The 288,358-nt window shown below is 38.3% G+C and overlaps 6 protein-coding genes across 9 annotated transcripts; 1 reads left to right on the forward strand and 5 right to left on the reverse strand.

The window, feature by feature from the left end:
• The first annotated feature begins 16,989 nt into the window (after positions 1 to 16,989).
• Positions 16,990 to 146,639, forward strand: LOC129743786 (cytohesin-1). Of its 4 annotated transcripts, none has more exons than XM_055735975.1 (11): positions 16,990 to 17,092; positions 79,387 to 80,836; positions 81,062 to 81,194; positions 90,765 to 90,863; positions 102,407 to 102,506; positions 102,573 to 102,747; positions 111,149 to 111,235; positions 111,505 to 111,623; positions 111,799 to 111,910; positions 121,951 to 122,200; positions 146,230 to 146,639. In XM_055735975.1, exons 2-11 carry the CDS (start codon positions 79,847 to 79,849, stop codon positions 146,382 to 146,384), a joined length of 2,220 nt encoding a protein of 739 aa, XP_055591950.1. In that variant the 5' UTR covers positions 16,990 to 17,092; positions 79,387 to 79,846; the 3' UTR covers positions 146,385 to 146,639. The 4 variants fall into 4 exon arrangements, with proteins under 4 accessions (XP_055591950.1, XP_055591948.1, XP_055591949.1 ...); XM_055735973.1 differs by lacking the exon at positions 16,990 to 17,092 and adding an exon at positions 17,328 to 17,943; XM_055735974.1 differs by lacking the exon at positions 16,990 to 17,092 and adding an exon at positions 17,328 to 17,827.
• Positions 146,640 to 153,902: 7,263 nt separating this feature from the next.
• LOC129742335 (uncharacterized) lies at positions 153,903 to 158,923 on the reverse strand. Its single transcript, XM_055734226.1, has 2 exons — positions 157,211 to 158,923; positions 153,903 to 157,085 (listed from the first exon to the last, which is right to left on the reverse strand). Exons 1-2 carry the CDS (start codon positions 158,921 to 158,923, stop codon positions 153,903 to 153,905), a joined length of 4,896 nt encoding a protein of 1,631 aa, XP_055590201.1.
• Positions 158,924 to 161,121: 2,198 nt separating this feature from the next.
• Positions 161,122 to 164,766, reverse strand: LOC129747028 (uncharacterized protein DDB_G0283357). Its single transcript, XM_055741040.1, has 4 exons — positions 164,384 to 164,766; positions 163,856 to 164,270; positions 163,235 to 163,799; positions 161,122 to 162,827 (listed from the first exon to the last, which is right to left on the reverse strand). Exons 1-4 carry the CDS (start codon positions 164,466 to 164,468, stop codon positions 161,724 to 161,726), a joined length of 2,169 nt encoding a protein of 722 aa, XP_055597015.1. The 5' UTR covers positions 164,469 to 164,766; the 3' UTR covers positions 161,122 to 161,723.
• Positions 164,767 to 199,696: 34,930 nt separating this feature from the next.
• On the reverse strand, positions 199,697 to 202,229 carry LOC129742338 (uncharacterized). Its single transcript, XM_055734230.1, has 2 exons — positions 199,896 to 202,229; positions 199,697 to 199,823 (listed from the first exon to the last, which is right to left on the reverse strand). The coding sequence occupies exon 1, from the start codon at positions 202,227 to 202,229 to the stop codon at positions 200,328 to 200,330; it is 1,902 nt and encodes a 633-aa protein (XP_055590205.1). The 3' UTR covers positions 199,697 to 199,823; positions 199,896 to 200,327.
• Positions 202,230 to 226,012: 23,783 nt separating this feature from the next.
• Positions 226,013 to 227,157, reverse strand: LOC129742339 (uncharacterized protein K02A2.6-like). Its single transcript, XM_055734231.1, has 2 exons — positions 227,034 to 227,157; positions 226,013 to 226,989 (listed from the first exon to the last, which is right to left on the reverse strand). The coding sequence occupies exons 1-2, from the start codon at positions 227,155 to 227,157 to the stop codon at positions 226,013 to 226,015; spliced, it is 1,101 nt and encodes a 366-aa protein (XP_055590206.1).
• A 6,750-nt stretch (positions 227,158 to 233,907) lies between these two features.
• On the reverse strand, positions 233,908 to 241,280 carry LOC129742340 (uncharacterized). Its single transcript, XM_055734232.1, has 5 exons — positions 241,240 to 241,280; positions 239,043 to 240,260; positions 237,049 to 238,929; positions 234,301 to 234,552; positions 233,908 to 234,021 (listed from the first exon to the last, which is right to left on the reverse strand). The coding sequence occupies exons 2-5, from the start codon at positions 240,240 to 240,242 to the stop codon at positions 233,908 to 233,910; spliced, it is 3,447 nt and encodes a 1,148-aa protein (XP_055590207.1). The 5' UTR covers positions 240,243 to 240,260; positions 241,240 to 241,280.
• Between the last annotated feature and the right edge of the window lie 47,078 nt (positions 241,281 to 288,358).

Below are 288,358 nucleotides of genomic sequence, written 5' to 3' on the forward strand. Positions count from 1 at the left end.
GAAAACCGGAAGCCGCTGAGACGACAAAGAGAGTTACCGGTAGTTTCAAGCGGAACCCCAACCTCTTTCTCCGAGATGCCGCGAATAAGCTGGGTGTATCGTCTACAACCGTGCATCGAGCCAAAAAAACGAGCCGGATTGTCGACTTACAATAAGGTAGTGACTCCAAATCGCGATGATAAACAAAATACGACGGCCAATGCGCGATCCCGGAGGCTGTACACGACGATGCTGACGAAGTTTGTCTGCGTGGTAATGGACGACGAAACCTACGTCAAAGCCGACTACAAGAAGCTTCCGGGACAGGAGTTTTATACGGCAAAAGAAAGGGGAAAGGTAGCAGATATTTTCAAGCACATAAAGCTGTCGAAGTTCGCGAAGAAATATCTGGTTTGGCAAGCCATCTGTACCTGTGGCTTGAAAAGCAGCATTTTCATAGCTTCCGGGATTGTCAACCAAGAAATTTACGTGAAAGAGTGTTTGAATAAACGTCTGCTACCTTTCCTGAGGAAACACGGTTATTCCGTACTGTTTTGGCCGGATTTGGCATCTTGCCATTACGGTTAAAAGGCTAGAAGTGGTACGCGGCCAACAACGTGCAGGTGGTTCCCAAGGACAAGAACCCTCCCAACACGCCAGAGCTCCGCCCAATTGAGAAATACTGGGCTATTGTCAAGTGGAACCTAAAGAAGACCAAAAAAATGCTAAGGACGAGCAGCAGTTCAAGGCAAACTGGCTTTCTGCGGCGAAAAAGGTGGACAAGGTGGCTGTACAAAATCTGATGGCAGGGGTTAAGCGTAAGGCCCGGCAATTCGGATTTGGAAAAGCGGAAGCCTAACTGAATATTTTTCCTGAATTTTATACTAATTAAACTTGAAACAGAAATTTAATTTGATTTTTAAATAAACGATTTCACCGATTTACACGCGTTTTCCCTTGACCAAATTTTGACCGTATCACCCTCTAGGCCGTACATTGCAATTTGTGCATTAGACTGAGTCGATTTGAGGTCATTTTTGAATTTCTCAAACCCTGGGGTCTAAAAAGCTTCGTTTTGGTTCAAAACTCATCCATATTTTTTTGCAGATTTTTTAAAGTATTTTTTACATGAGTAAATTGTTGCTTGATTCGTTTCTTTATAACGTGCAATAAAGATTGAAACAGAAAAAAAATCAGTTGAAAGGGAGAAAAAAATAGCTGAAGTGAATGGGAAATTAGAAGAAAAAACAAACTACTTCGCATGGTCCGAAATGGCAAGACCACTGTAAGTCGTCCAGTGCTCTAAATGCTTTTATTGGTGCGAGTGTAACTTTCACACCAAATGGTGAAGAGCTTTTCTAGGTTGTTTTCCTTTCTCCACACTCTTTTCTACTATAAAATGAAATCGTACGCTTCCTGCCAGGATGTGTTCATTGTCGTTGTGGGTGGTGATGCTACATGGGAGGATGTTGTACTGTTTGGGTTTTTTTTCCAAGGAAAAAGGTCTTTACTCTTCACATTTCTTATTTATCTTGGAGTGATTTGCTTTGTACATGGACTTTTGGTTTTCGAACATTTTTTTCGAATTTATTAATCAACCCAAAATGGTTAGAAAACTTGGCTGAAGGTTTAAGCTAACTGTAGTATAAAGATACAAACATTTTCACTTATCCAAGTCATGTCTCTGTTTGGATTCCCTAACGTAGAAATAACTTGTTTGGTTCGACAGCAAAAAATCCCCTCTCGAAGGAGGGAGTGCAACTCAGCAGCACCTTTTCCAGGAAGTTGGAAATCCACAAACTCAAAATCTCAACCTTCTATCTACATATAACTAGTAGCACCATAACATCATCCGATCCCACGAGAAGCTGAGATCTGTTAGTGGGTGCCTACCACCTCTCGTATATGGGGCTCTCAGTTTCTTCACCTTCACCGTCGATATTCCAGAGACGACGACGATGGAAACGAGGTTTGACGTTGTGTGAAGTTCAACAGCACCACTCACCGGAATTAAAACACGTTTTATTAGCCGCGTGTGTTTCGCTGTCACCCATCTTTTGCCCGTTTCTCGTTGCCGGGGTTAAAGTTTGTGCGTTGTTTGCTAAGGAGATTGATTGAGGGAATAAAATATTATTGCCTTGGAAAAGATAAACATATTTCGATAATTCGGGAATCCTGCATGTTAAGATGGAAACACTCTGCAGAATAACTTTTACAATTAAGATATGGTAACTTTTGGTAAATTAAGTTGATCTGCATGTATGTTAGAGATTATGTGGTTGGAAGATCGACCTCCAAATCATAGCTTAGGGACCACGAAACAAATTTTCATATGAGACGAATTAGCAAAAAACTTTTTTTTTGTTATACCTAAACATTTCCTCACAACAAACGTGAAGTTTTTCTAATAAAGGGTGTTCACGCTGAAATTGCCACACACAAAATTGAGTCGCAAAATTCGAGTTTTCATACGAATGCCATCAAATTTTCAGGGATTGAAAAATAACTATTAAACTTCATTTTACCATTTTACTCGTATTTTTTTTACAGTCCATACGCAAATTCCCGCACCTTGGCCTTAACCCCTGCCATAAGATTCTGCAAGCTTTCATGTACACCTGTCCGTTCATCGTGTCCTGGATCATGAAAGGTGCACTCCGCTTCCCGCACGTGCAGATGGCTTGCCAAACCAGGAATTTATTCGCAAATTTGGACATCTTCTGAGTGCGGACATGCTCCGGAACGCTGAACTTATCCTTGGCCGTGAAAAACAGGTTGCCGGGAATCTGTTTGAAGCCGGTCTTCACATATGTTTCGTCATCCATGATGCATCATTCAACTTTCGTCAGCATGTTGAGGTACAACTTCCTGGCATGGGCTCTGGCAGACTTGTTCTGCTTCTCGTTGTGATTAGGGGCTTTTTGTACCTTGAACGTTCGAAGCCCAGCCTTAGTTTTGGCCTTCTGGACAAAACTTCGGCTTAGGTGCAGCTTCTTAGCCACATTCCGAACGGAGGCGTTCGGGTTTCGGTTGATGGTCCCAACTACGCGGTTGTGATTTTTGGTGTTGTACGGAATACTTTTTTCTTCACTTCTGGGCCTCCGATCGGTGGTGAATCGTTCCTCGAACCGCTTACTTACTCGTGACACCATGGAATTCGCGATTCCCAACGTTTTAGCGATGGAACGATGCGAGAGATCCTTGTTCTCGAGATGAATGCGCAAGATTTTATCACGCACGCGCTGTTCTTTCGACTCCATTTCCGCGAGTTTTGATCACTTGACTTTAAAACTTGCAGGATGTAAACAATGCACTATGAACTAAATCCACCCAAATTTTCATTACATTCTACCCATCGGTTAAAAAGTTAGAGCAGTTTCATAGTGTGGCAATTTCATCGTGGACATCCTTTAAGGCAGGGAAATGATACACTTTCTTCAGTCGATAACCCACTGAGGATGGTAGCAAGTAGCTAGTAAATACTAGTATTTGGGTCTTTCAAATACTGTAGCTGAGTTCAAAGGAATCACTGACTACTTTGAAATCACCGTTTAATTCAGCTAAGAGGATCTTCAAACCTTTTCTTTGAATATAAAATCTACAACATACTTATTCGTAAAAAGTGACATCGACAGTTGTCTCTCTGAAGGCTGCACTCTACGACAAATTGCAGATGACGACATGGTGTCTGTCACAGGATTTTCTGAGTCTCATCTGCACAGACCTTTACAAGATACTTTTAACAGATTGTCTTCCTGGACCTTGGGGCTTGGGATTGTGTTTTCCCCTCAGAAAACGGAAATGATTGTTTTCTCTAAGAAACATAGACCTGCTCAAGCTAAGCTACAACTCCTAGGCAGAACGATCACTCAATCGAGGTGTTTTGAGTATCTTGGGGTTTGGTTTGATTCCAAATGTACCTGGAGGGCCCATATTGAGTATCTGAAAGAAAAATGCCAACAAAGAATGAATTTTCTCCGATCAATCACTGGCACCTGGTGGGAAGCCCATCCAGAAGATCTTTTAAAATTGTATCGAACAACCATTCTCTCAGTGATGGAATATGGTAGCATCTGTTTTCAGTCAGCGGCCAAATCTCACCTCATCAAACTCGAGCGTATCCAATACCGCTGTCTCCGCATCGCTCTGGGCTGTATGCCCTCAACGCATAACATGAGTCTTGAAGTTTTGGCAGGAATACTCCCTCTTAAAGATTGATTCAGTTTACTATCACTCCGGTTCCTCATCAGGTGTGAGGTCTTGAACCCATTGGTTTTTATGAATTTACTTGAGCAAAATCTTCAAACTAGATTTATGTCTATATACCATGTCCTCATGTCAATGCAGGTAAACCCTTCTTCGAATTCTCCAACTCGTCTTCGATCATTCTTCTGTCCAGTTTGATTTGTCTAAGCAGCAGGAAATTCGTGGAATCCCGGTCTTGCATCGTCCTCTTCTGATTCCAACAATTTTCGAAGCTAAATATAGACACGTCAATGCTGATAAAATGTACTTTACTGATGGATCACTTATTGAAAAAAAAAAACAGGATTTGGAGTGTTCAACGAAATATCTAGCGCCTCTCACAGTCTGCAGTCACCATGCTCTGTATATTTAGCGTAGTTAGCAGCTATTCACTGGGCTTTGGACAGTGTCGCTTCACGGCCAGTTGGACACTACTGTATAATAACGGATAGTCTGAGCTCTGTTGAAGCAATCCATTCAATAAAACCGGGAAAGAACTCGCCGTACTTCCTCGAGAAGATACGGAATAATTTGAGTGCTTTATCAAAACGTCGCTTTACCATCACCTTTGTTTGGGTTCCCTCTCATTGCCCGATAGTGGGCAATGAGAAGGCAGACTCTCTGGCAAAGGTGGGGGCGATGGAAGGCGACACGCAGGGTCGCCAACATTTATTTTCAAAAATCAGGGAACTGGCGAAATAAAAATCAGGCAAAAAATTTCGCTCAAAGTGATGACCTTTTTTTTTATTTTTTTGGTCATCGCTCCACATTTTTACTCTAATTTGTGTTGTGAGCCAATTTGTTTGAATAATTGTACTGCATCAAGCAATCGAAAGATTCCATTTAAATCCCTTTATTAAATAAGTATTCAAAGGAATCTTTCGATTGTTTGGATTGAACCACATTTTCACTTTTTCATTTCAGCTATGGTACCTACTCCAGTTCCTTACTAACCATTTTTCACGACATTCCCAAAAATCAGGCAAAATCAGGCATATTTTCAAAAATCAGGCAGAGCCTCGAAAAATCAGGCAATGCCTGAAAAATCAGGCACATTGGCATCTCTGGCGACACGTATCAACGTGAAATCGTCTTCAACGAATTTTACTTTTTGGTTCGAAGAAACTCTCTTGTCAACTGGCAGCGCAAATAGGACGAGGATGAGTTGGGTCGGTGGCTCCACTCGATTATCCCGAAGGTAAGCCTTAAACCCTGGTTTAATAGATTGGACTTGAGTCGGGATTTTATTTGTATATTTTCCCGTCTCATGTCCAATCATTATTTCTTAGACGCGATACTCTATCGTTTTGACATTGCTGGCAGCAATTTGTGTTGTTGCGGCCAAGGTTACCATGACATCGAGCATATTATTTGGTAGTGTGAGGTCCATCTTGTCGCCAGAACGAATTTAATAGACTCCCTTCGGTCCCGAGGAAAACCACCTAATGTTCCATTGAGAGATGTACTAGCTGTGCTAGATTTGGACTACATGTTCGAAATCTACCTTTTTCTAAAAGCTATCGATCTTCGTCTATAATTCTTTTTTATTTTCATATTTCCCTATCTATTTTCTTTTTTCTTTAAAAGTGAACTACATATAAGCACACAATTGTAATCAAACAAAACGTGTTTGGCTCCTTAAATCTAAAGGTATGAGCCGTTTCAAATAAAGAATTTATCAAAAAACATATTTATTTATTCGTAATTTTGCTCTCTTTTGTAGAACAACGAACGAACAAGTCACCGATCTCTCACCGATAAAATCGATCTTTTTTTGGCGGAATAAGAACGATTATGCCAATCATTTGCAAAATCATCAATTATCAACTTTGAAAAATCTTACCTTCTGAACACCGTCCCATAAATAGACGCCCTTTTCAGGTGTTACTTGATATCGGAAACTTCCGCCGTTTGGTTGGCGCAAGTGGCATGACGCGTGCTCCTTTCTCTCTCAATTTCTCCAAGAGAGCGTTGAACGATGCCATCATCATCCCCCTCATAGCTACATATTGTTCCGGGGTTTCGCTTCTTTGTTGTTGAAATCTGAAACCTTCTTGGATCATAAATTTCCTGCTTCCCGTCTGCGGCTTCGTCGTCTTTTTCGACTTGGAGATGCCGCTGCACGTGGTTTGAACATGTGAGTTCCTGCTGCTTCGGTCGGCGGAAGCTTTAAGATGTCGAGAGAAAGAGCGAGCGCAAAAGCACCAAGAGACGAAAGTTGTTTGCGTGGGCGGTGGGCGGGTTTGGGTGGATGCTGGGTGGCTGAAAAACGGCAATGTTGTTTTGATGGCTTTGGACTGAGTACACACAGACTATTTTCCAGTTTGTGAATCTTCTTGTGGACTTCTTTTTGCGTCTTTCGGCGTTTGGTTAGTGACTTACCTCTGCTCTCTTCTCCTCTTATATCTATCTATAGGGAAAGTGTTCGGGCATAATGGTAGATAAGTGGTGAAATTATTTCTCTTTCGAGAATCTTGTGTCGGTTTACAAGATGTGTTAATTATGCATATCCCAGCACTTCTGGTCATTATTTAGGGTGGATTTATAAATGTTGGCAATTTCCGGTGATTGAAATTGAGATATTTTTTTAAAAACCAAAGTCTTCTCTAGACAAATTTTTTTATCCGATCCTTGTAAATTCAGCATGGTTTTTTTTTGTTACCATGTTGTTGTTTTTAAGGCTCTTGAATTTATCATGTGGGTGAGAATATATGGCCAAAATAGAACTCAATAAATCTTACCCGTTGGCAGCTTAAATTGTTCCGTTGCCTAATATAAGACCACATGATAAATTTTAGCCAAACCAGTCCATTTTGTTGGCGTTGTGATATTTTATGGAAATTTATTGTATTTTGTTCTGAACAATTGATAAGTGTCTTGTACATGTGGTTATTATACGAAGGTTTTTAGCTGTTCAGCTGCTTTCGCCCAGTACCCTCTACTGGAATAATAACCACATGTACAAGACACTTATCAATTGTTCAGATATTGTAGAGTACCCTCTACTGGAAGGTAGCGATTAGCAAGATTTGTCAAATCTAAAAAAGTGTGTAACATTCTTAGAATGTACCTTACACAACCAGGATAATATACCGCACCCCAAATAATTTGAATCAATTATTTCGTTTAACATAATTAATTGGGAAGCTGTTGCCAGAAAACAAAGAGCAACGATTTTTCGTGAGCTCATATTTCCCGCTTAGCGGCTTCCACCCCTTTTCGTAGTAACGTGCCAATTTAGATGACGCTTCTAGGCGTTCCCAGTCGAGCTTTGAAGTGCTTTCGCAGAAAAACTTTGCATCATGGAAAACCCCCTTGCCAGTAAGATTAGTAGATACGTATAGCACAGCAGCTACAACAAGCTCGTGTTGTGTGTTCTTGTTCCTCTGCTTTAACGCTATCATCGGGATAGCGTAGGTTTCTGTCCTATACCTCGTCGTTCGTGGTTCAAGCTATCCTTTCAAAATAAACTTTCCGTGATGCTTGCTAGAGTCGTAGAGTCACATCAGAGCCGCCGTCAGTACCAGTGCTTTTTCTCTCTACCGGTTCACATACACATAACCTACCACACCACAGACCGACCTTCTCAAGTTTCTCAATTTTCTCTCTTTCGCTTTGATCGTCTATTGAAGTTAATACGAAAAAATAACTAAATCGTGAGGAGCGTATCTTCCGTTATCTGGCAAATGACTTTCTCAATGAACCAATATTGTCATGAGTATTCTACTAGTACAGACCCCGTTCGTTTTTGGCAACATGCCCGAATATATTTGTTGCCAAAATCGAACGTGTTTTTTCTTAATTTTTTTTCTCTTATTTTTACAAAATAACTATTTTAATTATCATAAACGTTATTTTTAGTCAATTTTTGACCATTTTCAGTAATTTTTTATTATTTTTTTCTGATGTTTTTGATGCATTTTGCACCGTTCTTTTTTTGTTTATAATCTTTTTGTTTTTTTTCTTATTCGCTATTTTTTTTTTCATTCTTCATCATTTTTCAGTTGTTTTTTGTCATTTGTAGTCTTTTGTTTGTATTTGTTTTTTTAATTTTTCATCTTTTTGTCAATTTAAAGTAGTTTATAATTTAAAAAAAAACTTTTGTTTTTTTTGTTGTATTTTATTACCGTTTTAGAACGTAAAAACATATTCTCGGTGTTTGTCTAAATTATAATGGTCCTGTTATATCGAAAACTTAAAGGTTATGTTGTTTCTAAATTGCAAAGGTGCGTAAACTCGCCTCGGAAAGAATCATTCGACTGATTTCTTCCGTGTTTAACTTGCTATTTGCAGATTGATTTTATCTTCGTTCCAATCATCACGTCAATGTGCACAAAACGAAGAAAACAGTTTTGCATTGATGTTTTCCATGCCTCGCAGGAATAAAATCACAACAACGAAACAACAGAACGAAGCTGACTGTACACGAATGCACACGAGCGATCGTTGCCCGACGGACCGAGTTAACATTCCTTGCACTGCACCCTTCTCTCGCTCGTTTCCCATTCCCTTATCACTTTTAGCCACGCCCCCATGCGTTTTCCGATTGATGTGTTCGGCTGCCGAACGAAAACGATTTTTTTTAATCCGCAGAACTGTACATTCGTTTCGCTGATGTTTCCCCCGATTGCTGTTTACTTCTGCCGAGTTTACCCGAAGCTTCCTTCCTGATGCTTTCCGAATTGAACTATCGATAGCATCATTGCAGTTTGAGTTTAACGAAATAAAAGCGTTCTGCAAGGAAGGGCAAAGTGCGAGTATGAAGACTCGCGATTTTAACATCTCTGCTAAATTGTTGTTCCAAAATCGAACGGGGTCTGTATTTCCATTTGAATAGGGCTTTTCAACTTATTTAATGCTATTCTACTCATTCTGAATTTCTGTCTACCCACACGCGTGGTCATTTACCATTTAAAAGAAATAGATCATATAACAAGTGTCACAAATTTTTTGACTTCTTACAAAGATCAATAGTCGCTGGTAACCTCGTTAAAAATTTGTCAAATTCAATGATCAGATGCTATTGGCATATGGGACTTCTGGGAAACACGACATTATGTATTCATATGGTCAGCCAGATCTCATCACTTTGTTGAATGTTTCGGCAAATCAAGAAAATCTTTTTGAATCTATTGGAGTTTTGGTTGGCACTAGAGATGTACCGAATATTCGGCGCCGAATACCCCCTAAAACCGTTAAGCCGAATATTCGGCTCACCGAACAGTTGAGTTGTCCAGCCGTGTGGATACGTCTGGATACGTGTGGTAAAAAGAATAGTATGCTTAAGGTTAAAGATCATCCCTCTTTTTAACAACAATTTTGAAGGCATCTTCAAAATAGCTTGGCACCTGTTTCGACATGTTTGTCCCTAATTGCACTAGAACCAAATTTTTTTTAGTGATAAACGCCCTAGAAGTGAAAAGTAATCTGCTGCTGTTGGTGACATTTTGAAAATCAAAGAGACCTCTACTTGAAGAAGATCTGATGTATTATATCTACGTCTTGTTGTTGAAAATAACCAACTCAAAAACATTATGGGATTTAGATGGATGAAATAGAAGGAAAAGGAAATAATCGCTTTTGTATTTGTATTAAAAAACTCAACAGAATATTCGACCGAATAATAATTTGGCCGAATAGTTGAAAAGGTCAATAATCGGTACATCTCTAGTTGGTAACACTAAAATTCTAAATGTGAAGATATTTGATCTATATACAGTACAAGGCCGTGCGAACGGGGGAGGGGGGGTTTAGGGGTTTAACCCCCCCCCCCCCCCATGAAGGTTTTTTCCAAGTTAAATTTTCGAAGCAGTAAAGAGAAATTACTTGATTTTCAAATGTGTTAAATAAGTGATAACAAGAAAGTCAGAAATTTTTCTCGCCTCCGGCGGAAATGTTTCTTAAATCACCCCAGGCCTGAGACATTTTATTTTACGACATTACATATATATACGTCGTTCGCGAATTGAAATTAATTTTTAATTGTAAATTTCGATTAGCAATTCAATCAACCGATTCCATTGAAACTCTAAACTTGACATACATAAACCCCACCTCGCCTTCAGGTTTATATTTAGAAGTGTAGCCAAAAAAATTGAGAATTTGAAACCAACCATTTTAACTTCAAAATTTAGTTCATCGAATTCTAATTTTATACATCAACAAGTTGGAAGCCATATTTCCTGACTCATGATGGTCATCAAAATTAGCAGAAAATCTAAAACCTAGTATCCTCTACTTTATTACTGAAAATTTTTAATTTACAGAAAATCGTGCTGATATGAAATATATCCCCAATAACTAATTTCAGTCTCAAGTTTGATTTGTGTTTCTTGTTCATCTAAATGCTCAAAATCACATTCGAAAACGTTTAGATAAATTATACAAGGCCCCAAAATATACATCCTTCGAGAAACAAAGAATTAAAAAGCTAATTTTGATTGATTTTGGTGCCCTGCATCTAAATTTGCAATTGTTCTATAAGCTCTTGGACTTTGAAAACTGGCAGTCTCGAAATAAACATACATATTTTCTTTTTTTTTATCAAATCAAATTCAATTATCAACTATTGAATAAATTCTTGTCTTTTTTCCCTTATCCAGAATTCACATTTCTAATCGTGATAATTTTATTCGAATTCAAGATACTACTGCAGGATATTTTTTAATCAATCCTTCCATTGACAATAAAGAAAAGAAATGTAAAATAAGAAGAATAATAATTAACAATCATCGAAAATTTTCTTACAATTTTCAATCATGGTCAATTTTTTACGTGATCTGACATTTATTTGAGATTTCAGTTTTTTTTAAACTGGTGACATACTTTATATATTCTATTTCTGTGCATTAATTCTTATGTCCGAAGCTTGATTCGAAAATTTGATTTGCATTCTTTTTCTGGTGTTTCGGAAATATTGATTTAAAAATTTAAAACCAGACTGCTTAGAATTTATTTTCAAGCAAATTTCTAGTTACATTCAGGAACAACATTTTGTATGATTCACCTATCAATGACTCACCGGAAATAGCATTGATTTGAAACATTCCTTCTGATTAGTTTTGAAAATGTTAAATAATTTTATTAGCAAAATTTAATATTTTTTGAGTTTGTGTGATAATTAGAAGTAAGAAAATGGTTTAGAAATCAATTTCCTTGTTTCTTGTGTATTTTTGGCATTGTTATTATTTTTGGCTAAATTTGAATTTCGAAAACCGCCCCCATGGACGGGTCCTTCGCACGGGCCTGATACAGTATGACTAGGATTGGTCGATCTTGGATCGATCTTTTCAATTCAGATTTTCGATTTTTTGGATCGATTCTTTAGCATGGAAAGAATCGATTAGATCGGTTTATTTCCGATTCGATCTTTCGATTTTTTGGATTCTTTTTCTTGCTGAGCAGAGATTTTTAGATCGAATTTTGATTACCGATTTAATGTCAAACAGTACCAGCTGTTAAGCATCTAGACTAAGTTTGGGAAAAAGGTACAGAAGGAGAGAAGGAATTCCCGCGTTGTGTGCATTCCGAAATTATTCGAACTGGTCTAATTGGATCCTATCTTCTCTTTTAGTAAACAACACATTTCAAACGATCAACATGGTTTTATGGTCAAGCGCTCAACGATTACAGACTTATTGACTTCTACATCTTTTGTGCAAGACAGCTTTATAGCGGGTATCCAAACTGACGTAATTTACACAGACTATCATGAAATCATGAAATTGCCATTACCAAATTCGGACGTCTAGGCATCTGCGTTTCCTTATACCTGAGTGGAAGGAAACTTATCGTTAGATCGGTGGATTCGTATTCCAGACAGTTCCCTGCCACATCAGGGGTTCCACAAGGAAGCCATCTTGGACCTATTGTTTTCTAATTTATTTTAATGCTCTTCTTATTCTTGACGGACCGAAACTCGCCGATGATCTGAAATTGTTCAACGCGATTAAAGCCACAGAGGACACTACTTCAACGCAAAGGCAATTCCAGCTTTTTGCTACCTGGTACAAGGACAACTGCCTAACGTTGAACCGCTGTAAATGTTCCGTCATTGCTTTTTCGTGCAAACGGCACCCTATTTCTGCAGATAATTTTCTTTCGGACCATTTAATCGCTCGTGTGGATTTAGGGGTGCTTCTTGATCGAAAATTGGACTTCAAGACACATGCCAATATATAGTTGATAAAGCTTCTCGATGTTTTGGCTTTAAAGACGTATACTGCTTAAAAAGCCTCTACTGCAGCCTAGTTCGCTCTATCATGGAGTATGTATCGGCTGTTTGGAGCCCTTTCTACCAGAATGTCGCTGATAGGATCGAAGCTGTACAACGACGTTTTATGCGATATGCTCTACTAGACTGAGTCGATTTGAGGTCATTTTTGAATTTTTCAAACCCTGGGGTCTTAAAAGCTTCATTTTGGTCCAAATCTCATCCATGATTTTTTGGAGAATTTTTAGTAACGTTTACATAGGTAAATTTGAACTTTTATGTTTGTATGGGAAAATTGAACATTTTGTACTGAAAAAATCAACATCATTTTTGTTTCTTCTGTGGAATCGAGCCTGCTAATGGGTTATGTGCCAATTTATATATTCTCTAAAGGAAGTTTCCTGCTGAACAACTATGTCGAATATCATAACTTCGTATCTTTTTAGACAAAAAAGTTTTAAGCTATTTAACAGATGTATGTCTTTTGGCATTGATAAACAATAAATTCAATTGACACCACTGATGGGTGCTTAACGAGGTATTGCATGACCACTTTTAAAAAAGCTAACTAAATAAAATTATACAGGTTTGTAGAGATTCAAAATTCGCGAATAGTCGTATTTGTTGCGAATTTTTATTAGTAGACGCATGCATTGTAGGTTTTGGTTTAAACTATACAAAAATATAAAAATAATTATGTTTGTGAGTTCAATGACTTAAAATACTCTTTGAGTTTATGCCAAGATTTTGCAAAGTCAATGGCTTAACAGTGTTAATTATAAGAGTTCATCACGCTGTTGATTGGCCCAGCTTTTGCATATTATGTGCGATGATGATTGAGTTTGGATGTCGATTAACATGACGAAGTATTTAAAAGATATTCAACAAACAAGGTGTCAAACCAGTCATTTTGACTAGTGCGGTCTGTCTAGTGTAAACATCAAGAAAAGTGTTTTTGAACCTTGAAGACCAAATCAGATTGTCGGATTTTTTTAAGGGCCATACGGTGCATATGTATGTATATGTAAATAAAAATGAATTTCTGTATTTTCGCTATTAGGATATATTGACAGTTTTACACGAACACCATCTTAGCAGGAGGCCTTAGCCCTAACCTCAACCCATGGGAGAGCAGAATCAATTTTTGAGAAGGGCGCACGATAAACGCGATTTTGCGGTACTAATATCGACAAATTCGCCCTGTGGAAAAGCGACACACAGATGCTCGTGTTTTGATTTTTTTTGGGTGGTCAGGGCTGCCAAGTGCATTGATATTTGGAAAATGATTATATTTTAAATTAAATTTTTATTGAAAAACGTTTTCATGAGTACTGAGAATTTGCAACTTTCCCCTAGATTTCTATTAGAATATGAAATTAAACGCAACATTTATCTGAACTGAATAACAACTGTCTGTATCGCACACTTAAACGATGTAGCGAATTATGTGAAAATGTTATAAATAATTAGAGCATGCAGGCTATTATTTCCATAGTCAACATCAACGTGGCTTTTATTAATTTACTTTTTTTTGTAACAGTGAATGATTTTGCATTCGTTTAGAAGTTGGAAACAACTCTTTTTACTTTACCGAGCAGTACATGAAAATATATTTCAGATGTTTTAAATTCACCTTAAAAATTCATTAGCGGAAGATGGCTTATCTTCATCAATTTTATTAGAGACGCCCCGTAATGAATTCAAACGATTAGCTGTTGATTGTTAAAAAATTTAATCAATTCAGAAATATTATAATTAGTTAAAAAAAAAATACTGATTTTAGTAACGCGCCTAGCATCACTGGTGAGGCCGTCAGCTCATCAAAGTTTGAGGTTATGGCTGAGGCCAATTTTTCGCCAATACTTTCGCCCGTATATACCCTTATAGACTCGGAAACTACTGGACTTGTTTGCGTGAATCTTAACAGGTCTCGGAAAAGGTTCCTCTATTAGTTTGAGACCCTAAAGGGTAAAAGTTGAAGGCTAAACTCTATGAATAAACGTATAATTTTTTTTAGAAGGAATGTAGTTGGGGTTAACTTAAAGAAAAAAATTGCAAGCGGCACGGATAGCCGGCCATTATAGGTTCCTGAGCCATTATAGGTTCCATCGGCCGTGAAAATCCTAGAAGCCCTAGAAGTCCTTTTTGTGTTTGTGTTCGTTCGTTTAAAAAAATACAATTCCTTGGTTCCATTGGTTTTTTTTTCAATTTTAAGTCGATCCAAAATTAGCAGAGGGAGATTTTATGGGAACGGAAAATCGATGTTTTATAATAGGTTTAAGATCTGTTTCACATAGAATCTGGTCGCATCTTTTTATTTACTGCAGCGCCCCTAGTTGTCACATCGCGAATCTATTGACAGTGTTTTGATCCGGAAGGTTTGTTTACTTAGTGGTGAAAATTTCAACAAGATTGAACTGCCCCTACTCGCATAACAGTCCCATATGAATTTTCGTCATTTTTCATCTAACCTGACAGTTCGTCATTTTGAACATAAGGCTTCAATATAAAACAATAAAAAAAGAGATTTTGTTCTAGAAATTTTGAAAAAAATATCAACTTGTGGCTGTCCCATATGAAATATACCCGCATAACAGTCCCATATGTGAAATATCACGGATTTGGTTACTTTTCAATGCTTCTTTCGGCGAAATAGTCTTTGATTTATTGCTTCGAATCATTTAAAAAAGATTTAAACTCACTTGATGTCGAATTATGCACACTAGTTCTCGAAGGCAGGTCAGTAAGAAGGAAGGAATGTCTTCCTGAGCAAAAAACTAACCGATGCAATAAAAATCGTAAAAAGATTCAATTACCAATGAAGAATTCACGATATTTTTCCAAAAGTGTGTTTCTTTTTCTGATAACTGCATTTAGAAGTTCAAAAATGATCAAATTTAAGTTTAAGAAAGTAGCTTGGTTAGCAAAACATATTCTGGATGGGACTGTTATGCGAGTAGATTTGAAAAAGGTCTCAAATATGCTCGCATAACAGTCCCATAACGAATAAAATGGTGCTCCCGACGTTACCGATGGCCCAATTTCTAAAATTTCAGGTCGTACGATTTATTATGACAACCTAGAACACATTCCATCAAACGATTTTCGTTTATGCTGAATGTAATGGTTATAGTTTAAAAATGTATTCCAAAACAGAAAAAGCTGATTTTCTCGCTTGCTTGTTTTTGCATATGGGACTGTTATGAAAGTAGGGGCAGTGAAGCAGTCAGTTAAAAGTTATCGACGATAGAACGCGAAAGGCGAGAGAAAATTCAGCACACTCACGTAGAGAAACCGACGTGGTCAGGGGTAAAGATCACGAAATTCCTGAAATATCCAAAATCGACTGTAAATTCGGTGCTGAAACGTTACCAGGAGACCCTTACGGTGGATCGAGCAAAACAAACCAGGCGTAAAAGCGGAACATATGACCGGAAGCTGCGAGCGAAGGTAATTCGACCAGTTCACAATAATCCTGGAATCCTGGAAGCAAACACCTCAACAGGACGCAGAAAGAAAACCTGGTGCCGAAACCAGGGCAATGAAGTTGTACGAGAAAGTGTTTACCAAGTACAACGTATGCATTTTGATGGACGACGAACCTTACGTCAAAATGGATTTTGGACAAATACCCGGTAACAATATTTACCTTGCGAAGCGTAAAGGGAATGTTGGGGGTAGATTCAAGTTTGTTTTCGCAGATAAATTTGCTCGTAAGTTGATGATTTTGCAAGGGATCTGTAGTTGTGGGAGGAAGACTAAGATTTTCATCACTGGGGACACAATGAATGGAAATGTTTACAAAGAAGAATGTTTCCAGAAGAGGGTTTTGCCATTCATTCGGTCCCACAAAGGTCCGGTGAAGTTCTGGCCGGACCTGGCAAGCTGCCACTTCAGCCGGGATGTCGTTAAGTGGTATAAGGAGAAAAAGATCGATTTTGTTGAAAAAAGTATCAATCCACCAACGTCACCAACCCTACAAAATGACATTTTTACTTTTGTTGTACGTTATTTCTTTGCAGAGAAATGATCTATTTTATCCGATCAGATTCTATGTGAAACAGACTTTATTTGAGTAAAACCTTATGGATCTAGGTATGTAGACTTTGTACTGTTTTCAGTATTTTTGAAAGAACATATGGTATCAGTGATACCATATCTTCTTCATATGATTTGATATTTAAATTTAAGTTGGTTTGTTGTTGAATTTTGAGTTAAAGTTCAGAAGAAGGTATAATCCATATAAAATTTTGCTTGCTTTTTTTAGTAAATCTTAGTTATCGTTTAAGCTATTTTCCAAGGCAAGTACACCCCTGACCCGTAAGCTTCATTCTTCCTATGCGCGTTAAAGTTACAAAAATACACAACATCACCCAAGAAGCGTTCTCGTCCTCCATCCTCTCCCAGACGCAGCGACGACGACATCAGGACAGGACTCAACACAGAGCTGAGAACCATGGAAATCTTCCGTTTTTCTTTTGCTGCTGCTGGTGCCGTGGAAAAATAAAACTTCTCTCGAAGCGCTTCCACAACAACACGCCTCACTCGCTTGACTTGACTCGACGGTCGACGTCGCTGTTAGTCTTAGTCCGGGTGTCGCATAACACACCACTCTTGGTCGTGTCGTCGCTGCCGTCCAACAAAAAAGATATCGAAGTAGGTAGCGATTCTGTCGCTTGCAGATTTGTCATCGTAAAAGCGCTTGCTAGTTGGTTCCGGTCCGATTTGGTTGTTGTTTTGAACCAATCAGTGTAGCTCAACCAGCAGCTGGTTGGGTGTTGTTTTTGTTCGCGGGCTGAGAGACGACGACGACGTCATCTACTCGAACAGTTTGTGTATGGTTGGTGTGTAGTATACATAGTATACTAAAAACACAATACAAAGCCTTGGCTCTACAATACGTCAAGCGGTAGAAGCTCCTCTACACGACGATAGTAGATTGTGGTGCTCAGTTTTTAAATAATTCCCCAGCTAGAAGGTCGTGTGCGGGTGTTCGAGCGCTACTGGGGAGGGTTTTTTTCCCTTTTCTGATCCGTTCTTCCCGGAGATCCCACTGCGGATCTATTATCTTAATTCGCGATAGTTGAGTTCTGCATGTACCCAGCACATCCGCATCGTCGTCGTCGCTGTCGCCGGAAATAGAACCGTCCATCCTCCGTGTGAAGATTATCATTACGAGTGCGGGAACTAGTGAAGATAACTTTGTCCTATTTGTGCCTTACCTATCTACAATATTTGCTACCGGAGCTGGAGCATCTTCGCGTGGTTGTTGTAGCACGTGGATTGCTTCCTCTATTGTAACACCACCCACCTTTCGGAAGGATAAATAAACGATAGCGGCAGTGCTGATAGTGTATAGCGACGAAAGAAAGGAGATGCCTTGAGTAAATGGTATAAACGGATACAGTTTTGTTGATCCATCCCGATATTTCGCTTTCGGTTGTAGAGAGAAGGAAGAGTAAAAAAAAAAGTGCTCCAGCGTTTATCGGCATGGTGTGCTTTTTAAGGTGATGAAAATGAAATGCTATAGCCAAACGACATAATGGCGCAGTTTTTTTTAATCAAGAAAAATGCCCTCTGATGGTCGTGTGTTCCGTGCGAAGTGAATGCCGACTTCATGTGATACTTTTTTCCCATGACCCTCATGCAGTTTGGCACTGTTGTGTTATTATGGGGTGATGTGTGAAATGGAAAACCGCAATATTTTGCCGCTTTGTGTGTGATTCTGTGTGATAAAAATACCCGCTCTACATGCAAGTCCCATAGGACCAGTACCAGAAGCCGAAGTAGCAACAACGTCAACGACAATATGCCATCATGTGCCATTAGTTGAAACAAAGCATCAATTGATGAGACAACAAAAATGTATTGATCTAACGGAAGGACGCTGCAGAAGATTGTTCCGATTGCCAGCGGCCAGCCGAAGTTTATCGGACCGGAAAGTTACATTGGGTGAACCGTTGAAATTGAGTTATCCCGAGTAAATTGTCTGCTGGGTGGGTTCACAACAATATTTTCGTTCTCAACAGTCCCGGATGATTAATTCCTCAGCTATATCTGATAAAGTTGATTGCTCGAAGGCGGTCAGCAATCACATTGCTAGCTAAGTGGAGTGAGTCATGCGTTCAGCCCACAACAAAAACTCATACATACATTCAAGGGGGTAGTAGGTACTTTACTTAGCACCAAATTAATGCGACTTCTCACATGGTTGCGTGAAGATAACTGAGGCTACCGGTTGACGGTTTGCACTCTGGTGATTATCTACACCGGTCGTGGTGAAGGTTGTCAAGTTAAAAAATTATCAATATTGGTCCCACGCATGTTGTTTGCTCAGTGCATTATGACAAGGCGGAGATTTCTAATTTTGGGAAGCGAATATTATGTGACTGAGATGATGATAGATAGGTAAGATTGATAAAAAACGATTGGAGATAAACTTTTGCAGAAGCTATTATTTGTCTTAGATTTGTTTCTATTTCATCAATGTTGACGATGTTTTTGGAACGATTAAACATTTTGAAAGTTGAAAGATTTCACGTAAAATTTGATATTGACTCGATAGTTCTAATGTTATTGATTATTCTCAGTTTCAAATTATAATATTTAGATTGAATTTTAAAAGGTGGTATAAGCCAATGTCAACTATAACTATACCATTTAAATGCAGTATACAGGATTGTTTCCCTTAAGGGGGGGTAGGTCTAACGGGTATAAAAAAAACACCATTTTCACGATTTTTTTTCTAGAGCTATCGTTCAAACAAATGTATTCAAATTTTTTGCATTATACAAAGCATTGTTAAAAGAACATTTAGTATTTTTTTCGTAGAAAAATATTGAAAAATGATCCGGTGACGGAGCACTTTCGAGGATGCCTTTTAGAAAACAGGATTTGCGGTGGACACTGTATCTCAGCACAGAATCATCTGAAACCAAAAAATCAGAGCAAAATATATTTAACAGATGTTTTTCTGGATCCCAACGTTTTTATTTAACTTCAAAAAAAATTTATGAAATTTTTGTGGCTGTTTGAAGTAAAAACTACGATTTTTCACGAAAAAATCCGACATTTTTCATCTGTAAAAAAAAAACAAAAAAGAAAAACGTTAGGGTCTGGTATTTTATATGTAGAAAATATGTTCCAAATTTGAAAAGAATCGGATAAGTAGTTTTCAAATGACGATGTCCACGGACTTTAAAAATGTGCCTTCGAGAAAAACGCGTTTGAAGTTTCTGCTCTTGCTTTCTTGCAGTATTAGATAGGAGGAGATAAAGGCCTATAATTTCTATAGTTTTGCTACAATTGACTTGAAAATTTTACACATCATTCTTGAAATGTTTTACAATAAGAAAATAAAAAAATCGATTTTTTGAAAGTGTTAGACCCTACCCCCCTCCCTTAACCTTGTGTGAGTTTTTCATCGGAATTATGGCATAATGTGATTGTCTTACAAATGGAATAAAAATCGCCACAACTTAAAAGGAAAATTCGAAACAACTGACACTTTTTGACTAACACTCATACGATCCTTTCAAAAATAGTCCCACAGTTATTGCTGAGTGGACTGCTTTGAGCTGTGAAAACCGCTGTTTTATTACTTATCTTTTGCTGAGTTTGTTAACCTTGGAAAACGTTCAATTCAACAAACCCAAGGCCCAAATCGCTTATTTGAGATGCAAATTGTGCACACACAATTTCCCATTTTTGTTTGGGTAATGCGTCGCTTCGGTCGCCTTCTCAATAAAATCGATTCTTATCTATAACTTATTCTTATCTCCATCCCGAAACCAAGGAAAAAAATAAAACTAATTCAAAGGCATTCAGACCAATCAGTCTGACATCCATTTTTTTTTTAAATAAAGGGGATGATACTTGACGGGAGTTCGGGAATAGCATGAGTACGTGTTGTCTAATAGAATGCAATCTGCACTTAACTACGCACTATTCTAGTGCAGGGAAGAGGGACTGTACATTAGACTAGTTCACATTTCGGCTTTTTTCGCTGATCACAACGCCACTTACAAGGTTTGATCCTCATTCATTTTCAAGTACTCTGGCCAAATTTGAGCTCATTTGAGTAAGTTTCCAGCGTGCGCTAGGAGTTTTATTGAAAAAAGTCCATTTTTCTGGAAAATTTTCGTAGATGTGTTCTAGCAAGCTGTTGTTAATATAAAATGGTAATTTTATAGTGCTCGGTGATTGGTATGACAAGCATTCGTATGGACCTGTTTTAGATAATTGACTAAATCAAACCTAAAAAATTTAAAAAATCATAAACTACCAACTTTTACAGAAAATTTACTTACAAGTTGAGAGCTTAAAATCAGTAGTAAATAGAAAAAAAATATTTTCGATATAAACTTTTAATAAAAAGATAGCCTTATTTATAACCTTTAATTTGATGTATAACACTTAATGATCGCAAGAGTGCTAGCAAAGTTATTCAATTATCTATGCAACAAATTTGATTTGATAAAATATTTTTCATTCAAGTTTGCTCCACACCAACTTGTGCACAAGAAAGGATATTTTATTCAATCAAGTACCCCATGACGGGGCCAGGAGTTAAAAAAAGCGCGCGCTTTGATCAAGTTGTAAGCAAGTCCTCTTGATGCCACGTTTTGCAGGTTGCATGATGCTAAAACTTGAATGGAGCTAACATTATGATTCAAAGAATGTGATGTGAATGTTTGAATATCTTTGCTTGTACTGTTGCGATAATTAAGTGATATACATCAAATTAAAGGTTATAAATAAGGCTATCTTTTTATGAAAAGTTTATATCGAAAATATTTTTTTTCTATTTACTACTGATTTCAAGCTCTTAACTTGTAAGTAAATTTTCTGTAAAAGTTGATAGTTTATGAATTTTTAAATTTTTTCGGTTTGATTTAGTCAATTATCTAAAACAGGTCCATACGAATGCTTGTCATACCAATCACCGAGCACTATAAAATTACCATTTTATATTAACAACAGCTTGCTAGAAAACATCTACGAAAATTTTCCAGAAAAATGGACTTTTTTCAATAAAACTCCTAGCGCACGCTGGAAACTTACTCAAATGAGCTCAAATTCGGCCAGAGTTCTTGAAAATGAATTAGGATCAAACCCTGTAAGTGGCGTTGTGATCAGCGAAAAAAGCCGAAAAGTGAACTAGTCTACTGTACATAAACTACTGTGATAGCATTCACTATGAGAACCGCAAAAACTGCACTTGCACTAGATGGGGAAGGGCTAAACTTCGAATCATAAGTGAAATATTTAGGATTTATACTAGACTCAAAACTATCATGGAACCCACAGTTAGAGCATCTATGTAAGTCAGCCTCAAATGGAAAGGGGGAAAATGAGGACTAAGGCCGAAAATTATCCATTGGATTTTTTTTAAATATCAATTCATCATTACATTTATATTACACTTGCTGACCCGGCAAACTTTGTTAAGCCTGTAATTTTTGAGTATTTTTTTATATTTTAGCACTGTTCCTTAGTCAGCCTTCCCTTTAAGTGTATAAAAGCTAGTGGATACCTTTGTATCAGAAAAAAAATCCAGAATTATGGTTCGTTATTCGAATTTCATTATTTTAAGTTCATTCAAAAAACTGCTAATGGAATGGAAAATATCATACATAAATTTATATTCAAAATCGGTAGGCTAACTTTTGTTTACCGAACTTATTTTCTTGTTGAGGTAGCGTATAATAAAGTTCTGCTAATGATCAGTTCCGGTAACTTAAGAACGCTTAATCTATCAAGTTTCAATTTAGTTTAGTCATCATTCCTATTCAAAAACTTCTATCTGATAAAGTATTTTAAAAATGTTGAAGATTTAATTCAACCGAAAATAGATCTTTTTTGCTGGAGTCGTCATAAAAAGAGTTGTATTTTCGATTTGTGTTAACCTCTGTATTTAAATACATTACAGTTTTCATTAAACATGGTCGTCAGAATAGAAAAATTAAAAATGGACCCGGAACATTTAAAGAATAATGAATATAAAATTAATTTTTAATTTTTTTTATTATTTCAAATGTCTTTTTTTCGAACTTTGCACTAAATACACTAATTGAATCTTATTGTGAATTAACAGAGCTGAGTTTGACAAATATTTAACAATTCAGAAAAAGTTACTATTCATTTCATTTTACAGCAACACTTTTCTAATCAATATAATGTTTGAAAATGTCTTCGTAATTTGTATCATTATTATCTTTTTTTCAATTTTCAGTTAGGGATTGGCAAATTGCCTAAGAATTAAAGAATTTAGAAAAAAGAATTTAAACTTTCTTGTATTTAGATTATTTTTCTCTTAACAGGCAAACGCTGAATGAAAGCAAAACTATTTTGAATATTTGGAATAAGAATTCAAAATATTCACAAATTACTTAAATTTATAGTTTATGATCGTAAGATAAGAAACTGTTATCCAGACAGTTAAATTTAATTCTGAATTTTATTGTTAATTTGAATCAATATTCTAAATTTGGCTTTATGAATCTGGATTTTCAGTAATATTAAAACGTTAATTTAAAAGCTGGATTTTATTTTTTTTTTTGGTCGAGTTTAAGTGTTTATATTCTTTAATTTACTTATGCTTGACAGATTGTTTTTTTAGATCTGATATCTGGTACGAAACTTTTTTTGTATTTTTGTGTATTGGTTCAGATTTTTCTCTATACTTAAAAGTTCGAAATTTTAGGTGGCATGCTTTTTACTTAAAATTTAATTTTTATTTTCTTTCAAGTTTTTAGTACTTGATAATATTATTGATTACGATCCTTTTTCTGACTTCTGAAACTGAGAGTTGGAACTAATATCAAGATAAAGTCCTATATAGCTAAAATTTTCTAAGGTTCCGATTAACCACTGAGCATGAAAGGTAGTGTGGATTTTCCAATGTTCCCTGATCCTCCAATCCGTTTTTATGATAATGATTCAATTTACTTGGAATCACAAAATTAATAACCTTCAATTCTCAAACTAACTGTATAAAATCAACAAAAAATATATTAAGGTGATCTTTTACCAGTTATATGACTTTCTATTGGTGTTACCAAAATTCATGAAAAATGATTTGATAATGTAATGTTTAAATTCAATCTCATTAAGTTGTTGAGTCTATTGGAAATTTTACAGCCATATTGCTTGAGTTGCTAAAAGAGTATGACATTTCAAAAAAATTAACGGTGAACGAACAAACATCTAAAAAAAAAAATCTTAGAATTGCCTTGATTCTGATGCAAAAAATTACAAATTTTGTCAATATTCTTCGTACAGGCTTTGCTATGCTTCGTAGTTGCGGAACCCTATAGGGAAAATCACATCCAAGTATCCATTGTACTGGTGCCACGTGAAAAGTACACTTGCAACGAAAATTGGCGCCAAAACTTCCTATAGAGAGATGGATGCACATCAGTAGGTCTTGATTGCTTTTGGCGCCTTCCTACTCTAGGTAATTCGAATGAAAAAAAAAATGGAAATTGGGTGCCATGACTTTTATTTGATACGAATAAAAACTAAAAATTAATTTTCAAATTCCACAAAAACATTTTCGAAATTATCTCTCCGTTGTGTTATTCTTCGCGTGAAGACGAACACAAAAACAAAAATCGCATGCAAATCGGATGATCCAGTGAAGTGTTTTGCGTTTTCGTACATTTCTCTATGGTCTGTCTCTCTCCCTGTTCTATATATATAATATAGATTATATTACATTAAATTAGGTGTTCAGTTCAATAATGAACTTTCAGAGCCCTATAGTTTATCACTAAAATTTATTTATTCGACTTAAATTTGCTGAACGCAATCAAGCATTTTTATGTAGGAGAACATCCTGTAGTTTTAAAAAATATTTTAAAATTAAAACTAAAAACTATCCTAAAATTAAACTAATTATAAAGAGAACAAATTTCTGCGATGGAAGACTGCATCGATTTGCCTCTGAAGTTGGAGATGATTTTGTTGGCCATCTCTTCGATCGATTCAATGCCCGCAATCCGATGAAGATCTTCGGTGCTGTGCCAAGGTGGAAGCCGCAAAATCATTTTCAGAACCTTGTTCTGAATCCTCTGGATGGCTTTCTTTCTCGTCGCGCAGCAAATCGGAAAATCGGAACTGCAAACATTATCTCTGGTCGGAACACCTGTTTGTAGATGAATAACTTATTTCGCAGACACAACTTGGATTTCCTGTTGATGAGAGAATACAGAGATTTAGTGTATTTACAGACCCCGTTAGTTTTTGGCAACATTCGATTTTGGCAACATCCAATTTTTGGCGATTTTCGCTATAACAAGACCAATATAATTTTGATAAACACAATAAATACGTTTTTACGTTCTGAAATGATGATGAAATACAACAACAAAAACAAAAGTTTATTTTTAAATTTAAGTACTCAAAAATGACAAAAAGGTGAAAAATTCAAAAAGTTTAAAAAACAAATACAAACAAAAGATTGAAAATGACAAAAAAAAAACGACTGAAAAATGATAAAGACAGAAACAGAAAATGTGACAAAAAATAACTAGCATTATGAACAAAACAAGAATAGTGCAAAATGCATCAAACACATAATAAAAAATAAATTAAAAATGATTAAATGGTCGGAAATTGACTAAAAAGAACGTTAATGATAAAAATAATAATTTTTTTTTAATAAGAGAAAAAAATTGAAGTCAAAAAACCGTTTGATTTTGGCAACATTCGATTTTGGCAACACAAAATGTTCGGGCATGTTGCCATAATCGAACGGGGTCTGTATTACATTTTGATTGAATATCTTCTATGTGATTTTTAAAAGTAAGATTCCGATCAAGTGTGAGTCCCAAGTACTTCACGTGATCAGACCATTCTAATGATACTTCATTAAAAGTTATGGAATGATTTTCTTTAAAGTTTAAAAAAAAAATTGCTCTTGGCTTATGGGGAAATAAAATAAGTTGAGTTTTGGCAGCGTTAGGAGAAATTTTCCACATTTTAAGAAATTTAAAAAGGAATTTAAATTTTGTTGCAATCTACTGCGTACCACCCGTAAATTTCGACCTTTTGCTGAAAGCAAAGTATCATCAGCAAATAATCTTCTACCTTTTCCTTCTGGTACAGGTTTTACTTCTTATCAGAAGTAAAAATATTGTATAAAATTGGCCCAAGTATACTGCCCTGAGGGACACCCCAAGTAACATTTAAAGTTTTATAACAGGCTACTAGATTAAGTTTAGGTTTTATAAGGGGCATGAGGAACCAAAAAAAAACTATCCGTGTTACTTCGGACCAGCTCTAATGGGTGTCCTTTCATAGCATGAATTTTTATAGCTTACTTGTAAAGTTCGGCTTGTCAAGTAATTTTGAATAACAGGGTTGCTAGCGAACCGGGAAAACCGGGAAAACCGGGAAAAACTTTGGAATTTCATCACGTCACCGGGAAACCGGGAAAAAACCGGGAATTTCGGCACCTCACCGGGAAAATTGACAAGTTTGAAATTTTTTCACGGAGTTTCAAAATATTTTTCAAATTATTTCAAAATTTGGGAGTATTTTTTTTTAAGAGTCTCGATATAGATTTATCTCATAAACGCTTAACTTCGTTCATTAGTAAACAAACGGAGTTTGAATCGCTTTTATTTTTAAAGAGGTTTCTAACCTAACCAGGTTCTATTTTTTAGAGGGTTAGCAACGTACAAATGCAACTATTCAATGTGTATTTGAAAAAATGCACCTGACACCAGTTGATGCATCAGTTCGAAGGTTTCTGAGTAAGTATCAATATGATACAAAAGTGTTATTTTCTCTAATTTCCTTGGTCTAGTCAGGAAAACGACTCTAGCTTATGGATGTTTTACACTTTCATTTGAAGAAGTTTTGTGTTTTGCAAAGCTTGAGACTTGATGTTTTCTCTCACTATAGAGGTTTCTCGCACATCCAGATTCGGCTGTACTAGTTTGAGTTTTGACGTCAATTTATTCAGTGTTCGATATACATATTTCATAAAATTATTTTATGCAAAAGGTAAATAATTTGGCAGCGTGAGACGTTTTTGAGCAGAGTTATATCTCTTTTTCACCAGAAAAAGATATTGGTTTTCCAATGTTGTTGTTGTTGTGTATTTCTTTTGAATTGGCCTGAGGAACGAAGAATTACATCGCAAGTGTTAAGTTTTTAATTCATTCTACGTTAAACTGTTACTTAAAGTCTCCGAAATCTAAGGTCTTTACCCTGATAATAAATAATATCCTACTCTCAAACAACTAAAGTTAAGCCCTGTCTTATACACAATTTCTCGCGTGAGCTTTTATTACGTCGTATGAAAAAAAAAATGTCACCAAAGAGTTTTATTACGAAAAAATACAAAACCTGACATAAACTAGTCGCAACTTCTTTGCATTTAGAATATTTGTAGCCTGGACAACATATTCTATATGTAAAATACAAATTTTAAAGTTTGTTTTGATAACTTTTTCAGCAGTTTTCTGTGAATTCTTAAGATGTTTCACACGACGAATGAAAGCTTAGGTAAGATTTCTATATTTTCACGAACTTTTAGTTCAAATCACTATTACTAAAGTTATTAATTGTTTTGTTTGAAAAAAAAAAACGTTTTTTTCAAAAACATATCTTCGAATTTGTACGAAAAAATATAACTGCATATAGAAAATAATGATTTTACAGTATGTTTTGATGTACTGTTATTAACACATTTGTATACAAATTATACTTTTTTTTCTAGCACTTTTTAAAAATTCTTGAGAAATTATATTGCTGTAAGTACTACATTATAGTTTCCAGATCAATTGATCGAACTTATTTTTGCAAAATTGATGAAATTGCGGAGCAAAACAACGAATAGATGCCCCGTTCGTTAGATTTGTTAAAAAAAATCATAAAACCTGTCAATTGATACGAAAAGACTACGTGTTAGAAGACGCCGAAGTGTTTGCCATGATTTCTAACAGGTTTACCAGTTTTGGAATACATTTATTACAAATTTGAAGCTGTATATTTTTTTTTTTCATTCACCATGATTTTATATGAAAAACAAGTATAACAAATATCGAGAAGATCATCATTTATAACCGGGGAAAAACCTGGGAAAAACCGGGAAAAACTTTGGAATTTCAAAACGAAAAATCGCTAGCAACCCTGGAATAATTTTGGTGCGATATACGGGAAAATCAAATCGAGCTAGGTAAGCTACTAAACCTTTGTGCCAAACACTGTCAAGCCAAACACCAGTTGAATAAACTTCAGATTTGCTAGCGTTAATCATATTAGTTACACTCAAAAGTTGATGTGTAGTAGAATGTCCATGACGAAAACCAAATTGTTCATCAGGGAAAATAGAATTCTGATTAATGTGAATCATCATTCTATTCAAAATAACTCTCTCAAATAGTTTACTTAAAGAAGGAAGCAAACTAATTGGTCGATAACTTGAAGCCTTTTGTAGAATAGTTAGTATGTACATCTATTCTGTGAATCTGTCTTTCAACACAATCCTTAAGAAACAGCGAAAACTAATCATTTTAAAAATTATTTAACCGTTCCTTAACACCCTTATGTGCAAATTTTTATCTCAATGCGGAGCGTAATCACGGAAATATCGATAATACAGTATATGGTTTTGTAGGGACGACCTCTTTCAAAAGAGGTCATCTGAAAACCTGAAAACATTCTCGAAGACCACGAGTAGTTTAAACTTCTGATAAACAAAAGTTGCCGATATTTTCATATCGTTTAGTTTTCCTTAGCAATTTGTGTGAATTTTAAGGCAATTCTGAAGGAATTTCAAATCAGAAAGAATCTTAGTTATATATTCAATCATAAATCAAAACGTTTTGAAGTCGTCAACAAAGTTGTTTGATAGATTAAAATCTGTATCATGTATCATCTGGTAAGCAAAACTGATTTTATACAGTGTCGATAGTGTTTAAGTAGATACTTTTTACATAAAAAATACAGGTCAACCAAACAAAATGTAAACAAACTGGTTGGTTGGAAACATACATATCATTGCATGTTGCTCCCGGTTTGTTTCGATTTTCTTTACTTTGTAAAATTTCGATAGATTTCATGATGCACAAAGCTCAATAGAAGGTAGACTTTAAAGAGAGTTATCAGATCTTGTATGGGAAATATTTTTTTTAGCTTTGATAGGTTCAACTCTTCTGGGATGTTCAGCTCAATTATTTCATGTCATATAAGCTATCTTTTGCACAAATTCAAATATATGAAAAAAAATCATAAGGATCCGTACACTTACTGAAAAAAATGATAAAGACTTTTTGAATTTCCTGTTTGTTCAACTCTCAATTAAAGTTGCTGTTTATTATCGTCCGCCGTAATCCATTAACCCCTTCGATCGCTGTTCGATTGGCTCATCTCGGCATTGTTCGGAAGGCCGAACACGGAAACGGCCTTCCTCAAACATATCATTCCGTTTCATTCATTTTAATCAGAAGGGAAATAACATAAAAACGAAAACATTCTAGTAGTGTAAACACACGGGCTCCAAATGGAAACATTCGATTTTCCTTTTACAGATGATGTGCCGCCACAATGATGTTTGTTTACAACACCGACAATTTTTCTGTTTCCAATGTTTGCAAGTTCAACTACAATAATATGACTGACTGTCTGACGGCTTGCTCCCCAAACAAAACCGGCCGAGTATCGTCGTTTCCTGTCTCTTGACGCTGCCGCTGCTGCTGCAATTCTAATAAGTAGAGGGTTTATTTTGTTTTCTCCACTTGAGAAAATTGGCTACCAGCTTAACCGCAAGAAGACCCAAATCAGCTCTATATTTTGTGGTATCGATGATGCGGTTACACTTAACATAATCCAGCAGCAGCAGCAGCAATGACGATCGGGTCGGAATAGTCCCATTGCAGATCGATCGATTTTTTAGACTATCTATAGATTGGAAGCATATTCTAGCGTCCTTCTATGTTAGATGGGTACAATGCATGAATGAGACATGAAAAGATGTTATCGGTGTGTATTTTTTTTCCTCTCTCCGACCACGAAAACTACATGGCCGTATAACATCAACATTTGTTAGTTACGACCAGTGCCATTGGATAGTCCCTTGGCTCAGAAAACGACGCTGGCGTTATCCGTTTGGTATAGATACCAAATTTCCATAGACGAAGAAGAAAGACCAGCTGAAGAAGATAGCTGCGGGGTGCAATAAAGTCACATCAACATGTGTTCTCGGTTCACACTTTTGGCCGTGTCGTGTGCTGTCGTTTTGTGAAATGACGCTTGCCAGTTTTACGATACGATCGCATATATTCTGCAACATAAATATATACGGTGTGCGTTACACGCAGATTTCGTCGTGCTGTGATGCTTCTTGGTTTCTGTGGAAAGTTTATCGTTGCTTTCTAGCGACGACGACAATTCCCTTTTCCAATGATAATAATGTTATGGATGATAAGGCCCCGTTTCTGGAGAAAGTCTCACACTATTCGAGTAAAGGAAGTACCGAACCACAAGATATCGGTGACCCAATTGTTGTGTTAAAGTCAGTGTTTACAACACAAATGGTACCCTCAACAATAAAACTTACACTGATAACACTCACTTACGGTAGCAATTGAGTGAATCGGTACATCCTGCACACTGTTCGACCGATGCAGTAAATTATACTTAACCCCTTGTCGAATTGAACTGCACAAAGCTACCATTGAACATTTTCGACCATACAAATGAACGTTTAAGTTTGAAGTAGGATCAGAATTTGTTTGCATGCATTATCACCTTATCGGGAATCAGCGAATTACCGAAACCTTATCTGAAACAACCCACACAATCATCGCCCAATACAATGTAATCGAACTGTGAAATCGCACGTCTGCCTTTACAACTGATGTTATCAGCAGTTGTTATCAGTTGGCAAATTTTGCGCTCAGCTGTCGTGTTGTGTTTCGAGGGAACTTCAAAACGCACGAAAGTAGAACTGTTGTGTGCAACTTACAGATAATGAGACGAATTCAATCGAAGAAAAAAAATTTAGTTCTCCAACTTTACCGGTGATTCATCATGAAAGTATTTTAGGCTCGTTGCCTTCATTTCAATTTGTAATATCTTATTTTTGTTAGTTATTTTTCGTCTGTGAGTTGCTTAACGAAACATCAATTTGGTTTCGCAAAAGTAACATAAACAGTAAACACAACGCCTGTCATCTGTAACTGTAGCACAAACTAGTGCGTCACCTCGTCATCGTTGATCAAAATCCAGCCGCAAAATAATTCTCGTAAACAAAACATCGAAAAATATCATCGGGCACGTGCTATTTTCAGCGGACTGACTGCTTCGAATCGACCGATTTGAATACACAGCAGCAGCAAACACTGTGTTTATCGCAAACGGATGATTAAAATTCTTGAACGGACATTGTGTGCTTCATCATTTTATCCCAATTTCAACCCTAGTCCAGCAAGCAGCAGTGTAGGAAAGCGCCGAGCAATAATACGGCACGATAACGGTTCTATCGCTTGAAGTCGGAGTATCTTCGAAGAAAAGAATAATCCTCCGTGGATCCAAACAAAAGGGGAAAATTAAAATCGCAACCGGGCGGCTCAACTGTGTTGAACGCTCTCGTGTTGACTACTATATTGGTATTGCAAATGACGCGATTTGACGGAACTTTTCTGTAAACAATATTTTTCCATGGTCAAACGCGTAAACAGCGGCAACAAACGAGGCGTTTTGAATTGAGAAGTCTCTCGCTATATCTAAATATTGATAGTACCGAATACCGAGAGCAGTGGAATAATTTGCATGTCTGGTGAGAATCTGTTTAGCAGAAAATCTTTCGTTAATTTTACAATCTGAAAAAGTTTTTATTCGGAATCTCTTTCTTCTCATGCAACAGCGTGGAAAGTACAGACTTGGGAGGAACAAAAAGGACCAAATGTCTTGGGAAGGATTTAGTTTTTGATATTCGTTTTCTTTGTCTGCAAACATTACAGATGTATGCATGAGATAAAGCGCACGCTTCCGTCTATTCCAATGTAATATACGAATATTAAGCAGCTTATCATTGAAAGAAAATTGAAATTTCAACAAAAATTAAGCTAGCCTGAAATATTAAAAAAAAAAGACGAAAACCGGTTTTTCTTTGAATTTGTCAATCTTATTTGTGTCGTAAAAATATTGATGCTGCTCAAAATTGCATCAAATCTAAGACTTAATCAATAACTTTTACATGTCACGATTCGATGTCAATCATTCGATTGTTTTGCTTTCTTGATTCGTAGGAAATATTATATTTTTTTTAAAGAAAGACTTTTTGAATACAAAAACAGATGCGATCCCAAGATTAAGGTTTTATTTTCAGCAAATCACTCAATTCGGAAGCTGTGTATATTTGAGCTTTACTTTAGAAAAAAAACACATTTTCCAGTGTTTTTGCAAGTGCTATCAATTAGTTATAAGGAGAGTGCATTTGAGCAATCGGAGAACCACGATAATTTCACCTAAAAATTTGTTCTTGAAAACCTTCAAAGTAGGGGAAAGTAGGGTAAAACGACCACTTATATTATTAATTTTAGGAAATTCACCCCGTTTTTCACTGATTTTTTTAACGAACACAAACACATACTGGATTTTCATGAAACATAATGTTACCTCGAAGAGATTCCTTTCACTTAACTCTAAGCGTACATCTTCCGAGGATATGATAGCTAGCATCTTACAAATGCTAAAGCCACCAACCCACAGAAAGTGTACTATGTATGCCGTGACCGGGATTCGGTCTCATGACCATTGGTTTAGAAGACTAGAAGGCTATTCTCTACGCCACGGACTGCGGCCATTTACAGATGAGAATACATTTGCTAAAGCGTATCATTACTTTCAGCGTGCTTGGTCTCGAAATCGTGAAAAAAACAAGATTTAAAAGCTGTCTTTCTAGTACTCAACAGGCACGAAGGCTGAAATCCGCTCGAGACGGATCGATTTTTCAGATGTTTAAGCCGCCGACCGTGGCCTAGAGGATAGCGTTCAAGTCTTCTAAGCCAGAGGTCATGAGATCAAGTCTAGGTCACGGCATACATAGTACTCTTTCTGTGGGTTGATGGTGTTAGCATTAGTAAGATGCTAGCCATTATATCCTTGAAAGATGTACGATTTAGTCTTAAGGTAGAATTTAGATCTCTTCAAAGAAACATGAAGTTTCACTGAGATCCTATATGTGTGTGTTCGTTTCGTTTTCGTTTAAAAAAGTTTGCAATTATTCTGAATACTGTTTTTTTAACCAATGGCGCAACAAACGCTTCGCACCTCGGCGGAACATTCGAAAAAAAAAACGCTTAGTCTCGAATAGGTTAAGTTAAGGGTGAGCAACCTTTGCAAGCAACGGGCCAATTTGAATTTGACCAATTTCGGCGCACTCAAAAAATATGTATTAATTTTTAGCAGAGCCTTACTTCATTTTTATAGCGACAATTTTCTGACGAATAGATTACTGTTAAAAGGGAAAATAAATCGAATTCATGTGTTTAATGAAAACAAAAATTTTGCATCGTTATTTTTAAATACAAAGTGTAAGGAAAAAAATGAATTTGTATAACATAACTAGATCTGGGCCTTTTTTTGATATTTTAAATTGATTTGTGCTTTTTCGCAAATAATTTTCTTACAAAAAGAAACGTTATTGGCTTCCCTTTTTCATTAAAAAAGAAGATTTTTGAAGGTCTTTTTTGGTTCGTAAGAGGGTTTTATCCGTAAAACTAATAGTGAGAAAAAATAAATCATTGTCTTCTCAGTGGAAATTTAAATTTAAAGACTTAACATCCCTTTCTCTGTGTGCATTTTCGAAGTTTTTTCCCAATTTAAGTTTGATTTTTTTCTCAAACTAGGGAAACTGTTTTTTAGTTTGAAGATCATTGCATTGTTGCATGTTGAGCAAGTTTGTCAAAATTACAGATAAATTCATAATTTCACAGATTTGTAAGTAAACTTCGGTAAAGTTATAGTTTATGTTCTGCATTTTTTAAATTTGTTGCAGATTCCATCGTAAACCTAACTCAACTAAAGATGATATTACAAAGTTTAACATTTTAACTAGACACTGGGTACCTTCACCACAATTTTCATTTCCATACCCCGAGCATTTGAAAAGTCGATGTGCTGAAAGAAAACGATACGCAAGTGCAGAGCATTTGGAAACATTCAAAAGTTGGCTAGTTTTTTTTCCAAAACTGAGCAAGGTTATTTTTGTAAAGTCTGCCCGCTCTTTGTAGTCACACTCACTGGTGGAGTTGATAAAACTGTTCAATTGTTAAATCGTGTTATTAAGACACTGACTCGTTTTTCAAAACTCACAGCAAAAAAACGCTGTAAGTATTCGATAAGATATAAAGAAACTATTCAGCATACCTTTTTAATTAAATTATATATAATGATAAGCAATCTATATTTCATTTGTCTAGGTAAGTGCTTATTTGTGTTTTAAATGTGTAATTGTTTTATATTGTTTTTGATTCACGTCTTTCATTTGATATTTCAATGGAACTTTAATGGAAGTGAAAAATGTGTAAAATTATTGAATAAATACATTGACGGGCTTCGATAAGTAATGAAGCAGCATACGGTTTCAAATTGGAACTCAAAAGAGAAAATATTTCGATTAGGGGGAAGTGTTCCTAAATGTGCATGTTGAGTAATATGCGCATACAGCCGATTGACGATATGGCTGGAGATTCATCATATCTAATTAGTGCAGTTTGATGGTAATACGCTTTTAACACAAGGCATGAAAAAATTAAATTGTTATATTAAAGCTTAGTTCTTTTAGAAATGGGACAGTTACGAATGCCTGTATCTAAAAAACCATTCGTTTGAACGAAATACTTTCTATGAAGAAAAAGAAGGTAATGTTATGATCTTTCATGAAAAATTTTGAAAAAAAATATTTACCGTTTTTTGTTAAAGAAATTTCAACTTTATTCTCGGTATCTCCCATTAGCCAGCGCACACTTTTTTCAGTCATGGTATTGATCAGTTTCTCCAACTTATACTTCGTAAAATCTATATTTTAGGTGGCTTCACCCTCCTTCTTCAATTTCTGAGACTTTTTGGTCCAATACTTCTCTGGAAACTGGAAACTGGAAGCATTTTGGTGGATACAGTTAATTCGAAATGAACAAATTTGATTATTTTTTACCACATTTTTGAACGTTTTTTTTTTCGGTACCGGTTTTAAAGCTTAAGAGCTTTGGAACTATCAAAAAATAGTTGTTTGATGTTGGATTTCAATGAGTCATCACTCGGCAACACTTTCAGCTTAAAGGAGAAAATTGTTTTGGACATTTCAGCGATCTACCCTTAGTTTTTCGTTTATTGAAAATTAAAAATGCTGGTATGAGACTTGACTTCCTTGATGATCTTTAACCGTTGTTGGCGATCATGTGCTTCTCTCCAATGCTTGATTTAAACTTTGTGGACATTATTGACAGTGTTTGCATACTTATCCACCACAAAAACTCAGTAATTCTTTGAATAATCAACGGTTTTGTCAGCTATCAATTTGATAATGACGTATTTTCAAGGAAACTGTGCAAAATTATTTTTTTCTTTTTCTCTTGCATCGTACATATCTCAAAAACGCGTAAATTTTAAATTTTGAAAAAAATAGGTCGAATAGTACTTTTTACAGGAAACAAAATGCTGTCAAAATTTTCAATATCCAATAACTAGTTAACGAGCTATTAGCAAATGAAAGTGTCCCATTTCTAAAAGAACTAAGCTTTAAGTCGCAAAAATTTAAAAATTCAAACAAGATTTTTGTCAGTTTTGTTATAATATATGGAACTTTAATTATCGTGCGTACAGATTCTGTGAACAAAAATTTAAATGGTTTATATTTCTTATTCATCTGGAAATCGGAAATTCAACAAATTGAAGCTTTTGGCAAAGTTGTAAATGATAAAATACTGGAATAAGAGACAGGTTTTGAATGCCCATATCAAGGCAGGATAAATGCCTATATCAAGAAAAATAGATTAGTCTTATAAATTTTTAACTTTTTATCATTTAGACATTAAATCTACGCTCAAATCACGATCTTACAGCGAAAAAAGAAGATATTCATACTAATCCGATAAAAATACGATAGAAACAAAATATTACCATGAAATATGGCCTTATGGCATACTTAACTATGTTTCATGCAAAAGAACTAGTGATGTAAAAAATTTCACCAAAATTTCAGCCTTGACGAATGCCCAACATCCGTTTTTACCATTTTCAATGAAATAATTTCAAAATATTGCAAGTGTTAATGAAATATAGCTAAAAACATAAATATGCGCATTTAGCCCGCCAGTTATGGAAATCGGCTATTTTGACTTCTTTTATTATAAAATTATTTTCACAAAAGCTGTAAGAGATTTTAACAGAAAAAATGCTCTAAAGTTTATAAAACAGATGTCCGCTCATGTGTATATAGTTTTAAGACTCCTATCTATTGGAATATGGGAGAAAATGAGTGCTTTCCTTAATATGCGCATATAGCCTGCCTCTCCCCTATAAATAATTGAAACTTGGGTAAATGGCTTGGGTAAATTACCCGAATATTGTAATAATTTAAAAATTATTAAGATGTAGTTTTAACCATACAACCAGAGATATGCTCATTTGAGTAAGTTGAAATCATACCAACAGATTTATTTTTGGCTGAAAATAAATAAAGTATGATTTTCAATTTTAAATTGCTTATGGATTTCTAATCTGATCAAAATAAACAAATGGTCATTCCATATCCCCAACTAGATAAACAAACGTAAATTCAACTTCATACCGTTAAAAAAACATTTGTCTGCGTTCTGCCTAATACTGAGCCATCCACAAACAGATGTACAGAATTCTTTGAACAAACTTTTTTTTTTCAAATTGCCTTCATCATTATTTACATGCTGCTGAATTCTCTTCACCTTTATCATCAACATTTTTCCTATCACAGTTTTTATTTTTCCCAATCACTCAAACAATTTTTCCATATTTTTCGAAAATTTACTTATCACCCTCTCTAAGAGCAATCTCTAGATCAAACCTTTTATGTCGAATCACTAAATTATAAATAATGTGTTTGTCAAAAATTCTGAATTTTTGTCAAAGATCTCAACACATCTCAATACTGAGTCATGTTGAAAAGAACTCTAAAATCGTTCACCCTGTTTTTATTATTCAATTTTCCTCATTTCTGTCGATTTTCAAGAATAAAAATATCTCACTTGTAAACGGTTTTTTCAGCATTTGAGTACTAACAGAACTAGCATTTATTTATTTTTTCAAATTTGAAGAACAATTTAAATTTAAAAAAATATATTATCGGTTGAGCATATTTATCATACATCAGTATCTTTGCTTGAAACAAGAAAATAAAGATCTCACTAAAGGACTTAGAAAAGCATGTGATCATCTGTAGCCTTCCGATATTTGTTTGCTCTCCCGACTCGCTTGCACGGATTTGAATTTCAAAGTGGTAGTTAATTAATTAGGAAAAAAAATGTAATCTGAACAAAAAAAACCTCAATATGTATTACGTTTTTTCAATAAATAATGTTACATCTACGCCTTTAAAAGAACACAATAAATACTTAATAAAAGTTAAAAATCTGATAGTGCATATTTTACCAAGTTACTGACATATTTTTTTTTTAAATTGGTATGGACCAGTATTTTATGATGGTTAACAATTTATCGTAGGAAAAAAATCTTCAAATAAATTCAATTTGAGAAAAGCTTCGCGGGCCGCACACACATGTTGCGAGTTGTTGCTCATCTCGGGGTCAAAGAGGATCACCCAATAAGAATAAAGTAACGTGGTTAAATATCTCAATTCACACGTTCACACGTATTTCACTTATTAATTCTGTATTAGAAGAATTGAGAGATGAACACACACTATTTGCGTGTATTAAGTACTACATTTTTTCAAACGTTTGAATGTTTTTTAAATCACTCGCACTTTTTCAATACACTCCGTTTAACGGTACCTATATGGAATCTGTAACTCAGTCTTTCAAATTAAAAAAAAAGTTCCGTACCAAAAATATCGGCTTGAAAAAATATATTAAAAAAACAGTTCCCCTTGTAAACTTTTATTGGTCCATAATGGAACATTCAAAACACGCATTGCAGTACATCCGGACTTGCGACCTGTGTGTGCTTAAAGGATTAAAACAGTTATGTGAGGAATTCAGTGAATCAGTTGTATACGCCCGAAGAAAATGTTATATTAGACTGAGTCAATTTGAGGTCATTTTTGAATTTCTCAAACCCTGGAGTCCTAAAAGCTTCGTTTTGGTTCAAAACTCTTTCACGATTTTTTGCAGAATTTTTAAGTAACGTTTACATGAGTAAATTTGAACTTTTAGGTTGGTATGGGAAAATTTAATATTTTGTACTGAAAAATCAACATCATTTTTGTTTGTCCTATTGAACTAAGCAAGCTAATGGTTTTTGTGCCAATTTATCAATTTTCTAAAAAAAATTTCCGCTGAACAACTTTTTCGAAGACTGTTACTTCGTATCTTATTAGGCAAAAAAGTTATGACCGGTTTAACAGGGGTATGTCTTTTGGCATTCAATGAAATAATGACTTGCATCTTACTAATTTCTCAAAACATGAAATCTGAAAAGCCTCGTTCTCGTCCAAAATACACTCGTGACAATTCACGAGTGAAGTGCCGAATTTTTAAGTAACGTTTACATGGGTAATTAAAATAGATTTTTTTTATATTTTGTTCTCAAAATCAACTGCCTAGCGAGGTATCCTATGACTACTTTACTAGCAATACCTCACAGTGATGTCAGTTGAATTATTTTTTTTTTCAATGCCAAAAGACAAACCCCTATTTTTCAGCTTATAATCATTTTTGCCTTAAAATACACGGAATTAGAATCTTTAACAAAGTTGCTCAGCAGAACATTTCCCTAAAAGAGTTTAGAAATCCATTGATGAGTTTTGAACCTAAACGACGCTTTTTAGCCCTTAAGCTTTAGAAAAAAAAAAATGGGAAATGACCCAAATCGACTGAGTCTGTTTTTATAAGATTTTTTGGCTGAGTTTAACGCCAATAGCAACACATAGCTGGAGTGCTGTGAATCTTAGACCAAAGACTAAGATTCGTTCTGTGGGTGGATCATATTTATCTATTCTAGAAGGTGTGGTCAAATTTGGTAAACAATGTAGTAAAGCTTAGTTCTTTTAGAAATGGGACACTTTCTTTTGCTAATAGCTCGTTTACTGGTAATCGGACATTCAAAATTTTGACAGCATTTTGTTGCCTGTGAAAAGTACTATCCGACCTATTTTTTTCAAAATTTAAAACTCACGCGTTTTTGAGATATTTACAATGCAAGAGAAAAAGGAAAAAATATTTTTGCACAGTTTCATTCAAAACCCATCATTATCAAATTGATAGCCGACAAAACCGTTGATTATTCAAAGAACTACTGTGTGTGAGTGGTGGAAAAGTATGGAAATACTGTTAAAAATGTCCATAAAGTTCAAATCAACCATTGGAGTGAAGCATATGATCGACAACTCCGGCTAAGGGTCATCAGGGAAGTCAAGTCTCATACCAGCATTTTTAATTTTCAATGAGCGAAAATCTAAGGGTAGATCGCTGAAATTTCCAATAAAAAAATTTTCTCCGATAAGCTGAAAGTGTTGCCTCTTAATGAATCATTCAAACCTAACCTCAAACAAAAAATTTTTGCTAGATTTACAGCTCATAAGCTGTATATCTGGTTCCGAGGCTATGGGACAGATGATTTCTGATGAACGACAAAACTTATGAAATACCCTATTTTAAACAAATTCCAGCGTTTGAATCCTATACCACGTCTGCTCGTGGCAAGGTCCCGAGTATATTAAAGTATTATTTGCTTATTATTTTGTATAAAATATAATGATTTGCCAAAATTCTGCTCCTGTGGAAAAAAAACAACAATTTTCAAAACGAAAACTATGGTTTTCACTCTTTTCAAAAGCCTAAAAAGAGTAATCTTTTATGTACCCTTCGCAACCTACGATCTATACTAACCGATTATACTTTAAGTTCAATCTCCTCATGGTTTTACTTCGTTATTGCAAGATTTCGCCAGTAGAAATTCCTTTAAAAACGCTCAAAAAGTGGCTCGAAAATAATCAAATTTGTTAATTTCGAAACAGCTGTATCCACTAAAGTGGCCTAAGTTTCTTTTAAAAGAGAAGTATTGGTCCGAAAAGTATCAGAAATTGAAGGAGGGGAATGTTGCCACCTAAAATACAGATTAGACGAAGTATTAGTTTGAAAAACTGATCATAATCATGACTGAAACAAGTGTGCGCTGGCCGAAGGGAGGTACCAAGAATAAGGTAGAATTTATTCTTACAAAAAAACGATAAATAATTTTTTTCAAATTTTTCCATGAATTATCATAAGATTACCTTCATTTCCTTCATAGAATGTATTTAGATCAAACGAAAGGTTTTTGAGATACACGCATTCGTAACTGTCCCATTTCTAAAAGAACTAAGCTTTATTTGAGACTGTCAAGCAGAGAAGAAATCTTTTTATTTTGTATCTGTTGCGAATATTTGTAAAATAAAAAAATTGCATAGATTTGTGAAAAGGCTATGAATCTGAAAACAAATGAATATGTCTGTGATTTTATTACTTTTGCCAAGTGACCGTAAAGCTAGATTCTATTTGATTCAAATTACTCTGAAAGACACATTCATGACTCCCAATTCCGCATCTACCGGAAGAAGCCAACGACCTTAACCATCGACCTGCTGGCTGGCTACCGTCGTCTGTGCCTGCATGCCTTCATTCGAATTTGTTATTATTTTTCGCGGTACTTGCTTAGTCACCAGAGCTTGACCACTCGACTTGATGGGTTCCTCGAAGAAAGAGGGTGGGAGAAATGAAAAAATAAAAATCTTGATCTTGACTTATGAACGCAACTCTCTTTGGCTCCCCTTCATCACCCATCCACCTTTTAGTCACTGGTCCCCCAAAGATTCTCGCTCTGGAAGGCCGAGCTCAACCCGATGTCATCGAAGTCAACAAGAATTTATTACTTTTGGTTAATGCAAAAGCGAACAGGCAATTGTGTGGTAGGATAAAGTTCAACTACGGACGATTTATTTCGTTTAATAACAAACTCTGTGACAGTAGACTGGTCCATAACGATAAAAATTGTTATTTTCGACGCGGCAACCTCCAGTTTGATGATATTAGGTGAAAAATGACTTAAATAACATGATGTTTAAATAACATTCATACAATATAATCTGTAAAATAATATACGACTTCTGGTTGTCTGGGATGAGCTGGCGCAACACTAAGGGGTACTTCTTCAACGATATGATGGCTAGCATTCGCATTCGCATTCGCATTCGCATGAACAGTCGCCTAAAACTTCGGTTGGCGCTACTCAGCAACTCTCCGTTTTATGAAATTACAGTTTTTTAAAATTGTACCAGCTTATCTTTTGAGATGATGCTACACTTTCTAACCTGTAGTTTCAATAGAAACTGAAGTCTTTCAGTTCGTTGCCTTAGATTATTTAATCTCTTAAACTGAAAAACCAGTCCCCACAGAATGTTGAAGGTGCCCTGGCCGAACCCTGCGGACTGTGTGGGGAAAAGGGGAAGGAATGTTAGTCGCTTAAGTGACTCACGTTTATTTAACAAGTAGATGCAGAGATCTCTACGATCCACCCATAAACGTGGGGAGGTTTGTAACAGGTAATTGGGAAAGGTAAACCCTGGGAGATGCTTGGCCAGCATTGCGGGTGATGATTTCGTCCTACACCTCCTATTCTCCTAAAGTTTCCTACTGAAACATCTAGCTCTACCATTGAGGCTGATAAACAAAAATTTTGAAAAATTTTAAATTTGACGTAATTTTAGTCAAATGCATTGATATTTTAATGTTATATACCTACCGAAATATTTTAAATAAACATGAAACTAAAACGATCCCATCAAAATTGCTGGGCCTGCTAGAAAATTAGCAATATTTATGTTAAAGTTTACTATAAACCCTTACTATTTTCCCTGATAAATGTTTGTACTAAAAATTTTCAAAACAAGCATCTAACGTTGATTGATCAAATTTTTGAAATTGACACATCATATTCTTGAAAATGTACTTTAGCAAGTTGGGGTATTATTAGATATTTTTTAAAGACCTTTGCTAACTATTTGAAAATTAATAGTACAATATTCTAACTAGCCTCAATATTTTCATTAATCATCAATATCAAAAGAATCCAAAATGGTCGTACTACACTTAATACGATCGGTTTTTCCTGCTACGCTTCCGGCCGAGGACTGTTATCAATTTCATGACACAAAACTATCTGAATTTGATCTTTAAATCAACAAACTATATTTAAACTCCACAAACTTTTTGCGCTGATTGTGCAAAACCATCGCTACGTGTTACTATAAAACTAGAAACACTACATCAAACAACTATATTTCTGAACACATTGTATGCATTTTGAGTTACCATCCAAAGTTTTAAGCCTTTTAGAACAAACACTTAACAGCTCAAAAAAACTTGTGTTGTAAGGAAAAAAAGTATATCAAATTCCTCAAATAAAAGCAATACTAGATTGTGTTAAATGATTCTTTAAATGTTAGGAGAAAAAAAACAGTTCTCCGTATCAATAAAAACCAAATGAAAATTTGAAAAAAGAAATCTAGGATGCACAATTTTTGGTAGATTAGCTATCGTAACGAAGATACATAGAGTTAAACTTTCCTAACGCTTTTTACTTCAACTTAATCAATTTTAAGCTACCTTTCAGGCAGCAAAAGATCTTGAAATACGAAAAAAAAACACAATTTAAATGGAAAGTACGGACTATAATTTTAAACTTCATGTGCTTTATTTTTTGCACACTTTATTTTTTCACTTTATTAAAAAAATTTAAATATGAGCTTGTATGAAAATTTATTTTAAATTACTGTTCGTCATTTAATATGCATTGCATTTTGTATCATATGAAAAAAAAAAAATAGGTTGGAGAGGAGAAAAATTAAATGAATGGATCAAATACATACTATCATCCTCTACACAAGATTAAGAAGGAAAACCATCCTATGGAAATTTCATTAAGTATTCATGTTTTGAATAAAAGTGTACTTAGCTTTTTGGGGATTTGGTGATGAAGATAACTCGATCAATAAATCAATTGGGTTCCCTCCTGATGTTTTCCGTTGCTTGCACTCACGGAGGGCCGATGTTTGACTCTTGACCATTTCTTCCAGGTATCGAAAATTCTTGACTGAGATAGATCAGTTGATGTTGGGGAGACTATCGGGTTCACTTCTTCAGAAAATTCTAATCAAAGCTTCGGTCTTCAATAATTTTTTAAAAACTTAATAAATTTTCAATTTTCGGAATTGCAGTTTTTACTGTCAGAAAAAAACGCGTCCGCTTTGTTCTTCCACAGCCTACCAAGTTCTTCAACGATATGATGGCTAGCATCTTACAAATTCTGAAACCACCAGCCCATAGAAAGTGTACTTTGTATGCCGTGATCGAGATTCGATCTCATGACCCCTGGCTTCGAAGACTTGAACGCTATCCTCCAATCTGCCGCGTTGAAAAAAGTGTCAGAAAAATCATCCTATACAAATATGGACCAGTTACAAATTTAGTAAATAATCACTGTTTTCGAATATTTTTTTGTTCCTTTCTATAATCTCTATTAAAGCCTGCGTCTTAAAATACACATCAGGTTTCTTGATACCATTGAATATTCATAAAAGTGTATACCGGCATTAAAAAAAAGTGTAAACAGATACTCCAAGAGGTAAAACTTTCCTCATTAACGTATGCATGCATTCATAAAATTACATAGGTATAGTATTTCTTAGGAAGAGCCCAAACCTTTCAAAACCAGGGCGTGTCAAATACATTTTTTTTTGGTGAATTGATCTTATAATCTGATATCTACTCTAGTCGAAATGTGATCATAATATTGTTTTCTTTGGGGCGTAAAGAAAAGTTGGTAGAACTTCCTTGAGTCCCTTTAATCAGAACTTATCAGAGATATTTAGCTGAATAAGATACTTTTAAAGCTCATTTTATTATAATTTCTCCTGTAAGATTAAAATTACGGCAAATTTATTCTGTCTCAAGTATAGGATCTCATTAAAAATAACGAAAACGGAAACAAAATCTACCTTGAAACTCCCTTTGCCTTACAAATGTCTGAATTTATTCAAGTCGACACCCCTTATCGGTAATGTTTTGCATTCTTGTGGTTTAGTTCCACCCGGTTTTCCTTTGCTCGTCCTGGCTCGAACAGCTTCAAGATTCGGGAAGTCAGCACCAGAGCAGCAGTGTATATTTATACACCCTCTCGATGAACCGGTCCATCGCTGTTGTGGGTTAGGCTTCGGTTATCCCCATTCGGGATCCTGCATCAGTTTATTCACTTACTTATTCTTGGGCGGCTTCGGTTAGTTTTCGAAAAAAAATCCGGATGGGGAATGAACGAGATAGAAGGAAAGTGGAGGACCGGTTATTTATAGTATTAGTGCTTTTGCCTGCCATGAGCTGCCATTCATTTTTATTACACAATATGCATAATTGCTTGAAGGACCTTGAGCCTGTTAATCTACAACGTTTTTTTTTTCATTGATAAAAGATTATCATGACTTTATTGATTTCTTGTTTTATCTTAAGCTGTAAGTTCGAACTATAGTTCCATCTTTCAAGGAAGTAACTTCTCCTTCCCTCTGATAATGAATTTTATCGTACCCACTCCACCACAAGACGAATAGTTTTGCTGACAGTTTCGACCATTATTCGTTGCTGCCTATCTTCGTTTATACGGCAGATCATAACATCATCATGCAAACAGCCGTTACTTCTGCTGCATATCTGAGAGACTCCTGCTGCCTGCCTGGTTTGTTTAAGATATTCTAGCGGTAGCGCAATAGAAAGCATCAGGCTTTTACGCGACCGAAATATTAATTAGAAAAGACCTTACGTGCAACGGTCCCGGGTGTTTACATAAAGCACGATTGCGGAATGTAAATGGTCGCTCATGTCCAGGAGTTCACGAGATACCTACGAAAAGTGAAAAAAAACCAATCCCAACAAACACGATTGCCTTTATTACCTGAGTTTCGTCGTCGTCAGCAGAGCTAACCCCGAATTCGATGCGATTTGCGAAAAAACGAAACAATAACAAATGTCGCTGAATTCCAATGATTTCCGCGTGGCGCCTACAAAAGCGATATGGTGAATCAGCTTTGCGTTTAATCTTTTTTCTGTCAAGTTAGTCATTCCATCCTCAACTGGCATTTTATGAGCTTTGATTATGACTTCACGAGAAATGTTTCTCAATTTCCATACGACTTGCTTACTAATAAAGAAGATATATGTACCTAGAAAATATCTAATGTTAGATACACAAATTACCAAAAAATTAAATATCCCAGTATGTATTATAGATGAACAAATTAGCTTAGCTTAGCTTTAGCTTAGCTTTAGCTTAGCTTTAGCTTAGCTTTAGCTTAGCTTTAGCTTAGCTTTAGCTTAGCTTTAGCTTAGCTTTAGCTTAGCTTTAGCTTAGCTTTAGCTTAGCTTTAGCTTAGCTTTAGCTTAGCTTTAGCTTAGCTTTAGCTTAGCTTTAGCTTAGCTTTAGCTTAGCTTTAGCTTAGCTTTAGCTTAGCTTTAGCTTAGCTTTAGCTTAGCTTTAGCTTAGCTTTAGCTTAGCTTTAGCTTAGCTTTAGCTTAGCTTTAGCTTAGCTTTAGCTTAGCTTTAGCTTAGCTTTAGCTTAGCTTTAGCTTAGCTTTAGCTTAGCTTTAGCTTAGCTTTAGCTTAGCTTTAGCTTAGCTTTAGCTTAGCTTTAGCTTAGCTTTAGCTTAGCTTTAGCTTAGCTTTAGCTTAGCTTTAGCTTAGCTTTAGCTTAGCTTTAGCTTAGCTTTAGCTTAGCTTTAGCTTAGCTTTAGCTTAGCTTTAGCTTAGCTTTAGCTTAGCTTTAGCTTAGCTTTAGCTTAGCTTTAGCTTAGCTTTAGCTTAGCTTTAGCTTAGCTTTAGCTTAGCTTTAGCTTAGCTTTAGCTTAGCTTTAGCTTAGCTTTAGCTTAGCTTTAGCTTAGCTTTAGCTTAGCTTTAGCTTAGCTTTAGCTTAGATTTAGCTTAGCTTTAGCTTAGCTTTAGCTTAGCTTTAGCTTAGCTTTAGCTTAGCTTTAGCTTAGCTTTAGCTTAGCTTTAGCTTAGCTTTAGCTCAGCTTTAGCTTAGCTTTAGCTTAGCTTTAGCTTAGCTTTAGCTTAGCTTTAGCTTAGCTTTAGCTTAGCTTTAGCTTAGCTTTAGCTCACCAAAACACTCGAAAGCCTATTTTTAATATTTTTTTTTTCAATACAGAATCTGAGATTAAATTTCTTGAAATGAAGTATTGCCTCTTTATACGGTCCGGATGATTTACGAAGTTTATTTTTCTAGTTCTAATCCCCGTCACCACTCACTGCAACCTTTTTTAAGCCCACTCAACTCAAAATGTCAAAATGAAGTTTCAACAATGGGCAACCACCTCTAAACAACGGGCAGCGCCAACAGTGGCTGGACCTCTCAACTCCAATCTTTCTCCTCTTTCTCCGTACGACCGAACTTATTATTCAAATGAAACCTTTTCAGAATTCCTGTCGCGTGCTCTGGTCGATTGTTTGGAAAAGAAGGAATTCGCCCAACCGACGCCGACGCCTCCCCGGTGAACGGACAGGGACGGTTCTGGATGTTTTTGTACCCTTTGCATACCATATCATCTATCCGGAGCCAACCTTTTCCGATGTTTCTCTTACGATGAGGCTTATTCCTACGGGAGCAACTACATGTCGCTGGAGGCGCTCGATTGACGAGTAAGAAGTCCGTCAGCCTTTTATTCTTGATTCTAGAAGAGGAAGGACGGCTGAAAAGATGACAGTCAAGTTTGTCGTCGGATAATCCTATTTGAATGGGAAGAACGATGCAACAACACGATTGACTGACTGATGATGTTCGGGGACCCATTCTTTGTGTTGGGTCCATCATGCAAGCAGGCAGGCTCGACAAAATGAAACTATTTGCCCTCTTCTGCTGACTGAAATACAGATTCCGGTGTGATGAATTGTTTGGCAGCCTTTTGAATGTCGCTTAGCTGCTGACTCCCGGGTTGATGAACACGAGCCACTCAGATTCCGATCCGCCGCGCTGGAACTCCAAGTGTCTGGCTGGATAGACTGGAGGATCTTTCGAAAATAAAGGGGGGTGTCACCTAATAAGCGGTTTGTACACACATCTGTAAGCCATATTCCAGTCACACCAGCTCTCGGGAATCCTCTTCAGTTCACTTTTTGCGCGCCGTTCCTTGTCATGCCTTTTTTCTTTCCTTTTTTCATACCGGTTGGTTCAAAGTTATTCGATACATGACCTAATCTGTTCGACACTTGGAATATACATATTTATACGTCAAAGAGTGACAGCACCATCTTTCGGAGTGGTTTCGGTGTTTGGGAATAAATTGTCACGCTTATAAATATGTTTGGAGGAATTCTTTCGGTATTTGTTGAATGTGGGCTTACAATGTGCCCGGTCTTATATGGGGATATAAAACGAAATCAGCATCTCTCTGCATTGGTGTTTTATGGCTTTCATTTGCGCATTGAATCGAGAAGAACGAGGGATTACAATGTGATGAGTGACGGTGCAAATTTTGTGCAAAGTTTTGTTACTATTTTTACACTCGTCGTTTCGCTCTTCAGCGTACGTTTTGGTACACAAGATTGCTTACGAAATATATCAAAATAAAAATCAAAATCTTATATTTCGTGCATTCGATTTTATTGTTTTTGAAAATTTACTTATAGAACTTGCTGGCACTTAGTCCTTTTTTCTGCTTTTTACACTTTTTACTTTTTTCTGCTGACGCTTTGTTTATCATTACGGCACTAGTTTGAACCAAACAAGTATCAAACGGTTTAGGGTTTCTTGGATTTTTCATAGGCAAAAAAAAAGTCAAATAATAGACTTAAACGTTTGCAGAAAATATTCTCATCTACTTTATACTAATGCCTCCAAATACTGAACAGAAATGTTTACAAAAACATATCAATCTTTTAGATATTTATGTCAAAGACGCAATCTTATATCATAACACTAAATTTTGTACTGGAAATAAAAATGAAATAAAATAAAAAAGTTATTGAGTTTTCTCGTTAAAACAATATTTCTAAACATCTAACTAATAGTTTGATTTATCCTTAAAGTGTTGCAAGGTTCTTTAACACTTTTCAGATTGAGATGTTACAAGTTATTTTTCAAACACTTTGCATTCTTCAGCAAATTAAATAAAAATCAATCAAATCATATTTCCGAACTAAACTTGTATTTTTGATACAAATATTCAAATTAATATCCAGTACACCTTAGCTTAAAAATGTAGGAAAAAAATTCACATGTCATGTTCACCGAAAAAGGATATTCGAAAAATTTAAAATATGACAGACTTTTTTTGCCTATTGTCATCGTTGTAAATACTGCCAAATTTCACTAAAACTAGTTCAGAGTTGTTTTAGTTGGGTGGAGTTTAAAATTGATTTTGAATCAAATCTCCCTCTCCCTCATTTTTTTTTTTCAAATGAAAGGAGTACAACAAATCATCTCGTCCTGTCAATAATTTCTTGAAACTTGTTTATGTTATGTTGTATTTTAACTAGAGTGTCCTAAAAAAACACTTGGAAACGAAATATGCTAAACTATTGAAAAATTACGTGATTTAAATTGGAAAGATGAATCAGACTGCGCAAGGAAAATGCTAGTTCTACCTTGATGGCTTAGGCTTAAACATTTTTTTAAACTGTTTAATACATTGAATTTGTTCAAAAATGTGTTTTTGTTATAAAATATAGCGTAAAAGTGAAAAACGACAAAAATCTATCAAACCAATCAATTCCAATAAAGAAACGCTACGAAAAGAATCTGAATGTTCTTTTTTGCAACACTCATCATTTAGAACCTCCGTTTCGCAAAATGTTGACAGTAGCAAAATCATCAGCAAGTAAATGACATATTTTGAAACGAAACGTTAGTTCTAAAAATTTACGAAGTTTAATGAATAACTAACGTTTAACTAGCCAACTTCTATCGGTGGTGAACACTCTTTCTCAATTACTTCAAATTTTTGTAGCATATTTTTTAAAAATGTGTTGAACTTACTATTTCCGATCGTCCGGTAGAATACTCATGAGTACTAGTGACAAATAGCTATCGCTATTATATCGAAAGTAGTTATTTAGGGACATGTCAAAGATTGAAAATAAAGCTTAACTCTATTTCTTCACTGAAACCTGCGTTTAATCCTTCATTTCAACAAAATGTATGTGAGAAATGACCTTGCTAGGTCAAAACATGCAAACGCACCAAATTATACACGTAAACCAAGGATGGTGTTTCCAACATTAATCCACTTATATTCAAGCATATATCTGATGGATTCTCGACCAACTATAATTATAAAAATTTCAACAATACTTATAATATACACTCTGATTGATTTCGTACATTCAACAATATATACAATACATTCAACTATGGTGTTGATTTTGTGCATTTAACTATATAATATAATAGATTCAACTATAATGTACGATTGATTTCATACATCCAACAATAATTTTAGTAGATTCAACCATAATAATATGATTGATTTGATTGTAAATATGATCGATTTCATTGTAAATATGGTAGATTCAACTATGATAATATGATTGATATAATTATAAATATGATGGATTCAATTATATTTCAATGATTGGTTCAATAAGGTCAAGTATAAATATTGTAAGTTTGAATTCTGTATTTTTGAAGTTATCATATCTCATCATATCATAATAATGGCTGGAACAAATATCACTTTCTTCTTTTGTCCCCCCCCCCTTCCCTTCAAAATTTCCAAAAACCCGAAGGGAGAAATAAATAAAATTTGAAATATTTAATGCAAATTTCAAAAAAAAAAAATTAAGAATCCAAAAGATTACAAGACGAAAAAAAAAACAAATTTTGGAAGATGGAAGTTATTTCACCTTTTGTATTCTTGATTTTATTGGTTTTTTAGGTTTTGTGCAATGATATCGTTTGCAACTTTGTTGCATACAAGCTTTCGTGAAATTTATTCCATTTTATTTGTTTTCCACATTATTTTTATTGTCCCCCCCCCCCCCCCCTCGCGATGTTCATACTCCAAATGACAAAAGAAGGATTTGAAATTTGTTCCGGCCTTATGATGTTTTTCTTCAGATGAATTTTATGGCTACGTTTTATTTTTTCTAATTTATTATTTCTACATTTTGCATCTAGTTTGTTTTAGCCGCCACAATGCTAGAAAACCTGACCGGAAATGTTGTTTTTGTGCATCTTGATGCATGGTTGCCCAGCAAATTGTGCATCTTAACTAGTCGGTCCCGGAAGGCGATCTTAAAAGTCGGTGCTTCTGCACCCGGCGAAGATTGACCTTGTGTGGGAGGACATTCACTCAATATCATGACATCATTCTATCATTCGCTTTACCGACCTTACTGAATAACAAATACTATTTTCCTGTGGGGTTCTGCCATGATCACGTAGAGGAACGTCGAGGCCCACGTGGATGTGGATTTTGCGGGCAGCCAGAGTAGGTGTACCTTTTCCAATTCCAGGAACTGTCGGCCTACTAAACGACCGCTGTCAGGACCTGGTGGTGGAAAATGTTTCCCCACCGCCGAAGAACGCTAGTGCTTTGCCGCCAATGTCAGAACTGCCAGCTGAGTCCTTAAAACAGCACCACGTTCGCGGCAGGGAACACGTATGGGAGAGTGGGGAATCATGGGCCACTTTTTTTCGCTGTTCCAAAACTTCTTTATTATAAATGATAAAATGAAAATAAAAAATGGTATGGTTTTCTACATTTTCAAGGTATCATAAGGTATTTTTTTTAAATTTTGAATAAGGTATTTTCCCCAAATTCTGACTGTTTGAAAAAAAGCAATATTTTTTAGATTTTGAAAAATGGTGGGGAATCGTGGGCCACCAAATCCAAATTGACCAAATAACATGCAAAGTTTATGAGTTGACCCAAAACTGTGAATTCCTAATTCATTTCATTATTTTAAAGCAATTTCAGATGATGAAATAAAAAAGAGAGCTGTGTATGATCGCATAGATTCCAAAACCTGACTCGCGAACGTTTTGGCAAAAAAAATTATATAGGATGGACAAAATATTTTTCATAACTGTTCATTTGGCATAAGTAAACATTACAGATAGGAAAAACGTATTTTAAGTTCTGAATGTGTATAAAAACATAAAAATATAGGTGGTTCAAGATGTGTGACCCAGGATTCCCCACAAGCAATGATTTGCAAATTGGTTGCGTTTGTGTGACTTATTGATGTTTCATCAAAAATTCCTTTTCCACGTGAAAGATCATGACAAAACTAAGATCATAAGCGTATGAGTATATTTTTGTTATGCACTTTAGGTTCCTCATCGATGAAATTAGCGGGTGTTTTTTTAATTATGTAAGTAAATTTTTCTAACTAGTTTTAGCTTGATAAATAAAAGAAGCATATGATGCGTATTTCAGTCAACAACATATAGGAATATATGCTCACGCAAAGCGACGACGATGACAGTTGGTTTGAGATTTTTATCTCAACACACATCTGAGATATTAAAAGTGGCCCACGTTTCCCCATGGCCCACGATACCCCACTCTCCCCTACTGGTTTCAAATTTACGATTTTTTTTAAATTTTTGCTGATGAACACGAATTAACACTATAGTATTCAAGTATCACACAACCAATCAAAAAATATAGTCGAATTTACTATATTTATAGTTGAATATCTAAAATCAACCATACAATTGTAATTGAATTAATCATATTTACAGTTGAATCAATTATTCCATTGCAGTTGAATCCATTATATTCATAGTTGATTGCGTCAAGTCAATCATCAGTTTGTAGTTGAGTCTATTATATTTATAGTTGGTTGTTAAAAAATCAACTACGCTTTGATGATTGGTATAACCAGCTAAAATAATAAGAACAACTGTGGTCTTTTTTCTCCGTGTATATATGAAAAATCTTGAAAAATGTTTCTGATGCGTCGTATTTTCCATCTCATTTTCCAAAGTGAGGGTCATATTACGTTAGAATGTGCTTGCATGTACCAATTTGTAAGACGATCAGTTGAAAATTGTTCGAGCAATATCATATTTTATGTTGATTTTGTATGGGAGCCTGTCATTTCACTATGGCCGGCAAAAAGTATTAGATGGTATTTTTTATGAATGTTGTTTTGTAAATCTTGAATATTGTTAATAGAAAAAAAACAGTTTTCACTAATTTTAGATACTTTTAAAGGAAAATGGCTTGAAACAAATTATAAAGTACTAAGTGTTTAAAAAGTCATAAAAAAAATAATTTCAATGCAAGATAATTAGTGTGACTTTCAACCCTACTTTTTAGTCCTGTGGAAATCCGTAATTAATGTTTAAATGATAAATATTTTTCAACCATTTCATGAAAATCAATCATAAAATAAATTGAAAAAAAAATGCTTATAATTTACCTAGAAAATAATAACATCAATTTTTTAATTTTTACTCATTACTGGGTGAAAGTTACCCATTTTTATGTTTCATTTTAGTTTAATTTTTCTATACTCTCAAAACGAAGCTTTAAGGTGCCTGAAAACTATTTCATTAAATCTTTGGGACCCAAAAGTACAGTACCGTTCATATTTGTATAGAATTTGGAAGCATGCGCACTGTCACTTCGACTTTGAACTTCCATAACTTTTTACTCTGATGATATTTTTAGTTCAGTTTCTGCGTTAGATAGATCAACTATAACACTGTTATATCACAAAATTTGAGCTTTCTGGAGTTTGTGTGGCCTGAGAAACAGTAATTCTAAGAAAATCTTTTATTTTTTATTGAAATTTTTCAGAGTGATTGTTGAAATATGAAGCTAGCATGTCTGAAGTTTTCGAAAAGTTCTATCGATGAGATCAAAAGTTACGCGAGGTGCAATATTTCAGGCATGAACCAAAAATGCGATTTCTATAGAATTTTGGACGATTCATGAAAACAATATCGTTTCCTCCACCAATCAGAAAAAAAAATATCTGGCAAAAGCAATGAAGGAAACAAAAAATGGAATAAATGGTTCATTTGTGTTTTGAAATCAGAATCTCGCGATATTGTTGTGATTTTTCGGTTGAAATAGATTTACTGGTTGTTAAACAGAGAATATGATTTTCCTATGGAAACATTCGTCCAAAATTCTATAGAAATCGCATTTCAAGGTTCATGCCTGAAATATTGCACCTCGCGTAACTTTTGATCTCATCTATAGAACTTTTTGAAAACTTCAGACATGCTAGTTTTATACTTCAACAATCACTCTGCAAAATTTCAATAAAAAATGTTGCGTAGTTTCAGAGATATTGCTGTTTGAATGAGAAAAGTCCAAAAAGTCGGATTTTCGTAAAATTACTGTTTCTCAGGCCACACAAACTCCAGAAAGCTAAAATTTTGTGATATAATAGTGTGATAGTTGATCTATCTAACGCAAAAAAATTTATTAAAAAATATCATCAGAGTAAAAAGTTATGGAAGTTCAAAGTCGAAGTGACAGTGCGTTTGCTTCCAATTTCTATACAATTATGAACGGTACTGTATATCTTTGAACCTAAAGGAGTTTGGGACTTGGGACCTTTTTTTATTAGACTTGTATAATACTTTATTGAGACTATCAAAACATTAAACAGCTCAAATGAAACCTTATAAAATAAACTTTCATATGCTGTACTTTGAATTAACGGAAAACATGTTTTCCATAAAAAAATATGATAGATTTATTTGTTGTCATTATTTAAGAATTTATTAATCTTTGAATGTCTAATGTCTGTGTCGCGTTTAGTATCCAAGATAATGAGTCGAAAATCTGGGGATATTTTACTCAAATTCCAATTTATCAACTAGTAAACATAAATAATTGCTCCGATAAAGTTCAGTTTTTGACTTTTTGCCACCTAAAACCCCTTACTTTATTTTTGGCTCTAAAAATCCTTGGGTACAAAATTTCACGTCAGTCATATGCCCTGTTTGCAAGTGAGAACGTAACAACGAAAACACCAATTATTTTTTTATTATTATTATAAACACGTCAAGTAACACAACATTCTGTATGCACGTGGATATTTCGAAAGTTCCATAGCGGCTGAATAAAGCTTCCAAAACTTAATTGCTAATCAATTCGTTTGAGTGTATGTATTTGAAATACTTAAAATCAAACATTTAAATCAGGGGTGAGCAACCTTTTGAACCAACAGGCCAATTTAAATTTGAAATCTTGTCGGCGGGCCGCACTTTAAATATTTTTTTTTAATTAGTAGAGCTTTACGTCATTGTTTAAAACTACAAATTTTTGGCGAAAACATAACTCAAAAGAAAAGATGAAACGAATTCGCGTGTTTAAAACCAGAAATTCAACACTTCAACACGTTTAAAAACCCGATATTGAAAACCTTTGTCATTTTCCAATTTTCTTAAACTTTTAATAGTACTTCTTGGCAAACATTCGTTCTTAGAACTCTTTTGTTAAAATCGATGGCACTATTTGTCATAACTTCCATTTATAATTTTTCTAGAGTTTACCATAGTGATAACTAAGAGTGTGAAAAAATATATTTAACAATAAACGTACTGCACGTATTTTTTTTCATAATTATAATATTTTTAAATTGGTAGATTTTGAAAAATGTATGTGGTATACCGTTAAGATATGTTTAGTGGTCAAGAAATCACCGTCTTCTAAATAAGCATTGGACGTTGAATAGCTAATTGACTTTGTATGATTTTTTTCCACAATTAAAACTTATTTTCTATGACCAAATTTTTTCCTACAAAAGATAAAAATCCCGTTGTTAAAATTGAATTTCTGTATTGGATCAAATTGAGATGAGTTTTTTTCATGATTTTTATAACTTTTAATTTTATATGATATCATTAGTATGGGATTTCCAAAGCTATATTATGACTTTTATATTTTGAAATGCGAGTTATAAGTGAAATAACTCAATTTTGCGATGTTTGTTATAAATTAAATTTTCGAAAAAGCATCACAGATAATCGCCAAAGACCTTTTGGGTCGAATCACAGAATTTCAGAAATCTATTGTTTTTATCAAGAACTAATAATTTTTTTTTCGACAACTTAGATGCCGGCTGATTCATGTTGATAAAATAAATCAAAAATCGTTCACCTAGGCTTTTTCATTAAACTTTCGTAATTTTCGTCAATACCATCATGTCACCATCTACCGCCCAGTTAAGCCGTTTTTCAATTTCAAACATGTGTAATAAAAAAACGATGGCAGATTTTTTTTCGCTTTCTTTTCCAATACATCTCAAAACTGCTCTACTATCAATAAAAAATCTAGTGGAATGCGAAAAATGTACGCTTTTCAAAATAATTAACTAAATTTGGGGGAGTTCAACTGGCCCTATTACCGCCCACTCGACTTTTTTCGTTACCGATACTGTTTTCTTAAGGAAAAACTATCGTAACAACACGGAAATGGTTCTTTTTAGTATTTTTCATGTAAGGAACTGTCAAAACCATATTTTGGATCTTGAGAGAATACATTTTGTGAAAAATTTTCCGTAAATTTTGTACAAATTTAACAAAGTACGTTGACTGACAAAATGATGATTACCGGCAAACAGCCTCAACTAACGGTTTACTTTCAGCGATAAAACATCATTTTCTAACATAATCAAACTAAATGCTACTTAAAGTTTACACATTTGACACAATATATGCGTTAAAAACAAAGAAATTGTGCGTGACCGGTCATTAGGAGCAAACACTTTTGTTTACATACCAATTACCGCCCAACACTAAACGCTCCAAAAAACAACAACTATTGAAAAAATCGAGAATTTTCCAATGCAAATCTATTCTACGAAAATGAAACTATCGTTTCAAGTCGCTTTTAGATCAAATGTGTACTTTTTAGGCAACAAAAACCCTTTTTGCATCAGGAGCACATGAATGCTCAGTTCGCTAACAGGCGTCGATTTTAATAATTTGACCGGAAACGAAAAACCAAATATTTTATTTCTGGCTAGCGTTAGCATAATTAAGTGATGTTTTTTCAGTGAAATGGTCGAAAACTGATGCCAACACAGAATAGAAGTCTTATTTTTGGGAAAAACATTCCACTTTTTTCGAAATACACATAAAAGGGTGATTTTGGGCGGTATATGGTGACTGGGCGGTAAATGGCTACTTGATGGTATTCAGAAATACAAAATCCTACACAAGGTTTTGGTTTAATTTTTTTTCACATTATTTGAATGCTAACAAAACAAGCCTTTTGCCGAATTGGATGAAATAATAATAAAAAAAAATTATCTGCTGAGCATATTTTTTATCATATAACTTTATTTTTGTAGCTTCCGATTTTTGGCTGCTCTTCCGACTCTCTTCAAAGGCTTTTGCTTTTCAAAGTGGTAGGAGTTAAATAATTAGGAAAAATGCATCCTGAATAAAAAAAAACCAATGTTACGTTAAGCTAATAAATAATGTTGCATTTATGCCTTGAGCAGAATATAGTAAATTAGGGGTCGTACCCCTTTTTGATGAGAATATAGTAAATGCTTCAAATGCCAGAAAAAAGTTTTCTATCTGAATGATTGTGTGGCAAGATCAGATAAGTGCATATTTGATCAAGTCATATAAATTTTCCTAACTGTTGTAAACTGGGGTAGCACGGATACAAGAATAAATTAACACGTAGTTACTTAACACTACATATTAAAAAGACGATTTATTGACGAAGTAAAATCACGTCGCGACTATACGTTTACAGAACAAAACATAAAGTGATTGGTTGTTGTTGTTGTAATCTACCCGCTGGTTGGCGCGTCGATCGGCTGACAGATAGGCTGCCAGCAGTGAGCCCAGCGGTATTGTTTGTAGGGTGTTTCACGCCCTAACACTAACAATCCATTGTAGAAAAAAGTTAAGGCATAAAAATTTGAAAACAGCTTCGCGGGCCGCACAAAAGGGTCTCACGGGCCAAATGCGGCCCGCGGGCCGCGCGTTGCTCATCCCTGATTTAAATAGTTTTCGCTCCAATTTTTGTTTGGAACTTGCAAGTATCAATAAAAATTTGAATTTTAAGTGGAATAGACGGTTTTCTAGGACATTAAATGATTGCTTGAGCATTTTGTTTACATCATTAAAATTTATCTTGATCAACATAAATCCGGTTCCATAAACCCTACCAATTCCGCAGTTTGACAGCGAGTCATTCCACAATTCCGGCTGTTAAGCATTTGCATGAAGTCATCGGTATTTTTGTTGCGATGATCACGACCGAGATATTCTTACAGTGATACTTATGTTCGCCAAAAGTGTGTACATTAAATTTAGCCAAGAAAAGAATTGAGCCCCCGGTCGGTTGTTATCCAATCAAGGCTATGTAAGGTCGTCTCTCATAAGTATAGATTTTCTTATCACAGAAATAAGTACCGGTAATGGGAGCGAACACGCGCATAGTGTTAGCGGAATCCGGTTTTCTGCCGAGCGCCGCCGTCCATTCACAACGCAAATCAAGACTTGATTCGTCATAAGCCATTAAATCATTTCAGATTCAGTCCTAGGTATTTCTCGTTCTTAAGAAATGTCGCCTCGATGACGTCTCGTATGGCGCAACTTGTAAGTAGTGAATGGCGCGCATTGATTTCATTGTATGAAGTTTCATTATCTCGCAATTGTGCTCGGTCAATTGAAAGTAATCTAAGCTGCCGCTCCTTTCACTCGTGAGGTTCAGAAGTATGGAAGCATCTAGAGAAAGTGCATTGTTAAGGCATTATACGTTGATTGAAATCAATCTGTTCTTGGTGGAATTTAATTCGAGAGCACTGTTTCGGTAAATCGACACGCTAATGATATGATTCCTTATTGAGAAAGTGTATTAAAGAGGGATGTTCAATTAGGAATGTTTATTAAACGTTGACAAAACTACTTACAGTTTAATTAAGTCATAACATTCAGGCGACCGTGACAAGTTTGATCAATAAAATCAAACAATTGAGACATTCGCTTTACGGGTCAGAGGAAATCGTTACCCATTACGATTGGTTTTAAATTAAAAATAAAATGGGAAAAACACTTTCATAGTAGCAAACATAAAAAACCTTTCCAAATATTGCCCGAGGCCATTCAGCCAGCCAGCAACACATTGACGCGTTCCGCCGGGAACTTTTATGCTTTATGGGGTCAAAGCGTCAAATCGTTCTGGTTTGTCCCAAATAATATCCGCACATAACCATCATTGTTGTTTGTTGTTGCTGGCAGCCGTAAAAAGTTTGCCCATAAAAAGGGAAACCATATGGTGGTATCTCCGGCGGAAGAAGGTTGCTATGGGAGAAGGAAGTGATGCGACCAAGAGAAGAGAGCTCTATGTACATCTGAAATTGGCATTGCGTCGCAGCGTAACCTTCGAAAATGGGCACTCTACTTCCGAGAACTGTTTCCAAGGGATTTATATCTCATTTATTTTGCTTCGGCTCGGATACCGTGGAACATAGATTTCAATTGAAACGAGGACGTAAACGATGGAAGGCGACATTGGAAAATAAAGTGGCACCGCCCTTGAATGTCTCTTCTGAATCAATGACAAAAACCTAGAAATTCGATCAGTCAGAAGAAGTTAATTCATGATTTTAAAGAATTTTACATGTTCAGGTTTCTTCAGGCTTTTGTAAGACGGTGCCTTATAAAAGTATACTAAATTTTTAAAGAATGGTTGAATGATTTTCAAGAATCATAAGATGTAGGAAAATCTTGTTACATGTCGACATAAAAATTCTTTTAAAGTCCTCTGTCGTTAAAAAGAAATATGCTTGACATTCGATTTTCATAAGTTATATTAATATTAATGGACTGAAAGTGTTACCTTATGGTATGTAAATCGTAGGTTTGCAGTTGATAGTTTTACACAATCTCGATTATTTTTTTACTTATACTGAGCAATGTATTTTATTTACCGAATCGTCTTCCCTTGGATAAAGTTGAAAAATGTGTTTATTTCTCAATATGTCTTGACAGTGTTGACTCTCGGATTAAGTTGGAAAACATGTTGTTGAAAACGCAGGTTTCAGTGGTGGAATAGAGTTATCTTTATTCATGTTTCGTAAGTCTAGTCATTACATAACTACACAATTCATTAGCGATTGCTATTGTCTCACTCTCCACTTATCCACTTCCCTAACCGGGAAAGTACTCATTTCTGAATGAGTACTTTGATACTCCTACCAAGAATATCTGGCAACACTATTGTGTTACCACCACCAACCCAATTTGAGTAGTCTCGCTAAACCGTATGATGATGTAAACATTTGTACCGCGTTTTTCATCATCACCTGTCATCAGTCATCATTGATCTATTGTTCTCGATTGCGAATTGGACAATGCAGGAGAAACCAAAACAATGTTTTGGTTCTGCTCGTGGCAGCAGAAGTCTGCTGCTATTAAAAGATGCCGGAGGAACAAATAGAAAAACGTAAATTTCAACGCATGTTTATTTTTCAACTTGTAATTGTCTTTAAATCACTTTTGACTAATTAAACTTCATATGTTTTTCTCATAATGCGAACTGATAAATATGTTGCGATTAAAAAATGTCCAGATATAAAAATCGTTTTTTAATTTGAAATACCGTAATCACACCGTCAACAATACCGTCAACAGATAGAATCTCGGCCTCGGCTTAAATATTAGGTACTCTTTCTGTAAGCTGATGTTTTTAGCATTTGTAAGCTTACCCAAGTAACACAGATTAAGCCAACTAGCATTTGAATATTTTATTATGGTTTTATCATGGCATTTTATATACAGCTTGTTTTAAAACTGAAGTACTTAAAACGCTTATAAAGCTTTTACTAAATATATCTACTGTTTAAGTTGTTTAGAATGATTTCTGAATGCTCTATTAAAACCCCAATAATACATAAACCAAGAAGTTTGTTTCAAGCTTTTTTTTTGCATGTTTCATAAAGGCACGCAGTGCTTGATTTCAAAACCGTAATAAAATTTTCTGACAGTTCTCGACCAAGATGTCAAAACAGGACACGCTCAGGCTAGATTGCACATATTTGAATTGGAATTCTCATAAAAATTTCTGATAAGTCATGTGTGTGGTTTTTTGAGTTTAATAAAAAAAAATATAAAAATCTTTGAAATATGTACTCCAAATCACCGGAAGTGGTACGAATATCTCTATAATTTGAGTATTGCGTGAAAGGGCACAGCAAGTAGGAAAAAAAATTGTTGCTTGTAGGATTGGTCGATCTTAGATCGACCATTGGGAGATCGATCTTCTCAACTCCGATTTTCGATTTTTTGGATCGATTTTTCGGCCAGGAAAGATCGATAAGATCGGTTTATTTTCGATTCGATCTTTCGATATTTTCTCTAATTTAGGGGAAATAAGGGTTTAATGGCCACCTTAAGAACAACAGCTATAATATGTTAGTTACATCATTGTTTCGTGTTTAGACACTAAAAAAGACAATTTCCTAACGGGATGAAACTTGAAAAAAGTAGATATAAACATTTAAAAATGAATTTGAAATTTGTGTGCCGAAATCTGAAAATCAGTCACTGGGGCAGTATTAGCAACATAAATCAGGGCACGATGAACGTTTTTTGACGTAGAATCTAGCAGAGAATTTAATTTGATGAAGTCAACTTAACTTTAGAGCTATAGCTTGACTCGTTTACATCTGACGGTTTACCTATTGGAGAGATAATCAGAAAACTCGAGTTTGATTACTGGTCGAGACGATTTTTTTTCATTTATCATTCATGATCAGTTCAAAGATAATTTGAGAAATTTTGAATGCATTCCAATACAATTTTGCAAATTATTTCCAAACCTTGTGAACTGGGTGCAGGAAGGTGTTTGTGATTGATTAAGATTAAAAAGTTTGCTATAATTTGCAAATAATAAGAGATACCAGCTATTTAACAAAAAAAAATTATTTTTTTTTTCAAAAAAATAAATAAATTCGATTTTTGATTTTATTCCGCATATGTTATTAGATTTCTCTCATATTCATAAAAAAAAAACCTTAATAAAAGTACCTTGAAATATATTTTTTTTTAATCTCTAGAATATTTCTCGTCAGTACGTTACTTAAAAATATCAAAACGTTTCCAAAATATTTGGATTTTGATTAGTTTTGTTTTAGAATACTAACTCTGGTTCACCATACATAAAAGCGCTTAATTTTTTTCCCATATATAAAAGGATTATACAAATTTGAAATTTTGTGTCTTTTTTTGCAAAAAGCAGTTTCATCGGGTCTGTTACAAACGGAAAAGATCGATTAATCGGAGATCGATCTTCAAGCTCCGATTTTTTAGATGGATCGATCCCAGAACTGTTCATCTGAGTCGATCTTGGAGATCGATCTTTTTCCGAAGATCGAACAATCCTAGTTGCTTGAAAAAATCACTAAACAATTCAAGTTGGTGGCTTCCGCTTTTCTTTAATTTTCAAAGCTTTAAATGACTGACAATCCCATAAAATATCCACAATATGGGAAAGAGCAAAACTAGAAGAAATCGAACTTCGCTATCTGACGCCATCGTGAAATCCAATATGACGACTTCCGTTGCACTTCAAAATGCTGTAAATTACTAAAAATCCTATGAAACTTCCACAATATGCTCTTGCACCACGTTTAGCCCTTCTTCCCAATATACATATTGTGTGGGTTTCATGTGATTTTTAGTCGTTTACAGCAATTTAGAGCTCATCGGGAGCCGCCATCTTGGATTTCATGGTGGCGTCAAAAAGCGAAATTCGACATCTTCGAGTTTAGCCCTTCCACCCAATACCAATATTGAGAGGATTTCATACGATTTTTAGAGATTAACAGCATTTTAAAGATAAACGAAAGTTGCCATCTTGATGATGGTGTCAGAAAGCGAAATTTGGTTTCTTCTAGTTTAGCGTTTTCCCCAATACAAAATTATGGAGCTTTCATGCGATTTTAAGTAATGTACAGCATTTCATAGTTAAGCGGAAGTCGCCATCTTGGATTTTTAGATGGCGACAGGTAGCGAAACTCGCCGTTAGGCCTTTAACCCAATAAACATGTGGGAGTTTAATGTGATTTTCAGTGATATTTCAGCGTTTTAAACTTAAGTGGAAGCCATTTTGAATTTCAATATGGCGTCAGATAGAGAAGCCATTTTGAATTTCAATATGGCGTCAGATAGAGGAATAAGACTTCTTCTAGTTTAGCCCTTTTACCCAATTCCCATGTTGTGGGGGTTTCATGCGCTTTTAAGTCCTTAAGATACTATGGCAGTAGAAAAGATGCTCATAATATGGTTAAAACCCTTTCTTTGTGCATTCTTGTTATTAATTTCACCAAATCAAAACTCAATAATGCAATCATCATTCATCAACCATCATGGTTGCTGGAAAACAATATAAAAAAACTCGGAAAACTCTCGGAATTGAAAAAAAAATTGCCCACATGTTTTATAAAAGCTTTGGTTATCAAAACAGCATAATGATTTTATCGAAGATTGAAAAATTAGTCATGATGACGATTCTTTAAAATAGCTTTATAAGAGTTCTGGTGATGTATAGAATGCGCTTTAGCTTTTTGTGAAGGTTAATACTATAGCTCTAACAATGTTATGCTGACCATAATAAAGCTAAAATTGTTACTTGGGTAGCGAATTTAGATCTTATAAAAAAACTATATATGTGTGTGATGGTTTCCATTAAAAGTTATTAACCTTTTGGTTTGGGCGAGAAAACTCCACAGTAAAAATCTTTCGAAAAAATTTCGATAAAAATCATCATGTCATCAATCTAATTTTATACCCGTGCACGTGGCTCAAACTTGTGTAGACTTACCCTTCACATTTTACTCTAATCTACTAACGGCAGAAGCCAAAAGAACAGAAATAAAACCAAATCTCAACATCATCATCGGACGAAAACAATGATTTGTTTGTTTATTACTATGATCGCTTAGAAAGTTCGCCAAGCTGTATTTGTGCAGATTATGCTCAGTGTGATTCAACCAAACAGAAACCATTAATTGAATCCTTTTATTAGTTGATTAAAAAAAATTGACAACCAATTTGTCCTTCATTAAACTAATGAGTGTTTTCAAAATTTTCTTTCTTCCCATGGGTTATACAAAGGTTTTTTGAGAGCCCATTTGGATTTCATTGAAGCTTAAAAGTTTCTTTAAAACTTTCATTCTTCATAGGCGTTATTTAATGGTCTTTTTTTAACCAATTGATATTTTATAGTAAGGTTGGCAGATTGCTTGGTTTTATCCGGGTTTACCCGGAAATTTAATACAAATTTGGTTTTCCTTTATAAGGGTTGTGTAGAGGCTTTATGATAGTTTATTGTTATTTTATTGAAAGTAACGAATGTCTTCAAAGCTTTCTTTTTATATAAAGCTGAGAGTTTTATAAAGAAGTCTATCCAGTTTATAGCTGTTTCAAAATACGCTTTATAATAACGAATTCTTTTATAAAACAGCAGTAAATCTATAGGTCCTCAAAAGTCCAGGGTTGCTAGCGAACCGGGAAAACCGGGAAAAACTTTGGAATTTCATCACGTCACCGGGAAACCGGGACAAAACCGGGAATTTCGGCACCTCACCGGAAAAATTCACAATTTTGAAATTTTTTCACGAAGTTTCAAAAATATTTGTAGACTTATTTCAAAATTTAAGAGTATTTTTGAGAGTCTCGATATAGATTTATCTCATAATCGCTTATTTTCGTTCATTAGTAAAATAAGCGTTTATGTTATCACTAATTGCGGAGAAAAATGAGTTATCTCGTTTTTTCGCTCTCCGCTAGTGTGCTACACTTACAAGCATAACTCAAATGATATTAATTTAATAATGAAACTGTTATCGACAAAACTAAACACAAAACCACAACAAAACTGTAATTTTTTCCTCTCTTTATGAGGGATGAATGACTTTTAGAAGTTAAAATCCATCCAAATAAAAAAAATCCTCTCTTTAAAAGGTTTCTAACTCAACCAGGTTCTCTTTTATAGAGGGTCAGCAACATACAAATGAATTAAAGTGATCTAGGAATTCAGCTATTCAATATGATTTGATAAAAATCCACCTGACACCAGTTGATGCATCAGTTCGATGTTTTCTGAGTACGTTTCGATATGGTACAAAAGTGTTATTTTCTCTAACTTCCTTGGTTTAGTCAGGAAAACGACTCTAGCTTATCTAGGTATTACACTCCCACTTGAAGAGGTTTGATAAAATTATTTTATGCAAAAAGCAAATAAATTGGCAGCGTGAGACGTTTTTAAGCGGAGTTACACCTCTTTTTCATCAGAAAAAAAAATTGGTTTTTAAATGTTGTTATTGTTGTGTATTTCGTTTTAATTGGTCTGAGGAAGGAAGCATTACATCGCAAGTGTTAAGTTTTTAATTCATTCTACGTTAAGCTGTTGCTTATAGTTTCCGATATCTAAGGTCTTAACCCTGATAAAAAATAATATCTTACACTCAAACAATTAAACCTCAGCCCTGTTTTATACATGGTTTCTATATTTTCACGAATCTTTAGTACTAATGACTATTACTGCAGTTATTCATTGTTTTGTTTAAAAAAAATTTTTTTTTTGAAAAACGTGTCTTTGGATTTGTACAAAAAAAATTTAACTGGTTTAGAAAATAACTTAATATTTTCCGCCAATCTGATGATTTTAAGTTTCGTAAGACAAATCCCCATTCATGATGATTTGATAGTATGTTTCGATGTATTGTTAACATATCTATAAAACTTAAACTTTTTTTCTAGAACTGTATAGAAATTCAAGAAAATTTATGTTGGCTGGAAAGTACTTACATTATAGTTTCAAGATCAATTTAACCGGACTTTTTGTGCAAAATTGTTGAAATTGTGGAGCAAAACAACGGATAGATGCCCAGTTCGTTAGATTTGTTTAAAAAAAATCATGAAAGCCTGTAAATTTGAAACAAAAAGACTACGTGTTACAAGACGCCGAAGTGTTTGCAATAATTTCTAATCGGTTAACAAGTTTTAGGATACAATTATTAGAAATTTGAAGCCTTTTATTTTAATTTTTTTATTCGCCATGATTTTAGATAAAAAACGAGTATAAAATATCGGAAAAATCATCATTTATAATCGGGGAAAAACCTGGGAAAAACCGGGAAAAACTTTTTAATTTCAAATCGAAAAATCGCTAGCAACCCTGAAAAGTCCTATAATGTTCAAAAAGGATATTTTCTGGGACATCTAAGATCAGTATGTTGAGATCTGAAATCTTGAGCGAAAATTTGAAGCTGGGATCAATTCGTGCAATATTTAGATTATAAATTTCAAACAACGTTAAAAGATTTAAAATACTGAAAATACTGTTGTACTTTTTTATTGGATACAAACATTGCCTATGTAGTTCAAATGGAAAACTTTTACTTTTCCTCTTGGTTAAGGAAGAATGATGTTTGTTTATACATTTAGTAAACAGGATCTCGTGTTTAGGTAATCTATTAGCGATACATGACAAAACTCGCAAAACCAGTTACCATTCGTTTGATGTTGGTAAGCTGAATCGAAACCAAGGAAGTTCGCTCTAGAGTCGTTTTGATGGGTTTCCTGCCATATAAATTATCGTCAAACATTTTTCGATTCACTCGTTAAAAGTAATGCCCCCCCCCCCACCTTCTCAGCCGATGAACTTCGCACGCGGTCAGACGAACGAATGGGACGACTCATCATGGCGTCGAACCGTCAAATTCATAACTAAGTAGCACCAGGCAGCGCAGCGGTTGGATTTTGTTGGCTCAGTGAATTTCAACTTGACTTTTGCCTCAAATGCGAACGCAGACCGACTGTCGGTCTGTATTTTTTCTATCGGCCAATTGGTTTATGATCTTGATCTTGAAATAATAAATATAAAAAATTGAGTTATTTTTTCTCACTCGCTTCTCTTGGCGTCTCCCTGGTAGACGTTCTTTATTTTTGCGTAATTCTAGACAGCAGCAGAAAGCGACCACATGTTAATATTGTCTCTGCCATAATTATAGCGCGCCGAAGGGAGAATTATTTTTGTGATCTCCCGACCGACAGTCACTACGGATTACCTAATGTTTAACAGCCCGAACGTATTGAGTGTTTTATAAATTTTTAATTTCTTCTTTCGCTCGGTTTCCGACCATGGGAAATTTAGCTCATCTTGGGCGGGAAGATTACTCTGTGTCATTTAAGAGCAATTCAAAGAATTTAATTGAAGACTCGTTCCCAGAGGATTTTTTTTTTCTTCGCAAAGCGTCCGACCCATTTCTGCTCTAAAATTCTACACCAAAAGATTAAACAGCAATTGCCATTTTTCGCGATCTTGTAGCTCTTTTAGTTTCACCGTGTTTCGAGCCGTCTTCCGATGAAAGCTGCCTAAATTTGTAGAAATGAGTGGTTGGCATTCGCAATTGCGAAGCGGTTCCCTGTCTTAGATCGGGACAATTATTTCTGCTGTTTTATGTCCACAGGAATTAGTGCCATGACGAGTTATGCCGTGTAGAGCGAGCGCCCAAAAGAACGAACAGTTGTTAGTTTTGTTGAATTTTTAGGAGGCGGAAAATTGAGATCAGCGCGCTGTAATACGGATGGTTTGTCATTAATTTAACGCTAATGAAGCCATGTTCTAGCTACATTTTTTTCATCTAAATTTCAAATTTTATTACGGCCAGTTTGCTCTACTTGTGACCTCATTACTGTGATTGAAATTTTGTAATGGAGTTAATAACCTCCTAGAAATGTTTACACAGTTTATCTGCCGCAGCGATCGGGCACCTCATCTTTCGATTCTGAATGGTAACCATATTTATTGAAAACTGGGATTTGAAAACAATTAAAATAAAAAAGAGTGTACCTATTCGAAAAAATGCAACATTTTATTTTATTAATAACATTTGAATGTATGGATGGAGATTTTCAGTAAAACTTCCTGATAATGTAATGTTCACATAGTATGTAAAAATTGGTGATGATCTGTCAAGTGGTTTTTGATGTAGCATCCAAACAAGAAATGCATCGACTTTTATTTTTGGGCGGCACTTAATCCTTTCATTTCATACTATGAACCATCCCCTTTTCCCAATCATGGATTTCTGACGTTGAAGATGACGTTTTCTACAGGGTCCGGCAATTGAAGTGCTACATTGGAACTAACAAATAATTGATCAAAACAAAAACTTTTTCTTTCAAACTTAATACAATTTACATCAAAACAGATCATATTTTCAAAATCCTTTGGCGCCTTTCGATTCGTTTGTCCTTGAGCTAACCACTCGCTGCAGAAGCTCAAAGCACATATTCTCAAAAGACCGCAAATGGTTTTTGTGGCATTTTATCCCAGGACTCAACTAGATCTTCCAACCCGTCATGTTTTGTGGAGTAGACTTCGGGCTTCTGTATACGCTAGACAGCCAAGTCCATAAAGTTCAGGTCCGGCGAACTGTCCACGTTCGAGGACATGCCGTAGAACTATTTTCGATACGTAAATTGATTGATCTACATCTTCTTCAGGGTGTTCGGTTGATCTTCACCAGGAAAGTACGGGCGATTCCGACTCAGACCTTTAACAAGACATATTTCTGTCGTCTTGTGGCCTTTAATACGTTTGGGTAGGTTCGTGATCTTTCTGGCAAGTAAAATCTGTAGTTCTGTTTTTTCACGAAACGCTGAACGGTGATGAATTCATCGACAGAAATCACGATATTCTCCAAATTTTTCATGCGCGGACCGCGTAAACTGCGTCTTCTCGCTTTCTACCCGCTCTTGCTTCTGTTCAAATCTTAGGATCTTGTAAGGCTGGGCCTAAATATCATCTTCCAAGTTCCGACGGCGATTTTAATCCAGAGTATTAAAATCTATCGCCAATCAGGGTGCATCTTGATGATCTTCACCATGGTAGGTGTCGCCACTGAAGCTTGACGATCCCCACCATACTTGGGTACTTCTGATCTCCAGGTATCTTCCAAGTGCGAGCCAAAATAAAAAAAAAATACATACACTCATTGGACAACTCACGAAATATGTCTTTCTACCGTTTCACAGCCTGGAACTAGACAATCAAAGCACTACGTTAAGGTTCGGGGACTATTTTTACATGAAAAAACACTTGATTACAAAATTAACAGAAATATCCTCTAACATCTTAGACATAATGTTAACAAGGTGACAAGGTGTCATCTAACTCGGTTTTGTATACTTCGTAATAATCACTCCTAAAGTTTTGTAGCAGTTCAATTGCCGGACCCTGTATTACCTGGAACTTGTCCTTCAAATTAACTCATTTTTAATATTTGGTGGAAGTTATGACAAGTAGCAGATTATACCCCTTCTACAAAAAAAAAATTCGTTGAATTTTTATCACTCCAGAACTGTTTTTTTTTTCGGAATGCGTCAATTCCAAATCCAACCAAAGTAAGTTCTCAGCTTTGTGAAACTTATGGAGGTTCTCTGAAAGGAAAGCGGTCGATTTTAAAAGCATTCTTCTTTGTATATGTGGCTGTTAGTTGTGACAATCGTTACGTTCCACCTATTGATATGCAGCTGCCATAGATTGTCAGCAAAATTAAGTCTTAGGTATCAAAATGTTTATTTCTCCTTGTTTATTTCTGGAAAATCAAGTCGATACTTTTCGACAAAAAAATCTAACTGGAGTCTGACATGTGCACGCTAAAAAGTTCGTTTCGCAGTCCTTTTTAATTTTTTTGTCTTTCCGCTAGCAGTACAATTATTCTGCGCACGATTTGATCGCCTTATTTCTTTTATTTTCCGATGGATAACTTTTGGAATTTTAGACATGAAGTACGGCCTGTTTTTTCGTATATTAGATGAATCAGACAGTAAAATGAACCTTCTTCACCACTTCTCGAACTAAGAGCTTCGGATTCCTCTCGATGTAGCTCCTCACATTCCGCACTTTCATGGAATCAATCATCTTCGCTTTTATATAATTGCATCTCACCGTTAGATCTTATGGGTCTTCTCAAACGATGAAACATGATATTGCTATCGCGAAGCTCGGACGCTTCGAATTTTGTGGATCCCTACAGGACTGGTTCCGAAGTTACTTAACAGGTCGAAAGTTATCCGTTAGGATTGCCTTAAGGAATCCATTTAGGACCAATCATTTTCGTAACCTACGTTTATGGTGAAATCTCGTTTCTCGACGGCACAAAACTTGCATATGCTGACGACCTGAATCTTTTTCACTCCTTAAATGACAAAGACGACATCGACATTCAAAAACGGCGATTTTCCGTATTTGCTCACTGGTTGAACTGCAATAATTGCTCTTAATTCGTTTTTGACTTCAACGTTTCGAGGAATCTGTTCCGTATAAAAATTTTGGGTGTATCCTGCGTAATGGAATGCGTCGAATGAATTTTAATTTTTCTATGTTGATCTATGTTTTCGACATGGAACTCGTTATAAATTAAAAACTTTCGGCTTTTTTCACGGTCTGCGATTTTAGTCATACAACTTTTTATTTGAAACACCCGACGTTTCGACCATTTTTTGTGGCGATCCATTGAGAAAGATCAAAAACAATGGTCGGAACGTAGAGTGTTTCAAATAAAAAGTTGTTTGAATTTTCATTTCATTTAGTTTTTTTATAACAAAGTTATCGTTTGGATCAACATGTGATCCGTTGCTTTTTTATACAAATAAATAAACATTCCGTCTTGTGCGCCGCAAGGAAGCACCTTAGGTCCGATTATCTTCGTGCTGTTTATAAGCGATCTAGCAACAATCCTACATTCACTAAAAATGCTGTTAGCTGACGATTTGAAAATTTATCGTCATCAGATTCGAAAAAAGCTTGTGCTGCGCTTCAGAAAGAAATTAACAGATTCTTGGTTTGGTGCGAAGTAAACGAGATGAATGGCAAGAAAGTATAAGTACATAGGATTATTTAAAACTAGAACCTTGTGGTTTTGACTACACTTAGAGTGCACGCCCAACATGAAATATCTTGGTGTTACTTTTGATCCAAAACTCTCTTTTCTTTAGTAAATCGCGACTTATTGCAGCAGCTTAGCTCGCTGTTTCCTATGTCGAACCACATTAAGCTTTAAAGACTCGTACGGACTTAAAACATTTTTCTGCTCGATTGTACTCAATGTTTTGAAAACTTCGTTCGAAGCGAAAGGATCGAAGCAAAAAATCCTCGTAAGGCATGACATGTTCTATACGTCAACGGTGAATTTCACACCGCGTAAAAAACCTTAGTGTATACACACTCTTAACAACTCTACTCAAATTGTCAAGAGACACCCAATGAATAATTTTCATATAATATTTTAGAAGAAATCTCAAAATCGATTCAACATCATTCGACGATTCGATCGTTCCATTGATGTGCCTGGTTCTCAAAAGTAATTTACACACCATTGTGCAAGCAAGCAATGCAATGGTAAGGCTATTTAGAGGTAGATACGCAGTTCAAAAAGTTCATCGATACGTCCGATTGAGGACAAGAGAGCCGTAGCAAATTGCGTACTATTATTATTGACTGCGCGGCACCTTCATCGTTGGTGGTTGAAATTGAATATATTTGTCACCCATGCAAATGAGAGGCAGCGCCGTACGCTTCACTGGATTTTGTATGTCCTACAGAAGAAACTCTGTAAGATAGCGTCATGATCGGATTTCTTGATGTCATTCACGCAACAGTAGGTTAGACTGTTTGGTTTTCTTTTCGCAACAACTTGTATGGCTGATCGCACTTTTGACGGGTTTTTTCCTTGTTTGCAAATCTTCGGGAACATTTTTAAACACTTTTACTGCCTGGTAGCTGACCAAAAATAATGATATAGAGAAAAATAGTGAATACACTTGAAACCGCATTATGAAACCCTTTCCTATTGGGATTTCAAATTACCATCACTACGCAATTCGTTTTAATCGTACAGCAGCAAGTCCCCCAGGGGAGAAGTGAACCTAATTGAATACATTACAAGTAGTAAAAATTAATTTCCCGAATTATGAAATATCGATCCGATAAAATCGTAAAAGCCCGCCGGTTGTTTCAGGACTATGTGTGGCAATAAACTTGTTCATCGAACCGACGATAAAGGTCCTTTCCTCTGATGAGTACCAGGAAAGGGTCGAGCGCCCTCATCAGTCGCCATTTACAACAATTGTGTTGAGTCGGTCGACCTCGTTGTGTTTTTCCTGCTGAATCCCTGCTGTAAATTGTAGGCGCGTGGTAAATGTTCGAAGTCAGGATCCCGTTCGAAACAATCAACCTTTTAACTGAATGGATAAATCAGATCCGTCGTATGAGTGGCAGGACTATTCATCGTGATGAATCGAATAAAAATTCATATTTTTATCGAAAAATTAATCTTCTCAGGAACCACTTTTTGGATCCGATAATCGATTTTCCTGAACATTTAAGAATTTGTATGAAAACTGTAACATCCACTCTAGAGTTGTTTTCGTTTATCCATTGACTGGGATCATTTTAATGATTCGTTGAACACGATATTATTCTAAAAGTTAATTATCAATGATGATCCTCCTATTGCTTTCGGCTTTTAACATGTAATTTGCGAACATAATGCAATGTTGCTCCAGGGAATTTGTTTAAAAGCTTAACCGTTCAAGTTAAGCGCAATTTTGTTCGAGTCAAATCTGCCAGTTTCTCAAAAAAAAAAAAAAGTTAAACTTTTGAGCGTTAACTTTTGACTTCTTACAATTTATTCTAGGTGAAGAGTCATTGAAATTTTCTATTTGACTTTTAATTCTGGTTATTAGGTAAAAAGGTAGCAACTAAATAATAATCCCACCTGGAAAAGTGGAAGAAATGTAATCATAGCTGAAAACCGAGATACTATTATCAAATTGTCATGGGCGTAAATTTTGTTCTTAAGTAATCTGCCTGAAGCACATATTTGTTTAGAATTTAAACTCCCATAAAACGTTAATAATAATAATTTCATAGGAAAAAATATCCTCGCATAGAGATACAATTGTTGTTAAAAAGAAGAAGAACAGTTGCATTATTTTGTTTCATAAAATTAATTAATTTGGATGATTCACTTAATACCTTCTCTTCTACAGATTTTAAATGGCCGAACTGCGAAGCTTCATTTTCCACGAAAAAAAATATGGTTAAACAACATTGCCTTTCTCAACCGTCAAAGAGAAGTTCATCCTTGATTTGGCCTAATAACTTTTCAATCAATCAAAAGTAACATTACTCTCGGGAATCGGAATGGAAACCTTGAGTTTGCATTTTGCCGGCAGTGAAAATTCCTGACGTGCTTCCGAAACATTTCAACCCATCCAAAACACGCAAGTCTATCGAGTATTCTGTAGAAGGAAAAGGGTTAAAACATCAAAAAAGACTCAAGGGCCGAAGAAATTCACTGTCAAAGTCAAATCAGCGCACAAACTTTATGTACCAGAAAATGAAGAGCGCAATATTCTACGTTTGATTGCAATTCCCCTTATCGCTAAGGCTACGACGGGGAGTAAAACTTTCCCTTGAGAATTAGGTGGGGAGGAAAAAAAACCTAGGCAAGTCCATAACAAAACTCAGTAAGTGGCAGTTTTATAAACTAAACACGCAACAAACCATGCTTTACAACAACACAAAAAAAATCTATAGACGCTATTAACACTGAGGAATGGAAAATTTTGTAGAGGGTGTTCCAAAACAAAAAAAAAAAACGAGCGAACGTTGAGTGCTTTTCCGTGGTTCGAATGTTGCAGAAAATCTTTCCACTTTGACACACGTAGCTGTTTGGATTCTGTCAAAGCAAGAAAAAAGAAGTTTCCTAATTTGAAAAGAAAAGTTGGAAAAAGAAAAATCAACGATAGGCCGCGCTTAGTGCGAACAAAAAGATGCGGAAGAATTTAGGTTAACAGCTGGCCATAAAATCATAGGCCCGTTTAGTTAGTAGCAGCCTTCCTTTGATATTGATAGAGCAGCGGCCGGAAATTGGGTCAAGATTAGGGGTATCAACAACAACAAGGAAGATTACCGACAAACGGGACGCGTTTGGGTCGATTCTGGAGCCTAGGGTCGAATTTTTAATAAGGAAAATTTTTAATCCTAGAATATTTTCCCCATTTAGTAAGGCAACGTGAATAGATTAAGTTTCGAAGAAATATTGTTAGAAATAGGAAGGCTTTAACTGCTTTTTGGAGTTGGTTCAGTTTGCTCACTAGGAATTCGTAGCTATTCAGAAGATGCTGGGTACAGATTTTAATGTTTTCTTCGAGCAATCAGGATTATGTTTTGGGTTTTTATACATATGGGTGGCAGCCTAAAGCATCATGTCGAAATTCGAAAACCGGCCATATACATTTTGTACATTGGCTTAAAAAACTGACTTGTGCAAAGTTTCGGCTTGTTATCCCTCAAAAATCGTTCAAGGGTAGACCAAAGAAAATCGGAAAAAACAAAATTTCAATTTTGATGCCAAATGCAGAAAAGGTCGAAATCTGGTGTTATAAACGAAGTAGTCTCATCAACAATGCTCTTCCCATATTCAATCATATTGATGATTGATTCTCGACCAACTATATTTATTAAATATCCAACTATATTTATATGATGGGTTTTAAACGTTCAACCACAGACAAACAGACAGGACACTTAGAAGAAAAATCGGTTGATTTTTCGCAAAACGATTACATTGCCATCTAGCGGCGACATTGCCTACCAAACCATTAAAATTCTAGAATGGATCATGGTCACCTATGACAATTTGGCGTTTCTCACAAAAACGTAAACAATCAATTTATCATTTGTAAAGAGATACTGTATTATTCTCTTTTATAAACTTATTCAAATTTTTGTATTATTTCAGAAATTAGTGATATTGCTGTGCTGTTGCTGTCGAGTAAAAATCTTGTTCATTAAAAGAAGTTCAGATTCGAAGATTTCATAAATCTCCTAGAGAAGGATTGGAGTTGACACCGGTCATTATCAAGCATTTCTGCATGTAAGGAATATTTTTAGTGGTACCGACCATTGTGATGAAGCGGCCAAGGCTGGGAAGCCTATCTTTGAAATTTTATAAAGGGAATCTTTCCAGTTCAAACTTTTTTCAATAAAAACTGGCTCAAATTTGAAGGCTTTATTAAGATAACGGATAGACACATTGCACAGAGATAAAATTGTTCTAGTTTTATCTAATAAAGGCTATCAATGAGAGTAGGTATATCATTAACGTTTTTTTTAGTTAAAATATATTTTCCGAATAAATTCGCTTCATCAGAATAAACGTATTGATTTCAAAGAACTACACCTACAATTAATACCCGAAATCTAACTAGGCAATAAACAAATGAGAAAAGAAGGAAATAACAACCGATTTTTATTCAATAGAAACACAATTTATTAATTCAACAAAAAACTGGCAATTCACTTCTCGACAGTTTTCCCACATTTGTTGTTTTTTTCCCTCGGAACCAGCTTTAGAATTCGATATCTGCACAGCATTTTTTTACTATAAATGTTTTGAGCAAGAGCGGCTGAGAATGGCAGATTTCCAGTAGGGGCTTCGATAAAATTTCGCTTGAGTTTTCAAATTTCCAATAACACACATTCGGCTAAATAATCTCTTCCGGACCATCAGTTCTCTGACCCACGACTCATGCACCGGAATTAACCTATCACGATTTGCCACCTTATCCGCACAACAGTTTCTCTTACTGTACATCGCCTGAGATATCGTTCCTGGATTCCTGAAATATTGGATTCTGGATTTTAAAATAGGCATAAAATGAATCAAACCAAAACTTATCTTTTCGCACGAGCGCATTTTTTCCGAACGCTAGAGTTTGTTTGTTGTTAAATCAGACTGAATGATGTTGGAAACCATGGAGATATACAAGAACGGAGGTTTATTCAAGTATCACACAACCAATCATGAAAATATAATTGAATTTACTATATTTATAATTTAATACCTAGAATCAATCATATATTTGTAGTTGAATCCATCATCATCTGAATAAATTATACCACTATAGTTGAATATATAATATTTATAGTTAAATGTTAAATGTCAACTAGAAATGTTACAGTTGAATCAATTATACCATTACAATTGAATCAATCATATTTTTAGTTAGACAGAACCAGTAATGCATAGTTGAATTTATTATATTTGTCAACTTTGCTTTGATGATTGGTATAACCAGCTGAAATAGTTAGAACAACAGTCGTCTTTTTCTTCCGTGAATCGAAAAAATTGTTTTTGTCAAAAATCGACTTTAAAATTCCAAAGTAGAGGACCTAATGAATGATATCTGGAAAATTGAAATTTTAATTTTGATGCCAAATGACTTAGAAACGCATGAGATCTTACTAGTGTTATCTGAAAAAAAAAAATTGGCCAAAAGTCGACTTTCTAGAACTTAGTTGGTTTACAGCAAACTGCCGTTTTTCAGAAAAAGTCCCAGAAAATCTATTTTTGGCCTACATTTTTGCAGCGAACCTATTGGGGCCTATCGGATTTGCAGCGAACACCTATTTAGCAGGACAGTTGTCTGGTATTCTCGCAACATGTCCTGCCCAGCGTATACGTCCAGCCTTCGCTACCTTCTGGATACTGGGTTCGCCGTAGAGTCGCGCGAGCTCGTGGTTCATCCTTTACCTCCACACTCCCTTCTCCTGCATGCCGCCAAAGATGGCTCTTAACACTCATCGCTTGATTACTCCGAATGTACGCAGGTCCTTCTCGAGCAATATCCATGTCTCGTGCCCATAGAGAACAATCGGGCTAATAAGGTCATGGGTGATACTTCGTGCGATGGCTAGGTCTTCCGGGATGGTCGTTCGCCGCCGGATCTCACGACTGGTGTCATTGTCTGCGGTCAGCCAGTGAGCAGATAGACAAAGTCTTGGACTATCTCCAGCTCATCCTCCAGCCATCGTCGCCTTGATCAGTCTGGTTAGTTTCCCGGAAAAGTCGTTCTCGTCCATAATATTCCACAGCTCGTCACAGTCGATCGTGTCGTATGCGGCTTTGAAATCCATGAATAGATGGTGCGTATGAACTTGGTTTTCACGGTATTTTTGGAGGATTTGCCTACACTACGTCCTTCCATAAAGCTGGTCTGATGACTTCCCACGAGTAGAATTCGGGACAACATTCTGTAGGCAGCATTGAGGACAGTGATCGCTCGGTAGTTCTCAGTGTTCAATTTGTCGCCCCTCTTGTAGATGAGGCATATTACGCCCTCCTTCCACTCCTCCGGTAGCTGTTCTATGTACCAGATCCGGACCATCAACCGTTGTAGGCAATCGTCCAACTAGTCCGGGCCCATTTTGATGAGTTCAGCTCCGTCCTTCCCATCCGATTTGTTGTTTTTCAGCTGGTGAATGGCTTCCTCAACTTCACTCATCGTTGGGAGTGGCTTCTCTACGTCGTTGGCTACGCCGGCGATGTACCTTCCCCCACCGTCTTGATCTCCTGCATGTGCGCCGCTCATCGAAGTGCTGCTTCCACCTTTTGATCACCTCACGATTTTGCGTCAGGTTGCTCCCGTCCAAATCCCGGCACATTTCGGCTTGCGGTTCGAAGCCTTTGCGAGATGCGTTTAGTTTCTGATAGAACTTTCGCGTTTCCTGGGAACGATGCAGCTGCTCTAGGTCATTGAGATTTTCCACGTTTCGACGAGTGCTTCTTTGCAATTCTGCAGCCCGCACGACGTTCTCTTTGTCCATCATCCTCCTACACTGCTCGTCGAACCAGTCGTTCCATCGATTTCGTTACACATGCCCGATGACGTTCTCCGCAACGCTGTTGATAGCTGTCTTGATGGTATCTCAACCAGCCCTCGAGAGGGGCTTCTTCAAGCTCGTCCTCTGTCAGCAGCGCTGCCTCGAGCGATTGTACGGAGTCTGCTGCGACCTCAGGTTGCTTCAGTCGTGCAATATTTAACCCAGGAGGGCGTCGGTTTCGTATGTTGTTCACTACGGAGAGTTTTGGGCGCATCTTCACCATCACCAGATAGTGGTCTGACTCGATGTTGGCGCCTCGACAGGATCTGACAACGACGAGAAGCGCTGGCTGTCTATCAAAACATGGTCGATCTGTGATTGCGTTTCGATCTCCAGGTGTACTTGTGTGGGAGGCAGTGCTGGAAAAAGGTACTACGTACGGCCATTCATTTGGAGGCGGCGAAATCTGTTAGTCTGAGGCCGTTTTCGTTGGTTAGCTGGTGCGCACTGAAACTTCCAATTTTCGATTTGAATTCCTCCTCCTGGCCGACCTGAGCGTTAAAATCCCCGATGACGATCTTGATATCATGTTTTGGGCAGTGGTCGTATTCACGCTCCAGCTGCGCATAGAATTCGTCTTTGTCGTCACCGGTACTTCCGAGGTGAGGGCTGTGCACGTTGATCATGCTGATATTGAAGAGTCAGAGAGTCAAGCAGGTTCAAATCCGGACTGCTCGGAAGCCAAAGATTCTTTGGAAAACTTCAAATTATCTTCCAGACTGTTTAAGTCCGTTTGAGGTATGGCATGGACTCCATCTTGTTGGAAACCAACACTACGGGTTTACCGAAGTATGCCGAATCCACGGAAGCATCGGTTTCTTTAAAATGTCCTTGTAAACATCAACTTTTACTCAAGCTTTTTATGAACATCCGGTATATTCAATCCGTTCGGAGCAACTCTCCAAATACCATAATTTTGGCAAGATGCTTAGTGCTAAACTTGAATTTCACATTCTCTGAACTTCTTTAGTTTTCAAGGAAGAAATACACCGATCCGTACGTGCATCGGACACCGGATCAATTGGAAAAAGTTTCTGGTCTGAGAATACGATGATCTACTTAAACTTAGACAGCAATCGCTTCGAGCGCTCAAGTCGCAGTGCTTTAATTCGTTCTGTTATCAAATGGCGCATTGCTCTTGCCTTTGATGATGTTTTTAAGTCATCTTTGACCAATCTTTCGCTTTCGCTTCCTTTGTCAGCTTTTGGGTTGGTCTCTCTGGGTTCCACTTCACTTTTGTCTTGATCAATTTTACCACTTGTATAGTACGCGCACACCATGGCTCTCCACTAACCAGCTTCCGTGGACAAGGTCCAACAAGGAGAAAACGTTTCACGTGGTAAACAGTTGCTAGATGAAATGTTACATCCGCCGAAATTTGCTTGGGAGATTTGGGTGAGAAGCACACTAGCGATGATCTTCTTCGTGTACATCTTGCCGTTATAGCATACACTCTACTACTGCATTGTTTACGTCAGTTGACAGATAAAGATTAGAGCTAAAAATAGTCAAAAACAACCCAAACAGACTCCTAAAATTTACGCACTCTTTTATGGTTTGTAATGTAAGTGTTTATGAGGCATTTTTAATTTCATTTTTCACTACAGTCGCCTGAAACTTCGATTGGCACTACTTAGAACTCATCGTTTTATGAAATGACAATATTCCGCAATTATATCATCATTTCTTTTGACCCTTTCTAACTCGTAATTTTAAAAGAATATTTCTTAATCTGAATATTTTTATTTTAATTGATGATTTTCACTGAGATTGAGTATCTAAATTTGGCTGTATTTTATCCCCAAAACCCGCTTTGTTTCTACGGCCATTTTTCTACCATATGTTGGTAACAGTGGATTCCCCTTTTTCTATTTTTCGTATTTTTTTTCTATTCTTTGAAGACTTTATTTACTAAACCAGTTTGTTCAGACTGCCCACTTCTTTCAGAACAAACCTTCCGCCAAATCGACCAATAGAATCATTACTTAACAGTAAATTTTCCTTGGTCACAATAGCTTCCAGTTGATTGTGTCCTTTCAGCAAGTAATGATGACGCGCGATGACACCAAATGTGTATTCATCAAATCCCTTCCTCCACTTTTGATTCTGTCGCTATTGTATTTCCGCTCAAAAAGAACTTGTACCAGAAACCGCTAATCAAAATGACTTTTAATGTATACCTTCAACGTTGGGGAAGGACTGTTCCAACTATTGGCAGCAACTAAATGGGGGGTAGTTTCCGGGTGGTCGATCGCACGGACAGACGGACTGCCCCTTCTCATAGTTACTCCTTATATAGTAGTTTTTAAAAGGGTGATTTTTTTTTCTGTTCAATGCCTGACTGAATACTGGGGAGGCTTAAAAAGATTAAACGATTCCCGGGTTTTTGTGTAGGTGGCTTTCAATAAGTTAGGCACTTCGGACCGACACCTAACAGAACAACTGTTGATTTTTTGTTGTGTGTTCTGTATATACCGGCCAATGGCATGGGTCGGTTGAAGGTGGTTTCAGTTTATGGTTTTGCGAGGATACTTTTAAATAGATTGATTATTGGGAAGGGATACAGTGCTTGAACTTGTAAAATGGATAATTGATTTGGATTAATTAGTCCTCGAACGTAGAGTTTTAAGCTCAAGTTGGATTGAAAGTTCAAGGGGGAGAATATGGTTTAAAACATGTTGAAAAATTAATCAGGATTCGAATGCACCAAATGCATATATGAATGCAAATTGCAATCGGATTAACACTTTCACCATTATCCTGCATTCGCGTAGCTAGTTTGTTGGGCTGGGTTTCGAATTAGTTGGCTTGTTGCGGGAGCGTTTCGCGGAGATTGCGTCTGGAGGTTAACCATGCATCTGAAAAGTTCTGTTAGTAGAACACAAATTGAAAGCTGCTGGCAATTGGATCAATCGAACAATAATAAATCACACGAGTGGCATTTCAAGTCAAGAGACCATATGTATGTTTTGTTTTGTTGTGAGGAGTGTTTAACGTTTTTTTGGGTAACATTTCAGGATCGCTTGAAGTGGATTGAATTTTTTCTTTCGCCGAATGAGTAATTAAGTGCGTAACAAATGAACAGTCGTGACGATTCGACATCATCGAATGAAAATGCTAGTGAAGACGAGAATTCAGACGGAGAAGATTCTCATCGAAAAAATGGACATGGACATAAAAGTTTGTGCGCGACCAAAATAGCAGTGCAAGCAAATCGAGACGTCTCGTGAAGAGTCGATTGTAAAGTATTGTGGGGAATGTGATCGACAGTTGAGAACTGGGATGGTGATAGAGAAAAAAAGAGATCTTTCCCCGTTGTGTATATGTGTTTAAAGATCCCAAAATAAGCAAACATTTGTTCTGTTTTTGTCACTGTTGCTCGTTATCCAAGTGAGATTTTTTTCCTTGCTGTCCTCGGACGGGGACAGAGTTGATGTAATTATAATTAAAATCCGAGAATAAAACAAGGCTGCGAAAATGTTCTTCTCGTCGACGACCGCCGACGTGAAGAAAACAAATTGGTTCTCATCACTTCGAAGGCAACCGAAGCCTAAAAAACCGGCGCTGGTCGCCGAAAAATTGCAGCAAAAAAGCTGCGTTGACTTAACCTCAAGTGGTTTGTTCCCTGGAGATCCCACCAGTTTGCCACCGGATGTGGGCAATGGTAGTCTACTGCAGTCTCAAGATCCTGTGAGTGTTCCAGCTCAGGAGCGGTTCATCTGCACCTGCGAGTGGGTTCGAGTGTCTCCTTCGCCTTCAACGTTGTCTTCCGATTCGCCCGAATCAAACTCCAATACTAGTCATACCTCATCGACAACCGCCACGATCACCACTACAGTGTCCCGAAGTCTGTTAGAGAACAAATATCATCCATCACTAGCAAGTGCCTCCTCGGAAGACAATCTTATCAGTGATAGTGCCAGTGACCTCAAGGAAATTGCCCTGTCCGCCGTCAATAGTTCTAGCAGCCTGCGGAGAAGACCCAAACGGAAGGAACAACTCTATACCTCGACTACGGTAACTACCGTGACAAAAACAACGGTTGTGAACCGACAGAAAACCTACCGGGTGGGACTGATTTTTAGTGAAAATGGTGAAGTCCTCAACAGCAACCTAGATCTACGACAATTGCTAGAGGACAGCCAACACGCTCAATTGATTAGCGCCAGCAGTAGTAGTGATAGTGGAACCTCACTGACCACCAAAGAAGATCAAATCCTCAAAGAGAGCACAAACACCAAACCTTCCAACTCCACGCGACAATTTAGCATACTGGATGATAGCAATTTCGACTTCATCGACGAAAGTGGGGATCTGTTTAATCGTAACTACTCTCACGCGGGCGGTGGGAACATTCCAATTAAACCGGGCAGCACATCACCCAAAGTACTCAGGAAATGCAACAATTGCAAAAACAAATCTAATCTAGTCTACAGACGTAGTGTCAGCTCACCAAATCACAAGAAGGTAAATTTACCGTTAACGTCTTAAACATTTAGCATTATTATCCATCCATTTACTTACATTATCCTATGGACAATCCAGAATGACTCCAGGCAGATTTCAATTAAATGTTACAGCTCTGTCACACGTGTGGCCCAACTACAGTCAAGCCGTCACTAATCACACTTGTTATTATTTTTTTTTCTGTTTCTCTTCCTCCCAACGCACTTGGCGCGCCAATAATTACAGCAAATTAACGATGAACTGAACGAGGTGGAGTCGGAGATGCGAGCCCACGAGAACAAGGAGGAGAACAAACATTCCAACAAGGACAAACAGATGGCCTTCGGGCGGAAAAAGTTCAACATGGACCCGAAGAAAGGTAAGAACTTCTAAGAGGTGTTTTGGTTTGTGGCGTGGTCAGAGGAATCGGTATCAATCGTTTAATTAGGCCTAACGAATCGAAAAAGCTCGATTGAGCCTGGGATAAAACTGAGATTTCAAATCTAAATGTGAAAGAACAGGAAATGTCCTTGTCAAGCAGTGATTCCTTAAAATATGAACACATTTCAAGCATTATCAATATTCGTATTTATTCGATGATTAATTCTTAATGAATTAATCTATATGAAAATAGAAACTGTTTACGTGTTGCCCTCCATTCAATCAAGTATTCAGATTTTGTCTAGATATTCAGGTCTCAGAGATACAACGCTATAAAAAATAAATTTTACCATTTTTTTTAAAGTTAAATAGACAACATTTCAAGTTTTTCTGACATCACTAATGAAAAATTTGATTAAGTAAATATTTGACATTACCCTCTAAAACCCAACGCCACCTTTAGATACGGTTTACTAAAGTCGGCATAAACCAAAGTCAACCATTATTTTAACTTACTTTTTTTAAGTTCCTAATTTTCTTCAATTTATTTGAAAAGAGTGAAAATTTGTAGAAATAAAGTGTTATTCAATGTACGTGGATTGATCAACAAGACAGAACTCGGTTATAAGCCGCCCACGGTGTCTGTGATGGAACGATTTTATTTATCGAGAATATGCATCGCTAATTTTTGCACCATTAGAAAGCTGGGACTTTCCCCTTTCATTTGAGCCTAAATTTAAAATAATCCATGGGGGGTCTAGAACATTTTATTTTTTTGAAGATTTTTTAACCTTTTTAATGGTTTTTTCAAAGACAAAATGATACTAATGACTGTGAAAACGCTCGTTTTACCTTTAGCGTTGATCCAAATCCATATGTCAACAATCAAAGTGATACAAATTGAGAGAAAAGAGTAAGAATGTCACAAACGGCGTGATTATTATTTCATTTGAAAAATCTAATTAAACTTCTCATCACTGGTTGTACCAAGACCAGAAATTGTATTCTACGAGCATAGTTATTGATTGTAGAGTGTATAAATGTTCAAAACGGTTTATTTACATTCAAAAATCAACCTTTTACATAAATTTGATCAGGAAAATCTGAAGTAATGAACATTTATTTGGTTTTATGATTCCAGAACAAATATAAAATTCTTTTTTTTTTGTCACTCCGATTTTTCCAAAAATCCCGAAGTGAGGAATAAATAAAGTTTAAGACATGTTAATACAAAAGTTTGATACATTCTCCGAAAATTCAAACAGTTGAAAGAGCGAAAGCCAAACTGTGGAAGATGGGAATAATATCAACTGTTGTTTAAGCTTTTTTTTTTTTTTTCAAATTTTTGATTTTAATATTTCTGATTTTTTTTTTTTTTTAATTTTGTGCAATGTAGATTGTTTAAAAATTTCTTCGCAAGCCAGCTTTTGTTCAATTTTTTTTCCATTTTATTGAAAATTTGATTTCATTTTTATTATAAACCCCATGACGACCCCCCCCCCCCTCCACCCCTTCCTCGTTATTTTTCAACTCGAAATGACAAAAGATAGATTTCAATTTTTTCCGGCTATATATAAAAAAAAAGATGGCACCTGCTTTACTTGAAAATTTTGTTACTCATTTCGAACTTTGAGCAATGTAATATTTTGAATATGTGCATAATCTGGGCATTAGCCCAGAAAAAAAAATTAAATGTATAAAAATATTTTAAGCGTTTCAATTTTCAGTTGAAAACTTAATTTCGACCCAATTTTTATATACATGAGTGCCTCCAAAAACACTAAATTATGCAATCAAAAATAAACAATGGGTTGAAATTTTTCAAATTTTGTATATGATACTTTATCATCCTTGTCTTAGGTTTTACAATCAATTAAAAGTGAAAAGTATGAAAACCTTCAGAAATCATCAAAAAGGATGAAAGTATTTCAACAAAGATGTTTGGTTTTGAAATTCATGTGAATTATTTTAAATTTCCAGCGAGTGAACCAAACGGTGGAAAATTGTTCCCTTCCAAAACAGCAGGAACAGCAGGTTCTTGGTCTAGCGCACCATTTAAATTTGCACACCATTTAAAAATAGTTTCCCGAGATACCTTTCAAATATGTTCTTGGAGAAGCAGTAAGAAGCTCTCGATCTAAGTATTCAGTATTTCATCTTCTTTTACATCTGGAGTTTTTACTATTGTTCTTGGTTTTCAAACATTATTTTTAAATGTTCGCTTCTAGAAAAATGAAGTAAATTGCTTCATTTTTTAAGATTCAGTAATAATAATAATTCATTTTATTCCTGTAACTTAAGATACAATCTTTTTGAACTGTTACAATTGGGTTTTCTTAGTATCATTTTTGTTCGCACATAGTTTGTTTCTGATGCACTTTCATATCTAACTATAAAATACTCGATTACTGTCTTATCAATGCAAATCTTACTAGTGAAGCCTTCTTGAACTCTGATTTCGATTTGAGGGATTTAACATGGGTAGGAAGATTATTCCAGTTCGCGTTCCAGTAGATTCAGAATGGGCTTGTGATATAGCTCAGTTGGCAAGTCTGTTGTCTTCTGAGCCGATGTTCGCGAGTTCGAGCCCAAGAGTAAACATCGAACACAGTTGTACCGGATAAGTTCTTCAATAACGATCCGCCAACTGTAACGTTGATAAAGTCGCGAATGCCATAAAAATGGTAAAACGACTATAATCGAAACAAAAAAAAAAGTAGATTCAGAACGATAGAGCATTTTTTATTGTTTCATGTTTCGAACTCAAAGCAATTATTCGCTAACTTTTGTGTTGAAATTCTGAGCATCTTTAAATATAATGTTTACTCCACGGTTTTAATTGACTTGAAAGGTTGCCTCGGATATTAGGAAATTTTGTTGTTAGATACACTTTTTTCCATTCGAATTTCACACTAAATATTGCATTTGAATAAAAAAAAAACAAGACCGATTCAAAATAAGCCATCAGGTTTGTGCATCAAGCAGACATGAATATGACAAAACGAATTAAACCGAATAAGGAGTGTTTTAAAAAATGCAACACTTTGTTTGATGAACAACTTTTGAATGCCTGGATGGAAATTGATGAAATTTTTAGTGGAGCTGCCTAGTAATGTAATGTTCACGTGTGTAAATTTTTGTGACGTGTTGTCAAGTGATTTTTGAGATAGTGTCCAATGAACGAGTTTTTCCACTTTAATTTTTGGGCATCATGTGCGCCATCTATAATGTATTCTATTAACCACCCTTTTTTCCAAAACAAGGCTATTTTTATTTACTTTTTATGTTTGCTGAAGCTTGACATTTAAAATCACTCAATATTTTTAATTTGGTCGATGTTATAATAAATTTAGCCCATTGTCCTCCTTCAGTAAACAATTCAACATATTTGATTTTTTATCACTTTATCACAGATGCTTTTTGATGCAATCTTCTTTGGATATGGAGCCATTCATCGTGTCAATCGTTATGAAACACTGACTGATTTGCAGCTAGACTAGAGTTACCATAAGTACTCTTTGAAGAGTACATGTACTCTTTTTCTTTTTTTGAACTTGTTTGTTTCAGTATATGAAGTGCGTTAACCACATCTTATACAAGAGATACGAAAATATACAACTCACAAAAACTTCCAATACCTTACCTAAGTATCTCGTATTCATGAAGGCATTTGAATCGTAATTAACAATGAGCGCTACAAGCGCCGTTGAGTATGCAATAACCCTCGAACAGTTGTCAAAAAACACAAAAGCAATATACTCTTTTCTTTTTTTTTCAATTCAAGTATTTTATCGGATTTGTTGGGGTTTGTCAGCATAACATCATACTAATTTTCTTTGAATAATCTAAAAAGAAATATTCTGTTTCTGACTTTTCTCATTCTATAAGTTGAAAAAAAAATTATGAGAAAATTTATAATTATTATATAAGTCATCCCAAAGCTTTAAAAAAAAATTCTGAGCGTATTCAAGCCGAAAAAACCGGGAATTTTTACCCAAAAATCTGGCAAAATCCGAGATTTGGAGTTTGAAATTTTCACTTACAACCGGGCAATATCGCAAATCAGACAAAAATCCCGGCTTTTCTCATGAAAATTCAAGAGAAAAAGTGAAAAATGAACACATGAAAAATTATTCTTTATTGAGTAGCATCAGCGGTGTTCAATTCAAATTTTACATTTCCAAAAAATGTATTTCGATGTAACAAGCTCAAAGAATCAAACATTGTGTAAAAAATATAGTTTTGGTTTGGACTTTGCTTATACTTTGGAAAAATCCGGGCATTTTTCTCGATATCTTTTCCTTTTTTTCTTGAAAAAGCAGGCAATCTGGAAAGCTTAGTATAACCTATTCCTCCCAATAAATTGGCAGTATTTGAATGACTCTAAATAGTTCTGTTTTTTATGACGTTTTTTTTACTCTTTCCATTTTTTTTATTGTACTTTTTTTTAGCATTTCGGAATATGGTAACCCTAAGCTAGACTAGACATCAAATTTTAATTTTTTTCCTACACGCAAAATAATTTTCACTTGAAAACTTTTTCTTACATCACGTTTAACACAACTACCGCCAAAATCGCCTAGTAAAGAATTGGGAAAACCCGAATCCAGCATAAGCTTTAAACGCTGCTCTTTAGAATTTGCCATTTTGAACTCTGAAAATAAACACAATTACATACAACCCGTCATTCACTTGAAATTCAAGTGATGGGGTAGTGAATATTTTTTCTGACTTCAAATTCAAGTGACGACTGAAGTGAATGTGGATGAATTCACTTGAAATTTAAACTTGACTGCCAAGTGAAATGGATATGTTGCACTTGAATGGAAGAAAATCACTGGATCCTTGTTTTTAAGTGAAAAATCATGTGTATTTTAAGAGTGAATTTGGGTTCAGTGTAGTTTATCTGTGGAACATCCAGGCCAGACTTGTCAACAAAAAGTTTCTTGCTGGAAATCTACCAGGTGCCCGCTAAAGAGTTAGTTATGCATGCCTTCACAACATTGTTCAAAATATCTCCCCGCTAGTGTTCCAAATATTTTGCGTACGATTTGACCACCGTTTTTAGTTTATTTTATCGGTGGACATCTTTTTTACCTCGTAGAAATGAAGTCAGGCCTGTTTATAAGTCAGCTAGACGCACCAGTTTGAAAAATGTATCGTTTCTATCACAACCCCTATTGAAATTTTCGGATAGCGCTTGATGACTTCATAGAATCTTTCATCTTCACTAACAAACAATTATCACAAAATATGTCATTTGCTCAATATTGGGTACCTGGATAAGATACAGCTATTCTAAGAAAATCGGATTTTTGGCTATTCAAACTGCAAAATCTCAGAAATCAAGCAATGCTTATTACTGAATTTTTTTAAAGTAATTCACAAACATTTCGGACTATTGATTGCATACGGAAATAATATTTTCTATCCAACTGTCAGTTTTTATTTTTTTTTAACCCTCATCCGCATTAGAGTGTCATTTTGACACCATTGCAAGTTTGAAGGCTTGTAACTATTTTCAGAAGCTTGAAAAAACCAAAATTTCTTCGGGGACTCTAAATAAATTCAAAAGTTCTTTAATATTGCATTTTTACTTTTTTTATGGCCTGGACAAAAAAACTTCCTTTTCCGACTTAGAGTGTCACTGACACTCCAAAAGTAAAATCTATCTAAGTCGTTTGAATTATTCTGAATTTCATATAAAATTTATATCAATAGAAACCTTGTAATGTCAGTAAAATATGTTTAGAACATTGTATATAGCTAAAGCTACTAGTTTTCTCGTTATTAAGTATGAAGAAAAAAATCCGAAAAAATATGCCTCAGGAAAACTGCTGTAGTTCATATATATCACGTCCAAAAAATATTTGCTTTATGCATATGAAAGCTGAAGTCAATGTCTACATCATGAAGCCAAGAAATATTTTTTTAAATTTTTTTTATGAAAGGGTCACAAAAAGTTGAAAAAATTGGTCTGAAAAACTTACTTTTCATTCGATTGCTAGTAAAAACTGTTTCAGCGATGGTAGAGATTTTAAAAAAATAGGACTACTAAATTTTTCTAATTCTGACATTTTGGTGTCTTTAGATTTTTTATGCAACAAAAATTGAATTTTCTGGAATTTTTCAAAGTTAAGCGATTTTTTTACAAATTGAAATTTCATCTGTTTTTGTCGTCCACCGTAAATGTTTAGTAAATTAGTATTAGTAAAAATTCAATTCGTACTCGGGGAGCTATTATATCTTTATTTTATTTTTTATTTCCTTTTATGGTTTTCTATATCTTTAAGCAGCGTCATTTTAACATTGTTATTTTTTCCCTTGGTGGGCTTCCTGAGCCGGGGGCCCAGGGAAATGGCCACCTCCTCCTCTCTTTATAACTCCGGCCGTGATGAAAAAGATTTTTTGTTAAAACTTATGAAAAACACTACACTCATTCTGACTCCTAATTTAAATACCTTTTTTTTGTTACTTATTTCTTATCTACTTTTTTTTTTGTTTTAACTTCCTTATTTCTTTGCTATTTTTTCTTCTGATATCTAATGCTACTATGTAAATGACTATGTTAATCAAATAAATCTTATTAGAATTTGTTAAATTTCAATAATCCTTAACACTGTTTTAAAGCTGGTTCTTTTTATCGGAGTAAGTCGTAAACTTTTGGTAAAATTTACAGCATAGTATACAGTTCATTTTTATGAGACCACATTCTTATAAATAAGTGGCTGGCTGTACAAATTCAGACAACTGACCACAGAAGACGTTTTTTCCAGTGAATCCAATGAGCCGTTCAGACTAGTCTAGCCTGTCTATAGTCGACAATGTAGCCCAGAGAATCTGTTCCGCTCGACATTCTCCTCTACATACTGTGTTGTTTGTTGCATCTTTTGCCTATTGATCGGAGGTGGTCATCCGATAAAATCGAATTAACCCTTTTAGGATGAATTACCAACGTAATAACGTTGACAGACGAGTGAACCTAACCTACCTTTTCGTCGGTCCCCCGATTCATGGACCGGCCAGCCTAAGAGCAACTCATCAGCTCCCCATGAGTATGCAAAAGGGAGAAATTTCAATGGATCTGGCGCACATCGCCCGGTGGACAATTCACCATTGTATCGGTTTTGCCACATTAGGCTGGTTCGTGGACCGCACATTACCAAGTGGTTGAATTATTTCTATCAGGATATATTGACAGTTTTACACGAACACCACCTTAGCAGGAGGCCTCAGCCCTAACCTCAAACCATGGGAGAACAGAATCAATTTTTAAGAAGGGCGCACGATAAACGCGATTTTGCGGTACTAATATCGACAAATTCGCCCTGTGGAAAAGCGACACACAGATGCTCGTGTTTTGATTTTTTTTGGGTGGTCAGGGCTGCCAAGTGCATTGATATTTGGAAAATGATTATATTTTAAATTGAATTTTTATTGAAAAACGATTTCATGAGTACTGAGAATTTGCAACTTTCCCCTAGATTTCTATTAGAATATGAAATTAAACGCAACATTTATCTGAACTGAATAACAACTGTCTGTATCGCACACTTAAACGATGCACACAGGGGTAAACTATGAAAAAGGCGATCAAAACTATTTTACGCCGAAACTATGCGTTTTAGACCTATAGTGTCTTCGAGACAAATGGCCACCATGACAAGGGCTAATAAATTAGTTTTTTGAAAAATAGATTAATCCACCTAGTAGTGAGTTAGAAAAACTAACTTTTTTAATATCCATTTTAGAGCTGTATTGTCTGAGAAAAGTTTTTAGCTTGTACCAATTCTAGCAACTTTGCTACAGAAGTCATAGCTGTAACATTAATAGTTTCAAAGTTATAACAATTTTTAGAAAAATAACACCAATTTTCAGTTTTTTTAACATAACTGTTTTGCGCGTGATTTTTCATATAAAATATGTTCTAGAGAGTTTTGAAGATAGAAAAATTGTACACTTTTGCTGAATATACTGTATTGAAATTTTGAAGTTTAAACGAGATATCTAAAAAATACTTAACAAAAATAGTCATTTTGAACTGGTTATATCTCCTGAGTTCGGACGAGTTCGGGTACATATTTTACAGTTTTGAAATCAGAAAAGTATCGCCTTTCAAATAATGTACAATTCAAAGTGGCCAATTTTGACCTTCATAGTGTAAATGTCAATAGAAGTGAACCGAAAGTGAAGTTTTTATACTAATTTGAGCATAACTATTACTATTATGCTGCAACATGTACGATTCCTAACAGTAGGCCTACTTGAACCACTTGAACTTGAGATGGTAGATGGGTTCAAATTAGTATCAAAACTTCATTTTTATCTCACTTCTATTGACATTTACACAATGAAGATCAAAATTGGCCACTTTGAGTTGTATATTGTTTGAAAGGCGATACTTTTTTGATTTCAAAACTGTAAAATATGTAACCGAACTCGTCCGAACTCAGGAGATATAACCAGTTCAAAATGACTATTTTTGTTAAGTATTTTTAAGATATCTCGTTTAAACTTCAAAATTTCTATACAGTATATTCAGCAAAAGTGTACAATTTTTTTGTTTTCAAAACTCTCTAGAACATATTTTATATGAAAAATCACGCTCAAAACAGTTATGTTGAAAAAACTGAAAATTGGTGTTATTTTTCTAAAAATTGTCATAACTTTGAAACTATTAATGTTACAGCTATGACTTCTGTAGCAAAGTTGCTAGAATTGGTACAAGCTAAAAACTTTTCTCAGACAATACAGCTCTAAAATGGATATTAAAAAAGTTAGTTTTTCTAACTCACTACTAGGTGGGTTAATCTATTTTTCAAAACACAAATTTTTTAGCCCTTGTAATGCTGTTCATTTGTCTCGAAGACACTATAGGTCTAAAACGCATAGTTTCGGCGTAAAATAGTTTTGATCGTCTTTTTCATAGTTTACCCCTGTGTGCGATGTAGCGAATTATGTGAAAATGTTATAAATAATCAGAGCATGCAGGCTATTATTTTCATAGTCAACATCAACGTGGCTTTTATTAATTTACTTTTTTTTTGTAACAGTGAATGATTTTGCATTCGTTTAGAAGTTGGAAACAACTCTTTTTACTTTACCGAGCAGTACATGAAAATATATTTCAGATGTTTTAAATTCACCTTGAAAATTCATTAGCGGAAGATGGCTTATCTTCATCAATTTTATTAGAGACGCCCCGTAATGAATTCAAACTATTAGCTGTTGATTGTTAAAAAATTTAATCAATTCAGAAATATTATAATTAGTTTTAAAAAAAAATACTGATTTTTGTAACGCGCCTAGCATCACTGGTGAGGCCGTCAGCTCATCAAAGTTTGAGGTTATGGCTGAGGCCAATTTTTCGCCAATACTGGCGCCCGTATATACCCTTATAGATGGTTTATTACCCCTTCAGGCCAGAGGGAAAATGAATAAACTATTCTTCGGCTGCCGAGAGCGCTAGCACACATCGGTTCTTTAATGAGCACGCTACAACATATTTGATAGATTGAGACTTCAGTAAACTAACCAACATTTTTCTTTCTTTTCATATCTTTTTCAGGCATAGAATTTCTATATGAAAACCAGCTTCTAAAAATGGACCCACAGGATGTGGCACAGTTTCTGTACAAAGGAGAAGGACTCAACAAAACTGCAATCGGTAAGTCTAGCATTATTTTGAGCTTCAACTCGCAAACAATCAATTCAACTGACATCACTGTTACTACCTAATGATGTATTGTTTGAAAAGTGTCATACCTACAAAAAAAGTATAAATATAGAAATAAAGCGATTTTTCTTTTTTTAACGGCTCGTCCAAAATCGGAATGCCAATCAAAATTGATAATAGATTTATTTTAAAAATGTTCTAATAAGGAGGAATTTATAACTTTACCATTAGAATAAATGTTTTTTTTTTAACACAAAACTTACACAGTATCAAAACACTGATTTTCTTACGTTTCTTATAAATGACGTTCGGTTCAAACAGTGGGCATATTAAAATTCGTGTGAATCAGTTATTTGTTTTTTTTTTTTAATTCAAAATATCTTTCATTTTGAAGTTCGATATGTATAAAAGACGGACACGTATAAAAGAAGACACTCAGTTAAGATTTTGGAAGACCTTGTGCAAATTGGCGAGCCTTTCATTTGATGCCTGCCATCAGATTTTGTATTATCACTTTCTTCGCCACAGAACGCCACTTTGCTTTGAAGCTTCTCGTTGCTTATAGTTTTTTGGGTCTTCTTAAGGTTTTGCCTAACAATCGTCCAATATTGGTCGAGGTTCTGGTGTGTTTGGAGGGTTCTTATCCTGGGGTGCAACCTGAATGTTGGCCCCAGGGATAAGACCACTCCATGGCCTTTTTCCATAATGGCAGGATGCCAAATCCGGCCAAAACAGCACGTACAATTCATGTTTCTCCAGGAAAGGCAGCAAACGAGATATTTATTGGCAAACTTTGATAGTTGAAGATGGTTGAAAAAGTCCGCCATCTTTTCCCTTCCGGTTGCTGTATAATACTTTTGTCCAGGAAGCTATCTGAAGTCTGCCTTGGCGTAGGTTTCGACGTCCATTGCCACGCAATCAAAGTCAAAGTCAAAAAGTTTAAGTTTTAAGTTTCAATCGTACAATGTTCTTGAAATTGCCAATTTACCAACGATCATCATCTGAAAAATTCTAAGAAACTGAAAAAGTCGGAATTTAAGATTTAAAAGGAAAGTGGACTTTGATTTGTGCCAGTCACTGTAGATACAATCTTAAAAATACAAAAGTGTATAAGATCTCACTGATCAAACAGTTTAGTTTTGCCCTAAAAATCATTCAAATAAAGAAGGCTTTACTTTTTTATTTCTGTAAAAAATTACATAGAGTAGGGTGGAGTAAAAGTACCCAGCAAACATGATATTGTATCAGAAATGATAATTTAATTCGTTAAGAATGGTATTGCAAATCGCAATTCCCACTGCATAGGGAAAAGATCGTATAAAATGTCACCTGAAGTCAGTTTAAATCGTATATAATAAAAAGTTCGCAATGTTCGTAAATTTTGGAATGATTTTGCTTTCGCGTGGACTTCAAGTGAGAAAATCGCGGCATGTTCTCTCTGCAACCACCAGAGCTTCCAGATGGCTAAAAATCAGATGGAAATTGAGTAATATTGGCCAATGAGAGAACTGGAAAATATTGTCGCTGGCAACGATTTGAAGGCTATGAGGGCAAAGTCTTACGCTCTCTTGCTGTCTTCAAATAGATACGAATATGGTATCGAATAGCGCCAAATTTTTGTAGTTTTCGTCGCTTTAGAAAGAAAAGAAATTTATGTAGGGGAGAGGCGGGTTATATGCGCATATTAAGGAAAGCACTCATTTCAGATAGGAGTCTAAAAACTACATGTACATGAGCGGACATCTGTTTTATGTACGTTAGAGAAATTTTTCTGATAAAGTCTCTAACAGTTTTTGTGAAAATAATTTTATAATAAAAGTAGTCAAAATAGCCGATTTTCGAAACCGGCGGGCTAAATGCGTATATTTATGTTTTTAGCTTTATCTCATATACACTTGCAATATTCTGATAATATCTAATTGAAAATGGTAGAAACGGATGTTAAGCATACGTCAAGGCTGAAATTTTTGTCAAATTTTAGACATCACTAGTTATTTTGCATGAAACATAGTTAGGTGTGCCATATGGCCATATTCAGGGTGGCCAGCGAACCGGGAAAACCGGGAAAAACCGGGAATTGAAAATATCACCGGGAAAACCGGGAAATAACCGGGAATTTGACATCCAAACCGGGAAAAAAAACCTTATGCAGTGCAAATCACTTTTTCTATATAAATCCTACATGTAGAAAAGGTTGAAGTTAACCTTCCAAAGCCGTTCGCTAAATATACGATTCGGGGAAATTTTAGTTGTAGCTTGATTTCGTTCTCCTGGCTGTAAATGTTACCCGATTTGAATGATATTATATTCATTGTGTAGGTTATTTATTCTAATTACTCACCATTTCAAAACTAAGTCGATATGTATTACCAGGTTATCATAAACTGGTTCAGAAAGTAAAAAGTCCGAAAAATCAATTTTATTTTTAAAATACTCATAACTTCTGACAACATTTCTGTATTTCAGTGTTTCAATGATGTTTGAAATCGTCAAGAATCCATCTTTCCGACAATGTATAGATATGTTGGGGTTCAATGAAAGTTTCGACCGCTATCTCAAATGTTCCGTTAGAAAAAAATCTTACTTTAAAAAAACGACATCCAATTTTGGCTTTGCTCAGCTGTATTTCATTTCCTAACGAACCGATTTTCAAAACTCAAATTTTAGTTTTTTTTCGTTAATTTGATCATTATTTTCGTAGAACATACTTGGTCTGTCAAAATTCCCAGTTCTTCAGTATATTGGAATGATGATACAGATGTTTGAAATGTGCGCTTCGGGTCATATTGACCCGAACAGCTTTGGAGGGTTAATCAAGAGTAGTTTTTTTTTTTTTAAATTTGACATAGACGTTAATTGTAGTTGTTTGGTGAAAATATGAAATGAAAAAAGTTTATGCGCGTTTCCATTCTTTAATGTTCGCTTTTCCACCGAATGTTGATGCCAAAATTGTTCGAAATTCTAATTTCAGAATCCAAATTGTGAATTCAGAATTGATTTAGAAAAATTTGATTATAAATTCAGGCTCAGTATGATTCAGGTCTGTAATTTAGATTTCGAGATTTAATTCAGTACTCAGAGACGGTCGAATTAAGTTCTCTGTGCTAAGACTTGAATCATGCATTCAGTCAGAAGCTGGACTGAAAATGCAGATGAATTCAAAAAAAAAAAGTTCTGTAAGTTTGAGATTTCAAGTTTTGAAATTGGACTCAAAATTGAATTTCAAAAATTAAATATTTATTGGAGCTTTCACTCACTTTTCACTCATTATCTGGATTTAAATAACATGCTTGTTTTAGAGCAGAAATAAAACCAAAACTAAGACACTATTATTCTTTATCCATAATTTAGTATCCAGTACACAGTACTATGATCTCAGAAATAATTGTTCAAATAACAATCAAAAATCATAAACCCACATTCAGAATAAAAAAAAAACAAAACCATATAAATGGTATTTATGCAATTATTATTAATCTAAATGTCTAAGTTTTAATCTTTTCTAAAACGAACACAAACACACACAGGATCTCAATGAAACTTGATGATTCCTCGAAGAGATTCCTGTTTCACTTAATTCTAGGCGTACATCTTTCGAGAATTGATGGCTAGCATCTTACAAATGCTAAAACCACCAATCCACAGAAAGTTTACTATGTATGCCGTGACCGGGATTCGATCTCATGCCCGTTGGATTAGAAGGCTTGAAGGCTATCCTCTATACCACGGGCTGCGGCAATAAATAAATCTTGAATTCTAATCTCGAAATTTCAACTCAAAGTTTTAATTGGCATAATCAATTTTAAAACTTATATCGACATTTATCGATCATAATTAAAATAAAAGTTGGTATTTCAGAATTTGAGTTCAACTTTTTAAGTCCGAGTTGAAAAGTAAAATACATTAACAGCACAATATAAGTTTGAATATTTATCTGAATATTCTGATTTATCATTATGGCAATCTTTATAAATTTTATATTTGGAGATTTTCGAGATTGATGAGTTCCTTTTCAAACCTGTATCATCAAATATTCGGAAAACGTATCATTTTCCTTCCCTTTTGATGTTGCAGCTTCCATTTTAAGACATCATTATGGGCTTTTCATTCCTTTTAGAGTTGTGGAGGAAATAATGACTATAAATCTCTATTCTCGCGTCCAGTTCTTTCTAATCTAACACGATTTTTCGAAGAACTCATAAAGATTTTCAATAAAATACCTTAAACTTTATTAATTCCTCCCGCATTTTAAAAATGACAAAATATTTGCATTTCAAATAATGTTCAATTATTTTTCCGAAAAAATCTAACCTTAAATGCCTCGGGAAATATATTTTAGTCACAATAATTTTAAAGATTTTAGAAACCTTTGAACCCTAAAGTTGTTTTATTGACAAGTGTAAGCTTCGATTCTGATTAGTTGAACATACTTTGAAATCTCCCAGAGAATTTGAAATCCAGAACGTCAACCACATGATATCATAATGTGGTTTTAAAATGATACGATGCGGTGCTTCAAGATACCAAGATAACGTCCAAAAAATTCAAATTATAAAAATAAATAAGTTTCCGTAAAAAAGTTGTCCAAGTTTGAAATAGATTGTTGTCAAAGACTAAGACGAAGGTGACATTTTTCGTTGTACAAATGAAATTTATCTTTCTTCATTTAAATACTTTATTATTGGTACGAAATCCAACAAGTCTCACCGCTATTTTTGCAGTTGTCAATAACTTTTGAATTACAGAATTTATTCACTGAAAATATTCAGTTTTTACACACTTTCACATACATACAAATATCATAAAATATCTAATTGTTCGGTTGATAAATCTTGTAAAAGGTACCGGAAAAAACATAAAATTTCACTAGGGAAAACCGGGAAAAACCCGGGAATTTGAAAATGGAAACTCGCTGGCCACCCTGAAGTGAACGTTGGAAAGTGTAAATGCATTAGTTTTTTTCAGGACTAGAGCATCAATTGCATTGGACTATTCCCTCAGAAACTCCACTTTAGAAAGAGTTTCAATGATAAACGATCTCGGAGTTATTTTCAATCAAAAGCTCTCGTTCGCATAGCATATCTCGACAACCACAGCAAAAGCGTTTGCCTTATTCGGATTTCTTCGTCGAAATACACTGAGCTTCGAAGACCTGTATGCCCTTAAAACAGTATTCTGCTCGTTGGTACGAAGTGTACTGACTGGAATACGCTGCACCTGTTTGGGCACCAATACCAAACCGTTCACATCGAAAAGATAAAGAGGGTCCAGAAAACGTTCATCACCTTATTCCGAGAGATGTGGTCTACCGTCACTGACTTCTTCTAGCCGAAGGAGGACGTACTTGCAACGGATTTTCGTGTACGCCATCATAACAAACGTTATTGATTGCCCGCAATAGCTGTACTCTCTAAATCTGCACGATCCAGCTCGCATACACTACATCGATGCTCTCATGCTTTCAACGAGAATTCCCACCTTTTCGACTTCAACTTATCAAATCCGATGTTTAAACGTTCGAACACGAAATTATTGCAACATCAAAAACATCATGCCAATTTTCTTATAATATTTAAAATGAAACCAAAATTTATATTTATTTATATTTACTTTTATTTACTTCAAAAATCAAAAGAAAAGTTAATCGATGGAGCCTTGAGTGTAAAATGGAACGCATTTTCGCGTGATGCCCTCCATCAAAGTCTTTACAGTGTCATTCGGTACCAGTTCCTCAGTTTTTTTTTCCATTTTCTTAACATGACCTTCTCGTCTTTGACTGTCTTCTTGCTCTTCCAAAGCTCCCGCTTCATTATTGCCCAGTACTGCTCCACCGGGCGCAGCTCCAGACAGTTTGGCGGGTTCATGTCCTTTGGAACAAAATGGACAGAATTGGCCTCATACTACTTCAGGACACTTTTAGAATAAAGGCATGATCCCAAATCTGGCAAAATCAGCGGAGCTTCGTCGTGCTGCTGCAAGAACGGCAAAAGGCGCTTCTCTAGGCACTCAGATTAATAAATCTCGCCATTTACTGTGCCCTTTGTCACGAAAGGCTCACTCCTCAGTCCGCAAGAGCAGATATGGCCTACCAAACGAGATATTTGGAGGCGAACTTCGACGCAGTGCTGCAAATTTTCAGTGTCAGCTTTCAATATTCAATTGAATTTATTGCAGTGTATCGGTCAGTTCAATTCTAACTGGATTCATACGAGAATGAACAGAAAGCTCAATCCCGAAAGCACTATGCACCCTCATTCACCAATCGGAGACATCGATTGTTAGTATACATTCAGGCTCTTTGCAGGTTCATGAGATTAGCAAATCTTCATTTTCAGTTTCAGGCAAACAATGCTGATAGTGATGAAAGCTTCATTTCAATATCATTAAGTTTAGTCGAATGGTGACAAAGCTTGGGCGAATCGACTCGCTAGGCTTGCGGAAGAAACTATGTTTACGACAATCAACGATGAAATTAATGATAAAAAAACCTTTAAAATTTGCGTAGTTTGAGTTTGAGTAGTCGGTCACTTGCATGCATGTCACTTTTTTATAATGAAATTTGTAGAAATTCTCAACATTTTGTTTTTAAATTTTTATCCTGAAACTTATCAAAACCAATTACGATTGCAGGTTAATATTATGGAATACTTATGAATTTGCTAGTAAAATAATCCGAATGCAATAAAATTGATTAATTCAAGAGGTGGTCATTTTATTTATCACAAAGATGATCTTAGAAAAACTAAAAGAAGGTAAGTAACAAACACTATGTGCAGATAATTCGTCATAAAAATAGACAATATATTTTGTCATTCAAGTCATTGTCGCTAAAATACCACTCTTGAGAAAGTTTTAGTAAATTCTACATCGGTAAGAAATTTCTAAACTACGAAGCCACCCGTCCCTCATCTGAAAAATCGTTTAGTCATAGCGGTTTACAAATCGTGTTTCCATTTCAAATTCCAATTGCAAAAAAGGCAAAAACAAATGTCTACCGAAATTATCAGCAACTTTTGCTGACACTGATTGAATGCTAAAGCTGTATTCACTGATCGAATACAAAGAGGGAAAATCGCTATCATAGCAGCCGAGCGAAACAAGTTTGTCCTGGTTCACGAATGAGCTTTCAACTGACTAACAGCTATATCGACAAAGCTTGCATGAGAATGACTGAGCCGATAAGAAGCTTTTGAATTTGTTGACGTCTCGGCTCCATTCATGTCAGCTTGAGCTTTCTACACTGATAGAAATTCAAAGTCATTCTCATTTTGTGCTTTCAGAAAATTGCAGCACTGCTTCGACGTTTTCTTCTTCCTAAATTTGTCGTCTACATTGAACTTGCTCGTGCCGGTGAAAAACTCCAGGCTCAGAATTTGCTTAAAATCGGCTTTTATATACGTTTCGTCGTCCATAACACAGCAGCCATATTTTGTCAGCATCTTCTCATAGAGCTTCCGTACCCGAGTTTTAGCCGTCAATTGTGGCCGCTCATCGCGGTTTGGGAAGTTCTGTACCTTGTTTGTATGTAGTCCTTCTTTGCATTCTGGACGTAGCTCTGCGACATTCCGATCTTTTTAGCCAAATCACGGCTTGAGACGTTGCGATTTGCTTTAATCATCCGTTTCACATTTCCCTCCGTCATTTTGTTCTCCGTTCCCGGTTTTCTTTCATCTTCTTTGCCGTGGTCCAACTTCAACCGCTTCAAAACAATGGAGACGGTTGAATCACTGACCATACTGACTGAACACTCGATTTCGCTTTTTGGATAATTTTTCCAATAGTACGCAATATCGATTCCAGAGTGCGCATCGATCGATTTGAAGAAATGCTATCCCAGTTAGAAAGTTTCACCCAACTTTCGAAAAAAATAGACAATTCAGACGATAAAATCGGACTAAAAAGGTACATTTTTCCTACAGGGCATTTGATTCGGAAAAATGGTAGGTTCGCCACCTGCCGTCGGTATTGCGAACCTGCTGAATTTGACAAAAAAAAAAATTAGCCAGAAAATGATCAAATTTTTTGTTCTAAGTGTCCAGTCAGTATGATCAGTGGTTGAATGGTGAATGTTCAACATTTTTCCCCAATTGCCGGATCGACAGGTCAGGAAAATCCAGGTGTTTGGAAAGAATTTGTTTTCTCGACTTGCGTTAGTTCGCCTCCATTTTCGTTGAATCGATAAACACGACTTCGAGATTGACAGCATGTAAACAATACACAACGATGAGAATTGCACACTTTCTCATTGCTGTGTATTGTTTACATGCTGTCAAACTCGAAGTCCTTTGGTTGATTTTTACCCAATAATGGTATAAAAGTTATGCCCTGTTCAATATATCGCAATAATTTTGTGTTTGCCCTTTAGGTAAATTTTTATTTTAAAATTTTAAGTCTGTATGACCTCACGGTCAAAGACTTTAAATAAATAAATAAATAAATAAATAGAAGTTATTTGCTTATAAACTCAAAACACTCTGAAGTTTAATGTTTTATCCCTTGTTGTTCGATTCTTTGATGCTTAAGGATTTTTTGATTCCGCACCAACCTGATGTACAAACTAATGAGCTCAAAAACACATCAGCCGTTCTATTTTGTTGCGTGTTCTATGTTTTATTTTTACTGGCAGCTCGATTTACTTCCTCCAAGTCCAAACAAGTACCGAAAATTAAACGAACAAAGCTACTCGATTTTCCTATATAATTTCAAAAGGCGCTACAAGCTTATAAGGATCATTTGATTTTCTAGTACCTTTCACTGGATACTGTCGGATATCGATAGATTTGTAGAAAGTATTGGATCTTGTAATATTTTTACTGAATTTACCATTAGTATCCATCGGACAATGAAATCATAAAAATTATTGGAATAAGTCTATACATGTTATAGCCCAATTTGGTTCAGTGTAGGCACCCATCAGTGATGTCAATTGAATTTATTATTTTTCAATGCCAAAAGACATGTCCTTATTCAACATCTAATAACTTTTTTGTTCGATAAAATACGAAGTTACGGTCTTGGACAAAGTTGTTCGGTGGAAAATTTCCTTTAGAGAATTTATAAATTAGCATCAAAACCATAAGCAGGCTCGGTTCCACGAAGAAACAAAAATGATATTGATTTTTCAATAGAAAATATTCAATTTCCCCATACAAACCTAAAAGTTCAAATTGTAAATTTAATCTAAAAATTCCGCAAAAAATCATGGATGAGTTTCGAACCAAAACTATGTGACCGTTCACTATGTTACGGCCACGCTAGCAAGGGTGCAACCAGAGGAGCTGACCAAATCGTTTATTTTAGTCAAAAGTTTAGGGTAGTTTTAAGGAAATTTCACCTAGCAAAGCAACAAATTAAAATCATAATAAATATTCTAAAAATAAATAAATAAAAAAACAGTGAAATTTCATAAGAAAAGCTGAAAACGGAGCAGGAGAAATGGCACAATTAAATAAAATACACAATACACTTGTCAGTGCAATTTAGACGAGTCTGGAGGAAAATCCAGGAGGAGGGAAAATTGCGTTCAGCAACTTCCTCTTCCACTTGGATTGAGACCGGAGAACAGCTAACACCCAAAATCGAAAGCTGTGGTGAACCAAAGTAAATTCCGCATAAAAAGTGTCTCGCGCGTTTATTACGGGATATCTTTACCCGTTGCGTTAATCCGAGTGAAGAAACGGAAGACTGTAGCCACGATAGCGCCAATATCTATCGGGCTCAGCCAAGAACAACTGAGGAATTGGCCGAATCTGCGTCAGGTGACTCCACGAGGTCCGATAATCTGGCCATACTCAGCGGCGTCGCTCCTTGAGCCAGGTCAGCACCGGGGCTAGAATCACGATAGCGCCAAAATCTATCGCGTCCAGGGGAGTAGACGGTTCCGACTAGTTACCTGATATCGTCAAGCAATATCGGGGGCAGTCGAGGGGCGAGCATTAGTCCAACGGCGAATCCAGGAGGCCTCCAAAAGATCGGTGCCGAGGGGGCGTATATCCTTCCGGAATCTGAAGTCTGGCATCGAGGTACCGATTCCCCCTGGAGAGCTATGGCGGTCTTTCACGCGGTGCCACAGGCGGCGCTACAGGACCTAGCATCGGGATAACTGGACGAGCAGCAGCGCGCATCAACGGGCCCTCACACGACACACCACACACTAAACCGTAGGTCATTTGTAATTGGAAAGTTAGGGAACTTAGGCCAGGTTAGGGATTCAGGGAAAGTGCCAAAAAGAAAGTCAGAAAATAAATTGATTTGGTTCCGGCACTCTAACTTTGAGTCTTTTCTTGGGCTAGTGAGCCGACCCTGGGTGTTCTTTGAAGAGTCCATGTGACTGAGCGGGCTGTAACATAAGGGATTGTTACAACTAACCTTCTTATACCCCAGGATTTGAGAAATTCAAAAATGACTCCTAATCGACTCAATCTACTGCTCATAATTGTGTAGCTGTATCCCAAAATTCTTGTTTCTATAATTCCGAAGACCTTAGAGGGCATAAGTTTTCCCAAAACATTGAGTTGTAAACTTTCCACAACGTGTTACTCCCAAATTGCGATTATAAACACCAAGAGCGATATGGTGTACTGTGAGAGACGGCCAAAGCAACTTTTCGAATCTTCAAATAAACTTTATTCAGATGCTTTTATCCAAACTCATTCATCTCAATAACAACAACGGAGGTACTCAATCAATCCGATTCTATTGACGGGCGACAAACAAATTCAAGCACGATAATGCTCTCTAAGCTGTCTATAATGTTGATAACTACACGTATTTTAGCACTTATTTTGAAATCCCTCGACCCGGTCGAAAGTATTATCACTTTGGGGTTATACAATTTTATGATTATTCCCGGTGCATAAACCACACTCCCCCACACACGCTGGTACACAATTGATAACCACACGTTCAGTTACCAATTCATAATTGTGTCACCCGCGTGTTTCACACTTTGTCCCGATATGATATACCAGGAGTTGGCGGGATGATAAACTGTTTTCGACTATACATTCATATACCAAGTATCTCCCGGGAGCCTGAAGTGATTAACAGTGACCACAGTAGAGCGTCGCGTCGTGCCAATTTTATACTCGTACACAAACCTGTACGCAAACAAATACAAACAACGCAATAATTAATATTCGCTTGATAAAAAGTAATTACAATTTTTCTGAAATAATTTTATGTTTTTCAATTTGTTTTGTGGTTTTTTTTCTTCTGTGGGGTGCATTTGTTTATTTGTTTGTTTGCGAATCATCACTCACATTGGGCAGACGTAATTCATGCCACGTGTCCGTATAAATCTGTCACAGTGTGCTCCCGAATTTTGTGGGACTTTTGCGAATTACTTTTCTGTTTTTGAATGAAATAAAAATTACGAGCACAAAGGGTTTAAAAACGTTTCAACGCGTGATTACACTCGCGCATAAATTTGTCGACCCCCGAAAAGGTGTGAAAATCGTATCAATTATGTTTACGACTCTTTAACTCACCATCATTTTTTTTAACCATTTTCTTTCCGTTTAAAATTTTTCCAGGTGACTATCTGGGTGAGAAGAACGACTTTAACGAGCAGGTGCTGAAGGCTTTCGTCGATTTGCACGATTTCACCAACCTGATACTGGTGCAGGCCTTGAGGTAAGTTTTGGTGATTTATTCTTTCGCAAATTTTCAGCTTCTAACTTTCTTCAATCTCGAATCTAGGCAATTCCTGTGGTCGTTTCGGCTGCCCGGGGAGGCGCAGAAGATCGATCGGATGATGGAGTGCTTTGCCCAGCGCTACTGCCAACTAAATCCGGATATCTTTACCAATACGGACACGTGCTACGTGTTGAGCTTTGCCATCATCATGCTGAACACGTCGTTGCATAATCCATCGGTAAGTTACTGAGCGTTGTTCTTTTTTACTACAATTTTTTCTGAGGTGATAAAGCCATTTTCTTTCGTGAGGCTGTGAAAAATAGAAACGATTCATCTTTTCGGCGCTCAGCGCGGTACAATTTATTCCCAGAAAGCTTTATTGTTTTGATTAGTTTATCTGAGAATTGTTAGCTTTGAGCTTCCTTTCTATCGTCCTAAATTAGTTTGACACGTGTCAGAGAATTTTTAATGGTCACTTTTTGACTGAAATTTAAACCCCAAATCTCTTTTTGTATATGAAAATTTCTTTTTTGCATATTAGAGGTGAATAAATTAGCTATCGATCACCTGAACTTAATTTTTAACGTTTCATCAGGAGTATTGTTGATATTAGTTACTTTATGATTGAAAAAATTCTAAAAAAACGCATTTTTTTAGAGAAAATTTTGTTTCAGCGAAAGTTTAAAACTCGATAGTAACAATTAACAAATCTGATTTTCTATTGGCCTTAAATATCAATTCAAAACGAAGATTTCAAGTGATTATTTATCGAAATCGGTTAAAAATTTAAGAAGTTATGGTTACTTTACCATAACAGTAATTTTCGCATTTTTGAATAATTTAACGAACCGGTACAAATCATAGTATAGCAAGAATTAAACATGATAAATCTCATTCGCTCCAAGTCAAAATTTATTCTTAACTTATCCGAAGGTCACATGCCAAATTTAAGATAGATCTGATCATGGGGAGGGGTTGCTGGAGTCTTAAACGTGAATAGGATTATAAGGTTTTTTGCTCGGGAGGAACAAAATAAATAATTTTTTGAATGTTACCATCGAGTTTAAAACTTTCGCTGAAACAAAATTTTCTCTAAAAAATGCGTTTTTTCTATTTTTTTTCTAACATAAAGTAACTAATATTAACAATACTCTTGATCATGTGTGTGTGTGTGTGTGTGTGTGTTCCATCCAACGACCCCCTGAGCTGGCAGGTATGTTATGCAATAGAATCAATATTAATCCATTTTATTAACATTTTTCAATTGCGGGTGCTGGAGGTGTTAGCTCTATTGAGATTCCAATAACCCATTTCAGAATGACAGAGACCTAGCTGCACATTCCGAGGTTATCTTCCTCATCAATAAGCCCCGCCCAATCACAGCCTAATGGCCAAATGGGACATTGGATTATGATTAGACTTTCAATGTTGTATGTTCTGACAAGTCCAGATATAAATTTAATATAATCGTTGATTATATTAGATCGGTACCTTGAACCGTCCAATACAAGATTGACTCGTATTTAATAGATAATAGATGATCAATTTGAGAAAAAAAATATTACCATATAATATTACAATAACCTTACCATTTGTTTGGTTCCATACTTATCTGAAAATTGTCGATCGTTGAGAGTTTCATTCGCCAGGAAACACTCTTCGGATTCTACATTATCAGCTAAACGCTACCCCGCTGTAAACTTACCGCATCTTACCTCAATTTCCTCATTCAATTAAAAAAAAAAATAACACTTCTTAGGTGGACTATGTAAGTCCCTTCTAAATTTTGGTACTAAATTTTGAGACATTCCCGTTATCTTTGTCAATTTAGCTCAAGCAGAATTTTAAAATAAACATAATTATTACGCATAAAACTAGAAGTGTCTTAAAGAAAAATCTAATGATTTTAAAAGCATCACAAACATGAATGAGTAGATTTGCTCATGTTTAACGCCTTTTCTTGCACAACTGGAATTGCTCTGCCACAAATTTCTTCGTTGGTAATATTGGCACCATGAGCAAATTTATCACTGATTTTGTGGATTTTTCTTTCTTCTTCTAAACCACTTCCTCACTCAAAATCATTACGATTTTCAATGGCAAATGAACATTCTTTAGGATCACATTCTGTGTATTTTAATGAAAATTCTGGACCCGCCGATCCGAAAAAAGCAGCATTAGTCCAATCCTCTTGACCAAAGTGCAGCGTTTGCTGCTCTCACTATACGGTAGTTGATTGCTTTAATCACTCCTGGTTACAGTGTGTGTACTTGCGTGCCGGTGTTTTTACATGTGTATGTGTAAATTCGTGCGACCAAAAATCCTCTCAAAATATACATTCTTTAAGAGTCACGACACCAATGAATTTCCATCAATCATTTTCTTCACAACCTCTTCACTTTCACCTTATCAGAGTCCCTCAAATTTAGCTTTATCAACAATACTTATTTTAATTCTGTTGCAAATAAATTCGGATATTCTCGAAATCAGTCTTCGAGACAGCGAGTGAAATCATGATTCTAATCATTCAGCAACATTTTCTCGCGACATTGTTTTTGTTCCGTCGACCGTCAATGAAGTTGACGTTTCTTCTTTGATGGCGTTACGGTTCACTTTCCACGGTACACATTCGTAACGCTTTCTTGGGGGGTATTCGGAACTTTCTCTTCCATAACACGTCGTGTAATCTAATTCGCGTAGAACTTGGCAACACGATTCTCATGCTTCAAGGAACAGAATGGAAATGAAACAACGAAAGCCCCGGTACCGTCACATTTTAATCGATTTTTCTCATTCAACTTGCACTTATCAAAAAAACTTTCATTCACTATATATTCTAAGCCACTTTAACTGCAGTATTTAAACAATAACATCTTTCCTAAACTTTCAAATCCGATAAAATATACGATTTTTGAATACGTCCGATCACGAAGAACGTCTTACTAGCAGAGTTGCCAACTCTCCCCATATTAACAATACTCTTGATCATACTTAAAAATGAAGTTCAGGTGATCGATAGCAAATTTATCCAATTCTAATATGCAGAAAAGAGATTTCAAATCAATGTTAAGCAGCCCGGGATATTTGAATCTGAGTTCAAGTACTTTTTTTTATTTTTCCAAAATTTAATATTATGAGAATAACTCAAAAACTGTTCTACTGATATTTTTTTGAATTTCAATTTCGGATTCAGCGCCCGATTTCACATTAAAAATCATCTTCAGTTTACTTAGTTCAAAAATGCTGTAAAGTAGTATTAGTATTCAAAATCTGAAATTTCAATGCAAATCTGAATACGAAGCTGGGTCTGAAATCTGAATTCTGACATCTGAAGCTAAAAACTGAATCTGAGATCTGAACCCGAAATCTTAAACCTAAATCTGATGAAATCTAAATTTTAAACCTGAACCTCAAATCTGAATTTTAAAACTAAATTCAAAATTTTTAAGTTTGAAATCTGAAATCCGAAAGCTGAGCTGAAATTAGAATCTAAACTTGAAATTTAAATCTGAAACAGTAACTTGATATCAGAAGTAGAAATCTAAATCTGAATCTGAAATCTGGGTCTCAAGTTTGAGTCTGTAAACTGCATCTGAAATCTTAAATCTTAAACTTTAGTAACTTAACTCAAACTGAAATTGGATTTGGATTCCGAAATATGAAATTTGAATTTGAAGTCTGAAATTTGAATCTTTAACCTTAATCTGAATGTAAACCAAATGTAAATCTAATAATAAAAAGTCTAAATATTTAATATGATTATGAAATTTGAATTAAAAATTTGAGCCTTTAAAGCTGTCTTAAATCTTAACCTGAAATATGAAGCTGAAATTTGAACTCCTAAATCTTAAATCTGAAACTGAAGTTTAAATCTTAAATCCAAATCTGAAATCTTAAACCTGAATCCATGGCCGTAGGAACGGGGGGGTTTTGGGGGTTAAACACCCAAACACCCCCCCCCCCCCCATGAAGGTTCAAAAATGCCAATTTTTCGCTTAACATAAAATTTGACATTTCTTATCAAATTTTGATGAACAATAGTGTAACAATCTCAACTCTGAAACCTCGAAATCTCAATTCTTCAACAGTTTTTCAAAAAATTTCTCACTTGTTGATTGAGTAATTGAGTCCCAAATATTGAATCCCTACAAAATTAGACTAAGTCTACCAGATTGTCCGGATTTTGACAAGATTTTCTCACTCTATTTATTTGCAAAATCACACGAAAATTTCAGTTGAGTCCTTTAAATTTATATTTAGCGTCCAAATAATATTTTAAACAAATTCTATCAAAATAAACAATTTTTTGGTAGCTTAAGTATGATTCTGAATCGGCTGATGGGTTTCGATAAAATATCGATATCGATAAATAATAAACAATTTTCCAGGTTATAAGATAAAATTGCCTGGATTTTCCAAGCCCGAAAACTTGAGAAAAAATATATATGAAGTATCCAGTTTATTGTTCTTGTTTATAAGTTTAGATCAGTTTCAATATTTAAAATTCAAACCATTTTAAAGATTTGGATTGGAAATTTTTATCCTCAATTTATATGCGGACATGAAACATGAGAAAAATGTTTGAATCCAGAATTGAAAAATATGAAAAAATTTCACCATTCACAATTTTATTTTAATTTACAAGTTCAATTACGAATTATTAATTGAAAAAAAAACATATTGAAAACCAAAGATTCAGAATCAAATAAGAAATTTCTAGTTAAGGATTCTGATACTAATTTCGCTTTTTGATTTTAAATTCATAGGATTTCTCATCTGGAATTTAGATTAAAGTTTTGAATATAGGTTCAAAATGCAGAATTAAGACTTGGAAAAAAAATTCAAGATTGGCATTCGATTTAGCTCAAATTTAAGTTTTATAATCAATATTTAAATAGCATTGTTAGAATTTTATTAAGGATTTAAGGATTTAAGGAAATGATGGAGTTTAAAATTAAATTAAATTAAAATTTCGAATTCAATCAAAATCAGTTTAGAAACCTGGTGAAAATTATAAGATCTAGATTCATTTCAAAGAATTTTTTGTTGAAAAATCTAGATTTTAATTTTGAAAACTTAAATCACAGGATTTAAATTATCAAATATGAAATAATATATGATAATTTTGAACTTGTTTTTCATCTTTAGATTTAAACTTCTGCTGAAAATTTTATTAAGCATTATTTAAATAAACTGCAGATTCTTTAAAATCAAAGATTTTAACTCAAATTTTAAATTTTAATGGAGTTTAATTGGAGTAGAAAATAAACCTTATTTTACTTTTATTTCAGAATATTTGATACATTTTCACCCATGCTTACAATCGTTATATGCTCGTGGTTAGAAAAAATTTGCTTGCTAATTAAATGAAGCATTCAAAATCCTTTTTTTTTTTTGTTTCGATTATAGTCGTTTCTATATCATTGTATCACTTGTGATTTTCATCAACGATGCAGTTGGCACACCAGTCATTGGTAAACTTTCCGGAGGCCACTGACATATTTTTTAAAGCTTCATGAAAATTAATGGCAACTCCTAGAACCTGTTTTTAAAACTAAATAACTTTTATGCAAAATAACTTCAATCAGAATGATTAATACTTAGTAAATATACATTTTTTCACTTGTACATGCATAATTTAAGCAAAAATGTTCTAGGGAAAAAAATGTGATCAATCAGAATCTGCATCCAAAAAGAAAGAAATTTTAAAGCTGATTATGAATTCCTTCAGAAATTCTTATCTAAATTTGGAATCTGAACCTGAATCTGAAATCTGCATCTGAATCCAAAATCAGTACAGGCCCCTTTCGTTTTTGGCAACACGCTCGAGAATTTTTGTTGTTGCCAAAATCGAACGGTTTTTTCATCAACTTTTCTTTTTTCTTACCTATTGATGAAAATAAACCGATGAAAATTTTTGTCATTTTTTGTTTTTTTTATCATGATTTTGACACATTTAGAACTTTTTTTTATTGTGTTTATATTGTCTGTCATTTTTATCATGTTCGGTATTATTTGCATCTTTTTTTTAATCATTTTTATTCTTTTGTTTATATTTGTTTTGAGTTTTTTGAAATTTCTATGTTTTTCGTCTTTTTGAGGGCTTTATTTTTTTTTTTGTTTTTATACTTAATCAATATTTAAGAACGTAAAACAATATTTATGGCGTTTGTCTAAATTCCATTGGTCCTTTCTATCGAAATGATAATTTCGTTCCAAAAAACCGGTCAAAATCGGTTGTTGCCAAAATCAAATGTTGCCAAAAACGAACGGGTCTGTATTTGAATTCTGAAATTTTCATTTGATATCGGTAGCTGAAATCTTAAATCTGATCATACAAAATCTAAAGTTTCAATCTAGATCTGAAATCTGAATCTGAAATCTGACTCCCAAATCTGAAATTCTTTGTATAAATTCTAATTCAGAAATCCGAATTTGAAACCTGCAGGGTGGCCAGCGAACTGGGAAAATCGGGAAAAACTGGGAATTTAGAATGGGAAAAAACTGGAATTTCATGTCAAAACCGGGAAAATTATTTTTGGGTTTTTTTCCCCATATATAATGAACCTATCCAATCAAAAATTCCACCATTTCATCATGACGAAACTTTTTCTCTAAAGCTTTACTATCCATAGTCCTTTATTTCAGGATTGTGAAGCAAGAGCGGGAAAATGTCGGGATAAATGAGTAAAATGCCTGGAAAAGCCGGGAATTTCATTTAAAAATATAGATTTTTGAACTCAGCCCATACATTTGTCAAACAAAGAATCGTCGTAGAAAAATTTCTCGATCATAAACTATTTCTTAGCTAACGCATATTGTGCACTGCAGTGAATGCTGCCACTTTTTAGTTCTGAGTGATGTGGATTCATACGTTGAAATCAGACAGTTTCCGATTGAACTCACATCTCGAAAACTAAGATTTACTCAAGCTTAACATTTATCTTATAACTGAAATTATTTATCATACATTCATTAATAATTGATGATGTTCGAATCTGCATCGGGAGCTCATTTTTTTTTTAGAAAAACACGTTATGATGAAACGATACTTGAAAAAAAAATAGCAGAAATCAATCAAACACATTTAAACTAGGAGAGTTATTTTGAAGAGTCTGAAAAAAAAAATATCGAATTAATGTTGTAAAAAAATCAATGTTAATAAAACGTTAAAAAAGAGATATGAATTCAGTAATTCATCCTAACTCGGTCAAGTAATTTTATTAATTGCCATTTTTACAGAGATCTTCATAAAACGGAGAGTTGATGAGTAGCGCCAACCGAAGATGTAGGCGACTGTTCATGCGAATGCGAGCTATTTTTTCACAGAGATCTTATGTTTAAATGCTTTTTTTTTAATAAAATGAACACTGAAAATTTTTTGGACATGACTTAACTTATTTTCAATTGAGCTTACGGTACCTTTATCAAAATTCGAAAAATAATCATAGCCAAACTTCAAGGTTTCATTTGATTGATAAAATATTTAAAAATAAATATAATTTCTTTGTTTGTGTTATATGTACTAACACCCTCAAAATCGTCAAAAACTATCCAAACGTAAGTTCGAAAATCAAACGTCAAATATCTGACAAACGACATAACCTCGAAGTACTTATCTTATTTGGTTTCGAAATGTTTTCTTCTAATTTAACTTTCAATTTGAATTTTTGAGAATCTGGAATTTTCCTATGCAGGAAAAATACTGGAAGCAAAAAAAAAGATGCCACCATTTTATTTGGTTCATTAGTAAACGCACAGAAGGCAGAAAGTGTAACAAACTCCTGATTCCTGCGTATACATTTTTTTGTGGCTTGTGATATAGCTCAGTTGGCAAGTCTGTTGTCTCCTGAGCCGATGTCCGCGAGTTCGGGCCCAAGAGTAAACATCGAACACAGTTGTACCGGATAAGTTTTTCAATAACGATCCGCCAACTGTAACGTTGATAAAGTCGCGAATGCCATAAAGATGGTAAAACGACTATAATCGAAACAAAAAAAAATGTATACATTTTTCAATTAAACCGGTAGGATTTCAAGTTGAAAAGTCAAATAAAAACATGCATTTTTGGGATAGGACTGAAAATTCAGACTGCATGAAAATATCATCATTTTCAGTCAAAAAACCTGATAAACATATTTATTTGCACATTTTGAAACAGGGAAAACCATAAAATCTCAAACGGGAAAACCGGGAAAAAACCAGGAATTTGAAAATGGAAACTCGCTGGTAACCCTGAATCAGAATCTGAAATCTGTCTCTAATTCATTTGAAATCTAAAAATAAAAATTCAAAAACCTGAATTGAAAATCTGAATCTAAATTCCAAATCTGAATATAAACTTTCTCTAATTGAAAAATATGTACTTAAATTTTAGTAATCGTTTAAGCAAGTCTCCCAATTAACAATGTATTTGAACTGATTTCTCCTAATCGAAAGAAATATAGCTATTTCATGTATCTATTCCCACATCTCAGGCTTAAGCCTTACTTCGGATCGATTTTATCCTTCGGAGCCTCACGCTGAAACTAGCCCATATCTGTAATTTATTTCTCCATGCCACAGAACGAATGATTCATTGTTTCAGAGTTTTTTTTTGTATTTCATTGTTCTCCATTCTCATTCGATTTCCTCCTCAGGTGAAAGAAAAACCAACTGTTGAGCAATTTATCTCAATGAATAGAGGCATCAACAATGGGGGAGATTTACCGAGAGAATTACTGGAGGTATGTATAGATATGTTTGTAGACGCCCCGTAAGCCGTACATATAGCTAATTCCCGACCAGCATCAGCTTCCGAATGAGAAGAGCCAGGGGTTGTCCATCACCGGTTGTTTTTCTCATTCAATCCGATCTACCATTGAGATTAAATATTGACAGAAAACTTTCAGTATTTCATCGAATTTTATTGATATAGTATAATTTAGTGTGTGATTTACCTAAATTTATTCAACTATTCAACTAAATGCCGCTTTCATCCTTTTTTTCCAAACAGTCCCTGTATGAATCTATCCGAACAGAGCCCTTCAAGATACCACAGGACGATGGTAACGACCTGATGCATACGTTCTTCAATCCGGACAAGGAAGGCTGGCTCTGGAAGCAAGGTGGACGGTAAGTAGCCACAATCTCGCAATTGAAATCCTCCATTCAAAACCCCATCCCTCAAACACATTCACATCCTACCAATGCACGCATTGAATCCTGTACCGACAACATTGATGATAATTGTTCGAGAATCGAAAGCCGGAAACGATTTACTAACGGTCGATTTCACATCTCTACACAGGTACAAATCGTGGAAGCGAAGATGGTTCATTCTGAATGACAACTGTTTGTACTACTTTGAGTACACAACCGATAAGGAACCGAGGGGAATTATTCCACTCGAAAACATCGCGGTAAGTACCTACTACAGTAAGGCGGCTATTACTAGAAGCAATCGAATTGATTAAGCGTGATTGTTTTGTTGTAAATATGTAATGTAATGTATGTAATGTAAATAAGTTTTGTTTAAATATTTTTACTGTTCAATATTGCGGATTTTAAAAATCAAAAATTTTCAAAAACCTTTGTAAAAATTTCCTTAATTTCTCCAATTAAGAATGATCATGGGTCGACAACATCGTTTATATATTTCGCAAAAAAATCATGCTTTGGAGGTAATGGTTACCTAGTAATAACACTCGTAAAATAATTCGAGGCACGAACTTCGAAAAATGTTATACTCCACAACAAATGCTTCTGACTCAATAACGGAATATCATAGATGGTGCTACCGACGCATTATGAAAATAATTTTTTACAGAATACTTAGGCATTATCTGTTATATCTGTAATTTTGGGGGTTAAAGAAGTTTTCCTTAGCATCTTGTTCCAACGACTTCTAAATTTATGAATAAACTCGATTTTAGAAGTGTTGGTCGTTAACCGGTCCTTATTCTGCGCAGTCCCGAACTCAGCGCATTTTCATATGCAAACAAACAGAATCTCTTCAATTAGTGTTTATCTTAAATTTCGTGCCATTTATTTTGAAATTGGTCGTATTGATCCCGAGAAATTCAATAAAATCAAAAAAAAAATTAAAGGAAATAATTGTCCGTGGATAAGTTTTGATCTTTGGACCCTTATCGGAATAAAACAAAATTATCTTAAAAGAGTAAAAAACATCCAGAAAACTGCATTTAAGAGAAATGCTAAATCACATTTCCAAAAAAGTAGATTTATGCAAAAGAAAATGTAAATGAACCTGCTACGAAAATATTCTTAGCAACACGGCAGATTCAAAATTATGAAAAAATGTCAACTTCCGAGTATTATCTCGGAAGAATCACAAATCTGAAATTAACTTACTAAGATCTGGAAACTCATTTCTAGAAAACCAACATGAAGTCATACCTTTAACAATTTTTTCACCAATATCGGAAAATCTCGCGCAAACATCGTCACCGTAGACTCAAGTTTTAACACCTACAGGCACAGAGAACAGACGTACAAGCTCGAACAAAAAATCGTCAAAAAAGTGTGTAAAATTTCAAATGCTATCATCCAAAAAATACGTTAGAAATTGACTACAAACAGTGCCATCTATTGCGCCGTTCAAAAGTTACAAATCAACTTTAAAGTGCCCGGTTTTCAAAAAGGCGTAATCGTATATGAACTCACAAAAAATGAATGTCTCAGTAAAATGGACGGCTTCAATTTATTGCTAAATAAATGAAATCAGAGTTACTTTTAACTGAGCGAAATTTCACTTTCTTTATTTTTGCACTACTATGACAGTTAAGATAACTAACAGCTTCGGTTTAAGTTTTCGCACTTCTTGAACAGTAATTTATTTAAGAAAATTCATCACCTATGTCCAGTCAAATACAAGAACATTCTTGACGATCAGTCTTACCCAGCAGTATTTCTTCTACGCATCTCAAAGCGGGTTACTTTCACATATCACTTTAGCATCCAGCTGTTAAAACTGTGTATTTCAAACAAATTTGAAGGAAAAAGATAATATCTAACTTTTATGATTATTTTTTTCATGCAACATGATGAACGTTCGTTCATCAAGTTTCGAATGAAACTTCAACAGCGATTTTCTTGAAGCATGCTAAGCAGCATATTCGACCTATAGAAAACTGACTGAAACTTAGTCAGCTTTGTTTTGACAGTTCTCTTTGGTGTGTTTGGAGACATCTGGTGGCCCAGCCAAAAGACAAAAATTGTTTCAAATAGGGTGTTGAGATTTTTACACAACTTTCGTGGACTAGCTTGTATGTCTGTTCTCTGTGCTACAGGTAAAATATCCAGATTTCTACTCTTTGTTTTTGCGGCCTGCGTCATCAAATCGTTGAACAGCAAGAAAAGTAGTGGCCTTGACAATATTTCATCACAGGTGCTTAAACATTATATTCATAGTTTACATTTTGAAAAAAAAATCGCTCGGAATGCTTCAACAAGATTTTAGAGACAGGATTCTACCCTGAATGTCTCAAGACAGCTAGAGTTATTCCAATATTTAAGTCTGAAGATACAATCGGTGTAAATAACAACAGTCCCATACCAACTTTAAGCATTTTTAGTAAGGTTTTAGAAGAGCTTTTAATAATCTTAATAAACAACTTGCGGCTTTATCGGTGAGGATTAAAGAGTTGAAAATGAAAGACGGATAGAAGATCAGAAGAAAATTCTAAGGTGGTGAAAAGACAATACAGTTAATTGATGCGGGACAAAGAATTTAGTATGTGGTCAAGCTTCTATTTCAAATGCTCTTCGCTCTTTCACTACCTTAGAATTTTCTTCTGATCTTCTATCCGTCTTTCATTTTCAACACTTTAATCCTCACCGATAAAGCCGCAAATTAATTTCAATAAACAAATCTAGGTGATTTCTTCTCTTAAAATAATAAACAACTTTCCAAACGAAAATAACGTTTTCTACAATCTTCAATATGGGTTCAAATCTAGATCAAGTTTGCTTACAGCCATATGCGAATTGCTGGATTCTGTAATTTAAAAAATAGTTGCCAAAAAATCGTGGGTGAAACCTTAAAAAGGCCTTCGACACTCTTAATCATGGTACATTACTGAAATAATTGGAGTGTTATGGCATAAGAGGTCAGATTTTAAACGCAGCTACTTGGCTAACAGGAAACAATTTGTCATCTTAGATGAGGCATAGAGCTCTCTAGAAAGTTTGGAAGTTGGTGTCCCACAAGGCAGGAATATAGGACCTTTACTGTTTTTACTATACATCAATGAGCTCAGCAAATTACCGCTGCGTGGTATACCTCGGTTATTTGCTGATGATACAGCCTAATTTTATCCTGAAAACTGCCCTTATGCTATTATAACCTACATGGGAGAAGATTTAAAACTCTTTTTTGAATATTTTTCAACCAACTTTCTGACCTTCAATCTTGCTAAAACGAAGTACATGATTTTTCACTCTCCCAGGAAAAAAATCGAACTTAAGCGATTTCAAACTACCCAATATAGCTATGAAGAAGGTTACCAACTTCATGTATCTAGGAATAATTCAAGACCATGGGTGGTCAAGATTTTCACCAAAATTGCTAAAATTGCCTTTTTCAAGGTAGCGGAAAGCAGAAACTGAATATTTTCATCCAAATTTGGTATCATGGATCCGCCGGTGGACTTTTTATGTGCATCGAAAGAAAAAAAAACTTTTGCATTAGTGCTAGGGTCTGTGTTAGTTAAAATTAATTCGGCTCGCGGGCCATAAGGTTTTTGAACCCTAAAAACTCCTGAATATATGCAAACAATTTCTCATTCAATGTATATAAAGAGCCCACAGGCGGGTCTACAATGCGAATTTTTTATAATGAAATTCAGTTTTTGCTGTACGCTAGCTTAAGGGGAGAGTAGGGTCTAACACTTTCAAAAAATCGATTTTTTTATTTTTTTATTGGAAAACATTTCAAGAATGTTGTGTCAAATTTTCAAGTCAATCGAAGCAAAACTGTAGAAATTATAGGCCTTTATCTCCTCTTATCTAATACTGCAAGAGAGAGAGAGCAGAAACTTCAAACGCATTTTTCTCGAAAGCACATTTTTGAAGTCCGTGGACATCGTCATTTGAAAACTACTTCACCGATTTTTTTTCACATTTGGAACATATTTTCTACATATAAAATACCAAATCCCAACGATTTTCTTTTTTTTTACTTTGGGGAGATTTTACAGATAAAAAATGACGGATTTTTTCGTGAAAAATCGTAGTCTTTACTTCAAACAGCAACAAAAATTCAAAATTTTTTTTAGTTAAATAAAATCGTTGGGGTCCAGAAAAACATCTATTAAAAATATTTTGCTCTGATTTTTTGACTACAGACGATTCTGTGCTGAGATACAGTGTCCACCGCAAATCCTGTTTTCTAAAAGGCATCCTCGAAAGTGCTCCGTCACCGGCTCAATCTTATATATAAAAATGGAGGCGTTTTCTTTGTAATAACATCACGTATGAATGGTCGGTCGGAATGAAGTGAAATTTGGTATCCGAGGGTTTTTTGGGTCAGAGATTGTTTGAATAATAGTTTCAAGAATCTCACTTTTTATGGAAGGTGGTCCCAATACAAATTCAACTTTATTTGTTACGATTTCCATAGGAATCGATTCGCGAGCACGATGAAGTTAAGGACGTGTAGATGAAATCAAACATTTATTACGATTACATAAGAAGGTAAAACGAAGTTTATCGGGTCAGCTAGTTTTCAATATTTTTCTACGAAAAAATTACTAATTGTTCTTTTAACAATGCTTTGTATAATGCAAAAAATTTGAATACATTTGTTTGATCGAAAAATAATTCGTGAAAATGGTGTTTTTTTTACCCGTTAGACCCTACTCCCCCCTTAATAAGGCAATTTTTGTGAAAATCTTGGCCACTCAAGTTCTAGACAAAACTCTATCATCGACAAATTGGACTGTGAGAACTACCGAGCGATCACTGTCCTCAATGCCGCCTACAAAGTGTTGTCCCGAATCCTACTCCGCCGCCTCACGCCACAAGCAAACAGATTCGTGGGAAGTCATCAGGCCGGCTTCATGGAGGGACGGTCTACGACGGACCAGATATTCACATTACGGCAAATCCTCCAAAAATGCCGTGAACACCAAGTCCCTACGCATCATCTATTCATCGACTTCAAAGCCGCATACGACACGATCGACCGTAACGAGCTATGGAAAATCATGGACGAGAACGGCTTTTCCGGGAAGCTAATCAGACTGATCAAGGCGACGATGGATGGAACGCAGTGCTGTGTGCGGATTTCGGGTGAATTGTCGAGTTCATTCGAATCGCGCAGGGGGCTTCGACAAGGTGATGGTCTATCCTGCATGATGTTCAACGTGGCGCTAGAAGGTGTTATTCGACGAGCGGTGGGCGAAATGCGGGGCACGATTTTCAACAGATCCAGTCAACTTATCTGCTTTGCCGATGACATTGATATAGTCGGCAGATCATCTGCGGCGGTGGAGGAGATCTACCGCAAACTGAAACGCGAAGCAGGAAGGATTGGGTTGATGATTAATACGTCCAAGACGAAGTACATGCTGGCCTGCGGATCCGAGACCGACCGAACCCGCTTGTCCAGTAATAACAAGGTCATGATCGACGGCGACGAGCTGGAGATAGTCGAAGACTGTCTATCTCGGCTCACTGGTGACCGCAGACAATGACACCAGCCGTGAGATCCGGAGGCGAATTATCAGCGGAAGTCGTGCCTACTATGGACTCCACAAGCAACTGCGGTCGAGAAGACTTTGCCCTCGTACGAAGTGTAACCTGTATATGACGCTTATTAGACCGGTTGTTCTCTACGGGCACGAGACATGGATATTGCTCGAGGAGGACCTGCGTACACTCGGAGTATTCGAGCGACGAGTGTTAAGAACCATCTTTGGCGGCGTACAGGAGAACGGAGTGTGGAGGCGAAGGATGAACCACGAGCTCGCGCGACTCTATGGCGAACCCAGTATCCAGAAGGTGGTGAAAGCTGGCCGGATACGCTGGGCTGGACATGTTGCGAGAATGCCGGACGACTGTCCTGCAAAACAGGTGTTCGCTACGAATCCGGTAGGAACAAGACGAGCGGGGGCGCAACGAGCGAGGTGGTTAGACCAAGTGGAGCGTGATCTGGCGAACGTGGGGTGCCCGAGAAATTGGAGAACGGTTGCTATGAACCGAGTGAATTTTAGGAATTATGTTCGTCAAGCTATGTCGTGAGACGGAATACTATGTAAATAAAATAAATAAATCTATCATGGTTCTGCCACATTGATCAACTACAAAAAATATCATCGCTGAGCGGAGTTTTTAGGAGGGTGAAAGCGTTTGTTCCAAGTAATATTTTACTTAAATTTTATTTTGCTTTTTACACTCCCATTTATACCATTTAATAACTGGGGCAGAGCGTCATTGTACCCTGTTTCTCGTCTACAAACCCTTCAAAATCGTTGTTGAGAACCATATTCAATTTTGCTTTTCTCTACCCAACCTATTTAATTTATTCTAATCGTTCTCACAATATATAACCTATCTTCATACTTAGTGATCTACAAACCACAACCTATGTTTTTGATAACTTACACTCTTCAAACAATAATCAAAACTTAAGATACAATTCGGGTTTGCGATATTACAATGCTCGTCAATGTCACCATTTGATGCGCAATACAAATTGAACTATAGTTTTGGATTATGCCAAATTTTCTTCATTGGTCCAACAAAATTCAACAGGCTTCATCCGGAAGAAATTAAAAACAGTTCGAACAGAAATATTTTTAAGATCAAATTTATGCAGTACTACAAAGATAGCCTCAAAGGTTGCCCGGTATTATCCGGGTTTGCCAGGATATTTAGTACACAATTTGGGAAAAGCCCGGTCTGGCCTGGTTGTCTGGATTTCATTGAAAAAAGCTCGGATTTTTTCACTTTGTATGCCAAAATCTAACAAAAAAAACAAATTGTGTTGTAATTGTTTTAAGATTTTTTTTGGAAGCCTAAAATACGATGAAATGATGAGTTTTGACAAAAAAAAATTGATTTCAAAGTTTTTTCTTGAATTTTGTTGAGTAATTGCTGGGTTTTGAAAAAAAAATTGCCTGAATTTTATGACAATTTTGAAATCAAATGCTCGGAGTTTGCCAGGTTTTCCGATTAAATAGCCCAAATTTGTCCGGCCCTATACGTGTTGGAAAATTTTTGGCAACCTTTACCTAAACCGTCAGTCCTTTTTACAATTTTTCTTAGTAATAAATTGAGTTTAAATTATATAGTTTTAGCCGTATTCCTAGCTTCTTTTTTATATAACAATAATTCTTTTAAATTTTAGTTTCTTCATAAGATAATGGATCTCTTAAAAGGAATATTCTTCCACTGAGATACATTTTGAACAAATATTGTTATATTCCCTCATTAAATTTCCTCGCATTTAATAAACATTTTGAAAGTTTTCAGCATTAGTAAAATTTTCTCGCGTTTTTAAGTATTCAAGTATTTAGTTTTTCCTTGTTTTGCTGCCAGGCATGCTAAGAACAGTTTGCGTCCATTACCAGGGGGCTCAAATCTAGCCACTATTTGGTGTGGGGGAGTGTGGTGGGTCGCTGAGAAAAAAATTATTCAGGAAGCAGTTCCGGCGGGCCACAGAATCCCCAGCAGGGGGAACAATGTCCACATTTTTGCTCCCAAATTGACCTCTCATTATTTTTATCCGTTGAGTTCGGTAGTTGGCCAAACTGTAAAATATGTTTTATTATGTTCTTTTTAATTTTTGTTCATGTTGCGATGGTAAAAAAAAAGTTTTTCTGATAGAAAAAAAAACAATTAATATTCCAAAAAAATGGGCAAAATAAAGTGTCCAACTCAAAAATCAATATAATTTCGATAAGTTTCTATCGCGAGGCTCCTCGAATTTGTTTGTTTTGTGTATTTTGACGTTTCATAAGCAACTGGCTTGGCTCTGGAGCATTCAAACAGGTGTCTATATTCGAATATGTTGTAAAATATGGAGGACGAAAAATTTCTGGTTCCATTTCGTTGTCCATCCGGAAACTGGTTGTTCGTGATGTGAATAACGGTCAAACGCACCGGGAAGTGGCCAAGCACTACGAAATCAGCAAGACAGCGGTATCAAAAATCATGAAGAAGATGAAAACGTTCGGATCGGAGATGGATCGCCCAGGAAGAGGACTGAAGCCCAAGACAGATGCCAGAACGGACAAGAAAATCATTCTTGAAGTGAAGAAAAACGCAATAATAACGATCCGGCAGGTACAGGAAGAGCTCCAATTTTCGGTATTGCGTTGTACTGTCCGTCGCCGCATCCATGCAAAGGAGTACCATAGAGAGATCGTAGTGAGAAAGCCTCTCATCAGCCAGGTGAACAAGGCTAAGCGACTCAAGTTCGTCAAGGAACACGCCGATAAACGGTTCGAGTACTGGAAAACATTGTTGTGGGCCGACGAATCCAAATTCGAGCTATTCAACCGGGAGAAGCGGGATCATATGTGGCGCAAGTCGGGTGAGGAGCTCCAAGATCGCCATATCCAAGGATCAGTCCAGCACGGAGGAGGTAACGTGATGCTGTGGGAGTGCTTTTCTTGGGGTGGGGTGGGCAATTTGGTAAAAATTGACGGAATCATGACAGCTGAGTCATATTCCAATATCCTGCGGTAAAACCTCGAGGTATCCCTCATCAAGACGGGCCTCGAAGATCGCTTCGTTTTACAGCAGAATAATGATTCGAAGCATACGGCCAATCTGATGAAGTCATTTTCCCGTTCCTGCCGCATCAAACCCCTTGAATGGCCCCCACAAAGTCCTGATCTGAGCCCCATCGAAAATCTGTGGGCCACCCTCGATGCTCTGATTGATAAGACTGGTGTGACAAATTAAAAATACTTATTTTGATGCCATGGAGCATGCGTGGGAGGAACTCGACCCACAACACTTGCACAATCTTGTTGAAAGTATACCGAAGCACTTGAAGGAGGTGTTGAAGGCCGAAGGAGGCCATACCCATTATTAAATCGTTCTTGTTTGCCTTCAGTTTGAATCAATTTGAAGCTGTACCGATCTGGACACTTTATTTTGCCCCTGTTTTTTTGGAATATTAACTGTTTTTCTATCAGAAAAACTTTTTTTTTTAACCTCGCAACATTAACAAAAATTGAAAAGAACATAATAAACAATATTTGAAAAATGATTACGATGTGTTTTCGTTGAATTTTAACCAGAAAAATAAAAGAAATCGAAAAAAAATAAATTGGACACTTTATTTTGCCCCTCATTTTAACTTAAAACATTTCAAAATTCGTAAACTGCGCAGAATAAGGGCCGTTCACGGTACATAAAGGGCGAACACGAAATTATTTAGACACATTCAACAGGGCATAACTTTTTCACCATTGGATAAAAATCAACCAAATTTTGCACACTTTCTCCTTGATGTGTATCATCATTTGATGTATGTGCTGTCAAACTCAAAGTCATTAAATCATAAAATCCTTAGAAATCATTTGTTTAAATTCGCAGTACCTATTAAACGGTTGCAGTTTTCTCATAATTGGATGGTAGAATTGAACTCATGGATGATCAACAATTACTCAAAAGTTATACATTGAATAATGAAATTGAAATGTACAAAACTAAAAACTTAACCCTTCGTTTCATAAAGTAACAAATTTGCAATAATTAATGTATGGAAAAGTGAAAAATCGTATTTTATTTTAATTTTTTTCTTGATGTACTCATCATTTCCAACTGTTAAAAATGATTTTTAAGGAAAAATAAAAAATCATGAAATGAAGGGTTAAGTTTCAATTATTAAAAAGTTTCGTATGTTGTATTTGCGTTTAAGTTTTTCCAGATAATGCTACAGATCCATGAATTTTAAATGCTCAACATGCTTTGATTTGTTTTCCAGTAGGTACTTGTAAACTCTGGATGGTCGTTTCTAAAGCCCGGACCATGGTGATGGTGAAAACAATCCGGCCAAAGAAAACAAAAAATCGGTTCAAAAATGGGTGCAATGAATTTTGATCGTGGGAATAAAAACGAAAGTTATATAAAAGAATGACCACTAGTTAAGCAAGTCTGGTATCAAGACAATCGAATCTTTGTGGTGGCTCCAGAGACCACCCGAGGCAATGAAAAATTCCTATGCCGGCAACTTCTACATGTGCAATTAGTTTCATGATTTCATCAAGTAACATATATTACTTTTCTACGTTGAACTTTGTCTTATCGTATGGGTGACTCCCGAGCCTTGTATGCGTGGGGTGTTTCGTTCGCATTATGGACAGATTTTAGAAAAACATTATTTTCAGAAGGTCTACTTCAGTTCTCTGATTGCTCTCTCTCTTATCATAACATATGTATGTACTTAAACAAAATATTCTAACCGTTTTTTTTACCTTTCCAGGTACGAGAAGTCCAGGACCGCAGCAAGCAGTTCTGCTTCGAGCTGCACGCCAGCGGCGGAGCCGACATCATCAAGGCCTGCAAAACGGATTCCGAAGGCAAGGTGGTCGAAGGCAAACACACCGTGTACCGGATGTCCGCTGCCAGTGAAGAAGAGCAGCAGGAGTGGATCAAGTGTCTCAATCAGTCCATCAGCCACAACCCATTTCACGACATCCTGGTCCAGCGGAAAAAGAAGGCCCTCGCGAAAAGTTAGTTAGCGTTGTCGTGTTTGAAAAATTAATTCCGCTACAAGTTAGTTTTTCAAAACTCTCACCGATTTCGAATGACGGATGATCGCGCCTCTAACGCTATGTTATAATAACTACTATTGCTATTACTCATGTAACCATTTATGCAAACTTCCAGAAAACTAATCCACCATGTTTCTGTTTTTCTGTGCGCGCTCTGTTTTCTTTATAGAATAGTCCGATCGCTAGTGAGAGTTGTGAGGGTTGCACTGCTTGTGGATGAATCTCAGAAAAAAAACTAAAATTCGTATGTTTACTGTCTACAAAGCAAAACCAATTGATTTGAATCAAAAGCAAAAAGTGCGAGCGTGCGTGTAATTGCAACCGAACTGTGTTTGTGTTTTCTCGACACTAAACAGTGCATAACAATGTCCTCATTCATCCATTCATTCGAGTGTTTGACGATAAACGGTAAATTGCTAGGCTGACTTTCGTCGGAAGAAAATCAAAATACTAAAAAATCAAGAAAAACAACATTTTTCATCCTTATATCATTAAAAAAGAAAAAAAACTTTGATCATTATCGATTAGCGTTAATGTTCTCTATGTAAAAAGATCAACAACATTGTACACAGTTCATTCGTTTATATTTTGTTAACTTATAAAAAACAATCGTCTCAAAATGCGTTTTGCGTTCAAATAGGGAATCACATTAATAGTATCCTCATCTGAGTTACGATATAAGTCTCAGCAAAAGGGACGTTATTGTTGAAGAAGCTTTTGATAAGGGGATGCGTTGTTCTTACCCAACTGATTCAGATGAACTGTTTTAGAATGCAAACCGAATTCAAATTTGCACGTGAACCCCGACCAATATTCAACCATACAGATCCGCAACCGGAATAATCCCGATGGGTGGCTTTCTTGCCCCGACGGGCGTTATAATTGGAAATACTAATTAACCGGGTTTTGTGTAACGTATTAATACCCCGGATTCGTATTGCAATTTGTTTGCTTTTGCAATTCGGCATGTTCATATTGGCTGAAGGTGAAGGGCTGCACCGCGATGTGTGGTGTATTTTTTTTTCTTTGTTTGTTTCGATACATTGCCATTGTGATATTTTTTCTTCTGGGAGGCTGCTGCAGCTGACCGTCCCTGGAGAAAGGGAAAGAGCAGAAGGTGGGGTTCATAATTGATTTTTATCATGTCAGTTGCAGTAACCAGCCCAACATTCAGACGAAATTTAATTTGCATTTTGCTTGATGAACCGGGTGTGCTTCCACACCGGAGAAATCGATTATTTATTTTCCGGTTGCGTAGTAATTTCTAGACAGAGTTCGGAGAAGGTCTGAAGTAGGAAATTTGAACATTTTTTTATTTCCCTAAATTTTTCTTGCTTTGACAGCCTATCAAAAAAAATCAAACGAAAAACTTTAACGCTGCATCTTTTAACCATATTTGATTTCATTGGACATTATTAAAATCCAAAGATGATTTGTTGCTTTGTTGAAAAAATTGGAACAATAATTTGTTGTTTGTTTAAATTTTTAAGAAGGCAAAAATAAATGATGTTGGTTTTTAAACGAAAAAGTAGCACGTTTGACAACTTCAACAAAAAGTTACATGTTCAAGTTTCTTCAGAACATTTTCATCAACATTTTATGCCACACATAAATATCGAATCAGTTGAACAAAACCATCTACCTTCAATTTGAAAGCTCAACAATAACACCGATACCTTTGCGTGTTTTTGTGCACCGTTAGTTTAACAGTTTTTAAAATTTACTATTTAAGAGACCACGACGCCGCCAGAGCTGTGATATTATGATATAGGTTTAATGAATGTTTGAACATTTGCTGCCATCAACGTCACCCGCAATCGGGCTCCAATTCGTCGTTATTGTTCATAAGATAAATTTCGACGATTGATCCCGATCACGCGGTGCTTGATTCCAGTGAAATAGCAAGTTCATTGATTTGTATTGTAATGGGATGTGAGCGATGAGTGAATGTGCACAGAGTGATGATGAATCAATATCCTCTAGGAAAAGTTGTTCGATCAAAAGGGTTATTCAAAAAAAGAAAAGGTTTTAAAAGTTTAAGTAGGTCAAAAGTTTAGTTAACGGTTTTAAATTGTTTTATTCTTTTGTAACGAAATGAAGGTATATTAAGCAAGAAATCTACCGCAATGATCATATTTGCTAAGGAAAAACTTTTCAATGTCTCACTGTACATGTCATTTTTGTAGATGTTTCAAGTAATATGATACAATATATCGAATATGCCTCCCAACAATAAGACAGAAGAGCGAGATGAGAGCAGAAAACATATTACACATTAACCGAATCGAAACCAAATGTTGCTTCCGACTGCTGAACAGAAATTAATTGTCAATAACAAAAACTGTAACAAGACATCAATAAAATGATAAATATATAAAACGTAGAATAACGCGTGGCTAAGGACATCAAATTACTCAAGCATAAATCAAACCGAAGAAGGAAATAAGTGTGATCGTAATGAAAGGTTCCGTTTTTTTTTGAAAATTTAAAATGAAGTCATATTTTGTGACAATGGAGACGCGAAGTTCTTTTCCTTTATTATTAAGATAGTGTTGTTGGTAAAATCTTTCAACTTTAAGTTGTTAACGTTTTACAATCGCAGTGCCAGTGCATCTATTCGCATGTCTTAGTGTTGTTTTAGAGAAAATGCTTGGAATGCCTGGTGTTGGAAAGTCGACTGAAATGGAATAGGTAATAGAAGGAAGAAAGTTCTTAAAAGTGGCAACGAAACTGTCAGGAGTTAGATGCATATTTGCGATCATATCATTCGATTGTTTTAGACCAACAAAATTGTTATTAAAGCTTCCGTTTTTAGTTCCACAGTTCGGAATTTATAGAGTTTCACATATTTTCAGAATGACAAATTTTCATGGACACACTAAATACGGAACAAGAATAGCTTGTTCGAAATGTTTTACAACAAATGTCCATCGTTCGATTTACCAAATGGTTAAGGTCCATAGAAAACATAAAAGTTTTGCCTTAATTGCTTTTAGGTTTGAGACTTGGTTATTCAAAGTTACAAAAAATAGGAAAAGAGAAATTTTGGTCCAGCATAAAAAGCTCTCTCGATATAAAAAAAAACAATAGAAGCGCTGAGAAAAAACTTTGAGAGAACAAGTCATCATAAATCACGCAATCCAAAAGCATTTAAAAAAAAAACGAGAAAAAATCGGAGTGAAACAACTTTAGTTTTTTTATTATTTTAGATCAATTATACTCGAGCAAGGCAAAGTGTTAGGGAATGCGGAAACAACCAGTAAAAAAACCCATCTAGCTAGAATGTACATTATATATCGATATTCATAACTAGTGAAACATGATAAAAAGGAAATAGATGATAAAAACATTTTTTACCAAAACAAAACCAACCGATCTCATCTTCATTTGTGACTTTTCTGCTCCTCCCTGCTTGATGCTTTCCCCGATTATTGTTCCATACAATAGAGTGAATGGTATCAACAACACTAATATAGAGAAATGTTCCCTAACTGACGTTCCCATAGTGTTTGGTAACCTGTGGCCATTTTTGTCCTAACTAACTGAGTCTTCCAAATCCGAAATAAAAAGACCTGTTTTGTCAATAATTATGTCCATTATCCCGTGTTTTAATAATTAAATGTTTCAAGAAGGTATGTGTGTTTCTCATGTGATTACCTTTGAACATTGAATCTCATGTAGAATTAGTTTATGATACCGTTAAAAAATAACCTGTTCCCCCGTTCAAAGTCTTCATATTTGTTAACATCTCTTAGAAAAATGCTTCAAATTGATATGGAATGGAGTTATTAATGCGAATGGATCTTTTCAAATAAAATTAACTTAAGCTTAGATATGAATGTTTGAGACCCCCTCTCCCCTAAAAAGTTTATATCTTTATAAGAAAATAGCGGAATTTTTATTTTATCCAAGATACAAAATTCAGCACTAAAAATATTTATAGATACCCAACTTCAGGCCTCTTCCGCAATTGTCAAACTGGTAGCAAAAATGCTTCACATTCGTTTTTCTTTACTTCTAGTATTGAGTTGTAATGATTCTATTAAAATTTGTCCGTACCCTTACCTACTTACTCAGAAAGTAAATGATTCTTGAGAGATTTGAATCCTAGCCCTTTTGAAAAAGAATTCAATACGCCAGCATGCTCCTTAAAATAGAACATATCATGGTGAATTGTCCCATTCACAAAATTGATGGTTCATATGACTATGAGTTCCAAATTGGTTCCATAAGGGAGCAAAACGTCACTTAAAAATATTTTAAGAATATTTGCAGGGACCTAAATAATAAGAAAAGGTCCTAAAAAAAACATTATGAAGAAGTTTTCCCATCGAAGCAACCAGGTTTTCTCAAGAACATTTTTTACTTGCCCTTACGAAAACCACACGCGTTTCACCATTAGGTGATGGGCCCAGAGAGACGTCCAAGACGAACAAACACAACTACGCGGAGATGTTAAAAAACTCGAGAAGGAAGTGGATCGTCTTAATCGGCAGGCTCTCAGCAAAAATGCTATGATTCTGGGTGTCCCTTGTTTAGAAAACGAAGTCACAGGAAACGTCGTCGCAAACATAGCCACAGTACTAGGTTGTGACCTTCCAAATGGTGCAATTGCCGAAGCAAAACGGCTTCATCCAACAAAGCCAGACGGTAAGCACCCGCCTATCAAAGTTGTCTTCAAAGAAGAAACATCGAAGGAACAACTTTTCGCCAAAAAAAACTGCGTGGCCCACTGAACTCATCAGAACTTGGAAATTCTTACGCCAAATCTACCGGAAGAGTAGTTATTCGCGACGAGTTGACCTCACAAGGATTGGACCTGCTGCGGGAAGTACGCGGAGCACAGGAACAACTTGGGCTTCAGTTTGTCTGGCCAGGTAGGGATGGAGCTATTCTCACCAAACGTCGGTCTGATTCTAAAGTGGAGATTGTTCGTGCCAGAGAGGACTTGCGGAAACTAGAACCACCAAAGTCCAAACGGTCTCTTGAAACCTCCAACTTGGATATTTCGCTACAGTCGTCACCTGTCCTCGAGCCTCCTAATAAGCGTCGTTAAAGATTAATATTGTCATAGTAAACAGCTTTTTTTTCTATCACAATGGCTCCAAACGATAACATTAATAAAAACTTTATGTATGAATGTGTAGATGATTTTTTAGTAAATAAATATAATTTAACATACAGTCACGGTTTAAAATTATTACAATGGAATATTCGCGGGATGAACAATCCTGAAAAGTTTGATACACTCAAAGATTTTGTAGATCGCTGTTCGAGTAACATTGACATAATTGTGGTGAGCGAAACATGGATTAAATCTGGAGATTCACAAATGTTCACTCTAAACGGATTCAATGGAATATTTTCCTGCCGTGAAACATCGCATGGGGGACTAGCCGTATATGCACGTAGTGACCTGAACGTTGATACTGAGGAAATAGAAGAAGATGATGGATTTCACTACATACGACTTCGTCTTCGCTTGGGTAACGGGCCATTATCTCTACATGCTGTTTACCGTCCTCCTGCATTCCGCTTTGCCAACTTTGTCGAGAAGCTTGAAAGCAAGTTGTCCCGTAATAGTAAGCACCCTAACTCAATCCTCCTGGGTGATACAAACGTACCAGTTAACCTGTCGAGCAACATAGTCGGCGAGTATCTCAGGATTTTGGAATCACGCAACTTGTTTGTTGTCAACAACGAGGTCACGCGGCCAGCCAGTGGGAATATACTCGACCATGTTGTATGTTCACAGAGCATCATCGCTTCAACAATGAATGAGACAATCTGCACGGATATAAGCGACCACAACATGATTGTCACCACGCTGTCGAGCAGTACCAACAAAGATGTCCAATTCTTAAGTAAGAACATCGTCAACCACCACCAACTAAACGCAGAATTCGCAGAAGCGTTGCAGAACATTCCGTCGACAACATGCGCTAACGAAAAGATCAAACTCATAGCCGACAAATACAACGAGATCCGAAATCGTGCCACAAAAACAATAACAATAAGAGCAAAGGTGAAGAGGAACTGCCCGTGGATGACATTCGACGTCTGGAAACTAATGTCAACGAAAGACAAGATTTGGAAGCATTGCAAGCGTCACCCTGCGGATGAACACTCTAAGCATCTTCTAAAAGACATCTCCGCAAGACTGGCAAAGCTAAAAAGTCATTGTAAACGGTCATACTTTCTTCGACTTCTGCAAACAGCATCGCCAAAGCAATCCTGGAAATTCTTGAACGAAGCCCTCGGCCGCAAGTCCAAATCGCATGATAATATTACGCTCAAGATTGGAAATGAAGTTCAGGTGGATCCAGCACAAGTTTCAAACAGCATCAACGACTACTTCTGCAATATTGGTCCCCAATTGGCTGCTAACATCGCAAGCAATCGAGACATTCAACAGTACAATTCACTTCGTTCGCAACCATCGCCTTCCTTGTTTTTGAGACCGGCAACCGTCTCAGAGGTACTGTTAGAAATCAGCAACTTAGATTCCAACAAATCTCCTGGTGCTGACAATATTACCGTGGACACACTAAAAACACATCACTTGGCGCTCTCCGATATCCTGACAGATATCTTTAATGAAATAGTCGGAACCGGAGTTTATCCCGACGCATTGAAACTAGCCCGAGTAACTCCTATTTTCAAGTCCGGAGACAGCTCAGACGTTTCAAACTACCGTCCAATCTCAACGCTCTCAGTATTGAACAAAATCCTGGAAAAACTTCTCGTCACCAGGATAAGTGAGTACTTATCGAGATACGACCTTATAAGCCCGCGCCAGTATGGATTCCGAAAAGGATGCAGTACATTAACAGCAACTACTGAACTCCTGGAAGATGTATATGACGACCTGGACAATCGTAACTACGCCGGTGCCCTGTTTTTGGACCTAAGGAAAGCATTCGACACAATAGACCACGCCTTGCTGTTGCAAAAATTGGATTGGTATGGCATACGAGGTCAGCCTCATCGGTTAATTGAGAGCTACATAACAGATCGACAACAATTCGTGTCTCTGAAAGGACACTCAATTAGCAAAAAATTCATTACAACGGGAGTACCACAAGGGAGTAACCTAGGTCCGCTGATGTTTCTAGTTTTTATCAACGATCTTCCACAACTGAACATACATGGCAAAGTTCGGCTCTTTGCAGATGACACCATAATATCATATAGTCACTCCAACCCCCTCCAGATTGTGGAATGGATCGGTAATGACCTGCAAGTCCTTCAGCAATACTTCGATTGTAACCTGCTTTCACTCAACCTATTTTTTTTTTTTTTTTTATGTAAAAATTAAGTTTTATTTGTCAATTTATCTTACAAAATTTGTCTCTTCTCATTCTATCACTCGTCAATATCTAGATGGAAATTTAGTTCAGCTATATCGATTCTACCGTTACATTTATCAACGAAGCAGATATATTTTATAAACAATTTAAGAATTTCCATTCTACGCCTTTCGTTTATTCCTGCTAAAACAGGTCTCAACAGGTCTTCGAAAACGAGCCGCCTCCATCCTTCAAGATGACTGCTATTCTCTGCTGAAGAACCGTCCAAGCCGGTCCGACTCGAGTACATGTGCAGAACTTGTGGGTTAGAGATTCCGTTTCGCCATTATCACAAAATGTGCAATTTTCGTCGTTAGCTCGCCGCATCACGAAAAGCAGTTTCCGATGAGGTGTCTTCTCGTTCACGAAAAGGTAGAGTTCAGATTTTTGCGCCGACGTCAGCCGCCTCGATGCAATATTACGCCACGCACGTGGCCAGTCGTTCGCTGGGCTGTTTCGTTCCACCCTTGGCAGTTCGGTTTGCAGTACGAAATGCTGGTGGATTTGATCGGCGGAGGGGTTTTGTTGGATTTGGTGAGGTATTTGGGATATGTTTGAAAGGATAAGTTTTAGGTCGGGAAGATCTATTGAAATTGCTGGGCGGGAATTTGCTTGGACAAGAAAGGAGTTATAAAAAGGAAGGGAGACGATCTCTTTTAGATGACGAGAAATTGCGAGCGACTTACATTTTAGCGCCGGTAGTTGCAGCTTCAGTCCTCCGTTTTCCCTGCTGCGAGCAAGCTGCATCATTGGAACGCGGGCAACCATCCCTCTCCAAAGGAACGTTCCCATCGTCGAGGTGATTTGTGCCGTGTGTACGCAGAACGGGGGTAGAATGGATGCGAGATTAGACTGAGTCGATTTGGGGTCATTTTGGAATTTCTCAAACCCTGGGGTCTAAAAAGCTTCGTCTTGGTCTAAAACTCATCCATGATTTTTTGCAAAATTTTTAAGTAACGTCTACATGAGTAAATTTCAACTTTTAGGTTTGTATGGGAAAATTGAATATTTTGTACTGAAAAATCAACATCATTTTTGTTTCGTCTGTGGAACCGAGCCAGCTGATGGTTTTTGTGCCAATTTATAAAATTCCTAAAGCAAATTTTCCGCTGAACAACTTTGTCCAAGAACGTAACTTCATATTTCATTAGGAAAAAAAGTTATTACCTGTTTAACAGGGGTATGTCTTTTCGCATTGATTAACAATAAATTCAATTGACATCACTGCAGAGTGCCTAGCGAGGTATTGCGTGACTTCTTTGCATGCAACACTTCGCGTGGCTCAAGCAGTGATGTCAATTGAATTTATTGTTAATCAATGCGAAAAGACATACCCCTGTTAACAGGTAATAACTTTTTTTTCTAATAAGATATGAAGTTACGTTCTTCGACAAAGTTGTTCAGCGGAAAATTTGCTCTAGGAATTTTATAAATTGGCACAAAAACCATCAGCTGGCTCGGTTCCACAGACGAAACAAAAATGATGTTGATTTTTCAGTACAAAATATTCAATTTTCCCATACAAACCTAAAAGTTGAAATTTACTCATGTAGACGTTACTTAAAATTTTTGCAAAAAATCATGGATGAGTTTTAGACCAAGACGAAGCTTTTTAGACCCCAGGGTTTGAGAAATTCCAAAATGACCCCAAATCGACTCAGTCTAATGCGAGATACCAAATCCTTGATGTGGCGAAGGTATTTAGCATGGTAACCCGTTGATGCAGCGTCAACGTTCGAAGAGACTGCAGCCACATAAGCTGCGAGAATTTCCCCACTTGCGCATTCCAATTTAGTGTTGTCATAAGACGTATTGAGTTTGCGAACACAACACCCAGAATTTTGACTGTGTCGACTGTTTGCAGCCACTGGGTGTTGATAGTGCCGCCTTCGCAAAACCCAACGTCGATGGCAACCGTCTTCAGCACATTCAATTTTGCTCCGGCAGCCCTCTCGAAGCGAAGAAACAGCCCATTCATTTCATTAATTTGCCTCGTACAAGTGACAATCGCACTGATGTCGTCCGCATACGCTACCAGCAGATCATTGGCGCACACGCGTTCCAGTCTGTACACGAGAGGATGTAGGTACAGCACGAAAAGGTGCATGGACAACGGGTCCCCTTGCCGGACCGATCGTTGGATCTCGAACGGCCGAGAAAGACGACCGTTTATTAGTAGCCGCGAGGTGGACCGCAGTGATGCCACACTTTTATCGGTATTTTGGAACCCAAAAAAATCTTTTATCGGTATGGAAATCCTAAAAATCGGTATGGAAATCGGTATTTGAGGTGGATATTCAAAAATCCTTACATTTTCAACTTCCTAACGTATTTTTAATATAAATGGAAGCTTGCAATAAAAAGCAAGTCTGAGAACTCTTAAGAATGTTAATTTGAGTATTAAACTAGCTGACTAAGTGTGTTCAAGCATATATTATTCGTTTTTTTTATCTTGGTTCTATACACTGTAAATTTTTGCCTCGATTTCCAGCAAAAAAAATTGCTGGAAACGTTCAGCAATCCAAAATTTTGCTGGAAACCAGCAATCGATTTTCGAATTGCTGGATTTTTCAGCATTCGGTTGTGTTCTTGTCATTTTTGCTGAAAAATCAGCAATCGGTTTCCAAATTGCTGGACTTTCCAGCAATTGATCTAGTTTGCTGGGAAATCAGCAATCGAGTTGTCAAATTGAAGTCTGTTTGTTTTCGTATGCTGATGCAAGGTCTATTTTACGAATTTTGGTTAGATTAATATAATTATTTTTATTTTCCTCTATATTCTAGCAACCAGACATCAAATCAAGAGTGAGTTTTTATTTAACATGTAGATATTTCATAAAAGATACTAATCAGAATTCTTTTTTCAGGTGGCGAATGATCAACACTTTGGCACAAAGCTGCCACTCTAGAGCCGGTGTTGTAAAATTTTTAGAAAAAGTTTTTGGAAATAAATACAAACATTATTGAAAAATGGAAGAAAGTAATTGTTTCTTATTGCCCATTATATGCACAGTCAGTATTCAATATTTAATTTTTAATGAAATATAAATTTGATACTAAATACAGCCGGTTGTTTTGAAAGAAATAGCTGGTTTCCAGCAATCTGGATTGCTGATTTTCCAGCAATTTAAATTGCTGGAAACCAGCATCAACGTTTGCTGTTCTTTCCAGCAATTTAAATTGCTGAAAATTTTGCTGGAAAGTTAGCGGGACAAAAACCAGCAAAAAAAAATTTGCTGTGTAGGTAACGCAAGTTTACATAAAAATGCGGTTTTGAAATTTTAACAGAACTTTATGTTTGTTACGACTTAAACATTTTTTTTTTTTAAACTATCTGCTTTTGCTGACGAAAAGTAAAAATGACAAATAAAAATTCAGCAGAGAATCCAAAATTAGTATTCCTTTCCAGTACTATAATTGAATGGAAATCTAATTTAAAAGTTACTGTTTGATAAGAAAAATAAGGGCATGGCGATCACATTCAGGTTACACGTGGTTTAGGCATATTCATGAAAAAAAAACTTGATTCTTTAATTGATGTTTAGCTAAAGTGGGATGTTAATTTGATAAATTCGAGAAGGAAATAGAACCAGGTCAACCTAAAGGAAATTTTAATTTAGTAACCACTTACAAATACAATGGCTTTTTGATGTTCGAGGTAAATATGGGCCCAAGTTGATGTTCTTCGGTTGGTTGATGGTTTTTTTGTCAAACTGGCCATTTCAGCTTTCAAAGCCTTTAGTATTAGATATGAATTCTAGCGATGAAAAAAAGAAATGATTGCAGAAAGTTGAGAGAGTTGTTGTTTCAATTTTTTTCAGGCAATGGAAAATTAATTTAATTTTTTGAAAAATCACATATTATTCATATGAAAACCCAAGAATTTTATGCGAAAATAAATGAGAAACGTGTTCTAAAAGAAGGTGTTCCTAAAAAAAATGTTTGAAAAACACATAGTTTTTCCAAAACTGAAAATACCCATTTTGCCTGGCGTGGCCTGGCGATCTCTGCAGTTAGGTACATGTGATATCAATTATTTGGCTAACAAGATGGAGAAGGATTGAAGACTATACCGATGATATGACAAATCGTGTATCTGATTGTACTTCAAATCTTGACTTACCACATCTGGCGACAAATTGAACAAGAATTATATTCCAACGGTGTATATTTTCTCTTGACCAGTTAGCATCTCAGGAGACAAGAGCATTGTCAATGATCTTTAGAAACTTCTACCTTCTGCTGGCAGACGCAGAAGGTCAAATATCGTCCTTGAGCTGAGTCCATTAGCTTTGAGATTGAGCACTAAAATAGTGCATCATTTGACAGAACATAGGAACAAAACAGCGCGAACAACTATACGAATTATGAGAGTAAGCCAAGGAGATCTTTCCAGGATACTTTAAAAGTTGTACAGATCAACTTACGCCACGCCAGCTACCGCACTTTGTCTTCTTTCTACGGGACCTTTACGAGGATAGCTTGAATTGAGTGGAAATGTGGAAGTGGAAGTTAAAATCTTTAAAATCGGTATGAAATCGGTATGTTTTGCCAAAAATCGGTAATCGGTATATACCGATTCTTGGTCAAAATTTTGCTCAAAAATCGGTATGAATACCGGAAAATCGGTATGTGTGGCATCGCTGGTGGACCGGCTGGCAATGAGCGAGAGAAGAGCGATGAGGTCCTCGTTGGTGCCGAGCGACCGCATGGTCCCGAAGAGGAAAGAGTGCCGGACCCGATCGAAAGCATGATCGAGATCGAAGCTGATCAGCTTCCCGGCGCGACGGTGGTGGCGGAGGCTGGCGATTCGGTCCTTCAGAGCGAGAGTGGCTTGAAAAATATTTTGCTCTGAGTTGGAGCATTTCTGCCCGTCACTCAGAATGCGGTGCTCTTTCATCACGCTCTCCAGCCTGGACTTGAGGATGCGTGAGAAGAGCTTGTTTGTAGTCGCTGTTGAGAAGCGAGATCGGACGGTACGATCGCGCCGTGTTATCTCCACCTCTCTTCTTGACCAGCACGATGATCCCTTCGACGAATGCAGAGGGAAGATTTCCTCTGAGCGCCTCATTAAGCAGCAGATTCAGTTCACGGTGGATGACATCGAACATGCGGTGGTAAAACTCTCTTGGAATACCATCGCAGCCGGGGGATTTACGTGGAGCACTTGATGATATTGCCGACCAGATTTCGGCCGTCGTGATTTCTCTCGTGCAGGCTTCGTTCGATGGGTCGTTAGGTGGGACGACATTTTCGCAGGCAAAGCTGTTTTCGTCCTCTGCTGCTTCCTCTTCTGCATAGAGAGTCGAGAAGTAATCGATCATGTGCGCCTCGATCGCATGCGGCTCTGCTATTGTTTCGTCCTGCTCCGTCCGCAGCTGTGTGATGACGGTCTTTTTTCTTCGCCTTTCCCCCAACTGGAATACAGAGATGGGTTCTCCCGCCACATGCATTTCATTGATTCGCATGAACGTGTGAGAAAACCTCCGTTGTAGGGCGAGCATTTCTCCTTTCAGGCGGTTGATGGTAGCCAACATTTCTGGGTGCTGGTAGTACCCATCGTAGGCGACACGCAGCTCGCTGTAGAGGCGCTGATGTTCGTCGTGAAATTCTTCGTAGAACACACGAGATTTCCACTTAAAAAATCGTTTGATTTTCGGCTTTGCAAAAGAAATCCACCATTCGATCCAAGAGCCAAAATTTCTACGCTGTCGGGTCCAGTATTGCCACTGTTGCTGGAATTCCGCAACGTTTTCGTTGGTCAGGAGATGTGGACGGAGGGACCAAAAACCTCGGCCCTGCTCTTGTCCCAGATGTGGGAGGCAAAGGCGGAGTGTCAGTGCTTTGTGGTCGGTGAATGAGCAAACGTGGGTGTGTGCTGCTCTCAGGTGATCGCGCAAACCGCTGCTGACGTACATGCGATCGAGACGTGATTGGGAGTTGCGGCAGACGTATGTGAAACCACTATCGCGTGGACATAATTTTTCCCATACGTCATGCAGCTGCAGTTGTTGGATGGCTGTTTTGAGAGCGGGACTGGTGTTTGGGCTGCTTGAATCGCATGCTCGAAGCACACAATTGAAGTCGCCGGTCAGGATGACGTGCGAAGTGCGGTGACGGAGATAGTAGGGAAGTGTTTCCCTGAAGAAAATCTCCCGAGCAGCTCGTAGTGCGGAGCCCGAGGGAGCGTAAACATTGCAAATTGTCGTGTCTTGCACTCGCAGCGCAAGCAGACGGCTGTCCAGGCTTCGCTCGACGTGCGTGACCTGGATGTGCTGCTTAAGTGCGATAGCTGTGCCTCTTCTCGTGTGGTCTACGTTGAAAAAAACGGTGAAGCCAGGCAAGGAGAGCTGTTCGTTTTCCACTTCTTGCAGACACACTATGTCGAGGTTTTGGCTGCTGATGAAGGTTCGGAGAGCGTTCAGTTTCGTGGGGTTCGTGATGGTGCCGATGTTGATCGACGAGATGTTGTACGACGAGAGAGCCATTACAATGGAATTGCCAGCTCCTCTTCGGCGTCCATGCCGTCCCCAGTGGGATTTGGTCGAGATTTTTTATTTTTTATTCGTTGGCTCGTTCTGCTACTCGTGGAGGCAGTGGAATCGTCGGTTTCATTGCCATTGCTGCTTTTGCTCTTCGATCGCCCCGATTTCTCCGCTGGCTTCTTGAAAGCATCGACCAGAGGGACCACCAGTTGCGGTAGGGCTAACGACGACGCTGACGACGACGACGTTGGGATTTGCGTTCGTTGGGTTCGTGATGGTACAACCACCACTGCAGGTTCGTTGCTCGAGCTCGAGGTTCCATCGTGGCCCGGAGCAGTCAGTTCAGGAAAAGCCGCCGACGACGATAACACTGGTGGTGCAGCGGTACACTTTTGACCGACTGTGTTTTTTGGTCCCGCACCAGCTGGCTTTCTGGGTTGATGACCGGTGGTTGACCTGTTAGTCTGCCCAGAGTGCTTCGCCACGTTTGCGTAGCTCTTCTGAAATAGAAGCTTTTTGTTCTGGACACATGATATGCCAGTGTGTGCTTGCTCCTTACAGTGGCGGCAAGTTTGCAGCTGTCCCTTGTAGGTGACGAACGCTGTCTCTCCGTCGATGTTCACCCACGAATCGATATTCTGCTTCACTATCATACGGGCAGACCATATGCCGAGCGGGATCCCTTCGTCTTCTTCGCTTCCGCCCCACATCACTTCACGGATCGAAAACACTTCACCGGACTCGTTTAGGAAACTGACGATTTTTTCTTCGGGCACGTCTTCAGGAAGATCATGGACCCGCACTTCAACACTGCCATCTTCCAAGCTGATCCGTAGCTTGATCTTCTTCCCCTCCCCAACCTCCACTTCATGTTTCGCGTCATGTTCATCTACGACTTTTTGTGCTATCGCCAAGTCAGTGACCTTGACGAAAGCACAAGCTCCACCTCTGTGGCACTGAAGTCGTTTAATGTCTTCTCTCTTCAATCCAAGCACGGATCGACAGAAACCAAAAAGTTTTTCGACCGACGGCTTGACGGTAAACTGCGAACAGTCTATCTTGAAAGTATTTTCCCGCCTCATCGCGGAAAACTTCAAAACGCGCCGCGGCACGGAACTGAGAAATACAATTTCCAACGGTAGATGCTTCACTTGTGATAAGCGCACTCGAAATAAAAAGACGTCTGCACGTCTCAGAAGCTGAGCGATAACTTCATCAAAGCATGTAAAAGCCGCCTCAGGGAACTGCAAACCATGCAAAACCGTGTCCTCAAGACTATCTTCAAGTTGCCTTATTTATATCCTTCTGAGTTGTTATATGGCATGAACAACTCGGTACTTCCAATACGAGGTGCCCAGGAATTCCAAACGTTAATGTTCACCCACAAACTCCTGACAAGCAGAGAATCCCACCACAATTTGCGCCTCGAGAGAATGGCGTCGCACCACTTGTCCAGAAACGCAAATCATCTCCGCCTATCCCGTGTAAGGACGGAATATGGGAAAAAGAAACCCAGCTACTTTGCCAGTAAACTCTACAACAACCTGCCAGAGACCCTGAAACGGTCTTCAACGCCCTCGCGATTCAAAGCGCAACTGTTATCGATCTGCAAGTAGAACATAAACCGCTTCCTCCGCTAAAAAAATATTTGTGCCACACGTCTTATTAATATCATCTTTTCGCTCTCGCCCCTCCACCTAGCCCACCGCCGCCCAAACGCCGCTCCAAACCACCGCCACCCACCCGCCACCCGCCACCCGCCACCTCCCATCAGAAACGCACCACCGCAGCAGCCACAAAAAGCTACGAATATGTATAATACAAGTGTAACACCCTATTATATTGTATAAAATTGTGAAATAGCAAATGAAAAGTGCCAAGCACTCCTTCACAGAGCATTATCTCGCTTACTGGAGTGCTCATACATATTTTGGAATACCTAATATTGTAAACGAATTGTTAAAATTGTTTTGACAGGGTTTTGTGCCTGTTGGAGAAGAGGCTTGAGAGAAGCTTAACTCCAGCGGGCTTTCCCTGTCCGAGGAAAAAATAAAAAAATAAATAAATAAAAAAATAAAGTAACGATAATCAGGAAGTCTTTCTGCAAGAAGTTGCAGCAAGTAGTAAAACAGCATGAGCACAACGAGAAGGTAATCGGATGATTACCACCGCCAATCAACTGATAGGAATAGGTTTTCACTTGGACGTCAGGTGGTAACGCCGACCTCCCAACGAATCCTCTTCCATCGGACCACATATATCGGAGTGGACCAAATCCAGAATACCAGTAGCTCGCGTTCCGACATGGCTAAACGGCAATCGAGTTAGTTTGCCTTCAACACACACCTTGCAATCTCCGCATTCCTGACCGTTGAACTTTATACCATTGGCGAGACCATCCTTCAGCAGCTTCAGATTCTTGATGCACATGTGCCCCATGCGTTTGTGCCACAATCGAACAGATTCTCGAGTTGGACACGCCAGGACAGGCAACTTCTTTTGATTCAGCTTGAACAAGTCGTTGGATCTGCAACCATCTGAAATCAGCTTGCCTCGGGAATTTCGAACTTCGCATAGTTAAGGAATGAATCATCCGCACAGAATGAAAATCCCAGAAAAAGAAAAGAAAAAAAAATCGAACCTCACATCCATACTGATCGAATGTGACAGTGTGACCTTGTTCCACGGTTCTTCCGACAGATTTACGGCTGAAAAAAACGAATCTGAAGCAAGTTTTCTCGAAGCAAACGATACTTTGATCGAAGGTGAGGTTCCTGTCATTCCCACGGTGAGGCGAAGCAACAGAGAACGGTTCATTTCTACGAGATACCTCAATTATCAGCTCGATTGCACTGGCCTACCTTCATCGAAGTTCGCTGATGGTTCATCGCCGATGATTGAAACTGGATCGGAATCCAGGCGTATCATCGCTGCGCACCCCTCGCCTTCGTCAAATGAACAACCAGGTGATAATGAGGTCCCAACACGGTTGATGCTCTGCGATCATGGGCGCCTCCCCCAAGGCAAGTATAATTATAATTCATTACTTTCCCTTAGTTCAATTACTGGTTTAGATGTTTCACAGTTCGTGCCGGATGATCCCTTGTCACATCAAGAAGCGTTTGCCCCTTGACGATGCTTAAATCTCGAACGGTACATGGGAGCTTTGTGATCTGCCCGCAGGACGAAATGCAATCAAATACAAATGGATGTACCGAACCAAGCTGAACGTTGTTGGCAAAATCGATCGACACAAAGCCCGGCCCGTCGTCAAAGGATATTCACGTCAAAAGGGGGTAGATTACCAGGAAACCTACTCTCCAGTTGTCCGGTATGTTTCGCTACGTTATCTTTTCGCATTCGCTGCACGCTGGGACATGAAGGTCGATCGAACGGATGCCATTACTGTGTTCCTTCAAGGAAATTTGACTGAGGAAATTTATATGGAGAAACCACCATCCTTCATCTACGAGAACAACAAATCCAAGGTATGTCGTCTCAAGAAAGCGCTCTATGGACTCAAACAGTCAAGCAGAGTCTGAAACAAGAAGCTTGATGTCGCTTTCAAGAAGTTCGGCCTCCAATGTGCCGATTACGATCCGTGCGTGTACATCAAGGTTTCCGGAAACAAACGATTATTTGTAGCTGTTTACGTTGATGACTTACTCATCGTTAGTAACTGTGATCTGTGGAAAAGGAGATAAAAAGAAAGCTGAAGCAAGAACTCGAAATGAAGGGTTTGAGTCCCGCCAAGCATTTTCTGGGAATCCGAATAACCCGGAACACAAATCAAATTGCTGAATCGTTTCAACATAGCCAATTTCAAGCCGGTCAGTACTCCGATGAACTCGACGGCGAGGTTGTCTCGTAAAAGTTGCGCAACGAGTGCTGAGGAAGCTGAAAGGATGAAATCTGTTCCAAACCAGGAGGCGATAGGTTCGTTGATGTATCTGGCTCAATCAACTCGACCAGGTATTCGCTACGCGGTCAACATTTTAAGTCGTTTCAATTCAAACCCTGGAGAGCGACACTGGGATGCGGTGAAACACTTGTTTCGATATATACGAGGAACATACAAAATGCGATTGACGTACACGAAGACGGACAAACCAGACATCGATGGATTTGCGAATGCTGATTGGGCCGCCGATCAAGAGGATCGCAAATCAATTACTGGATATGTCTTTACCGCACAAGGAGGAGCTATTTCCTGGAGCAGCAAGTGTCAGCAAACCGTCGCTCTATCCGTCCGTTCGTACGTCTCAGTGGTCGAGTGGTTAGCGTGGTAAGACGGTAATCGCTGGTCCACTGATGGTATGGGTTCGATTCCCATCTCGGTACTGGGTGTTAAATGTTAATCTTAAGTTGTCCACGTCATTTATTCAGTCTGTAAAGCCTAAATCGGCTAAGACGGTGTATGTCTTTTTTTTATCCACATGTGAGGCCGAATACATGTGGTTGTCAGCTGCGGTGCAAGAGGCTCTATGGTGGCGACGACTGCATGGAAAAATTGAGGATGAGAAGGCTGTTGTAATCCATTGCGACAACCAAAGTGATATTTTCGTTGCCCAGAATGGTGGATATCATGCGAGGACCAAACACATTGATATCCGTCATCATTTCCTTAGGGATGCATTGGAGAAAGGCAACATTGCTGTGGACTACATCTGTACAGAAAAACAAACTGCTGATGGACTGCCCAAGCCACTGAAGCCACTGAACATTTCTTTCAAAGTGATCTCGGTCTGCAGCATCCAGAAGTTTGAGGAGAAGTGACAAGTTTTCCCATCGAAGCAATCAGGTTTTCTCAAGAACATTGGTTGCTATGAAGAATCAATAAAATTTTCATTATGTTACTTGCCCTTACGAAAACCACACACGTTTCATTTCACTCTGCCCACTACATTTGCACATTGAACAGAACACATAAAAATTGCTAAACGATTCTATGAACTTTTTCTTTTTCCTTTACAGGTGTAAACTAAGCAGGAATTTCATTTTTTTTAATCCAAACCTTGACTGCCGCTATTCGCAAGACTGTCCCATATGCATTTTCGTCATTTTTCAGTTTATCTCAAAAATCGTTCTGTTCAAGCCAATTGTCATCAGCTTGAAGAATTTTGTAGTTCCGGAAATTTCTAGAATTTGTAGCAAATGATTATTCCCACGTGCATCGAATGTTCTGGAATTTCTATTTTGTTCCACACAATTTGCTCTTACCGAAGGTTCCAGAACCATCTTTGTATATAAGTTAGCGCATGACGGGAACATTCCAGAAGGTTCGATGCGCGTATAAATAAAGCCTCGTGTTGCAAGACGAAGTCAGTTCCATTCAATAATCGCGCGCGTTTATATCGTCTAAATCGTAAGTGAACCTACCAAGTAAATGTAACCTTGTAAGTTTAAGAGTAGAAAATAAAGAGAAACCGTTAAGTTGAAGTGATATCGTATCTTATTTGAAGAACAAACCCAAAATACAGTCCACTTGCCCAAACACGTTCAAATACAGTTAGTTCTTCAATTTAGACTAAAAACTTTCATAACTTTGTTCTCAACATATATGAAAAAAATACCAAGTCATGTCTGTCCCATATGAAATATACCCGCAAAGCTGTCCCATATGTCTATTTGTACAGAATGCTTCAAAATTGCTCGTCTAATTTACGTTAATTTTACAAATATTCATACAATGTGTGCGACAAAATAAGCATTCATTGAAATTGCGAAAGTTAGACCAAATAAAACAGTACAGTAAAGTTAAAAATAAAAATCTCCATAACTTTTACATGCTAAGTTTAGCCTTATGGGTATATTCCGTCAAACTGTTTTTTTTTTTAATTTCGCATGAAGCTTATTGAATTGTTCTTTGTAAAACATGGAAAATAGTCAGCTACAAAGTCATATTTTTTAGGTTTTTGTCATGCTGTTACTTGCTGCTTGGACTTTCATAAAATCTATGACCAAAAATACGCGTACCTGGTAGCACACGTTTAAGTCATATTGAATTGATTTTTTTCATCAAATATTTGCAGCCAAGATACTTTGCTGTTTCTGATTCAGCATTAATTTGATTTGAAGGTTTTTATAGTCTTTCTAAAAAGATAATCGACCGAAAAACTTTCCAAAATATGATGGTACAGGTTGTTTTATTCATGGAACGTTGTTATTCATTTTATTTTAGACCCACTCAATTCTTACGATAAACTTTCTTAATCTTTGACTATCTAAACATATCATAAACATCAATTCAAACTTATTTTTATCTGTAAACAACCAGTAAAGTGAATAATACAGCGCAGATAGAGAGAATCAAATGATCAACTGACAAACGAAATGCCAAATATGGGACAGCTTTGCGGGTATATTTAATCCGTATGCGAAGTATACTCGCAAGGCTGTCCCATCATTATTTTCTCCTCCGCATCAACAACTTTCAAATCAAAAACATATTGGACGAAATTCTACAACAATTATCTTAATATCTGTGAAGAAAGAAGTAGAAAAGGTAAAGTTTCAACCGAGAAATCCACGAAAGTTTATAAAAATCTTAAAAGCCGTTTTTCTCGGTTCGTTGTTTTTGCATATGGGACAGACTTGCCGGCAGCGGCAGTTGAGTGCTTTTGTAATTTTTCTTTATCGTAGCGGAACTGAGAACTGAGCTACCTTCCAACATGTTCTTGGATGGTTGGGGAAATCTTGTATAAAAATCGGTAAACCGAAAAAAATGGAAGGAATGTTTTTTCGACTTGCAGTCTCGTTTTAAGCGTAAACGATTTTGATTTACGTTTCCAAAGTTTCAATCCTTGTTTGATCTTCTTCAGGGACTTACAAAAAAGTGTTTATTTATATTTTGTAGATGATGGAAAGAATTGGATGAACATGAGATATCAAAGAACGAAAGAACATAAGCCGTAAATATCATGAATGTTTCGAAAAAGATACAACGGTTCACCGGCAGGAATTGAACCTGCAATCTCCGCTGGGTGATTATTTAGTTGGTTTTGCTGATTACAATTATTTATGTTTTCTTACCAAGTCAACTTTCACGAAAGAAAAGCAATTTTTTTCTGTAAAAAAACATAGTCAAGTGTCTCTAATTAGTGAATAATCATAATCTCAAAGACGTCATTTTAAAGTCATGTAAGAATGGTTTAATGGAATATAAAAAATCAAAGGGGTTTTGTAAAAAGCACATATATACGGCTCTTGCAGTGTAGAATGATCTATACGTTTGATTGTGCTCGGGTTTATTAGAATTTCATACGTTTGAAAAATTTTAACACATTCCACGCACTTGTGTCATGAGAGTTGAAATTTTCAAATAACTCCCACAGCAGAACTTTCTGTGCTTCTTAAAAAGGATGATTCAATGCATTTGAAAATGTTTAAAGGGTGATACGGTCAAAATTTGGTCAATATCAACTTGACGTATTTCTTTAAATTTTGCATTTAAAAAACCTGAACATCCCTCATTCTGAAGGTGTGTGTGTAGAATGTTGCTCCTATTTTGATTTTGGTATTCACTCTTCAGTTGTCAAAATGCCGTCCATGGAAGAAGAGCAGCGTATCAAAATTTTGCTCGCGCATCGCGAAAATCCGAGCTACTCGCACGCAAAGCTGGCAAAATCGCTAAAAGTTGCCAAATCAACGGTTACAAATGTAACTAAAGTGTTTGGGGAACGTTTGCCGACAGCCAGGAAGTCTGGATCGGGGGGAATTCGAAAACCGGAAGCCGCTGAGACGACAAAGAGAGTTGCCGGTAGTTTCAAGCGAAACCCTAACCTCTCTCTCCGAGATGCCGCAAATAAGCTGGGTGTATCGTCTACAACCGTGCATCGAGCCAAAAAACGAGCCGGATTGTCGACTTACAAGAAGGTAGTGACTCCAAATCGCGATGATAAACAAAATACGACAGCCAAAGCGCGATCCCGGAGGCTGTACACGACGATGCTGACGGAGTTTGACTGCGTGGTAATGGACGACGAAACCTACGTCAAAGCCGACTACAAGCAGCTTCCGTGACAGGTTTGAGAAGAAATATCTGGGTTGGCAAGCCATCTGTACCTGTGGCTTGAAAAGCAGCATTTTCATAGCTTCCGGGACTGTCAACCAAGAAATTTACGTGAAAGAGTGTTTGAATAAACGTCTGCTGCCTTTCCTGAAGAAACACGGTTGTTCCGTACTGTTTTGGCCGGATTTGGCATCTTGCCATTACAGTAAAAAGGCCATGGAATGGTACGCCGCCAACAACGTGCAGCTGGTTCCCAAGAACGAGAACCCTCCCAACACGCCACAGCTCCGCCCTATTGAGAAATATTGGGCTATTGTCAAGCGAAACCTATTCAGAAGACCCAAAAAACTGCTAAGGACGAGCAGCAGTTCAAGGCAAACTGGCTTTCTGCTGCGAAGAAGGTGGCTGTACAAAATCTGATGGCAGGGGTTAAGCGTAAGGCCCGGCAATTCGAATTTGGAAAAGCGGAAGCCTAACTGAATATTTTTCCTGAATTTTATACTAATTAAACTTGAAAAAGAAATTTAATTTGATTTTTTAAATAAACGATTTCACCGATTTACACGCGTTTTCCCTTGACCAAATTTTGACCGTATCACCCTTTACCAGGTACGCGTATTTTAGTTTATAGATTTTACGAAAGTCCAAGCAGCAAGCTACAGCATGAGATAAACCTAAAAAAAACATGGCTTTGTAGCTGACTATTTTCCATGTTTTACAACAAATAATTCAATAAGCCTCATGCGAAATAAAAAAACAGTTTGGTGGAATTCCGCCATTAGGCTAAACATAGCTTGTAGGAATTATTGAAATTGTTATTTTTGACTTAACTGTACTGTTTTATCTAGTCTAACTTTTATAATTTTAATGAATGGCTGTCTTGTCGCACACATTGTATGATTATTTGTAAAATTAACGTAAATTTGAGAAGAAATTTTTGAGCATTTTTTAAATATAGACATATGCGAGTATAATATTTCATAGGGGACAGACATGACTTGGTATTTTTTCATATATGTTGAGAACAAAGTTATGAAAGTTTTTAGTCTAAACTGAAGAACTAACTGTATATGAACGATTTTGAAACTAACTGAAAAATGACGAAAATGCATATGCGACAGTCTTGCGAATAGCGGCAGTTCTCGAGATGCACAAAACCAGATCTAAATTTGGCTCCATTCGAAGTGAGTTCTATTGCAATTTCTTCTAAATTCTTGGGCCATGTCGAATTTCGAAAGCCGACAAAAACCGTTTAAAATTGGTTAACAATGCTGAATATGCCTTGAGTATTCAACTTTTTGATCGGGTCATAACTTTTAAATTTTCAATAGTACATAAATTCAAGAAAATCGTGCATGTGAAATATACTCAATATACTTAAAACATGGACAGTGTTGCTGCTGCATACATTTAGGGCCAAAAATTATGAACATTTCTCAATATTTTTTAGCATAAAAAACATGAAATTTGACCTTCATGCAACTCCCTAGGTCCTCCCACTTTTCCCATGTTTTTTTTTCAAACCTAACAATTTGATGGGGTTTTTATTCATTTTTTCTATATAGGCTTTCTCAAAGAAAAATGTCCGTTTTTTAAATATCCAAAAATTATCACAGAATGACCATAAAAATAACGCTAAAACTATACCTATACAAAGGAAAAAAGTTAAACTTTCACATAAAACAACCCATTTTCTTCTAAATGCTATCATTTTTTCAGGAGAGGTGTTTGTGAGTCTTTGAAAAAAACAGATACTTTAAAACTTTGAAATAACATTTTAAGTAAAAGAACAATTTTCCAACTACTAAACAAATTCGGTAATCAAAACACACGTTGGGACTTTGAGTTTCAAGCATCAATAAAAAAATTTCAGATTTTCATTGGTGCGGAATGGTGCTTTGAAACTATTAGAGATCACCTGATTTTCTACATTCCTTAAATTATAGACCGTTTTGGCTTTCGTGTATCTTATAACAATTATGATTACGAATAAAACCCAAATTTCATGATAGATTAGCTTAACTGTGATTTTCTTCATGAGTTTGTTTTTAAATTATTATTTAAATAATCAGGATTTGCTATTTCCAAACCTCCTTAACCAAGTCTATACAGTCTATCGTGAATAATCCACTTTGCATTCCAGGGATTTTAGTTCTAATCTTCAACTGGTTAACCTGCTTTGCCTTCGATCGGCCGGACTCATCGTTGATAGGCGGTGAAGAGGATTGTTGTTCGTATGAAATTGAGCAGAAGTTTGCTGCAATTGGCGTTGGCGTGCAGCATGATGTGCAACGATAGTAAAGCGTCGCGGAGCGCTTTTTGGATTTTACGGACCTACGAACATATCAAACCACAAGTGGGTCCAGTCAACCGAAAGGCGAGATTAATTACCGGAAGTCCAAAGGCGTGTGTGTTTGTTGCGAATGTGAGGATGATACCTATTCCAAGAACCCAGTAGCACAGTGATCTCCAAAAAAAGATGAAGCTTTTTTAGGTTTATGTAAGATTTACGGAATGAAATATTTTGAAATAAATTACAGTTTATTAGTTTTATTAACGTTTTTAACACTATAGTAAGTATTCAGAAATTCTAGAAAAGAACTAATCTAGACTCCCGTATTCAACGTAGGTGGCAAACCATTAATCTCTGATATCAGTTTTCGCGTTAACTTATAATTGCATAGATTACTCTCTGGAGCCACTTTTTAAATTTCATTTCGCGTGATGACAAAGTTATCTTGAATGCCATGGGGGATATTTTTTTTATTATCTGGCGTGTTTTCACAGGGGGTCTTCAGATCTTATCCAAAATTGAAAATTTGATTACTTTTACGACTTAAAAACACATATATTTTTTTCAGATTTCTAATTTTTTTATTATTCGTGTTAGGTTCGGTTAGAATTTTTTGAAAATAAAATAAACCCATATTTCGAAGCTACATAGTTCTGTTATTTTTCAACGGAAATCATAAAATAGCACATCAAAACGCATTGAAATTTCATCATTTATTTAAATAAAATATTAAAAAAAACTAAGTAAATATCTTTGACATGAGAAATTGTAAATAAGCTTTCAATGGTGTCAAAAAGTACCGTCTGCATCGCGGAATATTCTGCAAAAAGTTTAGCCCAATTTGTTACCGCTTCAATTTAGTTTTTCGAAGTCGGCAACAAACCTACGGATAACCCAAATATCTTTTTTCTCTTTATTTGTTCGCGTTTAATTTTGTTTTTCTTTTGTCATTATGGCTCGTTTAGATGTTAACGTTTAAATTTAAATTTAGCTATAATTAACTTGTCCAATGTTGTCCTATTCGGGTTGGTTGTCAACTGACAGTTGACCTATTTGAAAGTCTCTACTCACCGGATCTTCTAGTTTTAGCGAGAGAGAGAACTGGGGTCAACGAGAGAGAGACTACCGTAGATGATACGACAGGGGTCTTGGGCGAATGGAACCGAGAACCTCGTTCACTTAAGTCGAGACCAGGAAAGCAACCACAAGAAAAATTAACCTGAAAAACCCTCACCGCCAAGAAGTTCGGATTTCTGTGCGTAGTGTGGCCCACGTGCCTTATTTTCCGGAAGTGTACGGGTGTGTTGAGTGTGTCCGGTATCCGGTACAATACTTCCGGGCTTGCGAGCCGGAATCAGTGAGGTGCTGTCGTCACCTCCGTTACATTGGTGCGTCAGTTAGCGCCCGTACCTTCCCAACCATTCCGAGAAGCGTCCCGTCGCTTTCCAACGCTTCGTCGGATTCATAGGTCTCGAGCGCACCCGCTAAGCAGACAAGGTAGCGGATCCGAACGACACCACTGGTGTAACCCACGTGGTGTAATCCGTCTGAAGACCATCATCATCCACCGGTAGCGGCCAGCATCCCCTTTTCCGAACCGGTTGGTGTTGGTAAACAAAACCCCGACGGTCGGTCGGCCGTAGCTCCGTGCGGACCCCAGACCCATCTAGTCCCCGGGAGCCCAGGACGTTCCTCAAAATCCGGTGTCCGAAGCAGCAGAAGGCCCTCCCATCTAAGCCTGGTGATCACCCACTTGACCTACAACCTGAAGAAAGGCAACAAAACGGCAAGTCCAATAAAAGCATGAATTCGTAACTTAATTTCTTAGCTTTGTAACTTATTGTTTGTCGAGCCATATATATGTTTGTCTTGTCCGCCAGAGTTTGTTCCACCTTGAATTACGATTGGTTGTTCCCATTCTCCCTAGGACGTCGTAGCGACCCTGAGAAAGCGTAAGTATCGTCTGAGCTAGCTGGGAGTATTGGCCAAGGCCTTTACTTTCAAATTAACCTTCCCATGCCGTTCGCAAAATTAATAAATTCACGATCACGTCATCGAAATGGCACTTGCATCCAGAGCCATTGCTATCAAAAAAATTAGCTGATTACAATTAGGCATCATTATCACTTACCAAAACGACAAATTCAAAACAGATGAATATCCTCCTTGCTAACATGTTTCGCTGATGACAACAGACGCAACGACTTCAAAAAATTTCACAACAGCAACAATGACGGACCTCAATTTCATTTTCTAATACGAATTTACCACAAAATGCTAGAGAAAAACGCACAAAACGGATTTGAAATCATCCACTTAGACTTTACGTGGAATTCATGAGTCAGTTCGAAATGACGCATCGAAATCTTAGTTTACTTGAAAAATCCCGTAGAAATGATTTCTAAACTCTTTTGCGTGTAGGAAAGCAGATTTCGAGAGCACTATCGGGAGAGCAATCGATTTTGTTCGATTTAAGTTCTCCCGAGGGGTTGTGGGTTGCGTGATGCTTGCTACAAAACGTTTGAAAATCAGGTCGAATTCCAACATTTTAGTAAATTCGGAAAACGTTGCTACAAATTTTTGAAAAAACTTCACAAAAAGCATACCAATCGAATGGGCAGATTCTAATGAATCTCGGGGTATATGAAAAGTGTACAGTTTTAGTGAAAATTTCCGAGAAATCACGATGACAAAACCCATCAACCCAAGGGAGAGTTCTAAAAATGTCAAAAAAGTTGTTAATTTCTTTCAGATATACTGAAAAACTGTTTTTACGAACAAAGTTTGTTCTATGAAATTAATCCAGTTAACAAAAAAAAAACTAAAAATTGATGTTGAAAAATCGGTTTATCCAAAAGTGAGATACAGCGATGCAATGATAAAATGGATCTATTTTTTTAAGTGAGAGTTTTTCTACCGGAAGTTCTGGAATATCGGCCAAACTTTGCACTGGATCCCTACATATTTGTACATCTGTAGAAAAGTTATTTCTTACCAAATTTGGAAAATCGTTAAGCTAAGTCAAAACAATAGATCATTCAGAAGTTATTAGCATTTCAAAAAGAGCTCTTTTTTTGGACTTATTTCATTAGGAACCGACTACCGGTAATTTCCTAAAACACATTGACTTAATTTTATAATATTGAGAAACTAGATTAAATGACCTAAACAACGAATATAATATCATCAAAATCGGTTTTTATTTGTGGCCAGGGGAACGAGCGCAAGAGCTCGGGTCGATATGACCCGAACGGCTTATTATCGGTTATTTTATGGAGCCATTTCCGATGGTAACCGGAAATTATCCGGTACTACAGATTGTGTATTCTCCGGCTCTGCATACTTGTTAAAAATTTCAGATTTTTCCGAGTTTTTTTGTCACGAGTTATTGAATGTACGCTTCGGGTCATCTTGACCCGAACTACGCGGGAAGGTTAAGACGGCTGAAATATGAACGATCTAAATTTGCATGTTTTCTAGCGGGTGATCTCAAACTTTTGGCCGGCAGTGTTAATTTACAGGAAACTCAGTAAATTAAAAACTTTTGTATCCGACTGAATTTTTCAAAAAACCTTTTCGAGTTCTCAAAGACCTCGAAAGGTTTTGTGTTTTATTAAGGGTTTTTTGGTTCTTTTTTATATTCAAGAGCGAGTGAAAATGCTTTATCCCAGGTCGATGACCAGAAATGATGGATCACATTAATCAAAAAAAGGATTAACATTTTTAGTTTTTAATACACACTGATATTATTATTTGTTTTACGATTTCTGCGAACAAAATACCTCATTTCCAGCCGCTGAAGGATAGATGATACTACTATTATTAAAAGGAGCACTTTTTTGCGTGCTTCCATCGAATTGCCCCTCGGAAGCGTATGTTACTGGTGGCATCGTTCCTCCTTTTCCTTTGGGCCTGATGTCGTTCTCTGCACCACAGTGGGCCAGGCCGGTTTACGTTTTCATTTATTTTAATGTTAACATTGTTGGAGGTTTTTCTTAATATGAAAAGGCGTGGGAGTGCGCACGGTAAAGCTCCTCATCACCAAATATGCCACAACTAATAAAAATTATGTTCTCGTGATTGCATGTATTCAAAGAAACGTCTTACTCACTCTGACTTTACTTCCGGCGCGGCATGCACATGCACTACAGGTATCTGCTCGCCTATCGACTCGAGTGCCCACTGCCATCAAACTGTTGATCTGCCAAGAGTGCTGTTCCAACAACACAGGATTCCGCTAGCGATGCAGCACGGATCGAGATGGTGGCCTTCTCGCATCTCATGCCTTGCGAGAATGTTGTCGCGATCATTTGGTGGGTACTTCCCTTGTGATCGATGAACCAAAGCTGGCCGGATGTCGAAACCGGATCTAATTTTTCTGCTACGGTCGCTCGCAGGCCTCTGAGGAGCCCCAGCAAAGTCCGATTCTGGGATGACTTCTTGCGATGGCTTGCGAAGCGATGCTGTTGTTGTTGCTGATGCCCGATTGTCAAGTTTGCGGTCACCGGACCACGGAACCTTGCTTCTGCGATACCCGCTGGCGACCAGGATGCGGATCGCCTGATCGACCCAGGCCCAGATGGCTGTTGTTGTTGCTGACGCCCGGTTGGCAGATTTGTTGTCACCGGACGATGGAACCTTGCTGCTGCGATGCTTGTTGACGACCCGGATGTGGATCGCTTGTCGGACCAAGCCCAGATGGCTGTTATTGTTGCTGCTGCCCGGTTGGCAGACTTGTTGTCACCGGACGATGGAACCTTGCTGCTGCGATGCTTGTTGACGACCCGGATGTGGATCGCTTGTCGGACCAAGCCCAGATGGCTGTTATTGTTGCTGCTGCCCGGTTGGCAGACTTGTCATCACCAGACGACGGAACCTGGCTGCTGCGATGCCCGTGGACGACCCGGATGCGGATCGCTTGATCGTACCCGGCGCAGGTGACTGGCGAACAGTGAGGCGCACCGACGTGAGTTGACGTGGCGTGGCTACGGCTTGGCTGCTGGGGACTAAAGAGGGGAAACAAAAAACAAAGAAAAGCCCCGATATTGGGGCTGTTATGCTATGGGTCTTCCCTAATGCCAATGCGATGTAGTGCGCTCCGACTGACTGGCTCTGCCCGTTGGTCTTCGGCAATCAGCCCGCTCAAAGTTTTTTGCAGCTTTGAAAGGAGCGCTGTGTCTGAGCCTCCAAGGCCTTCCCCGCAGCGTTTTCCGAACCGTTTTGATGGGCGGGACAACCAGCAGCCGCCAGAACCGTTGAATTCTTGCTCGGTGCAATCCGGAATCGGCACCGGAGAATGTCGACTATCGTGGTGATGTCCGGATCCTGCTGATCGTCCTCCGCCTTCCGGTTACGGTCGAACCGACGCTTTTCACCAACGCGCTCAATAAGAAAAGCGTCCGCGCGCTTTTTCCTTCAAACACCTCGTCAGCAATTTTCGGTATTTTTTTTTCTTTTCTTTTCGACACTCCGAAAAATGATTTCTTCGTTTTTAGTTTTTTTTTTTTTGACATTTACACCGTACGAGGGGTGTTCCAGAGTGATGTGAAAAGTTCCACACTGAGAGAACTTCAGCATATGTTTTTTCTAATTCTGTGCTACTTGTGTGCGCAAAATACGTTACTGAATACATGACTAATAAATACAACTGTTACACAATCCTATCATGGGATCAGAGTTTTTTGTGAGGCTTAGAAGAACCTCACAAAAAACTCTCTGCTTCCGCTTAGGTTCCGAAGCGCCGAGACTTAGAAAGATCAGAGAGTGTGGGTAAATCCCACGCGTAACTTGATTACGATGAGCGGCTGAACCGCTAAGACGATAACTATACTGTACTATACGGCAGCTGAACTGCAAAGCTATACTATACGGCAGCTGAACTGCAAAACACGGCCACACTGTGTGCCTAGATGGTGATCTCAACGCCATCTCATGGTGGCTAAACGTCTCTGAATGTTGCACTCTGATTGATCCCATGAAACATTTAACTAAAATCGTGATAGCTTAATAATCAAAAACTAGACGATTTAACAGGTAACAGATAAGAAGTTTGGCATTTAAACTAATCTACAAAAGATTTTAAGCAAGGCAATAGGAAAGGGAGTATTTAGTTCCCAAATCGTCAGGAGTCCGGAATAGAGGTTATCAACCGCGCCTCTAGATCGCGTTGCTTTTGATCATTTGTCCTGACGACCCCCAAACCGTACTTAATATTTGACTTGACCCAATGGATAGTATTTAAGAGTGAGTTGAATTAAATTGCATTATTAAAGCTTGAATTCTTCATTATGTTTTCATAGTAAGTGGGTTTTGTGTCCAAATTGAACAGATGTGCCATAGATGGGGTTTGTTCAGTAGTTCGTGGCCTCCAATCTTGGTTAGTGCTTATTTTAGCAGCATGTTGCTCGTCATCGTCAGTGATGGTACTGCGTGCATAGCGGGATAAACGAGTAGATGAGTGCCTTGGAAGTGCCACAGCCTACACTGAAGTCGATATGGCGGTAGCGGCCGTCATGATATCTACCCCTCACAACTTGCAGTGCAGTGCTGTATTCGATGGAATGTCGTTTCGGGATGTGCCTGCGTCGCTTCGCTTCTGTGGTGGTGACTTTGTTTCGCCGGTTCCTTTCCTAGGAGAGCGAAGTGACGGGTTCCTGGCTTGACGTGTTCGGGTTTTGTCGAAGTCGGTGTGCCGTTACATTCGGTATTTCATCACATTCAATGGTTCGTTGAATGCGTCTGCTGGCTGCATTTGTTGTTCGATGACGAATTTCCTCCGTAGTTTCTCTTCGGTGTTTTCATACCTCGTTCCGTTGATAGTCTGACGGGTTTTCGCTTTCGGTTGTTCGATGATTTCGGAGGCTCTTCATGATGCTGCCTAGAATGTACAACGATGACTTTTCCTCCGAAGAGCATGAGAGGCAAGGTTGAGTAGATGTCGGTCTGTCTGCCATCATGATTTCGTATTTAGGTGGCGTCTAAAGCTCGTGGTTGGCAACATGAAGTCTGCTTACATAGCTTGAATGTGTACCTGCTATTCGTTTTTGTGGTTGTTGGTGTCCTGACAATCGTTTCAATTGCAGCGACGTGGTGTGTAGCGCCTGGCTACGGTGACTCACCAGTTCTACTATCCCAAGCGCGATAACGCTGCTGTGAATGACAGGATTGCTTTCAGGACACTGAGCGGCGGCAATCCCACGCAAGGTTGCCGGCCCTCCCCAAATTCTGACGAACTGCATGGCCGAGTTCTCAGAGTCCGTACAGCTGACGCTGGTCCCACGCAAGGCCGTTGTCTCCTTCATGAACGCCTATTCTTGGTACTCGTCGGTGCACAAACAACGAATTAGCCTCAGCTGTGTTCCCTTGAGTTGTTCGACTGGGAGAATTCTTCATTTTTAGTTCCGAGTTGTTGGGGCGAGGTTTCAAAGATGATGTTGGTCCTTCAGCCTTCTCCATTTCGTGTTTTCTGCTCCAAATGAGCTTGTGGTCAGCTTGAATGCTTACATAGCTCTAAAAAATCGTTCTTAGTCCGCTTTGATATCCTTAGCGTGGTACTGACCACGTTTCCCGGTTGACACATCTTCAAGAGTGTACAGGTTGGTACCAAGTACTGCTTTCACTATCGCTGGCAGGAATTTCGGATCTAGTTTACGATTTATGTGATCCACCTTAGACGACTGGGTAAAAGTTCTTCGCCATACCAGATCTCCTACGTTAAATATCACAGTTCTCTTTCGTAAATCATACCGCTCCTTCGACTTCGCATGGTTGTTTCGGATTCGTTTCATCACAAACTCCTGTATGCGCCTGATCGTGGATAAACGGATATCCAGAGCGATTTTTGGATCTTCGTCGGTGTTCAGACCTTCCTGAGTGTACAAATCGGTGTGCAGGATTAGTTCTCTTCCAAAATTTGCGACGTGCGGACTGGTTCCCGTTACTTCATGCTTGGCGCTGTTGATGGCTGCGCAAATTGCAGGCAGATGCTCGTCCCAGGTCCGATGATCCTCGTCTATCAACGATCGTATGCAGGTTACCAAGACTCGATTGACTCTCTCTGCGTTATTCACCATAGGACAATAATACGCCGTCAGCATGTGCTGTATGTTGTGCTTGCTCAAAAGAGATTTAAAGGCAGAGGAGATGAACTGTTTTCCGTTGTCTGAAAGGATTATTCTTGGACGTGAGAATTTCAGGAAGACTTGATTCTCGAGGAACTCCACCATCTTGCAAGAATCCGCTGATTTCATCGGATGAACGACGATATACTTGGTAACCCAATCCACCACGACAAGCATAACCGTGTTACCAGAACGTGAGCGTGTTAAAGGACCGACAAAATCTATGGAGATTAGTTCCCATGGGGTGCGTGCTGGCTTCAGCTTCCCCATTTGAGGCATCATCTTGGAGTTTGCAGCTTTGCTACCTTTGCAAACCTTGCACTGCTTGACGTACCGTGAAACCTCTTCTCTCATCTTCGGCCAGTAGAAGTGTACCTGAATTTTCTGCAAAGTCTTTTGAAATCCCAGATGCGCGGCTGAAGGTGCGTCGTGGAATTTCTGCATGATTTCTACACGATTTTCCTTGGGTATTGCTTTCTTCCAACGATGCGTAGTGTTCCCGGCGTCATCCTTGGAGGTACAATTCTTATACAACTCGTCCTGAATGATCTGAAAGTCGGCGAACTTGTTCGGCGTTTCTTTAACGTTCTGCTTCATTCTAGCATACCAGTCATCTGCATTTGAACCTTGAGTGAATGTTACTGGAGCTACAATCCTGGACAGCGTGTCTGGAACCACATTTACCGATCCCTTTCGGTAGCGAATCTCAAAATCAAAAGCATTGAGTCGTAGCAGCCATCTGCACATCAGTGCTGTAGGATTCTTCATCGTTTTGAGGTAGCTGAGGGCAGAGTGGTCACAATACACGATGAAATGAACGCCTTCTACGTATCCTCTGAATTTCTCGATGGCTCTGATTACTGCCAAACACTCTCGCTGCGTCACCGAATATTTCCGCTCTGCTGTCGATAATTTTTGTGAGAAGTAGCATATTGGATGCTCTTGACCATCAGTTTCTTGAGTAAGTACTGCTCCAATCGCTACATCACTCGCATCGCAAGCGATCGCGAACTGCTTCGTGTAATCCGGTGGCGCAAGAATCGGCGTCGAAACCAAGGCTGATTTGAGTCGTAGAAATGCTTCTTCCGCTTCAACCGTCCACCGAAATTTGTGTTTTGTTTTGGTGAGTTCCGTGAGAGGCGTCGCTATCTCCGAGAAGTCAGCTACAAACCGACGATACCAGTTGCACATGCCGATGAAGCGCTGCACCTCTTTCCTGGTTGTTGGAATCGGGAAATTGACTACGCAGCTTGTTTTTTCCGGATCCACCATCCAGCCATCTTCGTTTAATACATATCCCAGGTATTTTATTTCTTTCCTACAGAAACAGGATTTTTCAGCAGAAATTGTCAGATTAGCCGCACGAAGTCTTTTGGCCACTTCTTCAAGTAACTTTATATGCTCTTCAAAGGTCTCCGAACACACAATAATGTCGTCAAGGTAGTGGAAGACCTTTGGTTCCATATCCGCGAAGATGGTAACCATTACTCTCTCCAGTCCTTGGCTAGCGGTGCACAATCCGAACGGCACCACCTTAAACTGGAAGTGGCCGCGCTGAGGTACCGTAAAAGCCGTAAGTTGCCTTGAAGCTGTTTCCAGAGGTATTTGCCAAAATGCGTCCTTTAGATCAATCGATGAAATGAACTTGCAACCGCTGAGGTTATTCATGATAGCTGCAATCTGCGGGATTGGATAACCTTCGTTGATCATAATGGAATTTAGGTGGCGAGCATCTAGACATACTCTATACTGACCCGTTTTCTTTTTCACGGCTACCAGCGGGTTGTTCCACGGCGAAAAGCGAGCTTCTTCTATCACGTCCAGCTTTATCATTCGGTCTATTTCCTTGTTTACCTCGTCCAACACGTATTTCGACATCACATAGTAACGCTGCTTTTTCGGTTGCGCTTCCCCGATTTCAATGCGGTGAGTGTATAGATTCGTGCGACCCAGACGACCTTCCGTTGCTGTAGGGAAGTTTGCTACTGTTGCTTCTAGGATGACTGATTGTTCCGGCAACAACTGCTTCTGTTGATGTCTCTTGCTCGTTACGTTGCTGTCGAAGTTACTGTTGACCTCCTCTTCATCGTTGCCCTGGACTTCACCTTGTAATTTCATGCTACAACATATGGCCTTGACTCCGAATTCATTCCAAAAGTTCATCCCCAGAATCACGCAATCCGGCAGGGTCGGTAAAAGCAATACTGGGATTACTCGGGTCTTTCCATTGTAAGCAATAGGTAGACGAACAAACGTTTGGAAATGATGCTCCGTTCCATCTGCAGTCTTAATTCCTCCAGCCAACGATCCTTTCCGCAATTTTAGCTGCTCCACTAGCTGTACACAGCTTCCTCCGAGAAGCGAGCAGTTCGCCCCGCTATCTAACAGACCAGTGATGCTTTTTCCCAGGACTTCGATTACTGCATGCGGTCGATTGTCGTTGTTTAGATTGATGACTAAAGAGTTGATGTTGTTGAAATCCGGTATTTGGGAAGGATCATCAAAACATGGCGAGGAATTTGGTCCCTCCGTTACTAGTTCCCCGCCGGGGCGTTTCCCGAACGATGACGGCAACTTGGGCAGCTCCTTAACGAAAAACCTTTTTGCCCACACCGATAGCAGAATAGTATCGCTTGTGGTTTGGAACAATCCATAAAGCGATGTCCCTCCTCGTCGCAATTCCAGCAAATCATTGGTGGTCGAGTGTTTACGCTCGTTGGTTCTGGTTGCTCCTGACCGGACACGGCCGGTCGCGATTGATTTTCCCGCGTGTTTGTAGTGTTTTGCTCCCTGCGTTCAAATCTCACCCTCAATGCGTCGACCTGATGAATCAGTTCCTCCAAACGATCTTCCACCTTGTTGCTACTGTTGATCACCGACGATTCACCGTATGAACTCACTGCTTCTTCATTTCTGCGACTGTTCATTTCTTCTAGCACATTGACTCTTCCGTAGCGCTGATTCATCGGAACACTGCGATTAGCGCGTTGTACTGGCACTGGCGTAGCGAGCGATGGTTCTAACAGCGATGCTGCCGGAAGTAGCATTCGCCGCTGCAGCTGTTGGAGCTTTCTGAGCTCGTCGAATTCCTTACATGCTTCTACCAGTTGTTCAACCGAAGCTGCTTGCTGTGCTGCTGCTACCGGAGCGTACGTAGAATTCATGTTCTTTTTTATTATAAACAATTTCTCTCTATCCGTTGCGGGAGGATTTGCATAGCTGAACAGTGTAGAAATGTCTGCGAAGAAGTCACTAAAAGTTTCTTGCTCCCCTTGGAGCCGATGATATGCCTCAGCCCTCAAAATGTATGCGTAGCTGCTTGGTAGGAACTCTCCCCGGATTAACCGCTTGAAATCACCCCAGGATCTCAAATCGCCTCTCAAGAATGCTCTCGCGTACCACTTTAAAGCATCACCTTTCAATAAGTGCTTGATGTTCTGCAACAAAACTTGCTCCGGAACCTCTTCTGACAATGCGAACACCTCCACGCTTTGAATAAATTCGTTCAACGACGCGCCATCCCTCTCACCTTTGTAGAAAATCTGCCAATTGTGAATCGCCTTGCTCGAAGAACGTCGGTCTTCCCAGCGCCGTTGTTGGTTTGCTTCCTGTTCACGTCGCATATATCGCTCCAGTAATTCATCTCTTAAACGGCTGTACTCATTCCTCGCAAATGACTCTCCCGCTTCTCTTGAAGCGTACGGTGGCGGAGCAGAGTCGTCTTCCTGAAACCCAAGCTTCTCGCTGCTTCTAGCTGCACGATGACGACTAAACTGTTGTGGCTGTGACCCAAAATTACGTTCTTCAGCGCCGCGCAGGTATGATGCTGCCTGCTGCGATTCGTGCACGTTGCGCTCTCGGTCTGAAAGCAGTTGCCTCTGCAGATGTCTCCTCGAAACTGGTTCTTCAACTGCGGCAACTCCGCTCACCCATGGTGAATTCCCTAAGTACGTGCTTTCGCGTCCTGAACTGAATGAGTTGGCCTCCGACTGCGATGCACTGCGAGCTGGCTGCTCCTTTCCGATGTCGACTAGCTGATTCGAGCTGGCTGCGATCCTGTCCCTCGAAGCTTTTGGAATGGTTCCTGTTCTGCTCGACTCGGCTCGGGATGCGCTCAGATCCACTGCTGCTGCACCATAATCCTCACTAGCACTTAGCACTTGTCCACTTACTTTCTTTCGCGGATTATTTAACACGTCTTCAATGTCCTCTAATGAACATTGAACCAGAAGAGTGAGAGTTTTATACATGTCTTCTAGCTTTGATGTTGGTTCAACTATCGCTAGACGATCCCGATAATGAATCAGACGCGAAATGGCTTGACGCATAAACTGATAATCGGCTGCTTTGTAGGCCGTTTTTAATTGATCAAGCAAAGTATGTACGCGTTCTTGACAGACACGAATATTTTGCTCCGCATCCATTATGTGCGAAGAATTGTCGTAAATTTTATTGCTTCTTATATCTTCTAGCATAATTTGCCGAAGTTTCAACGCTTTCGCTCTTCTAGGAAGAGAGCTTAAATTTGCTACGTGACGTAGCGCCAACTCATAACTCACCTCGTCTTCAGAAAGACAAGCTGGATCCATATCTATTTTGAAAAAAGGGTCTAATAATCTTAAATACAAATTGCCAAACTTTTAAACTTCAAAATATGCTGCATAAACTAAACAGCAACATAAAAATACCACAAAAACAATCAAAAATGTGGGTTAATTGTAGTTGGGCGCCAATGTTGGAGGTTTTTCTTAATATGAAAAGGCGTGGGAGTGCGCACGGTAAAGCTCCTCATCACCAAATATGCCACAACTAATAAAAATTATGTTCTCGTGATTGCATGTATTCAAAGAAACGTCTTACTCACTCTGACTTTACTTCCGGCGCGGCATGCACATGCACTACAGGTATCTGCTCGCCTATCGACTCGAGTGCCCACTGCCATCAAACTGTTGATCTGCCAAGAGTGCTGTTCCAACAACACAGGATTCCGCTAGCGATGCAGCACGGATCGAGATGGTGGCCTTCTCGCATCTCATGCCTTGCGAGAATGTTGTCGCGATCATTTGGTGGGTACTTCCCTTGTGATCGATGAACCAAAGCTGGCCGGATGTCGAAACCGGATCTAATTTTTCTGCTACGGTCGCTCGCAGGCCTCTGAGGAGCCCCAGCAAAGTCCGATTCTGGGATGACTTCTTGCGATGGCTTGCGAAGCGATGCTGTTGTTGTTGCTGATGCCCGATTGTCAAGTTTGCGGTCACCGGACCACGGAACCTTGCTTCTGCGATACCCGCTGGCGACCAGGATGCGGATCGCCTGATCGACCCAGGCCCAGATGGCTGTTGTTGTTGCTGACGCCCGGTTGGCAGATTTGTTGTCACCGGACGATGGAACCTTGCTGCTGCGATGCTTGTTGACGACCCGGATGTGGATCGCTTGTCGGACCAAGCCCAGATGGCTGTTATTGTTGCTGCTGCCCGGTTGGCAGACTTGTTGTCACCGGACGATGGAACCTTGCTGCTGCGATGCTTGTTGACGACCCGGATGTGGATCGCTTGTCGGACCAAGCCCAGATGGCTGTTATTGTTGCTGCTGCCCGGTTGGCAGACTTGTCATCACCAGACGACGGAACCTGGCTGCTGCGATGCCCGTGGACGACCCGGATGCGGATCGCTTGATCGTACCCGGCGCAGGTGACTGGCGAACAGTGAGGCGCACCGACGTGAGTTGACGTGGCGTGGCTACGGCTTGGCTGCTGGGGACTAAAGAGGGGAAACAAAAAACAAAGAAAAGCCCCGATATTGGGGCTGTTATGCTATGGGTCTTCCCTAATGCCAATGCGATGTAGTGCGCTCCGACTGACTGGCTCTGCCCGTTGGTCTTCGGCAATCAGCCCGCTCAAAGTTTTTTGCAGCTTTGAAAGGAGCGCTGTGTCTGAGCCTCCAAGGCCTTCCCCGCAGCGTTTTCCGAACCGTTTTGATGGGCGGGACAACCAGCAGCCGCCAGAACCGTTGAATTCTTGCTCGGTGCAATCCGGAATCGGCACCGGAGAATGTCGACTATCGTGGTGATGTCCGGATCCTGCTGATCGTCCTCCGCCTTCCGGTTACGGTCGAACCGACGCTTTTCACCAACGCGCTCAATAAGAAAAGCGTCCGCGCGCTTTTTCCTTCAAACACCACGTCAGCAATTTTCGGTATTTTTTTTTCTTTTCTTTTCGACACTCCGAAAAATGATTTCTTCGTTTTTAGTTTTTTTTTTTTTTGACATTTACACCGTACGAGGGGTGTTCCAGAGTGATGTGAAAAGTTCCACACTGAGAGAACTTCAGCATATGTTTTTTCTAATTCTGTGCTACTTGTGTGCGCAAAATACGTTACTGAATACATGACTAATAAATACAACTGTTACAACATAATGGAAAACATGAATAAAGACAAGAATAATAACAATCTTCTATTATTCTCCGGGATCAGACATAAGTTCTGGCTGTGGAAGTACGATTAGAGAAAGTTTACGCTGAAAATAACCCTAGTCCATCCATTGGATCATCATTGACTCTCATCATCAAACTCTACGCTTTGAGATCTACAGTTCAGGGAGTTCACCAAAATAAACGACAACATTTTGACAATTCAATGTTTATTAAATGATTTGTAGTTTATCAAAAATATAAATCCACTATAATTCAATTCATATTGAGGTAAAAAAGCAACTAAATCCTAACCACCCTCTGAGCAAACCGGCGATGGAAACGATCTGACATGCGTTGGCTGGTGGGGAAAGATGTGGGAAATGTGCGTTTTTTTAAGCAAGCTAATGGGGTGAACTGTGTTCTTGTAATTAACAAACAAACGTCTTAGTCCTAATAAAGTGTGGAAAAATAATGAAATTTTATGCTAATATAAAGCCGATAGATATGGATCAATGCTAAACGCCGTTTTTGGTCAATCTCGATTGCAATGATGGGATAAACGGCACCGAAGCTTCACAAAACACACCGTTGATTTGAATCATGTTAAAACATTGAACACGCACATAAAAAACTTGGAGAAATAATGAAGATATATAAGGCTAACTTTTGTGTATGTAAAAAAACAAGTGGAATATGTACTAGCTATCCAGTAGATGGTAACTGCAAAAATTGCTTCTAGAAACTGAACCAAAAGAAATTAATCAAAACGATAAGAAATGCCAGCATTTTTTGATGGAAAAAGGGGAAACTGTTCAGTTAACCGAACTGTTCCAGGTAACGGATCGACGTTTAAAAAAACGCTTCCGATTGGCGTCGAAGCGATTTTGGGGATCCTGGTGCAATATTTTCTGTAGCGCGGCAGAAAGCTCGGGCTCCGTTTGCCCTCCAGGGAACATGGACGGATTGTGTGAACCTTTCGAAACGGTTTCGCCCATTTCACGATTTGTGTTGATAAAAGAATTGGTGTTCATCTGATTAGCCGCCGCTGAAAGGATTTCGTCCCGAGCGCGATTTGCAGCGATAAACGGGTTGTTGTTGATCTGGTTGGCCGTTTGGCATAACACCGATAGGCTGCGTTGCATGTTTGGGCTTACAGATTTCACAAACTGTTGCACAATCGGATTAGCCGCCTCGGCAGCAGCGACGCTATTTGCAGCCGCAGCAACGGCAGCAACGGCCGCTATCTGGTTCGTTTGTTCGACCAGCATTTTACGCTGATCTTGAAGTCTCTTGCGCAACAAAGCGTTGTGCATGATCGAATCCGTATGGAACTGCAGCTCGCGTCTGGAGGGAATACGTGGTTGTTGAGATTGTTCCTGAGATGTTGGTTGCTCCTGTTGCTGCTGTTCCTGCTGCTTCGGTTGTTGTTGCTGATGCGAGTTAGTGTTGGAATCGGTTACGTTTTGAACTGTGTTCTGCATGAGGATGCGACGCAAAATTTCGCTCTGCTGGTTCTTGTTCAACAATTGCATAATGTATTCTTGTTGTGCGAGGATGTTGTTGTTTGCGCGATTTTGAGCCATCATATTGACCAAACGATTGAAGGCAGCATTCGAATCGACCGAGGAAGGTTGATGCCCAAAAGATCCTCCGCTTTGGAAGCGTTGCTGTTGTTGTTGGTGGGGCTGCTGCTGGTTGCGATCATACTGATATCGGTAGTTTTGTCCACCACCAAATTCGTAGTTGTTATGATTGTTGTTGTAGCCAGAATAGTAAGACTGACGACGATCTCCGTAGCCCTGGTTATAGTTGCCCTGTACAGTTTGGTTCGGCGCTGAATTGTATGCACGTCGGAACGATTTGACGAAACGTGTTCCTGTTTGACCAACGTGTGTGTTGTTGGAACCATTTTCAGGCTGAAGTTAAAATAAATAAAATTTAAGTTTAGATGACAGTCAATTTCAACAATTTTTTTTTAAATAACACCAGGTCTCGACGTATTATGCATTTCAAGAAGTCACCTTAAGTAGAGATCTGGTGTTAAATTGAAAAAATAATTCCGGAAAACGACTCAGAGTAAGTCGGGTGACACCAGATCTTGATGTTTTATGCATTTTCAAGTCTTAATCCCTAAATCAAGTCCGATTGAGCTGAAATTTGGCACAGAACAGTATTTTTGGGCCAAGCAAGGGAATGTGTATGAACCCATTTTCGAAATTGGACATAAACATTTTGGCTGCCATCACAATGAACATTCACAGAAATATTAAATTTTTCAGAAGTAATCAGTAGAGGTACAGAAAGAAGTGTTAGGTATACTTACACCAAGGAACGAATCGAACTTCATAAATTGCTCGAAATTGTTGACGTTAACATCTGCGGTGTTATCTGCACCGCTGCCAGCGCCATATTCGGAAGGCTTGGTCGGGGTGCTTCGGGCCGGTGGCGGAGAACTAGAATTAGAGGTCGCAACGCTCTCGACATCGTGGTCCCGACCACTCGAGGAGTCATTAAATTTGCTGCCTCCGCTACTACTGCCAGCACTTCCTCGCTTATTGTGCATATGCTCGTAATGATGCAAATCGTCATAGAACGAGATGTGCTTCTCGGAAGAGTTGTTCCGATATCCAGCCTTGCCGTCGACCAAAATGCCGGCAGCCTTTTCCATCGACGATTGCGAAGACGACAACCCGGGCAGGGACACGTCATCATCGAAGCCACGTAGTTCGATCGTGTCCAAACGCGAAGTTGGTCCCGCTGTTACCCATTCCGGTTCCTCCTCGATGGCCGTATCCTGCTGAAAGTGGTTGTTGTTATCCGAACCGCCGCGGTAGCTCTTTACGATCACATGCTGCTGTCGGTTGCTGAACTCATAATTACGGCGGAATCTGGAATTGTATGAATGAATAAAATGAACATGACAATCAATATAGAAATATCATACCTTGGTCCAAGGAAATTATTTTCATGGCTGGTGAAATTTTTGGGTCGATCTTGGAATTGTTTCCGGTCTTGTCGATTGGAGTTCGAAAGGTTTACATTATTTCTGTTGTAACCACGCTCGATTCTGGTGTCCTCTCTATTTGTAGACGTACTAGTACCAGCACTATTGTTATTCCGGACTACTCCATTAGAGCCAACGATTTGATTCGACTCTCGCCAGATGCGGTAATTGCCGATCTTAGGATCATCTAAGGCTGCCGGACGTTGAAAGCACAGTTTCGAATTTCTAAAGGCCAAAAGTTGACTTGCGGTGTATCGAACGGGAGCTTCTTGAACCGGTTTTATTTCCGACAGTATGATCGCCGGTAAGCCACAGCTGAGGATGGCTGGGTCTAATTCCTCAAGTGGAGGATCATCTGTAAATAATTCAACTTTTTAGTACAAAATGGATGCTTGCGCCATTTTGAACATCGATGAAACGATCACATGATCTATCTCAAGGATCAAAAATTAACATTTTACAACTTACCTGGATTCAGCATAAAATTCGAACAATCGTTATATTGTTCAGGGGAAAGAATATCACTGGAACCGGAGCTCAAAATTTTCACCATGTTCTCGTTATTTTTCTATCTTTCTTCAGCACAATTTAGTCACAAAAAATAATCCTGTTGACACTCGATGATCGTGCACAATTTTAAACGAAGAATTTGTTTAACAAGTGCCAAGAAATAAACGTTAAGTAAAAGGACACACTCAGTAATAAAAATGGAATTTTATAAAATCTTAATCCGATTTAAGAAGGTGAAAAAATTTAACAGACTTGTCACTAACAAAACGAAGCTCCAAATAAAAGCCGCCAAACAGCCCAACAAATTCGATTGGTTCTCCATTGCATATCGGTGTAAGCGGTGTAAGCCCAGGAATGAGACGGTGTGCGTGAGTGACAATAGAAAGCTCAAAGGACGCCGCGACGCCGAAGCATCCACGACGAAGCTTTTGAAAACAGGTTGTCAATTTGGATGTTTCACTTTCGTTATAGTCCTATTTGCCGCTGATAGTGTTCGTGTTATTATGCTGGTTGTTTCAACAACACTTTTCAGTTTTGGGACAATTAACCTCAAAAAACGACCACGTGTTTCGACCTGCTGCCTGTTTTTTTGTACCGAGAGGTTTTGAGGTTAATTGTCTCGTCTCATCTGTACACGCTCAGCAAGTGTGCGTAAGAAATGTCAAAAACAACTCTATTTACTTCCATAACTTATAACGTATACGTATACTATAAGGGTATATACGGACGATAGTATTGGCGAAAAATTGGCCTCAGCCATAACCTCAAACTTTGATGTGCTGGCGGCCTCACCAGTGATGCTAGGTGCGTTACCAAAATCAGTATTGGTTTGTTTTATACTAATTATATTTTTTCTGAATTGATTTTTTTTTTTTTAACTTTCAACAGCTAAACTTTTGAATTCATTACGGGGCGTCCCTAAATGGATAAGGATAAGCCATTATTTGCTAATGGATTTTCAAGGTGAATTTAAAACATCTGAAATATAATTTCATGAACTGCTTGGTAGAATAAAAGAGAGTTGTTTCTAATTTCTAAACGGATTCCAAATCATTCATTGTTGCAACAAAAAGTTAATTAACGAAAGATGTTGACTATGAAAATTATAGCCTGCATGCTCTGATTATGTTTAACATATCCACATAATTTGCTACATCGTTTAAATATGCGAATAAGACAGTTGTTATTTCGTTCAGATAAATGTTACGTTCAATTTCACATCCGGATAAAATTCTACGGGAAAGTTGCAAATTCTCAGTACTCATGAAAACGTTTTTCAATAAAAATGCAATTAAATATACAATGATTTTCCAAATAACAATGCACTTGGCACCCCTGAACACCCAAAACAATCAAAACACGAACATCTGTGTATCGCTTTTGCATAGGACGAATTTGTCGATATTAGTACCGGAAAATCGCGTTTATCGTGCGCCTTTCTCAAAAATTGATTCTGTTCTCCCATGGTTTGAGGTTAGGGCTGAGGCCTTCTGCTAAGGTGGTGTTCGTGTAGAACTGTCAATGTCAGCGAATTTTTCGGAGTTCCGTTTAGCAAACACCTTTTAAGTTGGTAATTAGCTCAAAGCTGCAAATCATTTAATTCAGTTAGTAAGGTTACAAATTATTTCATCGATTAACTTACATATTTAGTCTCCTATTTTGCTAATTCGTGACAGATCTGATTTTTATTGATATAGGAATCGTAGCTATAAGTTTTATAAATGTTAATGCAAATACAATATATATAAATTTTAATATTTTATACCTTTAATCGAAATGTGGTTTTAGTATGATAACGATTCAGCTACAAGTGACGTGTAATGTATAAAAAATAAGGGAATAAGATCTGAGTTAATCTAACTATAAGCTGTCATCTCTGGACTCTACTGCTCTCTGCTGAATCTCTCGCTGCATCAGGTCTCACATCGGGTGCACCGGGCAAAAACGCACGCAACATCCTCCCCCTCATGTCACCGTAACATTTTATTCGGTGTCATGCACACCTACATCCAAAAGTGCTAGTTTAGTGAACGGTCTTGTAAGTATTCCATTTTTTGTCTGGAGATCAGCTAGCCGAGCGACACCATCTTTCCCCGGGAATATCTTCAATATTCTACCTCTTGTCCACTTATTTCTGACACCCTCATTTACAACTACAACCAATTCACCTTCCTTAATGGGTCGCACGTCTTCAAACCATTTGGTTCTCCTTGTTATGGTTGGCAAATACTCGTTTATCCAGCGGCGCCAGAATGTTTGGAGCACTTGCTGTATCAGGTCCCAACTCCCCCTAATAGCAGCGCCTTTTGGGATACACTGTTTGACTCCCTGGTTAGTTCCTTTTGAATTGAGAAGCAAGAAGTGATTTGGAGTTAATGATTCATCGTTCTCTGTTCTCAACGGGATGAAAGTTAACGGTCTCGAGTTCACCATGTGTTCAGCTTCAGCTAATACAGTTAGTAGTGATTCGTCGTCCAGCTTTCTCATAGTTGGGATCGACCCCAGCGCCGTTTTAATTGACCTCACCATCCTCTCCCAACAGCCTCCCATGTGTGGAGCAGCGGGTGGGATAAAATACCACTGTGTGAGAGTGTCAGTAAAGGTGCTGCACATTTCTTCGTTAATGTTCTCTAACTCTGCTTTTAGCTCACGGCTAACACCGATAAAGTTTGTTCCATGATCGGTGTATATTTCTTCTGGAGCTCCCCTGCGAGCTATAAATCGACGTATGGCCTTCTTGCACGAATCGCTAGTCAATGAAGATGCTACCTCTAAATGCACCGCACGTACGGTAAGACAGGTGAAGGAAGAGTACTACCCATCGTTTCTCAGCTGATCTTTTAACTTTAACCAAGTACGGTCCAAAGTAATCAATCCCTGTGTAAGTAAAAGGACGCACGTAGGGAGTAATTCGAACTTTCGGGAGGGGGCCCATTTTAGGAGCAGCAGGAATGGACTTGTAAACCCGACACCACATACAATTCTTGATTGCCAGTTGCACTTGAATCCTCAGTCTGGGTATCTGAAATTTCTGTCGCACCTCGTTGACAACAGTTTCATGGTTGGCATGTTGATGTCGACGATGATACCAATCCAACAGCAGCATAGTTATTCTGTGATTCTTCGGTAATATTATTGGAAACTTTGAATCGTAAGACAGCCAATCTGCAGCTTCTGTTCTACCGTTGATACGAAGAACTCCTGCTGTATCTAAAAACGCATCATATCTGGCGAGCTGACTTGATGTTGGAAGCTTTCGTTTGTTACCTTCGGTTGCATTTTGGTTATGGATCAACACGGCTACTTCATCAGAGAATTCAGCTTGCGCGATTTTCCACAAAGTTGTTTCGGCGTTCCTGAGGTTTTCACTTGTAATAATTTTTTGTGCGAGTGGTCTTGGGCCGATGAACAGAAAAACGTATGCCATGGTACGTAACAAACGCTCCCACTTCGAAAAGCGGGTGGCGTCTATCTCTGGTTCATTCAAGATGTGCGTGTTGATCCAGGTCGGTTTAATTTCCTCGTTGGTTTCGGGTATCGAACAATCTTTGGGCCATTCCTCTTCTTCGTCATACAGGAACTCGGGAGCGTTGTACCACCGATTTCGTGAATCAAATGCGGGACCCTTTCCCCATTTTGTAGCATCGTCAGCAACGTTGAGACGTGTAGGGACCCATCTCCATTCTTCGACGTTTGATGAATCTAAAATTTCACTTATTCGATGACCCACATAAGGACGGTAGCGGCGCAGATCCGACCTAATCCAGGAAAGAACTGTCGTTGAATCACTCCAAAAATATGTTTTATTTATTTTCAGTGACATGCCTGCTTCGATCGTCTTTCTAAGACGCACTCCGATGACTGCTGCTAGCAACTCCAGCCGCGGTATTGAAAGTAGTTGTAACGGCGCGACCTTCGTTTTAGATGAGACCAGGGCACAACGAACGTAAGAATAATCCACGATCCGGAAATAAGCAACAGCGGCATATGCTTCCTCACTCGCATCGACGAAGATATGAAGTTGTAAACTTTGATAGCTGTCTACCTGGTAGCCGGGAAAGTAGCATCTATGTACTCGAACTTTTTCTATATCTTTTAGTGAAGTTGCCCAAAGCTTGAATCTTGAATATACCTTCGGGGGAATTTCTTCATCCCATCCGGTTTTAACTCGCCATAAATCCTGAATGATGATTTTCCCATGAATAATAAAGTTCGAGACTATTCCTAACGGATCAAAAATACTCATAACTAATCTCAGAAGCTGACGTTTTGTAGGAATAGTATTTCCGTTGATGATCTCTGCTATATCTTTCTGAAAGGTAAGTGTAAATTTGAACACATCTTCATCTGGATGCCAGGTCATTCCCAAAAGACGTTCATCTGCATTCGTTCCCGTTTCAGTATTGAACCGTAAAGTTTTAATGGTCGATGGATCAGTCTCACCTAATTTGTTCAAAACCGTTTTCGAGCTAGACATCCAATTTACGATTTTAAAGCCACCATTTGCGTGTATTTCGGAAACTTGCTGAGCAAGTTCAATTGCCTGTTCATCGGTATCAACGCTTTTAAGACAATCGTCAACATAATGGGAATTAATGACGACATCAGCAGCTTCGGGATAATGTTTAGCATATTTAGCCGCGTTAAGATTCTTAACATACTGAGAGTGCGCAGGTGAACATGTGGCCCCGAATATTGCTACGTCGGAAACCATTGTTTGAATTTCTTGATCCGGCGAATTTCGCCAAAGGAATAGCTGCGCACATCGGTCTTCTTCTCGAAATGACATTTGCTGAAACATTTCGCGTATGTCACCTGAAATGGCTACTTGTCTCTCGCGATAGCGTAATAATATTGATAATAAAGAACTCAACAAATCTGGACCCTTCATTAGCATGCTATTCAGTGAAACTCCGTCCACTTTTGCAGCCGCGTCCCAAATTAAGCGAATTTTGTCAGGTTTTTTCGGGTTTATTACTACACCCAGTGGAAGATACCACGTTCGTCTAATATCAAAGTTGCCAATTTCGTCAGGAGTGGCTCTATGCACGTAGCCCTTTTGCTGGTATGCTGCTATTTGTTGTCGAACATTGTCGTACAAATCGGGTTCTTTTCCAAGACGTTTTTCCAAGCATCGCAGTCGTTTTTCCGCCATCGGTCTGCTGTCAGGAAACTCAATGTAGTCATACCTCCACAATAGTCCGACCTCGAAATGTCCATCAGCCTTCTGTTTCGTTGTTGCTTCTAGGATCTGTTGAGCTCGCAGATCCTCGGATGGTGTGATCTCTGGAGCCACTGCTACACCCAAACTTTCCAGCCTGAAAAATTGTTGCACATAATCGTGTAAATTATCATCTTTATTGGTACATATATGCATTTGTCGATGGGGTATTGATTGTGCTCCCTTTGGTAGACAACCATAAACCGACCAACCTATTCGAGATTTTGCTGCAACAGGCTCTCCTGTACGACCTTCCCTAGTTTTGAGTGCTGTTAATAAACGTACGTTACTGAGTCCAATAAGTAGCCCGGGTGTTGCTGACTTGAAACTAGAAATCGGGAGCCCTGCGAGGTGATTATAGGTTCGGCTCATTTCTTCGTAGTTAAGGCTTTGCGCAGGAAGGTCGAGACTATCTACCGTATAAACCTCTGATAGTGAATGTCGAATTTTACTTCCTGCCGCAGATATTTCTAAGCTCACCTTCTTGGTGCCGGAAATGGTTTTGTTTACGCCGCCAGTCCATTGCATACATAGGGAGGTTATCGGGCCTTCCGCCCCCAGCTCGTTGGCAACCGCGTTTTCCAAGAGTGTGACCGAAGATCCATCATCCAAAAAGGCGAATGTTCCCAGATAACATGAAATCGTAATAGAAATGATAATCCAAATCGAATATTAAGACATTTTCAATAACCATCGTAAACAAGCTGGTATTGAGTGATTTTCTATCATTTATTTACGAGAAGCTTTGCCCAAAAAAAGTTGAATCGGATAGCAGTTTAGTCAATTCGTAAATATGTCTCTTAAAAGTTGAGAATACGCTAAATCGTCATTTACGATTTGAGTGAACTGATTTACGATAAATGGGCGGTCCTTCCTTCTTTCTTCCTTTGACCGGTTCGTGAACAGAAAATCCCGAATAGAATTGCACCGTGAAAAAACCATGAATTCCATGTTCACAAACTATAAATTTTATGGTTTACACAATGATTATAACAGTCCTCGATACCGTGAATGCACTTTGGAATTCATAGTTTTCGACCATACATTTCATCGTTTTGGCGAAAATAACCATGAAAAAGGGGTATTGTTATGCAGCGTGACCATGAAAAAAATGGCGATTTTCCATACATTGAGAAGCCTAAAAATATAAAGTTCATGGTTGAAACAACTTCCAGTTTTTCATAGTAAAACCATAAAAGTCCGATGATTTTCATTGTTAAACCGCTGTAATGAAAATTTTCGCTCATGGTGGGGTTTTTGGTTTTTTCATCATTTTCTTTTGGCTTTGTCATCATTTTCTTATTTTGTGTTAATAGAAATACAAATGAATTTAATAACATTTATTATTTATTCTAATAATTTAACACTGTACTCACACATTTCATTATTCAACGGCCGGTCTGAGGCGAGTTCCGGCATTCCGTCGTTCTGAGGTGAATTCCAGCATTCCGTAGCCGCCCCCAGTATCCATTGGCAATCGCCTCCTGTGCCATATGCGCAGTGTTTCGGTTGTATTTAGCTAGAATCGATAGAAAAATATTATAAACATGATTGTCTCTTGTTAAATTGGATATTTATTGACTCACCTTTTCGCCCATCTCCGAAAAATTCTTGAAAACCCGATTGCCGACCGAGAATGATTGCCGGCACGAAAAAAAACGTGCCGCAAGCTGAAGTTGTCAAAAACCACTCATACACGATAAACTTGGAAATGTAAATTCTTGAAAAAATTACGCTCGCCGGATGATCTTTTTACCATTAAGTTCATGGTCACATTTAAATTCAATGGAAAATGAATGTGATACCATGGTTTTGTTCTATTCGGGATCTCACATATAGAGCTATAGCGCGAAGAATTTCAACTAATGAGTTGGCATAGAGGTAAGATACCGGACAGGCAACTCGGAGGCTGGAGTTCAATCTTGGACGGGGAAATTTATTTTTTCGTTTTACTCAAATTACTTCAAAGCGTATATTTTGCATTCTGTGGGGAAATCGAATCGTTAAAATCTTGTCATTGTAGATATATCGCCTCCACTTTTATAGCTATATGCTATTTTGGTAAGTTTAATACAATCTTTTCACCTGGTATATTCGTTTGATTAATTCTGTTGTTCCTGCGATATACCCTCTTAAATGTTTGCTGGGTTTCCACCTGACCGCTCGGCCCGTACAAAGTTACGGGTAACATTCGATAGAGAACCGACGTACTTGAAAGTTGATGAATACTCACTGTAGCTTTAACTGTTTGTTCTTGTGAATCGGGTTGAAAATGCAACATCCGGTGGTGTCGTTTCTTACAGTTGTTTAAGCCGCAGGCTTCCTTTCTGCAAGGCCAACGTCGATGAAAGGTAAGGCAATTACGGCACAATTTGTTCTGTTTGACGAATGACCAGCGGTCGTCCACCGACAGGTTAAGAAAGCTGGAACAATTTTCTAACGTTCGGCAATCACCTTTGCAGTTCACACACATCTTCGAAGTTGCATGAGATCCTACGAATCTTTCCTCTGGTTCGTCACCTTCTGATTCTTCCACTGCAGCATGTGTATTCACGAAAGCTCTGTTTGTCTTAGGCCGCTCCTCACGATTGGTTTTGCCGGAAGGCCCACTAGACAGTGTCACCTGGCTCGTAGCTGTCGTAATTATTTCCATGTATTTTCCAAAAATATGCAGATCAACGGAAGGGAATTGCTGTTGATATAGAGCCCAATTCAACTTGACGTGGAATGGCAATTTGCCCACCAACTCTTGCAGAAGTTCTGGATTCCCGAAATGCATCTCCATACCAGTAGCTTTCAGATGACCGCACAGGTTTTGAACCGCTAGACCGAAGGTAATCAAGGTGTCCTCACGATCCGCTTTCGGGGTAGGAAGACTGCGAATCTTATTGATCATATTATGAATGATTTGCTCTGGCCGTCCATAAAGAGTAGTCAGAGTAGAGATTACATTTGAAACCGTAGAAGGATGTAGGAGAAAACTGTTGACTGCTTCCTTAGCGCTCCCTTTGAGACTCCGTTGTAGACGCAATAGGTTTTCGGAGTCGGAAAACCCGCAAACAGCCGTGGAATGTTGATAACTGCATATGAAGAGTGGCCAATGAAGTGGATCTCCGTCGAACACCGGGAGATCTTTCGATACGTTTCGAGCTGCTAATTGCGCGGGGGAGGGATTAATTAGCTGAATGACGTTGCTACTGGCACTGTTTTGGAATTCAGGTTGACGCGATTGAGTACATGGAGGTTGTAGTTGTGGGGAGATATTTGTAAATACATATGGAGGTATTGGGGGTGTCTGATCGACGTTTTCATTTAGGGAACGGGCCCCAACCGGGGTGCTCAAAGCTTCGAAATAACCGTTGTTCATGTTATCAGGTTTTATATAAGTTACATGAGGGTACATGTTTGGCGTACTTACCGGTGACATGGCGGAAGGAGGAGGAGGGATGTTACCTGTTACTGGACTTATACCTATGACACTTTCAGTTGCGTTCGTGGATCCTTGAATAGCCGCTTGAAGTTGCATCCTCAGGAGTTTCTCAGCTTGCCTCAGATAAGTCAACTCATCATCACGTTCTTGCAGTTCAGCTCGTTGCTGTTTAGATGCCACCTCGTATTGCTCCCGAAATTCTCGCACCTGTTGTCGCAAGTCAGCTTCAATTTTCCGCATCTTTTCAGCATCCGCCAATCTTTGTTGATCCAAGTTTTTTAGTTTTTCCGCCAACTCCATTTCCCTTTTTCGCCGAATATCGTTCTCCTTCTCATGGTCGTTTTGTAGTTCTCGGATTTTTCGTAAACCAGCAGTTTCACGGTGCCATTGGTCGAACGAAGGTTTCACAGACTTTGGGATTGTTCCCGTGTACTTCGCCAAACTGGGAGGTTCCTTGAGCATATCCACAAGTGGTTGAATATTAACTCTTGGAAAAGGATTACCAGAAATTTCGGTTGAAATTTCAGAAACACCATCAGGCAAGTTGCCGATGGAACAACTATCGACGGTCTTAGCGGTCGAAGGCTTCACAAAACAGTCACTCGGTGCCTCTCTTGAAACTCCCCCTATCTCAGCTAGTGTGGTGAGAGGAGTGGAAGTCATGTGTTTATCGAGCCTCGTCAAACTTTTGTCGGACTGCGTTTGGTTCGGTACATTTGTAAAAGATGTTTGTCGGACAATCGCTGGACCGGTACTGACTGTTGCCACAGCTTGGGCTTTAATCCAATCGGCTGTCCTAGAGTTAGAACGATCACTGCGGTGACTGCAGATACTCTTTTGTTCTTCGTCGTCATCATGTTGCAAAAGTAGTTCATATTTTTTATCCAAATATATCTGGTCCCGTTCGAGTTTATCCTTCGCTGCATCTTCCTGTAGCTTCTTTTCTTCCTCAAGGCGCTCTAAGTCCCTTTTCAGGCGTGCTCTTCGGGCACTGCTAGTGGTAGATTGCGCGGTCACAGAACTTGGTGGCTGTGTGGGAATCCGAGGAGCACACATGACGCACCGATAAACTATAAGTTTAACCGAAGATGTAGTAACTCCTGCACAGGAAAAATGATCCCATCGTTTGCAGTCTACGCACTGGACCATATACGCTTCGGCCCCATTAGGGCGATCACATAGTTTACAGTCGTGATCATTAGCTTTTTCTACGTCGACAAAACTAGGTTCAAAAGATCCTTCTTCTGGGAGATCTGGATTAGCTTCTACGTTTTGTAGGTTAGATTCTTCCCGCGCCGTCGAAGTTCTTGTCTGAGACCGGGTTTGTGGTCGATTCATAATGATTTCCTAGATAAGTTAGGACTTTCTCTTTCGAGAAGATCAAAAAAATATAATTTTCAGAGCTATGCTCTGCTTTATTCGAATCCTCACTTAAGACTAAATTACATTTGTGCCTTATGCTAACTTGTTAGTTCTGGTTAGTACAGCACGACTGTGGGAACAATCCAAGTGTTTATCTTTGGTACGGTTCCCGCGATCCGAAGGATGATCTCACTGGGTGGTCTCGTTCATCTTATATCATCTGGCTATGCGACGAATGTTGACATCAGCATCGGTTACAATGTTGCTAATATGCAGACGACGCAAATAAGCGAAAGTGTTTATGTTTGGTTAATTGATATCGATCCGATTCCATTCCAAGTTAATTGAATTTGGGTGCGTTGCTAACTCCTCCCCTCTTAAGCATCTTTGTCCGCAAAGATTACTTTTGAATTGTTCTTAACGGAGTTGGAGCATCGAAAAAAGCTTGAAGTTCTTTTTTCCTTTCTTCTGATAATTCCTCTGTGGACTCTGTTTTATTTCCTTTGTCTGATGTCAGCAATGTATCTAATTCTTTGATTTCAATTTTTTCTGATGACTTGTTGAATTTAATGGAAAAAATTGAAGTTGGTCTGCGTCCTGAGAAATAGCAAAAAACAATTATTGCGAAAATAACAAGAATTATTGTACCAATTCCAAATGATCCGAAAAGGTTCAGTTTCCATGTTAATGAATGATTCTGTACCTTCAGGTACTCCAGTTTGTCTCGATGTTCGATGGTTAGGTTCTGAAGATATTCCGCAGGTGGTGCATCTATGGTATGAAGCTCGTTGACTCGAAGACCAGTTGTTGGGAAATATGTCCTTCCAGGTACGGTTAACTCGAAGTTTGAATATTGTTCTCCGTTGATGTGAAGATTGCATTGACCAAATTGAATTATGAATGATCCGGTAAGTACTTGGCTTGATTCAGTACAATTTGATGATACTTCAGCTATAGCGTTATTGATGAGGATGGTGTCTTCGTTGATGCGTTTCACAAGTCCTTCTGAATATACTTTTTCAAAAGTACAATTAGAATGTTTACCTGTTGCGAGTTTGTAGATGCATTCGTTGGCATGATCTAGCTTGGCGTCATCACATAGGTAGAAATCATCTCGATCTTCACAAGGTTCCGTCAACTCGTAGACATGTGAAAGATTTCTGATTATGTAGTTATTGTTAATTTTTATGCGCTTCGTGTTTTTAATAATTGAATCAATGTAATCATATTCGAAAACATTTTTAGACATCTGTGGAATTTTAAGCATATAAATAATGTGGGTTTTGTTTAACAAAACTTGTGCTTTTGATTGTGACAATAATTCTTCAAAAGAATTTATATGAACATCATGACTTTGTAGGAATGTGGAAATTTTCGCAAAATCTCTCATAGATAAAAGCTTGCTGCTGGGTATGCCATGTTTGGCCATTAGAATAGCTTCTTCTAATGTTTCCACTTGATTCTGCAAGGAGTCAAGGTTTGAAAGAATTATCAGTTGGTTAATCTCAATGGAATGATTTTTTTCTCGCTCGTTCTCGATTTTTAGAACTTGGTTCGTGATATCGGTTATCTCTTGAATTCGCTTATCGATGGCTTCGTTGATAAGAACTTGCCTGTTGTTTTGTTCAACCAAGGAATTGATTGAAGAGTTCACCATTCGTAAGTCCTCTGCGTCGGGGCTGCCGGCGATCCATTTCCAAACTGTTCCGATTGTGTCCCACCTTTTATTCCGAGTTACAAATGGTTTGATTTTCAAGAATGTTTCGTGCAATTTATAATTTTTTATTTGTATTAGTTCATAGAGTGGGTTAGTGGAAGGATTGTTTTGTATGTCTCTATTAATATTGGCTATTGTTTCTCCTATCTGAGCCAAATCAATAGGGTGAAATATACGTATATAACCTATCTTTATTTTTGCTTCACCGAGAGGTACAATGGCTAATGGATTGTTTGTAAGGTCGTGTATTTGGATTGCAGCCTGAATTATAGACACGAAAAGTAGCAGGCTAGCACTGAAACGATACAAAACATTATTTAATCAGTGGGGTTTTTTCGTAGATTACATTTATGAATTTTTCTATTGTTTGAATCAATAATATAAGTATTATGATCTTCTTTCACTTTGACCATATTGTATCTACTTTTGCGTTTGCTATTTGAGTTTGTTTTTTCATATGCAAAGGAATTGATTTTATATGACTGATAATTTTTTGGTATGATTTTTTCTTCTTTTTGTTTGTACAGTTGATAAATCCGTTCATTATTTTTCTCTCGGTTTAAAGCCATTTCTTGATAGGAATAGTCTCCATTTTCTCCTATATAAATATTTTTGGGGGTATTTTTAATGAAAGAATGTATAGAGTTATTGTATTTATGTGTTGCTTCTTGCATGAGCTGATTGACTGTGATTTCTGGATTTAGAGATTTGATACATCGAGCAATTTCTCTGATGGTTGAATGGCATCTTTCGACTTGGCCATTTGTCTCTGAATGATTTACAGGAGTTTTAAATATTTGTACACCTAAATTTTTTATTTGTTGTTCTATAACATTTGATACAAAGGAGCTTTCATTGTCGATTACAATTTGAGCTGGTAAATCCCAATCATATAAAAGTTGCATGAGAACCTCTTTTACATCTGAAATTGCTTTTGATTTTATAGGTCTCATTTTTAAATATTTGGAAAATTTATCAAGGGATGTTATGAATAAAAAATTTGCGTTATATGCAAATATGTCAATGTGTATAATTTCAGCGGGGTATTTTGGGATTGGTGTTCTCACAGGTATAAATTTCTGTGGATGACGTTCATATTTTTCCATTTTACAAATTTCGCATGTTTTTACGTAATTATCGATCAATTTGTGCATTCGAGGAAAGAAATATTTTTTTATCATCTGTAATGAATTTTCTTTAGCGTTACGATGAGCAAAATTATGTATGTCTTTTATTTCCTGTAATTGTCGTTCTTCATTTTCAATATCTTCAACCCTTTTTTGAGAAAATCTAGCTTTCACGGTTCTGGGATTGTAATGAGATTTGTAGATCTCTTGTATGAGTCCCATAGTTCGTTCTTCAGTTAATATTCCATTTATTACTCCTGGGTTTAGATATCTTTGAAGTTTGTTTTTCAAAAACTCAAAATCAAATTGTGGTTCCATAAATATGTGTCTGTTGTATCCTTCAAAAGGGACATTATGTTCATAGGATGAAATAGGTCCAGTCTGAAAGATTATTTGATTTCTAAAGACATTGATGGGTGTTTCGGTTGCAGGGATATATGAACTGTCATCATCGTCAGCCGAATGCTGTGTTGGGGTTAATGAGTTAATTTGGATACGAGAAAGTGCATCAGCTACTACGTTGGATTTGCCAGGTTTGTAGTGCATGTCGTAGTTATGTTCTTCAAGAAATGCTTTCCAACGTTTTAGCTTTGCATTATTGTTTTTTGGCGAAAGTGTAAAGGTTAGTGGTAGGTGATCGGTGTAGATTTTCAGCTGTGCACCGTATATGAAGTTGCGTAGGTTATGTAATGCCCAAACCACTCCGAGCATCTCTTTTTCGTTGGTGGCGTAGTTTTCCTCGGTTTTCGTCAAGGTTCGAGAGATGAAAGTTATCGGTCTTTCTCCATCATCGAACTGCTGGGATAGTACGGCACCTAAGGCTTTATCTGAGGCATCTGTTGTAAGAATAAATGGTTTGTTAAAATCTGGAAATGCAAGAACGTCATTGGAAGATAAAATTTCTTTAAGAGTATTAAAAGAGTTAAGTGCGTCATCGTCGAGTTTTATAATAGTATTTTTGGAATTAAATTTGGAGATTTGGCGGTGGCCATCCTCCCCTCTTAAAAGTTTTGTAAGTGGTTTTGCGATTTTCGCATAATCCTTCACAAAACGTCTGTAGTAGCCAGAGAGTCCTAAAAAGGCTCTCAGTTCTTTTAGATTTTTAGGTTGAGGGTATTTCCGAATACACTCTACCTTTTTCATGTTTGGTTTTAATCCTTCTTCGGAAACGATAAAACCAAGAAATTCTACTTCAGTTTTCAAAAATTCGGACTTATCCGGTTGTATCTTGAAATTAGCTTCTCTCAAAGTTTCTAAAACCGTTTTTAGATTTTCTAAATGTTCTTCCAAAGTTTTACCAAAGATGATAATATCATCAATGTAAACATGACAAATTTTTCCTAAATGTTCTCTCAGAACATCGTCCATTACGCGTTGAAAAATTGCTGGTGCATTTTTCAAACCAAATGGTAAACGGATAAACTCGTATTTTCCATTGTTAACGGAAAATGCAGTTTTCTCAATATCTTTTTCAGACATTGGGATTTGATGAAATCCCGATGCTAAGTCCAAAGTTGTGAAGAATTTATTTTCTCCTAAATTTGATAAAACAGTGGAGGTATCAGGAATAGGATACCTATCACTAATTGTTTTGGTATTTAATTTTCGGTAGTCAATGACCATTCTATATTTCTTTTCATTTGATGCGTCCATTTTCTTTGGAACGATCCAAACAGGTGAATTATAGGGTGATCTTGACGGTCTTATGATACCATCAGTTAAAAGTTTTTGTACTTGTTTATTAACTTCAGGTCTCAATGCTTGTGGATAAGGATATGTTTTGCTGTAGACAGGGTTTTCATCAGAAGTCCTGATATCAGCTTTTATTTTTGTGGTAAAAGGTAACTTTTCATCTGGAGGTTGGAAAAGGTCCTCAAAATTTTTCAAAGTTTCTTTTAATTTTAACTTCATTTTTTTATCAAGATGTTCATCTCGAATTTTTATTTTGTTAACCTCTTGTACCTTGTATTGTAATAGAGGAACTATAAGCTTGTTATCTAAAGTCATTTCGCAATTGGAAGTATCAATGACAGCTTTTAATTCTTTGAGAGTGTCATGTCCTAAAATCGCATCAAAGGATTTTAGTTCTTTTAAATGAAAAAACTTTATCATTACGTTACATTGTGGAGCAAAAAGTTTTCCACTAGAAAATTTTTCAATTTTTATGTCTCCACCTACAGAGGATACATAAAATGGTTTTTTCACGGTATGTGAAATTTTAGCAAATCGTGGATGTATAAAATTTTTATTGGAGCCAGTATCAATCAGAATTTTTAAAGGTTCTTTGTCCTTACCATAAAATAAAAAATACGGCAAGGCGGATTTCATCCTAAAAAATTCAACTCGGCTTCTTCAGCGAGTTCTTCAGGTGCGTCAGGCTCCTGTACGTCTATTTGTCTGTTATAGCGTTCTAAAGTGTGGGAATGTTCTGGATAATACTCTTCATCGTCAGTGGGATAGTAATCCCATCGTTCGTCAATCTCAAAGTCTTCGGTTGGTCCTTCGTAATTATTGGTTTTAATATTGAATAGTCTGGGTCTTTTCATCGGATTATTTTGGGTAGAATTTTGGGGTCTATTTCCGTAATTGACTTGTTTTGACCTAATTGATCTATCCACATCCATGGGTTCTGGTGGTGGAAGATATGGGTTTCTTTGTTGTATTCTAGGTTGTTGTTGGAAAGAGTTTTGGAAATTTTTAAAATTTGGAGGTGCTTGTTGGAAAGGTCTGAAATTCTGGAATTGAGGTTGCGGGAAATTTCTTTGGATCGGTTTGAAATTTTGTTGTTGTTGAGATTGAATCCTGTGGATAGGTTTCAAATGTCTTGGTGGTAATCTTGGTGGGCTAAGTGGAATAAGATTCCTAGGAGCTGTATTATGTTCGAAATGTTTTGGTCTGGTGAGCATTTTTCGGCACTCTACATTTTGAAAGTCAATACAATAGCTATAAGCCCCTGCTAATGAAGTAGGCTCATAGTTTCGTATAAATCTATAAATGTCTCCGTCTAAACCTCGAATAAAGGCGTCAATTGCTTTTTTATTATAAGTTTCAATCAAGGCTTTCGAAGCTTCAGGGTGAGCGTACCTTTCGTCCGTTTTGATTTGATTAGCAATTAAAGAAAGTAATCTGTTCACTTCGTCATAATAAATTTCAAGTGTTTTTCCTCTTTGTTGTACGGTCATTAATTGATAATCTAGTGTTTCTAAGTCACGTTTTTCTCCATAGTATGTTATTAGAGTCTTTTTTATCACGTTCCAATTTATTCCGACGTTTGAAGCGACTAAGGCGTCATTCGCTTCTCCTCTTATTTTCCTTCTAATAGTTTTACAAACCATATGAAACTTATTCTGTGCTTCATAGTTTTGCGTAGGAGTTGTCTGATACAATTTTACTAAACTGTCTACATCACTTACCCAATTATTAAGTTCACTTGGGTCTCCGGTGAAGATAGGCAAATCTTTAACCAAATCAGGAATTTTTTCAAAAGATTCTGTGTTAACGGAAGTTCCGTCAGGTCTAGTAAAATAAAGTGGTGGATCACTATAATCAGGAGTTGTTTTAGGGAAATTGGTTGCTTCCAGCGCAGCAATCCTGTTCAAAATGTCCTCGACAACTGGGTTTTGCGCCATTTTGTTTGTTTTTAGATGAAAATTATTCAAAAGCTCTGCTAATTGATCCAGGTTATATCTTTTTGAAAAATAAATCGGTTTATTTGAAAAACTAAATTTTTTTCTACTCACTTTTTTTCTTGTGCAGAAACTGTCGTGGATGATCCAATTTTTTCACTTTGATGTGTGTTATTATTTGTTATTTTAATTTTTCGATGATTTTATTACTTTTAATATTTTTATTATTTTTAATGATTTGTTTCACTTTATTATTTTTAATATTTTATTTATTTGTTTCACATATATAAATATTTTTATTTTTCACTTGAAAATTTTCATTTGCATTCATTTGCATCACTTCGATTTTTTTATTTATTTGTTTCACTTTGTGATATATATTTTTTCACTTCTTTGTTTCACTTTAAAAATTTTTCACTTCACTATTTTTCTTTCATAGCTGTGGAGAAGATTCTTTTCATTAATTATGCTTACCAAGTAATTTTCGACATCCTGTGGGGACTCCACGAGATTGCGGGATACGTATGTCCAGTTCCGGGCCTCTTACGGTGAAAATCAGGAACACTCTGGAGCGCGTGTCGATTGTTATCGAATCCTATTACCTCCTCCTCGATCAACTACGATGCTGCCGGGCTTGCAGTTGGAAACCAAATCGAGGTAGAACCAGCGCCTGTGACTTTCTCCCTTCTCAGTACGATTGGTTGAGTGAGCCCTTTTTTCGATGAGCGAGTGATTAGCTGCTCAGGATACTTGGGAACCAAATCGACGGCTGCTTATCGCGATCCGGGAAGATTTCTTTCAAAACTGCAGCTGTGATAAACTTCTAACGGTTTCACTAACTGGTACTAACACTGATGTTACTGTTTGATTGCAATACTCTAACGTAGCAATTCTAACAGTTGGTTTCGGCACTTAACAGTTTTGAACTACTTTCACACGGCTGGTCCCTATTCGGGCGCCAGTTAGGACTTTCTCTTTCGAGAAGATCAAAAAAATATAATTTTCAGAGCTATGCTCTGCTTTATTCGAATCCTCACTTAAGACTAAATTACATTTGTGCCTTATGCTAACTTGTTAGTTCTGGTTAGTACAGCACGACTGTGGGAACAATCCAAGTGTTTATCTTTGGTACGGTTCCCGCGATCCGAAGGATGATCTCACTGGGTGGTCTCGTTCATCTTATATCATCTGGCTATGCGACGAATGTTGACATCAGCATCGGTTACAATGTTGCTAATATGCAGACGACGCAAATAAGCGAAAGTGTTTATGTTTGGTTAATTGATATCGATCCGATTCCATTCCAAGTTAATTGAATTTGGGTGCGTTGCTAACTGATATCTTAAATATCTTTGAGATTCTGTCAGCGAATTTTTCGGAGTTCCGTTTAGCAAACACCTTTTAAGTTGGTAATTAGCTCAAAGCTGCAAATCATTTAATTCAGTTAGTAAGGTTACAAATTATTTCATCGATTAACTTACATATTTAGTCTCCTATTTTGCTAATTCGTGACAGATCTGATTTTTATTGATATAGGAATCGTAGCTATAAGTTTTATAAATGTTAATGCAAATACAATATATATAAATTTTAATATTTTATACCTTTAATCGAAATGTGGTTTTAGTATGATAACGATTCAGCTACAAGTGACGTGTAATGTATAAAAAATAAGGGAATAAGATCTGAGTTAATCTAACTATAAGCTGTCATCTCTGGACTCTACTGCTCTCTGCTGAATCTCTCGCTGCATCAGGTCTCACATCGGGTGCACCGGGCAAAAACGCACGCAACAGTCAATATATCCTAATAATCAAAATGGGAAACAGCTTAGCGAGCTTAGCGCTTTATATGCTAGTTTTTAAGAAAATAGAATTGAATTCATGAAATTTTAAAAGTTTTCGCTCATTGTTTTGAAGTTTTTAAGATAAAGTAGTTATTTTTGTTTGCTAGGTATATGAATAGCAATATGAATCTACAGCTTTCTCGATAAAAATAAATAACTTATAAACTTAGTGGTTTGCTATGTAATAAATTCTAAAATTCTTTAAAAAAAATCATAGAAAAGCTATGACATTTTTGGGTTGTTTTGAGTTAAAATTTGGAATATGTTCAACAAAATTTCACGATCGTATCTAAAACCGAACTCTTATTTGGAGGTCGTTTCTTTTTCTGGGCTTCTCGTATACCAAAAGCAATTTACAATTTTTAATCGTCCTCCCTAATAGTTAGCATGAGATATGTACACCCCTGAGCTGTGTGAGCTTATCCTGTCCTGAAAAGTGAGATCCTGAGATCCTTGGGAGCTTACACCGCCGGAGTGAGCAGAGATGCCAGGTAATGGCGGGTAAAATCAGTTCATTGTTTTTATAGATTGCATAAATGAAGGGGAATGTATAACCCCTGAATTCTTGCAACTTATGCTTGAGACATGGGAATAGAATTGTTCCAAATATCCGAAGAGGGAAATATATGAAGGGATTCTATTGAGAAATTTGATTATTATTAATTGAAGATTAATCACCGCGATTTTGTTTGTTAATTGAATTTTTACGGATTTATCGATGAATATTTTGTTTTACAAAAAGATCATTTTCATGATTTGAAGATTATATTTGTAGAAAATGAGCGAGTGGAGATTTAAAAAAAGCATTGGATCAACTCGCTCTACTTCAGTTGAAAGAGCGAAAGTCAAACTGAAGAATATAGGAATATTGTATCATCTTTCATATTCGAGATTGGTTTTTAAAATTTTTAATCGAATATAACTTTATATTTAGATTTTGTGCAATGTAGATTGTATACAAGTTTATCGTATGCAAATTGTTGTCCAATTTGTTTAAATTTTCATTGAAAATTTGGATTATTTTTTACAACCCTACGTGATGTTTCATCTCCAAGTGAAAAAGAAGGATTTCAAATTTGTTTCGGCCAAATTCCAATGACATATTATTCAAAAATAAAATAAGAAATTGGTGATGGTATTCTACGATTTAAACAAACCATTTGACAATAGATATCTAACATATGTTATTTTTTCTAACAAACTTATATCCCCAACTTCCGCTTGTATAAAAAATTTTGTATAAAATGTAAAAAATGTATAAAATTTTTTGCGATTTAAATGTGTTGAATGTTAATCTTAAGCTGTCTTCGTTTATTCAGTGTGTGAAGCCTGAATCGGCTAAGACAGTGTATGTTTTTTTTTTTAAATTATACTAAATTTGATAGCAAACATTGAAAAATTAGTACAACTGTTGTAACTTTTTTCATAAGGTTATCCCAAGTTCAATTCACTTTGATTACTGGTTTGATTTCCCAGCTAGATCACTTACTTTGGTTGGTAAATGATGGATAATGTGCAACACGAGACCCCATAGTGGTCATATCACCTCTTATTCACAACTTCTATCTCTACCTCCCCATGGTACCGGCTGGGATGCGTGTAACCTAAGCGGAGATCGGGTGGCCAAAGGTGGCCGCACGCGTCTGTTCCCCAGGTCAGGGGCGGCGTGCAACAACAACCGAGCGTCTGTTCACCCATCGCGGGTTAGGGACTTTAGGCTAACAACCTACCCGCTAGCATTCGATTCATAAAATTGTTACGGAATCCGAAAGAAATGACCGACCTGGAACTTTGGCGACGACTTTTAGCATGAAAACACGGACACGAATTGGCACTTGGAACGTTTTAACCCTTGCCCAACAAGGCAAGCTGGCTCAACTTGCTAGAGAAGCTAGCCGCCTCAAGCTTGAAATTCTGGGACTGAGCGAAGTCCGTTGGCCTAACACTGGAGAACACAAGACACAGTCCGGACGAGTGCTGCTTTACTCTGGCATACGAGGAGAACATGCTACTCGGGAACGAGGTGCCGGTGGGGCACCGAGACACACCCCACAGTATTCCAGCCCTTGCTGCGCTAAGCAGGTCACTGGCGCAGTGAGCCGTTTTTTACCTAGCTGCTCGTGGGATTCAAAATGAGCAAAAATATCAACAAAACAAAAAGGGACGGAACGGATAAAGGTGAGAGCCAGAACCCGTTCGGTGGGAGTGGCCTTAGGCAATCTGCCAACCCGGTGGACCCGATGGCGAAGTTTGCTACAGCCCGTGGCGTAGAGGATAACACCTTCAAGTCTTCTAAGCCAGGGGGTATGAGATCGAATCCCGGTCAAGGCATACATAGTACACTTTCGGTGTGTTGGTGGTTTTAGCATTTGGAAGATGCTAGCCATCATACCCTCGAAAGATGTACGCTTAGAGTTAAGAAAAAAAAAAGAACCTCTTCGAGGAAACATCATGTTTCATTGAGATCCTGTATGTGTTTGTGTTTTTTTTAAACAAGTCGGTGGAAACACCGAGCGAGGTTCGAGCGGACCCGTACGATGAAGTGCAGGAAGCGCTGGAGGACCTACTGAGCTCCCCGGAACTCCAAGATCCGGAAGCTCCAGTAGAGTTGGTCACGGCCTCGCTGACCTTGTGGAATGTGTGAAGGGGAAGCCCAACATCCACAAGGAAATATGCGAGAAGCTAGCCAAGGTGATGCAACTTTTCATCGCAGCCAACAAAGCTGAGGTGGAACGTCTTGCGGAACGCGAGGCCAGGCCAAAGAAGCGAGGGCCGGCAGAGACCCCTCTGAGGGCGGACACCATCCGCCCGAAGAAGGTCAATGGCTTTGCCCAAACTGAGGGCAGTCTTGCCTTTGCCGGCAACAGCAAACGTAAGAGAGGGTCTCCCGGGGACCCGTTCCGGTACTGCATCTGAATCGGACTACTCTATCAGCATTTTCTACCAGAACACGGGTGGTGTTAATTCCTGCGTGATCGATTATCTGCTTGCTACTTCGTGCTCCTGCTACGATATCATTGCCTTTACCGAAACATGGCTTAATGACCGTACCCTCTCCAGTCAGATTGTTGGCCCAGATTGTACTGTGTTTCGTTGCGATCGTAGCCCCCTCAACAGCAAAAAATCTACTGGTGGTGGAGTGTTACTTGCCATTAGATCTACACTCCCGGCTTTGCTTATCGAAGACGTTTCCTGGGACGATCTGGAGCTTCTTTGGACCCGCATTGATCTCGGTAATCGGAAACTCTATCTATGCGTAGTGTACGTGCCACCTGATCGTTCTGGCGACCTGTTTTTAGCAGAGTCCTTTTCACGTTGCCTGTCTAAAGTCAGCTCTTTTTGTTCTCCTGAGGATAACATACTCGTCATTGGCGACTTCAACATGCCCGGCCTAAAATGGTGCTCCTCTCGAAGTGGCTTTCTGTTTCCAGATCCTATGCGTTCTTCGTTCTCGGCATCTTCTAGCGTATACTTAGACGCCCTTAGTACAGCGACTTTACGTCAGATAAATGATATCGAGAATGAAAATGGACGTATGCTCGACCTCTGTTTCGTTAACGAAGGCTTAAGGATTCCGACGATTGACTTAGCACCCGCTCCCCTTGTCAAAGCTGTTCCACATCACCCAGCATTAGTGGTCTCTCTCGATGCCGCAAGGATATTTGCCCCCGTGAAGAAAACGGCATCCTTCTATCAAGATTTCAAGAACGTGGATTTTGAAGCTATATCTCTCGTTCTTGAGTCCATCGAATGGGAAGTTGAGCTCGATCCTTCTGATCCAAACGCAGCTGCTGAGACATTTTCGAACATTCTCAACTACATCATTGATCGCTGTAAGGGTTAGATTTGCATCAGTGCATTCAGCAGTCAATGCACGTCAACAGGACATTCGACGACCCCCCTCGTCAAACGTCACACACATTCACTCACACCAACGGGTCTCCCACAGCACGCGTGAAACGCCAGACGCAGCAAGCAAGCAAGCGACGTCCCGGGCGCACCAGCAAGTGACCCATCGGTTGACCGGAAGTAGCCTCTTGAGGCGAGATGCAGGGTTTTTACATTGGCGACCGTGACAGGACCCCAACTCTATTGAAAAAGTGTTGGGAAAGAAGAATAAATAAAAATGTCTAGTTGTGCAAAGTGAAAAAAATGGCGTCCATTTTGATCGATCGCGTGATATCCGTGATGAGTTTAAGTGAGAACTTTCACTCCGACCCTACTGCACAAGAAAGGCTACGGAATTAAAAGCAGAACCGAACAGGTGAGTAACGCCAACTGAAAAATTAAAAAAAAAAATAGTGCCGCATTCGTGTCCTAGACCTGCCGTGGAAAAAAATGCAATAGGGAAAAATGCCCAGTTTTTTTTACATCTTTCAAAAAAGCATTCCGTTTAAAAACAAAAAAAAAAAAAAACAAACAAAATAAAACAGAAACGCCAGCAGAAATGTGTTATGAACCCAGGCGGAAGCGCCAAAAATCAATCGTAGTAAAATTTAGGCGGAAACGAAAACTTAATGTGTATATGTATAAAAAACGGCGGAAACGCCAGTTTGATACTTTCAAAAAGTAGGATGAGAATGACAGCTGATATGAATATGCAACTCAGGTGGAGACACCATCCAAAATGTCTTTAAAATTTTAAACGCACGTTCAAACGTTCACGTTGATTAGACATAAAAAGGTTTTTTGAAATAAGGCGGAAACGCCAGCGACATTTTGGTCTAAAACATATACGTTCTTCTGCCTCCTGGTATTTTGTAAAAAGGGAAAACTTATCAGGAACGATATGATAGCTGAGCAAACAAGTCCTCCCCAGGCGGGTACGCCAGCAGTCCCTCCCAGGCGAATAAGCCAGCAGTCCTTCCCAGGCAAGTACGCCAGCAACCCTAACCAGGCGCGTGCGCCAGCAGTCCTTCCCAGGCGAGTACGCCAGTAGTCCCAGGCGAGTACGCCAGTAGTCCCAGGCGAGTACGCCAGTAGTCCCAGGCGAGTACGCCAGTAGTCCCAGGCGAGTACGCCAGTAGTCCCAGGCGAGTACGCCAGTAATCCCAGGCGAGTACGCCAGTAGTCCCAGGCGAGTACGCCAGCAGTCTCAGGCGAGTACGCCAGTTGTCCTTCCCAGGCGAGTACGCCAGCAGTCCTTCCCAGGGGAGTACGCCAGTAGTCCTTCCCAGGCGAGTACGCCAGTAGTCCCTCCCAGGCGAGTACGCCAGTAGTCCTTACCAGGCGAGTACGCCAGCAATCCCTCCCAGGCGAGTGTGCCAGCAGTCCTTCCCAGGCGAGAACGCCAGCAACCATAACCAGGCGAGTACGCCAGCAGTCCCTCCTAGGCGAGTACGCCAGCAGTCCTTCCCAGGCAAGTACGCCAGTAGTCCTTACCAGACGAGTACGCCAGCAGTCCTTTCTAGGCCACGGTGTGCCAAAATACGTTATTAAAATTAAAAAATGACCACCAAAACGGCACTCGACATTCGAAAGATATAGTATTCAGGCATCTATCCTGAAAATTTGAAAATGTTTCATCGGGCTTTTTTGAAATTAGAGCGATTTTAAATTTTAAGGAAATTTGCTCTAGATTTCCAATGGGGTTTTTCAACCTTATGTTCTATGACCATGAATTTTTCTGACTACACATATTTTTTGACAATCACCAAGTTCAATGACTTTATAGAAAATTTTATGCCCGACAACTCTGTGGAAGACTGGAAAAAGATTGTTTTATAAACTGTAAAAATGGGGTTTTCGTGACACTAAAAAGATAACACGGGTGTTCAGGTTAATAGCCAGAATAGAAGTGACTGTATTATTCTTATTTCATACAAAGCTTCAGGTTTCTCTCAGAGAATGTCTCTTCATGATATTCATCTCTTTTCAATAGGGTTGTTCAATTTACCGAAAGCGCTTACACGCTAAATCTGGTTATATCAACTTCTCCATCCATTAAGCAAAAACAATATGTTAAACAAAACTTATCCAACAATATCGAAAGCATGTCTTCGAACATGCATTAGCAAAGGAATAACTTTAAAAAAAACACTTCTTGGAAAAGATAAAAATTGAAACTAATCCATCTTAGTAATATTCAAAATCCGATTTTCGACGCTTCTTCAAAATCCTGGCTGATCTTCTGACTACCGGTATTAATGAGTCAATGCCTTCCGTGTTGTCCATTTGCTCAGCGTTGTTGTATATGAACGACTCTGCCGGAAAACCATAAAAATCAGAACTGGTATCAGAAGCAAACTGGTCCATTTCATCATTCTCCTCCCTTCTTCTTTTTGAGTTATGCGATCCATGTTCAGGTGACAATGTGTTGATTTCTTCGTTGATGACAAAATTTACTGTTGCTCTTCGTTGAATCTTGGGGGCCAATTTCAATTGCCGCCTATGCGCCAAAATAATTCTTCCGTTGAATATGACCTGTGAAATAGTATTTGAAACCTTTTTTAAAAATTTTACAGGAATCCATTTCTGAAACTCTGTTTTGTTATTGTTTTTATAATAAAGGACGTTTCCTTTAGTAAGATTATCAAAAGGATCTGGATCTGGTTCGACCTTGTTTTCTTTAGGCGGAAGGCTTGGTAAAAGATTATCATTGTCTGATTCTTTTAAATGTGCTTTAAAGTTACATTTGGGGTTTAATAAATCAATTAATCCTTTCGGTCTATACCCCAGTAAACGTTCTGCCGGAAATTCTCCTTCATTGCCAACGCAGGTGTTTCTATAATTGAACAAAAAGTAAGCAATTTGCTCATCGGTATCTAGTTTTCTAATCCGGTGATCCAAAAGAAACTTCTTCAAAACATCTTTAATAAGACGCACCATTCTCTCCGCTTGCCCGTTGCTTTCTGGGTGATAGGGAGGACTTTTCATCACCAGGACTCCTTGCTGTTGGAAAAATCTTACAAATTCATGCGAGTTAAATGGTGGCCCACCATCGGTTACCAAGACATCTGGAAGACCGAATCTGGCAAATATATTCATGAATATTTTCAAAACTTTTTTACAATCTGTTCCTGTTTTCATATATTCTAGCTCAATCCACTTACTGTAGCTGTCAACAATTATCAAATACACTTTTTTATCCAAATGAAAAAAATCAGCATGAATTCTGCTGAAGGGCTTTGTTGTTGGAATCCATTGGGAATAGTTAGCAGGTTTACTTACGACATTTGATTCAGTGCATAAATGACATGATTTAACAAATTCTTCAACATCTCTGTTCATACCGAACCAATAAACTGTCCTACGAGCTAATTGCTTGAGCTTGCTTATTCCCAAATGATTGGAATGAAGCATTTTAAGCACTGGTTGCCTTAAACAGGATGGAATTATCACCCTATCCTGAAATAACAAACATCCTTCAACTTGTTCTAACTCCTGATGAGCAGAATACACATTTTTAAATTGTTTTTCCAACCGTTTTGGCCAACCTTTTTCCAAGTATTCTAATATTTTGGAAGTAAAACTATCCCTTTTAGTTTCCCGAGCAATTTGTTTGTAGTCCAAAGGAAATTCTTCAGTAAAATTTAAATTCTTTACAAAAACTTTGTCCAATTCTTTAGGGACCTCTTGATCTTCTGGGAATCTGGAGCAAAAATCAGCATTTCCCATTTTAGCTGATGGTCTATAGTATATTTCATAATCGTAAATAGCAAGTTCCAATAAGTATCTCTGTAGCCTTGTTACCGAAATTGCATTCTTACCCTGCTTACCCAATATACCTATCAAAGGTTTATGGTCAGTGAATATAGTGAACTTTTGACCATACAAATATTTATGATATTTTTTAACTGTACTAACTATGGCTAAAGCCTCTAAGTGCAGAATTGGATATTTCTTTTGAGCTGCGTTTAAAGTAAATGATGTGAAACTTATTGGTTTTTCCTCACCTTCAACTACATGAGATATTACACCTCCAAGACCATATGTACAGGCATCCGTAACAACAACAATTGGTTTAGCAGGATCAAAATATTCCAATAAACTCGGCTTTAACAATAATTGTTTACAAAATTGGAAAACTGTTTCACAATCACCATCCCATTTATATGGAGTATCTTTTTTTAGTAAAGTATATAATCGGTGTAATTTTGAAGATAAGTTTGGTATAAATTTAGAATAAAATGTTAGAAGACCTAGAAAAGCTTTCAGTTCAGAGACATTGCTAGGAGATTTTGCTTCCCGAATAGTTTTAACCTTTTCAGGACAAGGTAGTAATCCTTTATCTGTTAGAATATGTCCAAGATATGGTAACTGTTTTACAAAAAACTTGCATTTCTTTTTACTAACTTTTATATTTGCCTTAGAAAGTCTCTCTAAGACCAAAAAAAGTTTGCTTTTGCAGTCTTCTAAGTTTTTACCCGAAATTAATAGGTCATCCAAATAACAACATACAAAATCCAATCCTAGCAAGATTTGATCCATCACCTTTTGAAAAATCGAAGCTGAAGATGCTGCTCCTTGAGGCAATCTGTTGTATGAGTACAGTCCCTTTATAGTATTTATAATCATAAACTTTCTTGATTTTTGAGAAAGCTCCAATTGAGTATATGCTCCTGCCAAATCCAGTGAACAAAATATTTTTGATCCGGCAAGTTTTGCAAAAATGTCCTGAGCTAGGGGTAACGGGTAAGTATTCGGTACAATAACTTTGTTTATAGACACTTTACAATCTATCACTAGCCTTATTTCCTGGTCTTTCTTTATAACAACCACAACTGGTGAAGCCCATTCACTAACCTCAACCGGAGTAATTATATTATCTTTTTCTAGTTCCTGTAGATGATCCAAAACTTTGTTACGCAATCGTAAGGGAACTTCATACGCTTTTTTGAAAATAGGAGTCGTATCTTTCAAAACCAAATCGCCTTTAAAACCCACGATAGGCTTGGACATGTCCTTATCGAATACCCTAGGAAACTTACTTATTATTTCCTGCACAATTTTCTCCTCTTTTATCGAATTGACGTTCAACCTCGGTGCAGATGATTTGGCAAAAAGGTTTCTCCAGCCATGTTCGACCCATCAAAGGCACAAAATCATTACAGCATCTTAACACCACCAGGTCAACGTGTTGATTAATCCCGTTCAGCTCCACGTAAACATTCAGCTTCCCCAAAACATTAAGTTTCTTCCCATCAATAACTACTAGACGCATATGGCAGGGTGTTAACTCATGATTCTTAAAAATTTTATAGAAAATATTTTCCGAAATTACACTCTCGGCCGAACCACAGTCTATTTCCATTGTTAAAAGATGTTTATCAACCAAAGCTTCGATGTACCCGCATAAATGAGGATTGTAGCCAAACGATTTCTCAAATAATCAAACGACGATTTAATAAAGCGTAAAAAAACGTTTAGCAAACGATTATTCAAACCTTGAAATACATTGGCCTAATCGTACATTCTGAATTCACTTTATTTTTAATATGTCGTTAGGTTATGTAATTGTTAAAAACTGTTAAAACACTTGTATGGAGGAACAGTTCTACGAACAGTTGAGATAATGTATAAAATCCGCTTGTAGAAACGTTTTTTGTGCATCGAACCATTATTGCTATAGTTTTCTTTAAAGTTCTCTTGTATATAAACATTTATAGCAATTGTTTGAAAGAATTTAACAAAACGTTTTCCAACGTTATAAAAACGGTATTCGGAACCGTGCATGAATAAATCACGCACACATGGACAAATGTGTTTGGAGGAGTTTTAGGATTCGAATAAATAAAAACACCATTTCTTTTCATTATTTTTATATTATTTGAATTCACCGAGGCACCGAGTTCGTATTTCATTTGAAATTAGCATCCTACGAGGATGATTAATAGAGCCAAAATTTTCACTGGCCGCACATAGCTCACTATAGTGGGAGGTTCCCACGGCTGGGGAACTTGGATTCCGCGCTTGTAGGTTCAGGTTTCAGCTGCAGATGTTTTTTCTGTCCAGTTCCAACGGCAGCCGAATAATTTTGTGAGTTGTTGGTGGTCCTTTTCCACGAGCCACGGGCCCAAAGGAATCTGCTGTTTGAGGCCATATTTGCGAGTTGCTATAAAGAAAAAAATGAATTTATTGCTAATAACAGAAGAAAATTGATATTTTTGAAGATAACTTACCACTTTTAATCCCGAATTTTCGTGAATTCTCCGAAGTTGAAAACTTAACAGCGAAAACTTTTACCCGGCGCGCAGTGTTGTTTTTCTTTTTTTCACATTCATTAGACAGTTTTCGGCAGAGGTGCCAAATATTCTGATGATTTATGATTTGCACTTTTTTTTTAAACAAAATCTCCGACATAAATTTTAATACTTAAGTAATTTTTGATCGAATAGGATTTTAATTTTTTTTGTAAGTTCTTTATTTGAAACGGCTCATACTTTTAGGCTTTAAGGAGCCAAACTCGTTTTGTTTGATTACAATTGTTGCTTATATCTAGTTCACTTTTTGAAGAAAAAAGAAGATAGATAGGGAAAAATGAACATAAAAAGGATTATAGACGAAGATCAATAGTTTTTAGGAAAAGGTATATTTCGAACATGTAGTTCAAATCTATCACAGCCAGGACATCTCTCACTGGAACATAGGGTGGTTTTCCTCGGGCCCCAAGGGAATCTATGAAGTTCGTTCTAGCGAAAAGATGAACCTCGCACGATCAAACAATATATTTTAAATTTTTGTTTAGGTTTATTTTTGTTGTTAATTTGTAATGTTTATTTTCTGTCTATATGTTTCATTTGATTCAAGAAATAATCCTATATCAGTGATCAGAAGAAACTAAAAAAAACATAAATGTATGCTAATTTTCGTTTTGTTTAATCACCTACATTGTATTTATTTGACCCGAATGACAATTGTTAAAGGGTTTGTAATAAATATTAATTATAATAACAACCTAGATTGTATTTGTTTTTGTACTGATTAACGTGCAAAACCATCTGGCATCTTTGACCGGCGTTTCGATCGTTTTTGACGTGCGTATGACAGAAAGAATGGACGGTATGTGTAAAGGTTTAAGATCATTTTCACGGTTAAAGAAAAATTGCAAGAAATCGTACATACCATTCTATCACCTTTCCAGATACCATCACATTTTCACATGAACGTAAATGTTTCGTTTTCATCGTTGTCGAAGTAAAGTTTGATAGAACATCTGCGTTTACAAAAACAATCACTATTTCTGAAACCGTAGATTAATTGTATGGACTGTTTTAGATATAGTTTTTTAGTATGCGGGTAGCAAGGTCTATTAATCTTATTAATCGAAGATATCATAAGACAAGACGCCTCATCACTATCCGAACTTGAACTCAGATCAATTTTGAGACGTTTGAATAATCCTGAAGTTGACGGTTGCGGATCAGATGAATCAATATACTTAACAGCTGATGAGTTTGAATGTTGATTTTCATATGATTGATACGATCTTGGGCTACGACGGTTAAGACGATAGCAATATTCACGGGTATGTCCTTTTTTATTACAAAAGGAACATTCAAAAACAGGTTTATTTCTGTGGTATCTATTCCTGGTATCAAAACGAACAACCCGATCTCTGCTATTACTCCTGCTACGACTTCTAAAATTTCTTCTCATTTGAAATTTATCCTCTCGTCGGCCCAAACGCGCAACTACACTCAATCTGTTTTCATCATTATTCAACTTACGCATCTTTTCAATTGTTTGTTCATTACTAATTAACATCTTTTCGGCTTTACTTGAAGTTAAATTCTCCTCGCTAAACATTCTACTTTGCAGTTGCTTATCATAAGCTCCAATTACTAGCATGTCACGAATAAAACGATCTTTCATCGCACCGAAATTGCAATCTTCGGCCGCTTGCTTGATTGAAAGAATAAAATCGATCGCTTTTTCGTCTGATCTTTGCCGTCTTGTCCAAAATTCACTGCTAACTAATAACTCAGAGTCTGTTTTATCATAATACTTTTGTAATTCATCAATAATTTCTTTATACGTCAAAGCTTTAATATCTCTTCCCGGAAAAAGAGACTTCACTCTAGAATAAACTTCTGTTCCGCAAACTGCGAGAAAAGAAGTTTTATACTTCGCCTCTGCGTAATTATTATGAATGAACAACCATTCGAGTTGTTCCACATATTGGCTAAACGAAATAGATCCGGGAATAAAAGGTTCGGTTGTCGTTGAGAGTGCCATAACGCTAGACAAAATATTGCCTTTCGTTAAGAGAAATAAATAAATTCAATAAAAAAAATAAAATTATAAATAAATAAATTAACAAAAAATTAAAAATATTGAAGAACAAAAAAAAAACACAAAAAAGAACGAACACAAAAAATAAAAGAAAAAAAAATAAAATTAAATTAAAATGATGTTTAATATATATTAATAAATATCGCAAAAAAAGTCAATTGTAATAAAATATAAATTCAATAAAAAATCATACCTGACGAAAAAGTTGACTAGCCTCCACGGACAAAAGCAAAATTAAACCGCTCAACACCAAACAATTTTCAGCAGCTCAACCTGAATCCTTTTCGTCTCAGTCAGCAAACATCGCCCAGTACCGGTGCCTTCACCCTATAGCGTTATCCGAATTTCACCACTAACACTCAATGTGGGTCAGATGTGAGGAATAAGCACTCAGATGAGTCGGGTCGTGAGTGTTTCGCACTTAGAGCTTCCAAATTTAGTTATATGATCCAGGCGCTCCAGCCATAAAAAAAAACTTCTCCGCAGAACTGCTGGATAAAATCCTCTCCGGTTATAGCTAGCCAAAGCAAAATGGCGGTTCCAGCTCACTTCAACAAAGCACTTGATGAGCTTACCAAAAAAAAAAGCAAATGGCGTTTCTACAATCGAAACCTCGTGTTTCCACAATGGACACCTCGTTTTTCGCCTATTTTATCAACTTCTATATCGTTAATGTCTTTGTTCAAAAGAAATCACTTTCAAGCGGGCTTAAAATGGAAAGAATCCGTATTCAATTTACAACAAAATCACTTTCAAAGCCGTACCCACTTGTCGAGAAATGCAATCACCAATCGTACCGTCTTTATAAAAAACCGTAAAATTCACTTTTTAGAAAAAAGGAAATTACTTCGTCAAAAAAAAACACGATTTGTGATAAAATTCACTTGGAAAAAATAAAATTTCATCCAAGTCGCCACTTTTATAAACTGTAAAAATGGGGTTTTCGTGACACTAAAAAGATAACACGGGTGTTCAGGTTAATAGCCAGAATAGAAGTGACTGTATTATTCTTATTTCATACAAAGCTTCAGGTTTCTCTCAGAGAATGTCTCTTCATGATATTCATCTCTTTTCGATAGGGTTGTTCAATTTACCGAAAGCGCTTACACGCTAAATCTGGTTATATCAGATTGGAGTTGATCCTGAAAAGTTATTGGCAATTTTCTAAAACTTTATTAGACTGATTGAAATTTTTCCAAGTTTCTTAAGTTTTTTTTCAATTCCGCTTCACTAGAAAGCGAATATCTTTCCAGGCGTAGTTTAAATCGTTTTTGGGTCTTCAACCATTTTTTTGTGCTTAAAATGTGCTTAGTCGAACAAAGTAAATAGCGTAATATTGGCTTTAAAATTGTCATTTTTGATTACCTTCTTGGATTAAATAAGCCTTCTTGGGAAAATAAGCGATATTTTTTATTTGAAATTAAAAATCAACACAGATGACCACTGTTATAGTCACTAACAGCATTTAAGAGATGATCATAGTACAACTTCGATGTATCGGGGGTTTGATATCGTTCCCACGTTTCTGAAAAATCATGACGAACACTCTCCGTGGCTTGCTCTCCGAATAAACCCAGCGATTTTCCGGTGTATTCGCAAAAATCCTTTACATGGAATCGTAGAATGTGGAATTTGGAAGAGTTTGACAGTTTAAGATTCTCCCACACTGTAGAAAACTCATCAATGAGTGATGTGTACTCGGAATCTAAGTTTTCTTTAAAGCATGCCTTGTAAATCTCCTGGAACAGCTTCAGTGCCTGCGATATCGGTATTTTTACAGTTTTAAGTGTTTTTTTTTATTTATCTATTTTATATACCTTTAAGTGTTCTTGCACTTTAAAATTACCTTCAAGCATATCTGAGGAATCCATTAGATTATGGCAAGCTTTCCCTGTGAAACCAAACGTTTGTTGGAAATGCCTCACTCCTGCCTTTGCAGTCCACAATTCTGCTAGCTCTGGATTCGTTGCTTCAACTGACTTTTAAATCTCCTGCATCATATCCATCGATGTCTTGCAACTGTAGTGCGTTCCAAATTGGAGCAATATTCTTATATTTTTCTTCCAGTTTTGGGGCAAGAGCAAGAATCAAAAGCCTAATAGTTGATTAAATAATTTGACGTTATTAGACTAAAAGCCTAATGTACATAACTATTTCTAAAATACCTTCGAACACCGCCATCCTTGAAACGTCCAGCTTTGGACTGCTGTCCCAGTGAAATCACCGACAAAGTAATTTTAAAAGAACCACCTCCACCGTCCATTCCAAATTTAAAAATTAGTTCTTCATCAGTCATATTTCGCGAGTCTCGAATCTTTTGAATAATTTCTTTTACATCGACGCAGTATACTACAGGTGCTTCTTTGACGCTTTCTTTTCCTCCCATATCACCCAACTTCTTGATTTCGAAGAAATCCTTTTATTGCCGGTTATATGAACCTAACTTTTCTTTAAGATTAGGTTCAAAATGTATACCCATTTTACGGAATTTTCGTGTAATACTAAGGTCCTCACGCTTAAGTTGTTGTCAACTTTCATTTCGAACACCTTCTGGGCAGATACAGGAGCAGTTGATTTCAAAGAGCTGTGAGCTCGTATGATGACTATTACCAATAGATTTACTATTACATACACATTTGTGCTGAAAATTCTATCCCAAACAACTTTATCGAGGACTCAAAAACGATTCAAACTACGCCTGGAAAGAAATTCGCTTTTTAGTGAAGTGGAATTGAAAAAAAACTTAAGAAACATGGAAAAATTTCAATCAGTCTAATAAAGTTTTAGAAAATTGCCAATAACTTTTCAGGATCAACTCAAATCTTTTTCCGGTCTTCCACAAAGTTGTCGGGCATGAAATTGTCTATAAAGTCATTGAACTGGATGATTGTCATAAAATATGTGTAGTCAGAAAAATCCATGGTCATAGAACATGAGGTCGAAAAACCCCATTGGAAATCTAATGCAAATTGACTTAAAATTTAAAATCGCTCTAATTTTTATAAAGCCCGATGAAACATTTTCAAATTTTCAGGATAGATGCCTGAATACTATATCTTTCGAATGTCGAGTGCCGTTTTGGTGGTCATTTTTTATTTTTAATAACGTATTTTGGCACACCGTGAGGCGAGTATGCCAGCAATCCCTCCCAGGCGAGTGTGCCAGCAGTCCTTCCCAGGCGAGTACGCCAGCAACCATAACCAGGCGAGTACGCCAGCAGTCCCTCCTAGGCGAGTACGCCAGCAGTCCTTCCCAGGCGAGTACGCCAGTAGTCCCTCCCAGGCGAGTACGCCAGTAGTCCTTACCAGGCGAGTACGCCAGCAGTCCTTTCTAGGCGAGTACGCCAGCAATCCTAATCAGGCGAGTGCATCAGTAGTTCTTACCAGGCGAGTGCATCAGTAGTTCTAATCGGGCGAGTTCGCCAGCATTCCTTATCAGACGAGTACGCTAACAATCCTAGGTAGGCGAATACGCCAGTAGTTTATGAAGCTAACCAGGCCAGTGCGCCGCCAAAGCCTACACCACTAGAACAATCCGCGTTATATTTCACATTGAAACTCGTTGTTTATATACGATTTCAAATCTTATTGTTATTATCGTCACCGTGAAAACATTGTTTTGGATAGTTTCTGGTTTCGAAGTATTGCGAAACCGTAACGATTATTATTAGAGCCCTAGTTTGCTTCGCCTATTATTAATTTTGTTAAACTCTGAATATTATAGTTTGGACTGAAAGAATCATAAGTTCATCGGTATGAAGCTTTCGTTAGGAGAGATAAGATTGTGTGGAATTCTATACAATTCTGTTAACTTAAAGATATTAAGATTCCTATAGCAAAGTTCCATAGTCACCTTATCATAGAAGACAGAAAAGTCCTTATTCACGTCATAGGAAGCATTTACCTCGTCGTGTTTCACTTGTCGCAAATATCAGTTCGTAAATAATTCTGAGCTGCCATTTGTTCAAGCTTTCTATTGTGGACTTTCGGATAAAAGAAATGCGTGTTTGCTCAAGTGCCTATTGGAAAGGTATACTAGTCGTGTTCCAACACCTACTCATAAACCTTGGGGCTCAACTGAAGACATGCCGTAGCTCAACCTTTCAATGATGATTAAATTACTGTGGGATGGCTGTTGGAAAAAAGGAAATGTGGTGTTTTTCGGTTGTCAAATAATCTTGGGCAGCCTTATCCTGAGAATTGACCATCTGTTGCAAGAGCCATTTCCTGAACTTTAATGGAACATTAAAGCTCATCGCGCTAATATCCTCTTTCAGCCTCGGTTTCAGGTGCAACAGTTCGAAGGATTTAAGACGGGATTGAATTTTCGGCATTGTTCGGTGCAGCCTGGTCACCTTGCGCAACAACAGCGGCCGCTTGTTTGAAGCTGTGCGATTGGATTTCGGATCCACTAGGGGTATGCTGGGTTTTGCTCCTTCCCATGTACCTTGTAAGCTGCCCAGGGCCTTCAGATTTAAATGACACACCAGCGACGGAATTCGCTGGTCACTCGACTTTTTAATCCAGGTTTATGGTGGCCGAAAAGTTCGTCTTCGGTGCTGTTGACATATGAGTGAGACCCAACAGATGGTGCCGACAGAGAGCGACTCCAACACATCAGCGTTCAATGGGCGATGGAGCTTTCTGTGTGCTAGGCGGATCCCAGATTGTTGACTGCGCAATGTTCCGTTCACGCAAGAGTTATGAGATGCAGTTGTCCAGGCAGTGTCCTTCTAGGCCCTTGTTTATTCCAGCATCGTTGGATAGTCGTCCGTGGCTGTTGGCGGTGGCATGCCGCAGCGTAGTGATTTCCAGTGGAGACCTAGTGTTCTAGCCCTGAAGAATATCAGGAGGTGGGAGTGTTAACAGGAGCTAGAATTAAGTTTTAGATATAGATAAAGTCTGTACCGTAGAGGAGGGTAATCGTTGTTAGAAGTGCAAAATTACAGCGTTGATCCGGCTCTGATGACGGTCCGGTCCCATGATGAATGACTCTTGTGCCCTCAGCACTCAGCACTTGTTGAAAAGGCTTCTTTTTGTTTTCCATAATCGTTTTCCTGAAAGTAGTGTAGGGATGAATCATCCGCACAGGATGAAAATCCCAGAAAAAGAAAAGAAGAATTTCCTGAAAGTAAATAAATACTTTTAAGCGTTCCAGAGGAGTGATGCAGTCTTGGATTTGGCAGTACTACTCAAAGCGACACCGGAGGAAAATATTTCTTCTTCTTCTTCTTTATTCTGGCTGCACTTCAGCAGCTCGTTTATATGGGACCGATAACGAGATCATATGCCCAGCATAACTTTGTTAGCAGTTGATTTGTGTTAAATTGATTGAAGATATCAAATTTCAGCTTTAATTTCAGTGAGAAAGTTTGTGACTTCCTTGAAAACTTCTATATCGTTTGTTTGCAGTAATTCGGTCAGACTGGCATATTTGTTTTCGAAGGTATAATTTTTCCTTATTTGCAAGTAATTCGGACAATACAGTATTATGTGCTCAGCTGTTTCATTTTCTTGGCAAGTATCGCAGCGGGCATCGTCAATAATTTTCATTTTTGCTAACCAGTATTTTGAGTAGTTGTGTCCTGCCATAATCCGGTTCAAAGTCCTGACTTGCTTGTTTTTCAAATGTTTTCCCTTATACCAAGGCGTTTCTAGGAAAAGGGGTTGAATTGCAAAGAAATGCTTTCCTTTTTCTTTCGCGTATTCCTGATACCAATGGTTGCAGTTTGAGTTTTGATATTCCGCAAAAATGTTGAAAGCGTCTTTAAGAAATATTTTGTTTTCCAGGTAGTGTTCTGAAGAAGTTCCCGCTTTTGCTAGTTCATCCGCGATGTCGTTGCCTTGTATGGATATATGACTTGGAATCCATTGCAGAGTTACACCAAACCGACACATTAGATGTATTATGTTGTGTAGCACCGTGTTTCTTTCGGTTCTGTGCGCTGCGTTTTCCAACATTATGCAGGCGGACAAAGAGTCCGTGTAGATGACACTTAACATGATGTGTTCCGAAGCGATAAATTCCAATGCTACAGATATAGCATAGATTTCGGCTGTCATTATACAAGTCGTCCTTCTAAGTTTTAGGCTGATTTTGCGTTTGGTTGTCGGGCAATAAACTCCTATCCCGCAAGAGTGAGAAGATTTCGAAGCATCTGTGTATATGGGCCTCCTACGCTGGTACTTGTTGTGCTGCAGACAGATTACCATTTGTTTGAGAATTCTAGGGTCAGTATCTTTTTTCGTTGGCCTAAAATCTCCCAGACACGTTTGGATGTCGAGAGCCGAAAGGATGTTGTGAGTTATTTCGATTTTCTCCATAGGAACGATGGCACTGAAAATTTCTCTGTGTTCAAGGTAAGTTTTTTCACAGAAGGTGAGATTGTCTGTTGAAGTCGTTGGATCAAGAGCAATTAGTTGATTCATGACTATCGATCCGTTTGCCGCATATCTGGCTATCTCTCGGCATGCAAGGTATTGTGATCGGATGTTGAGTGGGAATTCTCCAGCCAAAGCACAGAGGGTATTTTTGGGAGTTGTTCTTGTACAACCTGTAATTTTGCGCCAACATTGATTCATAACTACATCTATTCTGCTTCGATTAGATTTTGCTGCATTTGCATGCGTAATGCTTCCGTAGTCGACTAGACTCCTTACCAGTGCCCTGAACAGCAATTTCATTGTTTCTGGGTGACCTCCGTATTTTATTTGGGAGATTACTTTAAGCATATCCAGACGTTCCTTCAAGCGCAGTTCTAAGTTTCGTAAGTGTCCTCTGTATCTTCCAAGTTTGTCTAACTGGATGCCTAGATATTGATACGAATTGACGTTCTCTATTTGGGTACCTCCGATGGAAATATTCAGTTTCTCATTGGTCGCCTTGAGTAGCATCAATTTAGTTTTATCTGGATTGATTTTAAGGTTTAATCTGACAGCGTTCATTTGAAAATCTCGAAGAAACATATTAGATTTGATTTCCAGTTCCATGAGCGTTTTTCCTTTAACGATGATGACGAAGTCATCCGCATACTGTACGAGTATGACTCCCCCCACATTTATCTCGTGGAGTTCAGCAGTATACACATTGAACAGGGTTGGTGAAAGGACGTCTCCTTGGGGTAGTCCATTGCTAATTGTGCGACTGATAGCTTCACCTCCACTCAAGATGGTCACTTTTCTGTTTCTTAGAAACGATGATATCCATCGTATAATGTCACCAGGAATATTTTTATTGATCATAGTTTCTTCCAGTGTCAATGATTGGACTGCATTGAATGCGTTACTGAGGTCGATAAATATAGCAGCGCATGTGAAACCCTCTCGTTTAGACAATTGGATATAATTCGTTACATACGTAGTACAAGAGCTTGTGGAATGGCCCTTACGGAATCCGAAGGATCGGGAAGGTAGTGTGTTGGTTGATTCTAAGGAAAATATTTCAGGAAGAACTTTTTGTTTTGTTTTGGATGTATATTGCATAACGCACCAGGCCAGTGTGTGACAGATACTTGAAGGTGTCAGAAAAAGGAAGCGTTACGGAAGGTTACATTAGCTTTGCTCAATGGCAGATAAAAATGATTGCTATTGGCAGAAAACAGAACAAGGGTTTGATTAATATTAATCAAATCGACATTCAATTCGAAACTATAAGTCCAAAATTGGCAGCAAAAAAAAAAAAAAACGAACATTCCATTCTAGGCGTGTCTCCCGGGCGTACTTATTGATATATAATAGTTTGAGTTAAGTTTACGCTTCGTTTTGTGTTCTCCGCTCTAGGTACTTGTTCGAATTGACTAGAAGTAATTGGCACGTCAGTGAAATCGTCTTATTTTGAACATGTGAACCACCTTTTGCATAATTTCCCCAAGAGTAATCTCGACTTTTGTATGCTACCTTTAGTAAAATAAATGAGAGACCAAAGAAAGATTGAATATGGACAGGGCTTGTACGGATATAATGGAAACATTTTGCGATAGCTTTTCCATTATCATCCAGTTTATGATTTTTTTTCCTCGTTTTTCTATAAAGTAGAGGGGGAATGTAAGGGTTAGATTTGCATCAGTGCATTCAGCCGTCAATGCACGTCAACAGGACATTCGACGACCCCCCTCGTCAAACGTCACACACATTCACTCACACCAACGGGTCTCCCACAGCACGCGTGAAACGCCAGACGCAGCAAGCAAGCAAGCGACGTCCCGGGCGCACCAGCAAGTGACCCATCGGTTGACCGGAAGTAGCCTCTTGAGGCGAGATGCAGGGTTTTTACAATCGCCATGTTCTGAAACGTAGGTTGGCTACAAATCTACGGGCTCCCTGGTGTAGTGTATAGTATCTATAGCGAAATTATAACAATAAAACTAACCGATTGCAGCACAAATCTCAGAAATAATTATTTAATAAAAGCGGTAAGTTATCATACAAATATAAATATCTTTTGTTTACCGTGCACCTATTAAAAAAAAAGAATTCGTTTTACTCCTGTCAAACCAATGAGAGTCAGAGATTCCTTTCTCTCTCTGTAGAGTTTGTAGAGATAGTTTTATTCCTAGAGAGAGAGAAACGAGGATTTAGTAAAACACGTTGGGTCTCCAGTTTTTTGGACATTTTAGCCGAGTAAAGACGTCGCAGATATAGAGGACACTGGAATGAGCTCTGGACGTAAAACCCGTCACGACACCTGGGTCACTAAAGAACTGCGGCGACTGAAGACGGCCAAGAAACGTGCACTCCGAAACTACAACAAGCACAAATCCTCTGCTTATAAAAAAGTCAGTAAGCGTAGCTACTTAAATTATCTAAACCGGTTACAAAGGAATTTTAAGACCAGTCCGAAATCTTTTTGGAAACACGTTAAAAATCAACGGAACGAACCAGAACTTCCGTCTCACATGTTCCTTGACAGCGACACAGCGAATTCTGATCCAGAAATTTGTGAACTTTTTGCCGACAAATTTTCTGGAATCTTCATCACTGGGGAAATTTCCATGGAGCAACTGGCCAGGGCTGTCGGAAATATATCACCGCTAGGGTCATCTTTGAATGGTATTCTGGTCGACGATGCAGCCATCCTAAAAGCGACAGCTAAGCTAAAAAATTCATCTTCTACGGGCCCGGACGGTATACCAGCTACTTTTTTGAAGCGTTTTATGCCATCTCTGCTGACACCTATAAGGCACATCTTTCAATCATCGCTGGACTGCGGAATCTTTCCATCATTGTGGAAAGAAGCTCACATGTTTCCTGTCCACAAAAAGGGAGATAAGAGAGATGTGAGCAACTACCGCGGAATCTCCGCTTTATGCGCGATCGCCAAACTGTTTGAACTGGTTGTTTTGGATCCAATTTTCTCATTTTGCAAGCATCACTTCTCCAACGATCAGCACGGGTTCATGCCTAAACGATCCACAACTACAAACCTACTGAGTTTTACATCGTTCGTGCAGGACAGCTTTGCCAAGAGAACTCAAACAGACGCCATTTACACAGATCTCTCTGCTGCGTTCGATAAGGTGAACCACGATATTGCAATCGCAAAGCTCGAACGTTTAGGCTTCTGTGGTTCTCTACTGGATTGGTTCCGGAGTTACTTAATGGGACGAAAGTTATCCGTTCGTACTGGTGAATTCTTTTCTAGGCAGTTCGTTGCCTCTTCAGGAGTGTCTCAAGGCAGTCATTTGGGACTGATCATTTTCGTGATCTATTTTAATGATGTACTCTCGCTCCTCGGTGGCACAAAGCTCGCATATGCCGATGACCTGAAACTTTTTCACACCATAAACGGCCAAGACGACATTAACTTCCTTCAACAGCAATTCACCGCTTTTGCTCACTGGTGCGATATCAATTGCTTGCCCTTGAACCGCAGTAAATGCTCGGTAATATCGTTTACCCGTAAGCGACATCCTCTTCATGCAGAGTACATCCTCGGAGACCAAACCATCATCCGCGTGGACCATATCAACGATCTGGGCGTTATTCTTGACCGACGGCTGGAGTTCAAGACTCATACGAACTATGTTGTTGACAAAGCGTCTCGAAGCCTTGGATTCTTGTTTCGTATGGCCAAAGATTTCAAAGACGTATATTGCCTGAAAAGTCTCTATTGTTGCATAGTTCGTTCTATTCTCGAGTACGCTTCAGCTGTTTGGTGCCCGTTCTACCAGAATGGAGCTGAAAGAATCGAGGCTATTCAGCGGCGTTTCTTGCGGTACGCTCTACGACACCTAAACTGGCAAGATCCGTTTCGTTTACCAAGCTACGAAAAGCGGGCGGGAGGCCCTGCAGAGAACGCTGGGGAGCCGACGAGCGCAAATACCGGATGGCAAACGGTATCGCGCGAAAGGGGGAGGCCCAAAGGTGCGGAGACGAAAAAAGCCAAACCCCAACCCCAACGACGCAAACGTCGCGTTAGAGAGAGGGGAGAGGCGATTGTCGTCAAGGCACCTGAGGGCACGTACGCGGATGTTTTGCGACAGATGCGTACTAATAAAGACCTCGCCGATCTCGGCGAAAAAGTTCTGAGAATCCGTCGGACACGCACCGGCGAGATGATCCTAGAGCTAAAGAGTAGTGCGGAAACTCCAGCGACTCTGGTGACAAGGCTGAGGTTCGCGCCCTCTGTAAGGAGGTGACCATCCGGGTCAAAAACCTGGATGAAGTCACGACCGAAGAAGAACTGCGGGTGGCACTGGTTGGGCAGTGCAAAATCTGCTCGGACCAGATGTCGGTTATGCAGATTGGGCTGGTCAAGCTTCCGGTTGCAGCAGCAAATGCCGCACTTAGGTGTGGGCGGCTAAAGGTGGGATGGTCGATCTGTCAGACATCCATCCCCCAGCAACCGGACATGTGCTTCAAGTGCTTGGAGAACGATCACAAATCGTTCGACTGCATTGGGCCGGACAGAAGCGGCATATGCTGGCGCTGCAGCGAAACCGGCCACAAGTCGGCTAACTGCAAGAAGCCTGCTAAATGCCCTGTCTGCGCTGGAGGCCACGCTGCTGGCAACCCTAGGTGCCCCGCCTACAAGAAGGTAGCTGGGCAACAAGTTGAGAAAGTGGAGTGCTTCCAGTGTCTTGGGAGCCAGATAATGCCTGATGGTGGTACCAAGAAAGACATCGAAACCCGGATCAGAAAGGCCCGATTTGCGTTTACGAGTCTCCGAAACATCTGGCGGTCACGCCAGATCTCTCTACGAACGAAAATCCGAATCTTCAACTCAAACGTCAAATCCGTATTGCTGTACGGGTGCGAAACTTGGTGCACATATGTATGCGGTAACGACGCGAAAACTGCAAGTATTTGTAAACCACTGTCTGCGGAATATCATCCGCGCTTGGTGGCCTGGCAACTGGATCTCGAATGAGGAACTACATCGCCGGTGTCATCAAAGGGCGCTAGAAATCGAGATTCGGGAACGTAAGTGGAGATGGATTGGGCACACGCTGAGGAAAGATGAAAACGAGATTTGCAGCGAGGCGCTAGATTGGAATCCAGAAGGAAATCGCAGAATAGGCAGACTCGTGGCGGCGAAGCCTAGCCGCTGAAATCCGAACCGTCGACGAGAATCTTGACTGGGACCAGGTGAAGACGCTGGCTCCGGATCGTCAACAGTGGAGGTCTTTTACCAAGGCCCTATGCACCGGAGGATCGGCTCGGAATCATTAAGTAAGTAAGTAAGTTCACTTATATTTTGCTTCAAATGTTAGCAGAAATGCGCTTTCTTAAAGTAAGTATCAACGAATGCATTAGTTGATTTTGAGTTGCTCGAATTTCAAACCACATTGTTAATAAGAAAAATTGTAAGTCTGCTCAGGCTCGGTTGAAAGTTCTCCTAAAAAAAGAGGAATAGGTACTCAACTACTCAACAGCAAGAACGTTTTAAAAAAATCTTACTCAGCGTTCTGTCTATAGAGAAAAGCACCCTCCGAAAAAGTGATTACCAAACACTAAACGGAAATTATTTACAAAGTTCTATACATCGAGTTAATAAAGAACGATTTTTATTATCCGGTGCTTGCCACTTATTATCCTCCGAATGAGGGTATTCGGCTGAGAGTCTTTTTTCCGGAAGAACAAATGATGAGCTCTCTGTCTGCTGGATGTAAAAGTTGAGGGAGGGTTTGTGGAAGGCAAGAAAACATTAGAAATAAGCAGAAAACAACGTGAACACAGCTGCGATTGAGAAAATTTTAATCTCGAATGGATTACTGGTTTTATTTATTACTACCGACTCGAGTTTGCCCGCGCACTCGTCCCGATTCATTCACTTTTTGCGGTTGAAATCTTTTACCAGTTTTGCACTTTAAGTTGCAGATTAGTTTCTCGTAAATGGGTTTATATATAGACACTATAATTTCATATAGTCTGGCAAAGAGAAAGACGGGAGCCAATCGAACTGTCATTCGCGGGAGCCAATCGAGCAAACTTTCTAAATATAGGAAAATCATGGTTGAAGTATTGTGATTCACAAAGCTTTTTTGGATTTTTAGTAACATTAATTAAAGTTGTTTAGAAAAATTTTCATTATTTTTCACCTATAGATCATAATATATTTTTCAAAATCGATTTCGAGTTCAATTAACAAAAAAGTAATAAATTTTCGAATATAAAAAACCATTTTATACTTTGCAACCTGAGAGAGTTATGAAGAGCTTGAACATTATCATAGAATGCTCGATTGGCTCCGCGCGAATGACAGTTCGATTGGCTCCCGGCTCCCGTCATTCTCTTTGCCAGACTATATGAAATTATAGTGTCTATAGGTTTATATCTGTATAAAAGAATAATTTAAAATAGAAACTTATTCACATGTTAAGAAAGAAAAAAAAACAACAGAACTGCTGAATAAAGTTTTTTCACATTCATTTTAAAACACACAGAAAATTTAAAATTGAAGGACACAAATAAACTCAACAGAGATGTTAAAATCGCGAGTCTACATACTCGCACTTTGCCCTTCTTTGCAGAACGATTTTATTTCGTTAAACTCCATCTGCAATGATGCTATCTAAAGTTCAACTCGGAAAGCATCAGGAAGTAAGCTTCGGGTAAACTCGGCAGGAGTAAACAGCAATCGGGGGAAACATCAGTGAAGCAAACGAACAGTTCTGCGAATTAAAAAAAAATCGTTTTCGTTCGGCAGCCGAACACATCAATCGAACAACGCATGGGGGCGTGGCATAAATTGATAAATTTTTAAATTTATTTATTTATTCCGCCAAACAGTGTAGGCTACATATATATAATAACTTAAACCTAGAGATTACAATGTTCAAATAAGCTTAATAATAATAATTTTTCTTTACATTTACAAAGTCAGGTTCTTCGGTGCCTGTTACCGTAAAAACCTTTTTTCAGCTGCTGTTTTGACATAGTTAAGTCTATATTCTCATAATGTTTATTATAACTATACATTAAACAATTAACAGGACTATATTTTCCATAATCAGTTCGAGTAGAGGTTATAGTGAAAAGATTTCTTGTTCTTAAATGACGGCAAGGACAATAAAAGTTTAATTGATTTAGTAGATAAGCAGACTGAACGCGCTGATTAATTATGTCGTTTACAAAACAGATTGCAGCAAACTCTCTTCTTATACTTAATGTTTCCATGTTTATAAGCAGGCAACGTGATTCATAGCTAGGTAATTGGTTCTGAGACCATCCTAAATTTCGTAAAGCGAATAGAACAAATTGTTTCTGGACTGATTCCAAACGGTTTTTATGTAAAATTTGAAAAGGCGACCACACAACGCTACAATACTCAAGAATAGATCTAACATAAGCTGTGTACAATGTTTTTATTGTGTATGGGTCTTTAAAATTATAACTGAAACGTTTTATAAATGCTAACATACCGTTTGATTTCTGGATTATTGAGTTATAGTGATCTACAAAGGTAAGTTTTGAGTCCAATATAACTCCAAGGTCTCTAATCTTGTTGACTCTCTCGACAGAATCATCTCCCAATTTGACAATTTCATATGACTGACATTTTGTTCTGGTAAATACAATATTTGAACATTTTGCCACGTTAAGTTTGAGCAGACTTTTAATGCACCATTTGTTAAATACATTAACTTCGTTTTGAAAGATTCTAAAGTCTTCTTCGCTATTCACTTTCATATAAAGTTTCATATCATCAGCATAAATTAGCACATTTGACTGCTTGAGAAGACAAGTTATATCATTTACGTATAAAATAAATAATAGATAGATACAAGGGAACGGGAAACGAGCGAGAGAAGGGTGCGAGGAATGTTAACTCGGTCCGTCGGGCAACGATCGCTCGTGAGCATTCGTGTACGGTAAGCTTCGTTCTGTTGTTTTGTTGGTGTGATTTCATTCCTGCGAGGCATGGAAAACATCAATTCGGAACTGTTCTCTTCGTTTTGTGTGCAATCGCGTCATGATTGGAACGAAGATAAAATCAATCTGCACACAACAAGTTAAACTCGGAAAAATTCAGCCGAATGATTCTTTCCGAAGCGAGTCTACACACCGCTGAAACTCAATTGATTTTTTCAGTTTATTTTCATTTGAATTAGGCAGCGAGTACATTTTGATCGCATCATATGGTTCTTACGACTAGTTATTTTATATAATTTATATATTTATCAACTCCAATGATCCTCACAACGATAGATATCACTATGGAGTGATTAGGTATTTTTGAGTTCTTAAAAAAAGTAAACTTCAAAACACCATCGGCAAAGTCTAGCCTCTAAGTGTGAAAGTTGAGATGAGCATCACCAAATAAAAAGAAATACCTCGACCATGATGTTGCACAGGATATTGAATGGAGGTTAGGAAGAAAAAAACGCAGGGTGATTTGAGAAAATGATGTTGGTTTAGCCCCGTCTGTAAACATTTACAGAACACCGAGACATGAATACATGTCGAATGCCGCCGCCAGCGAAATGACAGTGACAACGACGTGTGGTTGAGCTGGTGGAGCAAGGTGCAGGATGAAGGCACATTGACTTTCTTTTGCCTGATAGACCCCATAATAAGAGGAAGACCTGCTCGATGCGCTGAACAACCTACCAAAGTCCGGAATAGAAACGCCGATTTTCGGAAGGGGTCTTCATTCATACGAGATGTCTCTATTTAAAAAACTAGTTTTGATCAAGAATATCTCTATAAAATCTATAAATCTGATTCTGAAATCTGAATCTGAAATTTGAAGCTGAAATCTGAATCTGAAATCTGAATCTGAAATCTGAATCTGAAATTTGAAGCTGAAATCTGAATCTGAAATCTGAATCTGAAATCTGAATCTGAAATCTGAATCTGAAATCTGAATCTGAAATCTGAATATGAAATCTGAATCTGAAATCTGAATCTGAAATCTGAATCTGAAATCTGAATCTGAAATCTGAATCTGAAATCTGAATCTGAAATCTGAATCTGAAATCTGAATCTGAAATCTGAAACTGAAATCTGAATCTGAAATCTGAATCTGAAATCTAAATCTGAAATCTGAATCTGAAATCTGAATCTGAAATCTGAATCTGAAATCTGAATCTGAAATCTGAATCTGAAATCTGAATCTGAAATCTGAATCTGAAATCTGAATTTGAAATCTGAATCTGAAATCTGAATCTGAAATCTGAATCTGAAATCTGAATCTGAAATCTGAATCTGAAATCTGAATCTGAAATCTGAATCTGAAATCTGAATCTGAAATCTGAATCTGAAATCTGAATCTGAAATCTGAATCTGAAATCTGAATCTGAAATCTGAATCTGAAATCTGAATCTGAAATCTGAATCTGAAATCTGAATCTGAAATCTGAATCTGAAATCTGAATCTGAAATCTGAATCTGAAATCTGAATCTGAAATCTGAATCTGAAATCTGAATCTGAAATCTGAATCTGAAATCTGAATCTGAAATCTGAATCTGAAATCTGAATCTGAAATCTGAATCTGAAATCTGAATCTGAAATCTGAATCTGAAATCTGAAATCTGAATCTGAAATCTGAATCTGAAATCTGAATCTGAAATCTGAATCTGAAATCTGAATCTGAAATCTGAATCTGAAATCTGAATCTGAAATCTGAATCTGAAATCTGAATCTGAAATCTGAATCTGAAATCTGAATCTGAAATCTGAATCTGAAATCTGAATCTGAAATCTGAATCTGAAATCTGAATCTGAAATCTGAAATCTGAAATCTGAATCTGAAATCTGAATCTGAATTTTGAATCTGAAATCTGAATCTGAAATCTGAATCTGAAATCTGAATCTGAAATCTGAATCTGACATCTGAATCTGAAATCTGAATCTGAAATCTGAATCTGAAATCTGAATCTGAAATCTGAATCTGAAATCTGAATCTGAAATCTGAATCTGAAATCTGAATCTGACATCTGAATCTGAAATCTGAATCTGAAATCTGAATCTGAAATCTGAATCTGAAATCTGAATCTGAAATCTGAATCTGAAATCTGAATCTGAAATCTGAATCTGAAATCTGAATCTGAAATCTGAATCTGAAATCTGAATCTGAAATCTGAATCTGAAATCTGAATCTGAAATCTGAATCTGAAATCTGAATCTGAAATCTGAATCTGAAATCTGAATCTGAAATCTGAATCTGAAATCTGAATCTGAAATCTGAATCTGAAATCTGAATCTGAAATCTGAATCTGAAATCTGAATCTGAAATCTGAATCTGAAATCTGAATCTGAAATCTGAATCTGAAATCTGAATCTGAAATCTGAATCTGAAATCTGAATCTGAAATCTGAATCTGAAATCTGAATCTGAAATCTGAATCTGAAATCTGAATCTGAAATCTGAATCTGAAATCTGAATCTGAAATCTGAATCTGAAATCTGAATCTGAAATCTGAATCTGAAATCTGAATCTGAAATCTGAATCTGAAATCTGAATCTGAAATCTGAATCTGAAATCTGAATCTGAAATCTGAATCTGAAATCTGAATTTGAAATCTGAATCTGAAATCTGAATCTGAAATCTGAATCTGATATTTGAATCTGAAATTTGAATCTGAAATCTGAATCTGAAATCTTAATCTTAAATTTGAATCTGAATCTGAATTTTGAATCTGAAATCTGCTTCTTTTATTTTGTTGTTTTGAAGATTTTTTTTTCCTTCCATGATTTTTTCATGATTTATAAAATTGAAAATTTACAAGTTAGAATTCTCAATTTGAGGAACCCTACCCTAGAAGTTTTCATCTCTGCGCCAATGTCTTATAGTCATCACATTTTTTGGCAATCTAACAACCTCCAGCCCTGGTTGGTTACATAAACGAGAGTACTAACAGTATAGGCGTGCAAACACTCGATCACCTAAACAAAGTTGATAGCAAAGGCCAGGATAATGGCGAAGAAAAAAACCGTACTTTACACTCCCGGCGGCGGCTGCTGGTTAAAAGAACATCGTAAAGCGGTATTAAATGGAGATAAAAAGAAAATTGAAAAAGGGCAAAGTCCTACGGCAAACACAAACTATACACTGTCTCCCATTTTTATGCATAACGCTGTGGCAACGAGCGACGTCATGCAAGGTGTCATCGTGACTGCAGAAAGAAAAAAAATCTATTTGTAATAAATTAGAAGAGTGGATGAATCCAAGATGCCACTTCAAGTTAGATTAAATTGGCTACTAAAGTGGCGATTATGCAAATGAAGTGGCTTCTCTGTAGTAGGTGCCTAAGTATGAAGATAAAATCTAGACAATTTTTCGACACTCTCGTTTTTCCCTTTCTCTGTCAACAAGCGATTTTTTATCCTATACTTACTCACTCACTCTAACCTACTTATCATATATGATGATGATGGGAATAAATGAAGAAAATCAATTTCCACCAGGACAGATTGTCATTCATCCCCCCATACTCGAAGGGATTAGCACAGTAAACCACGGGGAGTTTCCATGAGAGCCGGGAAAATCACGGCGGGATCAGGAGAAGGTCACTAGCCAACAACACATTCCATCAGTAAGTAGTAGTAGGTATTAGTGGGTGCAAAGTGGGTGTGGGCGTAGAGAGATTTCAGCAGCAGCAGCGTGGTCTCGTTCGATTAAGCTCTATTTGCACATAAATCAAATTTATTCATTTATGCGCGCCGCATAAATCATTCAGGGCAACGCATTTGCAACGCCCTTTGTGTACTGGTAATAGTTTGGTTTGGTGGATGTGGAGCATCTTTTCAGCTTGTGGAGTGCCGCTCATTTATTTATTTATCTACCTACCTACTACAAAACGAGCAAATATTGGCACAGCAAATATTTGAAAACGGTTGTACTCGGGTTTGACTTTTTGGAAAAGTTAAATAGCCCGAAATGAGCTGTAAGCGGCTGGAAAAGTAAGTGATGGGTTCATATCAGTTATGAGTTTTCGAATTCGATCGAATTTTGGAAAGAATTATAATAACACTTATCGTTACAGTTTTGGTCAATTTTTGTAATATTTTTGAGGAAATACATTTCACGGCGAAAAACATTACTTTGCTTATTTGCCTTAAAGGGTGATACGGTCCAAATTTGGTCAAGGGAAAACGCATGTAAATGGTGAAATCGTTTATTTGAAAAATCAAATTAAATTTCTTTTCCAAGTTTAATTAGTATAAAATTCAGGAAAAATATTCAGTTAGGCTTCCGCTCTTCCAAATCCGAATTGCCTAACGCTTAACTCCTGCCATCAGATTTTGTACAGCCACCTTGTCCACCTTCTTCGCCGTAGAAAGCCAGTTTGCCTTGAACTGCTGCTCGTCCTTAGCTGTTTTTTGGTCTTCTTTAAGTTCCGCTTGACAATAGCCCAGTATTTCTCAATTGGGCGGAGCTCTGGCGTGTTCGGAGGGTTCTTGTCCTTGGGAACCACCTGCACGTTGTTGGCGGCGTACCACTCCATATCCTTTTTACCGTAGTGGCAAGATGCCAAATCCGGCTAAAACAGTACGGAACAACCGTGTTTCTTCAGGAAAGGCAGCAGACGTTTATTCAAACACTCTTTCACGTAAATTTATTGGTTGACAGTCCCGGAAGCTATGAAAATGCTGCTTTTCAAGCCACAGGTACAGATGGCTTGCCAAACCAGATATTTCTTCGCGAACTTTGACAGTTTCATGTGCTTGAAAATATCTGCTACCTTTCCCCTTCTTTTTGCCTTATAAAACTCCTGCCCCGGAAGCTGCTTGTAGTCGACTTTGACGTAGGTTTCGTCGTACATTACCACGCAGTCAAACTTCGTCAGCATCGTCGTGTACAGCCTCCGGGATCGCGCTTTGGCCGTCGTATTTTGTTTATCATCGCGATTTGGAGTCACTACTTTCTTGTAAGTCGATAGTCCGGCTAGTTTTTTGGCTCGATGCACGGTTGTAGATGATACACCCAGCTTATTTGCGCCATCTCGGAGAGAGAGGTTAGGGTTTCGCTTGAAACAACCGGCAACTCTCTTTGTCGTCTCAGCGGCTTCCGGTTTTCAATTTCCCCCCGATCCAGACTTCCTGGCTGTCGACAAACGTTCCTCTCTCACACACACACACACACACACACACACACACACACACACACACACACACACACACACACACACACACACACACACACACACACACACACACACACACACACACACACACACATACATACACACACACACACACACACACACACACACACACACACACACACACACACACACACACACACACACACACACACACACACCCAGACACACACACACACCCAGACACACACACACACACACACACACACACACACACACACACACACACACACACACACACACACACACACACACACACACACACAACACACACACACAAACACACACACACACACACACACACACACACACACACACACACACACACACACACACACACACACACACAAACACACACACACACACACACACACACACACACATACACACACACACACACACACACATACACACACACAAACACACACACACACACACACACACACACACACACACACAACGAATGCATGCGAGCGTCACGACGCCTAGTAGTCCTTGAAGAAAATGTGAAAAAATCATTCAAGGAGCCACTATGACCCATATAGTAATGATTTAATTTTTTTTTAAAGGTTCAACGCGAGAAACGGTCATTAAGTTTGGAAATATTGTGAAGAAAACCGTTAGCCGTACTCAATATAAGCGGTATTTTAAATTCTGGAAATAAAAATAGGTTACAACAGCGATTTTCTCAAGCAGGTCAGGAGGCTCATCAAAACATACTCTAGAATTTTCTTTGGATACACATTTATCTTAAAAAAATCAATTTCATTTCAAATACATATTTGATGGCTTATCTATTTTTGTAAATTTTCAACTTCGAATGAATAATCAATTTGATCGGAAAGCATGTTTTAAAATTGTATGATGATTTTATTGAATAAAAAATCAACTTCTTTTCAATTTCTACCCCTGAACGTATGCTAAATTAGACTGAGTCGATTTAGAGTCATTTTCGAATTTATCAAACGCTGGGGTCTAAAAAGCTTCGTTTTGGTTAAAATCTAACCCATGCTTTTTTGCAGAATTTTTAAGTTACGTTTACATGAGAAAATTTAAACTTTTATGTTTGTATGGGAAAATTGACTATTTTGTACTGAAAAGTCAACATCATGATTATTTTTTCTGTGGAACCGAGCCAGCTAATAGTTTTGTGCCAATTTATAAAATCTTAGAGGGAAATTTTTCGCTCAACAGCTTTGTTGACGACAGTAACTTCGTATCTTATTACACAAAAAAGTTATTAGGTGTTTAATGGGGGCATACCTTTTGGCATTGATAACGGTTGAGTTATATGTTTTTCGTTTGTAGTTCCAGGATATTCCATGGATTTCCTTCAGTTTCCGGGATTCCGTCTTCGTGTACATTCCGTCCCTTTTCGTCAATTTTTCAGATATTCGTTAAAAGTTCTTGATATATTATAAAATTTCAAGCCAGTACACGTAGAAATTTGAATATCAACTTCATTGCTTGAATATCCCTTTGCCCCAGAATATCTCTAATTGATGCATAGCCGTAGGAACGGGGAGGGGGGGGGGGGGTTTGGGGGTTTAACCCCCCTCCCCCTCATGAGGGTCCAAAAAAGCAACGGAGGTATTCTACTCTACACTCAAAATTTCAAATTCATAAACAAATTATGATAATAGAGCAAAGACATTCAAGAGTAACTATCTGAATTAGAAACTTATACAAAAACCTCAAAACCCCATTTCAAGTTCAAAATTCTACTACAGTTTTTCAAAATTTTCTCAACTTATTCATAAGGTTTTGAGAATAAGGTTTTCAGATTGTTTTCAGCACGTATCCAGACCGGACAAATCCGGACTGTTTTGTATAAAAACCTGGTAAAATCCGGGTATTTGATTTAAAATTGGCGACCAAATCCAGGCAAAACCGGGCAATTTCGGTCAAAACCTAGGAATTGCACATCAAAAACCTAAAAAAAAACTTAAAAACCCTTTCATGATATTTTTTTGAAACTTGCTTTTTTGGAACGTCCTTGAGTTTGATTTAAGAATGAGAATGAAAACAAACCCGGGCAAAATCCAGGCTTTTTCAATGAAATCTGGGCAACCGGGTCGGACCAGACGTTTCCCAAATTATATATTGAATATCCAGGCTCATCCAGTTAAAACCGGGCAATTTGGCAACCTTATCATAGAAATAAAGGTCTGAATATTAAATTTCAAATTAAACTCAGTTTGGAGGTTCTGGTTCCATATATTTCTACAACCAAATTCGTATTTCTACATTTTTACGTATTTCTGATTTTGTATCAAGTTTACGATTCTTGATTTCAGTTCGAATAATCATAAGAAATAAGGAATGAATGGCTGCTTTGAAATCCATTTAAGGCTTCTAAGTGGCGATCCAAAATTGAAAACCAGGGGTGAAATTATGAATCCTTTTCGATTCGAGTTACCCGTTTCGAGTTGAACTCGAATCGAATTAGAATCAGTATTACGAATCTCGTTCGAGTTCTAAATTTTAACGTATTAGATTTTGAGTAAATCGGTTAGTAGATCATCTCGAAACATTTCATTCGAATCGAGATCGGTAATGTCAAAGTTTGTCGAATCGAACGAAACTCGATTGTTTCGAGTTCCATAATCCCGCCCCAGATTCTGATTCATGATTCAAAATTCACATTTTAAATCAGATTCACAAAACAGATTAAAAATAAATAATTGAAATATTTAGCTTGTGAAAGAGTTTTTCCATCGACATAAAATTGTTGTCAATTCAATTTTCAGACTTCAAAGTTTTTAATCAGAATAAGTTTGTACACAAAATTCAGCTGAAAATCACAAATAGAAGTAGAATTTGAGTTGATTTTCTAAGTTTTGATTCATGCAAAATATCCCAAATTATATTTAAAAAAAATTGTCCACAGGATTTGTAGTATGGAATTGATTCTTTATGAAAAGTATTTCCTGTTTAAGAAACATGTACCGTATCTTCACCTAATAAATCTGCACAAATTTTTTTTATGTTTTCGGTGTATTGTATAACATTATTAATATTACAGTTTGTTTTTAAAGCCAAATTTGAAACTAAAATCATAAATTTAGTGCAAGTTTGCATCAAGCAAATTTGATTCAAAAATGTTTTATCTCTTGCTGTTTTTATTTTTTTTTTGAAATTTTTATTTATTTCATCAAAGGTTAGAATCCTGGAATTTGCAAAAGAGTTTAGAAGATTGGGCTTGTTTGATTTGAGTATAGAATAAATTTTTTTTTTTTAAAGAAATGAAGGCCACCAGACTTTTAAACAAATTCAAAAATTTTAACCATCGATGAAAGTAAATTTCATATTTTGTTTCTAGAGGTTTCATTAAAAAAAATTAGCTCGCCCTTTAGGCTAAGGACCACTTTTCTAAAGTTACTTTGTTTATAGTTTTATTAATGACACTTTACCATCCTTGTGGCATTCGTGTCTTCTTTTAAATTTCAATTACATACGAAAACTATTAATGAGTGCTTAAAAATAAATAATCATATAGTTAAAAACAAAATTTGTTATAATTTTTTTTTATTCGTGTGTTATAAACAAAAAATCATAGGTAAAAATTAGTCACCAAACCCCCCCCCCCCCTTGAATCGGTTCTTCCTACGGCCCTGAATTGATGTATTAGAAGACTTAGATATTTTATTCAGATAATCTATTAGATCTCGTCTAAAGGGTTCAAATTTTGAACAGTGCTTGTGCAATTGTGCCACACAACAAGATCTAAATATTCGTAGTCTTTACCAATATCACAAATCTTCGTGTTTGACAGTTTGGTCGAAAACAAATGGGTTGATTTGAGATAATCCCCGAGCAAATTTTTATGAAATTTCTTTTAAAAAAACAGCTTATGAAACCATAATTTAATTTTGACTTGAGGTAAAATTGAGAAATAATTCACTACTATTCCACTTACGTAGCCACATAGACAATGCTATCCCATCAATTTTATAACTTTTGATGCTAAAGCCGTTCGATTATTTATGAGCATACATTTAGTTAAAGAGTGTTGCAAGATGCCTCAGTTGGCAATATTATGATTTTTTCAGATTTTTTCAGATTTTAAGATTTTTGTTTACCTTCTTTAACGTTTGAATGAAAAATAAAAATGTTCGAAAACTATAAGGAAAATGGCCAAACATAACAACTTAAAAGCGTGTTTTCTCGAAATAAGCATTTATACACTTATACCCTTTTGGCACCAAGGGCATCATATGCAAATTATTATGAAAACATATTTGATCCGTTTTTTTCCCGTGATGCAATTGAGTTCTTTATTAAAGAAAACAATCTTAATCTGAGCACTGTTTTGAAATTTTGATTTGAGATTTGTAAACTATAGTGCTTGCTGAACTTGCTGAAAAAAAAACATTGATTTTAACGATTGAGTCTGCACTGCACACGACTGAAACAGCTGCGCTCGAAACTGCTTCGAGCATTTACTAATTCTAGATGTATGTAGTATGTATGTAGATAATCCACCATGGGTGCACGGATTCACCGCAGTTTCGCCAACGTATGCGCTAAATTGCATTCTTTAGATTATAAGTTCGGCCAATCTTCAATGCAAATTCGCACATACCCGACACCATGGCTTCGTGTGAACTGTCATGTAATGAATGTATTTCGTGTATGTGTATGTCTTATTTGTGGAACGAGCAAACAGTTTCGCAACCGTATAAAATTCGTAACATTCTCAGTGTTATGAATCTACGACAGGTATTCCGCATGCGTGTAGATACCTGCCCAGCTGGCAACTGATTGAACGTTCATATATAATATAATCAATAAATGAAATAGTTATACAACAGAATAACCTCACCTTTATACCCAACTTACCTCAAGACACACTAAGTTTACCTTTAGCTGTAGCCAACCTTAATCAGTATCATAACCATATTTATTTCCATCTGATCTAAAATAAACAATTTTGAAAGTATTAAAAAATTGCGATGCAAAATATTTGAAACAAAATATCGAAAATGATTCATTTGGTTCATTTTAAGTACAAAAAATTAAGAACAGTAAACATGATCACGTCCTACTAATAATAATTCAAGGAAGTTGTATTGTTAAAATAAACGAATAAAAAAAATTGTTATAATAGATGTTTACATCATGTTGGCGATGTACATGCTGTAGGAAATAAACAATTAAATAACATGGAATTCAGACGTTAATTGCGTTATAAATTATTAGTAAACAATGAGATTCGAGAATAGAGAATCTGCACAATTTTTAAGAACACTAATAACTGAAACTGTACATTCCATGAATATCTGAAATTAAAAAAATCCGGTGCTGCGGTGCCTATTTCAGGGGATGTCCAAGTCGATATCTGAAAATTAAACAAATCACCATATTTCATGTATGTATGTATGGTAGCCACCTTGGGTACACGGTTGTACCGCAGTAGTGGGTTCATCAACAAGTCACCCGATAGCTTGAAATGTAATAAATTTATGTATTTCATCATATAAAAATGTAGGAAAAAAGAATATATTTCAGCAAGCCATACAAAACCATCATCGGTTTTCATTTGCCTCGGGGGACCCTAAATGTCGTCTAAGTATCTTTCCACAAGTGCATCCTTATCGGTTTTCCTAAGATCGGGTAGGAAGAATATTGATTAAAAGTTTATTCACTTTAAACAAATTAATTTAAAAACCATTCCCTTTGACACTTACAACCTATTCCATACTAGGTAATGGTTGCACCATATTGTCATCTGAATCGCATCGCATGTTGCCCTTCCGGCCACGACACGAAACTCGCCACCGTATCCTGAAAAGCCTAGACTAGAATAAATCGTTTTCAAATTTTACATTCCAGGATAGTTTTTTTTTAATTTTTCAATTGGGTGAAATGCATATAAATTTATGTTTTAAAAAAATATGATTGTTACACTCCATATTTAATAAAAAAAATATTATTGGAATGACTCTTAGAGATAGCTATTTATAAACTTTTTGTAGGTTTCATCCTTTTTGAAAAATAAGGTTTAATTCTTGTTTTTTTTTTTAAATGATTAGACGAAATGACTAAAATTATGAATTGGTTCTTAGTTGCAATACTTTACGGTTTTGAATTATTTCAATGGTGAAATATTTCAAATCAGAGATTCATTCATCCCTCAGATGAAGGAAACGGGGAAGACGTTGAACAAAGGAATTAAAATGCTTTTGCCGTAAAAGTAAGTTAGCCACGTAACCTTGGCAACGTATAGCTGTTCCCCCATTTTGTTGGATAAATTTGAGTCATGTCTTGGGTCACCCGAACAACATGCACGTAGACCCTCAGCGTTGCAGCAATCAGGAGAGCACAATCGTCGCCTACTTGATATGAATGAATTACCTATTAGTGAAAACTACGACAGAGTGGTTAGAGGAAAGGGAGAGGAGAAATAAATTTGAATTATGTATAAAATCCTATGGTATCGGCATCTCACTCGCACCTGTGGAAATGTATACCTACATGAGTCATTTCTGTGCGGAAATAGCGTGTTTAATATTGCTAAAACGGGGTAAGAGAACGATAGTATATATCTATATGGAATTTTCTCACCGGTTTTCTATCAGCTAGCTAGACTTAGCTTCACCCAGGGGAAAATGAACTGAAAAATGTGATTGATTCTTCTATCGACGCAACCGTGTTTTAGCTCCACCCGTCCTTCATATTTTTTTCCACCAATTTTCACCTGACCTATATGCTCAATTGGTAAACCAAGGTCATCATCACTTCATCACATCATCACTTTATTTGATTAGTTACGAGTTTTTAATGGCCCCGCTAAGGCACACTAGGCCAGACTTGCTCAAAGCCCGCTCACCCACGCATTTATCAATCAATGCCCTGCTAACAACACACTCTTTCTTCTTCGCCACATTGGTCACTTCTTCTTAGTAGTTGTCATCAAAATTCATTGCGATCAATCGCAGCAAGCCTGTGGGTTTTGCTCATGCATTAACACGTCGAGGAGGAAAAACTAAATGATGCCCCCCATAATTCTTTGGAAATTTTCACTAGGCACGATTCTCAACACCAAATTTTATTAATAGTCAAGTGGCAGACACTCAAAACCGATATAAAAATTGAAATCATCGCCTTGCAGACAAATATATCACCGCATCACACTGAAAAATCATTTTCAACAAGATAACATCACTTTTTGAGATTCAAAAACCCCTTCACACGTATCAAAACCAGTTTTTCGAGGGTTCCTTTTCTGCAACAGAATCCCATTGTGGACAAAACACCAAATTCATCACTTTTATTTTAAGTCGCTTTCACAATTCAACAATATCGAATCCTTTCCGCACGATTCCGGTTAAAATTCAACACATTCTCCACGCAACATTCACGAAATCGGCCCAGCGAGGAAAACCCGACCGCACCCGACGAAGGTTTATGCGAAACTCTCGAGCATTTACTAATTCTAGATGCCCATTTATGAAATCTAAACTTAATGATGCTACCAGGAAATATCGAATCTACAATCGATTATGCTATCGCCGCTATGTGAATCGGACTCAAAGTGAGAAGGAAGGAATCTGGCCTACCAGCGGGGGTACATTTAGATAACAGAATTGCAAAATCATCTGCTGACAAATGTAACCTTTTTGCAAAACATTTCTCCAGTAGGTTTTCAATTCAACTGCCAACAAAAGAACAAATTAGCACAGCCGTGACACGATTGCCCACCGATGTGTTGAATCTCGACGTGTTTGTTGTTAGAGAGGATATGGTTTTCGAGGCTTTCAAAAACTTAAAGTACTCTACCCTAGCCGGACAGGATGGAATACCTGCGAGCGTGTTAAAAAAAGTGTTGCACTATACTTGTTAAGCCCATGACTTATATTTTCAATCTGTCCTTACAACAACATCAGTTCCCTGCCACCTGGAAAAGATCTTTCATGAGCCCAGTCTTCAAAAAGGGTGATAAGCAAGAGGTTCGCAATTATCGTGGTGTCACATCACTAGCTGCCTGCTCGAAGGTCCCAGAGAGGATTGTCAACGATGTTATGTTTTCAGCCTGCAGGAACTGGATTTCGGACAATCAACACGGTTTTTTCCGAAACGTTCGGTAACGTCTAATCTGGCAGTATTCACATCATTCTGCATATCTAATACGGATTGTGGCAAACAAGTGGACGCAATTTACACGAATATCACTGCGGCGTTTGACTCAGTTAATCACTTAAATTTACTTTTAAAGCTAGAACGCCTGGAATTATCTGAGAGATTTTTTGCGTGGATCAGAAGCTATTTAACAAATCGTCGTCTTGCTGTTAAAATTGGAACTTCTGAATCTTCAGATTTCATTTCGACTTCAGGAGTACCACAAGGAAGTAATTTGGGCCCTTTATTGTTCACCCTGTTCTGCAATGATATTAACATGCTGCTTTTTGGATGCGGAGTACTTATGTACGCGAACGATTTGAAAATTTTTCTGAACGTTAACAGTTTGGCAGATTGTCAGATACTACAGCAATTCCTCGATACAGTAGTGAACTGGTGTGCTGTCAACCTACTAGCCTTAAGCGTTTCTAAGTGCTGTATCATAACATTTGGACGCAAGAAACTTCCATTTTTGTACGATTATAATATCCAGGGCGAACTTCTACATCGTGTTAATCAAATAAAGGACCTTGGCGTTGTTTTGGATAGTCATATGACATTCAGGGAACACTACTCTGCTACGCTTGAAAAGGCCAACCAAATGCTGAGGTTTGTCATACGTCTGAGTAAAGAATTTACAGATCCTGTTTGTCTACGAGCTCTGTATTGCTGCCTGGCTCGTTCAATATTAGAATCAGCTAATCTGGTGTGGTGGCCATTCGAAACTACATGGGTGGCGCGTTGTGAAGCGGTTCAACGAAAATTCGTACGTTATGCTCTGCGCGATCTACCGTGAGATAATCCTGCTCTCTTTGACTTTAATGATGCAACCTTTAAACGCTTGATCGAATCCAGCATAAGTGACCAATTAAGAACTAACTAATAAGAAAACTTTGAATGTATGCTGAAATAGACCTAGATCAAGTAAACCATTAAGACATTTACGTCAGATGGTTTATTTATAAACAACAAACTAGGAGTAGGCGATGCTCGTAGAAGTTAGACGAAGTTCTTTTGACAGCAAAAATTTTCAAGCCGAAATTTATTGAAAATTGATAATTTTTCATGTTGAGTTTAGACCCAGTTATGGATTATAAATGAAGGTAATGCAGACCGGACAAAGCTTTGCAGAGCGAAGCTTTTCCTCAAGTGGCGGCCACAAGCGCCTACAGCGGGGATTTTCGAGCCAAAAAAGTTCGATTTACCCTTTATTTTTTTAGTTGTAAAGGTGAAATCCCGACTGTAGCAATCTGCTTTGCTACAAAAAAAACATATAAACCATACTCATTTATGTAAAAATGTAGGCTGCATCGATCGGTGTACTCCAATTTTTGTTTTTACTATGACAAGTGGCTTATTTTTCCTCTTTCCCCCTAAACCTAAACTTTAATTTTTTTTTAAAGAAATGCAGTCAAGCAAAGTATAATTCAACATTTTTTCATCATAAATAATCATTTTTGGTAGATTTATTCATACTTAAGGCGATCGTGTCACTTTTTTAACTAGAATGAAAAGAAACGGATAAAAAGCCCCAACTTCCCCAAACTTTTTTGAAATTGTGCATAAATTTCACTGTAACAATCGAGAAATACGAAATGTAAAAACTAGAGTGTTCATTTCCCGGCCATTTTAACGTTCCCGGGAATCGGGAAATCTGAAGATCCTTTTCCCGGGATCCCGGGAAAAATTGAAAATAAAGATTTTAAGATGAAGATCTTAATCCTTTACTGCGTATGAATTCTTAGCAATATGGTATTGTTAAATTTAAGGTAGTACCTAGTATTGCAAAATATTTCAAACTTTTTTAATGCGTCAAAAATTCAATAAGCAAACCCAGACCCAAAAACAAAGTACTTTAACAGAAAAACTGGTCTGATTCTAGCTTCGAAAATTTGAAATAATTGAGAAAGATTTCTCACTATCGATAGAAGTTAGTTAGCTACACTGTAATCCATCGAACATGGTAAATTTTCAGATAACTATCCATTTGTTTAACAATATGTCATTTCTATGCTGATGATTTTGCTACTGTAGAGTTTAATTATTGGTTTTATAGATTCTTTGGCGTTTTTCACTATTACACTAAGTTTTTGATAGAAAAAAACATGTTTTTATTAAATTCATTGTGTTAACCAGATTTAAGAAAAAAAATTTAAAGACTAAGCCATCAAAATTATCCAACAAACGAAATCGAGTTTCCAGTCAGTTAATCAGTGGTAGAGCTATCATTTTCCTTGCCCAATATGACTCATTTTTGGAATTTAGATCGTGTAAATTTGTAGTAATTAGAACATTTTACTGGGTTCGGGAATTCCCGGGATGTTTTAAGCGATTCCCGGGATTCGGGAATTCCCGAAATTTTCTAATTCCCGGGAATTCCCGACCGGGAAATCCCGGGTAGGACACTCTAGTAAAAACCAAGTGATTTAGTGTAAAATTTGTCGCTGAACAAGCTGTCGGTGTTCAACGCTTAGCGCTCAGCTTACGAGGATAGCCGAAATCATCCTGATTTCCCCTAAAATCTGGCGATATGTTGAAAAAATCATTAAGGTACACCGGGGCTGGTAAACGGTGGATAATGTGCAACACGAGACCTCATAGTGGCCATATCACCTCTTATTCATAACTCCTATCTCTACCTCTCCGTGGTACCGGCTGGGATGCGAGTATGCAGAACTGCCTTTGGCTCGCCTGTGGTAATTGTCCTTCCGGGCTTGAGGGGCATCTTACCTGGTAATACGGGAACGGTGTCGGGAAGCGGCTGGTACTCGTAAACGCTCGATATGGACTGGCTGCCTGAGGAGGGCCGTGTTGCCAGGCGGTATGATTGTGCGACCACACATCCACCTTCTTCTCTAGAATATTTTTTTCCGTAACACATAGTCCCTGAATCTACATGCGGATTATTTCCTATCCGACGCGATTTAAAAAATGGAAGTGAAATCTTCCAAAAAATAGAATTTCATTTTCTTCAGTGTGATTCACGATGTTTTTTTTTCTCATTCGCTTCGATGTTTTCCTGTCAACGCATAAGACAGAGTGCTTACAGATACGGGTGGATGCATATTGAGAAAATGTAGGCAAGGGGTACCAAAAGTTTCTCAGTGGTGGGGGTGGAGGCGGAACACTTTTTTTGACAGCCAATTGTTCGCCCACCAATTCTACGATTACGATTGCCTGTCAAAAAATGGATGATTCAGTGTATTGGTATAAGAGCACACCCGAAGCTGTACTCGCCCTGGCATTAGAGATTGCAGATCAAAACAAACGAACAAACACAAAAGTTCGGGATAAGGTAAATAACTTAAAAAGAAATCAATATTTAATTGTTTATTTTAGGTTTGTTAGCCGAGAAAAGCTTATTCGATTTGGCTACTGGACTGAAGCGATTGAACATAGCCCTTAAGGAAAACCGGAGAATGTTTCACTCGTGTTGATCGGCGAACGATATCGGTTGGTGAGATTGGTCCTGATGTTTGAAGCTGCTCTGCTTTGGTGTTGTGCTGGCGTTTGATGCTACCGGCTGGTTCAAGACTTTCCCTCCAATTGTGGACTTTTTTGGTCTGAGAAACGTGCCGTTTCAAAAGCTGCCCATGTTCATCGTTCAACAAGAGATTACCGTTGTTCTCTTTTACAACAGTGAATTTCCGAGGATCAAACCGTGAGTCGCCTTTCATTCTTATATTCCGTTCAACTATTACCATGTCTCCGGGCTGAACACGACATGTACGTGCCCCGCGTTTTAAATCTTCGCGTTCTTTAGATTTAATCTTTGATTCGCGGTCTCTCGCGTTCAACAGTTCATCGTCTATTATCGCTCTCCCGCGACGAAGCAGTGGGAGGTTTCGTTTTATTTTCCTTCCCGTCATGACCTCTTCCGGTGGCACTTTTGTGACGGAATGAAAGGCTGCATTGTAGGCTTTCACGGCAGCGTTTAATTCGTCAACATAATTGCTTCCATTTGCATGAGCTGCTGCCATTGCTTTGTTCACCAGCTTCATGCAACTTTCGGCTAGACCGTTTTGCTGAGGGTATAATGGTGTCGAATATAAAACGTTAATCCCACGCTCCTTGCAATATTGTTGATAATCATCGCTGTTGAACGGGGGCCCATTATCGGATTTGATGTTTTTGGGGAAACCCTCTTTCTCGAAAACATCATCCAAAACTTTACGCGTATTTAGGAAGCTGGTGGACTTTGTAACAAGTGCTCGGTTAGTAGTGTCAGTGGTAGTTGATCTCTTGTTCGCGATACCGTTAAATGTGCCAAGAAGACGTTTTATTTGTGGAGAAGCCGCCCTGCGTCGAAGTCGCCCCAGAACCCCTAAGCACCACCCTGCACGTCAACGCCGAATAACAGGAGTTGTGGAACTTCACTACCAGATGGCAGTGGAGTAATACGGCGAAAAGGGCGAAGCGAATCAAGTATCGGGATGGGGCGAAAGAACGGTGATGTCAAACTTGACGCGGCTACGGGGTCAAAGAACTGCCGAAAATCGGCCATTTCGCTACGATAAGCCAAAACGCTAGCACATAAAGGCGCAAATTACTTACTTGTAGTGAAAATATCAAATTCCGGAAGTTCAAGTTTAAGTGGATATCCAGGTAATTCTTACCCTAAGCCCCGTAGCAACAGTGACCACCGTTCGTCAACGCCATATTAAAACCCCATCCCGATTTCCTAACAGGACCCCGAGGTTTTACCGTGATCCGAGGTTCGGCTCGTTGTGGCAAGGTGTTGCCTAGAAACCGCCATCGCTGCAGGCCGCCATCACACCCCAGCGATAATTAATAAACCCAACTGCGCTTCACATGAGCCTTAGAAACGCTGGTTCACAACCTACCGTGTGTCGAGAGTTCCGGGACCTGCATTTGCAATCCACCGTGGTAAGCCGTCAAGCCTGAAGCCGCCGACCTACACTCAACTCCGGCCGCTATCGTGGGGACCTATAACCCGAAGCCAACGTTGTACGTGTTGGGAACAAACCGTCGGCCACCTGCATCAATCACCGAGCAGCATCGCTGTTGCGGAGCGGAGAGGCTGGTCCACCCAGGAAGGCGAGACACAAGGTGGTGCAATCACTACGTGTCACGAGGTAGGAGGTAGCATAAGGGGGTGGGACGTAGTCCCTAGTGCGCACAAACCCAAGACCATTCAAATTAGCATCAATAAACGTGGGAGGTTATCAAAGCAGATAAAGTGTTTCCTTGGCTAGCCGAATCGTCTCTTAGCTTAAGCCGACCCTGAGGCATATATAGGGGAGTTTCAGCGCCGCTGAACCCGCTAGCCGACCCATTCGTTATACTTGGCGCCCATAACGTAAAAGTTGCTTTCGCGATTTGGATACGCTCGGCAGACACTTTTCTCTGAAGCCACTTCTGCTTGGGTCTCTGGGAAAACGCCCAGAACCTCTTGGAAATTTGCCTTAACACACTACACCTAGTGGGAAACAACCAGTTCGAATTCGATTTGTTTCCGATTCGAGGGGTCTTGGACATCCAAAGAAATTTCGAATAGTAACCAACTAGTTGAAAACGTTTTAAAAAACATTTTAGGTCGAAGATAAAATTTTCTCGGAAATCCGGAAAATTTTCTTTCTCGGTGGGGGGTGGAAAAGAGAATTCAAACAAGAACCCAATCCCAATCAATTTTATTCCCCTCATCTTATAACTAGTCAACTTTTGCTATTCGATTTTGATTGTCGTTTTTAAACTGTTTCGTCTGTGCTTACGTTTCTTAAACCTAATAGTCTAATTTGAAAATTTTAATTTACTATAGTTTTGTAACCCACTACCCAAACGTTTTATTCTAGTCGCATTGTACTGTATTGCTTGTGATTGGATAAATTTTCGTTTAAGCTAATTTTTGTACTTTTTAGCTTAGATATTTAAATTGTGGAACGTAATTAGAATAGTTAGGAAATTCATATTAAAGTTTATTCACCTGTGATATTACAACTATGGAGATGTCACATCTTCTCTCGCAGTACCACGCGTTGAACCCAGCTCATCTCACCATCGACGAACTCGAGCATGAGCTGAACATCCGGAAAATCCCGTTCGATCCGAGCATGACGAGAAACCAGTGTGAGCGGTTGTTGCGCATCGACCTGAAAAGCGAGAAAAATAGATTAAATGTGGTTCATGAATTTGTTAGTGATTCGGTTGAGGAAGAACTAGCAGTGTGCCAGGATAAGCTCTATTCTATTTCAGGCTTTCTGGAGGGCAGGAGAGCAAAAAAGGCACCTGAACAGAGCTTCAAGACTAGGATTCTTCATATCCTTTTCCGGATGGAACGGTTGAAAAACCACACCACGTCGGAAAAGGATTTGGAATCTCTAGCCTCGATTGCTGGCGAATGTCTTAAACTGTTCAGAGTGTTTTTTTCGTTCACCTCTCACCTTCCAGAAGTCCGGGAGGCAGAGTTAGCTCAGATCAATGGTAGCATCAACCAGGCTCGGGAAAAGTTCCCGCAAAATAAAAATCGCGAAACGCTCAATGAGGTCGTTAACGTGGACGAGCCGGAAGTTCGTGAAAATAGACTTGAGCATGAGCATGAGGGAGATGATGAAGCGACTGGTGATGATGGTTCGGACGATTCCGAGGACGAGTCAGATCTGGCAGCCGAATGTAAACAGATGTTGACGGTTATGTCCCAGATGATGCAGCGTGTTCAGGCTTTGGAGTCTAAAATTAATAGCAAAAAGAAGATTAAAAAGACCAAGAAGCCTTCGAACAGCACTCTCAGGGACGATAATCAAAATCAGAAGAAGAATTCGGAAGGAGACCAACCGAAGGACTTCTTAGAATGGCTCAAGGATCGAAACAGCTCAATGGGAAGTTCGAGGACAAGAGAGCAGGATAGGCAGGCGGATCCAGTGCTCAACAGTCATCGTTTGCAGGACAAACGATTCCCAGTCCATAAGTGGTCCGTCAAGTATGACGGAATGGACAACGGAAGGAGGCTGAACGAATTCGTGAAGGAGGTTGAATTCAACGCCCGATCGGAAGGATTCACGCAGGTCGAGCTTCTGAAGTTCGCTCATCACCTGTTCACTGACAAAGCCAGAGCCTGGTACATGGAGGTGAGCAGCTACGGAAGGATCCACAGCTGGGACGAGCTAGTCACGGAACTGAAGAACGAGTTCTTACCTGTCGACATGGACTACGTTTACGAACGGCAGGCTTGTAACCGTCGACAGGGAGCCAGGGAAAAATTCCAAGACTACTACCTGGACATGGTGCGGATCTTCCGTAGTCTTTCCATTCCGTGGGACGAAAAACGTCGGTTCGATTTGCTGTTCCGGAACACCCGCGAGGACTGTCGAATCGCCATGCTAGCCGCAAACGTCAACACGATATCTACAATGAAAGATTTTGGTAAGCGTTTCGATTCAATAAACTGGCAACTGTATTCCAAGAAAGATAGTCGTTTTGTGGGTAGGTCAGCACAGGTCGAAGAAGTTGGCCAAAATTATTCGCACAGGACCAAAGAAAGCAGATGGCAAAATTCTGGGCAGAATCGAGACAGAGGTCAACGGTCGAGGCCAGAAGGAATCCGGATTTTCCAAAAGAATTCCGACAAGCCTCTCTTCATCCCAATGGATGGAAAAAAGGATTACAGGGATAAAGAAAAAGCGAAACCCGAAACCGCAACGACACAGAGGAGTTCCAATCCGGGTCCCAGTGGAACCAATGTCCTGCAACGGATTGTTAACGCTTACATTCCGCCCCGGCGGGATGTCTGCTTTAACTGTCACGTAGAAGGTCATGGGTTCATGGACTGTGACAAGGAAAGGAATTGTTTCTGTGCACGGTGTGGATTTCCGGGATTTTTCGCTAAAGAATGCCCTTACTGCCAATCAAAAAACGTGGCAAAGACTGCCCAGTGAGGCCGGGCAGTCTTTTAGAAAACCAAGTTGGACCTCACCATCTAGAGGCAAGTTGTCCGAAAGAAATTCTTCACCAGCTAGGCTATTCGCAAATGGGAGAAGGCGTTAAAGAGAATTTCGAGATTGCAACATTGCTCGTCAACCTCGATAACGATTCTCGACCATTTGCGAAAGTCGAACTGATGGGGATTTCTGTCGTGGGCCTTCTAGATAGTGGGGCCTCCAGAACAATTTTAGGAATAGGAAGTAGGAAGCTGATCAAATTATTAAAACTGAAAATAATACCCACCAATATCAAACTCTCAACAGCTGGAGGCCAACATCTGGAGGTCATAGGGGCCGTAGATATCCCGGTCACCTTCAATGGGGTCACCAGATTGTTGTCCATCCTTGTCGCCCCAGATTTAAACCGGCGATGCATCCTGGGCTACGATTTCTGGCGGAAGTTCGGGATACGTCCAACTCTGCAGGAATCCGTAGAGTCACTGGATGGCGAAGCTGGTACAAATCTGGAGGAAGATGAGGAAAGATTAAGTGACGATCAAAAGAGGCAGTTGGATGATGTCAAGAAGATGTTTCTTGTGGCAGGTCCAGGTAAGTTTGGAGAAACAAAGCTGTTGGAGCACAGGATCGAACTCAAGGATGAGTTCATCCATTCAGAACCGGTTAGAAAGAACCCATACCCCTGGAGCCCGGAAATCCAACGCAAGATTCATCTTGCCGTCGACAAAATGTTGGCGGAGGACATCATCGAACCGTCGGAGTCCGACTGGTCTCTTCCGATCGTCCCTGTATCAAAACGAGACAGCGATGAGGTTCGACTCTGTTTGGATGCGAGGAAATTAAACGAACGCACCAAACGAGACGCGTACCCCCTCCCACATCAGAATAGAATTCTGAGCCATCTGGGAAAGTTTAAATATTTATCTACGATAGATCTTTCCCAGGCTTTCCTTCAGATACCGCTCCATCCAGATTCACGGAAATTTACGGCTTTTTCTGTACCAGGACGGGGTTTGTTCCATTTCCGGCGACTTGCATACGGTCTAGCAAACAGTCCGGCAAGCTTGAGCAAGGTCATGGATCGAACTCTCGGTCATGGGGCACTGGAGCCGTACATTTTTGTGTATCTGGATGACATTGTAGTGGTCAGCGCGTCATTTGAAGATCATATTTCAAAATTGCGTGAGCTTGCGAGTCGGTTGCGTAAAGCGAATTTATATATAAACCTAAAAAAATCAAACTTCTGCTGCCACGAACTACCGTACTTGGGGTATATACTATCCAGAGAAGGACTTCGCCCAAACCCAGATCGTATTCAAGCGATCTTGGGATTTGAGGTGCCCAACTCGGTAAGATCCCTACGTAGATTCCTCGGTATGGCAAATTACTACCGTAGGTTCATCTCAAACTTCAGCGAACTCACTGCACCTCTCACGGACTTGTTGAAAAACAAGCCCAAGAAGGTGCAATGGAACGACGCAGCAGAAGGAGCATTCCAAGCCATCAAGGAGCGGCTAATCACAGCCCCGGTGATGGCCAACCCCGACTTCAGCAAACCATTTTGCGTACAAACTGACGCAAGCGACACCGCACTCGCAGGAGTACTCACGCAAGTACAGGGGGGTCTCGAACGTGTCATCGCATTCCACTCGGAGAAGCTAAAAGGAGCCGAGTTAAATTATCATGCAGCGGAGAAGGAAGGGCTTGCCGCTCTCCGCTGCATCGAGAAATTCCGGTGCTACATCGAAGGCACACATTTCACACTGATCACGGATTCATCGGCGTTATCCTTCATCATGCGAGCGAAATGGAAGTCCTCGTCACGTCTCAGCAGGTGGAGTATAACGCTTCAGCAGTACGACATGGACGTGAAACACCGGAGAGGGAAGGAAAACGTCGTGCCCGATGCCTTGTCACGCTCGATCGAATCACTGGATGCAGTTGTGGAAGACGAGTGGTACCGGAATTTGTTCGAAGCTGTGCAACAGGACCCTGAGAAGTACATCGACTTCCGCATTGAAAGCCGGAAGTTGTACAAGCTCGTGGCGTCGAAATCGGATGTCCTGGACTACACGTTTGCTTGGAAGGAGTGCGTGCCGAAGTCCCAGCGTAATCGAGTGATGCAGCAGGAACACGATGACAAGTTGCACATCGGGTTCGAAAAGTGCATCGAATCACTCAAAAGACGCTTTTACTGGCCACGAATGTCTGCCGACTTGAAGAAGCACATTGCGCAGTGTGACGCGTGTAAGGAAAACAAACACCTCACACACTCCACCGTTCCCGAGATGGGGAAACAGCGGATTGCGACCAGGCCCTTCCAGATTGTGTGCATGGATTACATACAATCACTTCCCAGGAGCAAACAGGGCAATGCGCACCTACTCGTAGTTCTTGACCTGTTCTCGAAATACTGCCTGCTTGTTCCTGTGAAGAAGATTGCTTCGGGTAGTCTGTGTACCATTCTGGAAGAGCAATGGTTTCGTAAGCTGTCTGTTCCACAGATAATCATCTCCGACAACGCGTCAACCTTTTTGTCCAAAGATTTCCAGGCACTGTTGCAGAAATACGAGGTGCAACACTGGGCCAATGCGCGCCATCGGAGCCAGGCGAACCCCGCAGAACGCCTCAACCGTACCATAAACGCGATGATCCGATCGTACGTGCGCATCGACCAACGACTGTGGGACTGTCGCATATCTGAGGTCGAACACGTCCTTAACAACACGGTACATGCAACCACCAAATTCTCACCTCATCGCATAGTGTTCGGAAACGAAATTATCACCCGAGGAGGTGATTACGCGCTTGAATTAGAACCCACCCTGACGGAAGAGGATCGAATTTCCAAGTTCAAAACTATCAACCGGAAAGTTTGGGAAACCGTTTCTCATAATCTCCGATTAGCTCACGAAAACACCAAAAAAAGGTATGACCTGCGACAGAAAACTTATTCACCCAATTTTTATGTGGGCCAAAGAGTTTTCAAAAAGTCCTTTAAACAATCCTCAGCCGCCAATGACTTCAACGCGAAACTCGGTCCGGTCTATATGCCCTGTGTAATCTTGGCTAAACGAGGAACTAGCTCGTATGAAGTGGGCGACATGAATGGGCGTTCGTTAGGCATATTTTCAGCCAGCGACCTTCGCGTGTGAAGTTCAGGAATGCTCAACTTTATTAATTTCTCATGGATTATAATTCCCAGTCTTACATATGGGCATGAGAACCAAAAAAAAAAAAACCTGAACCAAAATATCTATGGTTCATCATAAAACAAGCCTCAATTCGAAACTGAGTTTTCCAAGAAAAAAAAAAAAAAAATCATGTAAGGGGAGGATGAAATTCTGAAAACAACTCCCCTAGAATTTTGTCGTTCGATCCTTGCCTGCGTAGATGGATAGTAAAGTGGTGCTGCTAGCGCATCTACTTCCTAGTCGCTGCTTGTTGGAGTGGCATACAATCAAACCAAAACCCTGCAAGAGGAAATAAAAATAATTAACCTTTGCATTTAAAAGAAATAAAAAAAAACACAGTAAAACTAACTTCATTCTGCATCCACAACAACATCACACAGTCATCGAAGAGGCGTGCAACATGAGTAAGTGCATGGCATGTCGCATTGCACTTCGGGCTACAAACGTGTGTTGCAGTAGTGAACAGAATGTCGCTAATAGAATCAAATTTGTGTTGCACGACACAAAAAGGATTCCGAATTGAAAAAAATATTCAAACACCATCATCGCTTTACTCACCTTACGTCCAGTATCTGCCAGGAAAAAGCAGTTCCTTCCGATTGGGACAGGGAACGAGTCAAGTGAGCTGGCACTTCTCGGTGGACACACATCATGAGGGGGAGGAATCCAGACCAGAAAACATTGACCTGTTTCGGGGAAAGCCGCGCAGTAGGAGCTGATGACAACAACCGGGTTTGCAATTCTCTGAACGTCCCGCGCATGCATTGCGAAGTCTTCCACCTCATCCGGATGACGAAGAAGGACAACAACCTGGAAAAAAAGAAGAAAATTAGTGCGATATTGAAAATCAACGTTTTCACTTTTATTGCGGATTTTTGGAAGAAACAAACACACTTCAGAGATCATTGGCCAACAAACTCGTCGACGAAATGTCTCCAAAATGATATATATTCCCAATAATCCACAATATTAGCGAAATTCGTAGAAATTCAATAGAGTACTTACCACGTTGTTCCATCGAAATGAAATTTTTCCTTGTTTTGGTCATTCCTTTTTCCACTCATCCGCCGATTGAGAAATGTCATTGAGTTTTAGTACACCCACGTTCACAGACAAAACAACGTATCGCGCAACATAAAATGTGTACTTTGAATTAATATTTGTTGCACACCGTAAAATGGTGTAAATTTGTAATGTTTCCGGATTTTAGATTATTTTAGCATGTTAGTATTAAATCTTTTTTCGTTATTTTATGCATGTTATGGGTGTTATTTATTTAATTTCTTAGTTTTAAGTAGGTTTTTATCTTTAATTTAAATAATTTTAATTCGTTTTCAACAAAGTTGGTCAGTAGCTCAGTATGTGGGATCGCTGGAGACCGGAGTCGAAGACGTTGATGGTCAGTAAAGGTTTACCTCTAAACAGCGCGGAGTTGATTTATCAACGTTGATGCCTTATGACCCCGACCCACAAATAATACGGGTGAATACATATCACTTTTCAGCGGAAGTCCGAACTTAGTAGAAAAAGATCTTTTTGAATAGAATTGTTCGTTGTCACTACGCGTTTAACAGTGTTAAGTCAATGCTCTTCGAGGACCTCTGGTTCAGCAGTCGGTGTCGTGGTGGAGGTTAAAAGTGTCGCAAAGTTTAAAAAAATATTAGCTTGCTAACATTTTTTTAACCCGAGCGGGAGGAGAGTGTAACAAGTGCTCGGTTAGTAGTGTCAGTGGTAGTTGATCTCTTGTTCGCGATACCGTTAAATGTGCCAAGAAGACGTTTTATTTGTGGAGAAGCCGCCCTGCGTCGAAGTCGCCCCAGAACCCCTAAGCACCACCCTGCACGTCAACGCCGAATAACAGGAGTTGTGGAACTTCACTACCAGATGGCAGTGGAGTAATACGGCGAAAAGGGCGAAGCGAATCAAGTATCGGGATGGGGCGAAAGAACGGTGATGTCAAACTTGACGCGGCTACGGGGTCAAAGAACTGCCGAAAATCGGCCATTTCGCTACGATAAGCCAAAACGCTAGCACATAAAGGCGCAAATTACTTACTTGTAGTGAAAATATCAAATTCCGGAAGTTCAAGTTTAAGTGGATATCCAGGTAATTCTTACCCTAAGCCCCGTAGCAACAGTGACCACCGTTCGTCAACGCCATATTAAAACCCCATCCCGATTTCCTAACAGGACCCCGAGGTTTTACCGTGATCCGAGGTTCGGCTCGTTGTGGCAAGGTGTTGCCTAGAAACCGCCATCGCTGCAGGCCGCCATCACACCCCAGCGATAATTAATAAACCCAACTGCGCTTCACATGAGCCTTAGAAACGCTGGTTCACAACCTACCGTGTGTCGAGAGTTCCGGGACCTGCATTTGCAATCCACCGTGGTAAGCCGTCAAGCCTGAAGCCGCCGACCTACACTCAACTCCGGCCGCTATCGTGGGGACCTATAACCCGAAGCCAACGTTGTACGTGTTGGGAACAAACCGTCGGCCACCTGCATCAATCACCGAGCAGCATCGCTGTTGCGGAGCGGAGAGGCTGGTCCACCCAGGAAGGCGAGACACAAGGTGGTGCAATCACTACGTGTCACGAGGTAGGAGGTAGCATAAGGGGGTGGGACGTAGTCCCTAGTGCGCACAAACCCAAGACCATTCAAATTAGCATCAATAAACGTGGGAGGTTATCAAAGCAGATAAAGTGTTTCCTTGGCTAGCCGAATCGTCTCTTAGCTTAAGCCGACCCTGAGGCATATATAGGGGAGTTTCAGCGCCGCTGAACCCGCTAGCCGACCCATTCGTTATAACTTCACGGGTTTTGCAAAAATATACCTTGAGCGGTAATCGATAATGACGAGAATAGAGATCCCTCCGAATTTTTGGTAAGGGCCGTTAAAATCTAAAGCTAGCGTTTCCCATACAGCGTCTGGCGAAAATGTTCGCTGCATCGGGGTGGTCTTTTCGGGCTTTCCGTTGGTCGCACAAATTCGACATGAGTCTGTCCAAGACTCCGCGTCTTTTGGCATGCCTGGCCACCATACTCGTTGTCTCAAGATGCTTTTAAATTTGGCTAAGGAGGGATGGCCTTCATGAGCTACTTCTAGCGTAGCTTTCCTCAGTGAGTCCGGGATCACGGCACAACCTAAAGGATTTAAATTTTTTTATATAACATTGACAACCATATAAAGACGAATGTAAATAACCTGTTTTTGTCAGTATTCCATCTAAAGCTGATAATTCACTGCCTAAAACTTCGTATTTTTTTAGGTGCTTTGGCCAAATTCCTGTCTCGAGTGCGTCCATCACCTCGACGAGGAGCTTATCAGACGCAGTGGCTTTCCTTATCTCGTCTTCGGTAATGAATTTTATAGAATTTGCTTCTAGGGTGGCAATCTCCCAAGGGCTAGTGTTTTCTTCAAAAGGTTCATCCTGACCTTCGTATAACCAAGATGACGGGTCCGCGATGTTATCCTGGCCTCGAACGTATTCTACGTTAAAATTGTAAGGACTAAGCCTGAGTGCCCAACCGTCTGCACGTGTAAGGGCCCGTTTGGAAGCTTCGCGGGATCTGTTCAACATGAATGTGAACCCCTGTGCGTCAGTGCGGAGAGTAAATTGTCGTCCTAGTAAAAAATATGCGAAATGCTCAACCGCCCACACTGCTCCCAGAGCTTCTCGCTGATTTTGGGGATATCGTTTCTCGGTATCGGTGAGTGCCTTGGATGCGAAGTAAATGACTCGTGGGGGTTGTTGTATCGCATCTTCCTGTACTAGGACCGCTCCAAGGGCGCTCGGAGAAGCGTCGGTGTACAGGATTGTTTTCGCTTTTTCGGAAAAGTAACCGAGTGAAACTGTACAGTTTGAAATCTGGTCCTTTAACAATTCGAATGCTTCTGTTTGGGCGTCGCCCCATATCCACGAAGGAGAGCTAATGATTGCCCACAAAGGGCTCGCGGTGTCAGCGAAGTTACGAATGTACGGGCTGACATAAGAAGCAAGACCGAGAAAACTTCGAAGCTCCGAAACAGTGGATGGTTTCCTGAACTTGCGGATGGCTGCCACTTTGGCTTCGTCGATATGAAATCCATGCTCGTCCAGTTCATGGCCCAGGAACTTTATTCGAGTCTTGTCGTACTCACATTTGGAAGCGTTGATAGTGAGGTTGTTTGATCGCAGGATTCTAAGAATAAGAGCGACTGTTTTGTGCAGCTCTTCTAGGCTGTCCGAGAAAGCAAGAATGTCGTCAATAAATACAATTTTGTTTTCAACTTCCTCGAGGATCCGGGACATTTCGCGCTGAAAAATTTCAGGAGCGCAATTGACCCCAAACATGAGGCGCGTGAAACGGAACATTCCGGTTTCCGTTAGGAATGTTGTTAAATCCCTAGAATTTTCGTGTAGCTCTAGATGGTAAAAAGCATTTGAAATATCGAGCTTTGAAAAGTACTTGGAGCCATGAAGTTTGATCTTCATATCGTCCAAAAGCGGCATGCGATAGTACTCACGCTTGATTGCACGATTGGGAGCCCGCATGTTAACGACCAAGCGGAAGTCGTTTCGGCCTTTAGCGACTGCTGACATCCCACTTATCCAGTCGGGAGCGGTCGTGACGCGTTCTATGATGCCCTGGTGTTCCATCTCTTCTAATCTAGCTCTAGCGCTCTCACGAAAGGCAGCCGGGACATTGAAATAGGCATTCTTTGTGGGGGACACAGATTTATCTACACTAAACTTGATGCGGACCCCCGGTACTTTTGGAAATGTCTTGGCCTGCTGATAAGTTTCACATGCATTAATACAAGCTCCTACTTTCAGCAATTCCAGGTCACTTGCTGTTGCTCGTCCCAGCAAGGAACGACGGCCAGCGTCGGCTACAAGAAAATTAGCTTCTACCAATGGTTTACAATGGCCTACAACTTCTACCTGTGCATTGAAGCTACATCGAATAGAAATGGGTTTGCTAGAAGCATACGATCGCAGATCTGCATTTGTGCCCAATCGGATTGGCTTTAGAAGGGCCTTCCCTGCAAAGTAATCGTTCTTCAAACGCTTCCAATCATCTCCGCCGATGATATTGACATCCGCGCCGGAATCTATTAAAAAACGGATTGGACTCGACGATCCAAGACGACAATCAATAAGAACGTCCGATAGAGTCAAGCTGTTAATGTCAGGACAAGGAGATTGCTAGAAAATTTAAGAAAAAAAATGAATAAAATTCAACTACTGCTTTTTTCTTTATTGAAGTCCAACAAACAAATCATTTTAATTTATTTAGCTCATTTTCACTCCATATCTACCTTTTTTTCGTCTTCCGAATCTGTCCATCCTGGGATCTTCGTTTGGACATTGTTAGCATGTTTCTTTTTTTGATGGCACGTTGCTACATAATGACCCCGCATTCCACATCCTTTGCAGTTTTCATTTGCCGCCGGGCATTTACCATGTTTATGGAAAAGGAAGTTACATTGCGGGCATCTTGACCGTCGTCCTTGTCCGTATCGTCGTTGTTTCGTGGAATTGAACGGTTCAGCGGTAGCGTTATAGCTGCGTTTCATAGCGCCCCGTCTTTCGGGCATCCGTTGTTTCCTGTTATCCACAGCGAAAGCTTGTTGCGTTTCGGTGTGGGTCCCTTCGGAAGGCAATGCTTCCTCGCGAGTGGCTAACTGTACAATCTTGGTAGCGTTGTATTCATGTATTCTCGATTCTTTTGCCAGTGTTCTGCTACGCATTCCTTTTAAAAGTTGGGTTCTCACGAATCGGTCCTGGTCGCTGCAACTGTACCCACAAAGGCGTACTTTTTCCATCAGGCGAGCGTGGAAAGCCATTGTTGGCTCATCTTGTTCCTGCTTCATGTTAGAAAAGGACTCATGCTCTGCCGTGATGTCGATCATTGAGCGCAGGTAATCTTCGATGTTTTTAATGAAGATACTGTAGCAATTTGGTTCTTGGAGATTCGGGCGGAGTCTGGCAGCTCTAACTATTCCCTGAAGCTTCTCCCCCATAGCGAGGAAAAGCAGTTGGGATCGCTGAATTGTATCGTTGGCATTGTACAGAGAGGCTGCAATCTCGAACCGGTCAATGAAACGAATCCACTGTTCCCACATCTTGCTGGCAGGCACATCATTCGGGAACGGTTGAATGCTCTCCCAACGGATGATGTTGGTGCTTTTCGTTGAGTTGTTCGCTATGTTCCAACTGCGGTCTACATCGTTGGGAGCTGTGCGAGTAGGGTATTGTTGTATCGAGTTGAAAGCTCTCTCCAACCTGTTCAACTCTTCTCCAAAGCGGTCCAATTTTTGATGGAAATCAAAATTGCGGGACGTTTCGTTGGACATCGTTTCTCCTCCCTTTTTCGGACTGGCTTCAGGAGACGGTGAAGCTTCCATACTGGAGTAGCTGAGTGAAATGCTTCCTTCGGCCAAGTTTTCGAGGCTCTCATTAGTTGATCCTTCTGAATCGTTCGAAGGGGCTCGTACGTATTTTCCGTCAGAGAACATTTTGATGAACTAGTCAACCTACGAGAATAAAGGAATAATTGCTAGTGTTTAAAACACACCTCAAACGTCATTTCGGGAATTTATACCGAATGTTACTTCGAGCTATTTCTTTAAAGGATTTTTCGAAATCAATAGAATAAAATTAAATTCGGCCTTCAATGGCACGTTTCAGTAACCGGACATCCACGATCCATAACTAAATATCGAGCGGTCGTCCTCGATCCGCGATTTAAGCAGTCAGACGGTCGTCAACGATCCGTAACTAAATGTTTAGGCGGTCGTCCTCGATCCGCGATTTACACAGTCAGACGGTCGTCCACGATCCGTAATCAAATATTCAGGCGGACGTCCACGATCCGCGACTCTTAGCATTAAACGGTCGTCCACGATCCGTAACCAAAAATTTAACGGTCGTCCACGATCCGCGACTCTCAGCATTAAACGGTCGTCCACGATCCGTAACCAAAAATTTGACGGTCGTCCTCGATCCGTTCTCAAGTAATTGGGCGGTCGTCCACGATCCGCTTGCTATTCAATCATTACGCACACAATTAAGAATAGCGGTCGTCCTCGAACCGCACACTCTTTCCTTAAGCGGTCGTCCAAGATCCGCACATGAATCTAGGTCGATGATGTAACGGTCATCCACGATTCGCGGATTCGTCCGTTCAAGGTCCATCATGATTCGTAATACTAGTGCAAGCTCAAAGGAAAGGTGTACTCTTCTTTCGGAAATTTTGTTTCGGTTTCGGCCATTTTGCTTTTTTTTTTTACGCTTTCCGATGGACTTGGCTATACCATTTTCCCTTCGATGAGAGTAAAGGTAGCCATTTTGTTTCATCTCTGGTTTCGTCACAAATATGAAGTTATAACAATTTCCCAAAGGAAGAAAATCCAGAAATGTACTCTAAATATAACCTAGCAGGATCGCCATTATGCAGAACTGCCTTTGGCTCGCCTGTGGTAATTGTCCTTCCGGGCTTGAGGGGCATCTTACCTGGTAATACGGGAACGGTGTCGGGAAGCGGCTGGTACTCGTAAACGCTCGATATGGACTGGCTGCCTGAGGAGGGCCGTGTTGCCAGGCGGTATGATTGTGCGACCACACAGCGAGTAACCTAAGCGGAGATCGGATACCCAACCCCGGTGGATGCTTTGGTCGCATGCAGACTGAGAAGGTGGCCGCACGCGTCTGTTCTCCAGGTCAGGGGCGGCTCAAACAGCGTCTGTCTCAGAGCGAGCGGCTGAGTTTATGAAATGCGGCTCCCGCCAGCTAAGTCCAAGATGGCAGCCCCATCGCGGGATAGGGACTTTAGGCTAACAACCTACTGCTCCTGATATCTTGTATTGTTACAGAAACTGAGAGAAGAAATAACCGAATTGGAACTTTGGCAACGACTTTTAGCATGAAAACACGGACTAGAATTGAAACTTGGAATATTTTGACCATTGCCCAGCCAGGAAAGCTGGCTCAACTTGCTAGAGAAGCTAGCCGCCTCGAGCTAGAGATATTGGGACTGAGCGAAGTCCGTTGGCCTAACACTGGAGAACACAAGACACAGTCCGGGCAAGTACTGCTTTACTCTGGCATACGAGGAGAACATGCTACCCGGGAACGAGGAGTTGGTTTCCTGTTAAGCCCGCAGGCCCATGCGGCCCTCATAAGATGGGAACCGATAAACGAAAGAATAATCGTAGCCAGATTCAGAACACGGGTTAGAAACCTTACAATGGTGTTATGCGCCAACTGACGTTGCCGATTTGCAGGAGAAAGAGCAGTTTTACAGTCAACTGAACAGCGTGGTTGAGAGAATTCCGAAGGGTGACATTCAAATCCACTTAGGCGACTTCAACGCAAAGATTGGCTCCGATAATCAGGACTTTGAGCGCATCATGGGGCGCCATGGCCTAGGAGAGATGAGCGAAAACGGAGAGCTATTTGTAGAATTTTGTGGCAACAACAACATGGTGATCGGTGGATCGCTCTTCCCCCATCGACCAGCACATAAGGTCACTTGGGTATCCCGAGATGGCCGAACAGAAAATCAAATTGACCACATCTGCATCAGTCGAAAATGGAGAAGGAGCCTTCTTGATGTCCGCTACAAACGAAGCGCAGACATTGCATCTGATCATCACCTCGTCCTTGGCGAGATACGACTGAGAGTTGCGCGTGTCCAACGGTGCGAGGAGAAAGTCGGGTGTCGATACGACGTCCGCCGGTTGGAGAATCCAGAGGTGAAAAGGGCATGCGTTGAACAGCTAGAATCCCGAGCCTCGGAGTTGCCGACAGACGGAACAGTCGAAGAACAGTGGTGTGGAATCAAGAATGCCTTTATCACGACGAGCCATGGTACTCTCGGTAAAGTTTGTGGAAGAAGAAGTGAATGGATGTCGGATGAAACCTGGAGGATGATCGATGATCGGAGAAAGGCGAAAGTCGGAATTGAGCAGGCATGTACCGGGTCAGCCAAAGCAGCCGCCCGCGTACGATATGCGGAGCTGGAAAAGGCAGTTAAACGAGCTTGTAGACGAGACAAGAGAGCCTGGACAAACTCCCTAGCCGAAGAGGGAGAAAGAGCCGCCGCCATTGAAGATATCCGATTATTATATGATATTTCTCGCCGCCTTAGTGGTGCAAGGACTAATGCAAGAATGCCGCTGAAAAACCGAGCAGGTCAGCTGCTGACAGATCTAACAGATCAGCTCAAGCGTTGAACTGAGCATTTTGATCAACTTTTCCGAGCTACAAATAGCAATGGCCAACAGAACCCGCAGCTTGAGGCGCCCACAGTAAGTCGCATTAATGGCGTCAACTCGGAAGCGCCCTCGCTGGCTGAAATAGAAGCGGCAATCAAGGACATGAATTCCAACAAAGCGCCTGGAATCGGTTGCATTCCTGCTGAAATGCTCAAAACCGACCCTGCCTTGTCAGCACAAATGTTGCACCGTCTTTTCGCTGACATTTGGGATACTGCAACATTCCCGGACGACTAGATGCAGGGTATCCTCGTAAAGGTCCCAAAGAAAGGAGACCTAACAGAGTGCGGTAACTGGCGTGGCATAACTTTGATCTGTACAACCCTCAAATACTCTGCAAAGTGATCCTGAACAGGATCCAGGAGAAAATCGACGCTACACTCCGACGGCAACAAGCTGGATTCCGATCCGGACGAGCATGTGTGGACCACATCACAACGCTACGAATAATACTGGAACAAATCAACGAATTCCAGGACTCTCTTCTGCTGGTGTTCGTTGATTTCGAAAAAGCATTTGACCGACTGAACCACGAAAACATGCTGCTCTTAGACGACGAGGGGTCCCAGAGAAACTAGTCCATCTCATCGAAGCACAGTACGAGGCATTTTCGTGCAAGGTCTTGCACGACGGTGTCTTGTCCGAACCAATCCCGGTAACTGCTGGAGTGACACAAGGATGTATTTTGTCACCGCTGCTTTTTCTCATCGTAATGGATGAGATCTTGACTGGATCGATTGACTGTAGACCAAACCGAGGATTGCCGTGGAATCCTTCAACCATGGAGCAACTGAACGACCTTGACCTGGCAGACGATATTGTTTTGCTCGCCCAAACACAACAAGACATGCAGAGCAAACTCGACGACCTCACTGAAAGCTCCAAGGCAGCAGGTCTCAAAATCAATGTCGGAAAGACCAAGTCGATGGAAATCAATACAGAAAATCGTTCCAATTTCGTGGTAGCTGGACAACAGGTTGAGACAGTGGAGTGCTTCCAGTATCTTGGTAGCCAGATTACGCCTGATGGTGGTACCAAGAAGGACATCGAAACCCGGATCAGAAAAGCCCGATTTGCGTTTGCGAGTCTCCGAAACATTTGGCGGTCACGCCAGATCTCTCTACGAACTAAGATCCGAATCTTCAACTCAAACGTCAAATCCGTATTGCTGTACGGGTATGAAACTTGGTGCACATATGCGGTAACGACGCGAAAACTGCAAGTATTTGTGAATCGCTGCCTGCGGAACATCATCCGCGTTTGGTGGCCTGGCAACTGGATCTCGAATGTTGAACTTCATCGCCGGTGTCATCAAAAGGCGCATGAAATCGAGATTTGGGAACGTAAGTGGAGATGGATTGGGCACACGCTGCGAAGAGATGAAAACGAGATTTGCAGAGAGGCGCTTGACTGGAATCCAGATAGGCATCGAAGAAGAGGCAGGCCCAAAAGCTCATGGCGGCGAAGTCTAGCCGCTGAAATCCGCACAGTTGACGAGAACCTTGGCTGGCAGCAAGTGAAGACGCTGGCTCCGGATCGCCAGCAGTGGAGATCTTTTATCTCAGCCCTATGCGCCGGTCAATCGGCGCTGTACACTTAGGTAGGTAGGTAGGGGGCAAATGCAAACTCGGGGCAAGTGCTAACGATCAACTTTCCTCTGTTACCAAAAAATTAAAAAATATTTCTTATTCTAGAAGTTGTTGTTATTGTCCAAACCAACAATCTGGCATAGATAAACTGAATTTTCTTTTAATTATTTACTAAAACACGGCACTGTTTGATTACACTCGATTTCAAGTACGTATTAGACATGAAAAGTGTGTTTTTGTTTGGCTTTTTTTGGCTATAAAAAAGAGCCCTCAAATCCGATTTTTCGTTGAAAGGTGAGTGTTTTGGACTGATATTCAAGTGAAAGCAGAAAATTTATGATAAATTTTCAGTAGACCCTGAAAATTGTGAAAATAATATTCACTCCTGTCAACCCACACTGCGGGGCAAGTGCAAACGCACCTTTAAGCCATGTAACATCAGACATTAAAAAAAATCATCTCAAAAATGGTTCAGAATTATATTAGAGTGGTCAGAAAGGGTATCCAAAGTTTTGTATCTGAAGCGGATATTCAAAATTCCGTAATGCCTTGGCAAATAAAGGTCTTTTGCTTCAAACAACAGTCAGCAAAACTGAAGTTCCAAAAAGTAATTAATATTGCAGAAAAACAGCAAATACATCAAAAAAAGTTGATAAAACATACTGCAACATGTAGGTATTACATTTGTTTTAGTAACGATACACTGACGCATCTTTGAATAAGTTTGGAAAAAGCATTGCGTTTGCACTTGCCCCCACAAACGGGGCAAGTGCAAACTTAGAAATTTTTTCACAAAAGTGCCGTTACTTTTTACCAACATTTTTTAATTTTTCACTTTCAACGGGAATTTGTTGAGAACCATTTTAATGATGCAACGAACGATAATTAATAATTTTTGAAGATTTACATATTTTTCTAGGACATGTGAAAGTTGAACTAAGGTGAAAACCGTTTGCACTTGCCCCGGTGTGCCTTATAACAAACAATAATGCATCAAAAAATGCACAAAAATGAATGAAATAGGTGTAAAATTCATTGCTGAATCGAATTATGTACACCGCCTAGCGATAAGTTGACGATTTCCCGTAAATTCATGCAATTTCTTCTAAAAAAATTATTGTAATAAACGAAAATGCAATTGAAAAAATGCAAAACTATTGAATCAGGTGTAAAACTCATTGCTTAATCGAATGAAGAACGCCGCTTAGCATTCAGTTGACGAATAAAGTATCATTTTTTCCCCCTAAATTCATTCATAAACTCAAACAACATGTACCGTAAACTGGGGGAACTTTGATCAGCGGGGTAGCTTTGATCAACATGAAATTTTTGCAGATAAGCATCATTAACTTAGTATGAAGTTAAAATAACTGAAAACTGTTTACTACGTTTGAAAGCCTGTTAATTTATTTACAAATAAGCTAAATTTTTATATCACCTCAAATATAATTTCAAAATCTTAAAATATCTGGTTTTTGGAGGCTCACAAACAAACATCTCTCCTGATCAAAGTTAAGCATTTAGGAGCAGATGGTTAATGTGAAATTTCAACTATTTTCTTGGTTTAGGTTAAGGTTAAGTGTTATTTTTATGATCATTCTATGATTATTTTTGGATAGTGAAAAAAACGGTCATTTTCCATGAAAAAGCCCATATAGAAAACCCCTATCAAATGGTTTAGATTGAAGAAAAAAAGAACATGGGAACAGTACGAAGACTTAGAGAATTGCATGAGGGAAAAATTTTATTTGTTTTTGAGGCCAAAAAATATTGAGAAATGTTTAAAAATCTTGCCCCTAAATGTATGCAGCAACATTGTCCATCTTTCGAGTATATTTGTTTTTGAAAGAAAACGTTGAAAAATTCAATTGAGTCCAAACAAAAAATTTCTGCTAACGATGTTTTGAGCCTTCTGTGCTTAATGGCATCAAAACAATAAATTTGAAGATGTTGAGATACGTAAAAACCATTGTGATCAAAGTTACCCCGAAACTCGAAATCTGGTTTTGTAACAAACATTTAATTATAACCACCAATATCGTTTGAATTTACTGTAATCAATGATCATGGTTAATACTCCCCACCTCAGTAAGGGTTTTAAAGCTTTCAGGTATTACGAAAAAGCAACCCCTTCGAAAATATTCAAAAATGAATGGAAAAAGTGATCAAAGTTCTCCCAGTTTACGGTACTAAATATCGTAGGAACAAATGAGAAAGCATCAGAGAAATTACAAAAACATTTCAACATGTTTAAAACTTACTGATGAATAAAATAATATCTGTTGATGAATTCAGTCCGATTTAATTGACTCAATTTCCCTTAAAAACTTGTATTATATTAAAAAAACCTTGTAACATTCGATAATGCATCAAAAAGTGTACAGAAACAATAAAGTCACGTGATAAACTAGATATGAATATGAAGGTCAATTGAGGATTTCTTCGTCTACTAAACGTTTAGCGGTGTACTCAGTAGTACACCACCATCTGATATTTTTTTAACAAAGCGTTGTGCTCTATTAGTGGTTTTTAATATATTTTTTCGGAGAAAAAATTTAAAGCTTGGCTTCAATTTTATAGCTAGAATCTGTTTTTCTATAACTGTTATTACTTTATAGGTATATTGTGCATTCAAATGTTCCAGTTCTGCATCTTTAGAAGGCAACAACTGTAACCTTTATTTGTGTTTTGCCTTCTCTCGGAAAGTGCCAATTTTGTGATAATAACTCACCATTACAACATCATTTGTGACTCTCCAAAGACGCATAAAATATTTCATCTTTCTCAGTCTCGTTCGTCCGTATAAATTCTGAACCTACACAGAATCGTTACCGTTGTCTGTCGGCAAAATGGCTCTTCCCACTTTATGGGCCCTTTTTATTCCTTCAAAGTTGTTTTTGTCATCGTATGTATCATTTTAGTACAGGGTCAGGTGCGGAATGGGTTGTACCCAGAGCAAACATTCGTTTCCAAGATTTCGGCCACATACCAATTTCCCGTCCACTCGTATCCGTGTTCTGTTCATGATGACTCGAGTAGGACTACCCCATGAAGAGTATAATTCCTTCACTCCGCGGGAAATTTTCCGTAGGAAGGTACATCAACCCACAACTGGATTCTTCATCATGATTTTTGCTGCGCGTGGTCATCTGCCATCTCATTCCCCTTGAAGACTTACTCTTACACGCCACACCCGCACCCTTTTTCCTGAACCAAGTCCTGTAATAAATAAATAATTTTCCATTAGGTTTATTGCAACGGACAGTCGGAGACCAAACCAAACCAGAGGACGTCTGTGCACTTCGACCGAAGCAGGTTCTTCAGAGGGGGACTACAACATCCTGACTCTCGGTTTACCGGAGGAAGGGCTTGGTTTTTTGATACAAACAAACAAACATACGCAATGTTTAGCCATCCACACCGTAATTCTTCACGGACGTTTGGCTGCAGAAAATTCATTTTCGTTTAGTACTTCCGGTTTTACCTTGCCCTTCCGAGCGAGAATACGTTAAGTGATCGGAATTTTTGATGACCTTTCTTTCTGTGTTTTACATGTAATATTCTGCCCCTATTCGCATAACAGTCCCATATTGTTAGCGTTTCCTATCCTTATGGGACTGTTATGCGAATAGGGGCAGTATTATAGTGTAAAGCTTAGTTCAATTAGAAATGGGACAGTTACTAATGCGTGTATCTCAAAAACCATTCGTTCGATTGAAATACTTTCTATGAAAGTAATCTTATAATAATTCATGAAAAAATAAAAAAAAATAATTTCGTTTTTTGTAAGAAAAATATTTACTATGTTCTTGGTTTTTCCCATCGGCCGGCGCATACTTTTTTCAGTCATGATATTGAACGGTTTTTCCAATTTTTACTTCGACTAAAGTCTGTTTCACATAAAATCTGGTCGGATAAAATAGACCATTTCTCCGCAAAGAAATATCGTTCAACAAAAGTAAAAATGTCATTTTGTAGGGTTTTTATTGCACTTTAAGGAAAAAAATACATAAAAATCATTCGTCAGCTTTTCGGACGAATTTTCAAAACTTTTTTGTGATACCACCCATCATTTTCTGCACAGTACTGCTGGTAACCTCATTCGCCATCTTGTTCCACCACTTTTCCATTTGAGAGGGTTTTTCATGGTTCTGTCACATTTCTTCAGTTTGCCCTTAACTATTGCCCAATATTTCTCGATGGGACGAAAATCCGGACAGTTTGGTGGATTGATACTTTTTTCAACAAAATCGATCTTGTTCTCCTTATACCACTCAACGTAAGGTTGCCAGATTTTTTTCAACTCCCATCCGGGCCTAGCAATTCCGGGCATTTATTCAAAAAAACCTGGCAAAATCCGGGCATGGATTTAAATTGTTCAAATCCAACAACCGGGCAATAACCGGGCAAAATTTAGGTGTTAGGGGAGATGAGGGCATAACGAGCACCCAGGGCATAATGAGCACTCCATTTTTCTACATAAGTACGTATTTTCTTAAACAAATTTTCATGAGGACTTGTTTCGTACTACCTATTGTATTAATTTTTCACCAAAAAAGAAATATCCTTTTCATCTTTACAGAAATATTAAATAATAACCAGCTAGGTTCTCAAGTGACGAAAATATTATAATGTTTGAGCACCACCAAATAAGCTTTTATGACCTTTAAATCAGCTTTATCTGAAACTAGCTGATTCTACCCGGCCTTGCTCGGGTTCGCATAAAATATAAATCAAAATGAGTCATTTGACTTTTCAAAATTTTGGAAGCTTTATATTCATCATAATTAAAAATTTGGCGCAAGTTTAGCCGTGTAAAATTTGTTAGTCTTTTTAAATTTTTTTTTAGATTATTTACTGTGTTTATCGTTTTCACATTTAAGAAAAACTTAAAGGTGTGAGGTTTTAATTTAAAGACATTCAAAATAATTTCCCATGAATGCTTATTCATCCTATCATGAAAAACATTTTTTTCACCCACCATTTTCAAGGAAGCTTGAATGGATTTGGCCTTTTTTTTTTAATCTTCATTATTTCATAATCTTCATAATCTTGATAATTTTTCTTATATCTTTCCTTTCTCTTATCTAATAAAAATTTCTTTTGGAGTTCATCCCCCTTTTCAAAATGGATGATCTCCCTTTACAATGATATATTCAAGTTTCTGTGCTTAAAATTTCTAAAGAGACTTCCGAATCTGAGTTTATGAGTACTTTTCCTTAAATGCTGAAAGTTCCACAAACAGTTTTTTGAAGTTATCAAAAACAAATCATCTCTAAACCTGAAGTTACCATTATAATGTAAAGAGAATGGTTTTATTTAAATTAAATATCAATGTTTCTATTCTTGGGCACAAACAACCCATTAATTTGGGTGAAGGGTGATCACTGTTAAAATTCTTAGATATCATGTGTTTGAATTCGCAGTACTAAACGGTTCTACCATAAGTTTTCTCAAAATTGGATAATAGAATTGAACACATTGATGATCAAAAATGATTCAAAAGTGACCAATTAAATTGAATTGTATAATTCTAAAAATTTCAGATTTGTTATATTTATTATCTTATTTATTTTCATCAAGATATTTTTATATCTCATCTATTTTCTAATTCCCCGTTTAAGGGGGGAGTAGGGTCTAACGGGTAAAAAAAACACCATTTCCACGAATTTTTTTTAAAGCTATCGTTCAAACAAATGTATTCAAATTTTTTGCATTATACAAAGCATTGTTGAAAGAACATTTATTAATTTTTTCGTAGAAAAATATTGAAAAATGAGCCGGTGACGGAGCACTTTCGAGGATGCCTTTTAGAAAACAGGATTTGCGGTGGACACTGTATCTCAGCACAGAATCATCTGAAGTCAAAAAATCAGAGCAAAATATTTTCAATACATATTTTGCTGGACCCCAACGGTTTTATTTAACTTAAAAAAAATTTATGAAATTTTTGTGGCTGTTTGAAGTAAAAACAACGATTTTTCAAGAAAAATCCGCCATTTTTTATCTGTAAAATCTCCTCAAAGTAAAAACACAAAAAAAAGAAAATCGTTTGGGTTTGGTATTTTATATGTAGAAAATATGTTCCAAATTTGAAAAGAATCGGTGAAGTAGTTTTCAAATGACGATGTCCACTGACTTTAAAAATGTGCTTTCGAGAAAAACGCGTTTGAAGTTTCTGCTCTAGAATTCTTGCAGTATTAGATAAGAGGAGATAAAAGCCTATAATTTCTACAGTTTTGCTTCGATTGACTTGAAAATTTGACACAACATTCTTAAAATGTTTTACAATAATAAAATAAAAAAAAAATAAAAATCGATTTTTTAAAAGTGTTAGACCCTACTCCCCCCTTAAATTCCCCGACGCTTATCAACGCGTTGAAATCGCAGCATTCAACTTATAGATCAGAATCTTATTATTTTTCTTTCTTTGTGGGGGATTCCAAAAATATGTTGATTCTGAGATGCTAGAATTTAGTAAAAAATGTTCATTCGTTTTTCATCATTGATTCCTAAAAGTTATTCAGTTCACTGTACATTCTTGTAGTCTCTCAAATTCCCTTGGCGGCGGTAGAGAGCACTTTGAAAACCACTACAATTCAAGTTCATATATTTCTAACAGGCATGTTGTTTTTTTTCAATGCAAAATGTAGACTCATTATTTCATCCAAATATATCCACGTGCTTTGAACAGTAGAAGGACAAAAAAAAAAACCGCCAAAGTTTCCCCTTTCAAATCCGTAAGGCTCAGCAAGCTTTGATTTGCTGTCCAGTACACGTGAACTCTGAATGGTCGTTTCTAATGCCTGGCTCATGGAGATGCTGAAAAAAAAAACCCGCCAAAAGAAACGAAAATCTGTTAGCAAAATGTGTGCCATGACTTTTGGTTTGTGTGAATAAAAACGAAAGTTGTATGGGAGGCACCTTATACAAATCCACACCGCTGAACCGATCAGCCTGAAATTTGGTACAGAGATGTGGTTGAACCAGGGTAAGGTTTTAGTAATAGTTATGAGATCCTCCCACCTAAGAGAAGGAACCCTCCCATACAACTTTCGTTTTTATTCACACAAACCAAAAGTCATGGCACACATTTTGCTAACAGATTTTCGTTTCTTTTGGCGGGTTTTTTTTCAGCATCTCCATGAGCCAGGCATTAGAAACGACCATTCAGAGTTCACGTGTACTGGACAGCAAATCAAAGCTTGCTGAGCCTTACGGATTTGAAAGGGGAAACTTTGGCGGTTTTTTTTTTGTCCTTCTACTGTTCAAAGCACGTGGATATATTTGGATGAAATAATGAGTCTACATTTTGCATTGAAAAAAAAACAACATGCCTGTTAGAAATATATGAACTTGAATTGTAGTGGTTTTCAAAGTGCTCTCTACCGCCGCCAAGGGAATTTGAGAGACTACAAGAATGTACAGTGAACTGAATAACTTTTAGGAATCAATGATGAAAAACGAATGAACATTTTTTACTAAATTCTAGCATCTCAGAATCAACATATTTTTGGAATCCCCCACAAAGAAAGAAAAATAATAAGATTCTGATCTATAAGTTGAATGCTGCGATTTCAACGCGTTGATAAGCGTCGGGGAATTTAAGGGGGGAGTAGGGTCTAACACTTTTAAAAAATCGATTTTTATTTTTTTTTTATTTTATTATTGTAAAACATTTTAAGAATGTTGTGTCAAATTTTCAAGTCAATCGAAGCAAAACTGTAGAAATTATAGGCTTTTATCTCCTCTTATCTAATACTGCAAGAATTCTAGAGCAGAAACTTCAAACGCGTTTTTCTCGAAAGCACATTTTTAAAGTCAGTGGACATCGTCATTTGAAAACTACTTCACCGATTCTTTTCAAATTTGGAACATATTTTCTACATATAAAATACCAAACCCAAACGATTTTCTTTTTTTGTGTTTTTACTTTGAGGAGATTTTACAGATAAAAAATGGCGGATTTTTCTTGAAAAATCGTTGTTTTTACTTCAAACAGCCACAAAAATTTCATAAATTTTTTTTAAGTTAAATAAAACCGTTGGGGTCCAGCAAAATATGTATTGAAAATATTTTGCTCTGATTTTTTGACTTCAGATGATTCTGTGCTGAGATACAGTGTCCACCGCAAATCCTGTTTTCTAAAAGGCATCCTCGAAAGTGCTCCGTCACCGGCTCATTTTTCAATATTTTTCTACGAAAAAATTAATAAATGTTCTTTCAACAATGCTTTGTATAATGCAAAAAATTTGAATACATTTGTTTGAACGATAGCTTTAAAAAAAATTCGTGGAAATGGTGTTTTTTTTACCCGTTAGACCCTACTCCCCCCTTAAACGGGGAATTAGAAAATAGATGAGATATAAAAATATCTTGATGAAAATAAATAAGATAATAAATATAACAAATCTGAAATTTTTAGAATTATACAATTCAATTTAATTGGTCACTTTTGAATCATTTTTGATCATCAATGTGTTCAATTCTATTATCCAATTTTGAGAAAACTTATGGTAGAACCGTTTAGTACTGCGAATTCAAACACATGAAATCTAAGAATTTTAACAGTGATCACCCTTCACCCAAATTAATGGGTTGTTTGTGCCCAAGAATAGAAACATTGATATTTAATTTAAATAAAACCATTCTCTTTACATTATAATGGTAACTTCAGGTTTAGAGATGATTTGTTTTTGATAACTTCAAAAAACTGTTTGTGGAACTTTCAGCATTTAAGGAAAAGTACTCATAAACTCAGATTCGGAAGTCTCTTTAGAAATTTTAAGCACAGAAACTTGAATATATCATTGTAAAGGGAGATCATCCATTTTGAAAAGGGGGATGAACTCCAAAAGAAATTTTTATTAGATAAGAGAAAGGAAAGATATAAGAAAAATTATCAAGATTATGAAGATTATGAAATAATGAAGATTAAAAAAAAAAGGCCAAATCCATTCAAGCTTCCTTGAAAATGGTGGGTGAAAAAAATGTTTTTCATGATAGGATGAATAAGCATTCATGGGAAATTATTTTGAATGTCTTTAAATTAAAACCTCACACCTTTAAGTTTTTCTTAAATGTGAAAACGATAAACACAGTAAATAATCTAAAAAAAAATTTAAAAAGACTAACAAATTTTACACGGCTAAACTTGCGCCAAATTTTTAATTATGATGAATATAAAGCTTCCAAAATTTTGAAAAGTCAAATGACTCATTTTGATTTATATTTTATGCGAACCCGAGCAAGGCCGGGTAGAATCAGCTAGTTATGTATAAAAGCAAATAAAAAATGCAGAAAAAAATTAAATTAATATTTTTTTAATGTAACAGTAGACTTCCAAAAACTTTTTGGAACACTTAAATATTTAAAGGTTTATAAAAGTAAATCAGCGAAATTATTTGAAACAACCGTTTAAAATGTCCATACCGTTAATTGATTGTGCTGAAACTTACTCAAAAACTTTGATTTTTTTTGGTTTCTTTGTGAAAGTTGTGAAAAAATCCGGGCAATATCCGGACTTTTTTCACGATATCCGGGCAACCGGACCGGACTTTCTCGAAATTTTGCATCAAATCTCCGGGCAAACCCGGATAAAACCGGGCAATCTGGCAAGCTTAACTTAACGACACCATCATTTTGGGAATGCTATCCACATTGGCAGCGAGCATTGCAATTCGAAAGTCTTCCCGAGAGTTGCGAAATAGACAGTCGAACTTTCGCTGCTCGCTCCAAGGGTTAGACATTCCCCGGAAAATTCGCACCATATCTAAATAAAAATCGTGAAATTTCTCTCGTTGACCCTGTTTTCTGTTGTGAACTTGTCTCTCGAAGGCAAAATCGGCATCGTATGGGACAAATTAAGCTTTCAACTCTGCCACCAAATTGTCCCATGTACCAAGTTCGCCCGAGAAATTCGCTTCCAACAGCCAGGATCTAGCTTTATGACTAAACAAATAATGGGCATTGTGAAAGAGCTCCTCTTTCGAACATCCTTCTGAACGGGCGGTAAATTCCACGTCTTTCAGAAATTCGTTCAGTCTACGTCCATTATCTGTTCCATCATAATTAAGATTCCATTTGTAGACAGGCAGTCGTTTTATTTTATGATTCGCATTGTTCATTTCAAAATTTTCTCTATTTTCAGGTCGATTTTCTAAATGTTCCTTTCTATGATCATCTCTGATACTGCTCATAGAGTTTTGGATCGAGCTATTTTTTTGCTTCAACCAATCAAGGAAGTCCTCCGGTTTGTGCCGGGTCTTTTCGACGGCTGGAACTACAGGATCTTCCAAAACACACGTATTCTGGACCGTTTTATAATGTGTGTCGCTACGTTGAGACTGGTTGGCCTCTAAAACCTGAATCCGTTCGAGCAACTGACTAACCACTTTGGTCAGATTACGGTTCTCTTCGACTATGGACGCAATGTCACAAGGTACGTTGCTAGTCGAAGGACCGTTAGCACTAGCTGTTCTTGTTTCCTGCTGTTGCCCGAAATTAGAATTCAAAACCGGTTGTTGCTCGTGAACTGGCTCAACGTTTCTATCCTGATTCGACGATTTACCCAACTCCTCAACTCGTAATTGATTTAAACTGGAATTAACGATTTCTAATTCCGCGCGCCTAACTTCTGGAAAAGGCGAAGTAAGAGAGAAGTAAACACTCAGCAATTTTAAAACTTCCGAAGCTATTTCGGCCAGGTTATTCACATGTTCTTCGCTATCTGCCATGCTTCTTAATCTTTCCAAACGAAAAATCATATGAATCAGCCGGGTTTTGAAAAGTTGCTGAGGTGCATTCCTTCTTCCTCGATTCTCTAAATGCAATTTTGTATTAGAAAGTTTTTCTTCGCAAACTCCTAATTCCTCCTCCATCGATTCATAAACCAAAGTATAATTTACTAATGGCTTTTCTTTTTCTGTTTTCAGGTGTGCGCGAAGGTTCCGTTCGTTCACTGGACGTCTTTCCATCCTAGTGATTCCGCGAATCTGGAGTTCATACTCCAATTCATCCACGGTCAGATGAGCACAGTTCATGCTGTGATATAGGACAAGGAGATGGGACATATCCATGTTGGATTTTTATGCAACCCTCGCCAGTAAATTCGAGATCGGATACAAATATTATCAGCCGATAAAAATCGTAAGTTTTCTTTTTTTTTTTAGAAATTAATAGAGAAAACGTTCTTTGAATGGAAGTTTATCGGAGCAACCGATTGTGTTTAAAATTAATTTAGATTATGTACCAATAAATAAGTTACTTAATAAATAAATAAATAACAAATAATACAGAATAAAATTAAGACGTGAATCAATTAGGTAACGGGCAAACCAATAAATATATCACAGAAATTTCAATTAAAATCAACAACTTGTAAAAGACAGCTAACTGAATAAATTAACAAATGAATAAATAATTGAATAAATAACAGAAATTTCTGATTGAAGAATAACAATGAAGAGTTAAAACAGGCCCAGATTCACCAATGCAATGATAGGTACGAAATGCACAATTATTTCCTATCAATTTATCTAATTGCTAATATCACCTAAGTTGATTATAATGAATAAACAATTCTGCTCCTTTTGTTTTTTAATACTTAACTCATCCGATCAAACACTCCCACAACAATCAAATATTTATGCCATAGAATATTTCATTAATTGCAATAAATTATAGAAAAGTAAAATTGATTATTTATAATTATTAACAAGAAGTTAATTAATAATCTAATTGTTTTTATGTTGACTCCAAAAATGTTGGCAGGATTCAACTTTTGCACACTAACCAGAACCCCTATGAAACAAAATTAAAACGACCACTCGCTCTTGTTAGCGTTTTTTAATAACTTTTGCCAAAAGGTCTGTAAGGTCTTTCGGGCGTTTTCCCAGAGACTTCCAAGGCATAAGATCCTCCGACTCAAAAGCGTTCCCTTGCACGACAAAAAATTACGAATAAATTTAAGTTGGGCGCCAGAGTGTAACCACGGGCTAGCCTACTGCTCAGTGGAGCAAGAACCCCCCTCTAGCCTCAGGGTCGGCACTCGTAAAAAGGGAATCGCGGACTCAAGGAAACGCTTTAGTTTGGTCAAGAAAACTCCCACTTTATTTTCCCGAAACCGTATTGACAACGTGACACTGGTTAAATGGGGTTGGCTATGGCTGTTGACCTTTCCCAGACAATTTTTCCCAAGGAAGCAATTTTTGTCCTACCTCGTGTTGCGTCGCGGTGCCGTGACGGTGTTGCTGGTTGGCGTTGGCACAATACTCCTAGCGGCTTGCTGACAGGGATCCAAGGATCTCTTGGTGGGTGGCGAAGGCCGAACGACGATGTATTGGGTGTCGTATTCGGAAGAGGCACGCTGGGTATCGACTGGTTCACGGTGTGCGCAAGGTCGGGTGGAGCTGGTTCCTGGTTTCCTGGAGGGTGATCCAAGGGTAAACCTTCGGTGGATCGACCGGTGGAGCTGGGAATATTATCCAGCCAAAAACTACGGGGTCCTAAGGCACATGATGGGACACGGAAATGGATTAGTCGGATGCCGAGTACGGGGTTCAAAAATGGCGGTTACCTGGTTATCAGTGTGTCCCAGAAAACTCGCTAGGTTGCCTACTGGCTTTGTGTGGTTGAGTGGTTTGGTGATGTCGACGTCTCGACTTTATGGATCCAAATGAGCCTGTTTCTTGACTAGGCTATTGACCCCGTACTCCGGTCAAAGACATTTTGGGTCCGTCCTATAATTCCTCCCATCATGTCCTGTTACGCTTCGATGCGTTAGCGTTACCGTTACCATAACGCGTCCTTCAGCTCCACCTGGTGCCGACTAGCGCTCTGTTGACCTGATCACGCTGCCTCCACGCGTTCGGTATCTTGGAGTGGTCATTCTCCGTTCCTCCCCAAAGCACCTCCTTGAATCATGATGGTGTTTTTTCGCAATTTAAACTATGATCCTCACTACACTCAACGGTAAACTAACGCACTGGTTACAACCAAACTCGAATTATACCAATCAACTTCTGTTAAATTACTTAGAGTGTTGACTTTGAATTTGCTAACCATTTATCTACTTAACATTTGAGCTAGTTAATGAACTGTAGGAACATTTCTTAATTGTCTCTAATATCACTCATATGCCATAATTTACACGAGTAAATTGTTATAAATTTTGTATTTGTTTCAAAATCTGAGCTTCCTCGCTCTTCATTTTGTTTTGAATTTTAATGGAATGAAAAATTTGAAAAAGTCAAATAGGGGAATGAATATTGTTGTAACACTGAAATAAATGAGTATTTTTTCTTCTGAAGTCTCACATTGATTGCCTTAACCATGCAGTTTCTTTTTTATTCGGTCAGATTAAACAATTAAAATACTCAAACTATATACATATGTACGCAATTATAAAATTGGCATTTTCAGAAATTACTATCATGTTTAAAGGATTTACAGATCTTTGTCAGTGTAAGAGGTGAAAAAATACCCTTTGGACTTTAAGTTTTAAATTTCCTTATTAGTAAGAAATTTAAATTGTAGTCACATTCTCCATTGGAGTGATGAGTTTTCCAGTAGGCGCTTAAGAAACGTGTGACTTCAATTGACAATCTTTGATACCTTCTAATCTTTCTGTTTGTCACCAATATTTCACAAAATAAATTAAATCATAATATACAACATGTTTAGGCCGCATGAAATCCATTTTCAAGTAAGATTCGGCAACGGATAGTTCCTCATGAGGATTTTTCTTTGTAATTCAAAATATCTTAAAACCCGAAGGAATCGGAACAAAATATTATAATAAAGTCTTACTTCAAGAATAAAAAACTAAGGCGAATCTGAAATTCAAATATAAATTAGAATTACCAAGTTCTGTAATTTTTCTTTTGTTTACAGTTGATTTATTTATTGACTATTTAAAATCTTTACAAAGTGATGTCTATTTCATTCCAAAATCCAATGAAGTACTATTTTCACTTGCGTTTACAAGGAATTCATAATTAGATTGCAAGATGACAATTGTGTTTTTGAGTCACAGTAAAGATTCTCTTGCACGAATTCATCTCTCCCTCAATTTTACATCATTCAAAAATGAATTATGAAACTTCAACCTAACCTCTATTAAGAAATTCTAAAAAAAAAATGGATTCAATTTAATTTAATTTGGTTTGAAATCTATCACATCAAGCATTCATATAATGGATGACCGTAAAAAGATTCAAGTACATACTATCAAACAGAAATTGAAAATGAAAATTTTAAATTTTAATAGTTAAAGTTTAAGTTTCAAAAACCTTTCAAAGATTTTTAAATTCAAGTTAATGCATTAATAAAACATAAAAGATTCCAGAGCAACAATAAATCAAAAGAAGAATTGAAAAAAAACGGTTCTAACTTCATGATCAATATTTCTGAAAAGTATGATTAATTTACCGTGACTTCTGGACGACAAAATTATATAATTTAAACAAATATATTAAATTTATTTGTTTTTAGATGCCGGTCCCTAAAAATTTATTTGTTGTTTAGGAACAGATTCATTATCGTTTTTTCAGAAATTTGCCACTTAGTGGCATTCTTCCCTAAAATCTGTATCGATGAATGAATATAAGATGATTTAAAGATTCAAAATAATTATTCATGTAGGTCAGCTGCTTCATCAGTTATCATTGATCGATTAAACTGTAAGCTAATTAGTTTTCTGACAAAAAATCTGACAAAAAAATCGAGTTAAGGACGCAAACATGTTCCAAAAACAATTTGCCTATGTTTTTTTATCTTATGGATTAAAACTTTTCCGTTACCAGTCGATTATTTTTTCGGCAACAAGGCAATCCATTAAGCTAACATTCGAAAAAGCTTTTTGTGACTTTTGACTTATACTGCTGGATTTCAAGTTTTTTTTTATTATAAATCAATATCACATTCTTTATAATTTATTTGTTTTATAACCTGAAATTCAAGAGCAAATCAATTTAAATTAATTTCCAGTAGCTTCCAACTTCAGTATCAAATTTAGATAATCTTATTTTCAACTAAATTTTTATTTAGAGTGTTGATTTTTTATTTTGAGAATTTGAAAAAAATCAAAACCAGAATTTTGATCGAGTATTGTATTTCCAAATTGAAAATAATATAACGAAATTTCCAAATCAACATTCAATAAATTACTCCAATTAAAATTTTAGTCACCGTTAATCAGTTTGAAATTCATAGCAATAATTAACTTAAACTCATCTCAAAACTATACTTTTTATTTGGCCTAGCACTAATATTCAGAAGCTCAACAACGTGTAAATAATTTTCATTTGTGAAATGACATTTATACCAAGAAATTCTTTAAAGATCTTTGAAAGTGACAATTTCAAACTACCAGATCTACAAATTATAATAAGTTGTTCTATAAATATTGAAAAAGTTCGTTAAAAGATTTCATTATTCTCCTCTTATTTCATATTTTTCGAAATACATCTGATTTTGTTTAGTGAAATTGAAGTGGGGGAGGAGGAGCATTGTGCAGCTTGAGTACAATAACTCATTTGAAAGCGGCAACTCTCATCCCCTCCCCGCCATCCCTCCCCCTCTTTTCGCTATTTAAAAAAAAATTTCGTTTCTTCCACCAGATATTACGTTCCTTCACATTGACTGATTTTTGAAAATTTGGGAAAATCACCCCCCCCCTAAGAGCCAACTCTAGGACCGCCCCTGGTCAATAGTTTCGCTATGTGACAACTAGGGGCGCTGCAGTAAATGAAAAGATACGACTAGATTCCATGTGAAACATACTTTAAACTGTATTTCAGGTGGCTGCATTTTCCTGCTACTTTTCGGTAAAAAACTTCCCTTTTAAAAGAAACTGAGGGCGATTTAGTTTGAAATTAACAAAACTTGATTATTTTTGGGCAACTAAGAAGCGTTTTTACTTAAATGCTCGCTGACAAAGTTTGACAATAACGAAGTAAAACTGTCATGAAATTGAACTTGAAGTACGGTTTGATCGTAGGTTACGAAGTGTACACACAAAATTACTCTTTTGAAGCTTTTACAAATAGCGAAAACCAAAATTTCGTTTTGAAAATTGTTGTTTTTTTTTCCACAGAAGTAGAATCTTAACAAATCATTATATTTTTTACAAAACAATTAGCTAATACATACTTTAATATACTAGGGCCCTTGCCACGAGCAGACCTGTTGTAGGATTCAAACGATGGAATTTGTTTGAAATAGGGTTTTTCATAATATTTGTCGTCCATCAGAAATCATTTGTCTCATAGGCACGGTACCGGCTGTACACCTTACGAGCTCTGGAACAAGTAAAAATTTTTTTTTGGGATAAGGGTTGAATGACTCAGAATTAGGCAACACTTTCAGCTTATCAGAGACAAACTTGTGGGATATTTCAGTGATCTACACTTATTTTTTGGTTTATTAAAAATTAAAAATTCTGGTATGAGACTTGACTTCTCTGATAACTCTCAACCGTAGTTATCGATCATGGGCTTCACTTCAATGCTTAATTGAACTTTTTGAAATTTTTCACGGTGTTTGCATACTTTTCCACCATACACACACAGTAATTCATTGAATAATAAACGGTTTTGTCAGCTATCGATTTGAAAAATCTGAATTTTGAAGGAAACTGTTCAATTTTTGTTTCTCTTGGATCGTAAATATCTCATAAAGGCGTAAGTTTTATTTTTTTGTTAGGTTCGTGTTTTTTCAAATGAACTGTTCTGCAAGAACCAAGCAATATTCAAAGTCCAAAGCTAAGTTTCCTTAACTCTCAATACATCTCTGATGATTTTGAATAAAAATTTTTGATTTCCCATAAAATTTCTATACAAAATTAAAATACGTTTTGCTAGTTCAGAACTGAATTAATCATTTCCAAAACTTGTATTGCTTTTTTCAGCAGTAAAAATAGCATAAAAGGATATGGGAGGTATAATAATTTGAAAATTTTTGTAGTTTCCATACAAAGATTGCATCGGTCTCAGGGAAAAATTCAAATAAAATGATTTAGCAAATAATTTCCTATTTTGTCCAATCTAGATTTTTCCACACAAAATTTAGAAAACCTCACTGTCAGTGAATAAACTCGGGGAAGAAAAGATCCCATTCGCAGTTTTAGGAAGACAACCTCTCTTATTTTGGGATTCTAACATGTTTTTTTTTTCTTTTACATCGGGTTTTGTCTGAAAATTAATTACAACACGTGCAGGTGAAATGATTGACCTCCCATTAAATTCTTTTTTTTTCCAAAATTCTTCTCTCCCACAAAGGTACATGCAAAACCTTTCCTCAAAATTTGAACAATTACAAACTTTCGATACAAACAGCTTTGTGATCTTATTTGCCAATATCCTAGGGTGTAATACTCTCCCTATACTACATGAGTGTTATTCAAAATCCAATTTCATGTTGCATCTCCTCAACTTTTAATCAACGAACACGGGTCTGCTAGCTACAGCTCGCTGGGATCTCCTCCCTCCACGTGTCTCCCTCATCTCTCAACAAGGGGAGAATCGACAAGCTCTAAGCCGACCAACCGAACGACCGGCCGAGGGCTTTGCAGTTTATAAAGTTATAAAATACTTTTATTAAAAATTTCCTCTAGCAAACATTCCAATTTCCTATTTTCCAACCATCAACCGCTTGCTAGCTTAGCCCGAGTGGAGATTTTTCCTCAATTGCCACCTTCAGCCAGCTCGCACTTGCCTCTCTCAGCTGAAGTTTATATGCCGGATAAACCTGAAGAGGTAAATCTCGTGTGCAACATGCTGTCGCTGCTGATGCTTCTGATGACGTCTCCTCTCATATTCGAAAGGAGGAGAATCCCCTCGATAGACACATTTCAACGATCCAGCCAACCATCGAGCTGGAGAATTCCTGGGGAGATAAGTTGAAGAATTCAGAATCCATTCCTTGCAGCATCCAACTGTCGCTTGACGATTCATTCACGGGCGGGCGTCAAGTTAGCAATACCTATATTTCATACTGCTGGAAAGCACACACTTTTCCACTATCTATCTAGCCAGCAACAAGCAGCAGCCGCACAAGCGTCGTGTTAATGGTGTCATAGTAACAACATTACGTTTCGCTGCTTGTTGTATGTAGCCTTCTAGAGCAGGGGTGAGCAACCTTTTGAACTAACGGGCCAGTTTTGTTTCAAAATCTTCTCGGCGGGCCGCACTTATATAAAAGAACTTTCATGAATTATTCGCAGAACTCTAAAGATTATAACAAAAAGGGACGAATGCCTCCTGTGGAGTTAAAATCCCATAAAAAAAATTACAAAAAAAATAACAAAAAGATTTGATATATGAAAAAATTTAAATCGGAAAAACTACAAGATTTTAGCGAATTTCTTTTTGATATTGATAATGACATTATCATTGTTATTTATTTCACATCTTAAAAAAATTAACATCGTTTTTATATGATGCAAACCGGACAAAATCAGCCAAAACTGATAATCTACGTAACTTATTGAAAGTCAGGGTTTTTTGGTGTTTTGGAAATGATTGAATTTTTTCTGGTCAAAACTTACAATTACTTAACAAAAATCAAGAAGAAAAATTGATAAAAAATTGTTTTTTCATCAAAACTTATGTTTTGATAAAACTAATTAAAAAAAATAGCGTTTTGAAGTTTTGGAGGCATAAATTCAAAAAATTTTACAACATTATTTGTATTTTATGTTGAGTTGTCCAATAAAGTTAATGAAGCCGGGCAAAATCCGGACATTTGCAATGCATTCCGGGCAACCAAGCCGAGCCGGGCTGTTCCCAAATTTTATATTAAATATCCGGACAAACCCGGATAAAACCAGGCAACCTTAAGCTAAGTATAGCACACTTATAGCTTTAAAACGAAAGATTTTTTTTTAATTTTGTGGTTCAAACTTACTGATCAAAATTTCGGTTTTCTTTACATATTTCCAAAAAGTCTTTCCACAGTTAAAATAGCCTTCGAAGTCCTGATTTTTTCTGCTATTAGTGTGAAAATATTTTTAAGCTAACATGTTGATCAAACTTGCTGAAATCTTGGGAATAATAATAATTTCACAGATTCCTAAGATATATGAGAATTCATACAGAGTTTACCTTCTTTATTAATAACTTTTTAAACATTTGTAAAAGGTTTTATAAAAAAAATTAAAAAAATTTAGTGCTACTTCGATAGGATTTTAACGCGAAGAAAATTTTCTGACGCTGTTAATATGAATTGTTATTTATCAAGTGAAAAGACTAAATTTTTCAACGTTTGGTATAAAATCAGCAAAAAAATTTCCTTTTTTTTATCAAACGCCGAATAACAATATGTGTTTTGTAAAGAACATAGATTTTTTGAGCAAATTTTAATCTCAAGTTTTAAATCAATTACCAACGAAATAAGCGTTTTTGTCGAATTTGATTAAATAATTATATAAAAAAATCTGATGAGTAGATTTATCATACAATTGATTTTTTTATATTTCTGTCAAAGATAAGACAGAAATATAAAAAAATCATTGTCATGTGCTCAGCAATAGTATTCTGATTTTTTTGGCCATGGCCGACTCGCTATTAGTTTTTGATTTTGAATTTAAAAGCCTTCAAAAAATTAGGAAAATTGTATTTCAAATTAGAAAAAACTTCCATATTACGATTTTGACAATGATGTTGGACTTATCGCTTTTAAATATCACATTGAATGTTAGAATTTCTGGAAAAAAAAAGATCACCAATCAAAATGATTGTTGAATAAGTCCAAACAAAATCACTTAAATTTAAAAAAGTAATTGACACATCAACTATTTCTGGTCAATAAGAATCCAGTCATTAAGAATTTTATCAAAACTAATGATCTATAGCAGAAAAAAAATCAAGAAATTGATTCAATTTTAGAAAGGCTTCGCGGGCCGCACAATGTGGTCTCGAGGGCCGCATGCGGCCCGCGGGCCGCGGGTTGCTCACCCTTGTTCTAGAGCGAAGGGCGGGTATATCATTTCGCGAATAGGTGTTGCTCAACTTGTGTAGGGAAAATTTATGTTTTAATTTTGAGGAGTTCTGAATAAATACGCCAATCATTAGATTTTTTGTTTCGATTTTACACCTTCAAGTCTTTTTTACAAAATCGAAAAATCTCGATTTACAAACTTACAGTTTTGAATCGATCATATCAAAGTAGTGAAGAGTGTGGTGACTTGACTCCTTAGTTATATCTCGAAACCGGAATGTCTTTCACTGATTAAATGTTCTAGAAATATATGTCAAATAGAGTAAAACAATTATACTGATAGCTCACAAAGTTTATTTTTCCTTCCAAAAGTAATTTATCTGTTCTAAATAAACAGATCGTGATCATTGAATTGGTTGTAAACACAAAATTACTATCATTTATCCAACAATTAGGCTAGAAGAAATTAAAAATCATTCTTTTGTCACTTAGAGTTCATCACAAAGGGGGCGGGAGAGAGGAGCGGATTATAAAAATAATTTAAATTTCCAATAAACTCCAATAAATTGTTCAATATCTTGCATGCTACAAATTTGTGTTCAATCTAAATTGCAAGAAATGAAATAAAAAACGAGTATGTTTGATTGAAAATTTAATTATGTTATAGTATACCGTCTCACGACATAACCTGATGAACAATGTTCCTCAAATTTACTCGGTTCATCATGGCAATCGTTCTCTAACTTCTCGGGCGCCCCACATTCGCCAGATCAAACCCAACTTGGTCTAACCACCTGGCTCTTTACGCCCCTGCTCGTCTAGCTCCTATCGGATTGGCAGCGATTGGCATGTCCTGTCAAGCGTATCCGTCTTGCCTTCACCACTATTTTGATACTGGGTTCGCCGTAGAGTAGCGCGAGCTCGTGGTTCATCCTTCACCCCCACACTCTGTTCCCGTGCACGCCGTCAAAGATGGTTCTAATCACTCGTCGCTTGAATACTCCGAGTGTGCGCAGGTCCTTCTCGAGAAATATCCATGTCTCGTGCCCATAGAGCACAACCGGTCTAATGAGGTTACACTTTGTGCGAGGGCTAAGTCTTTTCGACCGCAGTTTCTTGTGGAGTCCATAGTAGGTACGACTTCCGCTGATCATTCGCCGCCGGATCTCACGGCTTGTGTCATTGTCTGCGGTCACCTGTGAGCCGAGATAGACAAAGTCTTCGACTATCTCCAGCTCGTCACCGTCGATCGTAGCCTTGTTATTACTGGACAAGCGGGATCGGTCGGTCTCGGAGTCGCAGGTCAGCATATACTACTAACGCAATCCTTCCTGATTCGCGTTTCAGTTTGCGGTCCACCGCTGCAGATGATTTGCCGACTATATCCATGTCTTCAGCAAAGAAGATTAGTTGAAAATCGTGCCGCTTCTCACCCCTGTGCAATTCGAATGAACTCGATCAGTCTGGTCAGCTTCCCGGAAAAGCCGTTCTCGTCCATGATTTTCACGGCCATCGTGCTTGGGACTTGGTATTAACGGCATTGGAGGATTCGTCCTAGTGTGGAGTTCGTCGTTGACCGTCCCTCCATGAAGCCGGCCTGATGACTTTCCACGAATTTGTTTGCTTCTGGCGTTAGGCGGCGGAGTAGGATTCGGGACAGCACTTTGTAGGCGGCATTTAGGACAGTGATCACTCGGTAGTTCTCACAAGCCAATGTAAGCGTTGCTTGTCAGTCGAAGGAGGCCGCGGTGATCTTGTTATAGTTTTAAATAAATGTTGCAGTGTTGCTTGTGGGGGTTAAGGGTGTAGAGATAGGCGATTAATAATAGAGAAAATAAAACTGAAATTAAACAGAACGATACACTGAAATTAAACAGAACTAATAAGAAGAAGTCATTAAAAACCCACTAAAATGATACAGATTTATGGCTATATTTCCTTCGTTTACTTGAATTACTAGGTAAATGTTAGTAATTTACCTCCCTTTTAATAAACATTTATGCAAACGAACAATTAATTGCTAAACAAACATTGATTTAAGTGTAATTTTGAAGAAAAATTTAATTTTAGGTATAAAATTCTTCAAAATTTGATTGGTTTCGCAAGAAATCTTAAATGGTGGTCGCTATCACGGACATCTCTTTGATAGTACATACCTGAGCACACTTTGGAACTTGGAAAATATCTTTGTGACGATTGTTTATAACCAGTGAAAAAAGTGAAAGTGAAAATGGAGAAGGAAGCCCCGGGTCCTTTTGTCAACAAGGAAAAACCAACCACCGCAACCAAGAGGAAGGGAACGCCGGGTCGAAGCAGCTGTTCGAAAATCGAACCAAAACCGACAGCTTTGAAGACGGCGGTCATCCGCAAGCAAGGTCTCGCTGTTTGGAGACGATTCTGATGCAGAGAGTTACGACAAAGGGGTTCTCCATGGTGAAGCAGTTCACCAAGCCACGCTAACCAGGCGAACGACCGGGCTATAGATGGTCATTCAACAACCCGCCACCAGAGCGCAGCGAGCCGCAGTCTTGGAGCAAAGAGGCGAAGTGTGAGATAGGACGAAGCGAAAATGAGCGCGGGACGGGGGCATTGAATGACAATGGGTTCAGAGACGGTCGAAAAAGGAGTGACCATTTTCTCTGCCATTATTTCGCGAACGCCTCATAGCAATCCCAGATATTTTACGATCGTTTGCTATTTCAAAAAGTTTGGTGCTTTGTTCCATCCATCTAAAAATGGAACAAGAATCATGTATGTTGATTATCCACCATGGGTCTACGGATTCACCGCAGTTTGACCAAAGTATGGATTAAAATTCATTATTTAGATGACTCCCAGATTCCAAACCCGGCACCATGGCTTCGTATGAACTGTTATGAAGGGTATCTATGTTTCATGTGTAAATGTAAGTGTATACTTGAACTTATTCAATCAGGTGCACAACCAGTTCAAAATGTATCACAAACTCAGTGTTATATGCATATTTACTTCAGGTATTTCGGCATCCGTGTGTAAATCTGGCCAGCTGGCACCTGACTGAACGTTCTAATTTAAATAACCGGAACAAAAAAATTCATGTTATGAAACCAAAAAAGAACAATCTCACCAAACAACAAGCATTCATTCCTACGTTTTCCGTATGCGTTCACTATTGTACCGTGAAGCCAATCGGTCTGTATTTCTTCTTCAGCACAAGTTCAAACTCTGGATTCGTCCATTGATACTTAGGGTAAAGCCAAGATTTAAACATTCACTCCCAACAAACGCTGGTTTTGGCTGGTAAACGGTGGATAATGTGCAACACGAGACCCCATAGTGGTCATATCACCTCTTATTCACAACTCCTATCTCTACCTCCCCGTGGTGCCGGCTGGGGTGCGAGTAACCTAAGCGGAGATCGGGTACCCAACCCCGGTGGATGCTTTGGTCGCATGCAGACTGAGAAGGTGGCCGCACGCGTCTGCTCCCCAGGTCAGGGGCGGCGTGCAACAACAACCGAGCGTCTGTTCTCCAGGTCAGGGGCGGCTCAAAAAGCGTCTGTCTTGCAGCAAGCGGCTGAATTTATGAAATGCGGCTCCCGCCAGCTAAGTCCAAGATGGCAGCCCCATCGCGGGATAGGGACTTTAGGCTAACAACCTACTGCTCCCGATTTTAAAATTGTTACGGAATCCGAAAGAAATGACCGACCTGGAACTTTGGCGACGACTTTTAGCATGAAAACACGGACACGAATTGGAACTTGGAATGTTTTAACCCTTGCCCAACAAGGCAAACTGGAACAACTTGCTAGAGAGGCTAGCCGCCTCAAGCTTGAAATTCTGGGACTGAGCGAAGTCCGTTGGCCTAATACTGGAGAACACAAGACACAATCCGGGCAAGTCCTGCTTTACTCTGGCATACGAGGAGAAGATGCTACTCGGGAACGAGGAGTTGGTTTCCTGTTAAGCCCGCAGGCCTACGCGGCCCTCATTAGATGGGAACCGATAAACGAAAGAATAATCGTAGCCAGATTCAGAACACGGGTTAGAAACCTTACAATGGTCCAGTGTTATGCTCCAACTGACGTTGCCGACTTGCAGGAGAAAGAGCAGTTTTACAGTCAACTGAACAGTGTGGTTGAGAGAATTCCGAAGGGTGACATTCAAATCCATTTGGGCGACTTCAACGCAAAGATTGGCTCCGATAATCAGGACCTTGAGCGCATCATGGGGCGCCATGGCCTAGGACAGATGAGCGAAAACGGAGAGCTGTTTGTAGAATTTTGTGGCAACAACAACATGGTGATCGGCGGATCGCTCTTCCCCCATCGACCAGCACATAAAGTCACTTGGGTATCCCGAGATGGCCGAACAGAAAATCAAATTGACCACATCTGCATCAGCCGAAAATGGAGAAGGAGCCTTCTTGATGTTCGCAACAAACGAAGCGCAGACATTGCATCTGACCATCACCTCGTCCTTGGCGAGATACGACTTAGAGTTGCGCGTGTCCAACGGCGCGAGGAGAAAGTCGGGTGTCGATACGACGTCCGCCGGTTGGAGAATCCAGAGGTGAAAAGGGCATACGTTGAACAGCTAGAAACCCGAGCCTCGGAGCTGCCGACAGACGGAACAGTCGAAGAACAGTGGTGTGGAATCAAGAATGCCTTTATCACGACGAGCCATGGTAGTCTCGGTAAAGTTTGTGGAAGAAGGAGTGAATGGATGTCGGATGAAACCTGGAGGATGGTTGATGATCGGAGAAAGGCGAAAATCGGAATTGAGCAGGCATGTACCGGGTCAGCCAAAGCAGCCGCCCGCTTTCGATATGCGGAGCTGGAAAAGGCAGTTAAACGAGCTTGTAGACGAGACAAGAGAGCCTGGACAAACTCCCTAGCCGAAGAGGGAGAAAGAGCCGCCGCCAATGGAGATATCCGATTACTTTATGACATTTCTCGCCGCCTCAGTGGTGCAAGGACTAATGCAAGAATGCCGCTGAAAGACCGAGCAGGTCAGTTATTGACCGATCGAACAGATCAGCTCAAACGATGGACTGAGCACTTCGAACAACTCTTCCGAGTCACGAATAGCGATGGCCAACAGAACCCGCAGCTCGAAGCGCCAACAGTAAGTCGCATTAATGGCGTCAACTCGGAAGCGCCCTCGCTGGCTGAAATAGAAGCGGCAATCAAAATCATGAAATCCAACAAAGCACCTGGGATCGATTGCATCCCTGCTGAAATGCTGAAAGCCGACCCTGCCCTATCAGCACAAATGTTGCACCGTCTCTTCGCTGACATCTGGGATACTGCAACATTCCCGGCCGACTGGATGCAGGGTATCCTCGTAAAGGTCCCGAAGAAAGGAGACCTGACAGAGTGCGGTAACTGGCGAGGCATAACGTTGATCTGTACAACCCTCAAAGTACTCTGCAAAGTGATCCTGAACAGGATCCAGGAGAAAATCGACGCTACACTCCGACGGCAACAAGCTGGATTCCGATCCGGACGATCATGTGTGGACCACATCACAACGCTACGAATAATACTGGAACAAATCAACGAATTCCAGGACTCTCTTCTGCTGGTGTTTGTTGATTTCGAAAAAGCATTCGACCGACTTAACCATGAAAACATCTGGGCGGCTCTAAGGCGACGAGGGGTCCCAGAGAAACTAGTCCATCTCATCGAAGCACAGTACGAGGCATTTTCGTGCAAGGTCTTGCACGACGGTGTCTTGTCCGAACCAATCCCGGTAACTGCTGGAGTGAGACAAGGATGTATTCTATCACCGCTACTTTTTCTAATCGTAATGGATGAGATTCTGATTGGATCGATTGACTGTGAACCGACCCGAGGATTGCCGTGGAATCCTTCAACAATGGAGCAACTGAACGACCTTGACCTGGCTGACGATATTGTTTTGCTCGCCCGAACACAACCAGATATGCAGAGCAAACTCGACGACCTCACCGAAAGTTCCAAGGCAGCAGGTCTCAAAGTCAATGTCGGAAAGACCAAGTCGATGGAGATCAACACAGGAAATCCCTCCAGTTTCATGGTAGCTGGGCAACAAGTTGAGAAAGTGGAGTGCTTCCAGTATCTTGGTAGCCAGATAACGCCTGATGGTGGTACCAGAAAAGACATCGAAACCCGGATCAGAAAGGCCCGATTTGCGTTTGCGAGTCTCCGAAACATCTGGCGGTCACGCCAGATCTCTCTACGAACAAAAATCCGAATCTTCAACTCAAACGTCAAATCCGTATTGCTGTACGGGTGCGAAACTTGGTGCACATATGCGGTAACGACGCGAAAACTGCAAGTATTTGTAAACCGCTGCCTGCGGAATATCATCCGCGCTTGGTGGCCTGGCAACTGGATCTCAAATGAGGAACTACATCGCCGGTGTCATCAAAGGGCGCTAGAAATCGAGATTCGGGAACGTAAGTGGAGATGGATTGGGCACACGCTGCGAAGAGATGAAAACGAGATTTGCAGAGAGGCGCTAGATTGGAATCCAGAAGGTCATCGAAGAAGAGGCAGACCCAGAAATTCGTGGCGGCGAAGCCTAGCCGCTGAAATCCGAACTGTCGACGAGAATCTTGACTGGGACCAGGTGAAGACGCTGGCTCCGGATCGTCAACAGTGGAGGTCTTTTACCACGGCCCTATGCACCGGAGGATCGGCGCGGGACCATTAAGTAAGTAAGTAAGTCCCAACAAACGCGATAATGTTTAGGACAAATCAGGCTTTCCGCATCACGCGCAACACAAATTCTGCGAGCTATAAAATCCCCGGTGACGATCTTGATGTCATGCTTTGGGCAGCGATCGTTTTCACGTTCCAACTGCGCGTAGAATTCGTCTTTGTCGTCACCGGTACTTCCGAGGTGAGTGCTGTGCACGTTGATTACACGTTTTTCTAGAACATTTGACCTCTGTAAGAGTTTCCGGTTTAGAGGTATGGCTGATGGATTCGATTCCTTAATGTGGTGCATAAAGACTTCTGGCAGCACTGGTTTGGTGATGACTTGTGTTTTTTATTGCTCGCTCGAATTGTCTAAATTAATATATAAACTTAAATTTTAATTATACTTTTGTGTTCCAAAACATCAAGTAGTGTGTTATTGTGAATTTTAAATTGAAAGTTTTAGTGATTTTTGTGTTTTTTGTTAGTTCTCTTGCGTTCAAAAAGTTCGCCAGTAAAGAACTGGCTAAACAATAGGGGCTCACTGACAAAAGTCGAGTACCCGAATCAACTGTGGTAAACCTATTCTCCCTAATAAGAGTCTCATTAGTGAGTATAGTACGGTGAGGTAAGTGTCCAGTAGTTGTTTTCTATTCTTTGGCTCACTTGTAATATTTATTTGCAGATTTTTTGTCAATAAATAGGTGTACATCAGTTCCGAATCATTGTTTGTCTGAAATGTGTTAATTTATGTTTTTGTCTCAACGTATCACTACAGTGGCTTCAGACCCAGTTCAGATCCACCGGAACGTAAGTAATGCTGGCGCAGATTTAGCGGCCTAAACCCTGGTAGCACGTACAACGGTTCTGTGACCAAAATAAGGCGCAGATTTAGCAGCCAAGCTCTGGTAGCACGTACAACGATTCTGTTACCAAAATAGGCTATTATTTGATTGCTGATTGGATCTATTTTGTGCTTCTAACTTGGCTTGTAGATTCACGAGAATTATTAGAAGATGGAACGTGATTGGAGTTTGTCTACTAGCACGCTGCAGTGAATTTTGTGTTGTGCATATTTTCTTATATGTGTATTTATTTATTAGGTTCGATTGTTGTATCGCTTTCATTTTTTGACTTAAACTGTGTAAATTTAGATTGTTTTTTTGCGTTTGATTTATCGATCTTCTGTTGAACGCTGAATGGATACTCTTTTTCCCCGCGTTTGATAATCGTACGTTGTTTTCGCTTATGCTGAATGGTTATCTAGTGTCTCGCGTTAATACATCATTGATGCTGAATGGATGCTTGGTAGCTCGCATATAGTGTTTACATGTGGTCTGACGCTGAATGGGCTCTTCTAGCTCCGCGTAGATTCGTGCGATGATCGCTTCCTCACACGCATTGAAACACTCAAGTTGCCTTGTGTTTTAGAAGATTTTACTGATGCTTGTGTCCACCTAATTTTACTTTTCTTATTCCTTTTCTACACACAACTTTTTTCTTGAACTTTGCCTTTATTGAACAACAACAAAGATACATTTTAATAATTATTCAGGTGTTTAATTCTCGTAACTGATTGTGAGCTTAAAAACCATTTGGTTTACTTTTTTGCTTAGAGTTTTTTTTGTTATCAGTTTGACTTGGAAATTGTTTAAAAAATGAATCCGGACAAAGATGTTTTTATATGTATTGATTGTCAGGGGACCGAATCAAACCCCAACATTCTGTTAACATGCGCGTACTGCTTTTCAAACGTCCATCCGCGATGCAGAAATATTTTAGGAAGTTCAGCACGTAGAATGAAATCCCAAAATTTTTTTTTGTAAACCGGACTGTGCTGAAATTTATTCAAAAATAATAGGAATGCAAACTAAACAAATGGTCAGCTCTGCTGAAAGTATTGTGTCAATAAGTGTAGTAAATGTTTCAAAGAACGTTTTGTTAAAACGGGTCATTTAGTTTTGAGTCACAATTTTTTCCCTTTGTTTCCGATACATTGATTTTACGGAATAATTGCTTTGAATTGTTTAATAAATATTTTTGCACGCATTCCACAGCTTAGAATCACTGAATAGCCGCCAAATCCCAGTTTAAAAAAAAAGCGGAACCACCCACGATCAAACCAGCTTGTAAACCACTCAAAATTCGTAACACGATTTGATTTTTTTTGCTTCTACCGCACAACAAGTAAGCAGCAAATGAAATCGCAAAGCGAGCACATGGCATTATCACATTTTAGTTACACACTAGGTACAACAGAAGTGAGTAGATGCATGCATATGCAATTTAAGTAGAAGAACGAAATGAATTGCGTGTTGCTAGGGTATGCGAGTGTAAACTAAATAATGTTTTTCGTGTATCCTATTCATAAAATATTTGCGCTAGATGTGCCATTTTAGGTTATTTTTCTACAAACGGTTAATATTAAGAACATTTAAAGACAATTCTTATAATATGTAAACATCTCTCATTGCATTAATTGCAGAGAATCACCCTCGAAAGCGTCTTCCACTAACCACAAGTGTCTTTAAGTGGGGTGACAAAATAAACATCATAACACACATGTGTAAGTAAGTCGAACGCGTTATGAAATCGAAATTAAAATTGCCCGTGACAAAAATCGCCCATAAAACTGATAATTACGATAAAAGCTTTTACTTTTACGTGCGGACATTATGATCCCATTTTGTGGCCAGGGCAGGGCAGGGTTGGCTCGACTCGGCTTGGCTCAGCTCAGCTCGGCAGGAATTATGTTTTTAGGGTTCATATCCTGCGAAGTTCGATGTTCCTGTCCACTGGCTGCCGGTGCGTGGGTGGGAGGGTAAAATCGTTTATGGTCGGGGCCCGCCAGTCCTTAATGTGTGTACACATGATGCCGGTTTTATGACCGGAGCGACGACTAGTGGATTGGAAGGGTCAATCATGATGGCAATACTCACTATCGATTTTGGACGAACATTTGAATGTGTTGAACTTATGTACGATTGTTTTTGTTTCATCAAGGCTAAGCCCGCCATCAGTGGTGGGCAAATTGGAAGTGGAACATTGTGATCTATTGAAATAATAGGTGTCCACATTCAGTTTTCCAGATTGCCTGGTTTTATCCGGGTTTGCCCGGATATTTAATACAAAATTTGGGAAAGTTTTCAAGTTCAAGTCTTTATTTTTGTTGAGTATTTCCTGGGCTTTGCCTAAATACTTCCGGAAAGATAAAGCCCTACTGTAAAAATTCTAACAACTTTTGTCTACATTGAGAAAAAATGACTCTTAAAAATTGTAGGTACACTTTTTCTCGATTTAAGAAAAACCTTCCACACTCTCAACCATAAAGTTCTTCTAAAAAAAACTAGAGTGTTATGGTATCAGAGTCACAGCGAACGACTTGATACTGTTAACTGGCCAACCAGAAACATTTTGTTTATTTGGGAATTGCAAGGTGCTCTTTAGAAGTTTTAGAGAATGGTGTCCCGCAAGGCAGCATCATAGGGCCTCTCTTATTTTTATTCTACACTAGCTGACTAGGTGTGCTTTGCTACACCTTTCAATGACAAATGATATTTTCAAAAATTATTCAAATTTTTATTGTTTTGCTGGCATAATTTCAAATCAAATTATAACATAATTCATAAGCATTCGCTATAAAATGAGAGCTGCAGCTGGAGTTTCAAATTGCAAAACAAACATGACTTAAACTAATTTTCTTAATCTTGATCTTTAAATTTGTGTTAAAGATCTGATAATTTTAATCTGTTTCTTTAAGCTTCGCCCTGAGCAACGAAGGTCTCAAATTTATCGTACGCAAACAATCTATATATATAAAAATGAATTTCTGTCTGTCTGTCTGTCTGTCTGTCTGTCTGTCTGTCTGTCTGTCTGTCTGTCTGTCTGTCTGTCTGTCTGTCTGTCTGTCTGTCTGTTCCCTATAGACTCGGAAACTACTGAACCGATTTGCGTGAAACTTGGCAGGTAGGGGTATTGAAGGCAGGGGAAGGTTCCTATTATGGTTTGAGACCCCTCCCTTTCTCATGAAGGGGGGGAGGGGCCTCCCAAGGAAAAGTAAATTTTTTGCATAACTCGAGAACCCATCAAGTAAATGGTATCAAATTTGGCATGGGGTGGTATTTGGGAACGAGGAATATTTCTATGAATATAAGGTACCCCTCCCTCCTCTCAGTGGGGTGATAGGAAGGGGGGAGGGGGCTACCTTACATTTTTTCATATAACTCGAAAACTAATCAAGATATCGGAACCAAATCAAGCAAGCAAACGGTATCAAACTTGACATGGGGTGGTATTTGGGAACGGGGAATATTTCAATGAATATAAGGTACCCTTCCCTCCTCTCAGTGAGGAGATAGGAAGGGGGGAGGGGGGCTACCTTACAATTGTTCATATAACTCGAAAACTATTCAAGATATTGGAACCAAATTTGGCATGGGAAGGTATTTTGATACGAAAAATATTTCAATGATTATTTGAGGCCTCTCCCTTTTTTCAGTTGAAAGGGGGAGGGGCCTCTTTCATATTTTTTACATAACTCAAAAACCTATAAAGCAAATGGAACCAAATTTGACATGGGAAGGTATTTGGATACGAAAAATATTTCTATGATTATTTGAGACCCCTCCCTCTTTACAGTAGGGAGATATAAAGGGGGGAGGGGCCCTCTTTATAATTTTTACATAACTCAAATACTAATCAAGCAAATGGAACCAAATTTGGCATGGGTGGATATTTGGGAACGTGATATGTTCTAATGATTGTTTGAGACCCCTTCCTTCTTCCAGCGGGGAGAAAGGAAGGAGGGAGGGAGGGAAGTTCCGTACAATTTTTATTGCATAACTCAAGAACTACAACAGCGAATGAAACCAAATTTGGCATGGAACGATATTTGGGTACGAGAAATGCTTCTTTGAATATTTGGTATTCCTGAATCCTTCAAAAAGGTGGATGAAAAGGGGGAGAAGAGATTTCCCTTACAATTTTCAGTATAACTGGAGATCTGATCGACCAAATTTGAACCATATTTGGCATGTGAGGGTATTTGGACACAAGAAATGTTTCTGTTATGAATTGATGCCCCACCCTTTTTTCAGCGAAAAAATATAAAGGGGAAAGAGGGCTACCATACATTTTTTTGCATAACTCAAGAATTAATAGAGCAAATGAAATATAATTTGGTATCAAGTTTTTTGAGTACAAAAAATACTTTTATGAACATTAAGTTCTCACCCCTCCATTCAATGGGGCGAATGGAAGGGAGTTGGTACTTCCTTTCAAATTTATGCATAACTCAAGAATTTACATCGCAAATAAAACCAAATTTGGCATGGGATGATATTTCAATACGAGAATTTTTTTTATGTCAAACAATTCCTTTCTTGCAGTGGGATGATAGATTTGGAAATAAAGGAAGGGAAGAGGAAAGCTTACATTAAACTTTTTTTTTACAGAATCCGAGAAATGGACAAAACTTTACGTGGAAAATCATTTTAGTATGATTCTATGATTATCTGACACACCATCCTCCTCTCAGTGAGTAGGTACATAGGAGGAGGGAGGTGAACCCAACACAATTTTTTTAGCATTAATTCTCAATTTATGCTTAAGAAGCCAACAAATGGAAACAAATATGGCATGGAAAGGGACTTGGTTACAAGATATGTTTCTACAATTGTTATAGACCCTTACGCTTCACAGTGTAGAGAGGAGACGAAAGGAGGGGGTTCCATATAAATTTTGTTGTAAAGCTTAAAAAATTATCAACCATTGGGACAATATTTGACAAAGAAGATTTTTGAGAACAAAAAAAATGGATATGATTATTAAAAATCACGATCTCCATTCTCCATGTGCTCTGTTATCAGTTTTTAGCATAAATCCAGAACATATTAAGCAAAACCAACCAGATTTTATCAGTTGGATTGTTTGCGTACGATTTATTTGGAACCCTCCTTTTTTTAGGGCGGAGCTTAAAGAAACAGATTTAAATTATCAGATCTTCAACACAAATGCTTATGAATTATGTTATATTTTGATTTAAAATAATGCCAACAAAACAATAAAAATTTGAATAAATTCTAAAAATATCATTCGATTTTGAAAGGTGTAGCAAAGTACACCGGGTCAGCTAGTCTAACTTATAAAATATGGTTGTTTTTGCTGAATATGTTCTGGATTTATGCTAAAATACTAATAAGAGAGTCCCCCTGTCCTTCCCTTCACACTCTGCTGAACGGAGATCGTGATCTTTAATAATCATACCCAATTTTTTTTCGTTCGCAAGAATCCTCTTATATCAAATATAGTTCCATTGGTTGATAAGTTATTAAGCTTCACAACAAAATTTATATGGAGCCCTCCCTTTCTACACTGTGAAGCGCAAAAATCGTAGAAACATACATATCTCGTAACCAAGTGCCTACCCATGCTATATTTGTTTCCATTTGTTGGCTTCGTTAGTATAAATTGAGATCTTATGCTAAAAAATTGTATTGGCTCACCTCTCTCCTCCTATGTACCTACTTACTGAAAGGAGGATGGTGTGTCAGATAATCATAGAATCATACCAAAATGATTTTCCATGTTAAGTTTTGTGTATTTCTCGGATTTTGTTAAAAAAAAAGTAAAATGTAAGTTTTCCTCTTCCCTTCCTATAATCCCAATTCTATCCTCCTACTGCAAGAAAGAAATTGTTTCACATAGAAACATTTCTCGTATTGAAAACCATCCCATGCCAAATTTGGTTTTATTTGCGATGTAAATTCTTGAGTTATGCATGAACTTGAAAGGAAGTACCACAGAAGTACCATCGCTCTTTCCGTTCTCCCCATTGAATAGAGGGGTGAGAACTTAAAATTCATAAAAGTATTTTTCATACTCAAATACTTTTTGATGCCAAATTTGATTTCATTTGCTCGTTTCATTCTCGAGTTATGCAAAAAATTTACATGGAAGCCCCTTTTTCCCCGTTTATATCTTTCCCCTGAAAAAAGGTGGGGTTTATAACAGAAACATTTCTCGTATCCAAATACCCTCACATGCTGAATATGGTTCCATTTGCTTGATCTGCTCTCCAGTTATACTGAAAATGGTAAAGGAGACCCCTTCCCCCCCCCTTTATCCACTTCTTTGAAGGAGTTCATTAAGGATTTTTCGTACCCAAATATCGTTCCATGCCAAAATTAGATCCATTTGCTGTTGGAGTTCTCGAGTTTTGCCGTAAAAATTGTATGAAATTCCCCTCCCTCTTTCCTTTCTATGCGCTGAAAGAAGAAAGGGGTCTCAAACAATCGTTAGAAGATGCCACTTTCCCAAATACCCGCCCATGCCAAATTTTGTTCTAATTGCTTAATTAGTTTTAGATTTACGAAAAAATTATAAGAGGCCCCCCTCCCCTCTTATATCTCCCTTCTAAAATAATAGAGGAGTCTCAAATAATCATAGATATGTTTTTTGTATCCAAATACCTTCCCGTACCAAATTTGGTTCCAATAGCTTGATTAATTTTCGAGTTATATAAAAAATTGTAAGGTAGCCCCCCTCCTCCCTTCCTATTTTCACACTAAGAGGATTGAAGGATACCTAATATTCATAGAAATGATGCTCGTTCTCAAATACCACTCCATGCCAAATCCGAATAGTTGAAAAATCAATATTCGATATCCGGCCATTCGCCGAATACCAATATTTGGTACATCTCTAGTTATTTCCGTTTTCGAAATTATTTTAATAAACTGATTCCCTCATCTTGATAGCTGATGTTAATCTGGATTCAGAATCCTAGACTCGGATCTCGGATCTTTGATGATCCTGTTGACTTTTGGGATCCGAACTTTAACTAAATCCTGATATTAAATTCTTGATCCCCATCCTAAATGCTGGGTCTTTGTCCTGATCCAAAATCTTAAATACTGATGAATCTATCTTAAACCTGATGTCGGATTCTGATCCTAGATCTAGGTAGTGTTATTAGGTTATGACCTGTTGAATGGAGGTTTTTCTTTCGGCATAACATTTGTGTTCACGCAACACAGATCGATCACATTTTAATAGACAGCTGGCACTTCTCTGACATTATCGACGTCAGATCCTGTCGAGGCGCCCAAAACTCTTCGTAGCGAACAACATAAGAAACCGACGCCCGTCTAGGTTAAATATCGCACGACTGAAGCAACCTGAGGTCGCGACAGACTACGTGCAATCGTTCGAAGCAGCGCTGCCGGCAGAGGGCGAGCTTGACGAAGCCCTTCTCGAGGACTGTTGGGACACCATCAAGTCAGCCATCAACAGTGTTGCGGAGAACGTCATTGAGCATGTGGAACGAACACGATGGAACGACTGGTCTGACGATAAGTGTAGGAGGGTGATGAACGGAAAGAACGCCTCGCGGGCGGCAGTTTTCGAAATTATTTTAATAAACTGATTCCCTCATCTTGATAGCTGATGTTAATCTGGATTCAGAATCCTAGACTCGGATCTCGGATCTTTGATGATCCTGTTGACTTTTGGGATCCGAACTTTAACTAAATCCTGATATTAAATTCTTGATCCCCATCCTAAATGCTGGGTCTTTGTCCTGATCCAAAATCTTAAATACTGATGAATCTATCTTAAACCTGATGTCGGATTCTGATCCTAGATCTAGGTAGTGTTATTAGGTTATGACCTGTTGAATGGAGGTTTTTCTTTCGGCATAACATTTGTGTTCACGCAACACAGATCGATCACATTTTAATAGACAGCTGGCACTTCTCTGACATTATCGACGTCAGATCCTGTCGAGGCGCCCAAAACTCTTCGTAGCGAACAACATAAGAAACCGACGCCCGTCTAGGTTAAATATCGCACGACTGAAGCAACCTGAGGTCGCGACAGACTACGTGCAATCGTTCGAAGCAGCGCTGCCGGCAGAGGGCGAGCTTGACGAAGCCCTTCTCGAGGACTGTTGGGACACCATCAAGTCAGCCATCAACAGTGTTGCGGAGAACGTCATTGAGCATGTGGAACGAACACGATGGAACGACTGGTCTGACGATAAGTGTAGGAGGGTGATGAACGGAAAGAACGCCTCGCGGGCGGCAGTAGAGGAAAAAAGCACACTTCGAAATGTGGAAAATCACCGACAGCGGAACAGGCAGCTGTGTCCGAATTTTCCAGGAGAAAAAGCGCTGCCTAGAGGAGTTCGAGGAGCTGGAGCACCTGCAACGTTCCCAGGAATCACGAAAGGACTATCAGAAGCTCAACGCAACCCGCAAAGGCTTCGTGCCGCAGGCCGACATGTTCCGGGATAAGGACTGAGGCATCCTGACGGACAAACGTGCGGTGATCAAAAGGTGGAACAACACTTCGATGAACACCTGAACGGCGCACATGTAGGAGATCGAGACAGAAATCGCCGGCGTAGCCAACGACGAGGTGGAGCCACCCCCAACGATGAGTGAAGTAAGAGAGGCCATCCACCAGGTGAATAGCAACAAGTCAGCTGGGAAGAATGGCATCGCAGCTGAACTCATCGAAATGGAACCTGGCAAGTTGGCTGATTGCCTATACCGGTTGATGGTCAAGAACTACCGAGCGATCACTGTCATAAATGCCGCCTACAAATGCTGTCCCGCATCCTACTCCGCAGCCTAACTTCACAAGCAAACAGATTCGTGGGAAGTCATCAGGCCGGCTTCATGGAGGGACGGTCCGTGACGAACCAGATCTTCACATTACGGCAAATCCTCCAAAAATACCGTGAACTCTAAGTCCCTACGCACCATCTATTCATTGAGTTCAAACCGGCATACGACACGATCGACCGTGACGAGCTATGAAAAATCGTGGACGAGAACGGTTTTTCCGGGAAGCTGACCTGATTAATCAAGGCAACGATGGATGGAACGCAGTGCTGTGTGCGGATTTCGGGTGAATTGTCGAGTTCATTCGAATCACGCAGGGGGCCTCGACAAAGCGATGGTTTAATCGTCTGTTGTTTATAAGCTCCAACCGCTCTGCTATTTTGCATAATTTTCGACGCAATATCGATCATTTTCCCACTGGCTCACCTGGATTCACTGATTCTAACGCCCTGCTCGCCCACGCACATCGAGTTAGCTCCGTTCGACCGGTTAAGAGGTTAGTAATTCATGTGAATTAAATTGCGCTGGCTGAGAAGTGGTTGATAGATGCCAACGCCACATCACCCCGCCCAAGCTCTCCCACCTCACCCGCAACCCTCTATACCGTATTCGTCAACTCTGTGCTAAAATCAACCGCCAACCACGGACCACCGAAAACCGCCTCCTAGCCGAGTTTCACAGTCGCAGCAGATAAAATATGAAATTGCTCACCTGTACTTGCTGAAAAACATTACCCTTGTTATCGCTGTACCTCGCAAAGCCTGAAAATATAGCCGATCATCGCCACCGTCTCATCATTTCCCGTCCGAAAACCCAGACCAAAACAACAGCAGCCATCAAGCTCTCGTACGCAGTGAGTATAGCGTCGCCGTCGCCCGATTGTTTACAGCGTCGCCGAAAGGTAAACAATATCCCAATCTCCAACCAACCCGCGTCGGTACGCTACCGATCTTTATCACAACACTAACGACATCTGTTGCTCAGCATTGGAGGCATTATAGACTAACATTACAATATGCCGCATATGTGTGAAAAATGTGCCCAAAATTTCGAAGGGGACTTTATTGTTTGTGAAGGTTTCTGTTCAACCAAAGTATGTCTGAGATGTTCAGGTTTATCGGAATCCCTTGTGGCAGCAAAATCCAAAACCTCTCATTTAATTTGGATCTGCACCTGCTGCAAAAATTTGCTCTCGGAGGCACGCTTCAAAAATGTCATGTTATCTGTATCATCGGTCAATGACGATTTTATTGATTCTTTCAAATCGTCATTGAAAACGGAAATTCATGACAGTATTCTTCAAGCGATTCGCAGCGAAATTCGTTCCGGTTTGAAGAATTTCCCGACACCGAAAATTACTCCTCAGTCCCATCAACTGAATGTTCCTGTGCAGAGCACCAAGCGCCGTCGTTTTGATGATGATCGTAGTTCAACCCCTCGTCGCCCACCCCCTCCTCGCATTTGCGCACAAGGTACTAACTCAGAGCATACCGATATCTCGTCACAGAGTGCTGAGGCCACTGTACCCACGTTTTCACTTTATCTGGCAGGAATCCATCCAAGCGTTTCAGATGATAGAGTTTTGGAAATGATTCGTAGTCATCTTGGTGACGAAAACGTGAAGTTGAGAAAGCTTGTACCCAGGGGAAGGAATCTCAACACCCTCTCGTTTGTGTCTTTCAAAGTGGATATGCACGTCGATCTAAAAAGCAAAGCACTAGCCACTGAGACTTGGCCGGTTGGAATTCGTTTCAGAGAATTCACTGGCAACGGATCTAGCGAGGTTTTTTGGGCACCAAAGCAGCAGCCTGTAACTCTGAATCTAACCGCTCAAACAACTCCCTACATTACTCCGACACAATAATTCCCGTCCCCACTGTATCTTCGATCGCAGATCCAGTTTCTTCGTATGCAAACCGAATAGTATCATCGATCCAGAATTTTCGCCGTGCTTTCTCCTTATACTACCAGAATGCAGGTGGAATGCGCACCAAAACCGCTGCTTTTAACAACGCTCTTGCCGCAAGTGATCATGATTGTATTTTGATCACAGAAACCTGGTTGAATGAAAACATTCACAACAATGAACTAACGTCAAACTACACTATATTCCGTTGTGATCGTACCTCTGAAACGAGCAATGCTCAACGAGGAGGTGGAGTGATGATTGCCGTAAAACAAAAACTTATTGCATCCCCTCTTAATATCGAAAACTGCGAACATTTGCAACAAACCGTTGTTAAAGTCAATACTGGCTCTAATTTTTTGTTCCTGTGCTGCATATACCTTCGACCTAACAGCAGCCTCCGAAATTATGAAAGCCATTTCACTGCCGTCCAAGAAATCATGAGCTTAGCTTCTGTTCGTGACACAGTCATAGTTGTCGGTGATTATAATCTCCCACACCTCCAATGGTTCTTTGACCACGATGTAAACAGTTTACTACCGTCGAATCCATCATCCGAAGCTGAAATTGCTCTAACTGAAAGGATTCTTTCTGCAGGTATGCATCAAATTTGTTGTATACCGAATGCCAATATGCGGTTTTTAGACCTCGTTTTTTTCAAATAATCCCGAAAACCTGAACTTTTTTGAGTCACCTGTTTCGATTATTCCTACGGATCGTCATCATAAATCATACACTATATGCCTTGAAATCGTCGATCATGTGTGTGATCAGGAAGAACCTGTTGGAGAGTTTGATTTCGATTTCAATAAATGCGATTACGGTCTTGTTACTGCTGCGCTCAATTCGATAGATTGGAATACTCTTGAAGCTGCCAACAATGTGGATTCCGCTCTGAATGTTTTCTATGAAAAACTCTACTCGGTTTTAAGACAAAACATTCCCTTGAAACGCCCGAAGAGCTTTAAACCAATAAAGCACGAGTGGTGGAACTCCGATCTAAGACGGTTACGAAATCAGCTACGAAAGGCACGTAAAAGTTTTAACAAGAATCGTTCTGAAAATCGCAGATGCCATTTGAGATCCATAGAGAATGAATTCAAAAACCTGAACGATCAGCTCTTCCGCCAACACATTTCTCAGCTTCAACAAAACCTCAAACGTGATCCATCGTCATTCTGGAAATACTTTAATCGAAGAAAACGGAACGCATCTATTCCTGCAGACATGAGGTTTAATGGAGTCACTGCCTCTAACTCGACTGAATCGGCTAATATGTTCGCTGATTCCTTCCAAAGTGTATATTGTCCAGCTAGTACCGACTCTGACAGCAACTACATCGCCTCTATTCAATCGTACGATATCAACTTACCTTTACCGTGTTTCACTGAGCAGGATATCTACGAACAATTGTCTTCGCTTGACCCAACTAAAGGTTCTGGTCCAGATCGCATACCCACCGCTTTTTTGAAACTTTGCGCAGCACCTTTAGCTGCCCCGATTTGTAGTATAATAAACCGGTCACTATCGGAAAGATCTTTTCCCAGAGCATGGAAAGTTGCGTCCATCTCACTGATTCACAAATCAGGAAATATTAACTGCGTAGATAATTACCGACCTATATCAATTTTGAACTCAATATCTAAGATTTTTGAAGTCCTAATGCATGAACGAATATATGCCGCTGCAAAACCTTTTATATCTGAGGCTCAACATGGTTTTATGAAGCGAAGATCAACCGTAACCAATCTGATGTGCTATGTAAGCTCTTTGAGTAACAGCATGGAGAAAGGTTTTCAAGTGGACTCTGTTTATATAGACTTCGCAAAAGCGTTTGACCGTGTCCCGCACAAAATACTTGTAGCTAAGCTGGATCAGCTAGGTTTTCCTGAATAGGCGCTTGAATGGATTGAATCATATCTCACGGACCGTCGTGCCTTCACGAAAATTAAAAACTCGCGCTCGGAAACGTTTGCCATCCCATCTGGAGTTCCTCAGGGGAGTCACCTTGGACCGCTTCTCTTCATAATCTTTGTGAACGACCTGTGCGCAACTCTTCAATCCGACACTCTATTGTATGCCGACGATCTGAAGATTTTTAGAAAGATTCACAGCACTGTAGACTGTCTCGCCCTGCAAGCGGACATCGCTACATTAGAGAGCTGGTGTCAGATGAACGGAATGCAAGCAAATGCGAAAAAGTGCAAGATCATTAATTCTACCCGATCAAGAAATGTTATAAATTTTGACTACCAGCTATCCGGCCTCTGTTTGGAAAATACAAAATCTATTCTTGATCTAGGGATTAAAATCGACAACAGGCTCACTTTCGCCGAGCACATAGCGCTAACCGTGGCAAAGGGCTTTGCAGCACTTGGATTTCTTCGCCGAAACACAAGGGATTTTGACGACATATATGCACTGAAAGCCATCTACTACTCGTCCGTTCGTAGTATCATGGAGTATGCTGTCCAGGTGTGGGCTCCCTCTCAGAGCACTCAATGCTTCCGCCTCGAACGAGTTCAATGTAGCTTCGTAAGATACGCTCTCCGGCGTCTTCCCTGGAATGACCCGCTCCGACTCCCGCCTTATGAGCAAAGGTGTGCTCTGATAGGCCTAACTACACTAGAAAAGCGTCGTATTGAACTGCAGCAAGCCTTCATTTTTGATACCTTAACCCACCGTGTTGACTCCGCATACATACTGCAACGTGTCAATATATACGTTTCCACGAGGACACTTCGGCGACGTCAGTTCCTATCACCGTATCACCGTACTGTATATGGCTGGAACCATCCAATTGATAGATGTTGTGAAAGTTTTAACTCAGTGAGTCATTTGTTTGATTTTAATGTGTAAACGTAGGTTTAAATTAGTTTTAAGCAGAGTTTCTTAGGCTTAAGCAACTAGTCTGTACGGTTAGACAACCAAAGACGTAAATAAATAATACCCTGCATGATGTTCAATGTGACGCTAAAAGGTGTTATTCAGCGAGCGGTGGGCGAAATGCGGGGCACGATTTTCAACAGATCCATTAAACTTATCTGCTTTGCCGATGGTATTGATATAGTCGGCAGACCATCTGCGGCGATGGAGGAGATCTACCGCACACTGGAGACCGAAGTATATGCTTGCCTGCGGATCCAAGACCGACAAAACCCCGCTTGTCCAGAAATAACAAGGTCACGATCGACGGCGACGAGTTGAAGATAGTTGAAGACTTTGAGCATCTCGGCTTACTGGTGACCGCAGACAATGACACCAGCCGTGAGATCCTGCGGCAAGTGATGAGTGAAAGTCGTGCTTACTATGGACTCCACAAGCAGACTTAGCCCTCCTTCGCAGTACATGACGCTCATTAGACCGGCTGTTTTCTACGGGCACGAGAAATGGATATTGCTCGAGGAGGACCTGCGTACACTCGGAGTATTCGAATGTTAAGAACCATCTTTAGCGACGTGCAGGAGAACGGAGTGTAAAGGCTAAGGATGAATAACGAGTTCGCATGGCTCTTCGGCGAACCCAGTATCCAGAAAGTGGTGAAGGCTGGCCGAATATGCTGGGCAGGACATTGTTGCGTGGCAACAAATGCTCCCGAAGCTTATGGGCAATATCGTTAGTAGAGATGTACCGAATATTCGGTTGGCCGAATATTCGGCGCCGAATATCACCAAAAAACCGTTAAGCCGAATATTCGGCTCACCGAATAGTTGAGTTAAGTATTCGGCCGAATAGGCCGAATAGGCCGAATATCTACTACAGACTTGTAAATTTTTCAAATAATTTTGGATAATTTATAAAATATCCAAAAGTAATGATGTAAAAGCTACAAAATCATTAAAAACTTATGGTTTCAGCAAAGCATCTAAGGTGTATCCGCGTATCTTTCACTGGAGATCCTACAGGAGAATGCTAAACGGTATCGCTTTATACTTTGATTATAGTTTATTCCAGATTCTCTGGAAATATTCAGGAATGCCCATAAATCCAGTAAAAATCCAGATAAGTCAAATCTGGCCAGGATGTCAAGATATTGTTTAATTCTTCTCGAGTTTTGCTCGGGTTAATTCAGATTACTTGCTAAATCAAATAAAAATCTCATATTCCTCTGTGAAATTAGCTTAGCTTGATAGCTTAGCTTGATTGACTACTCACATCCACCTTGAATCATTGAATCCGAAATGCTTTATTATAAGCTTTGAGAAAAAAATCTCTGTTCTCTTTATGGTACCAAATTGTTCAATTGACCTTGTTTTGGAAACGTATCTTGAATCAGATCATTATCATTTCTGCATTTCGAACACCATGATCGCTGGTGTGGCCCAGTAGAATGAATTCCACATCGCCAATGGTTGCTACTCCGTGATTGACCGAGGCCACCAATTTTGATCAAAGGTCAAAAGAATGGTGTCTGGGACTGACAGCATATCCACAATGCCCAAAATTGATGCTCTCTCTTTAATCATCAATAACGGCGCCGGCCACGTCCTAGTAGTCAATAGATAGTTTAGAAAGAGAGAAAGGGATGACAGAAATAATTCGTGCTTTAGGACCGAGGTTACCTCTGCATCCTAGCAAAAAATTTTGGACTGGAGATTTGGGTGAAAGGATATGATCAGGAGACACTTTTGACTAGTGTAATCGAATATTTTAACCTATTTTTTACGCTCTTATCGATAGCCTTGATTTCAAAATAAACGAACTATTTGTTTGAATTTTAATGTACTCAAAAGAAAAAAAAAATTTGGAATGTTCTTGTAGCGCCACTCGCCATTGAAAAAGCTTTTATTTTTTATTTGACTTAGGTTTCACCTGGGTTTTGTTGTTAGTCAATTTCATTCAATATTTTAGTTTTTAACACCCTCAGATATACAAAGATATAAATTCTGTGTATGAATTGAATTTACGATCAAGAATCTGAAAAACATTTTAATTTGTTTGTCACAAGTGAATCAAGAAATGAAAGTCCATTACAAGAAATCTTTCGTGTGGTTCTATTCAAGCTGTATAATAATCACAATAATAAGCCTATTAGTATTAGAAGTCTTGCCAAAATATAAAATATTTCCCAATTTACTCATTAAGAACATTGTCACTTTCAACGCCAGCGAGATTGTTTGAGACTAAAGATTGTTTTTCGTAAAGCTCAGAACAATTCTTCAATAAATGAATTGTAAATGATTTCCATCATCATATCTTACGTTAATTCGTTAAACAGATTTAAAAAATTCTCAAATGATTCATTATTTGAAACTTGCTTTCTATGTTTACTGAATAATATTGTGTCCTTTTCAACTCTACTAGTCTTTTTCCTACACAATCTTTTGATTTGACGGAAGAGCCGATTTTTTGAAACGCTAAAGACTAAACAAGCTTCACAGAATATCCCGAAATGATGGACTGTTTCAGTCCAGTGATTGATCTAGAAGTATAACAACATTGATAAATTTTTTGTGTTTTTGTGTTTAAAATACTTTGGAAAACGAAATTTGGATAACTCTCGTGAGCAAATTATTTGAAAAAAAAAAATTCTCCAATCACTTCTATGAATAGGTATATGTATTTCAATTAACTACTGATCATCGAGCTGAAAATTAAATAAAAATATTTTTTTTTTTGTATGGGTTTATGAG

This window comes from Uranotaenia lowii, chromosome 2 (genome assembly GCF_029784155.1).
Source record: "Uranotaenia lowii strain MFRU-FL chromosome 2, ASM2978415v1, whole genome shotgun sequence".
NCBI classification, from domain to species: domain Eukaryota; kingdom Metazoa; phylum Arthropoda; class Insecta; order Diptera; family Culicidae; genus Uranotaenia; species Uranotaenia lowii.

Coding starts and splice junctions, on each gene's coding strand:
- LOC129742335 (XM_055734226.1), bottom strand. CDS start 158,923: ATGGATGCGGAGCAAAATATTCGTGTCTGTCAAGAACGCGTACATACT. Junction 157,086..157,210: donor AGCAACCAGAACCAACGAGC/GTAAACACTCGA, acceptor TTTTTCGTTAAG/GAGCTGCCCAAGTTGCCGTC.
- LOC129742338 (XM_055734230.1), bottom strand. CDS start 202,229: ATGATCAATAAAAATATTCCTGGTGACATTATACGATGGATATCATCG.
- LOC129742339 (XM_055734231.1), bottom strand. CDS start 227,157: ATGGCCGATTTTCGGCAGTTCTTTGACCCCGTAGCCGCGTCAAGTTTG. Junction 226,990..227,033: donor TATTACTCCACTGCCATCTG/GTAGTGAAGTTC, acceptor GTTGACGTGCAG/GGTGGTGCTTAGGGGTTCTG.
- LOC129747028 (XM_055741040.1), bottom strand. CDS start 164,468: ATGGTGAAAATTTTGAGCTCCGGTTCCAGTGATATTCTTTCCCCTGAA. Junction 164,271..164,383: donor GAATTTTATGCTGAATCCAG/GTAAGTTGTAAA, acceptor AATTATTTACAG/ATGATCCTCCACTTGAGGAA. Junction 163,800..163,855: donor AATAATTTCCTTGGACCAAG/GTATGATATTTC, acceptor ATACAATTCCAG/ATTCCGCCGTAATTATGAGT.
- LOC129742340 (XM_055734232.1), bottom strand. CDS start 240,242: ATGTTCTCTGACGGAAAATACGTACGAGCCCCTTCGAACGATTCAGAA. Junction 238,930..239,042: donor ATTCGGAAGACGAAAAAAAG/GTAGATATGGAG, acceptor TAAATTTTCTAG/CAATCTCCTTGTCCTGACAT. Junction 234,553..237,048: donor CTGATAAGCTCCTCGTCGAG/GTGATGGACGCA, acceptor CTTTTTTTCCAG/GTTGTTGTCCTTCTTCGTCA.
- LOC129743786 (XM_055735975.1), top strand. CDS start 79,847: ATGTTCTTCTCGTCGACGACCGCCGACGTGAAGAAAACAAATTGGTTC. Junction 102,748..111,148: donor CGTCGTTGCATAATCCATCG/GTAAGTTACTGA, acceptor TTTCCTCCTCAG/GTGAAAGAAAAACCAACTGT. Junction 111,911..121,950: donor TTCCACTCGAAAACATCGCG/GTAAGTACCTAC, acceptor TTACCTTTCCAG/GTACGAGAAGTCCAGGACCG.